A 288,358-nucleotide genomic window follows, 5' to 3' on the forward strand; every position below is an offset into this window, starting at 1 on the left:
ATGGCAGACCTCAGAATGATGGATAACGTGCAAAATGCAGGTGTTTCTGTCTTTTGGAGGTACACAAAACTGTTTTTTGTGCTGTATGCAAACCTGATTTGCAGAAGGTTTAATCAGCTGTAAATTGGCAGATCAGACACTTGGGCCGGTGCAGTTTGACCTCAGCATATAAACCGTTTGCACTCTTAAATAGGATCACCAACCAAGTTGTAATCAGGGCTTTTTTGCTACTGTGGTGATATATCAACCTTATAGGCAGTGTCACCCAGGCCATTACTTCACACCAAAAGAGGGAGAGGTGAGCTGGAAGGTTGGCCATTGGCCCTACTCTCAAAGCAGCTGGCATAGGTAGGAAAACACCTTAGTACAGAGAGAGAGCACAGCAAGGTAACATTAAATAACAAGATGGATGACGGAGCGAGCGCTCCAATGCCATCGGATCGTACAAACAAAAATAATCAAGTGCTGTTCGTGTTTTAAAAACTTTTAAAGAAATGCATATGTACAAGCGCATGCATTTTAGTGGTATGTGTACAAGGGAGAAGGCCTGAAAACACAAGTAATCCTATGGAGTGCTTGAAAACAAAGAAAAAAGCAGCTCCGCAAACAAGGAGCAGTGTAAGGAGTCATGTACTTGGTCCATGTGCTATGGGAGGGCCAAAAACAAGAAGAGGACATAAAGCCCGCATGCCATGATGAATGGCATAAAAAAAAATGAGATTGACTGTGAAGTTTACCAATGGTAGGAGATGGGGGGGTGTTTAAGCCCACAGATAGAACACAACACGTCTCTTAAAAAAAGCCCATTCGCAGTCTAGCCAAGACCTAAAAAGGAAGATAATGTGTAGGAAATAGCAGATAAGAGAATAGTGAGAGCACAATACAAGGAAGTAAGGAGTCTGGAAAACAGTGTGCAAAGTTGAGGAGGAGAGGGAAGTCTAAAGGCCTGATTCACAAACTTTTCTTCTGTGGCTAATTGTCACGTACTTTAGAACTTCAGGACTAAGTTAAAGCTAGATTACACAGAATGCTAGAAAAATCTTTGCGATTTGGACCCCATCAACCAGATGATCAGGTAGTGATTGCAGGTGCACTCTAAGAAAGAAGGTGAGAGACAGAGGTGGACAACTGGCCTCTAGGTTACAGAATAACTTTCACATAGGTTTAAACAACATTTGTACATTCAGAAAAGTCATTGCTTTATTGCAGCACATCTTATTGCAGTACGTCGTCAAGAAACATCGTGAGGTACAGGTGATGGTGAGAGGAGAAGACAGAGTGGCAAATGCAACAGGAACATAGCTTCTCTTCGGATTCCGGGTCAGTGACACCTAAAAAGGCAGTATGAGTTCAACCGTGCTACCCAGTACAACTGCTAATCTGCATTTCGAAGGACGAAACCACATCAAAAGGTGAAAAATATAGTAATTTCAACATAAATGGGTAAAAAAATCTAACTTTGATCAGATAGTTGTACTGGGGTCTATGATGATCTGTGGATTCACTCACATTTCTAGTGTTGTAGATGGGTAACAGCTGCGGTCCGTGCAGGTAACAATGGTGGGGCGGTGGGGCCATGTACGGGGAGATTCCGAGGGACGAAGCAGAGGGAAAATTAATTATTTATTTAATTTCCCCTTGGCATCGTCCCTCGGAATCCCCCTTACACGGCCCCACCGCTGTTACCTGCATGGACCACGGCTGATGGGTAACATGGGCCCTCATATAAGCAAGTATAATGGTTCACCTGCTCCCCAGATGGGTATTAATGAAAAGCCATAATTCAGGTGCACAAGGCCCCTCTCACACCTGGGCCCTGGTGTCTCTGCATCTGCTACATTAGTGATGACTAAGCTCCAGAGCATTCAGTTAAATGTATCTCAAAACAGGCTTGCAACTTTGTAGGGTTGAGGAACCCACTTCTGCCGTCATTCGGCAGGGGTTTTAGGCTTGGTGGGCAAAGCGCATGATAGTGACAGACGGGATGCACAGCCAACTTCTTACCCAGCCTTGGTCTCGGAGAAAGGGAGTGCGATCGATATGCAGCTTCTTAGTGTGCCACTCCTGTCGGTCACAGGTCAGAAGTCTGTTGAGGACTTGCCTGGAGAGACCTCAAGTTCTTCTAGGTCAGATAACTTGGGAAATTCAGGATTACCTGTGCCAGATTTCAAAAAAGAAAACAAGGAACTCTGGATGACCTACTCGCAACTGACACAGGACTTCCAGGGATTGGTCGGCCTTCGCCTGGGAGCCTTCTTCAGGAGCACAAAAGGGGCTGCGGAAGAAAGACACTGCTCACAGATGGAGTTGGAGTGTTTCCATTGGGCGCAGGGTCAAGACTGATTTGCATATGGCTGGGTCCAACCTGGGGTGGCATGATGAGCAAAAAAATATGGATTTAACCCAGAGTTGTGAACAGGGGGGAATTTGGATTTGTTCAGCATTCCGTCCGTCATTAGTTCTTTTTGGTTACAGTTGGACCCAGGCTCAGGAAGGAATGGTAGGTAACTACTGCTGCTACAGCGAGTCTAACAATCGCAATCCCCTACTAATGCATAAGTGCTCAAGTGGCACATGACCAAACCAGCCTTCCACTGTGTGAGGACAACATAGGCATTGGATTTTTTTTTTATAAAACTGTGATCCACAATGGGGTGTAGGGTACTGCCAGAGGTTGAGCAGGACATGTACGTACTATGACAGGTAAACCAATGAGCAACCCCGGACTGCTGCCACTTTGTTCCCATGCACTTACTGCTAATTAAAATATGCTGAGAAACGTTGTGTTGCTGTTGGGGGCAGCCAATCGGAGTGTTGAAAGAACCTTTTTTTCCAAACACTTTGGCCAGTTATTCATCTTCAGACATCCCATACCGCATGGGGCCTTAGATGGCCTTCTCTGGTCTGGAGTTCACTGGGCAGTAAGGATAGATTAAAGAACACTGAAGGAATTATTGCTGAACCAGTCAACAACGTTTTATTATCTGCAAGGGGGAAATGGTCTAATTCTGTTTGGCTGCTGTGCATGATCGCTGTATGTGTTTTCATAGAAAAACAAATTAATCGAATACCAATTCTGAGAAACCATTTCACCTAAACTGTTTCATCAAAATATTCAGGAGGATTGGCATGTGCCAGAATGTCTGTTTATTTTTAATTAAATTGTATTTGCTTCTTTAGGGTGTAAATGTAATTTGCCTATCAAAATGGTTCTCTCTGTTTTTTTTTTTGCATGTCTTACATAGTTTTTCTCTTTACCCCCTTACCATACCAGATCCTGTCACTGGGTTACATTACAACTTTGAAAAACAAAACAAAATTTTGTTCTTGTGTGGTTACATTTCTTCAACCCCCAAACAGCACTTTACTCTTTCCACCCATTTTTTATTTTCCTTTTATGTAGCGACTCCCTCCGTCACATTCCTTTTTTTCTGGAGTGGAGGTGGTTACCCTCAAACCCACTTCCTTTACCATTTTCTAATAATGAGTTTATTTTCTCCCTACCCCGTTATCTTCCTTAAACCACCTCCCTCTACCTTGTGCTGCCTTATCACTTATTCCACTTTATTATTAAACATATGTTCAATAATTGTGATTCGCTTTGATGTCCCCTCCATTTTTTATTTTAAACCCATTTTTAATGAAGTTTTTAGTATATTAATATAAGTGTCTCTATAGCACCTCTTGGATTTCATTGTTTTATTATATACAGTCAGACGATGTTTATAAGCATTTTATTACTCAAAAGGGTTGTTTTTATATTCTAGGTTCTCAGAAAGGGTATCTGTCATTTACATTTTTGATTAATTTACATGAAACAGTAACATATTTCAGAGGAGTTGTGTTGTTACATTCATTCAATGTTCTTGGTAAACAAAAAAAATCTTTCTACAACACAGGTGTGCTACACATATGGACCATCCACCTTTAACTGCCTGTGCTCCTGGTGCTGTGTTGAATATGTGTTTCACATCATGTTATACCACTTACAATGATGTACAAATACTACTTTCAGTCTCTTTGACGTACGTGAAACGAACAATCTATACAGCTTCACTTTCTGTCCAGTACCTCGTGATATGGGACAAATATTTATGTTGCACAAGCAAAATGTGGAAGGTGCAAAAAGGGATTAGCGGTGGGAGTCATGGCTAGGCTCTTGACGCCCAACTTGGAAAAGGTACCCATTAGGGTTTCAAGCCAGAGAAAAGACATGCTTACTTGCTCACTCGTAAAAAGGGTTGATATTAGAGACAAAAGACATTATTGTAGCTCAATGTATAGCTACTTGTGCCTGTGCTGGCACTGAGTAATAGTCATGAAGGCCCTTGGAGTCCAAGTCATTAGCTTCTGGCCAATCAGAATGCTGGATTCTGAACTCACTATTTTTAGCCAAGAGCCCTTTGGTGATAGTACTTTTCGTGCAAGGTAATGCTTTTTACTGTCTGATCTCCACGTTTGCTGTGCATGAAACTGTGCTACATAGCAGCTCTGGAGTGAGATGTGGACATGATGTGTCCCAACTCAGATAGCACCTGTCTGTATTATTTGTGTCCTTGTTACAGCACTGTTGCATGCAGCCGACTGGTGCCATACAGGTTTGTGATCCTTTTCGGCAACAGTGATTGGTTAATCTTTTGCCCAGGTGGATCATGTCTGCCATTGCACATCTACCCGCTTGGCATGGATGTGCAATGGCAGACATGAAGCTAATAAGGTTACCTGATACCTCCATTTCACGTGGCGGTCGAAGACAGCTCCCTGCATGACAAAGGCAAATAGCTGATTAGGTAATATTACAGACAATGCCCTTTGATGAATGTGTGACTACAGTGATCACCCACCTCCACTTCCTTATGATACCTAACTAAAATGTAGGACATCAGTGACCATAAAGAGGAAAATGTCCATTATGGTCTGTATGTTTGCATGCATGCTTCATGTTGTTTGCCTGATTGCAAAACCCTAAAGTTGGAAATGCCAACCACGAATCGTAGGGATTCAATATATCTCTTGGTCCTGAACAAAGCCTACTGACCCTTGTGGGCATATCACAGGCTGAAACATGTCAACCTGATGTTCTGGGTCATCATACCCACAAGCCATCTCACTGTTTTTAACTCTACCAAAGGACCTTCATAGTAAAAGTAGTTAGGATCCGGAAGGCATTTTTAATTCACGCATAATCCCTCGTTACTAGCATAGGAGCTCCGCTTACAAACAGCGTTGAGCCCAACAACTCACACTAGGTACAGTGGGTGAAGATCAGATGATGAAGCATGCCACAGGTGGTACTTGTGAGTGAGGATCCTACAAAAATTTGCAAGAGATGCCTGGATCCCACTAATTTACCTAGGGATATACTAAGGACCGTGCAACTGATCTCTTGATCTGAAGAGATCACGATAACATAGGTTACCCATCTCATCTGTAGTTATTTGTAACAGTCTGGGAGGCTGGGTGCTGCACCTTACATAGCTTATCACTCCCCTTTCTGGTTATATAACTCTGCACAGAGCCACTAAGATGCCTGGTAAGATCCTTATTTCTTATAGTTTATAATTGTCGGAGATGGGAACAGTATGCTGCCATTATTAAGTGAATGTCAGTATTCTGCTGCTGTGGTGGTTCTACACCCTGTCCAAAGAAGGGCTATGTGCCAGGCTGCATTCTGCAAGATGTGTTCCCTACTGTTGAGAATAGAGAGGGCGACCCTCACAAACTGGACAAACCTTTCGGCTTCATGTGGCTTCTAAACAGAGTTCTGCATAACAAGCAGCATCAAAAATTAGATTTCAAACGGTCAACTTACCATTCCCCCTTGAATCCCGAATTAACCTCCATGGGAGGGCAAAGGGCATGGCAACTCTTTGTCAATTTAAATTCTATAGGAGGGTGAATTCCGTCAGTGAATATGTTACCAGTGACACAGTGGAAAGTGATATCCGCTCAGCAAGTACTTTACAGAGTGAGTGAGTGATGGTGTACGTCATGGTACGGTGCTGGAGTGAGTAGGATGCGAGCAAGCGACTGAGCACATGAATACATTTTCAAGCTAGTGATTCATGAAAGAGCCATGGGGGCTTGTCTAACAGCGACAAGTAAACCAAATCAATCTCTACCCAGGCATCTATGATGCAGGCCCTACAGTAGATGGCAATCTATGAACGCTGTCCTTAAGCAACTATCTCTGTATCATTTGGCTGAATCACCAGGTCCGCAGTCCTTATATGAATTGTGGAGAAGCGCATTTAAAGTAGCACCTTGCTGAACTCAGTTATTCAAGGACCACTGACGTATTGCTCCACTCATCCACCACCCAGAGGGAAGACAGAGCAGGGTAAGAGGCAATACAAGATGCCATGAGGTGGGGATAAGGTGTAATGGCAAACTCATAAAAGGGAGTTGGAAGAAGCCAGGATGAGAACTTCACCAGGTCAGGAGCTTGACTGTGCAAGAAGACTTAGAGGAAGACTGTTAAGGAGATATGCTCCAAGAGGCTCTTGTGAAAGGACACAAGACACAGGACAAACGAGATGAGGACATTCTGCCCTTTCCAAGAAGGGATTTAACACCTCCCCACACATATACAGATGATGGTGGGCACTGCAGCCACAGTGAATAATATTAAATTCCAGAAGCCAAGAAGATTTCACAGGAGTCCAAGAGCGCTGCAGAACCCCGCCCCCCCCCCCCCAAGATAATAAATGATGGCGGGGACACTCCATCTGCCCGCACCCAATATCCAAGTATAAGGATGAAGCAAGCCAGGGAATCCTCTGGCATCACAGTGATAATCTATTGAGTGTGTCTACTGCACCATATTATACAGCTACTTTACCACAGTATGTACATAGAAGGACCTGTGCAGTTGGCTCTTCTTGCCCATGATCAGAAATGTCTGGCTATGTTGACGGCATAGGAGCCATGACTTCTGACCACGTCCTCTAGATCCACGAGCACTTCAGAAGTGGCTACTGTATTCCTCAAATCGCTAGAATCCAGCAGCTGCACGTTGAGTGACACCATGATGGCTCAAGGCCGATGTCCAGACGCCAAAGGCGTGTTGTGCTCTCCATGTTGTCCTCCGCTATTCAATGGCAAGTTGGGGTTAGTCTCTTAAAGAGGAATGAGTTTGTTGCAAGTACTGCCTCCCCAAGAGTGACACAGGCCTTCTCGCCTCGTCTGGGCATGCCGATTGAAATTTAGCACCTCAAGTCTTCCCAGTTCATCCCACGGGAGGGTCCACCTTCACAGTGATGGGCTGAGTAACTTAACCGGAGTCCTTGGCTAGGGCACGTTTCCATAGGAGGCTGGAAAAAGAAAGACAAAATATTATTAAATACACTGATAGCCCATGGGGCACTGAAGCGAATGTTGAGTGCGAGGCACCAGAATGTTGTTATCAGAATATTGTCTGACATAAACAATGTGTCCTTAAATGTCATTATAGAAATTTCGCCCCACTGGAGTTGCTCAAACAAAAGCCACACCCAAATAAGACGATACTTGTGTAAATGATAACTAGGAAAAAATATGTCAGACGATATTTTAGACTAGGCTATTCTGCCATATATCCTTGATGAGCAAACAAGCGCAGTCCGAAGGATGTCCAAGCAGACCACTAGCATTGAAATGGTTGGAGGAGAATGAAAAACAAAACAGTGAGCTTTGGTGTAAATGGGAGACAGACATAAATACCTGTCTGGTGGCTGAATTTCAATATATGAAACCAGAAAACCTGAAATCAATACCGGCTTCCCAACTTGTCCAAATTTTGTGATCCTAGACACATATTTTACTTAACAAAGCCTCCTTTTTCATTGTCACATATGAGAGCACTTTTAAATACCTCAGTTCAGAATGTACACTGTGCAAGCATTTCTTATATTTGATTTAATTGTTTTCCATCAATAATAAGAATCTAGGCCACTTTAAGGGTTTACATGAATACTGACTTGCCTCTTATGGCATTGTTGTTGGGGTTCGAGCCATGAATGTTTCTAAAAACTTTCACTTCTAATAAAGGTCTGTCTATGCAATGATATACCCTGATGTACTAAGGTGAAACAATCCTGCATGTTGAAGAAATACACTTTTTTGAATTCTGAAGAGCTGCGTCAATTTTGTAAATTATGTATGTGGCACGATATACATGCCAAATGTTTCAATGGCTCGCTTCGTACACGGACACTTGGAGCCAAGACAGACCCATGGCTCAGCTGTGGCTTGGCCGACCCTCTTTATTTGCCCGTGCGACCTCTTCTATTTGCGACTCAGGCTTAGTGCATGGGGCTTAAGTCACATGATAAAATGATTTGTAAAAAGCTTGGATTTGAAACATGGAGCCCTGCCCACAGGCACCGATTTGACAAATCTGTCATCAAGGCTTTTTGTAGCAGAGACGAAGAAGAGTGTGTGCAGTGAAGATATATTTAAAATAAATGATCCAAGGGCAGGGACTCCAGCCCGTTGTTTTGTATGTGACCGTAGTCATGAGTTCACAAGAAGAACTAGCAGGCCGAGGTGGGACAAACAGGAGTGTAGCTTTAGTGGGGGTTCTTAGGGTACAACCCCCCTCAAATGCATTCTCAGTTTAGTAGTTGGGTCTGATGGCCCGGAGTTAGGTCTGCTATGTCTGTGTGGATTTTTCTCATTGTCCTCATTTCACTAAGAGGTTTTAACTTGTTCATTTTTGGGATCGGGATCTTAAAAATATATAGTAACCAGTTTGCCAAAACAGCAGCAAATCTGCACCCATAGAACTACTCCTTCAATAAGTGCAAATTTACAACTTTTTTTGAAAACACAAATATTGGCAGTAGTAAGCTTGGAAAGCTGCACCAGTCTCAAGTTTCCAGTTTTACTACAGGCAGTCAAACACCCACAAGGTGATAGGATGAACGCTTGCAAATACTCTAATCAGTGGCAGTCGCTTCGAGTAGCATTCCAACCCGATGTTTTTTGCCCACTGTGCCACTTTAGACTGAGGCCCACCTAATGCAAATCAGTACTAGCCCTCTTCCTCATAGAAACATTGCATCCTGAACCTTGGTCATCCCATTACTCGCCCTGCAGCCCTTTGCTTTATTTAGTTGTGAAATTTGAGCTTCACGCCCTCTGAATCTCAGTGACTAAGCTACACCCTTGCTTATTTCTGAACTGATTTGAACATTCAGCAGCATACTTAATCTTATGTATTGCTGATCTTCTTTATTGCATAAAATTTGCATATAATTTGCATTAAATTTGATTTTGTCAGATACATCCTACTGTTTGTTATTTTGAAATGCGGCTATTTAAATCTGAATTAACTTTTAATGGTAACAATATTTTATCTACATTTTTAATTAGTATTATATACTAATTTCAAGTTTATAATGAAGACTTTTAAGATGTTATAGTATAGTACTATATTTACATGTAAAGCTGAATAAATTAAATTTACATTAAATGGGTTTCTATCTATAGTTTCTTTGCACTTATTTGTACTTATGTTACATCCTATTCTAAATTAAAGTTCCCCCTCTAAAGGGGTTCTGTCTCAAGCATACTTCATCCTCTGCATGCTAGGGCACTTATTCACTGTCTTCGTTGATGGACTGTCGGCATTGCCCTGTAGCACCGTGCTGCGTTCCCTAATCCTATGAAGGTTAGATATGAGATGGACTACTCGGACTCTTTCCTGTACAAGTGATCATCCTGCTCCTGGATCAAAGCATTGCACTTTATTCCATTCCGTTGATTCCTTTTATTGCTTCTTCCGCTCATTCATTCATTAATTATTCCAGTGGATAGCGATCACACATTTTGTAGCTATTAAAAGCTGTCCCATGATTCGATGAAAACTTCTTCGGCATGATTGAGTCTGGACTCCACTTCGGAAAACAGTAAAAAAAAATGTTTTTCCTGTACCTACATCCCAAACTCACACAGGCGCAATGACCCTACAATGCAGCTTCATGCTTCTGCCAGTCACTATTTCTGTGTCCTAGCTATAAACTGCTCACGCATTAGAATTCTGCTAGGGGCCTGTCTACTCAGTCAGTAACCAGTCTTTTGAAGAGATGTTCTGTTAAGGAGAACTGTCCTGCAACACTCACTGCTCTGGAATCATATGGGGCCCTTTAGTATTAGCATTGCATAGCATTAGCAACCAAAACATTTTATGATAATGCCACCTTTTTTAGAGAATTTCTTCTCTTTGGGAATGGGAAGGTCTCTTCATATCAATTTATTCTGCCCTTCCCTCAGTCTATCCATTTCCAATCTTGGGGCTCATCCACGCTCCACTAGACCAATTCATCATTGTATGCCGCTTGTCTCTTAACTGTCAATAATCTGTCTTTAACCTTTCAAGATTTGACCTTTAGAACTGACAACAGTGTGCCAGTTCAAGGCTTTCCATACAGGAGTAGACACAGTGCTCTAAATATGGCCTCTGGAACTGGACACAATACTTCAAATGACCCATCTATAACTAGATGATGCTCTGAAAAAGGCATCTACAACTAGTCACTCACTACTCTAGATGAGCCCTCCACTACTAGTCAGTACTCTAGATGAGCCCTCTACTACTAGTCAATACTCTAGATGAGCCTTCCAAAACTAGTCAATACACTAGATGAGCCCTCCACAACTAGTCAGTACTCTAGATAAGACTTCCACAACTAGTCAGTACTCTAGATGAGCCTTCCACAACTAGCGAATACTCTAGATGAGCCCTCCACAACTAGTCAATACTCTAGATGAGGCATCCACAACGAGTCAGTACTCTAGATGAGCCATCTACAACTAGTAAATACTCTATACCCTCCACAACTAGACAATACTCTGCATAAGTAGATACTATTCTTGATTTGCCTGCCACAACTAGATAACACTCTACATATGGCCGCCACTCCAGGGCAAAATGAACCTTTAAGGCTGCACACAGTTCTCCAGCTGTGGTCTGCAGAGCACAATGCTCTTATCGCCAACCTCCAGCTATCCATCCTGCTTGCCATTCATTTATTATTTGCTTTGTAAGCAATTCTCTCTTTTGCAAAAGATCCAGCTGATTCCATCAACATTGCAGTGATCTCAGGAAAGTGTAAGCTGTCTACAGGTTTCGGCCACCCTGCACTCAGTGAGGGATCGTAATGCTGTCATCGCCTCATTACTCTCCTTTTTAGTCTTGGGATGTATCAGATTGGCACCCATCGAGTTGTCCATCCTCTAGGGATATGCAAGCTCTAGCTGCATCACTCTTCTTGCAGAGCCACTGGAATTTTGCCCTTTCTTTAATTTTTATAGGACACTGCTCACATATAGCTGGAGTCAGATTGAAAGAAAAGGCCAGGACAGAGATGGCTGGAAAGCCCTGGTTGATGGCCTATACCCCAGTGGGGGAAGTAGGCATAAGTAAGTAAGTAAGTAAGCTCACATCACTTTGGAACTGAACATGGCTGTTGCTTAAAACAGAAGAAGTTGTTTATTATCTGCAAATGTTAATTTGGAAAGCGGTGTACCCTCCTTTCCTGTCATGAGGAAGGTGGTGGGGGATGGTGCGGCATGAAACAAGGAAACCCCTAGTCTTGGTTTCCTCCATGTCATTGTCGCTGCCCCCTCTCTCCCTTTTTCCTTACCCTGTCTATTCCTAGCTTTTCATCTTCATTCTCCATGCCCATTTCCTATCTCTAAACATCTAACTGTCTTCCTGTCTCCACCAGGTCTATTCTTTCACAAAGAATACTCTATAGCTAAATAAGAATGACTGTGTTCGTATAGCATAATATACACCAGCGTAGCTATTGCATGTTGGATACAAACAATAACCTACTAATACACTATATTTTATATAATAATGCCGTACCTTTTGCCAAAAGCCTTGTACTGTGGTTAATAAACGACAATTTAACCAAACTATGTGACAAGAACTTGGATTGGCATGAGAACCTCTGACTAATAACAACCATGTCAATGTACCTTACTATTGGTTACCTTGTCTGCCCTTACAACTAACCTACAAATATGAACAACACTAACTGATCAAACATGCTCGAGAAACCTGTTTAACCTCCAGACCTTACCTGGAATAACATGAATAACCCCTAACTCTTTATGTGATTAATAGCTAACACTGGCTACCCATGGGTTGAGTGTTACTCTTTCGACTGGGACATTCATGACAATGTTCCTAACACTCAGAATAACCGGTCTGTACACATAACGAACAACCAGATATGAACGACACTACTTGCACAAAGTTTCATGAGAAACTTATTTAATTTGCACACTGTTATGTTTTGTTAGGAAAAATGATAGAGCACACATACACCCAAGGGTTTATTGGTGCTGTAACAACCAGGAGGGAAAGGAGTGAGGGCTTTGGCTTATCAAAAGCTTGCTTAAACAGTCAGGTCTTCGAAAGCTTTCTGAGCCTCAGGAAGTTAGGTCCCAACCGGAGAGGAAGGGAGAGAGTTCCATAAGATGGGGGCTAGGACAGAGAAATAGCTCCCCTCTGCTGTCTGTCGTTTCAACCAAGGGATCCTCAACGAGTTGGCAAGAAAAGAACTGAGATCTCGAGTAGGAACATATCTCTTAATTCGGTGTGCTACAAAGGCTGGAGCCTGGTCATGGATGGATTTGTAAATAACACAAGCCGTTTTAAAAAGAACACTCTATTTTGACGGGGAGCCAGTGAAGCTTCATTAAGGCAGGAGAGATATGTACATATCTATGCCGTTTACAGATTACCCTTGCTGCTCTATTTAGAATGGTTTCTTGTTTGTGTAAAGAAGTTGCTAGGAGACCCAAATACAGGGAGTTTGCATAGTCCAAGCAAGACACGATAAATGGTGCAATAGCTGCTTTCAAAGCCTCGGGTGACAGAAGAGGAGCGACTCTCCTAATGGATTTCAGTAGGCCAACGCACTTTGCCATGAATGTTTTGATCTGGGGGATCATGGGCAGTTGATTGTCTACCATGACATCCAGGCTCTAGGCAGAGGCCTTAGAGACAGGAAGGGCACTAAGTTCAGAGGGCCAGTCGGTATCGGGAATAACCAGCTCAGTTCTATCGGCATTTGGCTTGAGGGATTAGTGCCCATCCAGTTCCAAATGAACTTCAGGGTACATTGAAATTCCTGATGGGATTGGGCAGTGCCCTCAAGCTGGAAGATGAGCGGAGAGTCATCAACATAGTTGTAAAATCTACAACCACAACTAGCTAAGGCTGAGATCAATGGGCAGATGTAAACATTAAAAAAGTAAAGCAGATAATGCTGAGCCCTGGGGGACCCTACAGATGACATGGGTCTTAGAAGAGGAAAACAAGCCTAACTGTTCTTTCTGTCTGGCCGCTTAGGAAGAAGAATATATACAACTCAGAGCCTGATCTGATAGACCGACCTTCTTCAGAAGATTCAGCAGAATCGCATGGTTGACAATAGTGAAGGCGGCTGATAGAACTAGGAGAACTAGCACGGACACATGTCCCGAATACTGCCATCGAAGATAATCAAGGACAGAAAGCACCACTGCTTCTGTACTGTGGGCTGGGCGGAAACCAGTCCGCAATGGATGAAGAAAGTTGAATGAGTAAAGGAAGCCGCTTAGCTACTAAGTAACAAAAAGTTCTTATTTTTTGGCTGCATGGGGGAGAATTGAAATGGGGTCATAATGTTTCAGCAGCTTCGGATCGTCGCCCAGCTTCTTCAGCAATGAAGTATCACTGCAGCTTTTAACCTATCAGGGACAATGCCCTAAGCGAGTGACTCATTCAAAAGGTCTAAGTGGTTGGCCATTATGACAGACAGAGCTCGTATAATGGTAGGGTGGGAGAGAGCCAGATTTCACCTTATGCAGGAGAAAAATATGAGTCTCATGCTGGAGCTGGGGACACTGAAACAAGAAGTGAGTATTGATGGCATCACAGTCCACATTGTTCCCGGGTTATTGAGGCAGAGAAGTGGTAGGAATGCTATCCTTTTTTTATTTAAATTTCTCACTGAAAAAAGTTCTGAGTGCGTCGCACATAGTTTAGGAGGGTTCCATTTCCCAGGTTGCTCCCTTGAATCAAGTGAGTTCATTTAATGTCTTCAAAGTTTCCTTTTGTTCATTTGCCACTAAATTAAGGCTATTAGAATAAAAAGATAATGTAGTGGTGAGGAGCAAGCTCTTATGCTTCCTCAAACCCTCACTAAAGCGTTTTCTTTCTTAATTGTCATCACTTTTACGCCACTGCCTTTCAAGGTGGCATAGCCAGAGCTTTCATCATTGAACTACGGAGCGTGTTTAAAAAGAGTCCGCATCATTTGAGTACGTTATGGGACATACACATCACAGGTGTGCTGTAACCAGTTAAAAAAGCCCACCGAAGTCTTTTCAACAAAGGGGTTGAAGATGGGGCAGGTATCATGGTGGGTATTAGCTATTTCATAGTTATTCATCCTGCTCCAATTGTGGAAGGTACTCAATGCTGCGATGGTCCTCAGAAATACTTCAAATTTAATGAAGTAGTGATCTGATCATATTTATTTATTTATTTATTTCTGACATTTGTTAAGCGCGAACGAATACCCGTAGGCGTCTCGGCGCTAGACCTTAGTAGCTGTCTCTTCCCGGGGTATGAGTAGCATCGGGAGACAAGGGTACTATCACTGATTAAACAGCCAAGTTTTCAGTTTCTTCCGAAACTGTAAAAGTGAGGGGCAGGTTCTAATATGTTGAGGTAGGGTGTTCCATATCTTCGGAGCTGCGACTAGAAACCGACGGTCACCCCAGGACACTGTTTTGGAGCGCTGAACCACTAATTGGTTCAGAGTTGTAGAACGAAGCTGTCTCGACGGTCTGTAAGGTATAAGCTTGTCCTTAAGGAGGCGTGGTCCTTGATCGTGAAGCGCCTTATAGACTATACAAAGTGTTTTGAACTTAATCCTGTTTTGGATAGTCAACCAGTGGAATGTTCTTATGGTGTCAGCGATAGGTGCAAACTTAGGTGTTCTGGACAGGAGACGTGCTGCTGCATTTTGTATTGTCTGCAGTTTTTTTGTTACCCTGGCTTGGGCGTTTAAAAAAAGTGAGTTGCAGTAATCTAGTGACGAAAGAACTAGAGAACTGACCAATGTTTTAGCGGCAGTGTCTGGTAGAAAAGGAATGATTTTCCTTATCATTCGGAGTTTATGATGGGCTGTGGCTGCTACCTTGTTTGCGTGTGCCATGAAATTAAGGTGGTCGTCAAAAATTACTCCCAGATTCCTGACCTTGAGGGTCGGGCTTGGGGGAGTACCAAAGGCTGGTGGCCACCAGGATACAGGCCAGATCGGGGAAAGAGAGCCAAAAATGAGCACCTCCGTTTTATCGGAGTTAAGTTTCAGGCAGTTGTCTGTCATCCACTCTCCGATTGCCACCATTCCATTTTTAAAGCGTTCTGCCACCTCGGGTCCATCACCTTTAATGGCCAGCACCAGTTGCGTATCATCAGCATATGAGGTTAGGCTCATCCCGAATGCTTTGATCACACCCGCAAGGTCCGACACATAGATATTGAAAAGTGTCGGACTAAGGGAGGAGCCTTGAGGAACCCCACACGGAAGTGAACGCTTGGCCGATTGATATGGCCCCAGTGTAACCACTTGCGTTCTATCGGCCAAGAAGGAGGAAAGCAGGTCTCTCGCAATGTGAAGAATCCCCATCCTTCCGACACGGTCCACTAAGATCTTATGGTCGACCGTGTCGAAGGCTGCCGAGAGGTCTAGCAATACAAGTAATGCTGTCCCTCCCTGGTCACGGACCATTCTGATGTCGTCCGCTGCCTTGATGAAGGCGGTTTCCGTTCCGTGATACTTTCGGAAGCCAAACTGTGTGTCATCCAGTAGCTGATGTTTCTCTATGTACTCTGAAAGCTGCTGGTTCATGGCTTTCTCCGTCACCTTAGCTAAGAAAGGGAGGCTTGCTATAGGTCTGTAATTCTTTAGTTCCTCCTTATTTAAGTTGGATTTCTTAAGCAAGGGTTTAATCAGTGTGTTTTTTAAGGAGTCTGGATAAATCCCAGAACTTAAGATGGTATTACAAACATGAGTAAGAACTGGAGCAGTTACATCTATCATATTGGAGAGCACTGAAGAAGGGCAGGGGTCCAGGGCCGATCCGGTTTTAATAGACCTGATAATGGTTTTTGTTTGCTCAGTGGTGAGAGGCTGAAAACTGGACAAGGTGTTTCCTGAGGTGGTGTGAGAGGTAGAGGCTCTGGAGGTGATGGTCATTGAGATGAAAGCTTGGTATATATTGTTGACTTTGGAATAAAAGAATTCAGACAATGCGTCGCATAATGGTTGAGACGGGGACGGATGTAAATCTGGTACATTGCCAGATAAGGTTTTAGTGATATCATAGAGTTGTCTACCGGAGTTTTTGGCTTTTTCAATTTGTTCTGAAAAGAAAGTCTTTTTGGCAGCAGTAATCATAGTTTTGTAAATAGACAAAGATTCCTTATATTTAATCTTGCTTTCATTATCGTAGTTTCTACGCCATTGCCTTTCCCTGTTCCGACTCAGTTGTTTTTGAGTTTGCAATTCCTCTGTATACCACGGTGCCGATGGTGAGCTTCTGTTTCTAGAATGGAGTTTAGTAGGTACTAGCTGGTTAGTGGTGGCACCTATCCATTCATGAAATTTACGGGTGGCGGTATTGGGATCATCGGATATCTCTGGGCATGTATCGTCCAGTAGTAATTTTAATTCAGTATGGTTGAGATTCTTCCATACTTTAAAGGAGCCTGGCGCGATAGCTGTGGGCTTCTTCCTCCATTGTTCCTTGATAGTCAGGCTGCTGAATATAGCAAAATGATCAGTCCATGACATAGGAAGAATATTTATTATGTGCAGGTCCTCTACGTTGGAAAATATACCATCCAATGTATGTCCTGCCTGATGGGTGGGAGAGGTGACCAGTTGTCTGAGGCCCATTGTGTCTAGGTCTGATGTAAGGGCGGCAGTATCTCTATCGTTTTCTAGTTCTAAGTGGAAATTCATGTCGCCCATTATAGTTGTGGAATCATCCGTGGCTGTCAATTCAGTTATCACGTGTAAATTAGTCAGGAAGGCTGCTCTCGACCCAGGGGGGCGGTAAAGGAGAACTCCCTTAAAATTGAAAAGAGCTGTGAACTTAATGTTGAAGTGCATAGCTTTACATGAAACACTGGGAATAGGTGATGTTCGGACCTCGAACTGGTCTCTTGTTATAATTGCCAGACCCCCTCCCTTTTTACCGACCCTATCCTGTCGATAGGCTTTATAGCCAGGAGGCAATGCTACCACTAGATCAGGGGCTGACGCATCATCAGTCCACGTTTCGGTGATGTAGAGGGTATCTAAGTTGTTGTCAATAATAAGGTCCGCTATTTCTTGTCTGTGTTTGCCCAGTGATCGTGCATTAATGAGGGCCATAAGAATAACCACCTCATTAGCATCGATTTGCATTTTAGGCAAGGAAGGACCGAGACCTTCTTGATAGGTGTGTTGTGTGACTATATCAAATCTAATGCATGCTCCTTAATTGTACCTGTCGCATGATAAAGGAGACATGAGGTCAAAGAACTCTTTGTCCTTGGAATTTGTGGGTGGTTGTTGTACCAAAAGTTAAAATCCCCAACGACCAACAGATGGTTATACGAGGTACCAAGGCCGCCTATTAATTCATAAATGGACTCAGTAAGGTTGGGCATGCAGTGCGGTGCCCTATATACGACCATACACACTAGACAGCCAAAGGGAAATTACATTTCTACATAATGTCAACATAAAGAACAGTGGTATGAATTAGAACAGATGAGTTAAGGGCATAGCAGACGATAATAGCAATCCCACCACCCATTTAGTGGGAGCCTCTATTAGTGTTAAAAATGATACACGGAAAGGGTAACACCTCCAAAATGTCAAGCATAGACGACTGCTCCAGCCAGGTTTTTGTAAGACAGAGTATGTCTAGTCAATCAATCAATCAATCAAAGACACTTATAGAGCGCGCTACATACCCGTAGGGTCTCAAGGCGCTGGGGGAGGGGGGGTGCCGCTACTGCTCGAACAGCCAGGTCTTCAGCTTCTTCCTGAAGGAGAGGTGGTCTTGGGTCAGGCGCAGGTCGGCCGGGAGGGAGTTCCAGGTCTTGGCGGCCAGGTAGGAGAAGGACCTTCCTCCTGTAGTCGCTCTTCGGATGCGGGGGACGGCGGCGAGGGCGTGGTTGGCTGATCGGAGGTGGCGTTTGGGAGCGTAGAAGTTGATGCGGCTGTTGAGGTAGCTCGGGCCTTGGTCGTGTAGGGCTTTGTGTGCGTGGGTGAGGAGGCGGAAGGTGATTCTTTTGTTGACGGGGAGCCAGTGAAGGTCTCTCAGATGTCCGGAGATGTGGCTGGTTCGTGGGATGTCGAGGATGAGTCTGGCTGAGGCGTTCTGGATCCGCTGGAGTCTCTTCTGGAGCTTGGCGGTGGTACCGGCGTAGAGGGCGTTGCCGTAGTCCAGTCGGCTGGTGACGAGGGCCTGGGTGACGGTCTTCCTGGTCTCGGTGGGGATCCACCAGAAGATCTTCCGTAGCATGCGTAGGATGTTGAAGCACGCCGAGGAGACGTTGTTGACTTGCCTGGTCATGGAGAGGGAGGAGTCCAGGATGAAGCCCAGGTTGCGTGCATGGTCTGTCGGTTTGGGTGCGGTGCCCAGGGCGGGAGGCCACCAGGAGTCGTCCCAGGCGGAGGGTGAAGAGCCCAGGATGAGGACCTCCGTCTTGTCAGAGTTCAGTTTCAGGCGGCTGGTCGTCATCCACTCGGCTACCTCTTTCATCCCTTCGTGTAGGTTGGCTCTGGCGGTGGCGGGGTCGTTGGTCAGGGAGAGGATCAGCTGGGTGTCGTCGGCGTAGGAGATTATTCTGAGGTTGTGTTGGCGTGCGATGGCCGCGAGGGGGCTCATGTAGACGTTGAAGAGGGTGGGGCTCAGAGAGGATCCTTGAGGGACGCCGCAGATGACTTCGGAGGCCTCTGACTTGTACGGTGGTAGGCGGACTCTCTGAGTTCTTCCGTCGAGGAAGGAGATGATCCATTCCAGCGCCTTGTCCTGGATTCCGACGTTGCTGAGGCGCTGTACTAGGGTGCGGTGGCAGACAGTGTCGAATGCCGCGGAGAGGTCTAGGAGGATGAGGGCCGCTGTTTCTCCGTTGTCCATCAGGACTCGGATGTCATCGGTGGCGGCGATGAGGGCGGTCTCGGTGCTGTGATTGGCTCGGAAGCCGGACTGTGAAGGGTCGAGGGATCCATTCGTCTCGAGGAAGGCGGCCATCTGCTTGTTGACGGTCTTCTCGATGACTTTGGCTGGAAACGGGAGGAGCGAGATGGGGCGGTAGTTCTTGAGTTCGGTGGGGTCCGCTGTTGGTTTTTTGAGTAGAGCGCTGAGTTCGGCGTGCTTCCAGCTCTCAGGGAAGGTGGCGGTGTTGAAGGATGTGTTGATGATGTCTCGCAGGTGGGGTGCGATGACAGCGTCGGCCTTGTTGAAGACGTGGTGAGGGCAGGGGTCGGTTGGTGATCCGGAGTGGATGGAGTTCATCGTGCGGATGGTGTCTTCGGTGCTGATCGGGGTCCAGGCGTGGAGGGTGGTGGTGGGGGGTGGTTGTTCGGTCATGGTGTGCGTTGGTTGGTTGTTGAAGCTGTTGTGTATGTCCGCGATCTTGTTGTGGAAGTATGAAGCGAGGGAGTTGCAGAGGTCTTGCGATGGGGTGATGTTGTTGTTTCCTGCGCTGGGGTTGGATAGCTCTTTCACGATGTTGAAGAGTTCCTTGCTGTTGTGTGCGTTGTTGTCCAGCCGGTCCTTGAATGCAGTTTTCTTGGCGGCGCGGATCAGCTGGTAGTGCTTCCGAGTGGCCTGCTTGAGGGTGGTCCTGTTGTCCGGTGTAGGTTCCCTTCTCCAGACTTTCTCGAGGGCTCGGCAGTTCTTCTTGGAGCTCTTGAGTGAGTTCTGTAGCAAGTTGTAGATTTCAGTGCTATGTTTATTAGGGAACGGAGGAGAGCCATGTGTAGTGAATGTGAGGAGTGGTAAACAGAGTAGGAGACCTGGACAGAGAACTAGGTGGGGCAGGGACCAAAGAACAATCAGCAGGGGAAGGGTTTCCAGGTAAGCCTGCTCTCCACAAGATCTCAGCAACCTTTTGATCAAGGAGAGGACTGACCTCTTGTAAATTGCGAAGTTCCAAATCTGAATAGTAAAAAAAATGGACAGGGTTCCTGGCCCCTGATCCCGGTCAGGCGCAGACGGGCTTGCCTTTAATGTGCTTTCGGCACGGCAGCGGCGGGTGCCCGCTGCCAGCATGTGCTGCCCTGCATATTTATAGGGCTCCTAGTTCGCAGCCACAAAGAATTTTCAAGATGGCGACCAAAACCAATCTAAATAGAGCAAGCTAAAGCAGTGAAAACAAACTTTTTAAAATACCCAATTAAAAATAGGCTCTAAACTGGAATAACATGAATAACCCTATCTCCATATGTGACAAACTACTAACACGGGGCACCCATGAGTGCTTCTCATCCAAAAAACGCTTCAGCGCCTTGTCGGTGCTATAATAAATGCTAAAACAGTCCAATACAAAAATATCTGTTTCTGTCCCCTCTGTCTCTGCCCCTACCTATCTTGGAACATGCCATCCACTCTTCCATGTATTTACCTGTTTCCTGTTTTCACCCATCTCTATCTGTCCCTTTTTATTCAACTCATCCTGTCATCAATCCCATGTCTTTGCCCCATACCGCTGCCCTTTACTGTCTCCACTGCCCTGTCTTCATTGCCTTGTCTCCATCCCGTTCTCCTCCCCTACATCTCCCCACCCATCAATGGCCTCACGCTTCCTTGTCTCTGTCCCCAGTTGCCACCCCTCCGTGTCCGTCCCTGCCTGCCTCTACTCTTTGTCTTCAACCCAGGCTCTTTTCATCCGTGTCTCCAACCCTTGCCTCTACCCACTCTCTTTCCCCGGTCTCTTCTCCCTGCATCCGCCCCTCCATTCCTATACCCCTTCTTGTACCCAACCCCTGTCTAATCCACCATCTCTGTCCTTTCAATCCTCCTGAATCCACTCCCATCGTTGCTCCCTCATGTCTACAACCTTCTCTGTCTCCAAACCTCCATGCCTCTACCTTTCTCTGTTTCCACACATCCTTTTTGTCACCAGCCCCCCTTGTACCTACCCAGTCTTTTTGTCTTTGCCACTCTTATCCTGCCCCACATCTCTATTCTCCATCCCTCCTTGAATCCAGTCCTGTCTCTTTCTCTGCACCCGTCTTTGTATCCAGCCCCTTTCTTCGTTCCTTTGTGTCTCCACCCACCCTTTTCTCCAGCCATCTGCCTCTCTGCCTGTCTCTCTCTGTCTCTCCCCTTCCTTTGTGTTCAGCATTCCTTATCTCCACCTCAACCCAGGCTCTGCTCCTGTCTGTCCACTCCTAGTATCCTGCCCCCACTCTCTGCGCCCCTGGCTCCAGCCCTACTTGTCTCCAGCCCCCTTCTCTCTAGGCCACCCTCCCATACCTTGGCTGAGTAGCTGTAAGTTCCGGACCTCCTCTCGCACCTGCAGTTGGAGCACCTGTTGAAGCACTTCCTGCCGCTGGAACTCATGGGTAATTCCCATCCTCTGGAGCTTCTCCGCATTCAGCCGCAGCAGAGCCCGACCTGGTGCCAGCATGAAAGAGAGAGAGAGAGGGCTGGTTATACCTACTGCTAGCACACACCCTCACCCCAACCTCACCACAGTTTCAACAGGTTCTAACCCGCCTCAGCACAGATCCAACTGAACCTCAACAGAGTCGAGACAAAGCTTCATCACAGACTTGATCAGCCTCTGAACAACTTGCAACAGGTTGCCTGCCAACCCAGTAATTATTTTTAAATATGCATTTTTATTTAATGTTGAGCTCTCAACATCCATTTCTCACACCTGTTAACAGCTGTAATAGTCCCTCTCACACTAGCCCTAAATTGCAAGCATAACTTTGAGGAAAGGTTGAGTCCAGCCGAAGAATCCCTGCGGGAACACTCAGAGCTGAGCTTCAACACCTCTGATGTGCTAAAGGGATAAGTTCTTGGAACTGGAGTCTGGCTGTCAGGGTGGGATCTCGTGCTGCAGCCTTGGCAGCCTTTCACAGACTGATCTGTCAATCATAAACATCTGGCTCTGAGGTATAAGGAAGTCTGGCATCGCCAGAACACCAGAGCCTGTGAGCTCTGGCACAGTCCGGCAGCTCGGACAAGGTTATGGTTAAAGCCATGGACGTAATCTATGGGTCGCCAGGGGTCACAGTTGCGACCCCAGGCATGCCTTTTGATAAACCTAGCACTGCCTTTGCGACCCCTGGCCTCAGAGTGGAAAATTCAGTGCCAGGAACATATGGACAACTGGGGCGCCATTCTCTTTATTTTCAGGCAATTGTTTATTACACTAATGGTGAATAAATAAAATAGAATATTCACTAATAGTGTAAAAAAACGGAGTACAATAAGCTGGAATATGCCCTTCCATGGAAGCTGACTTAAGTAAAAAATGCTTTTGAATGTATGTTGTGTGCGTGCTTGCGGGTGAGAGTGTGTTTATGTGTGAGAGAGTGTATATGTGTGTGAATTTGTGTGTATGTGTAGGTATGTGTGTGTGAGTGAAAGTGGAAGTCAAAGGGCATGTGATGTCACTTTCTCTACCCCTGGTATTTCGGTGAATTGATGTCCATGGTTAATGCCCTGGTGTTCCTGTACAATCGAGGGCGTCGGTGTTGGGTCCCCTGCCATATCCTTTAGACTCTTTCCCAGAGTAGCCTCTCAGTCAGTCCGAAGTGCCATGTAGGATATTTGTCCATCAGATGCAGTCTGAGCTGTATTTTTGGAGTCTTGGCACTTTTAATAAGTTTGTTATCAGTCCATATAGTCTTGACAGAGGTTGGGTCCTCTTGGACTGTAGCTGTCTCTTGGTCTGCAGGATGACATCCACAATACTGAGCTCTTGCAATTCGGCCCAATTATTTTTCAGACAGAATTTGTACAGCGCTGCTAATCACCTGTGAGGATATCCAGGCACTGGGTTGCAGGGCTCAGAGGAAAAGCTAGGTCTTGAGTCTCTTTCTGAATTCTGACAGCGAGGTTGATGTCCAGAGGTGGAAGGGAAGGCCGTTCCAGGACTTGGCCGTGAGGTAGGAGAAAGAACGGCCTCCGCTGCACCTTCGGTGGATGTGCAATGTCTGTGCGAGGGCGGCAAGCGAAGGCCTCTGGCTGGTGGTGGTTCAGGCGGCTGATGATGTATGCTGGTCCTAGGTCATGGAGGGCTTTGTATGTGTGTGTCAATATCTTGCATTGGCATCTCTTCTGGATGGGGAGCCAGTGGAGGTTCCTGAAGAGGGGGGAGAGATCTGGGTGCGTTTGAGCCAGTTGTGGACGAGTCTGGCTGCTGAGTTCAGTATCATCTGTAGTCTCCTCATGAGTTCGGTTGTGGTTCCTGCATACAATGCATTGCCATAGTCCAGTCTGCTGGTGACTGGGGCTTGAGTGTTGGTTCTCCTTGTGGTGATGGGAAACCATTTGAAAAATGTTTGGAGCATGTGGAGGATGTGGAAGCAGGCGAAGGTGACTGCGTTGATCTGTCGCTTCATGGTGAGCTTGCTGTCCAGAATGATGCTAAGATTGCAGGTGTGATCTGTGGGGGTGGGAGTGGGTCTGAGTTTGGCGAGCCACCAGGTGTTGTTCCAAGGAGAGGCATTGTTGCCAATGATCAGCACTTTAGTCTTGTCAGTGTTGAGCTTCAGACAGTTGGTCTTCATCCAGTCGGCGACTTTCTTCATGCAGTTGTTGAAGTTGGTATTTGTGGTGGTTTGGTTGCCTGACAGCAAGAGGATGAGCTGGGTGTCGTCGGCATAGAATATGATGATGAAGTTGTGGGTTCTGGTGATGTCAGCTAGAGGTGTCATGTAGGTGTTGAAGAGGGTGGGGCTGAGGGATGATCCTTGAGGGATGCTGCAGATAGTGCTCTTGGGTTCTGAGGTGAAGGGAGGTAGGTGGATTCTCTGAGTTCATCCCGTGAAAGACGATGCGATCCATCTGAGATCATCTCCTTGGATCCCGATGTGGTGCAGTCTCTTGATGAGTGTGTGGTGGGATAAGGTGTCGAACCCTGCGGAGAGGTCGAGGAGGATCAGAGCCGACATATGCTCCTCTATCGAGGAGGGTGCGGATGTCGTCAGTGGTGGCGATCAGGGTGGTCTCGGTGCTGGGGTTGGCACATAACCTGGATTGGGAGGCGTCGAGCAGGTTGTTTCTCTCCAGGTATTCGGAGAGCTGCTGGTTGATGGCCTTCTCAAGGACTTTGGATGGGAAAGGGAGCAGCGAGATGGGGCTAGTAGTTCTGAAGTTCGCTGGGGTCAGCAGAGGGTTTCTTGAGGAAAGGTCTAACTTCTGCATGTTTCCATGCATCGGAAAAAGTGGCTGTGGTGATGGATGGGTTGAGGATGATGGTGAGTTGGTGGCTGATGTCCTTGCCTCCAATGCTGAAGAGGTGTTGGGGGCAGGGGTCTGTGGGTGCTCTCAAGTGATTGGAGTTCATGATGGCTATGGTGTTGTGTGTGGTGAGCTGTTCCTTTGTGGTGAGTGGCTGATCGGGGGAGGCTTCTGTTGGAGTGAGGAGATGGAGGTCAGTGGGTTGGGGCTCAAAGTTCTTGAAGATGCTGGATATCTTGTCGCAGAGTTCTTGTGAGGGAGGGATCATGTTTCTGGTGGCCGTAGGGCAGGTGAACTCTCTGATGATGCTTTACAAAAACTCTCGATTGGTAGTGATGGTTTTAACAGCCGCACATCCAAATCCGATAATTGACAGTATACAATATTAGAACAATTTGTGGTGCCTCTCAGGGTAGACAGACATCCCACTACCAGAGATGTCAAATAAACAGAAATTCTCCTAGGAGAGAATCTGTTCTAACATGTTTCAGTATATGAGTATACCCCGGCACTCTGAGGTTTTTGTGACGGTGGAAAAAATGTGTTACAGATTTATCAAAAACAGTTCAACAATTGCATGATGGGAGCACTATGATGACGCTTGTTAATATTATATCATCAAAAAATTGTGACCGGCGGATATTGTTGTTATTCCAAAAAAAGGGAAGTCCCTTATTTCGCCTGCCTCATATAGACCGATTACCCTCATGAACTCTGACGTTAAAATCTACTCTAAAATCCTCGCGACAAGGCTTGCGCAGAATATAGAGCAGCTTGTAAGCCAGTCACAACACGGATTTATTCCAGGCAAGGGAACCACCCAACATGTCAGGACAGTTATCACAATGTTTGATGCTGCAGGAACCCTGGGTGACCCTATCGCAGCATTGTTTCTAGATGCAGAGAAGGCTTTCGATAGGGTCGCCTGGGAGTACCTTTGGGCAGTCCTGAGATGGTGTGGTATAGGGCAAGGCTACATAACAGCTATACAAGCTCTATATAAAGGACCCACAGCTAGAGTCAGAGTTAATAGAGGGTACTCAGAGGAAGTCAAGATCTGTAGGGGGACAAGACAGGGTTGTCCCTCATCCCCACTTCTCTTTGCTCTATTTCTTGAACCATTACTACGACATCTGGAGAGAAATGATGGAATTCCCCCAATGGTCTTGAATGGTAGAATAGTTAAAATCCTCGCATACGCTGACGACGTGGCAATACTAACACCCGACCCTGCTATGGCTATAATTGAGGTAGAGCGAGAAGCCACCAAGTTTGGGCACGTTTCGGGTTATAGTTTAAATAAAACAAAGACTATGATAGTCAAAAATAAATATACAGTTTGCACAAACCCCAGGGTTGTTATGTCAGCTACATATTTGGGTATTGTAATTGCAGCTAACATTGATGCTATTGTTGAGGTAAATATGACCCCTGTCTTGGCTAAAGTAAAACTAGACTTAGACAGAGTGAATAATTTACATCTCTCCTTAGTCGGAGTCACTAACGTGGTGAAAATGACAATCTTGCCAAAATTCCTCTATTTATTTAGAGCAATTCCTTTATTCTTTGAATCTAAATGGTTTAATATGTTGGAGGGTATACTTAACAGGTTCATATGGGCACACGGAAAAACACGTAGAGCGTACAGATTCATGTCTCTACCTAGAGAAAGAGGAGGATGGGGTGCTCCCGACTTTAGACTATACTATTTGGCATCTGCTTTACAATACATGCAGGGTTTAATTGGAGGAGGGGGGATTCTACAGAAAGTTAACTTTTCGTCGACGGAGGTTTATGCAATTTTATTGGGTCAAGAGACAGAAAATTGTTTATTAAAATATACAGATTTTGCTTGTCTCAGAAGGAAACAATTTAAAACTCTAGATGCGGCTATTAAAGTATGGAATGCATTTTTGAAAAAAATGGGGATGGGAAGATTTCATAGATATGTCAGACTTTATAAGAACAGATACTTTCCCTCCGAAATATATTCAGACCCAGTTATGTCTGTATGGGACGAAAAGAGAATTAAGAAACTTGGGGATATAAGAGATTTAAAGGGAATAGCGCAGTTTAGTACACTTGCAAGCATATTTGATCTAAGTAATCGGGACTTCTTCAAGTATTTACAGATTAGGAGTTTTTTGGGTAAAAAGCAGGGCGGCTCAGTAGGGTATCAAACCAATGATTTTTTGGAGATCTTGAGCTCAGGTGGGGAACATACGATTAGATCAGCGTATGCTATTCTAGTTTTTTTTTTTTTTTTTTTTTTTGAAAACCTTTATTGAGACATAGGAAATATACATAGCAGACTGCCGTAGGCTCCCAATACAATGGGTTGCTCCTGTGGGCTTTTCTGATCCGGTCTCGTATCTCTCACACAGCCATTTAGCCGACATCCCGGAGGACCGGCGGCGTTGCAGTTCTACATCAAACAGTCCGGGGAGAATCACTTCTGATGTGTGAAATACGTGCTCGCCCCCAACCTGCACCATGGTGTAACCATCCCACTTGGCCAACCCACCGGCAGTCTGCTCAAGCCCCTAAAGTGTCGTAAACCATAACTCAACCCCCACCCCCCTCCCCGTTCGCCACCCTGTCACTGTCTCCTTCTTTATTGTGTCCACTTGTGCACGCTGTCGCAAACCAAGGCGCCGAGTTCCGACCAGTCGCCACACCCCATACTTCCAGGCCCATCCAACCCCGCAGTTCAAGTTTCCGTCTCGCAAGCACACTGCTAAGAAGCACACGCCGCAGACAGGGGACACCCCGACCCCCCTCCCATATACCATCCACCGTCTCAAACTTTTCACTGACATCATAGCCCATACTGCCACAATTGAGTCCTATTGTTGTGGCACGCCCTCCACGGCCTCACTGCACACCCCAGGGGCTTCAGGTTGTGTCTCCCCCTGCCCAACCTCCTCAGGGTCTCCGGCTGTCATGTACGTTCTATACAGCGCCCAGAAGTTCTTGGGGCGACTCCTGGGGGGCAACAGTTCGCTATACGTTTCCGCCTGCGTGCTGCAATACAGCATATCTCTAACCCATCGTTTCTTAGTCGGGAGAGGCCCTCTCATCCAGCAGGCCGCCACGACACGTCTCGCGATCAGCAACGCCATGTCCGTCAGACGCCTCAGCGCCCGCGGAAGAGGCCTGGAGTAGCCCAACAACGCCAGGGCCGGATCAGGGGGGATCTCTTTTTCCAAGATCTGGCTCAACTCACGGAACACCGCAGTCCAAAACCGGGCAACACCGGGGCAAAGCCAGGCCATGTGTAGGAAGTCGGCCACGAGAGTATGACAACGCTCGCACTCCGCTGTGGGGCGCAACCCGTACCTATGTAGTCTTTCAGGGGTGTAGTAGACCCGCTGTAGAAATTTGAAGTGTATCAGTCGGTGTCGACCATTCAAGGAGACCTTTTTAGTGCTAGAACAGCAGTACCTCCACATCTCATCCAAAATGTCCATTTCAAGATCCGTCTGCCAGGCTCGCCGCGCTGCAGAACACTGGGGCTCCCTGTGTTGGTCGCCAATCTTTTTAAGGATCGAAACCATTTTGGACGGCGCAGCAGTTTGAATGACATAGGAAAGCTCTGGGATCTCGGGGGGCTCCGCCCCAGACAGCCCCAAAAGGGACAGCAACGCGCCCCGAACCCTGTGGAATTGAAAGCGCTGGAGTAGCGTGATCCCCGGCCGAGTCGAGACAACGCTCTCCAGCGTCCTGGCCACTCCGTCTTGGAACAGGTCCGCCATCCTAACTATGCCCAAATCTCCCAACGCTCGTTTCACCCCTGCTTCCCGCAGAGGGGGGAGCCAAACTGCCCACTCCACCCGCATCAGCGGGGAGTATAAGAGGTCACAGTCTTGCCGTCTCATAATCGCGTGCCACGCGTGGTTAGTAGTACTGAGCGAGTCCAGTAGACCCACCCTCCGATCCACGGGTAGAAAGACCGTCGCCGGGAGCGGAAGTGGAGCCGCAAACAAACGCTCCAGCAGCACATGCGGGACGTCTGGTTCGGAGTGTATCCACGCATGCAAATGAGACGCCTGCGCCACTCTGTAGTAGCTCTCTAGGTCCGGAGCTCCAAGTCCCCCCATCTCATATGGCAGCGTCAGTACTTTCCACTGGACTCTAGGTTGTCTACCACCCCATGCCAGTCGGATCAGGGTCTGAGTCAGCTGTGCAAAGAAAGACCTGGGAAGAACTATAGGGATGTTGTTAAATAGGAACAGAAATCGCGGTAGGATGATCATTTTCATGATGGCTATCCTGCCCATCAGTGACAAAGGGAGCCTGTTCCACTCTTCCACCTCGTCTACAAGTTTGGAATAAGCTACCCCATAGTTTTCCCTCAGCAAGACCTCCGGGTCTCTATGCAGCCGAATTCCCAGGTATCGGATAGTGTCCGTTGTCCACTGCAAAGGGTATTCCATGGGGAACGGCAATGTAGCCGGGGTCAGCGGAAACGCCAGCGATTTGCTCCAGTTAACCCTGAGGCCCGACAGCGCCCCAAACCTGACCACCTCCCGCAAGATGGAAGCGAGATTCTCCTCCGGATCTCTAATGTACAGCAGCGTATCATCCGCGTAGGTGGAGATACCAATCTTATAAGAGGGAAAGTTAATTCCCTCGAATCTGTGGTATTCTCTTATTGCGCACGCCAAAGGTTCCGCCACCAGCGCGTAGAGAAGTGGGGAGAGAGGGCAACCCTGCCTGGTCCCCCTTGTGATTGCAAACGGCTCCGTGACCTGCTCTCCGAGGCGCAGCCGGGCAGTGGGCCTAAAATACAGAGCACCAATCATCTGCAAAAAAGGCTCTCCCAGCCCAAGCTTCCTCAGCACCCGCACCATAAACGGCCACTCCACTGAGTCAAACGCTTTCTCCATATCCAGGAAGAGCGCCATGGCCTTACTCTCTGGGCGCACATGCTGCATGACTCCGAGGACCGTGCGGATATTGTACGTGAGGTTCCTGGATGGTACAAAGCCTGCCTGTTCCGGCGCTACAAGTTCCGGCACCAGCAACGCCAAACGCGTGGCCAGCACCTTAGCATATATCTTGGCATCGACATTAATCAGCGAGAGTGGCCTATAGGAGCTGCACAGGTTGGGAGGCTTCCCAGGTTTTAAAATTGTAACAAGCAGGGCCTCTCGCATCGTGTCAGGCATACAGCCCTCTAGACATATATCGTCAAAAAGAGTCATAAGGTGCGGGAGGAGCTGGTCCTGAAAGGCCTTATAAAAGGCCACCGTCAGCCCGTCCGCTCCCGGGGCAGTGCCCGCCCGCATGCCTCCCAAAGCCTCCAAGATCTCGTCCTTTTGTATGGGCAGCGCCAGGAATTCCCGCCGCGAGTTAGACAAAAACGGCATTTTAAGGTAACTGAGATAGTCATCTATCTCCTCTTCCATGTGAGAGGACTGAGACTTATACAGTCCAGCGTAGTAGGTCCTGAATTCATCTGTGATCCCCGCCTCATCGGTAATCACCTCGCCCGAAGTAGTGACGAGCTCGTCGATGACCAGGGGTCGCCTAGAGTTACGCAGTATCCCCGCTAACACGGATCCCGGGCGCTCGCCCTCCCCGTACGTGCGAGCCGTGGCGTACTTCCCCATGTGTTGCACCTCTCGGTCCGCTTCACTGTTGAACTCAGTGACCAGGTGCTGCAGCCTCGTGGCTACCTCGGGGTCCGCCGAAGCTCCCTGAGCCTCCTCAAGTTGAGCTATCTGCTTCTCCAGAGCCCCAAGCCGCCGCCGGATGGATTTCAGCACGCCCGAATGCTTAGTCATTGCTACCCCGCGAATATAAGCCTTGAACGAATCCCACACCGTTTGGAAACTCTGGACTGAGCCTACGTTTACCTCAAAGAATGAGTCTATTTCCTCCGCCAGTTCCCCCCGGAACACGTCGTCCAACAGTGAATACGGCGGCAGTCGCCACGTGAACGGCGGTACTCGCCGGTGCGGGGTTGTCAGGACCAGTAGGAGAGGGGAGTGGTCCGACAATGTGCGCGGCAAAACCTCGCAATCCTTAACGCACGTAAGCAGTGACCGGGACACCAACCAATAGTCTATTCTGGTATGCACGTCGTGGAATGCCGAGTAATGCGTGTAGCCCCCTTTACCCGGGTGGCAATGCCGCCAGATGTCGAGCATGTCGAGCCTGATCAATTCTGCCTGCATGTGTAGGGCGGCGGTCGCCGGGCGGCGGGCTGGCCCCGAGGAGCGATCTAAATCCGGATTGAATGTAAAGTTGAAGTCACCACCCCATATCATGCCTGTGGGCGCGTGAAGCCTGCATTGTGCCGCCAGTGTGTCAAAGAACTCGGGGGAGTCATAATTGGGGCCGTATACATTGACCACAATCAAGTCGTGGCCCTTACCCTCGCACCTCGTTATTAGGTAGCGCCCGTCCGGGTCAGAGGTCAGCACCGTCAACCGCAGTTTCGATCGTGGGTTCACCCAAGTAACCACCCCTCTGGAGTGTGATGTAAAGCCTGCCGCAACGCTGGTGCCCACTAGCCCCTTCGCCGTTAACAGTTTACTTGTAAGAGGGAGGTGGGTCTCCTGAAGCAGCGCCAGATCAATGTGATGCCGGTGGAGGTAATTTAACACCTTCCTAAGTTTGCGATAATCATTCAGCCCCCGGACGTTCCACGTTAGAGCTCTCATTGCCTCCCCACCAATGTCACCCATCTGCTCACTCGTTCCAGTCATCTCTGCAGAAACATACCGCAACCACCACTGCGTACAGGCCAGATGGGAGTCCCCGCATACCATTCAATTCCAGACAGCCTGAAACAGCCATACAATAGTAAGTCAAAAAGTTTGCCACTCAAAAGACAGTGCGGATCACAGAGATCAATGGCAGAACGTCCCCCTAACTCCCCAACCCGCCACCCACAGCCGACCGCCCCCAACCTGGCCAGACTGATCCCCCGTCCCACCCCCCTCCCTATCCCACAACAAACATACAACACCATCCCCGAACCAGTCCCCTAAGGGACCCTGAGTGCTATCAGCGCTGGGGCAGGGCCTCCGATGAGCAGCTACTCTAAGCTCTCAACAGACCACCATATGGCCATGCTCCCGCTTCTAAACCCCCAGTTTCAGAGCAGCTCGAGCTAATATCTCCTCCCCTCCATTAGGTACGGGGGGTACCCCTACAGTCCCATCAGCGGCTAGCCCTCCCGTCTATCCAAACCTGCACGGCGCCCTCCAAACTCCCCCAGTAAGTCAACTTGGCCGTAGCCCTTTTGTCTCGTGAACCGGCCCGTGCAGTGAGCTCCAAGCAATACACAAACCAGAGTCTCGCAGTTAAGGCCGCAGGGCTATGCCGCCGTCGACCATACCATGATAAAGGATCAACCTCCGCCCCCCCACCAAATCTAGGGCTGCAACACCCAGGCATCCCCCAACACAACGGATAGGTCTCACCCAGCCTCTGCCTCCGAGTCCTCAAGGGCGGTCGTCGTCTCTTGCACAAGAATAATGTTCCAGCCGCAGCAGCACTGCCAGGGTAGCAGGAGCCTCTACGACAGGGCAACGACCCCCCGTCAGGAGACAGAGCCTTTCAAGCGGCCACCGCCAGCGATCTAGTCCTGCTCCCCCAGGCCGGAAGCCTCCGCCCGGGCAGCCGCGTCGTCCTGTAGTCCACGCCGCTGCTCCCTCGACCACTCCTTCAGGGATCGCTGCAGTTCCCTCGGGTCCGTAAAGAAGTGCGATTGCCCCTGCCTGTTGATTCGGAGCCGCGCCGGGTATAGCATGGCATAGTCCAGGCCCAGATCGCGGAGTTGTTTCTTGTAGGGTGCGAACTGCCTGCGCTCCTCCTGAACCTTCGCCGTGAAGTCGGGATAGATGGAGATGTCCATCCCTTCATATTGCAGCTTCCCCTTTTCCCTCGCCACCCGCAGAGCCGTGTCTCTGTCTCTATAATTCAGTAGTTTAGCTATTATGGGTCTTGCAGGCGCCCCAGGCTTGGGACGAGGGCCCAGCGTGCGATGGGCTCTCTCAACAACAAACATTGGGGAGAACACATCCTCTCCCAGCAGCGCCCGCAGCAGTTTTTCCACGAAGAGTTCCATTCGGCCGGTGTGCGTCGATTCCGCCACACCGGTGATGCGGACGTTCGATCTCCTCGAGCGGGCCTCCAAATCTTCGGATTTGTCCTGAATGACCTGCAGTAGCTTGCTGAATTGCCTGCGGTCCGAGTCCCATGCTGTCTGCGTCTTCTCCACCTGCGTTACCCTCTGTTCAGTCGCGTCCAGCCTCTCAGCGTTCTTATCCACTCGTTCCGACATGCGGTCCATGCGGTATGTGAGCGCATCTAGCTTAGTGTCTATCGCGGCCAGACTGCCCTGCAGCCCCTTTTCCATTGCCGCCAGTGTTGCTTTGATGTCGGCGCACATAGAGCTCTCCACAGCCGCTCCATCCGCAGGCCGCGTCGGCGGAGCTTCATCGGGGCCCTTCGGCTTACGGGGGTCAAAAGACAGTTTGGGCTGTGACTTATCGCTTTTGCCCATGGCGACTCCGAGGGTCAGCGGCCGGCTCGTGCCCACCTCTCCGGAGCCAAGTCTCGATCCTAGGGGGGGCTGTGCTGCAGGTCACCCTCACCGCCACCCGCGGGTGTCCGGAGCGCCGACCACTCCGAGTCACAGTCACTCTCTCAGGTCTCCCCTCGATCACAGCCACCAGCAGAGTCGGAGAGCAGCGTGCATCGCTCCCAGTGTCCGGTCGCCTCCTCAGGGCCGCGCCACTGCACTGGTACCGCGGTCAAGTCCTCCGGGCCGCATCCGCCGCTCACCAGACCATCCACGACACAGGTAGCGAGCTTCCGCCAAGTGGGAGGTATCCGAGGGGGGCGCCGCCGCAACAGGGCACAGGTCTGGGCTAGCAAGATCGGCAATCTCTCTGCAGTCCCCGTGGGCCCAGATCAGTGCCCACTGTACAGGGGGGGGGGGGAGGGGCGGGAGCGCGCCAACTCCCGGGCAGTCCGCAAGTGTCCTCGGCTCCCCGGCACCCAGGAGCTGCCCCAGCGCACTTCCCTGCCGCCCCCCGACACAAGGGTGCCTCGCAGCCTGCACCGCTCCCTAGGGCCGCCAGCGGGGGGGGGGTGCGGGGGGGGGAAGCGGTCCTCACCAGCATCAAGGGTGTCTCGGGAGGGCCCCCGGGTCCGGGCTCCAGGGGGTGACCAGGCTCCAGCGCGGCGTGGGCAGCCGCTCCCGTCAGAAGGCCCAAGCAGCAATTCAACCAGGGGTGGAGAGGAGAGGGGGGGGAAACACCGCGACCGCCCCTCCGCACCCTATGCGGGTCCGCAACTCTCCGGTCGTATGTCCAGCGTGCCTGACTTCGCCTCTCCGCTGCCTCCCAGGCACTCGGCAGTTGGACCCGGGCGGACGGGTCCTCCCCCCGCAGGCCGGCCGCACGTCGGGCGACGTACGACGGGGAGGTACACAGGACAGTCCAGGCTCTCGGCCTAGTCCGCTCCTTCGCTCCGCTCCCGCCGGTATCGGCTCACCGGGCCTCGATCGTCGCGGCTGAGCCTCCGGGGTGTCGCGGTCCAGTGCCAGAGGGGACCCCCACGTCAGCTCTTCGCTCTATGCCGCTGAGCAGGATCCAATAATCGGATATTTAGGGGCCTAGAGCGGGAGCTCCGCTTTTACTCGTCCGCCATAGCCGCCGGCTAGCTCCGCCCCCGTATGCTATTCTAGTTAAAACTAAAGTGGATGATTTAGACAAATATAAATATAAGTGGGTGGAGAAACTTCAAGGGGGAATAGATGACTTCCAGGAGTCGCTGGAACTGGGATGTACCATACTATGCTCGGCCTCCCTGCAATCGCAGCATTATAAAACATTATTTTCGTTATACTATACCCCAGATAGAATTGCTAAATGGGGTGGTACTAGTGGGACCACCTGCCCTCGCTGTAGCTCGTCAGAAGCGGATATTATCCATATGTTTGCTACCTGTCCTCAATTATACACGTTAAAAAGGGATATTAAGAGCTTTTTTGCCCTTGCACTGGGGTTACAGGTATCGTTAAATCCCCTGATGATACTATTGGGAATTGGAAATAGCGAGTTAGATAAAGAATTTTTATTTATGGCTATGGCGGTGTATAGACTAACCCTAGCCAGGGCATGGGTAGACGTAACCCCCGCCTCCATGCAAATATGGTTGGCAAATTTAATCTCCATATTTAATTTAGAAAAACCTATATATGCCAAGAAGGGAAGAACTGGGAGAGCCTTAGGCTTAAGAATATGGAAGCCATTAGCAAGGTGGAGGGACGGGATAGGGTAGTGAATAAAAGACCGAGGGGGTCCTGTTTGTTTTTGTTTTTTTGTGTGAATTTTCTTTTTCCACTAAGTCAAGTTATGATATGATATGATTACTTAAATTTAAACTTTGTGGATAAATTCTCAATGGTGTGTATGCCACCTCTATCAGGGGGAATATGTATTAATGAATGTAATTGTGCAATGTCGAAAGTAAAATAAAATATATTTAAAAAAAAAAAAAAAAAAAAATTGTGACCACAGTATGTTATATCCTAATCTAAAAAAAGAACATCATACAAAGTTTCTTTTTAGCAGAATTTAATCTCATACGTGACATGAGAATTTCATATGGTATATGTAAAATTACAAGGTGTGAATATACAAGTCAAGTCCATATAATACATTTCAGAATCTAATGCACATTCTATGTTCTCTATTCCTGTTTCGAAAAGATCGTAGTCTGATGTGAGAATCCAAATGATGAAGTTGGTTTTTTTCCTCCCAAAAACAGCCGACACGTGTTTCGTTACTATACGTAACTTTATCAAGGCTTAGATTTCGTGTACGCTGGTGTGGAATACACCGTGGGCACAGTGTTGCCCGAGGAATCTGTATGTGATCCGTTACTACTGGACCAATCCTTGGTTTGATTTCTTCCTATCGTGTGCGCTGGTATTAACGAACAACGTGAGCACCGATTAGTCTAAAAAGACTGGATATGATCCGTCTAGTGCTGGATCAGTCCTTATTTTAGATCACTCTTATTGTCGTGCGTGAAATGTGTTCCAATTAAAGTTACTTCATAAAAACATTATTCACATGAGTACTATTTATTTCCCTTTTTCTGCTCCTAAAGGCAACGACTATGATAGCTCCTTGTTTCCAGCAGGCAAAGAGCCGTGAGTCCGGCTTCGATTCTCTGATGATGCTGAAGGGTTCCTTGGTGTGGTTGGCGTTTGCTTTGCTGCGGTTAGCTACGGTGTCTTTTTTTCGCTTTTTTGAGTCGTTGGTGGTATTTGTTGAGGGCTGACTTGAAAGTGGCTTGGTCTGTAGTGTCCAGTTGTTTGCAGCAGCATTTCTTGTCATGTGTTCTAGTCTGTACCAGCTGGTTTGTTAGGTGGATCTGCAGATCTTGGCTTATTTGATGAGGGCGACTTGGTCGGCAGCATTGTTGATCCAGGTGGTGAAGTTCTGACCTGCTTGTTCCAGGTTGATTGCAGGGTCAGGCTGGGTGGTGTTGAGGGCGTCTATTACATTTTGTACTTGATATTCTGATATACAAGCAGTTTATGAGAGTTGTTGGCTTTGTTCATTCTAGCATTTTATTGTTTAGCGTTGTATGATATTATATTGGGCATCAAATGTGATTATAAAAATGCCTTGTTCGAGAAATAATGATCATGATAATGGTGCTCGATTAATTTGTTGGCAAACAAAGCTGTATTTTTTATATTCTGTTGATTTTATGGATTGTAAGCCTAAAACAAATCACTCTAATTGAACTGGTTAATCAGTCCTCAAAAATATATTCCTGCTAGCACCAAAGAATACTGAGTGAGTCTGACCACCTCCTAGAGGATTTGGAGGAGGCCGGAAAGCAAATCATCCACGTGTCCCTCCATGCATCCATCCCTAAAAGCGAGCCCCTGGTCCTCAGGCTATTGGGAGTTTTTCCTATGTCCTGTATGGCCAGTCCTGCATTGGAGGAACCTATCTGGCACAACAGCTGACAGCACACATAGTTCCAGTTTGAGGCACAGGGAGATCAAGTTATTTGTCAAGATTCACAGTTTACTTTGGTCTGGCGCCAAAGCCAACATTTTAACCTAAGTGTTGGTGTCAGTGTTTGAAACTGAATCGCTTTTTTAAGTTTTAGAAAGACTTTATTGATCATAGTTATATGAAATATAAGATATTAAGCATTCTGTAATGAACAACAGAATTATGCTTTAACATAGAAGATAGTGTAAAACAGAACACCATATCTAGAATAATACAAGTAGATCTATGAATGATTAAAAACAGTAACGAAAGGAATGTATACAAAAATCCATGTACGATCAATAAGCAATTTAGAAAGAGAAGGTAAAAATGAAAGACTAGAGAAGAAAAGAAAGAGAAAAGGGACTGAATAGAAGGAAATTAATTAAAAGTTAGATATCTTAAGAAGTAAATGAGAAGTGAAGCCTATGTAATAATAAAGATGGGGCGTTCTATAGAAAACTACAATCTTTGTGAATCATCATGTTATAAAAGTATATCTATATATATATACATAACCTTCTGGCGGTTTCTGGACTGTTCCCATGAGTAACAGGGTCAGACTGATTTGCATATGGCCATGTCTGAACTGGGGTGGTGGAGTGAGCTAAAGAATGATGATGGATTAAACCCATATCAGTTGACTGGGGGTGAGTGTTTGATTTGCTCGAATGCTCCGTCCATCATCCCCTTTGGTATCGCTTTGTTCGCCCCAAGTTGGCTGGGTATGCCCAGACGTGGGTCCCTTGCTCACTTTGCCACTGGATTCAACATAGCCTGGCTGATGAGGGTTATGAACCCGAAACCGGTCCCAGGATGCTTGTTTACGGTCCAGGGAAGACATGGCTTGGCAGTTCGGGCTGGACTGTTCCCATGAGGCACAGGGTCAGACTGATTTGCATATGGCCATGTCTGAACTGGGGTGGTGGAGTGAGCTAAAGAATGATGATGGATTAAACCCAGATCAGTTGATTGGTGGTGAGTGTTTGATTTGCTCAAACGCTCCGTCCATCATCCCCTTTGGTATCGCTTTGTTCGCCCTAAGTCGGCAGGGCATGCCAGACGTGGGTCCCTTGCTCACTTTGCCACTGGATTCAAGATAGCCTGGCTGATGAGGGTTATGAACCTGAAACCGGTCCCAGGATGCTTGTTTCCGGTCCAGGGAAGACATGGCTTGGCAGTTTGGGCTGGACTGTTCCCATGAGGCACAGGGTCAGACTGATTTGCATATGGCCATGTCTGAACTGGGGTGGTGGGTGGAGTGAGCTAAAGAATGATGATGGATTAAACCCAGATCAGTTGACTGGGAGTGAGTGTTTGATTTGCTCAAACGCTCCGTCCATCATTCCCTTTGGTATCGCTTTGTTCGCCCCAAGTTGGCTGGGTATGCCCAGACGTGGGTCCCTTGCTCACTTTGCCACTGGATTCAACATAGCCTGGCTGATGAGGGTTATGAACCCGAAACCGGTCCCAGGATGCTTGTTTACGGTCCAGGGAAGACATGGCTTGGCAGTTCGGGCTGGACTGTTCCCATGAGGCACAGGGTCAGACTGATTTGCATATGGCCATGTCTGAACTGGGGTGGTGGAGTGAGCTAAAGAATGATGATGGATTAAACCCAGATCAGTTGATTGGTGGTGAGTGTTTGATTTGCTCAAACGCTCCGTCCATCATCCCCTTTGGTATCGCTTTGTTCGCCCTAAGTCGGCAGGGCATGCCAGACGTGGGTCCCTTGCTCACTTTGCCACTGGATTCAAGATAGCCTGGCTGATGAGGGTTATGAACCTGAAACCGGTCCCAGGATGCTTGTTTCCGGTCCAGGGAAGACATGGCTTGGCAGTTTGGGCTGGACTGTTCCCATGAGGCACAGGGTCAGACTGATTTGCATATGGCCATGTCTGAACTGGGGTGGTGGGTGGAGTGAGCTAAAGAATGATGATGGATTAAACCCAGATCAGTTGACTGGGAGTGAGTGTTTGATTTGCTCAAACGCTCCGTCCATCATTCCCTTTGGTATCGCTTTGTTCGCCCTAAGTTGGCAGGGTATGCCCAGACGTGGATCCCATGCTCACTTTGCCACTAGATTCAAGATAGCCTGGCTGATAAGGGTTATAAACCCGAAACCGGTCCCAGGATGCTTGTTTCCGGTCCAGGGAAGACATGGCTTGGCAGTTCGGGCTGGACTATTCCCATGAGGCACAGGGTCAGACTGATTTGCATATGGCCATGTCTGAACTGGGGTGGTGGAGTGAGCTAAAGAATGATGATGAATTAAAGCCAGATCAGTTGACTGGGGGTGAGTGTTTGATTTGCTCAAACGCTCCGTCCATCATCCCCTTTGGTATCGCGCTGTTCCTTTGGGAGCGGACAGCTCATAGTTCTGCGTCTGTGAGTCGAGCGGATGCGTCGCAGTTGTCCCTCTGCGAGCCTGGGTGCGAACTGTTCATAAGTCACACTACATAAGCATTGAAAGCCATTTTGTGATTCAGTCCGTCAGCTGGCATCTGTCCGAGGCATTTCTGAAAACATACCGGAGTTCTTTGAGATACCCCTTTCACGCTGCCTCTCCCCACATCAGCAGGTAACGCACCCTCTTCCTACATTACCAACATACTCCCAACAACCTTCTTGGGCCCGGAAGTGTCCTTGTGCGATTGGACAAACAAGAATCTTAGTCATGTATAGATTTACATATAAAACATTTTATTTAAACAAAACAACAACAAATAAAACTGAAGGGAGTCTGCTGCCACGAAGTTGGGGTCACTGCCATTCAGGACTCAGGACACAGTTCCACATGTGGGATCGGCTTGTGTTGAACAGGGTTAGTGGCACCACGTGTCGCGCCTTGTGTTGTACAGGGTTAGTGGCACCACGTGTCGCCCGGCCTTGCATATGGAAATATGTCTAACTGATCAAAGGAAGTCTGGTGCTGTGGTCGCTGCCACGGACTTGGTGTCACTGCCATTCAGGACTCAGGACACAGTTCCACATGTGGAATCGGCTTGTGTTGAACAGGGTTAGTGGCACCATGTGTCGCCGGCTTCTGTTGAACAGGGTTAGTGGCACCACGTGTCGCGGCTTGTGTTGAACAGGGTTAGTGGCACCACGTGTCGCCGGCTTGTGTTGAACAGGGTTAGTGGGACCATGTGTTGCGGCTTGCGTTGAATTCTGCCTCAATAAGGCCACGTGGCGATGACTTGTGGTGCAGTGAGTTAGAAGTACCTTTGGTGCTGAGCTTGTACGTACCCTGCAATGATGCGTGGTCCGGGGGGGCCGCACTCAGACCAATGTCTTTTGTCTATTGAATTCTGCCTCAATAAGGCCACGTTGACTTGTGGTGCACTGAGTTAGTGGCACCTGAAGTACTCAGCGTGTGTGCACCCTGCAATGATGCGTCGTCCGAGCGGGCTGCAATGGGAGAAATGTCTTTTGCCTACTGAATTCTGCCTTAATAAACCCACGTGGCGATGACTTGTGGTGCATTGAGTTAGTGGCACCTGAAGCACTCAGCATGTGCGCACCCTGCGATGATGTGTGGTCCGGGCGGGCTGGACTGGTAGCAATGTCTTTACATGCATTGAAAGAATCTTCATAGCAGTCAAAATCTCCAAGTAATTCTATTTCAGTCCGCCAAGGTTTGAAGAGTTGCAGAAGAGCTAAATAGAAAAACTCTCTCATATCTGGAGTATCACAACTTAATTTCCTGTGATTAATCAAATTTCGTTTGGTATTCTTTACAAAACATCCATCAGATCCAATTACAGCATATTTCCCTTCATTTATTTTTTCTGTAACATTTTTTCTAAAACTATAATGTTGCAATATTTCATATAGATATATGTTTTCCAGGTATGGACTTCTATTTGGATAGTATGCGAGGAACAGCAATTGAGTTATTTGCAACATATTGTATGTCCATATTTGCATTCCACATCTTCAAAATTACTGGATTGTAATTATTAATGTAATTTTATTCTTCTTTTCTTTTTTTATTATAAGTATTTTTGGGTGCTTTTCGAGTGATAGTATGCCTCACTGCTGACATAAAACTGTTCACTCTTCCTTGCGATGACTTATGGTGCACTGTAAAATGTAATGTAATGTAATGTAAAAAATTCTTATAGAGCGCAACTTACACCGGACGGTTTCTTGGCGCTAAGCACTTACTTGAGCAGAGGCAGAAAAAAGAAAAAAGAGGGCTTATGTATAGATAAAGTGAAAGAGATGGGTTTTGAGAAGGGATCTAAAGTGAGGGAGAGAAGGAGAAAGTCTAATATCCAACGGGAGTGAATTCCAGAAGGAGGGAGCTAGAAAAGAGAATCTGAGGCCACCGTGTTTTTTGCGCCTAAACCTTGGCGTCTGGAGGAGCGCGTGATGAGAGGAGCGAAGGTGCCTAGAGGGAACATAGGGATGCAAAAGAGAAGAAATAAAAGAAGGGCCAAAACCGGCCAGAGATTTATGAATCAGACAGCCAAGTTTAAACTTGCAACGCTCCGATACAGGGAGCCAGTGCAAGGCTTTGAGCAGAGGGTGGACGTGAGAATGTTTGGGGCAGTGGTAGATCAGGAGAGCAGCCTGATTCTGTATCAGCTGCAGTCTTTTAATTTGATACTGTGGGATGCCTACATACAGAACATTGGCATAGTCAATTCGAGAAATGGCTAATGCCAGTAGTGCCAGAGTGAGGGCCTCGGTGGTCAAGAAGTGGGCTATTTTCCGAATCTTCCTAAGCTGGAAGAAGCAAGAAGACACAGTGGCACTGACCTGGTGTTTCATAGAGAGATCGTGGGAAATGTAGACTCCCAGACTTTTCACCTTGTCAACCGGGCAGGGAGAAGGACCCAGAGAAGGGGGCCAAAACATCGAATTCCAGGGGTTGGATGGGCCACCGACAAGAACAAGCTCAGTCTTGTCGGGATTAAGCTTGAGGTGGTGAGCACCCATCCAATCACTGATATGACAAAGGGTGAGTTGGAAATCTTGAATTGCTTCGTCAGATGAGTCAAGGTTGAAAACAAGCTGAATGTCATCTGCATAATTAAATGCACTGAGTTAGTAGTACCTTTGGCACTCAGCGTGTACGTACCCTGCGATGATGCGTGGTCCGGGGGGGCCGCACTCGGACCAATGTCTTTTGTCTATTGAATTCTGCCTCAATAAGGCCATGTGGCGTTGACTTATGGTGCACTGAGTTAGTAGTACCTTTGGCTTTCAGCGTGTACGTACCCTGCGATGATGCGTGGTCCAGGGGGGCCGCACTAGGAGCAATGTCTTTTGTCTATTGAATTCTGCCTCAGTAAGGCCACATGTCGATGACTTGTGGTGCACTGCGTTAGTGGTACCTTTGGCACTCAGCGTGTGCGCACCCTGAGATGATGCGTGGTCCGAGAGGGCCGCACTGGGAGCAATGTATCTTGCGTACTGGACTGCGTCATGTGCAATCGCTACTCCATGTGAATTATGATGCCTGCTGTCCGCAGTGTAGATCGAAGGCAGTAGTCTGTACAGACATAATTCTGGGGTGCTGTGCCGCTGGGTTCGCAGGGGGCCTGTGTCGAGGAGACCCGCTGTCATGGCGGCAGCCTCGTGGCAGGGTGAGGCCCGCCGCTCTGGCACAGTCGTTGGTCTTCACAGTTCACAACTGAACCACGCCCAGAGCCCCGGCCTATTTATTCACACTCCTACGCTGAAGTGGCGTACGTCGGACCAACCCACTCCGGTTACGCTTATGCTTACGGGGGGGGGGGGGGGGCGATACAGCTACATGACTGAGATCTTCCCTAGTGTTTGACGTAACATGGTTGGGTCCATTGTCCACAACACTACAAGCACCAGTAGTATTTGTGCACATGGAGAGGTGTGTGTTCTGCATACTGAGATGTGTCCAGCACATCACTGCTACACTTTGCATTATGTGCATTGTTATTCATGGGTGAATTGCTTCCTTCACATATAGTTTGTTCACACCTGTCCCAATATTCAGCTATTGTGTGGCTGAGGGGCCATGCCGTTTTCGGAAAGTTCACTGTCTTGTTCTGCGCTGACTCGGTGGTAGGGGAGGGTCCTGGGGGTGGTGGGGGGTGTTGTGGCGTTTTTGGGTGTCGGAGCTGCTTGATCAGTAGTTCTGATATGTGTTGGTCTTCAGATGTGGCTCTGGGTTGGGCTCCCTTTCATACTGTATGTAGTTGTTTAATATTTAAAAAACAAGAAGACATTATATAGTTTAAATAACAAATAAAAAAACATTGCAAAAACTATTTTTAGAATATTAAAGTTACAAAATATCACTTTTTTTTCAAAATTACTGAGCAAAACATAGGATTATGAACATTATAATTAGAAATTAGTATTTAAATAACCTTTGAAATTCACAAAAAAACATAGGTCTCAGGAACATTAAAGTTAGAAATTAGTATTTAAAAAAAACATTAAAAAATACTGAAAAAACGATTGACACATTTCCCAACACTGAGCTATTATATGGCTGAGGGACCATGCCGTTTTTGGAGGGTTCGCTGTCCTGTTCTGTACTGCCTTGGTGGTAGTAGGGAGAGGGGTGGTACGGGGGGGGAGGTCCTGAGGGTTGTGGCAGTGGGTGTTGTGTCCTTCTTGGGTGTCAGAAAAAACTATAGGTTAAATATACATTATAATTAGAAGTTAGCATTAAAAAAAAACTTTGAAATTCACTGAAAAAACCATAGGTTTCAGGCACGTTATAGATAGAAATTAGCATTTAAAAAACCTTTGAAAGTCACTGATAAAACCATAGGTTTCAGGCACGTTATAGTTAGAAATTAGCATTTAAAAAACCTTTGAAATTCACTGAAAAAAAACATAGGTTTCAGGCATGTTATAGTTAGAAATTAGCATTTAGAAAACCTTAGAAATTCACTTTAAAAAACAGGTCAGCAGAAGACCCAAAACCCCTGTGTAAGGTGTGGGCAAAGACCCATGCCAAAAACCATTATAGACAAGTCCTATGCACATGTTTATGATAGATAAAACATTCACAGTATAGTCAACGTAGTTCAACACTTTTTGTTATGTGAGTGATGTTTTAATTCAAGATGAGTCCATCAATACAAAGAGCGCCAGCCGACACGTGTTTCGTCAACAGATAAAATCTGTGACTCTTCAGGGCTGATGTAAATAAATATAGGATGGAAATCGAGATGTCGGTGAAACATCTAAAGGATCCAAGGTAGAGAACGGGTGTTCGAATCGGAGTAAACAGATCACACGGGCGGATAAGACCGTGTATCAATAAAGCACTCCGGCAGCAAGACACTGTTGTTCTTCACCCGCCTTGACCAGGCTTTATTTATACACGCTCTTATCCGCCCGTGTGATCTGTTTACTCCGATTCGAACACCCGTTCTCTACCTCGGATCCTTTAGATGCTTGACCGACATCTCGATTTCCACCCCATATTTATTTACATTAGCCCTGAAGAGTCACAGATTTTATCTGTTGACGAAACACGTGCCGGCTGGCGCTCTTTGTATTGATGGACTCATCTTGAATTAAAACATCATTCACATAACAAAAAGTGTTGAACTACGTTGACTATACTGTGAATGTTTTATCTATCATAAACGTGTGCACAGGACTTGTCTATAATCATTCATGACATGGTCAGTGACATCACTGATGACATCACTGATGACATCATCCAGTGACTGTGTTTCTACAAAGTTTAAATATGTTTTAGATATATGCCAAGGTGTATTGAAGAATGGGTGGGTGTATTAGTGTCTGGATGGAGGATTTAGTAGGTACGTCACTGACTGTTTAAGTAAGTTATTACCTGTGTCTTATTGAATGCATGGGTTAGTGACTAAACTGTGTGAATGTCTGTATCAGTCTGTCTGCTGTTGTAAAATTTATTGAGAGGAAGTATCTCACATTTTCAATACTGAGTGTGTATCCTGGGACTAGGGAAAATGTGTTCACTTCATCAAGAAAAGCTGAAGTGTCAAAGTTGGATTAGAAATGGATAGGAGTAGGTCATCTGCATACACAGATAATTTGGTCTGGTTTTCACCATAAATAAAACTTTGTATGTAATTATTTTGTCTTATTTTAGACCAAAAAGGTCTAAGGGCCAATATGTATAACATTGGAAATAAAAGATGAATGTATGATGTTACTACGCATACATTTACAACGTGGTACTTTACATCGCGTTTGTTACAACGCAAGTCGTTACAACGACTTGCGCTGGAGGGCGCTGGACTTAGGAATAGTAAGATTTACTATTCCAACTCCAGTCTACATACAGTAGGGAAGGTGTTGGAATAGTAAATCATACTATTCGTTAGGTTAGAGCGCCATCCAGCGCAAGTCGTTGTAACGACTTGTGTTGTATCGCCCGCGAAGTAAAGGCCTTGCGATGCAATGCCTGCGTTGTGAAGGATGTTTCCCATAAAAGACACCATTGTCTAACTTCTCTTTTTAACTTAAAAGGTGGGGGAAATGAAACTATTAACAAATATAGAAGCTTGTGGTGAGAAATACAAAAGTGATATTAAACTGATAGTTTGGGGACCAAAGCAAACCAGTTCAAGACCTGAAAAATAAAGGACCAGTTCAAATGATCAAAGGCTTTTTCAGCATCAAGTGCAACCGCTGAGTCTGCGCCATCCACATGAATTAAGGTGTTTATCATTAACCAAAAATGAAAGAGTAATATCCTGCAAAGGCAGACTGATAGCAGAAAATATAAAGTGCATTTGTTATTCTCTAACTTGCTGTAAAAACAGGCAAATAAGAGGAAACAAATGGTGCTTAAAAAATATATCTTTCATTTTGGGACATTTTTTCTTGCGTGCAAACAAATAAAATGCCATGTTGCCAGCCAAAAAACTAAAATAAATTGCCTCACTGCCAACCAAAACACAAAGGACTGTAACAAATATGGGAGTGGGTGGGACCCCTTTTGAAAAGGCAACAGGACACTCCAGGAGCTGACTATTAAATTGCATTCCTTTTAGTTCCTAATTGGTTTGCCAGTCTAAACTCATTGCAATTTGTATTTCATTTGAAGCTAGAAATGTGGTTTCCACTGTGGAGATTTATGGCCTGCCCATGACCTTTAGTCCACCACTTGTGAAGATTACAATCTTTTCTCTCCAGCTGTATTTGCCTTTTAATTAGACAGCACATTCATCTAAGCAGTGTGAGTGCCTTTAATGTTGGATGTCTAAAACAAACATAGTAGGTGAAAAACAGAAATGTTTCAAAGAACAAAGTCAGATATTTATTCAGCAAGCTCTCCATGCCAAAATCACAACCTGAAGAGACAGCTGGTTGCTTCACACAAAGGCCTTTCACATAGCAGCAGCACTGAAAAACAGTCTCAGAATTAAAGAAAGGGATGACTCCCACCTTGTTATCTTCTAGTTTTGGAATATAGAAAATAAATTCACTGCTGGCATTGTGGAATTTATTCCTGGCCATCAAGGAGTTGAATCAGCAGGCAGCCATCTTCTCTCAGTATCAACCCCCCGCCCCCATCTCCGGAACCTGATTCTTTTGGCTCCTTGCCTATATAGAATACAGAGGTGCTCTTCAATTATACTTACATTTTTTTAATAAAGGTAAGATAGGAAGAGGTGTGGCGCAGCGGCCAGGGTGCCTGACTCCAGACCACGGGGTTCACGGTTCGATGCCGGAAGCAGGTTAGCCCAGCACCATGTGACTTTGGGCAATAGCTTGCTTAATCTTCCTGACGGCCCCCAGTGCTGGGACACCTCTATGGAAGTAGCTGTGCGCTTTACAAATGCTGGTATTTATTTATTTATTTATTTATAGTAGACAAACCAAAAGTTAGGTTAACGAGTGCGTTAAAGGATGGTACTGCCCTACAAGAGGGCACTGTTGTCCCACAATTTTTTGCTGGTCTGGTTTTTCAGTGCGGCCCTCAGTGAGCTTTTGAAAATATAGTGTTCTCCACTAAGCACAATTTTCCAAAAATTCGTCCCTCCTTGCTAAAGGACTGTGGGACAAACAATATTTGCTCCATGACTGAAAGGCAATATTGTAAAGCCACCATTTATCTGAATGAAGATGAACAAACGTTTACAATAAAGCTAATTTAACACCGTCTTCTAGGACGCTGCCATTAGCATTTAATCGAGAAAGGTTTAATCCAATGCGAAAAATGCAGAAAATATGCACCAAAATGTTCCTCCAATGATTGGCTTAAATTCCACATTTTGGGGGATCTGCTTAATTTGCAAGGTTCAAATCCCTAAGGTGAACTTCCAGAAATCTATGCAGGTACTATTCCCAGATAGTTACTGCTTCTGACATTCGCAGGAGTAAGTATGTTGGGAACGTGAGTAAGCAGATTTTAATCTTTTTCACCAAATAGGAAAAAATCCCTTTTACACTACCATTTTTGGCGTGCAGGTTGTGTGCACAAATTGTGTGTAAAACTCGTCATGGAATGTGGATGGATGTGAACACCCATAAAGGTATGGCTTTGTTGGGTGTTAATCACATTATCAATTGACAATCCAATGGGCACATGAGTGTTCCTAAATATAAAACTGCAGAAAAGCTGTCCCACAGGTCGATAATCAGAGGTAGTAAATGTTTTTGGTGGTCATAAAAATCTTTATTCTATAAATCAGGAGTTGGACATTCTGACCTCAGACTTGACTTTTTGCGATCACAAGTTGTAGTTAAAATGCCAAAGGGGTGCGCAAATCTCTATTTATCCAGTAAAAATCAGGTTAATATGTATAATTAAGCAGCTGATCTAAGGCTGCCACCTGAGGCTTGTACATCAACATCAAAGAAGAAATAAGCGGGCCAGAATATATATATGTATATATATATTTTTTTAAGTTGTTTTCTAAAACAATACAAGAAATGGCATTTGACACCACAAGAGAAGGCTAGAAGGGAGCAAAGAGAAAGAAGAGAGTCAGGAAAATGTTGATAAAGGTGAGAAAAAGCCCATCTAATACTCCAAATCAAATTCATGTCACTGAAGTGAGATAGCTTTGCTCCTCCAGCCTTCAATGAATGAGTGAAGTAGAACTGATGAAGTGAAATGGAAGTTTGACGTAAAGTGAGGCAGCTGTTGGAAAACAATAGTTTCACAGGAGAAGAGAACCGATGCTTCTCCTCACAGCACAAGTCTATTGTGGTGGGAATTGTTGTGTTATGGTGGGAGTCGAGACATGGCGGTAATCTCAGGAGCTGACTGGCCTGCCCCACCTGACTCACTTTGAAAATGGACCATCAGGACTATATGGGGTCTCAATTATAGACTACCAGCTATGGATTGCACCCCGACTGATTGGTCGCAATCTTACTTGCGAATTTATTGGCTGATGTTCATATCCCGAAGCAACCGTAAGACTGCATGTAGTGCACTGCCTGCTGCTCCTAAATTAAATAAACAAAGAGAAATTGTTACAGACTTGTCAAACAAGCCCATTAGAAGTGATGCGGCAACCCCTATTTCACCTTCTTTAAAACTAAACATAGCGTCAGGCATATGCTGTTTGATGTGAACAGGCCTGGTGTGTTCTGTGCATATAAGTTAGCAAGATCTTAATAGATATTAATGTTACCTAACATTGTCAAAGATGTAGGAACAACCACAAATTGGGCTTCTATAGGATTGATGTTAGGAAAAAAAAATACGCTTCCGAAGTGGTGGGGACGATAATTAAAACAGTAGGGGGAAATGTTGAGCAATGCTGTGTGAGATAAGGCAATGAATAAGCAGAGATACAGATTTGCAATTCATTTGCAAGGCAGAGATTTAACCTTGATAGGGCCAGGTGAAGTGTGCTCCGGTGCTTGGCAATTTTCCACAGACAACTGAAAAATGTGTTTTTGTACTTGTCAGTCGATGCATCTGCCAGTCTGTCAGAAATACAATTTATATATTTGCTTCTAGAGCCTTTATAGATTACTGCGGACTCCCCTCTGTCTGTCAAGAACTGGAGTCTAAGAAGGTCTGCCGAGTCCTCTTGATTTCATGAATAAAGGATAACTTGTGTTAGTAACCACGGTGCCACTCTGCACAGAACTGTACACAAGAAACTGTCTTCTTAAGATGGTCGCAGTAAGGAGGAAAAAGCACAAAGGGGGGAAAAACACCTTGACAATAGTGTAGCTCTTTACTGAAGACAAAGAGGAAAGCGGAAGTGATTATTAAGGCACCAAACTTCCCTGAAATCAGGAAGTAGAAAAGATGCAAGCTAGACAACCTAGAAGTAGAAACGCGTAGCAGTTACAACAGGTAGAAGCAGAAGTCATGGACAAAAATAGTAACAATGGGGAGAAGAACATGGTGAAAAATAAGGGAACAGATGCGCCTTATTATATATATATATTTTTTTTTAACTGGCATCACTGGAAAAGACTATTTTGGATTGGAAACCTCGAAAAAAGGGACGTTTACAGGCTTGTCGCTACCCTTTTTCGGAAAATCATGGCGTTTGGCACACAAGGAACTAGCGCAAGTTTGACATCCTTTGCCCAGAGATGAATTCCACAGCCCCGCCACCGCCCTTTATACCCAATACTCCGGGCAGCGTACAGCCCACCACGGGGGTGACAATGAGCACAGAGTCACCTGAGCGTTCCAGGCAACCAACCACGACGCCACACCATGCGCGGAGCCCAGCATACAGCAACACGCTGCCTGACGCCGCGAGGAGTGCTCCTTCTTCTCCTGAACGCGTGTGATCTCTGGTAAGCGCTTGGCGCTACTTTTGGCACAGATTTAACACTATCCTTGTTGCGATTCGTTAAAAATCATCTTGTGTCTGGCAGAGTCTAGCTCTGAAAGAATAGCGATGCAGGATTTAGTCATTCAAGACATTGGCATGAATTTAGCGTCAAGATGATTGAGGTAATAAATTTATTGATGCCTGGCCTGTTCTTAATAGTAGCTGGATGTACTTTAACGAGGGCACAAAAGGAAGTATGTACAGGTACGCGCCTGTGCCTTCGTGTGGCGTCTGCCCATGTAAAAAGCACCAGGTCAGAACTAGTATGAAATATCTGGTTGAGTATGAAGGTATTTTAACTCAGTGGCGGCCGCCGCCTATCAATAGAGGTAGGACATCCGAGCAATCATAGTGTTGCATGGTTTACTGCTTGTTGGTGCTGCATGTGAGCGCTATGGCACATCCTGATTATGCTCCTGTAATATAGTGTTGATCTACATAGTGAACTAATGAGGTTGTGTTATGCGGATTTACATGTTGCTTTTGATCGTTCTGTATTATCATGCAAAGTGTAAAAAGAAGGAAAAAATGTAAGAAAGGCCAATAAAGATATTTAAAAAAAAAAAAAAAGAGGTAGGACGTCCGAGGGAGGGCTTGGGGGTGGGGAGAACTAAAAAATACTTATCTGCTGCTCTACTCCCACTGACGCCGCTGACTGCCTTGCTGCTCCTCTCGTCGGGCAGGAAGGGGATGGGCAATCAAGGCACATGCTCTCCACCCAATCCAGACGCTGCTCTGAAGCATGAGAGCAGCGCCAGGATTGGTCTGAGCAGCCTTGTTTGCCTCTCAGACAGTGCATTGGAGCCTGTGACTTTTCTCACACCTGGCTGTGCAACACAGGTAGGTTGGAGAAACATAAGAGCGCATGTCAGTTTGGCCGGCCTAGGATGGATGGACAAACTGACATGCGCACTTATAAGTGGCCACCACTCCTCCTCTATGCCATAGCCCGGCCCCGCCCCACCCAATACTTATTGTAAAGTCAGACAGCGATAAATAAAATGATAACGTTGTGTTATTTTTATTTTATTTATCATCTGGTGGTTTGGGCAGTGGGTCACGCTCATTCGCCATTACGGGGGAGCCGCCCCTGTTTTAACTTGGCACAGGAACAGATGGCAAACTGCCTCATCGTACACAGACGCAAAAGGCGCCCTTTGCAGCCCCGTACCATCCTAGCGGAGAAGTGTGCAGCAAGGCTTGCTTTTGGCAGGCCAGTGGGGCGTCCGCTGTGAAGAATAACATCAACCCATTTATGTAGTAATATTTGGGCATGTGCAGCTACAAAGGCAAGCTTGAGCACATATGGCTGTACTTGTGAACTCAAGGTAGGCATCTGGTGTGTAAAGTGATCAGAGAGAGAGAGGGAATGAACCACTCCACAGTGCTCAAGGGCTTTGTAAATCTTGCACAAGGTCCAAGTCCTGGTCTGTCTTAGGAGCCTTGGTGCAGACCAGTGCTTAATTTGAGCCAGTATTTTCCGGTGCTGGGCACACGGCACATAATTGTCAACACCGGCGCTAGTAAGAGTGTGCCACAAGGTGGCACTGTCTGGGAAATTTAGAGAGGATCACAACAACAGTTAATTATAAATTCAGTAAACATTAAAAATAACTCATCATCATCAAAAAAACTTTATTTCGGACAGAATGTCCTAAAAAGTACAACATAGAGCAAACAAATACATATACATGCAATTTCAGGTATAAAATACATTGAATTTTGGAATATATGAATTGGACAAAAGATGGCACAGTTGGAATAGAAAGTGAATGGTGCAATAAATACATAAATTAACTAAAAACAGAGCTATGATAAAAAAACGGAAACATAAGTTCCTATATTAAAACTATGCATGAGCAAATAACGGAAAATGTATTTACACATTTGCTACCTAGGGAATCAATTCATCATTATGAGATCTCAAATGGGCCCTTCTGGTGCACCACATAGAAAACAGGAAGCCAGCCACCGAGTATACAATTGGTATTCCCGAGTCGGATTTCAGTATCCTAAAGGCTTCGAGGCAGGACCTGCTGCCAAGATTCCTACAGATCTGAGCCAGCCAGCGGCTCCTTGCCTTCTGATAGCCAGAGCAACAAAAAAAGACATGAAGCTCTGTTTCCTCAGAGTGGTCGCAGACCGGGCATTGGGTCATATTTTGATTTCTCCACTTAGATGTGAAACAACAAAGTGGAAGTACCCCATATCTAAATTGTAGGTAAAGCTTCCTGGCCGCTGGTGGAGTAATGAGATCTATTGCCGGTTCAAAACGAGGGAAATCTTTTATTTCTAAAAAAGCACTAGTACATTTCCCAATCCCAAGAAAAGTTTTAAGTTGGGTTAGACAGTAGTCTCTATAGCATGCCTTCATATGACCCTTAGATATTAACGGACAAGCTGACTCAGGATCGAGCCAGCAATCTCCTAGGCCCATACTAAATAAAAGACGTTTTATATAATCAAACCACGGAATTTTTGCAGCACCCCGAGTCCTCAATACCTCTGATAACTCCTCCCTATATGGTATAAGCTCGGGGGAGGTCCAGAGGCGACGCCAATACAATATGGGCTTGAGGCCCGCTACTTCAGATATTGGTGTTATGCCTGTATCCAAACGTAGCGGGACCAAGGGGGTACTACGTGGTAGTCTAAATAACTGTCTAAAATATTGATTCTCCACCTGTGATAATTTTGTCAGGTTTTGGTGGGCCCATAACTCAGCGCCATATAAGGCCCCTCCTCTTGCTTGAGCCCTATAGATTTCAATTGCTGGGCTAACAGTTCTTTTACTGGACCTATTGAAGACCTTCATGATGCCTCCTGAAGATTGTGCTAGTCTTAGCGTAGATTTTGTAATGTGAGCCCCCCAATCCATAGACTCGGTAATAGTGAAGCCCAAATAAACAAAAGATGACAATCTTTCAAGGGGTTTACCATTCAAAAGTGGGTTAGGGCGTGAGGTTTTTGGGCAATTGAATGCCATAAATTTTGTTTTTTGGAGGTTTATTTCTAAACCTCTATCCCTACAAAACTCCTCAAAATTGTCCAGAACCCTTTGGATCCCCATGGGAGATTTGGCAATCAGCAGGGTGTCATCGGCAAACATCATAGCCGAAATTCTACGAGAGGCTAGCTTGGGGGCATCCAGGTCTTTTGCTGATAGCAGGGCATCAATCAAACCGTTAATGTAAAGGCTGAATAAGGTTGGCGCGAGCACACAACCCTGTCGAACGCCACGATTAATTGGTATAGGGGCTGTGAGATTGCCATCCTTCCCATACCTTATTTGGGCATAGTTACATTCATGCAAACGTTTAAAAAGATGAATTAAATAAACAGGGACCCCCAACTCACCTAGAACTACCCATAATTTTTCCCTGGGTACTAGATCAAATGCTGATCTTAAAAATAACTGTTACCTGCTGCCCAAGTCATTCTTATAGCTTTGGGGGCCTGATATAGTTCGAATTGACACACTTGGAGGAGTGTGATGGTTAGTAGTTGTGTTGTTACTATCATTGGCAGCGCTGGCAAAGGCAATATGTGGTGCAAGCTGCAGTGGCATCCTGACGAGTGCCCTGGCAATTATTTTTTTACAAATTAAGCACTGGTGCAGACAAGCTTGTTTTAGCAACCAGTAGCACCTCTGCTGTGCAGATTAACACCAGCTTGTTTAAACTGCAGAAGCTGGTCCTGCTCTCGGCCACACAAACCACATTTGTAGGCATGAGCGCTTGTGGGCCACGCTTATGACTTCGAGGTACACATTTTGGTAATTAAATTGATGTAACAATTATCAAAAACCTTTTTCTATTTGTTAAATGTTTTTTATTAAAGATTCAAAAAGCAATAACAAAAGTAGCAACACTTGCAATGGAACTTATACATAAATATTATTGCATGTCTTTAAAATGAAAGCTTATAAACAGAGAAAATATTTAACATTTTATATTTTTTTAAAAAGACGATACAAAAAGAGAGAAAGAATGTTATCAAAAACCCTTAATGTAAATGTCCCTGCTGGCTTTACCGGCCTTGCTGCAAACTAAACTCAAGTTAACAAATAGAGAAAACAATCTGTATAGATATATTTACATGCTGGCGTCTCCTGTAGGGGCTCAGGTGCTGTGCACAGCAAAGATCAGTATATGATTGGTTGCCGCTATGTTCCGCAAATCCCAGTGCATGACGGGAGTCTCAAGGAAGCACCTTGTATTAGGAAAATCGCAGGGCTGCTCCAGGCTGTGAGCTTGTGGAGGGGGTGTGTGAAGCGCTCTGGCCACAGTGCCAGATGACCGAATAGGCAAAGTAGGCACCAGCCTATGGGACCCGCTCCTTTTAGGGGCCAAGCGACAACGGATCAAAATAATATTGATTTGATCTTGAAAGAAAATTATAATCAAGCTTTCTTAAATATTGTTTCCATAAGATAGAAAAAAAATAAATGAACTCAAAGAAACGACAACTTTATAATAAAGACTCTATGGAGAAAATACTATATTAATGTAATGTAACCATGAACAACTTAAAGTACATAAACCTGAGACATCAGATTCACATCACAGTCTGTCTCTCAAAAGCTTATCTTCTGGCCGCTGTCAGTTTGTAAAACAATCTGGTGCATTGGGTATTAGGAGATAATTTGCGAGGGGGGGGGAACAAAATTTCGACTGCCTAGGGGCTTCCATAGAGTTTAATCTGGCACTGTCTGGCCATCGTTTGTTGTTGAGAATGTTGCTTTCTGACACTCTGTTTTCTCTCGAGACCTCTGAAGAGCTTCATTTAAGTAATAAAGGTTTCTCTCTGGGGGCAGAAGGGAAGCATTAATCCTCATGGCTGCCCCGGGGCGCAGCAGGGGCGGTAAAAGCCATGTCCTGTGCCAAGCCCCTGTCCAGACCTCCTGTTGCTTGAGCGGTTTACTACAAGCCCCTGTGGAAGTGCCCGTCAGGATATATTAGTGCCCATGACTGGGTCCAGGCCAGCGCGCACCCCTCCACCCTCCCCTGCAGGCTGAGGGCGCTCCAGTGCGCCTCCACTCGCCCACGCCCACTGACCACGACGCTCCTGTGGGCGAGGGTGGGATGCAGCCATTAATGCATTATGTCCACCCTGCGCACAGCCTGCCATCAGCCCCTCTGCGCGCCTCCCCTCCCGAACACTGTACTTAAGCACTTCCGCGGTGCCCGGAGGCGCAGCCAGGGACGTCGGCCTGTTCAGACGCTTCCCGGACAGTTGTGCGCAGCAGCCGGAGCGTGGAAAGTAAATCTGCGATCTGTGTTAATGCGCCAAGAGCCCGCGAGCGAGGAGCCAAGCACATCTGGAACGATCAGTAGCGCGCGGAGCGCACTGACCCTTGACGCACAGGGCGGGCCCCATCGTCCACGTAGAGGGCGCGCGCGCACACACGTCAACCGCCTTCCTATACACCTCAAAGGACAGTGCACGGACTGAGCACTGGCAGCCATTTCCCTAAATATCACAGGGGATACATACGAGACATCAGCCTCACCGCACGTACCAGTGTGTAGACAGTGAAGAGCATGTGCACCTGTCTGAGCAGGTACTCCCTCTCAGGAAGGCTCTTGAGACCCAGACCCTGTGTGAACAGGTTGTGATTTTTTTTTAGTTCAACAGAGCTTGGGTGCCTCAGAGTAATTAGCGCTATACAACGTCATGATGATGAAGGTGAGACTACTGGGTCTGATGGCTTAGGGGCCTGTGTTTTACCTTATGGTCACAGATTTAAATCCCAGCTTGCCACTCAGCCTTTCATCCTTCTGAGATCGAAAAAATGAGTACCTTTGAGTTGGGTAACAATAAACATCTGTTATTCAGCGCCAAAATACCCTTCTGGGTGAACGTGCGCTTTACAAATACACGTTATGTTTTATGATGATAGGACCATGGAATACACATAAAACAGACAGCTTCACATGCACACGGTGCACGCATAACAGGGCATATGTATACACACACACAAGTGAATACAAACAGTTCTGAGGACATGAAAATACGGGTTAGAAACCTCATCATGCTTTTACCGGTATGCCTGCAACTGAAATCACACACATTTCATGGTGTTCATAACAGAGCCTTCTTCGCTTGTGTAACTGGGTGTACACTTGACAGCCATCCATGCACACACATACTTGTACTCAGCAGCAACCACGTCACCCATGCCTGGGTACACACACACAGGACAGCCACCTCCAACATATCACTTGTGTAAAAACTCTCACTTGCTTCTCCCTCCAGCGCCCACACCATGCCCTTCGTTTATGGTTTTGGGGATGACTAGTGGATGTTTGGATGATGACAGACCAGGGAGTATTTGGCATTATTTTACCGTAGGTGTCTGGATGCTACACTCTCGATGGACTTGGGTGGCAGAGAATCCTGACTGTGACTCTGTAGGCTTTAGAGGGGTGTTGATAGAGATTCACATTTTTAGATCAAAGGTCAACCTCCCAGCAGCAGATTGAAATTGTTGGAGCCTTCTTATTTGGTGCCATGGAAGCCCGTAATACTAGATGTTATAGCACTCAAGTCTTGAGGTAACCTGGGCCCCAACGCCCATAGATTGATTATACTGGGTGGCAATGAGCAGCAGAGTTTGATCTGATGGGCTGATGTTTTGACACGCGCCCTCCACTTAGGAAGTTGGCTGAAGTCAGCAGCTAGTATGACTCACAAATTATCACTTTTGTTCAAAAAGGTATGCCTAAAGCAGAATCCTTCACACACCTCAACCATACCTAAGTACTCTATCCAGGAGACGAACTACCTTCATTGGGTGTCCCCACCATCTTAATTGATGCTTGAATCATGTACGTCCCTTGTGCAATGGCTGCATTTGTCCTGGTCGCAGCTACCGTGGCAAATGTCTGAACATAATTATTGTAACTGTAACTTGCTGTACCCTTGTATCATGCTACTGTTCTAAAGCACTCTGATGCCTTCGGGCCATGTCCTCGCTATATAAAATTGCAAAAATAAACATTGAATTGATATGAACCACTGGTGAGTAATGTGGACATTATGCATTCTATTGTTCGTCTGACATAGACCAACCATATTCAAATTGGTGTTGGTCCCACATTAAAAGTGACAGTCCAAACCAAACTGCTCAACCCCATCCCCCTGAATGAAGCACCAATAACACCAGGTGCATTTCAAGTCATACTGGACGTCATCGGTGTGGTCTATCATAAATCCCTTGGTCACAGCAAGCATGGGACAAACCTAAAGGAATATCTGCATCACTTAGTGTGACCAAAACAATTTATAAATGGAAAAGTTTGAGAAGTACTGTTAATTAAAGACTGCACATTCAATCCTGTTGTTGATCATGTCTGTGTCATTTCAGGCATGGAGCAACCATATTCATATGAGAAGTTACCAACTGTTGGTGGCGGCGGGGTGCATGATGGGATCTGTGATTGTAGTCTGCACTTAGTGATGTTACCTGTGATCGCGTGGTGCGAGAAGGCCTCCACGTAGATGAGATAGTTGTGCGGACAGTGTTTCTTCAGCCACTTGCACACGTCCTGCTGGGTCCAGAGCACCACAGGCTTAGTGAGGCTGCTGAAGGATGGGCTGGTGTGGTAGATGCCGTAGTAATCACTCCGCCGCCCCTGAAGTATGAAAATCAGAAAGGAGTCTCAGATGTGAGTCAATGAGTAATGATTCCACTGCTAGGCCCTCACACTCTTCCAGAGTTGAGGAAACATGAAGGGTCGCACAGTTGGGAAGGGGGCTAGAGTGCTGCTGTAGGACCTTTGGAAGGAGCATGAACTGCCAAAGCTGAGGGCTGTATAGGGAGGAGTCCGTCGATAGAGCTGTTGAGGATTGGGGCCTCGGCATCAACATGCACTTGACAAGGGCTCTATGTGTACTTGCAATAGAGTCAGCCTGCTGTGGAAACTAAGAAGTCTGTTCTCCTTAAGGACTCTGTATTCTTACTATAAACTACTATAGACCCTCTCTAAGGACTACATTGATTAAGGACCCATTGCGCTCTTTACAGACACTGTATGGACTATGCATGCTTTTTATGGACCCTGTACACAAGGTACTCACAGTTAACTTGTTGTAGGCCATGTGGACTAGCCATGTTCTCCCAATGGATTGTTGCTTTTCTCTATGGGCTGTGACCTGTCTAAGGACGTTGTCTTATTTCACTCTGTATGCTCAATATAGACTGGGAATGGGCTCTGTGTATCTCAATCACAATCTGGAAGAGGGACCGGAAATTGGATAATAGAAAAATCCGTGTGGGGGAAATACACAAAAGGGATTAAAACTGCCCTCACACACAGCAAGCTGTGTGTGAGGGCAGTTTTAACACTTTTGTGTATTTCCCCCACACGGATTTTCCAATTATCCAATTTCCGGTCCCTCTATTGTGCGGGAGGTCGAGGAGGGACGACTTCCTTTCACCCCTCATTCTCTTGTGATTATTTATGGGCTCTGTGTACTCACTGTGCACTCTCCGGTCTTTGTGGACGAAGTGTTCTCAGTACAAGCATGGGACATGCGTACTTACTATGTACTCACTATAGACAAAGTGTACTTAGAGCAGACGTCTATGGACTCCCATTAGAGTCTTGATTCTCCAAGGGTCCTGGGGTACTACCTAAGGACTCTAAAGACCTGCTATGGCCTCAGAGTAGCTAACCCGGAATAAAGACAGTACGTTCTCCATGAGTGAACTACGGAGTATAGCATATGTCAGCAGACATACACCAATTGCATCTTAGCACTAGGACTGGTAAGGGAAAAAAATTAAAAACAAGAGCGAGTACTTCTACAAAAAGTGCTTACGAGTCATGTGAAAAGCCTTGTGATTAAAGATTCCCTGGCACTAGTAATAAATGAAACGTGGCTTCAGCAATTAGCGGTTGGCAACTCTCTTAAGCTGCATTTCTTTGTTAGTCGATAAAAGGTTTAAAAAAAGGATTCCACACACAAAGAGTTGAAAACAGCAGATATGGCTTTTCCGGGCCAGAGCGAAACATGTGTCATTTTCCGTTATCACCAAAAGGTTTCATATTAATTTAGAAGTCTACTGAACTTTGCCATGGTGAGCACACCAAACAGTGCTGCAACCCTCCTGTATGCTAATAGGAAGCAAAAAACTACGAAGTGAATATGAAATGCTTGCTTCTGAAACTTGGCTTTGCGTTGCGAATCACTTATGCTTCTTCTGGATGCAGCACGTTTCTGGTCAACAGGAACCAGTGATTAAATACTAGAGGGTAAGGTCAATACCAAGTGAATGCTAACTTCCCCATCTGAAACCATCTGTTCCTCTTTTTGAGAATGACTAAATAGGCAATTCACCTCAGTAGACTTTCAGTGTAGAGCCTCACAGTTGCCAAATTATGTTGATCACCTACTAAATAACTACAGGGCAGATGAGCTAAGACCACAGCTACAAGATGATGGTCACAAAAATGTTTTACAAGATAAAGACTGTGGGGAGGGCCCCCAACACCATCCTATCAGATACAAAATGGAAAGGGTAAATGTCTGATTGAAGTCCTCTTATGATTAAGTTTTAGCCTTGCAGATTGAGAAACAAATCAGCGACACTGGCCAGACGGATTTTTACCAACCTGAACCAGTGCAATGGTTGCTCTAGGCAGTGACATGTTGCTGATACCCTGATGGCTCCCGCCACAACAAAAGAGTAAGTAATATTTGATGCTTGTGGGACAATCTGGTGTCCTCTGCTGGTAGGGCATTAAGCAACTGCTTGGTCATGCCTTGCACTGGAAGTAGCCTGCCTGCCCCACACCAAGCATCAACAGAATTATCCATTATTTTGATTCCACAATTGTGAATGCTAATAGATTTGTGTTATGAATGTTACCGAAATAGAGCGTGACCATACCCTATTATCCATGCCCTAACTCTGGGGAAATAGTCCCGCTCCTTTGAAGTTTGTGAAGTATATGATAATTTGTTTATTATGAACCACAGAAGGTTGATTCATTAAAGGGCAACTTTGATGTCCGACAAGGTAACAACAAAAATACCACTGAATGTAAACAATGAAGAAAGTGCCATATTGAATGACTCAACTAATTTAAGCATATGAATAAGACCTTTTGGTGCTTGTTTATAAAAGCTTTCCATTACAATCTCATACTAACATCTCAAAAGCACAAATTTTGGTTGCGTATAAGATTGTGTGGGATTGTGAAAAGGGAAGAGATTAAGACATAAAGCACCCTCGGATAGAAAGAGCATGCTCTGGTAGAGGAGAAATAAGTGTAGAAAATCACTTGTAAACACAGGTCGTAGTGGGCAGGGGGGGAGGGGGGCAGTGTTTCCAAAGATTTATTGATTTGATCAAAACAGTTCCCATACATTTTATTGAATAAATAACTGTTCCTGAAAGGTTGAGTTTCCCGGGTTTGAAAGGGGAGAAGAAGCATCTACTCTACTGTGAAAAGAAGGGAGAAAGCTGAAAAAAGAAACTGCCCTTGTCTCCAGGATGCCAGTGAAAGAAATATAAATGTGTGCAATTGGTTAATCTGTTTCCTTTTGGCACTTGGACTACTGCTTGTAACCCTGGAAAAAGAGATGATCACTCTCTTGGCTGGCATTAATTTAATCAGACAACTAACTCGAAAGAAGACGGACTATTTAAAAACAATGCCAGGTGAATGCTGTGTTTTTAATCAATTCAAAAATCAATAATTGTCACCAATATACAGATATACTCTCCCACTCTCTCTGGCCTTTCTCCTCTTATCTTATTCCCTCGTCTTATCTCCCAGGCCACCTTCTTCCTATCTTTGCAGGGGCTCCATATATCTCTTCCTCTCACTCTTGCGATGCTCGTCTTGATCTCTCTCTCGCACCTTCCTCCCCTCCCTCTATGCGTCTCTCGTCCACTGTCTACTCCTCTTCAGGCGTCTGCCTTGGTCCGTGTTCCTCGATCTCCTCTTCACTCGTCCCTCCTTATGTTATTCGTCTTTAGCGTCTGCCCACCTGCTCCCTCCTCCCCGAGCTCTCACTGCCTCTTTCTGTCAGGTCCGCGTGTTTTTTGCTCCTAATGAAGTGTGGAAGACGAAGGGCGCTGGCGCTGGGCGAGCGAGGGAGGGGTGGGGGTGGGGGTGGTGATGGTGGGGGGGGGGGGGGGCTTGTAGACCCGTGGGGGTGAGGTGGTGTCGAGCGGGTGGGGGGCGGTTGTCACAGGTGCTGCCCTCCTGCATCTTTGGTAATTGGAATTTGTAATTCCGGAGGCAGTGAAGGTTGATCAGCAGCCGCTCCCAGAATGCACTGCGAGCGCTGGATCGGTACTCCAGGCATGCTTGAAGAGGGGAGGAGGGGACAGTGGGACGCACTATCATCACACACCCTGGGCTCGCTGTCTTCCTTTCTTTGATCTTTAAAGGTCCCTGGGTGTCGACAGGGCCTTGGGCAGTGTACATCGTGGTTGCAGGCAAATAGGGGCTTGCAGCTGTTCACCACCACATGAACGATCCTCACTGCTTCCTCTTCTCGCATGTTGAACAGCAGCATGGCACATTTTATATCAGACTTTGCCTATTAAGAAACAGCATTGCTTTCTGAGCAGCACAACACAGTACTTACTGTACATGACGGTACATGAGCCAGTCAATCTCCGGTAGTACCACACGAATCTGGAACTTCTTACCTTCCTCCCTTCGCCTAATAACCTGCATAGCCAACTTCAACAAGCATTGAAAATGCAATAGGCCTCGCCTTTTATTAAGTTAAAGCCATTTGCTTTGCTAATGGTATTGTATAGCAAAGCAAATGGCTTTAACTTAATGAAAGGCGAGACCTATTGCATTTTTAATGCTTGTTAGTCACTGGTTCTGGAGCGGTGACGCTGAATCCGGGGGCGGGGTTTGCGAAGTACAAGTCCCACTTAAAGGAGCCGCGGTGGGCGCCAGCTGCTTCCTCCGTGGTTGCGTGTTCCCTACGCCAAGTCCAGTCCGGCTGTTCCTCCTGCTGAGAAGAGCGCAGGGGACCAGACCTGTGAGGTACACTCCACCACTCATGTATCGCATCAGTTCCCTCCCTGGGCACGGGGGACTCTCGGGGTGCCCTATGTGTAATAAAAGGGAAGGTTTAGGCCTGACATGTAGGTTAACTTGTCAGGTCGAGATGGCATATCAAACTGTGCACACAGGCTCCGCAGTGGCAGGCCTGAGACATGTTTAAAAAGCTACTCATGTGGGTGGCACAATCAGTGCTGCAGGCCCACTAGGAGCATTTGATTTACAGGCCCTGGGCACATGCAGTGAACTCTATATAGGACTTATTAGTAAATCAAATATGCCAATCATGGAGAAACCAATTGCCATTACATTTTAGACACAGAACACATGCACTTTAGCACTGGTAGCAGTGAAAAAGCACACAGAGTCCTAAAGAGAGCAAAAACGAAGTTCACAACATGTTCAGAACAGGAGGTCAGAAAGCAAAATTTCACGGGAACCCATGACAAAAGACGCCAGGTCTAACAGTCACCTTGTTTGGTTGTCTCTGAACTGTGTTCTGCACAGTCCCCTGCTGTTGTATCCTTCCACCTTTGCTGTGAAGTAGCCTCAGCAACATACTAGTGCATTCCAAAGCAAATGAACAAGCAAAAAATGTTTGCATTAAAATGTAATATGTTCTCACTGAAAATCCATGTTCAGATTTGTAGTATTCATCAAATCAATCTGACACATGGCTGATAGATACGTATTGGCTTTGGAAAAAAGATATATATATCCTTGGAAATGATGTCATTCTGTAGAGACCTTTATGCAGAACTCAGTGTGTGGAATCGCTGTGCAGATTGATTGATGCACGATAGCTCAGTAGGTTAATATCCGGCTCTGGACATCTGCTTAGAACTTTCAGGCTATGGTCTGGGGTGTTGAGCTTTTCCACCTTCTGGGGCCGACAATGTGATTCCCGGTGCTACTAATGACAATAGTGACATCTGTCATTTGCAAAAGCTGAGCTGCTGTAGAACAGTGGCCTGAGCGCAGCATGAAAGTGCTCTTTAGTTACTCTCTGGGGCGGTCGTAGAATTCAACATGGAGGAAAATGTACATTTTGTAAACATCTGTACAGTATGTTTCTGTAATAATACACACAAGGCCAGTTCAGGGCACATACATAGTTATTGATATGTGTCATTTATTTTGCGCAAAGTCTTCCACTGTCGTGTTATCTCATGGAACACCACATGACCTTCCGAGGTCATTTACCAATCCTTTTGACCCCGGAAGCACGGAACTCGCTGGAACTGTCTCTAAGGACATTTTCCTGGAGAAAAGTCTACTTTATTGTAGCTTGAAAGATTGACAGAAATCAGTTGAACACATTCTTTGGAGATCTACACAATTCCTCCCCGGTGGAGACAGCACAGCGCTCGACTTGCAGAGTTTTGATGTACACACTCTGCCCCTCTCCTAACTTAACACCTTGCATGGTGGTGATTGGCAGACAGTGCAGCGGAATGCAGCTCAGAGCACATCGCCTATGTGCCGCCCTGCCAGGGGCTGCTCAGGGTCCGAATGAAATCGGTTTACGGCAGGTGGAGCCTGCCACCCCTGGCACACGCTCGCCATCACACTGCCAGTCCCCTCCACTGGCACCTGCTTGTGTTGTGTCCTGACCCTTCAGTGCAACAGACGAGTTTGAAAAACTGTATTTTCGTTATGTGTCGAATGGAGTGGCAGGTTGGCTTTGGTTGGTTGACACTGGAAATGTGTCCGGAATTAAATTCCGGACAGAGTGAAACTGCTGTTTCCAGTACACTAGGATCCGGCCTCTCTGCTGGTGTCAGCGCGTGTAATACCCCCCTGTCTCCCATGCACTGCACTATACCCCGGTACACTGTGGGTAAACGCCCAGCTATGGAGGCATGCGCGTGTTTACGGTTGTTGCACTGTAGATTTTGCTGTCACACGGGCTTTAAATCGCATGAATGTGGTGCTACCAGTTATTAATCCGGTTACAAGAAGCTGCCAATAGGAACAAAGCTTTTACCTGGACAGGCAGAGATGACTTCCGGCGTCTGTGAAGAGGAAGTGACATGTGGATGCAGGACTCAAGAAAGGTGGTCTCTCGCCCCCGGGGTCTTGCAAGAGTTGAGGGGGGCCCAAAGTGGAGGCACAGTCGGGCACCAGCGCCAGCATCGATGAATCTTTCTGAAGTCACAGAGCAAAAGCAAACTGGCTACAAAATGAGGAAACGGGGCATGTGATCTGACAGAGATTAGGAAGTGTGCACCCTGGGGGCTTCCTGCCAGCCCTCGGTGCCACCCAGCCGGAGGGGCTGCGGGTGGAGGTGGGTGGAGGCCACGAGACTGGGTCACAGTTTGAGCACCGGAGACGAGACCATCCTCCCTCCTTCAAGCAGCAGCGAACATGTGAGAACAAGCACTCGCTGCACTGCTCCCCTCCCCATCTCCTCAGCCCTCCTTATCCTCCTACCCCCAACACTTAGTTTAGGGGCACATCTAGTCCCGCAGTCTCACCGGGCTTTGGTCACCGAGGCCTCCTGTGGCCGCCTCACGGAGTCCCTCTGTCAGCACCGGTGACGGTGCGCGCGGCCTCAGCCTCCGGTTCACCAGCGCGAACCCCGGACGGGGCCTGAAGAGTCGTCCCCGATGGTGCCCGAAACCGGTGGCGGCTGCGCGTGACGTCACGCGCCGTGGGGCAGGGCCCGCCAAGCTACCGCTATCATGCAGCCTGAGATACGGATAGGGTGAGTTCACCTAACATGGCCGCCGACCAAGAAAGACAGAGTACAGCCTAGTGTTACGGGCCCTGAAGACGCGGCCTGAAGTGGAGAAACAGACAGTTGTTGCAATTTAGGGTGTCGAATCGCGACCCTGAGGTTGGACTATTTTAATTAAATATGGCAGCCGGATTGTCGGCATGTGAGTCAGGGGAGTACGCCTTCAGGAAACTTTTCAAGTTTTACCGGCGCCGAAATACGGCACCAGACTTTTCTGCAGTCACCGACTTCTCACCTAATAGAGGTACTGACAGCAAGGTAAGAACCCTCAACGTAAACAAGCAACGCCAAAAACGCCTCCCGCTTTTTTTTCTCTTTTAGAGCCGTCCCAGTTGGACTGGCTTGCGAGCCGTCCCAGTTGGACTGTCTCGCATGACTGGTTTCTTATCTTTATGTGGCCATGTGTTTGGCCCCATAAAGATAAAAAAACTTTTACGCCAGCAAAAAGTCGGGGCAGCCAGTCCAACTGGACGGCTCTAAAAGAGAAAAGTGTACATCACTAGACGCTCTTTTCCAATGGCTGGCCACCGTTTAGCATAAACGGTGACGCCAGCCCATGGAAAATAGGGGCGGGGCTTAAAGCCCACTAGTGAAATCTACCCTAAAACGTTAAATCTCGCCAGCGAGACTGCGCATGTCTGCGCAGTCTTACGCCAGGCGAGACCTAAAAAGGACCTCAAGCTCCTCCTATTTGACAGACACCGGGGTTAATCACCCTCAACCACACCCAAGTACTCTATCCAGGTGGCGAACTACCTTCACTGTGTGTCCCCACCATCTTAATTGAAGCCTGGACCGTATACGTCCCGTGTCCAATGGCTGCATTTGTCCTGGTTGCACCTACTGATGCAAATGTCTTAATGTAAGTATTGTAACTGTTACTTGCTATACCCTTGTATCATGCTACTGCTGTAAAGCTCTCTGATGCCTTTAGGCCATGTCCGCGCTATATTAAATTGCAAAAATAAATTACTGAGAAGCAGGGCTGGCATAATAGGCTGCAGCAGAGCAGCATACTCAGCAACACCCGTGTCCCTTACGCAGCCATGCAGCCTTCTGAACACCACTGTGGCATTTTAAGTAGCACCGCTAATTACTAAGCAGCACCCTGGAATACTAAGCAACACCACAGCAGCATTGTGAGTGAGATCCTGGCCCATAAAGCAGCACCGCTGCATACTGAACATTACTAGTGTAAGGGAAAAAGAACAACCCAAATGTCCACATGAACATGGATATCAAGTGTAAACTTGGAACAAGCGTTCACATGGAACTCATTTACAGAACAATATAATACAACAGGAGATTCCTGTATTGAATCTATCAGGGTTAGCAAATTCTCAATAAGACAGAAACATTGTGTCGCAAATGAATCGCAACAAAACATTTCAAAGACAACCAGTATTGACCAGTATTTATCGTAGTCAATTCATCCGAATTGAATTTTATTTTTAAGTATCAATAGAAATGAACAAAACAGATGAAAATAAAACAATTGGGTGAGAATTGCGCAGTTTATACATACTACTTATCATCCCCTTCTTAAGTAGCAGCATAGAAACACACACACATGCCACAGTGTATTTGACTATACCTGTCCCTAATACCATATACTCCCCATACAGGTATTCTGTGGATGTTTTTTCACCGCAAGTCCGCGACCATGGCAGTGGCCTTGATGTCCACACAGGACTCGGTCCCTCCATGCAATCTCAACCAGTATGTATTCTCCTTTATTCCACTTGCAATTTCCAATTCAATGGCTTCCTTAATAATTTCGCACAATTCTTTATCTCCCCAGGTTATTAATGCAAAAACAACAGTTGATGGACAGAATGCAGAACGATGTCATACATTCACCCCAGTACAGAGATCTGGGCCTAAATCCATCGTTTTTTTGCTCAGGTTATTCTCAGTCCTGATGGAACCCTCATAACCTGCACAGGGTCGAAATGCCGCAGACACGATCTAAAGACAGACCTCACATCTAACCATACACCGGGGACTACCCCTGATGTGGGTAACTGTACTCAATACCACTGTCTGTCTTTTGCTTAACACCAGTATACAGTTTATTTCCACGCATTTGGCACTTCTCTTACTTTGTTCGGTTATGATTTTTCTCACTTGAGGTCTTTTTGAGTAACTCTCTCACCACTTACTGACTGTTATTTTCAGCTGTTTTGTTCATTTCTAATGATACTGGGAAATAAAATTACATTCGGATGAATTGAATATGATAAATACTGGCTGTCTTTCAAATGTTTTCTTGTGATTAATTCGCGACAGAATGTTTCTGTCTTACTGAGAATTCTCTAACCCTGATTGATTCAATACAGGAATCTCCTGTTGCATTATATCGTCCATGTGAACGCTTGGTCCAAGTTTATACTGAACATTACTGTCAGCGTGCAGCACCATGGCATTTCGAGCAGCACCCTGGCAGAATACGCAGCATCCTGGGCAGCACCGCAGCATTGGGAGCAGGACCATGGTCTATTAAGCGGCAGTGATGCATACAGGGCAGAAACCTGGGATATAATACAGCACTGCGCTATTTGCACTTACTCTGCTATTCTGCACTTGGCACATTTGCACTTTTTTAGCTTAAACCTGTAAAGTTGTACTGTATTTTATAAATGAATTATCACCTTTTAAATGTTCTTAAAAACGTTCTACATTTGTTGACGCTCTGATGTGCTGATATTCACGAAGCTTCTGTCAGCCCCCGTCTATTCTAGCATCTCTCCGCTTCCCCGGTCCAACGCCGGCCTTTGTGGCCGTTTGATTGGAGGGAAGCGGATATTCCCCTCCCACGCCTTGACCTATCAGGGCCTCTGTTGTTCGCTCCTCTAGGGAAGGCGGAGACGAGAGTCCTCGAGCCGGGCAGCTATTTAACTTCAAGCTGGGCCGGACGCGCAGCGTCGTACTTGGTGAGGCAATCCCTCATTTGACATAATTCTAAAAATAGCTCACTGGTGACTCATGCTTATAGAGACTAGGGGGGAATCATAATTGTGACGAAATTTTCGTTCCTTGCGCTATTTGCACTTACTCTGCTATTCTGCACTTGGCACATTTGCACTTTTTTAGCTTTAACCTGTAAAGTTGTACTGTATTTTATAAATGAATTATCACCTTTTAAATGTTCTTAAAAACGTTCTACATTTGTTGACGCTCTGATGTGCTGATATTCACGAAGCTTCTGTCAGCCCCCGTCTATTCTAGCATCTCTCCGCTTCCCCGGTCCAACGCCGGCCTTTGTGGCCGTTTGATTGGAGGGAAGCGGATATTCCCCTCCCACGCCTTGACCTATCAGGGCCTCTGTTGTTCGCTCCTCTAGGGAAGGCGGAGACGAGAGTCCTCGAGCCGGGCAGCTATTTAACTTCAAGCTGGGCCGGACGCGCAGCGGACGCGCGCAGCGGGCGCGCAGCGGGCGCTCCGAAGGCGCGCCAAAGGTAAGCCCGTCTGCGCCCGTCCGCGCCAAGGACGTGACAAAGACGGGATATACTGCTCCTCCAGTTAGATTAACCTACAATGCTGAGGTCCTAAAGAGTTTAAATTCGACCTCCCTTTGTCAACATCCTATACATCCTGACTGCATATATGGAGCCTGTGTCTGTGGTAGATGTCTGTCAGACCTTCCATTTGTACTCTCAACTGGAGTCTCTCATCAGAATGTCTACTCTAGGGCTGGCACTGCTAGGAACAGGGGCCTACTTGTTGGAGGCCTTATCAACGCACGATCTATGGGTAAACATTGTCATGACATTAGGGACCTAATTCTAGACTCCCAACTTGATATCCTTTTTGTAACAGAGACCTGGCTCAAGGACTGGAGCAGCCCAGATATTGCCGATGCGATCCCTTCAGGCTATCTTATACAGAGGAAGGACTGGCCAGTGGGTAGAGGTGGAGGACTGGCTATTATATTTCGTGATTCATTGGTCTGTACTTTCTTTGAGTTAGATGCGTTGCTGGATGTTGAGAGCTTGGGCTTCTGTCTTTCTTTGAATGCCACTCTATGTTTCTCTGGTGCTCTTATGTATAGGCCTCCTGGTCAAAGTGCAAAATTTATTAACTCACTTAATGACCCATTAAGTTATTTTATGCTCAAATATGCCAATTTTACGCTTTTAGGTGATTTTAATCTACATTTAGAGGATCACTCTGATTCTGGAACAAATAATTTTCTTCAAACTTTAGATTTGTTTTCACTACAGCAAATAGTGAATGGCCCCACCCATTCAGCAGGTCACACCCTTGATGGGGTCTGCTCTAATCTATTGCACCTTGCTGCAGATACCCCCGTTCCCCTAATCTGGTCCGACCATTCCTTTATCCCCCTTAGAATTACTATGCCTCCAATGACACAGATTGTGAAAACCTTTAATAATCCTCAGCTGGGACCCTCATGGTCGCAGATTGTTAAAAATCCTAATTTAACCACAGTGGCCAAAAGTCTAGTCCCATCTTTAACAGGCAATACAGATACTGACTCTCACCTTTTTCAGTCCTGGCTCACTAACATCAGCAAGGCCATAACGCCCTCACACATAACAAGCAAGCCGCTAAAACCAAAAAACGTAAATACCCCCTGGTTTACGCTCCACACTGGCTCTTGCTAGATTGCATTGCAGGCAATTGGAGCGGCAGTGGAGAAAGGGATACACGGAGAAACAAAAAACAATTTTTAGGGAAGGTAGGAAAGCATATCTTTCCCAAATTCAACTGGCAAAAAAGGAATTCTTCACAAATAAAATCAACTTAGCTCAAGACAATCAGAAGACGATTTTTCAAATTGTAAAATCCTTCACAACACCGACGGCGGAGCAAAGAGAGTTGCCCGCCTCTCAGTTACTATGCGACCAGATCTCCTTGTTTTTTGAGGAGAAAATCCTCGCAATTCAGAAAAATTTCCCAGATGCCAATTGCTCCCTTGACCCCTCTCCGACGAATAGCTCTGCCTCTCTGGTGGCATTCTCACCTGTATCGTTAGATTTGACCCTTATGGCCACACAAAAATGCAAATCGGGGTCGCCCTTGGATGCCTGTCCTCCATCGGTTCTTCACAAGCTGTCAGAGGTAGCAAACCCTTTGATTAATCAGATTGTTAATTCGTCCCTTAGTCTGGGCGTTGTTCCAGCAGACTGGAAGTTGGCACTGGTTAAACCATTAAAAAAAAACCAACACATTGACTCAGCTGTGCTCTCCAATCTCCGCCCTATCTCACTTCTTCCAACTTTGGGAAAAATCACAGAAACCTTTGTCTTAAAGGAGCTCACAAAATTCCTGGAAGATCAACAGATTCTTCACCCTCGCCAAGCAGGATTCCGTCCCAAACATTCTACGGAATCAGCCCTCATTGAAGTTTCTGATGCCCTGAAGATGATTGCAGATAGAGGTAGGAAGGGGGTACTGATTCTGCTCGATTTGTCAGCTGCATTCGATACGATCTCTCATGACATCCTCTTGAGACGTCTCGAATGCAGCGGCATCTCAGGCACGGTGCTGAAATGGATCAGATCCTTCCTGTCCTCACGGAGACAGGTCATTACCCTTGGTTCTTTCCTCTCTTCTGAACGACCCATTTCAGCAGGAGTCCCTCAGGGATCTTCCCTAAGTCCATTACTTTTTAATGTCTATATGGCCCCTCTGATTACTTTGATTAGTTCCTTCGGGATTGAGGTTCTGTCATACGCAGATGACACTCAAATGATTATCTCCTTGGAGAACGACTCCACGCAAGCTGAAATGAATTTTAAAGCTTGCCTAACTGCGGTTCTCCAATGGATGTCGATTAATCATTTGAAGTGCAACACCGATAAAACAGAGATTCTCCCCATAGGGACTGGCACCTCCTTTCACCCGTCGATGTGGTGGCCTGACGGGGCTACCCCACCCCCTGAGGTGGTCAAGGTCGCCAAAAACTTAGGAGTCCAATTTGATAACTCCCTCTCCTTTCTTCCTCATACTAAAGCAGTTGCAGGAACGTGTTTCGGCCTAATTAAAACTCTAAAAAAATTCTTTCGGTTCCTTCCTTTGTCAGCTAGAAAGTCCGTAGCAGTGGCCCTGATACTTTCTCGTATGGACTACTGCAACGGGCTACTGGCTGGAGCCAATAGATCAGTCCTAAAGAAGTTTCAGGTGGTACAACATGCTGCAGCCCGCCTGGTACTTAAACTCCCCAGAAGTTCCTCAGCGTCTGCCGCCTTAAATAAACTTCATTGGCTCCCGGTCCACAAATGAATTCTCTTTAAAATCCTCCTCATCACGTTTAGGGCAAAGACGAAGACTGGTCCTAAATTTTTGTCGGCACGTGTCTCTCCTTATACTACCACCAGGCCACTCAGATCCTCCTCGGCAAATCTTCTAAAATTACCCAATTACAGATATAAACGAAAAGGCGCAAAAACCCTAGCCTTTTTGGGTGCCAGAGCATGGAATAAGTTGCCAGCCCAGATTAAACTCTGTAATACTGAACTTTCATTTAGGAAAGATCTCAAAACTTGGATTTATGGTATCTCGGACGACTGCTGCTTTGCTTTGATTTAATTACTCTTAGCAATTCAATAATCCGTGCTATCACTACTGTATGACGCCAGCGCCAAGATACTCCTCGCGGAGTGATAGTGCGCTATACAAATACAATCTCAAATCAAATCAAATCACTGCAGCATCCTGTGCAGCACCACAGCATTATGAGCAGGACCATGATCTATTAAGCGGCAGTGAGGCATGCAGGGCTGACCCTGGGACATTATGCAGCACTGCAGGATTCTGAGCAGCACCGCAACATTATGAGCAGGACCATGGTCTATTAAGCGGCAATGAGGCATACAGGGCTGACCCTAGGATATTAGGCAGCACTGCAGCATCCTGTGCAGCACCGCAGCATTATGAGCAGGACCATGGTCTATTAAGCGGCAGTGAGGCATACAGGGCTGACCCTGGGATATTATGCAGCACTGCAGCATCCTGTGCAGCACCGCAGCATTGTGAGCAGGACCTTGGTTTATTAAGCAGCAGTGAGGCATACAGAGCTGACCCTGGGATATTATGCAGCACTGCAGCATCCTGTGCAGCACCGCAGTGCTGTGAGCAGGACCATGATCTATTAAGCAGCAGTGAGGCATGCAGGGCTGACCCTGGGATATTATGCAACACTGCAGCATCCTGTGCAGTACGCAGCATTATGAGCAGGACCATGGTCTATTAAGCGTCAGTGAGGCATGCAGGACTGACTCTCGGATATTATGCAGCACTGCAGCATCCTGAGCAGCACCGCAGCATTATGAGCAGGACCTTGGTCTATTAAGCGGCAGTGAGGCATACAGGGCTGACCCTGGGATATTATGCATCACTGCAGCATCCTGAGCAGCACCCCAGCATCCTGAGCAGGACCATGGTCTATTAAACGGCAATGAGGCATATAGTGCTGACCCTGGGATATTATGCAGCACTGCAGGATCCTGAGCAGCACCGCAGCATTATGAGCAGGACCATGGTCTATTAAGTAGCAGTGAGGCATGTAGGGCTGACCCTGGGATATTATGCAGCACTGCAGCATCCTGAGCAGCACTGCAGCATTATGAGCAGGACCATGGTCTATTAAGCGGCAATGAGGCATACAGTGCTGACCCTGGGATATTATGCAGCACTGCAGGATCCTGAGCAGCACCGCAGCATTATGAGCAGGACCATGGTCTATTAAGTGGCAGTGAGGGATGCAGGGCTGACCCTTGGATATTATGCAGCACTGCAGCATCCTGACTAGCACCGCAGTATTATGAGCAGGACCTTGGTCTATTAAGCGTCAGTGAGGCATACAGGGCTGACCCAGGGATATTATGCAGCACTGCAGCATCATGAGCAGCACCGCAGCATCCTGAGCAGGACCATGGTCTATTAAGCGGCAATGAGGTATATAGTGCTGACCCTGGGATATTATGCAGCACTGCAGGATCCTGAGCAGCACCGCAGCATTATGAGCAGGACCATGGTCTATTAAGTGGCAGTGAGGCATGTAGGGCTGACCCTGGGATATTATGCAGCACTGCGGCATCCTGAGCAGCACCGCAGCATTATGAGCAGGACCTTGGTCAATTAAGCGGCAGTGAGGCATACAGGGCTGACCCTGGGATATTATGCAGCACTGCAGCATCATGAGCAGCACCGCAGCATCCTGAGCAGGACCATGGTCTATTAAGCGGCAATGAGGTATATAGTGCTGACCCTGGGATATTATGCAGCACTGCAGGATCCTGAGCAGCACCGCAGCATTATGAGCAGGACCATGGTCTATTAAGTGGCAGTGAGGCATGTAGGGCTGACCCTGGGATATTATGCAGCACTGCGGCATCCTGAGCAGCACCGCAGCATTATGAGCAGGACCTTGGTCAATTAAGCGGCAGTGAGGCATACAGGGCTGACCCTGGGATATTATGCATCACTGCAGCATCCTGAGCAGCACCGCAGCATCCTGAGCAACACCATGGTCTATTAAGCGGCAATGAGGCATATAGTGCTGACCCTGGGATATTATGCAGCACTGCAGGATCCTGAGCAGCACCGCAGCATTATGAGCAGGACCATGGTCTATTAAGTAGCAGTGAGGCATGTAGGGCTGACCCAGGGATATTATGCAGCACTGCAGCATCTTGACTAGCACCGCAGTATTATGAGCAGGACCTTGGTCTATTAAGCGTCAGTGAGGCATACAGGGCTGACCCTGGGATATTATGCAGCACTGCAGCATTCTGAGGAGCACAGCAGCATTATGAGCAGGACCATGGTCTATTACGCGGCAATGAGGCATACAGTGCTGACCCTGGGATATTATTCAGCACTGCAGGATCCTGAGCAGCACCGCAGCGTTATGAGCAGGACCATGGTCTATTATGTGGCAGTGAGGCACGCAGGGCTGACCCTGGGATATTATGCAGCACTGCAGCATCCTGACTAGCACCGCAGTATTATGAGCAGGACCTTGGTCTATTAAGCGTCAGTGAGGCATACAGGGCTGACCCAGGGATATTATGCCGCACTGCAGCATTATGAGCAGCACCGAGCATTATGAGCAGGACCATGGTCTATTAAGCGGCAATGAGGCATACAGGGCTGACCCTGGGATATTATGCAGCACTGCAGGATCCTGAGCAGCACCGCATCATTATGAGCAGGACCATGGTCTATTAAGCGGCAGTGAGGCATGCAGGGCTGACCCTGGGATATTATGCAGCACTGTGGCATCCTGAGAAGCACTCTGGCATGTTGAGCAATAGAATGGCATACTGAACAGTACGGTGGCATGTTGAGCTTCACTGCAGCATAATAAGAGCATCCTGACATATTGAGGGGTGACTGACCTAAGGCCCTATTATAGAAAATTTGCGCTAGTGCAAAAACAGGACAAATCCATTTGCACAGTTTTTGCTGTTTGTAATAGGGCATGACGTGAACAGTTTCGGCAAAAGGACATCACAAGAACCAAGTCGATTTCTGCTTTATATGTTCTAAGTTTTTCAACTTTGAAATGTGAAAGGTGAATAAACTTGAAAATGATAATCATCATATTGGTGTATTCTGATGACATAAGCAAAAATGTTGCACAATTAGTTTTCTCTATTTGTTAATTAAAACGGGTATTCTTGAGCAAGGGTGTCTTTGTGAAAATTGATAGTATCAGCGTCTAATTATCAGAAAAGTCTATTATGTTTACCAATGGATACACAAATCATTTCTTCAATTTTGTCCCAGAGCATAAAATGTGTTTGTCCTTTTGCCTAATATGCAAGCAGCAAAATAGTGCAACATAGTGTTGCTCTGTTTTTCGCACAAGTGCAAAGTTTCTGCAATAAGGCCCGTAAAGTCATGTGCAACTGTGCGTTCCCACCCTACGCCCTGACTTACACTACTCTGCGAGTGCCACAGCGCACATGCTTGGGATCTTGCACTGAAGGGATCCCCTACAGCATACTGAACAGCACCTTGGCACATTCAGCAGGATCATGACTGGACCAGGAACTACAGCTCTGGGCTACGTCTTTAGGTCGAGCCTAGGCAGCAGGCATGCGCTGTCTGCAAGACCTGTTGTTATCTCCTCTGTCGGCTTTTGGCATGCCCCTGAATTGCCATTTGTCCGTTGTTGTGCCATTTAGAAATACAGGGTTTTTATTGGTACATTGGGTCTGATTCTCCCGCCTTTGCATGCTTGGGTCAGGCCCAGGCGATTTCACTCATTGTTTGCTTGCGTTGGCTATCGCAATACGTCCGCGGTTCCTCCTGGTCATCCTGATCTGCCTTTTTATTTTGTAGGGTATCAACATCGTTTTAGGCTTTCAGGACGTTTTACGGAGCAATGCTCTGTTGGGCACCTGCAAAGTGGCAATTTCTGTCCGGTAGCTGTTGAGTTATGCCAATAGCTGTAACTAAAAAAAAGTGAGACCTATTGCATTTCTAATGCTTGTTATATCAGTCAGAGACATCACAGAGATAATGCAGAGCACAGCATTCTCCTGCCAGAATTGTTTTTATTGTACAAAACTAATATTGCACAGCTCGCTTTTTACAACATATTTACAAAAAAGTCACAGGGTTTTACAGGCACTTCAGAAGAGTAACTACTTATGAAATACTCAATTACTTTAGGGTCTGGCACAGGGCTCAAGATCATTATTTCTCAGCAGCAGAAATCATGCAGGATCCTGGAATAAACCTCTTGCCGCTCCCTGATGACTGCATCCGGGACAGAACGCATTTCACAGCCAGATAAGTAATAAAAGCAACCCTCTGTCCCCAGCATGCCAGGGATTTTTCCTTGTGACTCATACAGCCACTTTGGCCCTGGGCAGGACGTTTGCAAATTAAGCATTAACTTTGGCACATATAGCAAGTTGGCCTATCCAAGTGGCACTCTATCATATATTGAAAATCAGCCTTCTCCTCGGTACACCCCTGGCTCTCACCTGCCATATACATTGTAAGACACTTTTCACTGATACTATGAGGTCCAGTCTGAAACAGTATGACACTTAACGATTTGCCCTTAGACACATGTACCTAACATATGAGATGGGGGCTCCTGCTCCCCTATGTAAGTTCCACCAACCCTGACCTCTCGCTGCACGTTTACATTTCTCATATGGAGTCTGTTACCAAAACAAATGCAAAAAGAATAATTAATGGATGGACTGCTGAACAATGTGGAGCATTCACCCTCAGTACAGGCAGTTTGGGCTGGACTGTTCCCATGAGGAGCATGCTCAAGACTGATTTGCAAATGTCTGGGTTCAAACTGAGGCGGCATGTTGAGCAAAAGAACGATGGGTTGGGACGCTACCCAGAGCGTTTGTCAGTAGTTGGACTTATTGCAAGCAGCCTCCCAACACCTTTTGTGTGTTCCATGTACTGCTCTAAGTGGCATGGGCATGCCCAGACAAGGGTTCCGTGCTCACTGTGTCACTGAAACCAAGCTGTACACGGCTGATAGTGTAGGGCAAAACCAGCCTGGGTTGCTTGTGTTCCGGTTCAGGGAGAACCTGGCCTGGCAGTTCGGACTGGACTGTACCCATAAGGAGTAGGATCAAGACTGATTTGCATATGAGTGGGTCCAAACTGAGGTGGCATGGTGAGCTAAAGAACGACTCTTGAGCCCTGGTGTTCGGCACTTTGAGGTATTACCCAGGGAGAAACTATATTTCTGATCCACTACTCGAGGCCTACAATGTGCCTTGGCTTGCAAGTTTGAAGCATCCAAATGGAGGATAAAATCTCCCTTGCATGGTGGTGGGATGACTGCCACTACACATACTACAGCCAGATTGCTAACTTATCAATTTCTGCTGTCCACTGTGCCCTGCAATTCTCTCTGCAACAAACAACAAAGTGATGGAAGGAATGCTTGAATCTCAGCCACAGGTGACCACTCCGTGTGGCATTCCAGACCACCGTTTTATACCCACTCTGCCACTCTAGTCTGAGACTAGCCATATGCAAATCACTCTTGGTCCTTCTCCAATGGGAACAGTGGAGCCAAACTGCAGGGCAGATCCCCTCCAGTCAGGAACACAAGCAACCCCAGACTAGTATTGGCCAACTTTGGCCTCCTTAATGAGGTATAACTTGAATTTTGTGGTACAGTCAGCACGGAACACACGTCCGAGCATACCTGTCGCACCTAGGGCATCTATTACAACAAACTACAAAATGATGTGAGGAATGCTTGAATTAATCTCAACCACTGGTAATTTCTTGGGGACACCTTCAGGCCCATCATTGTTTGTTTTTGCCCACGATGCAACTCAAGACAAAGACCAGCCATGTGCTAATAAGTCTTGGTACAGCTAGAGTTGGAACAGTCCAGCCTCGACTGTCATGCCGTGTCCCAGCCAGTTGAAAATACAGGCACCCGGGACTGCGTTTGTGGAGTGCAGCTTGAGTCCAATGGCACAGTGATCACAGAACCCACTTATGGGCACCGTACTTAAGGTGTTCCTCATAGAAAAAACATACTATGATGGTAGAACGCCTGAACTAAAGCATTTCACCTTCCATTTTTATTTTTTTTACTAACCACAATCATGGCATGCAGGCAGTTGGAGGTCATCCAGTTATTAAGGCATTTGGGATTTCGTTCTTTTGTGAAAGGATTATCAGGTTAAGGTGGGTAGGAAGGCCAGTTGCCCATTACCCTGCAATGGATAGAAGCATGTGCAAGCGCACCATAGTGACTTACGCCACCAACTCTTAACTGGTGATAGTGGATGCTTTGGATGCTAACTCAGGTGTCGTTCCCGCCCAATAAGCTAAGTACTTATTGCTTTAAATGCACTACTAACTTGATACATATGGATCAGCTAGCAGGGGCGAGGGCTCCTCTGCTATGGCAGAGAAGCGTCGCCCCACTGCTGCTACCCAGCAGAGGCAACAGTAAAAAAAAAAATGATAACAATAAAGTTTTATTATCATTTTCTTTTTCACCGTTGCCTCTGCAAGGTAGCCGAGTCACAGGGCAGGGCTGGCCCAACCTGAGCTTCAGGTGGAAGAGTTGTGGGCACTACTAAGTGCGCATGACGGTTTGGCCACCCGTCTTAGGCCGGCCAAACCGACATGCGCACTTGGCATTTCTCCACCCGGCTGTGTTGCATAGCCAGGTGGAGAACAGTCCCAGGCACATTCTGGGCGGCAAACCAGGCCACTGAGACCAATCCCAGTGCTTCTCTCATGCTGGAAATAGAGAAGCGGTACAAAAGGGGGTGGTGATGGACGGAGCATCAGAACCAATCAAACACTCACACCCAGTCAACAGATCTGGGTTTATCCATCACCGTTCTTTAGCCCACTCTGCCACCCCAGTTCAGACATGGCCATATGCAAATCAGTCTGACCCTGTGCATCATGGGAACAGTCCAGCCCGAACTGCCAAGCCATGCCTTCCCTGGACCGGAAACAAGCTTCCTAGGACCGGTTTCTGGCATTTCAGCCGTCTTCAGCCAGGCTTGCTTGAATCCAGTGGCAAAGTGAGCAAGGGACTCACATCTGAGCATACCCTGCCAACTTATGGCGAACAAAGCGGTACAAAAGGGGGTGGTGATGGACGGAGCATCAGAATCAATCAAACACTCACACCCAGTCTACAGATCTGGGTTTATCCATCACCGTTCTTTAGCCCACTCTGCCACCCCAGTTCAGACATGGCCATATGCAAATCAGTCTGACCCTGTGCATCATGGGAACAGTCCAGCCCGAACTGCCAAGCCATGCCTTCCCTGGACCGGAAACAAGCTTCCTAGGACCGGTTTCTGGCATTTCAGCCGTCTTCAGCCAGGCTTGCTTGAATCCAGTGGCAAAGTGAGCAAGGGACTCACGTCTGAGCATACCCTGCCAACTTATGGCGAACAAAGCGGTACAAAAGTGGGTGGTGATGGACGGAGCATCAGAACCAATCAAACACTCACACCCAGTCAACAGATCTGGGTTTATCCATCACCGTTCTTTAGCCCACTCTGCCACCCCAGTTCAGACATGGCCATATGCAAATCAGTCTGACCCTGTGCCTCATGGGAACAGTCCAGCCCGAACTGCCAAGCCATGCCTTCCCTGGACCGGAAACAAGCTTCTTAGGACCGGTTTCTGGCATTTCAGCCGTCTTCAGCCAGGCTTGCTTGAATCCAGTGGCAAAGTGACCCTTTTGTACCGCTTTGTTCGCCATAAGTTGGCAGGGTATGCTCAGACGTGAGTCCCTTGCTCACTTTGCCACTGGATTCAAGCAAGCCTGGCTGAAGACGGCTGAAATGCCAGAAACCGGTCCTAGGATGCTTGTTTCCGGTCCAGGGAAGGCATGGCTTGGCAGTTCGGGCTGGACTGTTCCCATGAGGCACAGGGTCAGACTGAGTTGCATATGGCCATGTCTGAACTGGGGTGGCAGAGTGGGCTAAAGAACGGTGATGGATCAAACCCAGATCTGTTGACTGGGTGTGAGTGTTTGATTGATTCTGATGCTCCGTCCATCACCGCCCCCTTTTGTACCGGGTAATAGAGAAGAGCTGGGATTGGCATCTGGGAGCCTGCACAGTGTGCACCAGTCGAGGATACGGAGAGGAGCAAGATGGAGCAGACGCAGTGTCAGGTGAGTTGTAATTTATTTATTTTTAAATGTTTTTCTTTGTTTTTGTATTTATGTATTCCAACCCCCTGTTGCCACAAAACCACATCGCATCAGTAGCAGCTGCCACTGGCGGCTAGTTCTTCTCTCTTACCGGTTTCTGCCTTTGCTTACATTCACAACAGCCTAGGGGCCTGGTGAGTCTGTGGGAAAATGGGTGGCACTGGTAAGCATGCAAGAAGATCTCCTGATTCCTTTTCTGCAAGTGGCACAAACTGGCATGGAATATAGGCATGCAGGTAAGTGCGGGGGGAGCCCACAATCTTCTGAGTTGCTGATGTCGCTTGTCCCTGTCATTCTTTTTCACTTTTATGCTTCTCATCTGTTACTGCCAATTTGTCATCTAGTATTCAAAGCTTTTTGACATTGGGATTGGTTAGAGGAATATTTTCAGAGCTTCTAAAAGCACAGTGTAGCAGATGATTTCTTTTAAAATATTTACTCGCTGCACAGATCATTCCAGGCTTCCGTGTACAAGACCGCGGACCGCTACGCCTCAGCGGCACATAGTGCTAAAGCACTTAGAGTAAGCGTGGAGGGACTGCAGTAAGCTTTTTATTGTCTTGTGTGTGTCTTCTAATATACGTCCCCTGTGACTCTCATTTATCATCAATTCTGAGCTATATTTTATTTAAAGGGGCATTTTTAAACTCCATATTAAAAAAAGCATTTTCTGAATTTCCGCGAGTGTCGTGTAGTGTACAATGCCTTGTAATGATGGGATCTACTGTTGAGCACTTTCAAATCATTATATTACTGTATCTTCTATTGAAAGCTTGTTCTTCGTCTTCCTGGCCTTGGTGGACGCCCAACCGTATTCAATCAAGCAGAATGTGCTCTTCTGTTGAGTAAACGAAGTTACTGTGCACTTCGGTTGTAACCAAGACAGGTCTCGTGGATTCCCAACCTTCCCGCCAATGGCAGGCTCATTGGCCATGGCCAGGGCAAGGGCGTAGCTTGGTCTGTAAGAATGTGGGGGGGTGAGCTTCAGATTCTCCAACAGTCACGCTGGCATATAATGTTAAAATACTTTATGCGACTAGCAGGGCACATGAGAGGGTTTTAAGGGCAGTGGAAAGGGAGAGGAATGCGGATTGGTAGGGGTACTAAGTGAGGTAAAACACAATATTTTGTAAATAACTTCATTTCTGAAGACTTTCACAACCGAGAGAACCAGTGTGTGCGTTTTTCTCTTTGTATGTAAAAATGTCTTGTGAAATCTGACAGACACCTCCGCATACACGACTGAAAGCAACTGTACCCAACTATTTACTAGAAAATGCATTTATTAGGGCGGGGGGAACACCCCGAACACCCCGTGCCCTGGATCTACGCCCCTGGGCCAGGATCATGGAAAGGCAACTCATAGTTAGACTGACCTGTGGCGCCTCGGTCCCCGGCTGCTGCAGGAGTTTGACGGTCCGGCCGCCTGCCGTCCTTTGACCTCGGCCATCGTGCCAGGTGAGGCAGCTCCCCGCGTCTCTTCGAAGGCGGCAGTTCAGGTTCTCGGCTGACACTGTGTGTTCCAGAAGGTTCCGGCAGAAACTAATGTGAGCAACTGAGGAAGAAAAGGAAAGGAGACCTCCATTATTTTCTGCAACTAATCACAGCCCTTTCTATACAGGTAGTCCTTATCAGGGGCTCTGCTTAGTCGGGGAGATAAAGGGGTGCGAGATTGAGATTTCCCAATAAACTCTTTAGCATACCCTACTAAAAAGATGGTACATTGAGCAAAGGAATTGCTGGGTGAAGCCTAATTATGAGGGAAGGTGGTTTTCTAAAAGACAGAGTTCTGAGGGGAGGTCTGAGATGCCAGGGGAGGGTGGATATTATTCTGAAAGGAAACCAACATTCTGAAAGCCTCAGACCTGTTGAATCCTTGAAGAATTTGTTGTATAAAAGTAGCCTGAGGAAAGCTGTCAATAAATAAATAGATTATTGTTGAGTACATGACATACATACTGTGTGACCTGCACGTTAACAGCTCCACTCTCCTTGAGGTAGCTCAGGAAGTAAAGTGCGTGCTGCAAAGTTTTTTGTATAATCTGTAGGTCGCAGAAGGATAGCTTGAATAATAAATGACACTATACAATATCTTGAAACACACCCTTATTTGTAGATGAATGTGCACTTGTGTGATGTAACTGGTGTTCATGTAATGCAGTCCAAAACCCTTGGGTCCAGTTTCTGGTCATAAACTGCTTCCTCCGGCCCACAACCATCAGGGGCATAGCTTGGTCAGTAAGATTGAGGGGGGGGGGGTGAGTTTCAGATTTTCCAACAATCAGACTGCATATCATTTTTCAATACATTATACGACAAGCAGGGTGCATGAGAGGGGCCTGATGCGAAGGGAAAAGGAAGAAGAATACACATTGGTAGGAGTACTAGAGAGAAAACACCAGGGCTCGAGTCGGGGTACCACGCGGGTGGACGGCGTCCCCCCACTTATTTTAGGGGGTGGACGCCGTCCCCCCTGCCCAAAAGATGGAGCCGGTACCCGAGTCTGCACCTGCAGCGTATGATAGCCTTTCAAATGCACCCGAGGCTCAGACTAATCTCCCCTGCCACCTCGTGCCCTCCCCTTGCCAGCCTTTCTCAGAGCACAGACGGGGCGCCAAGGCTTCAAGGAGTTGCGCAGTCAACACGCCGAGCATGTCACTCCCAGGGACCCCGTCAGATGCCCGTAGTGCCTACGGCCCGAGTCTGTAATAACCGTGTAATCTGAGGAATGGGTTCTGTGTATTAGTGTGTTCTTGTGTTTTGAGTGACTGCCACTTATTGAAGTATTATACCTCTACTTGTATCTTGTATGTATTCACCACATTTCAGACGGAGGCCGGCAAATTTCGTGACGTCACTTCTTGTCGTGACATCACTTCCGGTGACACCACCTAACTTGGAGCGTCCCCCCACTTCTTTTTTTAGGACTTGTGCCCTGGAAAACACAATCTTTGTTTTTAAATAACCGAAAATTTGAGGACTTTCAAAACAGAGGGGAGAGTGTGTGTGCGTTTTGTCTGTGTCCATGTAAAAATTAATTATGAAATCCGACTGACATCTCACCTTACCCGACTGAAAGCACCTGCCCTCAACTGTTTATCAGAAAATACATTTATTAGGGGGGTGTAACACCCCAAACACCCCCCCTTGAAGCTACGCCAGCCATGGCCTGTGCCAGGTGGGGGGGATTTCGACGTTCGATGACGAGGGAAAATGAATTTAATTTTCTCTCTTCATCGTCTGTCGAAATCCACCCCTCCCGTGCATCGCCCCCCCCCCCCCCCGCCCACCCCACCACTCTTACCTGCACAGGCCACGGCTGAGCCATGCCCCTGACAACCTTCCGTGATGGAGTGACTAATAAGACCCAAAAGAAAAAGCAAAGGGCTCTTTGCCAGTCTGGATAGGACTCCCTCATATGCAGGCACAGAGAATCTACCCCACCTTATCTGCACAGTTTCCAGCCTCCATGATTATGGAATGAAGGTGTGGCGTGCTCTGCTTATAACCCTTGGCCACAATGTCCCCCCCACAGGGAAGGATAGTGAACATGCCCCAGATAAATGGGCAGGTGCGTACCTTCCATTGCGGCAGCAGGTGCAGTGGTATCAGAGCCCTGCAGGAGTCCACTGAACACTGATTATTGCTGTATCTAATAAACAATTCAATCAAAAGCCAGGGGGCCCATTTCCTTCCTGCCCTAAGGCCAGGGCCACAGGAATTATGAGGTAGTGGAGGGGCAAATTATGCTGCAGGTTGAGTAAATTATGCTGCAATAAAAGGGACATTATGCAGCATTATGCAGCACATTTTGTGATAGTATTACTTTATTATTTTGTCAATTTTAACCGTGTTAACACTGTCTGTGGATTAGTTGCACCTCTTTAGCACCATTTTAACACCCAAATATTGCAATAAGGAACCGAAAAGTGACCAGTACAACTTTGCAAAGGGCCTTCCACTGCACTGCAACACGTGTTGCTGCGTTTTTAGTAACTTTTGTACCGTTTGAGCTAGAAACATAAAACATGTTTTGTTAAAATCTGCAGATTATGCAGCAGATGGTGGATTATGTGGCAAATGCGGCAAATCTATAATTATGCGAAAATCGCCATCTGCAAAATCACATGATTCCAGTGGCCCTGTCTAAGGCGCACTGGCTAGTTTCATGTGAATGAGGGGAAGAAGGTCATAATCCCTTACTAATCATGTAATAAGCATAGATCCTTCTTGTACTGGTTCTGGCCCAGAAACGGGGGGAGGGGCCCCTATCCCCCTAATTTAACGTAGAACTTTGAAGGTGTATCTGGGCAAGATTTTAAGTCTTAGATTCTTAAGGAAGAAATTTCCAAATCAATGCAGATAGATCCGATGATGTTTAGTTATATATTCGTACTTTATTTGTCAAGTATGAATAAAGAAAAGAGAAAGGCACAGCCAACATGTGTTTCGCCCCCTAACAGGCCATCAGGCCTGGGGCTTCCTCAGGGCTGTACATAGGCAATGTAACAACATAAGTTTAAGGAGAATTCGGTCAGTGATGAGCACATATCACAAAAAGTTGTAGAAGGTAAGTATAGAGGGTTTAGTAAGAGGGAGAGAGAAGGAGGAGAGAAGGGGAAGGACAGAGTTGAGGGACGAGAAGTGGGAAAGGTATATTTACAAGAGGTTAATGTAAAAGGAACGGGAAGTATATGGGTGAGGGATTAAGGAGAAATAGGGTGTGAGTGAGAAGGAATATTGTGAAAGCGGGAGTTAAAATATATTTAAGTAACATGTAAGTGACGGGGGGAGTGCACCGGGTATTAGTCATGAGGAGGTATAGTTATTTTTTAGTGTAGTTCGTAATTGTATCGTAACAAAAAATTAAGTGCAAGTTCATGTAATGCAAAGTTATTGTTGCGGAAAAGTCAGAGTGCGTGGTGTGTTAGTCAGAAGTAACGATAGTTAATAGAAGATAGATTTAAAGAGAGAGACAAAATAAAGAGAGAGTTGGCATTACACATATACATGTAAATCATTACAATTGTTGTACACACAAAATATCCAGGATGGTCATTTTAAAACATATTGATACCAGAAAGAGAAGAAAAAACACACAGGTTTGTGTAAATTGTCATTGAGGCCCAACATAATGAGAGCGCACGTATGAGAGACAGGTTGAAATCAATTCAAAGTTTGCATGGTACATTTGTCAAATATCATAATCAATGAGAAACGAAAGTAGAAATCAAATTAAAGGCAAGCGGTCATTGGGGAGAGAGAGATAGTGTTGCATAAAGTATCAATACAAGATCAGTCAAAAAACGCGCGTATGCAGAACGAGTCGTAACGGATTAGAGAAGATTTCATGGTAATCGTGCAATCAACAAGGCGCAGGTATTTTAGAGAGTACAGTCATGAATGGGATAAAAGTTGCCATATTAAGTCCAAGCGTTATAATTAGGATTTTTAGAAAAGAAGAGTAACATAAGGTAATCAAATAAAATAAAGCGAACGTATATTTACAGTATAATTGTGATTTACGGCATCAGGGGCAGCAGGGTCAAGGTATATGATGAAAGAAAAGATATCAGAGTTAGTATCTCTTGCTGTAAATTCGGTGGCGAGCGCGGAAAAAGGGGGTGTGGTGAAGTAATCAAGAAAGGCAGTAAAACGGTGATTTAATTAAAACGAGAGATGGCGCGTTACATTGAGGCAAGTTCGGGCGGTAGGGGTTAAAGGATTGCAGTAACATGCACTAGAGGATAGAATGATTGTGAATGAATATCAAGGACTGCAAATTTGGTAGAGGCGGTCAAAAAGGAAAAAATCTGTGTGGCTTTTGCAGTAGTGCTATACTGGGTTGTGAGAGGTGCTCATAGCCGCTCGACAAACAGAAACTAGTGAAGCTAGACGTAGAAGCCAAACTATCAAAAAATACAGACGTAGTCGGAGTATGTTAAGCTAGAAGTGCACTCCGGTAAAGAGGTGAGCAGTGTCGTCGGAAGTTCAAGGTGTGATCAAAGGATCACTTACCGGGTTATCTCGTACTGGGGTTTCAAATAGAGAGAAAAGGGGCTAGTAGACCCGGGATTCTAGAGGGAAGAAGAACAAAGAAAAGGCTAAAGTAACATGTGAGCTAAAGTCTGCTGGGGCACTACGGTAGTAGTGGTAGTATAGCTTACCTCAGGTCTCGGCTAATGCCAGATTCGGTGGGTTTCTTCGGCTTAATGCGATAAGTGAAACCAAAAGAAACAGTCTTCCTTAAAGAGGTCGCGTGTTAGTACTTCCGGGTGGTAACCCGGAAAGGACGAGGTTCATGCGCAGGCGCCATTTTGGAACGGGGTGATATTTAATGGAAACAAACGAGGTGGTTTAAGAAGATAGCGCCATGTTTAGACGGGGAGAAATCAGTGGGAAGACCGGGCGGGAGGGTATGGGTGTATTGGTCGAATTGAGGGATAAAAGTAAATAAAGTATGTCATGAGAGTATTAAGTAGGAAATTGCGAATGAGTAGCATTTCAGGACATATTAAAGGTAGGACTAACAATAATATTTAGTAATGATGACATAAAAAACAATTGAATACAATGAAGCAATTCAGAGTATAAAGGAGGAATGATATGTGATCCGGAAAGGTCCATGGCCACAACAAAGGCCGTCCAAAGGTCGCAGTCTGAGTAGTCCTAGGGATCAATGAGACGCTAAGAAATGTAAGGTATTTAAATGATACAGGAGGAAGGTAAGGTGATGGTGTAGTCTGGCTGGGAAGACGGGCTGTACAGTATGGAGGAGCAGAGTACCTTTAGAAACCTTAGTCATCTCCTAGCCATACATGCATTTCCGCATCTTTGTTAAGTCCCAGATTGGTTGTATTGTAAATCATGATCAATTCACTTTCGCGTCTCCGTAGTCTAAGTTCACGGTTTCCCCCTCTCTTGGTTTGGTGTACAATCTCCAGACCGAAGAAGCGGAAGTCCTTTTTGTGATGATGTTTTTCCTCAAAGTGTTCAGTTGGTGGGTGACCAGAAATGTGTTTATGGATGTTACAATAGTGTTCCTGAATCCGGATTTGTAGTGGTCGAATCGTGCTACCTATGTACGGAAGGTTGCAGGGGCAAATTATCACATAGATGCAGAATTTGCTATTGCAGTCAATCCATTCTTTTATGACAAATTCTCTCCCCTGCGTTATAGGTATTCTTGTCATTTTATTACAGCTCAGTTTACAGATGCTGCAGTTTTTGCATGTGTGGTATCCTGGAGGTCTGTCTAGGAATGTAGTGACTGTATTCCGTTTGTCTTCAAATTCAGACTTACATAGGATATCCTTCAGGTTTGGTGCACGTCTGAATGTGATTTCTGGGTATGTTTTTAGATCTTGAGTCAGATTAGGTGTTTGTTGTAGTAAGTGCCAATGTTTTTTAAGGATTTGTCTTATTTGGTGATGACCAATGTTGTAATCGGTTATAAAGCGTATTGCTGAATCATTCTTTTTTTCTTCTTTGTTTTGTAGGAACATCTGCTTTTGTTCCATTTTGGCTACTGTGGTCATTGTATTTTTTAGCGTTGATTGTTCATATCCTCGTTGTGTGAGTCTTGATACAATTTCTTCTCCTTTTGTTTTGAAAACCTCGTCTTCACTGCAGTTTCTGCGTGTCCTTAACAATTCCCCTTTTGGAATGTTCTTGATGTTATGTCGTGGGTGGAAGCTGTCAGTGCGTAGGATGGAGTTGGCTGCTGTTTCTTTCCGATATAATTTACTTTGTAGGGTGTTGTCTTTAACATAGAGTGTTACGTCAAGGAAGTTGATCTCTTTTTTGGAGAAGGTATGGGTTGTTTTTATTCCCCATGGGTTTTTGTCTAGTTGTTCCAAGAATCTTTTTAGTAATGTCTCATCTCCTTGCCAGATGCACAGGATATCGTCAATATATCGCCGCCATAGTATAATATGGGCGGTGAAATTGGCAAATTCTGGATCCCACAGCCAGAATTTGTCTACATGGCTCATGAAGATGCAGGCGTACGGCGGTTGATTAGTTGCACCTCTTTAGCACCATTTTAACACCCAAATATTGCAATAAGGAACCGAAAAGTGACCAGTACAACTTTGCAAAGGGCCTTCCACTGCACTGTAACACGTGTTGCTGCGTTTTTAGTAACTTTTGTACCGTTTGAGCTAGAAACATAAAACATTTTTTGTTAAAATCTGCAGATTATGCAGCAGATGGTGGATTATGTGGCAAATGCGGCAAATCTATAATTATGCGAAAATCACCATCCGCAAAATCACATGATTCCAGTGGCCCTGTCTAAGGCGCACTGGCTACACTTTTATAAACGGTCAACCATCACTATGGAAGCTAGACATGAAGGCTGATGGGATAGGGCGACTAGGCATCCCGGATTTGTGGGTGGTGGCACTGGAGAAAGAGGAGAACGGAAGAAAGGTGAAACATGACGTGAAGCACTCGAGGCCAGGGCAGAGAGAGTTGAGGAAGAAGCGTCCAGAACAGCCCATCTCGGACCCTCGTTCTGAGAGGAGCTGCATTTCCCAGCAGGCCGCGCGGCCCAGCCTGCGCCATTGAAGCCCTTTCAGCCGTCAGGGCTTTGTAAACCTCGCCGTCGAGACTTAGCCAGCAGCACCCTGCCGCTGCAAGACAAATACCTGAGAGCAGCAATTACCGAGACCCCAGGCGCCCGCTCAACGCTCCCCGGCAGCTCCAGCATCCCCGGGCGCGGGTCCTGTAATCCCCCCCCTCCCCGCATTGTGCTCCAGCCCTCTGGGCGCGTATTGAGATGCAGAGGGCAGGCCCCGCGCGCCAACGCTCAATGGCTTTCGAGGAACGCACCTGTGCGCTTGTGTTTGGTTCTCAAGCGGTCATCTGCCGCCTGGCAGCATTTCAACATTGGACACAATACCAGCAGTGGCAATACCAAACAAACGCGTTCCACGCCGTAGCTCCAGTCCCAGCCGACCATTACACATTATTTTGACTCCAACTGCTGGCGTAAATAATGCAACCATCTGTCTAATGGGACTGTCCTCGTGTTTTTTACATAACTTGAATGACACAGACTCGACAACATAAAATTACTTGGAATACTTTGTTTCATGGGTTAAGGATATTTGGTTTGTTTCATCAACAGGCTAATTTTTTCTGGGAAGTTTTATACAGCGCAAACTCGACCGAAGGTATCAGAGCGCTTTACAAGAGCTCCAGTTGCGTTGCAGACGGACACGTTAATTTTTATTAGGCGGGGGGGGATTAAGTTATTTGCCCAGAATCACAGGATGTTGAGAGTCCCTGCTGAGACTCGAACCTGGTTCCCTAGCTTTGAGGTCAATCTCTCTCTCTGGCCCATAGGCCACATATTAGCATATTAGAAGACCAATGAGAACATGGTACTAGGTGCTATTTACAAATCTGAAACCCTGAGCCGCTAATTGGCATTGGAGGAAGCACTTCAGAGGGGGTTGATCCAGGTAACGTGGCTTACTTCCTCCTGTGAGTCCCTCCCCTCAGATGGTGTTGGCCAACAGTAAAGGTTTGTAGTTCTTGGGGGTTTCTTGACCTATTTTCTAAACAGACACCATTTTAGGCGTAGCCACTAATCTTGCTTGCATTTTATATTTTTCGTCAGCTTCTTCTCATAGTTGGACTTATGAAGTGCTGATGCGTCGTCACTGCAAAAATAATGGATTATTGAAAAGTGTTCTCTTGGTAGCCATTGACGTCAAGTGTTTGGACATCTGTTGTACTGATCTGGTGGAAGGTGCAGTGAGTGTCAGCTGAATTGTGGACGTGGCTATGTAGTGTGTAAGGATTCTTTCGGTTGTAGTTGCAATTTTATATAATCAGTAGGACCGGCCCTTGGTTTTCCAGTTGGATATCCAAAGATTAGAGTAAAAAAAAACCACATTTAGCAACTTAATCGAGCGTAAACCATGTGAAACTTGTCATTTGGAATTTCAATCAAAGTTGAATCGAAATCAAAGGAGGAAACTGCTGCGCTCTAGATCCGCCATGGCCCAGGCCATAGGGAAGACATCCACATGCTCGGACCTCTCGCTCTTGGTTCCGTTTATTTCACATCCAGTTGGTTAATGTTGCCCTACAACCAATAACTGCAAAAACACCTCCCTTCAGGAACACCTTGAGCTTCACCAACAAACCCAGATGTGACTGGAATTGTTAAATACCACAAACTGAATCGCAGAGGCGAGTGCATTGTGATTGCCGTAGGTCAACATTAGGACATCCTGCTGTCACATACAAGACAACACCCCAACCCTTGTGATATGTTACTGGTATCTGTATAGTAGGTCTGCAGCTTTTGTGGTCTCTTTGCACTTGTGGGCTGCACAGGTCTGCTTTGCTGCATGGGCTGTCTAGAATGTGCATATATGCACGATTGGGTTACGCGGTGATGCATTGCCGCATAAGTTTAAGAGGGTCGTAGACAAAGGGGGCATATGATGCTAGCTAACAAGTGCAAGACTTGTTCTTCCTAGTGGGTTTGCAGGCGGTCATGCTGCTGTAGGTAGGGTAAGGCGACGAAAGGGCAGAAACAAGCACGGGGAAGTAAGGTATATACGCATGGTGGTGAAAGCAGCATGTTTCAGGAGGGATTGTCTTTTTTTTAAAGTCCTTTTTATTGGTATTTTATACATATTCCGAAGTTATAGCATAAGCTGATAAATGACAAGGGATATAACATTTGTTAGTGGGTTTTTTTTGCACGGTGAACATAATGAAATATAAATGGAGGAGGGACAGTTATCCCACTGTACAGGCCAAATAAATGACATATTAAACTAGCTTGCTTTAACTGGCACTCAGGTCGAGTTATAGCTTTATAGTCTTGAAGCTGATTGAGGTACGTGCATCTTCCATGTCTAAAATCAATTTACGTGTCACAAGTCTATACACTACGTCAAGCCATGTCAGGCCTACCTAGAGAAGAGAATTAGCTATCTGATGTAAAGTTGCATTGGAACAAGGAAGGAAGGAAGTGTGAGGAACCCAGGTCATTGCAATATGTTTTGACTGCACATATGTGGAAATTTAGCTTGTAACTGAACATTATCTGCGCCATCTTGCCTCTCCCCAGCGCCACGCACAGCGAATGCACGGCCGCCATTTTAGGCACCCCACTCTCTCCCCGCTCATTCTCGATCGCCAGCGCTTTCCCCTGGCGCTGCGAGCATCCCCCGCGCGCCGGCCACCCCCGCTCTCTCATACACGGGCCATAAACCCTCTCATTCTGCACGACCCTGCCATGGAACCACATCCCACGCCTGACCGGCATCCCATACATGGTCATGCCTCTCTTTGATAACCCCCTTCCTCTGCGCCCCATTGTCCGAACCGATCCCAGGCCATCACCTAGCCCTGCGGATGAAGTTTATTGCCCCTACTGTAAGGGAAACACCCCACATCAAAGGGATTACAGTGGATCAAAGCCCCTAACCCCTGAGACCCGGCCGGTTGCACACACCCCCGGGAATTGGCGGAATGTCCAGCTGCGTGATAGCCATCTCCTACTGTGGGTGGGGTGGGGACTTCTACTGTAGATATGTGTGGGAACGAGCTTGAAGTGGGGGTTCCAAGGAATGTCTTTCCGTACATCAAAGTCTCAATAAGAATGTACCATATGTAATAAAGCAATAAACCTGTGTATAAGAGACCAGGTCTCAGAGATGCAGTTAGAGCACCTCGTGACGATACCTTGCTGTCTGATCTGATGTGTTCTGCTCCGACGGAATAAAACTTTGTTTCCTGCCTTCCAGTCTCCGGCGCCTGCCTCTTTCATTGGTAAATTATCGAGTGGTATGAGAGGCGATTACCGCCGGGCAATACTTGAAGGGTTATCGACTGAAATTGCCGCTACCATTTAACAATTGGCGTCCCAAGCGTGGGGCCCATCAGCGACACGTGGATCCAGTGGGAGAGGTCCCGACGACAGAGTGAACGACTGCAACGATCGGGAGAGCTCCTGCCCAATAGACCCTCGTCTGGCAGCCGATCATCCGAACTTCACTGGTTCCGAGCAGACCTCTCTCGAGTGATCTACGGTCCTGACTGGGAACCATCAGGAGTGCCGCGGCAAATACGGAGAGTAGAGGACGATCGGGCGCTGGAGGCGGAAGACGAGAAACTGTCCACGCGGTCCGGGTAAGGTCGTGATACACGACAAATTGCGAAATAATTGATTGATTGTTTGAAGTTTTGGAATACTAGTATTGCTCATTGATTGTGCTCATTGATTGTTCTCTTTGAGATATTCGCTGTCTACAAACGGGGAGGAGTAGAAATACTCTCTCTCTCTCCCTTTGCAGATAGTGAAGGGTGGGTAACGCAGACTTTTGTCCCCGTTGAAACCCGTCGTGCCTATCTTTATCTCCCCACTGATTGATTGTCCGAACATTGATTGTTTTGAAGAATAGTGCTCTTTGAGATATTCTCTGTTTGCAAATAACGTAGAATAGAAATATTCTGTCTAGTCTTTGCAAATAGTGAAGGGTAGGTAACGCAGACTTTTGTCCCCGTTGTAACCCGTCGTGCCTATCTTTATCTCCCCATTGATTGATTGATTGATTGTCCGAACACTAGTTGTTCGATATTGGTTCTTTGGAGGTATTCTCTGCTTACAAATAACGAGGAATAGAGATATTCTGTCTAGTCTTTGCAAGCAGTGAAAAGATAGGTAGTGCTGACTTTTGTCCCCATTGAAACCCGTCATGCCTATCTTCTCCCCACTGATTGGTAGTTGGTTCTGCCCGGACCGCTTATTAGAGGTGGACCATCCGGCTCCACTGGAAGGCACCCCTAATAAGGACATGTTCACTAAATATGGACTAGTCGCCGTAGCTTATACCAAGCTATGGCATAAATATACAAAGAAGGACCCCGAGAGTCAGTGGCCACTGATGGGATCCTTCGACGACCATAAGATAGAAGTGCTAGAAATGGCTCTGCGTAGCAATAAGACGACGCCTACTATGCTTGACAGTATCGGTATGTGGCGCAAAGAAGCAACGCAACGGAAAAAGAGGGAAGAAGTAAAAGCAGAAAAGGAATTACGAAAGGCAGCTCACCTTGCCGCTAGAAAGCTAGAAGAAGAAATAAAGGAGAGAAGGGAAACTAAACTAAGACAGGAGCCCGAAACCTCAGGCCAGTACGCTGTTAGGACCCCCTCTATGCTCTACCCTGAGTTGTCCTCTAAGCAACGAACGAATGACGAATTACTATTAGGTCCCCCAATCATTTACATGCCCCCTCCATACGCACCCTCCCAATCGGTAGTGCAACACCCACAACCCCCAAACACGAGCGAAAGCAGTACAGGGGCCTCGGTCCTCACGGCCTCCGCGCCGGCCGAGCCTCTTGTACTGAACACAACGTCGGCAACGACGTTGGATGACCCTGAGATAAGAAAGAAAGATTCCACCAGAATGAATCGATTAACAAAGGATGAACGAGCAGGAATTGACAAGATAGTAGGGACACTGGTGGAGCGGAAGGAAAGTGAGGAGTATATAACAGACGTGTATAACTCGTATGCCGACAGCCGCAGACGACACTTTGTCGTACGACTTTGTTATCACGCCCTGAATGCATATGAGGATAGGTACCATGATAAAGGTCCCGAAGGCTTAGCGGCCCTATATAGGAAGGTAGACATTGGGGAAGAAGGAGAGGGCGATGTGACGAACCTCTTCACTCGCACACTCGAGGTCTATCGACACCTTAAAGAACACAGGCAGACAACCAAAACAGAAACCCCCATAGCGGCTAAGCCCCAGGAAGGAAGGACTGATACCATGATGCCCATCAAAGAGGCCGCCCCCTACTGGGTCCCCCCACGAGGTCAGGGAACACATGACGACATCAACCACCAAGATGCGAAGGGGAGGGTTGTATATAATTGGGTCTACCAGCCGTGGGACCGACAAGATATTTTGACCTTTAGAAAAACTCTACCCGACTTAAGAAAGAACCCGACTGCCTTCTACACCGAACTAGGTACAGCCTTAGGCTCAACAATAATGACTTTAGCAGATATCGACTTGTTCTTCGGATTATGTCTGCCGGCTGATGTGTGGAAACAAATCCGGAAAGTTGACCACGCTGAGCCGTTCGGATATACCTGGGTACAACTCGATACCATAGATAAACAGCGAGAACCGGGACAGAAACCCCCGAAAGCCATATTAGAGCTCCCAGACAAGATTGTACTTAAGTTGAAGACTCTAATCCCAGAAAGAAAGGTAGATTGGTCAATAGTGACGGCTTGTCGCCAGAAACCCCAGGAGGATGTGTCTGAATACTTCTCTCGGTTCAAGACTGTGTTTTCCGATTATAGTGGCCAGGACATGACCACTGCAACTGGACATCACCTCTTTGTCCAGAATTATGTGAAGGGTCTATCACAAGAAGTTTCTCAGAAGCTGCAGACCAGCGAGAGTAGTTGGGCAGCCTCCAAACCCGCAGCTATCCTCCAGATGGCCCAATACTACGAAAACCAAAAGAATGAGAACGATAGGGCGTCAGAAAGGAAGAAAAAGGAACTAAAGGAGAGGGTAATGATAGCACAGTTGCAAGGGGTGACCATAGGAAGAGAACCCCCGAAAGGGAATTACCAACCAACCGCCCCTAGAAAGCTACCCCCTAGAGACCATACCCCTGCACCCTACAACGGACGGAGAGACTTAGATGGGAATCAATGTGCGTTCTGTAGAGGGTTCGGACACTGGAAATCCCAGTGCCCGGTCCTTCTGGAAATGAACAAAAATAGGGACCCCAGAGACACAGCATATGACCCCAGAAATAGAGGACAGGGACGAGGGTACACGAACGACGCCATCAACGACAGGCCAGGCAGACCAAACACCTTTGATCGCCCCCGACAAAACCAGTGTCAACAGTCCGACTATGAAAGCACCCATGACTTCGCATAGGACCGCCAGGGGCAAGGGAGGGATCCAGTCGAACTCCGTGTTGACCAGCAAGGTCCTTACGTCACTGCTAAGGTCTTGGGCACAAAATCTCCATTCCTGGTAGACACTGGGGCGACACGTAGTGCGTTATCCAAACGACTGATTCCTAGGGCACCCTTGTCTGGCTCACATGTAACCTCAATAGGCTTCGATGGAACGCCCTCCACTAACCCCTTATCAGCACCAATCTCCTTTGACTTAGAAGATAACACCACTGACACGACCTTTCTGCTCTCCTCCAACACCCCCGATGCTATTATGGGACTTGATTTGCTAAAACATTTTCGAGCTACCATCAGATGCTCCCCAGACGGAGTTCGAGTCATCCTACACGATAACCCAGATCTGTCCAGACCCTGTCACACACGGCGTATGCTCTCTATAACCGATGCTGACATGTCCCTACTCGACACATTACCTTCACATCTATGGGCTAAAACCGACTCAGATGTAGGGCGCATGGTGATCGACCCGGTACACATAACCGTCCGACCGGACGCAGTGCTCCCAAAGCTTCCACAGTATCGGATATCACCCGAAGGCGAGAAGGCATTGGTGGAAATCATCGAGTCCCTAGTCGAGGCAGGAGTGGTAGAAGAAGTAGTCAGTAATGTTTGCAACAGCCCTATCCTACCCATTGTAAAGAAGCAAGGCGAGGGAGATGAGAAAGCCTACCGTTTCATTGTTGATTTGCGAGAGGTTAACAAAGTAGTCATACCCCAGTACCCCGTGGTCTCAGACATCACCACCATCCTCACCCTGATTCCATCCACTGCCACCACCTTTACTGTTATTGATCTCAAGAACGCATTCTTTTCCATCCCCATCCACCCAGACAGCCGCTACCTGTTCGGCTTCACTTTAAAAGCCCGTTCGTACAGATTCTGCAGGGCACCCCAAGGCTACACTGAGAGTCCCAGTATTTATAGCCAAGCCCTCAAGAGGCAACTAGATGCAGTCCAACTACCCGATGGAGTGGTGTTGATACAGTACGTCGATGACATTCTTTTGGCGGCCGACACCACTCCACTTGCCGTCACAGCCACCATTCACCTCCTCCGCTTCCTTGCGGAGAACGGTCACAAGGTCTCCAGAAAGAAATTGCAATTCTGCCAGCCCCAAGTAACGTATCTAGGCCACCTACTATCCAAAGACGGGAGGAAACTTACCCCTGACCGAATTCAAACCATCCTAGAAACCCCTGTTCCCAAAACTCAGAAGCAAGTGCGGTCCCTAGTGGGCCTCACCTCCTTTTGTCGACAGTGGTTGCCAAATTTCAGTCTTATCGTAAAACCTCTGCTTTCCCTGCTGGCTAAAGATGTCCCCTTCCCCCTCCCCTGGACACCCGAATGTCAATCCTCCTTCAAAGGATTACGAGACGCCCTCTGCTCGGCCCCAGTCCTAGGAACCCCAGACTACACTAAACCTTTCTCCCTCTACACCCACGAAAGGGAGGGATGTGCGTTGTCTGTCCTAACCCAGTCCATAGGCCCTAAGCAACGCCCTTGTGCCTACTTCTCTGCCACTCTTGACCCTGTAGCCAGAGCTTTGCCCGCCTGCCTTCGAGCAGTAGCCGCCGCGGCTATCTCTATCCGGCAAAGCGAGGGGATCGTGCTCTCAAACCCCCTCACAGTATTGGTACCCCATGCGGTTGACACCCTCCTGAACCAAACCAAGACTCAACACCTGACTAGCGCATGACTGACTGGTTATGAACTGACTCTGCTTGCACCCCACATCACATTGAAACGATGCACCACTCTGAATCCAGCTACTCTACTGCCTCTCCCTGACGCTGACCCCAATGCGTCCCCTATACATGATTGCGTGACCCTCACCGACGAACAAACCAAGAGTAGGGTTGACCTCCGGGATACTGCCTTCCCGGACCCTGACGGAGAACTGTGGGTGGATGGCTCATGCATCAAGCTCCCCGATGGCACCACTTCAGCTGCCTATGCAGTCACCACAGCCCGAACAGTTGTTGAGACAGCCCGCATCACACAGCGATCCGCACAGGCGGCGGAACTAATTGCTCTCACACGAGCCTGCATCCTGGCAGCAGGGACAACCGCAAACATTTACACAGACAGTCAGTACGCCTTCGGGGTAGTTCACCACTTTGGGCTCTTATGGAAAGAGAGGGGATTCTTGACTTCTCATGGCACACCCATCCTGCATGGAGATCTAGTCTCTGCCCTGACCGAAGCAGTCCTCCTCCCCACACGGTTAGCTGTGATCAAATGCCAGGCACACAAGAAGGTGACAGACATTATAGGACAGGGAAATGCACTGGCTGACATTACTGCCCGAACCACAGCCGAGAATAGGTCCACGACCCGTATGTACGTGACCAGGTCACAAACTGAGAAATGGAAGGATGCTAGGGAAACAATTAGGGATATCCAACTAGCCAGCACACCACACGAATTAACTGAATGGGCCCGGGTGGGGTTGAAGGACGATGACGGTTGCTGGCGAACTAAAGACTTGAACAAATGGTTGCTAGCAGATTCATACTTGATCCCCATGCTGACCATGGCACACTCCCCCGCACACATAGGGTCTGCCCCCATGATCGAGCTCATCTCCAAAGTCTGGCACAACGACAAAATCCCAGACTCAGCCAAACGTCTGGTCCAACAATGCCTAGTATGCCTCCAACACAACCCTGGGAAGGGAACTGCTGTACCCCGGGGAGGGTTTGGGGTCCCCAATCACCCCTTTGAAGTCCTACAAATGGACTATGTCCAGTTAGAAAGGTGCCAAGGTTTGAAGTATGTACTTGTCGTTGTGTGTGCCTTCAGCAAGTGGGTGGAAGCCTACCCAACCCATGACAACACCGCTATGGCTACCGCAAAAGTACTACTGAAGGAATTCTTCCCCCGATACGGCCTTTGTCGAATTTTGTGGAGCGACAACGGCCCCCACTTCGTAGCCGAAGTTATCCAACTCATCTTAAAAGGGTTGGGTGTAAAACAGAAATTCCATGCGGTCTTCCATCCCCAATCTGCAGGCTTGGTTGAGCGACACAACGCCACATTGAAGCTTAAGATAGCAAAAATAGTCGCCACCACAGGACTGAGATGGCCAGACGCTCTCCCGCTAGCATTGCTATCAATGCGTTCCACCCCCACTAAACACCACTTAACCCCCTACGAGGTCGTTTTCGGGCGGCCCATGAACCTTTGGGCTGCTCCAAAGCCAACATCCATCCACGACGTCCCGGACGTCCTCATGTCTGACTATTTGTATAACCTAACTAAAACGTTGTCTGTCATCCATCAGCAGGTGCTGCACGCCATTCCCGATGTTTCCAGGGGCCTCGGACACGACATCCAACCCGGTGACTTCGTCTTAGTGCGTAACTTCCAGCGCACCAAGAGTCTGGAGTCCCGGTGGACGGGCCCCCTGCAAGTCCTGATCACCACCCGAACAGCTCTTCGAGTGGAGGGGAAACGCAATTGGCTGCATGCACACCACTGCAAGAAGGTATCACCGACCCTGACAACCACGGACAACATCACCGCCCAAGAAGAACTTCTGGACAAAGACCGACCATCCCTGAGCCGCTGCCCAGATACAGAGACACTCGAGTTAGTAAGATATCCTGATCCCACCGTGCCATCCAAGGAAGGGTATAACTTGCGACGAAAGGAGAGAACTTCGGCTAAGCAGACCACAGGCTAAGTGGAAATCTCAGAGCGGTAGCCTAGTCACCTCAAAGGCCACCAGGAGAGAAACTAAACAAAGTCTGTGGTTCTGCCCGCTACCGAGTCTCTTGAAGGTGATGGAAGCGCCCGACATGAAGATGATGGAAGCAACCGGACATCCGAAGATCCACTACAAAAACCCAAAGACTGACCGAATGCACAGCTTAAAGACTATTGCACTTTTCATTACCCTTCTCTTTTGCCTTCTCCTCGTGGTCACCTTCTGGATCATGGAGGAGAGCACACCCGCTCATAAGACATTGCTGACCACCGTTCAACCTACCACCACGAAAGAACACCATCTGATCTCACTTTCACCCCAACTCCGAGAAAGGCGTAAGGAGTTCTGGAATAACTCTTTTGTGCAGTTGCTCCACCAACACAATCTTGCTGCCAACGCCACTAATTGCTGGATCTGTGGATTGCTACCACATGCCACTGGACACTCTATCCCTTTCATCCCTTCACCTTTTTCTGTCCATGGTTCCTGCCTCGCCTGGCTAATCCTCCTGCAAGAAAGCTACAAGGACAATGCCACTTCCGGCAGAACCATGTCACACCTCTACCATGGGTTCTGGCTGAACAAAACTGGAAGAACTTCTGCCCTCTTCTGCCCTCTGAGATCGAACACTTCCTTTCACATGGACATCCCTGCCAAAGAACGAGTTGAAATGCAAGTGTTCAACAACCCAGCCAGACCCACCTTCTCTTACCTCCGGAAACGGACGGCCGCCACCCTAACAGTGGCCCTGTCCGTCATCAACATCACTGGATTTGTGTGCCTCGAAGGCCTGGGGGCGCAGCTGGTGGGCCACAGCTCCTGCCTCATCACCCGAACATTGGACTCAGTTGACCCACCCTCCTTTGTTGCCTCCCCGAATATGTACTTCGTCTGTGGTACTAAGGCCGACACCTGGCTTCCGAAAGGTTGGGGAGGCACCTGCTACATCGCCTTTGTCCTTCCTCCGACATATGTGGCTCCAGCAAACCATCACCGACAGAAACGGGCCAAAGACATTGTGCAAACCGACTCCGCCGGAGCACAGTTCATGGACGCAGTAAAAGGCCTTGTTCCACTCTGGGGTCCAATGGCAAACAGCCGTGCCATCCGCCACTTAACCCAGGCAGTCGAAACGGCGATGAACATTACGGCTGGCGCCCTCGCCAACAACACCGCCGAGCTCCAGGCCGTCCGCTTAGTGGCCCTTCAGAACCGCCTCGTTCTAGATGTGGTTCTGGCTGATCGTGGAGGAGCATGCCGCATCATTGGGTCCAGCTGTTGTACCTACGTACCGGATAACTCACCCTCAGTCTACAAAGCAATTGAACACCTCCACAGACTGTCCGCAGAGGTCCATCAAGAGCAAGAAGAATGGTCACTGGGGAGTTGGTTTTGGGACACTATTAAAAGTTGGGGATGGAGGCTGTTTTCATTTATCCTAATACCGATTGTGATACTATGTGGATGTTGCTTGGGGATTCAGTGTCTGCCACCTTTATGTTCGCTTTTTATGAACTGCATCTGCCCTAAGACTTTGGACTTTGAAACAGAGCGAATGAAAGCTCTGTATGAGGTGGAAGTTCGAAGTATTATGGGGATAGATCCGAACTAGAGAAGCTGGCGAGATATGTTAAAAGGGAGGACTGTGGAAATTTAGCTTGTAACTGAACATTATCTGCGCCATCTTGCCTCTCCCCAGCGCCACGCACAGCGAATGCACGGCCGCCATTTTAGGCACCCCACTCTCTCCCCGCTCATTCTCGATCGCCAGCGCTTTCCCCTGGCGCTGCGAGCATCCCCCGCGCGCCGGCCACCCCCGCTCTCTCATACACGGGCCATAAACCCTCTCATTCTGCGCGACCCTGCCATGGAACCACATCCCACGCCTGACCGACATCCCATACATGGTCATGCCTCTCTTTGATAACCCCCTTCCTCTGCGCCCCATTGTCCAAACCGATCCCAGGCCATCACCTAGCCCTGCGGATGAAGTTTATTGCCCCTACTGTAAGGGAAACACCCCACATCAAAGGGATTACAGTGGATCAAAGCCCCTACCCCCTGAGACCCGGCCGGTTGCACACACCCCCGGGAATTGGCGGAATGTCCAGCTGCGTGATAGCCATCTCCTACTGTGGGTGGGGTGGGGACTTCTACTGTAGATATGTGTGGGAACGAGCTTGAAGTGGGGGTTCCAAGGAATGTCTTTCCGTACATCAAAGTCTCAATAAGAATGTACCATATGTAATAAAGCAATAAACCTGTGTATAAGAGACCAGGTCTCAGAGATGCAGTTAGAGCACCTCGTGACGATACCTTGCTGTCTGATCTGATGTGTTCTGCTCCGACGGAATAAAACTTTGTTTCCTGCCTTCCAGTCTCCGGCGCCTGCCTCTTTCATTGGTAAATTATCGAGTGGTATGAGAGGCGATTACCGCCGGGCAATACTTGAAGGGTTATCGACTGAAATTGCCGCTACCATTTAACACATATACATTGTGTGCTTTAAATATCTCTGATATCAGTATCTACATTTGAGAGGGATATAGGTATATTGGGGTTTCAGGAGCTGAAAGAATAGGTTCTTCAACTCTTGGCAATATACTGCCCAATAGTATTTATCTCATTACTAAAGCATACCTTGGAGATACCTTAGGAGACTATAGAGCTCATAGTAATGATCTAAAACAGCCCGCAGTAATGCAGCTCTGGTTTCTGCAGCAGTTCTCGGTTCTTGCGTCTGGAAAGGTGTAGCCTGAGTTCATCCACAGATATAATGGGAACGAATGTTCCCCAGGATTGAACCTGCATCTGCCATGTGCTCTGCTTTCCAGAACCGATCTGTGTTGTCTAGTAAGGCGATTTTATTTTGTTTCTGAAAACCCCCTTCAAAGTTTGAGGGAGGGTTTGTCTTTGATGCTTTCGCGGAAGTGGACAAAGCGGTAAAGCATTGGGAAGCATGGGGCATGCGTGTAGGGACAAGGCAGTGCAAGCGGCATGCATGTTAGCGTGGATGATGGGAACAACTGTGCATTGTGGCCCTCTTCCGAAACCCCATGTAAGTGTGCAAACTTTGGTTGACCGCAGCTGTGCTGTGAATCTTTTTTCACTATACCTACTTTTCCACTGAATTTAGGATGATAGTGAAATGAAATGAAATGAATGAATGAAATGAAATGAAAGCGGCTTTTATATAGCGCATGGCTCCCCGGGAGCATCCCAGCGCTGCGGAGTGTGACTAGAGGAGGATGCAGTTACGGGAATAGCCAGGTTTTCAGATGTTTGCGGAAAGTGAGGTGACAGCGGGTTGAGTTTGTTTGAGTCCGCAGGTCATTACCTTCAGTATGCAGGCTTTGGTAGCTACTCAGTGGGTTTATGTCCTTTAAAGTATATTAGTCACAAAGCTTGAGTTTGCATTTTACTTTCTTTCTCTGCACATAATAGTGTCTTGCTGTGCCTATGAGCCTGTCAATGTCTCACTCTTTCAGCGTTCGTGATCTTGGTGACTTGTCCACCTACGCCCTGTGTATACTCTGCCCAGTGTCAGCATTCCTGTGTTTTGTACTTCTACACCAGTGTGTTCATTAGTCCACTGTTGGGGGGACTTCATTGTCCCAGGTCAGTCGGTATCCTTGTATTTTCTCCGTCGGTGTCTATGTCTTTTCTGTCCTTGTGTCTTTGTGCTCCTTTCTCATTTTCGCGGTGACTTCTGTCCCAGAGCCTGATAATTTCTGTTTTTCCATACAAATCTTCATGTACTCATTGTGCGTGCCTTCCCCTACTGACTAATGTACCCACCTGCCGGTGCCTCCCTATCCCATCCATCATGTATAGGAGGTCTGGCTACCACAGTGTCTGCTCTTCCACTAATTGCCTATTCCCTTTGTTCCCATGACCTACATTGGTCCATAGCAAGGATGGCAACAAGAACTACTAGCACAGATTTGTGTTTTATTTCATTTGCGATTTATGTAAATCGCTTTTAATCGTCTTGCAGCAGACCCAGAGCAATTTTGTCTATTTTTATGTGTGAAATTAATATCACTGACATTTGACTTTGATTCTTTTATGGTGATTTTGTTTACCGAATCAAGATTTATTGAATTGAATTGGGCCTTGCAGTAGACCCAGGGTGTTTCAGTTCTAGGTACATATATGAGTGGTGAATCGCAATTCGGTGCATCTGCAAGAACCAGGTGATGGGGAACCAGAGGATTATCAGGATGGGACTGTACTCGCCATCGAATGCGCCCCTGAAGCGATGATAGATCAGCGAAGAAGAGCAGGAGTCCAGAGAACCTGGACGAGGAAGGCCAGAGAGGCATCTTCGGGCCGCACTGGGCTAACTAGGCGCCGTTGTCGGTGTAAAACCTGTGATGGACGTGTTTGCTGACACAGAACCCTGGTTGGCCACTTTTATGTGCACATTCATTGCGATGGACGTGTTTACTGGGGCACGGGTGCTGATCCCATCAATGTCATATTACCACTGGGCACAACAACCCTCAGCATATGACCCGCACGATCCCCCGGATGGACATTTTTACTGCAGCAGTAATTCTGACAGAAATGACCACCGCCATCCTTCTCGGTCGTATTGTCTCTGGTACAGTAACTTTTAATGCCAGCACTCCTGACAAAAAAAATTAGATGGAACTGTTCCCTGCCACCAAATTGGGAAGAGCAGGCCCACTGACACAACCCGCATGTGGTGTGCATCTGTTGTTCTGGGTGTTCCCTGCCTAAGTGTGTGTCTTTGTGTCCAAGTGCACATGACAGCCTGTCTCCCAGATGGGGTGTTTATGGGTGCAGACTCTGCTCATTCCCTGCCTGTCCATGAGTGCCCCTGTCCTGGTGTACGTCTGTCCATGAGTATCCCCGTCCTGGTGTACCTCTGTCCATAAATATCCCTGTACTGGTGTACGTCTGTACATGAGTGTCCCTGTCCTGGTGTACGTCTGTCCATGAGTATCCCCGTCCTGGTGTACGTCTGTCCATGAGTATCCCCTATCCTGGTGTACGTCTGTCCATAAATATCCCTGTCCTGGTGTACGTCTGTCCATGAGTGCCCCTGTCCTGGTGTACGTCTGTCCATGAGTATCCCCGTCCTGGTGTACGTCTGTCTATAAGTATCCCATATCCTGGTATACATCTGTATATGAGTATTCCTGTCCTGGTGTACGTCTGTCCATGAGTGTCCCTGTCCTGGTGTGCGTCTGTCCATGAGTATCCCATATCCTGGTGTACGTCTGTCCATGAGTATCCCATATCCTGGTGTACCTCAGTCCATAAATATTCCTGTCCTGGTGTACGTCTGTCCCTGAGTGCCCCTGTCCTGGTGTACGTCTGTCCATGAGTATCCCCGTCCTGGTGTACGTCTGTCTATAAGTATCCCATATCCTGGTGTACATCTGTATATGAGTATCCCTGTCCTGGTGTACGTCTGTCCATGAGTATCCCATATCCTGGTGTACGTCTGTCCATAAATATCCCTGTCCTGGTGTACGTCTGTCCATGAGTATCCCATATCCTGGTGTACATCTGTCCATAAATATCCCTGTCCTGGTGTACGTCTGTCCATGAGTATCCCCTATCCTGGTGTACGTCTGTCCATAAATATTCCTGTCCTGGTGTACGTCTGTCTATGAGTGCCCCTGTCCTGGTGTGCGTCTGTCCATGAGTATCCCTGTCCTGGTGTACGTCTGTTCATGAGTATCCCTGTCCTGGTGTACGTCTGTCCATAAATATCCCTGCACTGGTGTACGTCTGTCCATGAGTATCCCCGTCCTGGTGTACGTCTGTCCATGAGTATCCAGTATCCTGGTGTACGTCTGTCCATAAATATCCCTGTCCTGGTGTACGTCTGTCCATGAGTGCCCCTGTCCTAGTGTACGTCTGTCCATGAGTGCCCCTGTCCTGGTGTACGTCTGTCCATGAGTTTCCCCGTCCTGGTGTACGTCTGTCTATAAGTATCCCATATCCTGGTATACATCTGTATATGAGTATTCCTGTCCTGGTGTACGTCTGTCCATGAGTGTCCCTGTCCTGGTGTGCGTCTGTCCATGAGTATCCCATATCCTGGTGTACGTCTGTCCATGAGTATCCCATATCCTGGTGTACCTCAGTCCATAAATATTCCTGTCCTGGTGTACGTCTGTCCCTGAGTGCCCCTGTCCTGGTGTACGTCTGTCCATGAGTATCCCCTTCCTGGTGTACGTCTGTCTATAAGTATCCCATATCCTGGTGTACATCTGTATATGAGTATCCCTGTCCTGGTGTACGTCTGTCCATGAGTATCCCATATCTTGGTGTACGTCTGTCCATAAATATCCCTGTCCTGGTGTACGTCTGTCCATGAGTATCCCATATCCTGGTGTACGTCTGTCCATAAATATCCCTGTCCTGGTGTACGTCTGTCCATGAGTATCCCCTATCCTGGTGTACGTCTGTCCATAAATATTCCTGTCCTGGTGTACGTCTGTCCATGAGTGCCCCTGTCCTGGTGTACGTCTGTCCATGAGTATCCCCGTCCTGGTGTACGTCTGTCTATAAGTATCCCATATCCTGGTGTGCGTCTGTCTATGAGTATCCCTGTCCTGGTGTACGTCTGTCCATAAATATCCCTGTCCTGGTGTGCATCTGTCCATGAGTATCCCTGTCCTGGTGTACGTCTGTCCATGAGTATCCCTGTCCTGGTGTGCGTCTGTCCATGAGTATCCCTGTCCTGGTGTACGTCTGTTCATGAGTATCCCTGTCCTGGTGTACGTCTGTCCATAAATATCCCTGCACTGGTGTACGTCTGTCCATGAGTATCCCTGTCCTGGTGTACGTCTGTCCATGAGTATCCCTGTCCTGGTGTACCTGTCCCTTATTTTAGAGTTTGTAACTTCATGTCTCCGTCCAAGTGAGCTTCTGCCCCTGACCCAGTGGCTATAACTCAAAGAATCATTTCCAGGAACTTCAGTGTTCATTTCAGTAAAGAGGTGTGAAGTCCCTGCCCCAGAGTCGGTGGATTTAACATCCCGAGAAATAGAGTTTCCTGCCTCGGTGTCTCCATTCCCCCTTTCCCATAGTAGGAGTCTCCCCCCTCCAGGTTCTGCCTACCTCTTTCCAGGTGAGGTCGACAAGAGGTCTAGTGAGGATGAAGAGCATAGGGTGTGGTGCCAGCTCCTCCCAGGATATCTTAATAGGCATGCGAGCATCTAACAGCATCTCTCAGAACTTATGGGCATCTTATGGCACCTGGAAGATTCTCAACGCAGCTCACAGACTCTTGTACCATGTCTGAGCATCTCTCAGAACCTGACATTTCACGATATCCCACAGCACCTGAGAGCATCTCACAGCATCACGCGACATCCCACAGCACCTGAAAGCATCTCACAGCATCTTTCAGCATCACACGACATCCCACAGCACCTGAGAGCATCCCACTGCACGTGAGAGCATCTCACAGCACCAGAGAGCATCACACAGTATCCCACAGCACCTGAGAGCATCTCACAGCACCTGAGAGCATCTCACAGAATCTCAAAGCACCTGAGAGCATCTTTCAGCAGCACACGACATCCCACAGCACCTGAAAGCATCTCACAGCATCTTTGAGCATCGCACGACATCCCACAGCACCTGAAAGCATCTCACAGCATCTTTCAGCATCATACAGCATCCCACCGCACCTGAGAGCATCCCAAGGCACATGAGAGCATCTCATAGCACCTGAGAGCATCCCACAGTATCCCACAGCACCTGAGAGCATCTCACAGCACCTGAGAGCATCTCACAGTATCCCACAGCACCTGAGAGCATCTTTCAGCAACACACGACATCCCACAGCACCTAAAAGCATCCCACAGCATCTTTGAGCATCGCACGACATCCCACAGCACCTGAAAGCATCTCACAGCATCTTTCAGCATCATACGGCATCCCACAGCACCTGAGAGCATCCCACGGCACATGAGAGCATCTCACAGTATCCCACAGCACCTGAGAGCATCTTTCAGCAACACACGACATCCCACAGCACCTAAAAGCATCCCACAGCATCTTTGAGCATCGCACGACATCCCACAGCACCTGAAAGCATCTCACAGCATCTTTCAGCATCATACGACATCTCACAGCACCTGGGAGCATCTTTCAGCATCACTCGACATCCCACAGCACCTGAGAGCATTTCACAGCATCGTCCAGCATCACACGACATCACAAAGCATCAACAGCGTCTCAAAGCCCAGCCTGGTATGCCTGCATCTCTGAGAGCATCCCAAAGTACGTCCTAGCGTCTCACAGCACGTTGAAAGATCTCACAGCACTGAGAGAGTGTTGCAGCATCTCACAGCAGTTGTAGGCCTCTTGCAGCACCTCATAGTACCTTAGAGCACCTCAAGTATCATTTAGTACACGAGAGCATAAGCCTGCATATCAAGGCTTCTCACAGCACTCAAGAGCTTCTTGTAGCAGCATCACACAGCGTCTCATAGCACCTGAGAGCATCTCACAGCATCTTACAGGACTTGAGAGTATCTCACAGCACCTGAGAGGGTTTCGTGGTATCACACGGCATCTTAGAGCACATGAGAGAATCTCACAGAACCTGAGAGGACCCACAGCACCTGAAAGCATCTTCCAGCATATTCCGGCATCACAGGTACCATGTCTGAGCATCTCTCAGAACCGGACATCTCACGACATCCCACAGCACCTGAGAGCATCTCACAGCATCTTTCAGCATCACACGACATCCCACAGCTCCTGAGAGCATCCCACGGCACGTGAGAGCATCTCACAGCACCTGAGAGCATCTCACATTATCCCACAGCACCTGAGAGCATCTCACAGCACCTGAGAGCATCTCACAGAATCTCAGAGCACCTGAGAGCATCTTTCAGCAACACGCGACATCCCACAGCACCTGAAAGCATCTCACAGCATCTTTGAGCATCGCACGACGTCCCACAGCACCTGAAAGCATCTCACAGCATCTTTCAGCATCATACGGCATCCCACCGCACCTGAGAACATCCCACGGCACATGAGAGCATCTCATAGCACCTAAGAGCATCTCACAGCACCTGGGAGCATCTTTCAGCATCACACGACTTCCCACAGCACCTGAGAGCATTTCACAGCATCGTCCAGCATCACACGACATCACAAAGCATCAACAGCGTCTCAAAGCCCAGCCTGGTATGCCTGCGTCTCTGAGAGCATCTCAAAGTACGTCCTAGCGTCTCACAGCACGTTGAAAGATCTCACAGCACTGAGAGAGTGTCGCAGCATCTCACAGCAGTTGTAGGCCTCTTGCAGCACCTCATAGTACCTTAGAGCACCTCAAGTATCATTTAGTACACGAGAGCATAAGCCTGCATATCAAGGCTTCTCACAGCACTCAAGAGCTTCTTGTAGCAGCATCACACGGCGTCTCACAGCACCTGAGAGCATCTCACAGCATCTTACAGGACTTGAGAGTATCTCACAGCACCTGAGAGGGTTTCGTGGTATCACACGGCATCTTAGAGCACATGAGAGAATCTCACAGAACCTGAGAGGACCCACAGCACCTGAAAGCATCTTCCAGCATATTCCGGCATCACACGTACCATGTCTGAGCATCTCTCAGAACCGGACATCTCACGACATCCCACAGCACCTGAGAGCATCTCACAGCATCTTCCAGCATCATGCGACATCCCACAGCACCTGAAAGCATCTCACAGCATCTTTCAGCATCACACGACATCCCACAGCTCCTGAGAGCATCCCACGGCGCGTGAGAGCATCTCACAGCACCTGAGAGCATCTCACATTATCCCACAGCACCTGAGAGCATCTCACAGCACCTGAGAGCATCTCACAGAATCTCAGAGCACCTGAGAGCATCTTTCAGCAACACGCGACATCCCACAGCACCTGAAAGCATCTCACAGCATCTTTGAGCATCGCACGACGTCCCACAGCACCTGAAAGCATCTCACAGCATCTTTCAGCATCATACGGCATCCCACCGCACCTGAGAACATCCCACGGCACATGAGAGCATCTCATAGCACCTAAGAGCATCTCACAGCACCTGGGAGCATCTTTCAGCATCACACGACATCCCACAGCACCTGAGAGCATTTCACAGCATCGTCCAGCATCACACGACATCTCAAAGCATCAACAGAGTCTCAAAGCCCAGCGTGGTATGCCTGCGTCTCTGAGAGCATCTCAAAGTACGTCCTAGCGTCTCACAGCACGTTGAAAGATCTCACAGCACTGAGAGCATGTCGCAGCATCTCACAGCAGTTGTAGGCCTCTTGCAGCACCTCATAGTACCTTACAGCACCTCAAGTATCCTTTAGTACACGAGAGCATAAGCCTGCATATCAAGGCTTCTCACAGCACACAAGAGCTTCTTGTAGCAGCATCACACGGCGTCTCACAGCACCTGAGAGCATCTCACAGCATCTTACAGGACTTGAGAGTATCTCACAGCACCTGAGAGGGTTTCGTGGTATCACACGGCATCTTAGAGCACATGAGAGAATCTCACAGAACCTGAGAGGACCCACAGCACCTGAGAGCAACTCACAGCATCTTCCAGCATCACGCGACATCCCACAGCACCTGAACGCATCTTCCAGCATATTCCGGCATCACACCTACCATGTCTGAGCATCTCTCAGAACCGGACATCTCACGACATCCCACAGCACCTGAGAGCATCTCACAGCATCTTCCAGCATCATGCGACATCCCACAGCACCTGAAAGCATCTCACAGCATCTTTCAGCATCACACGACATCCCACAGCTCCTGAGAGCATCCCACGGCGCGTGAGAGCATCTCACAGCACCTGAGAGCATCTCACATTATCCCACAGCACCTGAGAGCATCTCACAGCACCTGAGAGCATCTCACAGAATCTCAGAGCACCTGAGAGCATCTTTCAGCAACACGCGACATCCCACAGCACCTGAAAGCATCTCACAGCATCTTTGAGCATCGCACGACGTCCCACAGCACCTGAAAGCATCTCACAGCATCTTTCAGCATCATACGGCATCCCACCGCACCTGAGAACATCCCACGGCACATGAGAGCATCTCATAGCACCTAAGAGCATCTCACAGCACCTGGGAGCATCTTTCAGCATCACACGACATCCCACAGCACCTGAGAGCATTTCACAGCATCGTCCAGCATCACACGACATCTCAAAGCATCAACAGAGTCTCAAAGCCCAGCCTGGTATGCCTGCGTCTCTGAGAGCATCTCAAAGTACGTCCTAGCGTCTCACAGCACGTTGAAAGATCTCACAGCACTGAGAGAGTGTCGCAGCATCTCACAGCAGTTGTAGGCCTCTTGCAGCACCTCATAGTACCTTAGAGCACCTCAAGTATCATTTAGTACACGAGAGCATAAGCCTGCATATCAAGGCTTCTCACAGCACTCAAGAGCTTCTTGTAGCAGCATCACACGGCGTCTCACAGCACCTGAGAGCATCTCACAGCATCTTACAGGACTTGAGAGTATCTCACAGCACCTGAGAGGGTTTCGTGGTATCACACGGCATCTTAGAGCACATGAGAGAATCTCACAGAACCTGAGAGGACCCACAGCACCTGAAAGCATCTTCCAGCATATTCCGGCATCACACGTACCATGTTCTGAGCATCTCTCAGAACCGGACATCTCACGACATCCCACAGCACCTGAGAGCATCTCACAGCATCTTCCAGCATCATGCGACATCCCACAGCACCTGAAAGCATCTCACAGCATCTTTCAGCATCACACAACATCCCACAGCTCCTGAGAGCATCCCACGGCACGTGAGAGCATCTCACAGCACCTGAGAGCATCTCACATTATCCCACAGCACCTGAGAGCATCTCACAGCACCTGAGAGCATCTCACAGAATCTCAGAGCACCTGAGAGCATCTTTCAGCAACACGCGACATCCCACAGCACCTGAAAGCATCTCACAGCATCTTTGAGCATCGCACAACGTCCCACAGCACCTGAAAGCATCTCACAGCATCTTTCAGCATCATACGGCATCCCACCGCACCTGAGAACATCCCACGGCACATGAGAGCATCTCATAGCACCTAAGAGCATCTCACAGCACCTGGGAGCATCTTTCAGCATCACACGACATCCCACAGCACCTGAGAGCATCTCACAGCATCGTTCAGCATCACACGACATCTCAAAGCATCAACAGAGTCTCAAAGCCCAGCGTGGTATGCCTGCGTCTCTGAGAGCATCTCAAAGTACGTCATAGCGTCTCACAGCACGCTGAAAGATATCACAGCACTGAGAGCATGTCGCAGCATCTCACAGCAGTTGTAGGCCTCTTGCAGCACCTCATAGTACCTTACAGCACCTCAAGTATCCTTTAGTACACGAGAGCATAAGCCTACATATCAAGGCTTCTCACAGCACACAAGAGCTTCTTGTAGCAGCATCACACGGCGTCTCACAGCACCTGAGAGCATCTCACAGCATCTTACAGGACTTGAGAGTATCTCACAGCACCTGAGAGGGTTTCGTGGTATCACACGGCATCTTAGAGCACATGAGAGAATCTCACAGAACCTGAGAGGACCCACAGCACCTGAGAGCAACTCACAGCATCTTCCAGCATCACGCGACATCCCACAGCACCTGAACGCATCTTCCAGCATCACACGGCATCTCACAGCACCTGAAAGCAATTCAAAGCATCTTCCGGTATTACACGGCGTCTCACAGCACATGAGAGCATATCAAAGCATCTTCTGGCATCACACTATGTATCACAGCATATGAAAGCATATCAAAGCATCTTCCGGCATCACACGGCGTATTACAGCAAATGAGAGCATATCAAAGCATCTTCTGGCATCACACGGCGCCTCACAGTTCACAGCATCTTACAGGACTAGAGAGTATTTCACCCCACCTGAGAGGGTTTCATGGCATCACACGGCATCTTAGAACACATGAGAGATTCTCACAGAACCTGAGAGCACCCACAGCACCTGAGCGCATCGCACAGCATCGTCCAGCATCACACGGCATTTTAGTGCACATGAGAGAATCTCACACTATGTCTGAGCACTCACAGGATCTGAGAGCCTCTCACAGCATCTTCAGCATCACATGATATTCCACAGCACACGAGAGCATCCCACAGTATCTTCCAGCATCATACGACATCCCATAGCACATGAGAGCATCTCACAGCATCTCACAGCATCAAACGGTATCCCACAGCACATGAGAGCATATCACAGCATCACACGGTATCCCACAGCACATGAGAGCATATTAAAGCATCTTCCAGCATCCCACAGAACCTGGGAGAGCATATCACAGCGTCTTCCTGCATCACACAGCACCTGGGAGAGCATATCACAGTGTCTTCCAGCATCACACAGCATCCCACAGCATCTTCAGCATCACACAGAAAACCACAGCACCTGAGATATCATATCACAGCCTCTTCCAGCATCACACAGCACCTGAGAGCATCTCACTGCATCTTCCAGCATCACACGGCATCTCACAGCACATGAGAGCATCTCACAGCATCTTCCAGCACCACACAGCATCTCACAGCACCTGAAAGCATCTCACAGCATCTTCCACCATCACACGAAATCCCACAGCACCTGACAGCATCTCAGCATCTTCCACACGGTATCTCACAGCACATGAGAGCATTTCACAGCATCTTCCAGCATCTCACAGCACCTAAGAACATCTCACAGCATCCTCCAGCATCTCAGAGCACCTGAGAGCATCTCACTGCGTCTTTCAGCATCACACGGCATCTCACGGCACATGGGAGCATCTGACAGAATTTGCAAGGTTGGGGAGAACATTCCCTGGAGCGCCGATCGCATGGTCATTCATGATCCCCCGGAGTACATGGGGGCCCGGAGTGAGGTCAAGGACTTTGAACGTTTCAGTGAGGTGCCTGAATGGAGAATTGGCCAAACTGTTCCAGGCAGGGCCGCCTTTGTCACATACCTCACGGATTGGTCAGAGGGGACCAGATGTTCCATCACGATGGCGTACACTTGTCGGACATTGGAACGGACTTATGGATTGATGGCATTTGGTCATTTGTGAGAAATTTGTTCTGTGGTGGGGTGGGCGAAGGACCGGTTGGCCCTGGTCACCCTTGTGGCGGTAAGGAGGCCACAGAAATGGACTTACATTGTTAACAGGATTCCCCCTGCAAACTCCCTAGGCCAGCACTGAGGGGGAGAGACGGTAAGCTCACACCAGTGAGAATGGGGATACCGGCTGGGGGCAAAGGCGCCAGGTAACAAACTAGGGCACGGGGCTGCGGCCCCTGATTATACCCTACAAGCCCCCCTTAGGCAGGCTGGTGATGGAGGGGTGGGCACCTAGGGTTGCGGACAAGGACCAGATGGCAGGGGCTCACCTCTCAAGGATGCAGGTGGGTTGCACCTTGCGTGGTTCTCAGTTGGGGGACGTGAGCCAGAGGGCCCCTTAGTACTGTAGCAATAGAGAATTTTGTATATAAATAACATCTGTCATTTCTTGCTGATGGTTTATGATGCTAGGATCAAATGTAAAATGTAAATATTGCTTAGTGATCTAGTTGATAAATATGTATCTTAGGAAATGTGAATTTGATTAGATAAATATTGTCATGTTTATGTGTGATTGTTTGGATTAAACATGGCCTCTTTTCACCCACAATTCTGGTAATCAAGTCTTGATTTGTGGGTTCCGTGGGGGCGGGACCGGGGTCAATCTGGGGGGTCCGGGTCCTATACAGCATCTTCCAGTATCACACAGCATCTCACACCACTTGAAAGCATCAACAGCGTCTTCCAACATAACACGGCATCTCATAGCACATGAGAGCGTCTTGATTTGTGGGTTCCGTGGGGGCGGGACAGGGTTCAACCTGGGGGTCCGGGTCCTATGGAAAAGCGCAGACTTTAGGAAAGTGCGCCATTAGGATCCGGCACCCGAGGATCCCGGCCACGCCCTCCTGACTTCAGGGTCATCCGATTGGCGGCAGTGAGGAAGGAATTACTTCCGGGGCAGAACGTGACGTCACTTCCTGCCGGGACCGGCGATGGGGGGGGGAGGAGTAGATGGGGGCCTATTTAGGGCACCTTGCCCGGGCCCTCATCCTCTTTTTCTTCAGTGCCGGCCCCGGTCATTGTAGACTCCGTCGCAATCTCCCACCCACCCGTCCCTTGGATTTAAAGTTTGGGAGGATGTAGAAAATTGATCTGTGTGTGGCGGTAAGGAGGCCACAGAAATGGACTTACATTGTTAACGGGAGTCCTCCTGCATACTCCCTGGGCCAGCACTGAGGGGGAGAGCCGGTGAGCTCACCCCAGAAAGAATGGGGACACCGGCTGGGGGCAAGGGCACCAGGTCACATACTAGGGCACGGGGCTGCGGCCACTGGATATACCCTACGAGCCCCTCTTCGGCAGCCTGGTGGTGGAGAGGTGGGCCCCTAGGGTTGCGGACAAGGACCAGATGGCAGGGGATCACCTCTCAAGGACGCAGGTGGGTTGCGCCTTGCGTGGTCCTCAGTTGGGGGACGCGAGCCAGAGGGCCCCTTAGTGCTGTAGCGATAGAGAATTTTGTATATAAATAACATCTGTCATTTCTTGCTGATGGTTTATGATGCTAGGATCAAAAGTAAAATGTAAATATTGCTTAATGATCTAGTTGATAAATATGCATCTTAGGAACTGTGAATTTGATTAGATCAATATTGTCATGTTTATGTGTGATTGTTTGGATTAAACATGGCCTCTTTTTACCCACAACTCTGGTAGTCAAGTCTTGATTTGTGGGTTCCGTGGGGGCGGGACCGGGGTCAATCTGGGGGGTCCGGGTCCTATACAGCATCTTCCAGTATCACACAGCATCTCACACCACTTGAAAGCATCAACAGCGTCTTCCAACATAACACGGCATCTCATAGCACATGAGAGCATCTCACACCATTTCCCAGCATCTCACAGCACCCGAGAGCATCTCACAGCATCTTCCAGCATCTCACAGCACCCGAGAGCATCTCACAGCATCTTCCAGCATCTCACAGCACCCAGGAGCATCTCACAGCATCTTCCAGCATCTCACAGCACCTTAGAGCATCTCACAGCGTCTTCCATCACCAGACGGGATCGCTGGGCCTCTGAAGCGTCGCACAGCACCGCCCCGCTCACACCCATTAATCACCCAATGATCACCAGCTGTACATTAACTGGTCTGCTGCAGCCACTAACCACCTCGTTGCCCTTGAAAACGTCGCTGCATGATGGGATGAGAGCCTCCTCGGCTGCGGGGGGCTCTCTGTGCCGTAGACACCCCTGTGCTTCTTTACTCTGACATACACAGACGTCTGCACCCTTCCAGTGCTTTCAATGAGCCGGTACTGCCGGGTACGGGTTACCTGCACTTCTTTAGTGGCGAGGGGGAGAGTACCAGCACTTCTCAGCAGCAAGGAAGTGGCAATGAATGCAGACCTTTACCTCCAGGTCAATGCACGCTTTACATCGTTTCTTAAAATGAACCCTTAAGGACTCAAAGACTCAATGCTTCCCCCTTCAAGCACCACCCATCAGTTCCTGCATCGCAGGACGCCGCTGCCCTCTGCCTCTTGTCTCACCACCAAAGGGGCTGACAGTGGAGGCATCCAGCCCTCCTTGACACTAAACCCGAAGGTGAGTGTGACCTGCTCTCAGGACACCCCCGCGCCGCACGGCCACCAGCTGTGTGTGTGCCCCCTCGTGTGACCTTGCTGATGCTCGCAGCCTCGTTCTGCCGCCTGCCTGCCGTTCTGCCTGCCGTTCTGTCCCCCAGCTTTTCCGTTCGTTGTGCGTTCATCTGTTATTTAATTTGCTTCATTGTGTTGTATTATTTGCCTCATTGTGTATATTATTGTGATTCTGTACTTGTACCCGCTCTCCGCTTCCCGCCGACGCCGTTCTCGAGGCCACGCCCCCTTTTCCGCGTCATCCCCGCTCCCGCCTCCCAGCTGCTCCTCCCTCCCACTTAGCCATAAATGGCGACCGCACGGACGCGCAGCGTTGACGCGCAGCGGGCGCGCCGATTGTGCGCCGAAGGCGCGCCAAAGGCAAGTCCGTCTGCGCCCGTCCGCGCCTGGACCGTGCCCAGTGCCAGGACCCCTGGCCCCCACCGATGCGAGACGACCCGACAGACCTACGACGCCGCTGCCCTCAACGCACTCAATGCCGGCCGGAACCCCACCTGCTGCCGGGCCGCCCCGAAACGCATTCACGGACCCTTCACCTGCAGAACCTGCAAGTTCACCTGCCTCCGAACCTGCACCGCGCCCGCCAAGCCAAGCTCCAGCAGCGACCTCAAGTGCATCCTGCTCAACACCCGCTCCGTCCACAGACACGTCGTGGAACTCTGGAACCTCCTCGACACAACATCACCAGACATCGCCTTCCTCACGGAAACATGGATGAACGCCTCCTCAGCCCCCGACATCGCCATCGCCATCCCGGACGGGTACAAGATCATCAGGAGGGACCGCGTCAACCAGACCGGAGGAGGCATCGCCATCGTCCACAAGAACACCATCCGCATCACGACCGACTCCAACGACACCTTCACCGCCGCCGAGCACCTCCACTCCCAGATTCACACCGACCCAAAGACGACCCTCAGAGGCACCCTCATCTACAGACCCCAGGGACCACGCACACAATTCAGCGAAGACATCACGAACTTCATCAGCCCGCACGCCCTCCCCTCCGCCGACTACATCCTCCTAGGGGACCTCAACTTCCACCTGGAGAACAACAAGGACCGCAACACCGTCGCCCTGCTGGACAACCTCGCCAACCTCGGACTCCAGCAACTGGTCAGCACCCCCACCCACTACGCCGGCCACACGCTTGATCCCGTCTTCTCATCCAGCAAGCACATCACCTTCAGCCACTCCACCGGACTCCACTGGACCGACCACAGCTGCGCCCACTTCAGCTTCAGAAAAACCGCAACCCACCTCCACCCGCAACAGGTTCCTCACAGGAGCTGGAGCAAGATCACCGCCGACCAGCTCACCACCTCCCTCAGCCAGAATCCACCTGCCAGCACAACGGATCCCAACGAAGCAGCCCGCAACTTCACGCTGTGGCTGACCGCCTGCGCCGACGACCTCGCACCACTGAAGAACCCTCCCAGCAGACCCAGAAGCAAGAAGGCCCCCTGGTTCACCGACGAACTCAAGGACTCCAAGAAGACCTGCCGCACCCTCGAGAAAGCCTGGCTCCTCGACCAGACCACTGACAACATGACCGCCCTCAAACACGCCACCCGCAAGCACCACCGGCTCATCCGCACCACCAAGAAGAAATCACTGAAGGAGCGACTGGACAACAACGCCCACGACAGCAAGGAACTCTTCAGCATCGTCAAGGAGTTCTCCAACCCCAGCACCGGAAACAACGACATCACCCCTTCACAAGATCTCTGCGACTCCCTCGCCTCGTTCTTCCACCGCAAGATTGCCGACATCCACAACAGTTTCGGCACACCATCCATGCACCCAACCGTCGAACCAACGCACCCCACCGCCACCCTCCGCGCCTGGACCACGGTGACCACCGAAGACACAGCCCGCACGATGAACGCCATCCACTCCGGATCTCCAACCGACCCCTGCCCCCACCACGTCTTCAACAAGGCCGACTCCACCATCGCACCCCAACTCCGGGACGTCATCAACACCTCCTTCAACACTGCCACCTTCCCGGAGAGCTGGAAGCATGCCGAGCTCAGCGCCCTACTGAAGAAACCAACAGCGGACCCCACCGACCTCAAAAACTTCCGCCCCATCCCACTCCTCCCTTTTCCTGCCAAAGTCATCGAGAAAATCGCCAACAGACAGCTTGCCGCCTTCCTCGAGACGAACGGATCCCTCGACCCCTCGCAGTCCGGCTTCAGAGCCAACCACAGCACCGAGACCGCCCTCATCGCAGCCACCGACGACATCCGAGCCCTGCTCGACAACGGGGAAACAGCGGCACTCATCCTCCTGGACCTCTCCGCAGCGTTCGACACTGTCTGCCACCGCACCCTAGTCCAACGCCTCAGCAACACCGGCATCCAAGAGAAGGCACTAGAGTGGATCACCTCGTTCCTCGCCGGAAGAACACAGAGAGTCCGCCTCCCCCCGTTTCGATCCGAGGCCACCGAAGTCATCTGCGGCGACCCGCAAGGATCATCACTCAGCCCCACCCTCTTCAACGTCTACATGAGACCTCTTGCTGCCATCACACACCAACACAACCTCAACATCATCTCCTACGCCGACGACACCCAGCTGATCCTCTCCCTCACCAGAGACCCCGACACTGCCAGAACCAGCCTACACGAAGGGATGAAAGACATCGCCGAGTGGATGAAGAACAGCCGCCTGAAACTGAACTCAGACAAGACGGAAGTCCTCATCCTGGGACCTTCACCCTCCACCTGGGACGACTCCTGGTGGCCCCCAGCCCTGGGCACCACCCCCAAGCCAACAGACTACGCACGCAACCTGGGCTTCATCCTGGACTCCTCCCTCTCGATGACCAGACAAGTCAACGCCGTCTCCTCATCATGCTTTCACACCCTTCGCATGCTTCGCAAGATCTTCCGATGGATCCCGACCGAAACCAGGAAGACGGTCACCCAGGCCCTCGTCACCAGCCGACTGGACTACGGAAACACCCTCTACGCCGGAACCACAGCCAAGCTACAGAAAAGACTCCAACGCATCCAGAACGCCTGCGCCCGACTCATCCTGGACATCCCCCGACGCAGCCACATCTCCGGCCACCTGAGGGACCTGCACTGGCTCCCCGTCAACAAGAGGATCACGTTCAGGCTCCTCACCCACGCACACAAGTCTCTCCACGACCTGGGCCTCAAGTACCTCAACGACCGACTGACCTTCTACACGCCTACACGCCAGCTACGGTCTACTAGCCTCGCCCTCGCCGCCGTACCACGCATCCGAAGAACCACCGCCGGAGGCAGATCCTTCTCCTACCTGGCGGCCAAGACATGGAACTCCCTCCCCATCCACCTTCGGCTGACCCAGGACCACCTCGCCTTCAGGAGACAACTCAAGACCTGGCTGTTCGAGCAGTAGCGGACCCCTTCCCCAAGCGCCTTGAGACCCTTCCGGGTGAGTAGCGCGCTATACAAGTGTTATGATTGATTGATTGATTGATTGATTGATTTCCCAACCATCCTCCGAGTTCGCACCTGTTAATACCTGGCCTCCAATCCTGTATATACCTGGCCTCCACTCCCGTAAATACCTGGCCTTCACTCCTGTATATACATGGCCTCCACTCCCGTAAATACCTGGCCTTCACTCCCGTAAATACCTGGCCTCCACTCCTGTAAATACCTGGCCTTCACTCCTGTATATACCTGGCCTCCACTCCTGTAAATACCTGGCCTTCACTCCTGTAAATACCTGGCCTTCACTCCTGTAAATACCTGGCCTTCACGCCAGTAAATACCTGGCCGCCACTCCTGTAAATACCTGGCCTCCAGTCCTGTAAATACCTGGCCTTCACTCCAGTAAATACCTGGCTTCCACTCCTGTATATACCTGGCCTCCACTCCTGTAAATACCTGGCCTCCACTCCTGTAAATACCTGGCCTTCACTCCGGTAAATACCTGGCTTCCACTCCCGTATATACCTGGCCTCCACTCCCGTAAATACCTGGCCTTCACTCCTGTATATACCTGGCCTCCACTCCTGTAAATACCTGGCATTCACTCCTGTAAATAACTGGCCTCCACTCCTGTAAATACCTGGCCTCTACGCTATAAATACCTCACCTCAACTCCTGTAAATACCTGGCCTCCACTCCTGTAAATACCTGGCCTCCTGTTCTGTAAATGCCTGGCCTCCACTCCTGTCAATACCTGGCCTCCACTCCTGAAAATACCTGGCCTGCGCCCGCTTAGCGGAGAGGTATGTGGGCAAAACTGTAGGGTACCCACCTAATGTGTGTGGATTTCCCTTGTGTCCAGTGCTGCAACTGACAAAAGTGTACTCTGTTTACCCATACATTGGTCAAGAAGTGGCAAAGAAAAGGAGGAGGAGTCATGAGGGGTGGAGCTCCAAAAATAGACTCTGATAGTCAACCTATACATTTATTTAAAACCATCTGCTGCCAGGAAATTGGCATAAAAACAAATGTGGCAGCAAATCTGTTCTAGATCACTTAATTGGTCTTAAAGAGGCAGCATTTTAAAATTATTTACAGGATTAAGGCACCTGCTGCAGCAATCTTTGCGTGCCCAGCAATTTTGAGGGGTTTATAATAGTTTTAGGTAACTCTGGTGTTTAATGCAGTTCTGACAGAGCTATGTGTTTTGTCCAATAACAGTTTTGACTCATAAAATTGCATAAAGAGATAATGTGCCTGCTCCAAAGCGCACAGTGGAACATGCATATCACAGATTTGTATTTATGTAGCTAGGTAAGTGGGCTACTCCTTTTGACACTGAGATCCTTTTGTTATTTCCAGTTCATAAATAGTAATGCTTCTAATATAGCACAGTGATATATTTACCGGCCTCGAGGAGCTGCATTTAAACTGCGAGTCAACGGTTTAGGCCCTCGTTGTTGTTTTTTTTCAATCTTGTTATTCTGAGATTGCAGAGAAGGGCTCCTCTGTGAATTTATAAAGTCTTGTCAGTACAGACAACCCCAATCACTTTTACGTTTTATATTCATACTTTTTTTTTTCTCCTGACTGTTCACTCTCAAAATATAATGTCAACATGTATGAACAATATGTGTCTTCTACACCTTATAACCCGCATTTTCTTAAATAACATTTCCTTTACATTGATTTACACACTTTTAATGTATTGTGTCTCTGTGTGTGATATAAAGCACTCTGACACTGACTCAATACACTGGAATGAGTAGCGCTATTAAAGAACTAAATAAATAAAGTATGTATAATTTAAATCATTATGACTGTAATTATTCATACACACAGAACACAGAACCGTTATTTGTGTGAACATCAATCACCCCTTCCCCAGAGTCAACAGCATCTCACTTGACACCTCCTTATTAGAGGGGTCACCTGGGGAACATGCACCCCAGTCTCTGTGCATAGCTGTATCTTACCTACACCTCATCCCAGGGCTCTCTGCTCTCATGAAACAGCTGGCCTATTTTCCATGCACAGACTAGACCCTTCATGGACATGTGGTCTGTGCCGCTGTAAAACATACCACCGGTAAATGGACGCACATATCTGTAACATATCATCTGAAATGCGGTCCTCGCATCTTCTGACTCCCAATGAAACTTGCTGCCTCCACTGCTCATCTACCTGTGAACAGCTGGTGTGCACATCTGTAAACTCACGGCCCCCTTCACCCCTGAGCAGCAACCTCCCGCATTTCATGAACCCCTTATCTGGGAGGCATGCATCTCTACTGTCCCCGTAAATAACCCACGTTTCATGAACCCCTTCTCTGGGAGGCATGCAGCTCTACTGTCGCCTTAAATAACCCACGTTTCATGAACCCCTTCTCTGGGAGGCATGCAGCTCTACTGTCCCCTTAAATAACCCACGTTTCATGAACCCCTTCTCTGGGAGGCACGCAGCTCTACTGTCCCCTTAAATAACCCACGTTTCATGAACCCCTTCTCTGGGAGGCACGCAGCTCTACTGCCCCCTTAAATAACCCACGTTTCATGAACCCCTCCTCTGGGAGGCATGCAGCTCTACTGTCCCCTTAAATAACCCACGTTTCATGAACCCCTTCTCTGGGAGGCATGTAGCTCTACTGTCCCCTTAAATAACCCACGTTTCATGAGCCCCTTCTCTGGGAGGCATGCAGCTCTACTGTCCCCTTAAATAACCCACGTTTCATGAACTCCTTCTCTGGGAGGCACGCAGCTCTACTGTCCCCTTAAATAACCCGCGTTTCATGAACCCCTTCTCTGGGAGGCGTGCAGCTTTACTGTCCCCTTAAATAACCCACGTTTCATGAACCCCTTCTCTGGGAGGCACGCAGCTCTACTGTCCCCTTAAATAACCCACGTTTCATGAACCCCTTCTCTGGGAGGCACGCAGCTCTACTGTCCCCTTCAATAACCCACGTTTCATGAACCCCTTCTCTGGGAGGCGTGCAGCTCTACTGTCCCCTTAAATAACCTACGTTTCATGAACCCCTTCTCTGGGAGGCCCGCAGCTCTACTGTCCCCTTAATTAACCCACATTTCATGAACCCCCTTCTCTGGGAGGCATGCAGCTCTACTGTCCCCTTAAATAACCCACATTTCATGAATCCCTTCTCTGGGAGGCGTGCAGCTCTACTGTCCCCTTAAATAACCCACATTTCATGAACCCCTTCTCTGGGAGGCGTGCAGCTCTACTGTCCCCTTAAATAACCCACATTTCATGCACCCCTTCTCTGGGAGGCACGCAGCTCTACTGTCCCCTTAAATAACCCACGTTTCATGAACCCCTTCTCTGGGAGGCGTGCAGCTCTACTGTCCCCTTAAATAACCCACGTTTCATGAATCCCTTCTCTGGGAGGCATGCAGCTCTACTGTCCCCTTAAATAACCCACGTTTCATGAACCCCTTCTCTGGGAGGCATGCAGATCTGCTGTCCCCTTAAATAACCCACGTTTCATGAACCCTACTCTGGGAGGCATGCAGCTCTACTGTCCCCTTAAATAACCCACGTTTCATGAACCCCTTCTCAGGGAGGCATGCAGCTCTACTGTCCCCTTAAATAACCCACGTTTCATGAGCCCCTTCTCTGGGAGGCATGCAGCTCTACTGTCCATGAACCCCTTCTCTGGGAGGCATGCAGATCTGCTGTCCCCTTAAATAACCCACGTTTCATGAACCCCTTCTCTGGGAGGCATGCAGCTCTACTGTTCCCTTAAATAACCCACGTTTCATGAACCCCTTCTCAGGGAGGCATGCACCTCTACTGTCCCCTTAAATAACCCACATTTCATGAATCCCTTCTCTGGGAGGCATGCAGCTGTACTGTCCCCTTAAATAACCCACGTTTCATGAACCCCTACTCTGGGAGGCATGCAGCTCTACTGTCCCCTTAAATAACCCACGTTTCATGAACCCTTCTCTGGGAGGCATGCAGCTCTACTGTCCCCTTAAATAACTCCCTGACAGTCCTGTGAACTGCAGACAGATTGGCCTTTTCTTGAGGTAAGCACAGCATAAGAAGCCAAAACATGTCCAGATGTCAGCTTGAAAAGTGCAAAATGGAAAACATCTTCCCATGCATTCAAACTATTCACTCCAAAGAATTTCTCTGAGTCATTACTGACTGAGGGGAAATAACTTATATCAATGTGGCTTTTCTATTAAAGTCCGTCAATTTTTAGAAATATATTCTGTATTGTCTACTCAATTCCAGCTGTTGTTGACATATTTTGTACATAAAGTTTCAGCTCATCAATTTTTGACTTCCTCAGGATACTAGATCTTATGATAGAGAAATAGACAGGGAAATATTTTGAATATTTCATAATAAACGTGGTTTATACGCAAAAGTATTAAAAGAATAAATCAATGATGACATTACATGATTAAGTCATTGGTAAATTCACAGTAAGAGGTATTGCTAATTTAGATACATCTGTTCAGAGTGCCTGGATACTCTCAACGCTGATAGGCCGGTCCTTTGTGAATAGACTCATATCTTAAACCATGACTTGGAGTGACAAATACGCATTTCTTCTTGTGTTTCTGATGTTCCAAGGGTTGTACAGCACCCCTGATGAGGTGCTGTACCAGCGTGAAATGCATTGATTTCTGAAAGGTGTACAACTGGGCTTTTTCACCCCGAGAATATCAAAGAGTGGAATACCTCTTTTATGATTTTAAATAATCGAATAAAGTGGATTGATGATGACTGGAATACCTCTTGGAAACAAAGCTTTGATGAAATGACATACACAACATGCATATTCAATATTCGAGACAGCAAATCTTCCACGACCACATCAGCCATGCCAATGAAAAAGATTAGACAACCCCAACTGAGCAAGTCAGCTTGTCAGTGCACAACAGTGTCTAGGCTGTCGTTGTCAGATCTACTATTGCAATGCTACAATTACATCACCACTACACCACTGCAATATTAGCATTACGGTGTTACACGTGTAACAAAGCATCTACAGTGCTATAGCTTTACACCAACACTAAAACCACGAAACCCACACCATAACACTACAACTACAGCACTAACACACTGCCACATCACAACTATAGCAGTTATGTTCAGCATTATGATTACGTCACTTGAGCACTGCAGTAGGAACACTACAACTAGACCAAAGCAAGCTACAGCAGTTATCTACAGCATTATGATGACGTCACTTGAGCACTGCAATAGGAACACTACAACTAGACCAAAGCAAGCTGCAGCAGTTATGTACAGCATTATGATGACGTCGCTTGAGCACTGCATTAGGAACACTACAACTAGACCAAAGCAAGCTACAGCAGTTATCTACAGCATTATGATGATGTCACTTGAGCACTGCAATAGGAACACTACAACTAGACCAAAGCAAGCTGCAGCAGTTATGTACAGCATTATGATGACGTCGCTTGAGCACTGCAATAGGAACACTACAACTAGACCAAAGCAAGCTGCAGCAGTTATCTACAGCATTATGATGACGTCACTTGAGCACTGCAATAGGAACACTACAACTAGACCAAAGCAAGCTGCAGCAGTTATGTACAGCATTATGATGACGTCACTTGAGCACTGCAATAGGAACACTACAACTAGAGCAAAGCAAGCTGCAGCAGTTATGTACAGCATTATGATGACGTCACTTGAGCACTGCAATAGGAACACTACAACTAGAGCAAAGCAAGCTGCAGCAGTTATCTACAGCATTATGATGACGTCACTTGAGCACTGCAATAGGAACACTACAACTATACCAAAGCAAGCTGCAGCAGTTATGTACAGCATTATGATGACGTCACTTGAGCACTGCAATAGGAACACTACAACTAGACCAAAGCAAGCTGCAGCAGTTATGTACAGCATTATGATGACGTCGCTTGAGCACTGCAATAGGAACACTACAACTAGACCAAAGCAAGCTACAGCAGTTATGCACAGCATTATGATGATGTCACTTGAGCACTGCAATAGGAACACTACAACTAGACCAAAGCAAGCTACAGCAGTTATGCACAACATTATGATGACGTCACTTGAGCACTGCAATAGGAACACTACAACTAGACCAAAGCAAGCTACAGCAGTTATGCACAGCATTATGATGATGTCACTTGAGCACTGCAATAGGAACACTACAACTAGACCAAAGCAAGCTACAGCAGTTATGCACAGCATTATGATGATGTCACTTGAGCACTGCAATAGGAACACTACAACTAGACCAAAGCAAGCTACAGCAGTTATGCACAGCATTATGATGACGTCACTTGAGCACTGCAATAGGAACACTACAACTAGACCAAAGCAAGCTACAGCAGTTATGCACAGCATTATGATGACGTCACTTGAGCACTGCAATAGGAACACTACAACTAGAGCAAAGCAAGCTGCAGCAGTTATGTACAGCATTATGATGACGTCGCTTGAGCACTGCAATAGGAACACTACAACTAGACCAAAGCAAGCTACAGCAGTTATGCACAGCATTATGATGACGTCACTTGAGCACTGCAATAGGAACACTACAACTAGAGCAAAGCAAGCTGCAGCAGTTATCTACAGCATTATGATGACGTCGCTTGAGCACTGCAATAGGAACACTACAACTAGACCAAAGCAAGCTGCAGCAGTTATGTACAGCATTATGATGACGTCACTTGAGCACTGCAATAGGAACACTACAACTAGAGCAAAGCAAGCTGCAGCAGTTATGTACAGCATAATGATGACATCGCTTGAGCACTGCAATAGGAACACTACAACTAGAGCAAAGCAAGATGCAGCAGTTATGTACAGCATTATGATGACGTCGCTTGAGCACTGCAATAGGAACACTACGACTAGACCAAAGCAAGCTGCAGCAGTTATCTACAGCATTATGATGACGTCACTTGAGCACTGCAATAGGAACACTACAACTAGAGCAAAGCAAGCTGCAGCTGTTATGTACAGCATAATGATGACATCGCTTGAGCACTGCAATAGGAACACTACAACTAGACCAAAGCAAGCTGCAGCAGTTATGTACAGCATTATGATGACGTCGCTTGAGCACTGCAATAGGAACACTACAACTAGACCAAAGCAAGCTGCAGCAGTTATGTACAGCATTATGATGACGTCACTTGAGCACTGCAATAGGAACACTACAACTAGACCAAAGCAAGCTGCAGCAGTTATGTACAGCATTATGATGACGTCGCTTGAGCACTGCAATAGGAACACTACAACTACACCGTAGCAATACGACTGCAACACCAACACGGTTACACTACTGCTACAATAGTACCACAACATTATCACACTGCCACAATAGAACTACCACTAGAATACGGCCACTACAACAAAAACAACACTACACACATACCCTCACAGCACACAACCCTGTTACAAAACACTCCCTGTACAACATCATAGCACCTCGAAGACAATACAACAGCACTACGGGCCACAATCCTACAAATGCAGCACATGTGAACTGACCTACAGCAGTCACACTGTAGTACTACAACCAAAAGACTTCTACACAACTGCTCCAACACTAACAACTGCCACCACAGCTGAACAGTGCAGCTCGATTTAAACACCACAGCTGCAGCAGCAATATATTGTAGTTTATGTCAGATGACATTAAGGCAAATTCCATAAAACAATTGTACCAAATTACACCGCATATCTAACAAGATAAACAAGACGAAGAGCGAAACATATGCACAGTATAGCTTAATTTATTATTTACAATAGAATATAATTACAAGCTTTCAGAAAGCGCCCCAGATCAGCAACAAGTCTGCAAATTATCATACAGAGTAGTAAATTAAGAGCATATTGCCTTGTGCATATGTTACAATGATGGAGAAACACAAGCGAATAAATGTAATCATTTGGTCGCGAAATAGACAACATTTTAATCACATAAGGCTCACATGAAAAAGTACCTCCAGCTCATATGAGCTCATATCCTTATTTCTCCTAAATCCTACAATCAACCCTTCACCTTTGACCCAGGATTTCCACCAACCTTATGTGTTTATACTGTGGGCTGCCATCTCGTTTTATGCAAAAAGAACTATTGATGGACAGAATGCAGAACAATGTCATACATTCACCCCATTACAGAGATCTGGGCCTAAATCCATCGTTTTTTTGCTCACCATGCCGTTCCAGTTTGAACCCAGCTATATGCAAATCAGTCTTGACCCTGTGCCTCATGGGAACAGTCCAGCCGGAACTGCCAAGCCAGGTCCTCCCTAGACCAAACAAGCATCCTAGGACCGGTTTAGGGGTTTCACCCCTCTTCAGCCAGGATAGCTTGATTCCAGTGGCATGGAGAGCACGAGACCTACGTCTACCCGTCCCACTCGGGGTGACAAATGCAAAAACAACAGTTGATGGACAGAATGCAAAACAATGTCATACATTCACCCCAGTACAGAGATCTGGGTCTAAATCCATCGATTTTTTTCTCACCATGCCATTCCAGCTTGGACCCAGCCATATGCAAATCAGTCTTGACCCTGTGCCTCATGGTAACAGTCCAGCTGAACTGTCAGGTCAGGTCCTCCCTCCTTTTATGGCAGTCACTCGAACCCTTCAAAGACCTTTTCACTCCAAAGTAAGGAAACGCCGTTTTACCGAGAGTTTGTTTCTTAACAAGTAACACCCTTGAGAGACTTACAAGAGGTATCAGAGAATCTGGAACTACAGCAGTCCACAGCGTCTCTCTGTTTCAAATTATATTCAATCCAAACTTTTTTGTTAACTGAGTTATTCACAGAGCTTTGGACCGAACAGCTACCTCACCGCAGGGACTGACCGAAGAAAAGTAGAAAACTGGTTCTAGGACCAGCTTCAGTGGCTGGACTCACATAATACTTTTCATTCTGCAAATATCTGATTTGTCGATAGCGCTCTGAAGTGGCCACGGTAACGCGCGGCACTATATAAAACTCCTAAATAAATGAAAACATATATTTTCCAGTATGGTTATGGGAGGAGAGCTGGTTGAGTGTCAAAGAAGAGGGCAGCCCCCATAACTGATGCACAAAACGAGAGGAGCAGTTTTTAAGGAGGGAAGGACACAGCTCAAACACTCTGATGGCCACTCCTTGCTTCCCAAAGAGAGGGACCCTATGGCAGTCAGTGGTTTCCTGGACTAGGCAAGCATAAGGCATAAAGGTGTATCGCTACTTCAAAGTAAAATCTCCTGTGCTGGTTACTTCTTGCTTAGTTTGGGCTTTGCACACCCCAGTGGCTGCAGGCTGCATTTTGGCTTTCAAACTCGAGTGATTTTAGTCACAGTCAGCCTGTGCCATTCCAGGAGTCCCCAGTCACCACTCTGCAGGTTTCAGTCGCGGTTAATTCTCAGCAACATCTGCTGCTTCCACGGCAATAACTCTTGAAGCACCCCTGCATTTCCCTGGACCCCCTTCCAGTGTTCCGGCTAGTTTGTCTTTCATCAAATATCCCACTGAGTGATTGAATTGTTGGTAGGTGTGACATGGGCATAGTCAGTATCAGCACACCCTCTGACATTATTGTGTTTTTTTTGTTGAGCCTCCTTGTATTTGTGTTTGTGTGTATGTATTGGGATTTGTACAGAGCAAATGCAGTTAGGGTATAGGATGAGTATTTATATAGTGCTTACTACCCCTGCAGAGGCGCTGATTGCTCATAAGAGGGAGGCTGAATGCAGATTACTCAATGTGCTGCCAGGTTCCTCTACTTGGCTTCTGTCTTACAGTTGTTTGGGGATTCCTTGTCTGCTGAGGGCTGTTTGTACTCCTGAGCTATCTTCTATTATAGCATTTGGGATTTTCTCAGAGCCGCTTCTACTGTTAGTTGCCCAAACCAATGTGCTCTCTTGTAGTCACCCAGCAATAGTCCTTTGTATTACTTTTAGGTCTTACTTAAGACAGGGCATGACCAGTCTTGTCGCTAGACATATTTTTAGCTTACATTAAGCTTAGAGCCCACCCATTGCTTACCATTGGTTGGCTTTATTGTCACTCTCATTTGTTTGCTTCTTATTCGTCAGCTTCTGTGGCTTTCCTTCCTCTTCTGCTGCTTGTTCCTTCCCTGGAGCATGGACCTGTTGCTTGTGTCCTTAGGCTGATCAATTTTCAGGTGCTACTTTTTTGTTTTAGTTTAAGCGCTGTATAAAAGTGCATATTTTCCGGCTGTCTCCCTCAGGGACTTGTGTTGCTCTTTCTCACTGCGCACTTCTCCCCTCACCATCCCTCAGTTGTTCTCACTTCCTCCACCCTGCCAATCGTCCATTGGCGTTTCTTCCCCACCCTCCCTTGTCCTTGTGCTTCCCAAACCCCGCATACTGACCCTGGGCTGCTTGTTTGCTTTCTCATCACCTCTATTGTCCATGCGCTTCCCAGCCCATTACTCCCTGTCCCATGTGCTTCTCCATTGTTGTCTCTCGATTCTCCTCTTCTCTTCTCAACCTGCATCCTTCTTTCCCACCTTCCCTCCCTCTGTGTTGCCTTGTGTCCCCAACCCACTCTGACGTTTGTTTATTTTTTGTTTTTGAAAGAAGCGCATTAGCGCTACATATTGTCAAGGCTTGATTATGCTAATTCGCTGTTTTTGGGGGCGAATAAAGCTGAGGTCATGCACCTATAAAGGCTCCAAAATGCGGCTGCCAGAGCTCTTTTGGGTCTCCAGAGAAGGTACCCAATCTCAGGTGCAATCCGGCGATTACACTGGCTGCCCGTGGCCAAGCGCATAGAATTTAAAGCTCTCTGCCTGTCCTTTAAAATCCTGAAACTTTCTTCCCCCTCTATTTTGACTGATGTGCTGGTCCCATATACACCCACGCGCCATTTGCGCTCTATGGGGTCATGCTTGGCTCTTGTCCCAAGGGTAAAGCGTTTACGTGCCGGAGTACGATCTTTCCGCTGTCTGGCGGCCAAGCTTTGGAACTCCCTTCCCCCTCACATTCGCAGCCTTGAGAACTACCTGTTGTTTAGGAAGGCAATAAAAACTCATCTCTTCCCTATGGTTTAGGCTCTAGTTTGCAGTCTGCCTGTAGCAGGCGCCGGGAGGCCTCTTTGCTGAGGCAGCTGTTGCGCTATACAAGTTGGACTAACATAGCATAATATAACATAACATCAAAAAGCACTTTTTGTGCAACTTTTTATTTGTTAATCTATCTCTGATTGGTAAACAAAAAGTAAAAAAAACCTCTTGCCTTATTTTGATGGTGCAAACATTCATGTTGGCGCGCACCTAAAAAATGACACAACGATCATGTCATAGTGCATTTTAATTTATTTTTTTACATTAGTTTCAGCCATGCTGTACAGCAGCCGCACTGTTATAGAGCAGGGCGAAACATCATTGCCAAAGCCAATAGGTCTCACTGGGAGAGCTATTGGCTTTGCCAGTGCTTGTTTAAATTTATATGACTGCTTGCAAAGTAGGCACAGATGTTGCTGATACAGACTCTTGCACCTTAGCACTGGAGAGGCGGCAGGCAGGAGACAGCGCGCTGCCAATGTCCCTACTGCTCTCCCCTCCTCTTGGCGCTCCGGATCCCTGAAGCCTTCCGAGTGGTATGTGGCGCTAGGTATTATGCAAGTTGTAAAAATACATAATGTGATGCTAGCATGATATGGGTACAGGCATGTAGGTAGGGAGCATGCTGTGTGCTGTGGGTGCCATGAACGCATGAGGCCTATTCACAAAAATATTGATGAGTATGGAAGTAGTACTGAAGGAGTATTCTTTTACATACTCCGCCATCCCTGTGAATTGGGCACATAACTTCCAACTCCTTGTTTGTAAAAGTGCAAAGACAGGAAGTCCTTTCTATCTGTACTCACCGTATGTGAGTATTTCCTGAACAGATCTTTTGGGGGAGTTCACAAAGGCGCTTCAGAGTATGTAAAAGAATACTACTTTACGTACTCCACATGCCTTTGTGAATAGGCCCCCTTTGTGTGACAGATGGGATGCACGTGAGGTGTTCCGAGTGGTATGGTGTACGCGGTGTGTGCAGAGGGATGTCTATAGTGGAAACATGGAATGAGAAGAGTGGTAGGAAGTCTGCACACAGTGAGAGATCGGTAAAGAGTGCCTGGTATGTGCAGACAACATACTGAACACATGCAGGCGTACTTCATAGTGCGTAGTGCATAAGATGGGCCGAGAGTGTAGGTAAAGAGCACGAGGGGCGGGTGGAGCCTTGGGTATGAAGTACACAAAGGGCCTGATTACGACTTTGGCCGTGCAGCGTGGTGTCCGCCCCCCCGCTGCAGTCAAAACCGCGGTCAGGCCACCCGCCAGATTACGAGTGTAACTCGTGTCTGGCGGGCTATTGTTTTGACGTTCCCACGGCGGTGCCCTGAAAATGAGCACCGCAATGGGAGCACCAAAATTAGTTCCTGCACCGCATGGACTGTAAAGTTCATGCCCTACAGGAACTGGTGTGCATGCACACAGGGGGGCGCATGTTGTGCCCCCCTACGTGCATTTACATGGCGCAGTCGCACAAGGGGACCCTTGTTTCCTCTCCGCCACAGTTTTAAAGGCTGTGGAACCACCATAAAAACCATAGCGCGGACGAATCTTGGAATATGCTTGGCGGGACCGCAGCGGTTGCCAAGTATATTACTGCTGCCTGACCGCCGCAACTCTGCCAGGAAATGGCGGTTCCCTGGTGGCTGCGGTGGGGCAATAGTGGTCCGATCCCCCTTATTGTAATAAGGCAGTTGGGAGACCGCCTCCGCTGTGCCTCCACAAGTCTGGCAGTCCGTGGACCACCAGACTCGTAATCAAGCCCATAGCGTCTGCAAAGTTGGAGGCATGGTTATAATGTGCAGTTGGTGTATTGCGCAGAGTTTGCTACTTTTAGGGCCTCTAAGTGCTGTCGGGCCCCTCGACAGGCAGGCTGTTGCCTGATGGTCATGGGTTATGCCAATGGCATGGGATTCGAAATAGAGTCGATCTTGATCAATAGGCCATGTGTTTCAATGGTGATGTGCATGCCTCCCTGTCCTAGTGGGTGAGTCAATCTGTCTGAGTGCACTTCCTGTCACAGTGAGTCACTGTGCCAGTGTCAGCGTCTCATCCTTCCAGGGTGTCTGACTCACTGTCCCAGGGCTGGTGTGTTCTCGGAGGTCATCCTGCATGTTAGGGAGCTCCCTCTCTGTAATCTATGTTATTGGCATGTGTATAGGGCACACTCTACCGCTGGTATGGCCTTGAAGCAAACTTGTTTGGAGGATACCTTTGCAGCGGGACATGTGTTGTGTTCTGGTCAGATTCTTGTTTAGGTGACTTTGTCTCATTAATTGAGCAGAGGGTGTATTATTTTGGTGTTTAAGGGGTTGGGACCAGAAGTCACTATTGACAGCACATTTTTTAGACCAATATAGAGAGTGTGTGTGGGTGCACGTGCGTGTGTTGTTGTGTCCACAGTGAAAGTTTACTATATGGTTGACCTGTGCTGTATTGGATATATGCAAGGTGTTTGGTCTAATGTGTTCTGTTGAAAGTTTGTGTATGTTTCTTTGTGGTTAGTTGTGTTCTTGCCCTCATGATAGCCAGTTACGTGGCACACACGTGCTTTGTTTAGAGTGAAGGATGTTGTGTCTCATATCATCTGTTGGAAGATTGTGTCTGCTGTTTCTTATTGTTTCCTGCTTATGTGAGCTGTGTGATAGTCAGTGATAGTCAGTGATGCAAGATACCTGGGACGTGTTGGATGTATGAAGGGTTTGTATGTCAAAATATGAAACACAAACATATCAACTTGGCGCTGGGAAACCCTTTTTGGGTAGCTGTGCGCCTTATAAAATAAATAAAACATAACATCAACTTGCAACAATATAGATTCCAAAATGTCAATATGAAGACAGCCTTTAAGGTTAGCGTACAAGAGGAATGTAAATGTACCGTTCTAACTTCACATCTACTTACCTTGATGACATTATGCACGTAAATATCCTGGAGTCAATATAATTGCAGGTAAATATTCTAAAGTTGTTATTTTGTTACTACACTGTATGGTGGGTTTGTCCTGTTTTTGGGGAAAACCTTTTCTTAGACACAGTTTTGCGATCTTGCATTGCAGGTAATTCTTCTTATAACTCAGCTTTATTCGATATTAGGTTGTACAGTCTCAGTGGCTTTTCTTGGCCTTTCTTTATCTGTTTTCATTCTTCTCCTATGACCTAATTAGATTAACCATTTTGGGCACCCATTATAATTATACGCGACCTACTTTAACCTTCCGTTCATAATAGAAGCAACTCACTGCTTCTTGAGCTTTAGTGTTAACATGGAAAGCCTAAAAACCTTTGGCTTCTCTGATGATGATTTTGCCGCTATGATAGGACAAATAGCTGGAGCTAGTAACACTACTCTCACCACTACCAGCACTAACAACACAGAATGGATGAAACTTCTAAATCTAAAGAAAAAAGCAAAGAGGATGGAATCCCATGCTTTTTTTATGTTAGAATACCTCAAATCAGGAGTGATCCCCTCAGGTTTGAGAGTCAGAAATATACCAGCATTATTCATAGAGGTACGTCAATTTCTGGAACGCTGGTCACTTATTGCCAATAGGTGCTCCAGAGATTGGATGCTTCTCATTATTGAGACTGTACGAGACATGTTGGGACCCTTGAACCAAGAAATTCTAGAGCTAGAGGACAAACTTAAAGCCAGTTCAGCTCTAGATGATGCCAAAACCAAATTACAGAATATCGTTCAAGAGATGCAGGAATTTGATGACTATTTAATCAAGAAAAAGACCAACAAACTAAAAAAAGATGTCAGATGGTTCTCTTTAGAAAAAATCTATCCTTACCTTTCTAGTAACTACTACCAGGAAGGACATGTACAACAAGGATATAACCAGCAATTTGACAGAAGAAAGAAAGTTGTGACCTTCTCGGATACCAATTCTTCTGACTCTGAATTAGAGGGACAAGGTATAGGAGAAGACCCCAATTTCAACGACAGGAACCAAAGAGGACACAGTACAGAACCTTACCACAGAGGACAACAATCGTCTCCTTTTTTATCGAGAGGCAGAGGCAGAATGAGGACAAGGTTCTCGAGACCAGAAAGGAACTACTATCAACCAATAGACCCTCAACATCAACAACCCTACATGAGAACAAGGAACCAGCAGTACTGGAAGTGATCAAATCTTCCACAAATGAACAAATACCCATTTTCAATCTATCAAGCCATGAACTATCATCAGAAGAGATTAAACTTCTGAGCAAAGGGTTGTCATTTGTACCCAGTACATCTCTTAATGCCTTCAGATTGAACCAGGACATCTTCTCGTTCTTTCGGAAAATCAGGCTTAAGAAATACTTTGCTAATGTGGTTCCACAAGACCAGGATACAAATTACTCAGGTTGCAAGCCCCCATCCAAGTTTACACCAACCCTCGATATGGTAGGCCCAGAAGTCAGTGTCTTTGAAAAAACGGTCATCAAAGAAATCCAGAGAATTACTAAATACATTCCCAAACCAACTCCTAATTTGACCAATCTAGAAAGAGAAGCACTCAAATCTCTGCAGAACAATTCACTTATCACCATTAAACCCTGCGATAAAGCAGGAGGAATTGTTATAATGGATACTACCAGTTACACCAATAAAGTTAAAACCATGCTTCAAACTCCAGAGCACTACATACCCTCTAACGTGAGAGCAATGACGAAACTGAAGACCAGTATTAGTACCATGACTACTAAAGCGTTCACAGATGGATTCATCTGTCAAAAAGAATTTGAGTTTTTGAATAAATCCAATCCAGTGACACCTGCCCTGTATGGCATCCCTAAAACCCACAAGAACATCCTGGACCCTCCGCTAAGACCCATAGTCTCTTCCATCAACTCCTGCACAGAACCTCTCTCCCAGTATGTGGATGCTTTTCTTTGCCCCTTGACCACCCAATATGCTTCATATATCAAAGACACGGGGCACATGATATCCACTTTAGAAAACCAACCATTTGACGATAACACCCAATTACTTGTCACCCTTGACATAGAATCCTTGTACACTAATATCCCTCAGGACCTAGCTTTAGAGTCGGTGGCAGCGCTCTTAGCTAGAAGCCCGGGGGATAGACCTGATACCTTCATTCTAGAATGTCTTCAAATAGTTTTAGAACACAACTATTTTGAATTCCAACAGGATATTTTCCACCAAATCAAGGGCACCAGTATGGGGGCATCATGTGCCCCAAGCGTAGCAAACATCTTTATGGGAGAATATGAGAGGAAACACATCTATAATGAAGCGGCCCCGTTTTTCGAAAATGTCACTCAGTGGCGGAGATTTATAGATGACATCTTTTTTATTTGGACAGGAGCAGAATTGGAACTGCTGGAATTCATAGCTTGGCTTAATGCAAGTGACGTAAATCTCAAATTCACCTGTAACTACTCGCCTAAAAAAGTAGAATTCCTAGATATATGGATTATGGGAACAGAAGGTTGCCTTACAGTTGATCTCTATAGAAAACCAACTGCCAAAAACACAATCCTAGAACATGGCAGTTACCATCCGCTCTGCCAAAAAGACTCTATCCCATTTGGGGAATTCCTAAGAATCAGAAGAAATTGCACCAACATTAAGGACTACATGATACACGCAACACAACTGCAAGAACGCCTCCTTCTTCGAGGCTACCCCAGAAGATTGGTCAAACAATCGCTCAAAAGGGCAAAATACTACAACAGAGAAACCCTTTTGAATAACGAACCACGACGGAAGAATGAACAGCTAGTATGCGTGATAGATCACTCCAATCTTAATTACAAAATCAAACAAACCATAGATAAAAATTGGAAGATCCTGAATATTAACGATGATGAATTGCCTACTCAGAAACCGTTAGTAGCCTTCAGAAGGAATCCCAACCTTAAGGACAAGCTAGTACATAGCAGAGACATACTGCGCACACCTTTGAGACAATCGACCATGGATGGGCTACCACCACCTATAGGAAATTACAGTTGTGGCAGCTGCCACGCGTGCTCATCAGCCATTACAACTAAAAACTGGTCATACAGAGGCAAGACAGGGACACTAAAATCTATGACGAATTGTAGAAGCTCTAATGTGGTCTACATGATACTATGCCCATGCGATTTTGGATACATAGGTGAAACATCAAGAGAATTCCGCATTCGTCTATCCGAACATAAAAGTGCCATTAGAACTGGCAAAACACAAGCACCTCTAGTGAAACATTACCAAGAGTGCCAACACACAGAAGTAGAACTCCGCTGGGTCATTCTAGAGAGGGTGATAACCTCACCTGGGAGGGATCCCATTAAAACCCGCAAACAGCGAGAAACCTTTTGGATCTTCCATCTTGACACAGTAAACAAAGGCCTCAACGAAGAAATTGTGTGGCTTGTAACATCTTAATCCTTCTCAATCCCAATGTCTTGTCTCTGAAATCCACGCCATATAGGAACTAACATTAGTCAATACCTGCTCTTTCCTTAAAAGGGATCCTGTCTTAGAAAGTATATTGTCTACCTTAGTCTCTGACTCACGTAGCCAATTCTTCAAACTAAGTGTTGTATTTGTACCATAACACAATTGACTATACTAACATCAGTCTACATTCTCCTTTCCCTTAAGAGGGTTCCTGTCTCAGAAAGTATACCATCTGCCCTAGTTTCTGACTCTACGTAGCCCAATTGCAAAATTAAGTGTTGTAGTTGCACCCTAAACACCTGACTACACCAACACAGTGCCCTGACTTCCTATAGGTCGACATTAAAATCTGACAACCACGAAGAGTCACTCATACACAGATTTAAATATCAGGTCAATATTTTTTCACCGTATTCTTGATGAAATTCCTCCTATTAGCTAAATCCTCTTATTGCGTAAAAATCTTTCATTTTTTACTCAACGTCTGACCCTCCAAAGATGGCGTTGGTTGCTGTATACGACTTTGCCCACACATCCTGGTGTGGGTCTTAAGAACAATTATTACCACATAAAAGCTACATTTCAACTATATAGCTATACTGTACTAGACCAGGCTGTGGCTTTTCTATTTAATCCCTAAACATCATTGGCCCACCAGACACATTAATCAATCTCCTATGGAGACGTTAACCAGTACAGATCCACATATAGGCTTAGAACTACGTTATTACCCCATTCCAACATGGCGCTCGCAATTTTTCTTACGCACAGAGTCACGAACCACACATTAAGAATTTCAGGATGAGCTTACACCAACTACTACTTCGAATTCTCAATATCACCAGGTTACTTAATATGTTAACTGAGATAGGTTTCTCCTTTTACAGTGCTAACTACACACTTCATATTTATTTATAACCAATGACCGTACGATGAATCGTTCTAAGATGGCGCTGGCGTTTCCACAGTGAGTTAGCGTGATTCCTTGATCATACAATAGTGAGGAAAACCACTCACGAACCACATCTCAGCACCTATTACCCAAATTCTTGAGATCCTCCCATCTGTCACAACTATATGAACATCTGACAAATAGATACCACTTTGCCATGGCACATTATACAAATCTAGGCTGTATTCAAGGCACGGCACATCGCCACATTACCATTCCAATATGGCGGCGGCCTTGTCCCGCAGCATGCAATAGGCAGCAACACACGTTGAAATATCGCGATATTTTGCCTGCACATACGCGCTATTTAAACGCGTAAATAATTAACGCCCCATTCCAGCCTCGAACTTTGACGACGATGGATTATATGGCGCGGGATGCTGACAACTAAGGTAATGCTGCAGCGAGCATACTGAATCCTCCCAGATAGTCATGTTAGCCTTATACTCTAATCTATAGGCTGGTAGAATTCTATATTTTCAGTATTGCCACCTTATTCTCCCACAACAGTGGATGCATACAGTGGACTTATTATAAGACCTATTCAAGACATCTTAGCTCTATCTATAGATTTTTTAGGTGCGCATAGACCAGTTAATGGACATGTCCTTAACAGTGAGATTATATTACCGCTTGATAAGTTATCTTATCATATTTTCATTTAGTCCAGATTTAGAATACCATATCCTATAGTCTACAGGACTACATATACCATATACAAAGAGGAGCTCAGTTGGTCAAATTCTCGGAGCAAAATTGGAATCTACTTCGATGTCTGCCTTTTCCATATGCTAGACCGACGAAGGTCCAACCATTTTTTATTTAAAATGATCCCTCTCAATTTATTTTTAGATACAATATCGTTACTAACAGATTCGGACCTGTTAATCAGCACGTACACAGGCCGTCACGACAGTTTATACTGAAGATTATTAACAACTCTTGTCATTATATCTTCTTTTGAAGGTAAGACAAATTTATTAAATGAACCAGTCGTCCATGTTTGAGTCCTCAGAATTAACACATATACAAACCTCTATGACTTTAGGTTCTCCCAAATACCGCACAATTATATGTGGATAGAAGATATATAGACCTGGCCATACCCACAGTTCGTGGCAAACTTGCAGTCTGCATGGTAAGCGTCTTGGGGTTTGTTGATTGTTTTGACTCTAAAGGCCCTATTAGCACTATACCTTCAATTTCTCTTTATGAAGTCATATAGCTGCTATATTTGTCTCTTTAATGTATAGATCAAGTTTACAAGAGATCTCCACGACCAACTAAGATAGTAGCTGAGGATAGCAACAGATTTACAATAGCTTGAATATACAACCCACCTCTAGCAGGTAGCCTTTCATCATTTCGTTGGAATATGGGATCTGTCAGGTGCATGCACCGATTACACACACTTAATGTCCTGTGTAAATCTTGACACTTCCATGTGCCGGCTTTTAGTAGCCAACTGTACATTTAATGTATCTCTATTACTACTCTGTAACTCTCGCCTTTTCACTTTAAAGTAGGCATGCTAACCCTCAGTCTTTTCCTCTTTTTTCTCCTCTCTTTTTCTGTTTCTTCCTTTCTTAGCTCTCCTTCTTTTTGCTTCTCTATGCTCTGAGACTAGCATATAAAGGCCAACCTTAGATAAATTATTATAACTAATTACTCAAAGTAAAGACGCACATCAGTGAAATCCCTACCTTACATACAATGTATTTACCATTTCAGAGATCTGTCCCCTCGTTTGTGCACAGAAAAGTTTTTCAATCTTTATTGGTCCTGATGAAGGTGAATCTAAACCATTGCTCACCGAAACGTGCGTAGACCAGCATCGCTACAACTGGACAAAAAAGGCTATTTGGACATACTCAGAACAAAGAATAAGAGTATAGTAGACCAGCATCGCTACAACTGGACAAAAAAGGCTATTTGGACATACTCAGAACAAAGAATAAGAGTATAGTAAATTCAGCACTATAAAATGTACAGACAAATATGAAAATTCTCTGATTGTTTTTAGACAAATTTAATCATCCAGTTGTACACTTTCTTATTGTGGTTTTTTTTGTTAGTGTGTTGTATGTGGTATGAGTGTCTGTATGCAAGATTAGTATGCAAGATCTGAATGTAGGGAATTAATTAGCCTTTCGAGGGGCTAAGTATTCTGTGTTTTGGTTACTCTATAAATATCCAATTGTAACAATTTGTTTTTCAGTATATTTGAGAATTATTGAAAATTATAAACACTGTAAATGAAATGTTCACAATCACTGTTTTGATACAAAAAATACTTTTACTTACAAAATGAAAAATAAACAAAGATAAAAAGTAAATATTCTCGCGTGTGTATACATTGTATCTTGGAGGACTTCACTGTAGGTGCGCATGTGTGTTAAAACTTAATGAGAGCATTTGCCAGTAATAGAAAGAAATATAGGCCGTCAAAGAGGTTACTTTACGTTAATTTTTGGTGGGTTTGTTATAACATCTGTTGCAGTGGTTAATTTGTAAAATATTAAGTGCCAGGGCCCTGACCAGGAGGCACTGCAGCTTGCACAACCCATCGCCCCTGTCATCTCTACCAAAACGACTACTAACCATCTCTCTCACCTGTAAGTGCAACAGTTCACATTATTCCAGGTCCCCAAAGCTTAGGAATGGCTGGGGAGGCAGGTGTTAGCAATTTTTTTGTCTTTTGTATTTCTAAACAACCGTTGTTCTGCTCATCTCTAAATTACACGAGCAGCGCCACCACATGGTAGACTGTTCTAAGTACGGTGTTGACAATTAGGTGCTGGTGCTGAGCAACAAACCAAGTAAGTACCGGTGCTGAGCACCGGCTCAAATTAAGCACTGATCTGTTGGCAGCTCGGAGTGTTGACTCTTAGGGCTGAATTACAACTACAGTGGTCCATCGGACCGCTATTGTCGGGGTAACGGGCCGTGGACCACCAGACTGGCGGTCCACCTGCCATATTACGAGTACGGCGGTTGGATCACCACTGGACTGTTGCAACAGCCGGGGATCCTTGGTGGTTGTGCAGAAGGTCTGAGGCTGCAATTTGCTGGCAGTGCAACAGCGGCACCGCCAAACATATTAAGAGTTTCCTCTTTGCCCTCCTTTTCATGGCAGTGAGTCCGCCATTAAAAGAGTGGTGGTGAAGAAACTCTGTGCATGAGGGTGCATGCAGGAGGGCACATATTGTGCCCCCCTGTATTTTTGCACCCGAATTTTGGATTACTTTATCAATTTCTGGTTGCAGTAACCACTGAATTGTCTAGTGAGCTTCGGTACTTCTTGTCCGTAATGTGCATATGACGTTTGCAGGATGATAAGCATGTGACATGTGCGTGGACTGATAGTTACGGTGGACAAGGCATTAAGTGGGCCAGGGTCCACCTAGTCCCAGACCCTCCAGTAATTTAAAAAAACATTGCAACAGGTCCCTTTCTGGACTTATACTCATTACCTAAATATTGAAGGCAGGAACTCTGATTGATTTCTGAACAATATACAAATCGTTATGGTAATCCATGTCAGCAATGTAGTTTCTGTCTACATTTCACATGCTTTAGTTAACATTGCATTCTTTAAGAGTGTTTTTTTTTTCCTTTAGGTTTTTTTGTACAGCACATTGCTCTTGCATTAGGCATACTGCAAATTAAGTTGCTTCTGGGTGTCTTGTGTTTATAATGGTCCATAAAGATATTCAGAATACATGCTCATCCAATCTTTGGCCCCTCTGCAGATCGATCAGAGCAATGGCCCTGTGTGCCTGGTGTGATTGTACTATTTTATAATAAGTGCTTCTTACGATATTGTATTCTTTCTCGATATTAATTTTAAGTGGTTGTGTATATGTATGTACTTTTATGGCCGTAATAGCCGAAATAAAGTTTCATGAATGAATGAATGAATGATTCCACACAAAAGTGTTTGAAGGAGGTACACAGCTGCTGTAATATCGACAGGGAGAAAGTAAAAGAAAATGAAGTGCTTACGGGTGAGTGGGTGAATTGTGTGTTGGGGTGGTGAAGTGAGGAGATGCAAGGAAGTACGTGGAGGAGAGTGAAGAAAGGGTGCTGAAGAGGAAAGAGATGAGGTGTGATAAATGCAGATGGAGGATTTCAGAAGTATTTCGGATGAAAAAGGGAGTAAGTATCTATCTGAGAGACTTCAGAGGAAAGTGGTGTGAAGGGAAAAAACTGAAGTGTTTGAGACACTCCGAAAACCACTGCGCATGCCTCAGACCTTAGTAATGTTTAATTCACAGCCTCATATTTTCAGAATTGAATCATTTTCAACTTAAATTATTCACAATAAAAACATTGTTGTTGTACCTGAATGTGAACTGTGTGATATGTCTGGATACCATAGCAGACAGCTCAGAGAAGCACCAATATACGCGTCAAGTGGCACGCTATACCACGCACAGGTTTTTAAGTTACATGTTTAAAGCCTCACCCTCAATTACATAGGCCGCACCTCTAGCTACCTATAAGGCTACGCCCCTAGAGACCCCCCTCTAACCCCACTGTTTTCATCTTACTTAAAGCCCTGGTGGTGACACAGTTTTTGCAACGAGTTAGATATTGTGACTTTATGTGCACAAACTGTGCAGTTGTTTGGTGATGTGCACACATCATGCACAGAGTGCACGAGGTAGACGTCTGTTGTTGTTGAGACTTTGCCCCGCCCCCTCTTACCGACTGTGCACACAGAGCACACGTGCGGAACAATAGCTGTGATGCACACTGTGTTTAGCATAGCAAGCACGGTGCACATGGCTACAGGTAAACACGAGACCCATGGCGTATGCAGAGCAGTGTACGTGGCCCACACGGTGTGTACAGACGGATAGGTATGGCTATTCATAGAGACATGTATGGTGCGCATACAGTAATTTTTTTAGCCAGGTGCAGTGTCCCGGCTCAGAGCAAGGCCTTTTGAAGCCCGTATGCCCGGTGAGTACAGAGGTAGGGAAGGTGTCCCCGTTTTGTACAGAAATAGCCGATGTGCGCAAAGATATGTCTTGTGTACAGAGTGTGTGCAGAGTTATCCAGGGCGCGCGCGGCTGCTCACCGGAAGTACGGACTAGGCAGCGGTCACGTAGCGTTTCCAGTGGTAGGCAGGGCGTGCACGGTAGCAAGGACAGCTAACGCGGACAGGGGTGGGCGAGGCGCAGACAGCGTTACAAAGCTAGGCAGGCCACCCAAAGGCATGGCAAGGGTTCAAGCGAGGAAAACAGGCCACCGTGCCCCACTATGGTAGCAAAAGACTGACGTCATCGGGGTGTAGTGGGCCCATCATGCCTGGCACCTGCTGCACTTTTGATACCTGCGCCCCAGCGGGTGTCCAATAGGCACCAAGTGAAGTCTGTAGGTACGGTGTACACTGTGTGTACAGGAGTAGGTGACGGCGCACACGGTGTCTACAGCGGTACATGTAAGATGTGTACCGTGTGTTCAGGCGTAAATAGACTGCCCTCAGCGTGTACAGATTCAGGGATGTGGCAGGTGGTGTGTACAGAGGTGGGCAGGACGCACACGATATATACAGAGGTAGGTGTGGCTCGTATGCATGATGCACTAGGCGCCTACAGATGTAAACAGGGTGCACGTGGCGTGTACAGGTCCAGGAATGCTGCAGACGACGTGTACAGAGGCAGATAGGCAGGTTGCACATTATGTGTACAGGCAGAGGCAGGTGTCTTTGTGCACCTGTTATGCACAGAGAGATATATGTGTGCTTAATGTTAGTTGTGTAGAGGTAAACAGGAGGCACGCGGCGGGTGCACACACTATGCAAAGATGTAGATAGGTCGCACACTCACTCTGTACAGAGTGGGCGCGGTGCACGCAGCGTGCATGGAGATATCTATGCTGCGCGGCGTGGACAGACATAAACAAGGTGCACGCCGCGTGCACGGACGAGGGAATGCTGCAGACCCGTGCACAGGTGCGGGCGGGTGCACTTACCTTCGGCGCCCGTCTGTCCCGGGTGGTTCATGCTCAGCGTCGCATCCCGCCTCCTGAGGGGGCTGCTCCTGGACATGAGGGGGGCAGGCTCCGTGCAGGGGGGCAGCTGGGGTGAAGGCTGCAGGCTGCAGACAGAGGTGGGCGAGCTGCAGACCGGGCACGGGGAGCAGACGGAGGGTGCCGAGGAAGGACACGGCCCTCTGCCTCCTTTCCCTGGCTGCACGCACCTCCAGTGATGGCTGAGGGAGGAGGCTCCGGCAGCAGCTGCTGCAGGCTGAGGAGGGGGAGCCAGCTCCCAGTCCCTCTTATCTCTTTGACCCCTCCCTCCCTCCTCCGGCTCCCTCCTTTCCCCGTCCGACCCTTTATTTCCTCATTCAGTTCTCCTCGCTTCTTGCTCTTCTTGTTTTATCTCCCATGCCCCCACCCCTCCTTAAGCTCTTCCTCTGCTGTATCCCATGCCCCCTCCCTTCCCTAAGCCGTTCTTCTCTCCCCCCTCCTGTCCCCTCTCTCCCTTATCCAGTACACCCTCTACCCATCTTGTTCTACTTTTCTCTTTTCATGTCTCTTTTCTTTTTTATCTTTGTCCACCCTCCTACCTACATTTTTCCCTATCCCCCTTCCACTTCTCTATCTTACCTTTGACTTCTGTCGTTTTGCATTCTTGTTCCTGTCTTGGCCCATCTCCCTATAATGTCTCACTCTTTAAGTACAGATTTCCCTATGTCCCTGTCCCATACAAACCCCATTCTCTTGTTTTTTTTCCTCCTCTGCACCCCTATTTTTAATTTCTCATTCTCCTGCCCTTTTTCATACCTGGATTAGGATCCAGTCGGTAGGCAACTTGAGCTTTAGAAAGACGACTCCATATATGGATGCTAGAGGGAACAACCAATAAACATGCACCTTGATCCACCAATAGAAAGCTCGATTCATTCAAGGATGATTCAATCAATGGAGCAATGAATTGATCTGTAGACGGACAACTCCATCCACGGTTGGATAATTCCATAATAAACCCCACAGAAAGGCAACTCCAACTAAAAGACGGACAACTTGATACAAAGATAGACAGCTCAATTTGTCGATGAACAAGCAAAGCACTTCCTAGCAAGTCGTCATGCTTGGAAGCTTTTTGTTTGCTCGTTGGAATTTCAATACCACGACAAGACACTATCTGTAGACAAATCACTTGATCCACAAGCAGAAAGCTTGATGCATAGATGGATGATGACTCAATCCATAGATGGACGGCTCAATTTATTGGTCTATTGACTGATAACTTGGTCCATAGACAGGAGGATTCGAACCATGAATGGACAATTTCATAGACCGGACACTCAGTTAAAAAACAGATGGCATGATGCAAAGGTGGATAGTTCAATCAAAGATGAAGTAGTTGATCAATAGCCAGAACATTTGATCACTAGAGGGATGATAACTTGATCCACAGACAGGCGAGTCGATTCATAGTCAGATGATTAGACCCAATGGAGGAACGATTTCCTCCATAGATAGCTTAGTCTGTAAAAGAAGAACCTGATCCATAGACAAAAAAATCTTGATCAATGGAGAAATTATTTGATCCATAAATGAGAGACTCAATCTATGTGCTTGGTGCATGCATGAACAACTCCATAGACTGGTGACCCAATTCGAAAACAGACAACTTGATTCAAAGATGATGGCTTGATCTGTAAATTAAACACTTGATCCATAGACAGAATATTTTATTCATTGATGGATGGTGACTCAGTACATAGAGGCAGATAATTCAATTCATGGATAGGATACTTAATTGAAATTTGATCCATGGATGAGCAACTCCATAAACAGGCAACTCAATCCAAAAAATAGACCACTTGCCACAAAGATGGGTGGCTTAGCCTATAGTGGAACGACTTAAACGATGGCCAAAGAAACTTGATCAATAGTAGGATGATTCGGCTCACAGATGGGTGACTCGATCCATGGACGATATTTAGATGAACGAATAGATATTACATGGACAACTAAATATACAAGTAACTCAATCCAAACACACCACTTGATGCAAATATGGATGACTCGCTCATTAGAAGGATGACTTGTAACATGGACAAATGTCTCCAACTATAGATGGCTCCATCTGTAGAAAAAAGACTCTAATTATAGGCAGTTACCTACTGGCGGTCGCCAATAGGAAGTTATCGTTAGGATCTAATTTCCACAGGAAAAGCATTTTTTGTTTTGCTAACAACATTGGCGCCGTTTGACGAACTTTCACAAAATGTTCAAAACTTGTAGGCACCTATGTTTAGCTGCTGTATGGAAGGTTTCAGGGTGATTCATCAAGCGGCGGCTGAGAAAAACGGGGAGTCCCAAAATGCATTTTCCCCATGTAATTTCCCAAAGGGATTTTGAACACGACTATAGCCCGAACCTCTGGATGGAATTACACCAAATTTGGCAGAAAGCTAGCTCTTGCTCCAGAAAGAGCCCTTTTTGTAATTTTGTGTAAATCCCTTCAGAAGTTTTGGAGCTATTTAAGAAAAAAAATATAGATATCTAGGGATGCAAATCCTCAGTGGATTCAACAGATCTCATGCTGAGATCTGATTGGCTGCCAACACTTCAGCAAGGAAGTGTTGGCAGCCATTTTGGGAGCCTAGTCCTAAAACAAAAGTTTAAACAAATAGAGAAGTGGGCAGAGTAGGAATCCTCTGACCCTTTAATCCTGGTGGTGGAGTCCCCTAGGCACCCTTCCAGGGCCAAAAATCATTAAAAAGAAAAATTCCTATGATAATCATGGCGGATCCGTGAATCTCAGGAAACATTTTTAAAACAGCAAGCATGGTCTCCCTTGCTTGTTTCAACATCGGCCCCCAGGTGGGCCAGGTCCTGAGGTCATAATGTGAGAATTATAATGGAGAAGGGGTGCATGCGGCCCCCGCCATGGCCGATTTAGCCCAGTGGACCACCACATCCCTAGGGCAAGGCCTATGTTTTAAAGTTTGAGGGGGGCTGTGTGGATCGCTCTCCTGGGCTCTTTACGGCCCCTGGGACTACCAACTCCCCGGGGTCAGGCCAATTTTGAAAAAGGGAGATGAGAACACGCGTCTCCCCCCTCCCGGGCCATTTTCGGCCCTGGGAACCACCACCTACCCTCTGAAGATTGGGAGCTGACAGGGACCACAGGGGGATTGAGGCTCCCTCCACTGTCTTATGATGAGCAGTTTGGGTTGGCTCCTCATTCGTATTACTGCCAAATTTACAATAATCTTGGGAATATTAGGCCTTTTCTGTTTTATTATTTCTAGCCTAAACACACCATTTAATCTAAACACAATGTTTCGGTAAATATGCTGATATTTGCAAGTGAGTCATCTCAGGGCAAAAGGGTTGGGGTGTATCCACCCAAGTTGGCTTATCAGCAAATCCCCAAAAATATATGACCCAATTAACGAATTTCTAGCTGTACAATGGCATTATTCACAGGAACCCATGGCCATGCCAAACATATGACGCTTGGATTATGCTATTTTGATTGGGACTGTGCACTAAGTTTACTAGAAAACTGGCTTCAAGTGGAAATGAGCCACATGATATGCAAGACCTCAAAGTGTTCAATTTCTTCAAAATTATAGTAGAAAGAGCTGTAAACTGTAGCCCATCTTTGCAAAAAGTTGATGCAAAGTTTTTTATCACTCGTTTGAGAAGACAAGCAGTTTGGGATGTAGAAAGCAATGAACCTGAATACAAATGAATTATTGGTTGTTGGACAGTTGTTGGAAAAAGCACAGCTCATGCGGTATCTATGTAAATGTAGTCTCTTGCATGCCCGAGATCCCTGGTAGACGGGACAGATGCCTGTGCTTGTGACACTGTGAAGCCCGTCACCCTAAAGGGACACATCTTTCCTTGGAGGGCGTGCCACTGTTGTAATGGCTGGATTGCGATGGTTCACCAGGAATGGCTCCTTTATCTCATGCACTACCACCTGCCCCTCTATCCTGCCGGAAGGAGACATTGTTTTGTAGCTGGCTTGAAGTTGCAGCCTACAAGGAGTTTCATCTCGTATCAATTCTAGTACTGCTGCTCAGAAAAAAATTATTCAAATTCATCCCTATCCCCGTTGGGCTGGCTGGCTGGTCTATAGCTAAAGATTGAATTTGATTGGAGCAGGAACCCTGTCCAGTTTATCAGCGGTGGCTCCTCCGCTAAGGGAGAGGAGCGTTGGCCATAGCTCTGTGAGCAGTTCAAAAAGGAAAAATAAAATGACAATAAAAAGATGTTATTATCATTTTATTTTTCCATTCTGTCTTAGGTGCGGGGCGGGATGGGCTGGCCAGAGCAGGGGGAGGATAGATGGGCACTCTCTAAGTGCAAAAGGAACAATTGATGGACAGAATGCAGAACAATGTCATACAATCACCCCAGTACAGAGATCTGGGCCTTAACCTATTGTTTTTTTGCTCCCCATGCCATTCCAGTTTGGACCCAGCCATATGCAAATCAGTCTTGGCCCTGCTCCCCATAGGAACTGTCCAGCCCGAACTGCCAAGCCAGGTCCTCCCTGGACTAGAAACAAGCATCCTAGGACCAGTTTCGGGGTTTCACCCCTCATCAGCCAGGCTAGCTTGACTCCAGTGGCATGGAGAGCACGGGACCCACGTCTAGTACTTAGCAACCTAGTTACATGGTTTTTAAACATCCAAACTTCAGCCAATCTGAGTAGAGACCCTGGAGTATCCAAGCTCCTGCAGAGCCACCACATCTCAGATTTCGAGCACAAATGTAAATAAAAAGCAATGGAGATATGCAATGGTGAGCCTGAACGGGGAGGAGGGAGGGGGGTCACATGTGAGTCTATCAAATATATCAATACTAGAGAACCACGATTCGTTCCCTTCGCTCGGGCAAGGCTATGGGCCTCAACGGACTGCCGATTGAACTGTACAAACTACGCCCGAATAAAATCGCGCCCTTCCTCCGTCGTATGTTTCTGGAGTCGCTCGAGCGGGGTTCCCTTCCCGACGACCAGCGTCTGGCTACTATAGTTGTAATTCCCAAGGACGGTAAGCCACGAGACCGCTGTGCCTCATATAGGCCTATTTCCCTACTAAATGTCGAACCGAAAATCCTTGCCAAGGTCCTCGCTAATCGCTTGCTGAGAGTTATATGTGATTTGATACATCCGGATCAATGCGGCTTTATCCCTCATCGTAATACCGCTCTCAACTTGCGGCGTCTACACGGCGTCCTCGCTAGGGCGGAGTATTTCTCTGAACCGGCCATATTGGTTTCCTTAGACGCCACGATGGCCTTTGATACCATCGAGTGGCCATTCCTTTGGGCCGTCTTGGCGAAGTTTGGCTTTGGGGAGGGATTTATTAGTTGGGTTAAGCTCCTCTATGCTGGACCAATGGCTCAGGTTGTTGTCAATGGGCGGGTTTCTCGGCCCTTCGCTCTCGGGAGGGGTACTAGGCAGGGGTGTCCGTTGTCCCCTCTGCTCTTTGATCTCGCCTTGGAACCGCTCGCTGCCTGGCTCCGCTGGGCGCCCTCGATCAGAGGGATCCGGTGGGCCCCGGGCTTCGAGGATCGGGTCTCGTTGTACGCGGATGACATTCTTTTGTACCTCACCTCGCCGCGGAAGTCGCTCAATGTGCTTTTTGATGTCCTTACTTCCTTCGGGAGAAATTCGGGGTTGATAATTAACTGGTCCAAATCTTGCGTGTATCCTATCTCCGGTGGCCTTCCTCTCTTACCGCCTCGGCTTCCGATTCAAACATCGCAATCCGGCTTTAAATACTTGGGGGTGTACGTTTCGTTGGATCCGGCGGTCCGCTACGAGCAGAATCTCCTGTCTCCCCTCCGGCGTTTGAGGGTGGATACGGCTTGGTGGTGTAAGTTGCCCTTATCTCCACTCGGTCGCGCAGCACTGTTTAAAATGATGTCCCTTCCCAGATTTCTTTACGCACTCCAGAACTCCTTCCATATCATTCCGGCGGCCTACTTTAGGGAAGTGGAGAGTTTGCAGAGGAGACTGGTTTGGGACGGTCGTGCGCGTATCGCTTTGGCAAAGCTGACTCTTCCCTGGTATGACGGGGGCATCGCGCTTCCTGACATCAGAAGGTACTATTGGGCCTCCCAGCTGTCTGCCATTAACCATGCTACGTACGCTCCTGGTTCGAACCCGGCATATGAGATGGATAAATTCCTGCTTCCCGGCGGCAACTATAACAGAGTGCTTTACTCTCGATCTGCCGGGAGGACCCTCACGGGCCCTACTAGGATTGCGGTACGTGTGTGGAAGGCGGCGAATGTAGCTGTGGGCTGGAGTGAGCGTTTAACGTGTGCTACTCCTTTATTCGCCTCAGAACGCTTGGGAAGCCTCTGGACAACGAAAGGCTTTGAGCACTGGGATACGATCGGCATTAGCAGAGTGGGGGACCTATGGGTTAAAGGCGCGGTTAAATCCTTCGCGGCGCTTCAGAGCGAGTACGAGCTTAGTGAAAGGGAGTTCTTCCGCTATGCCCAGGTTCGGCACGCCTTACTCTCTGTCTTTGGGGAGGGGACCATGGTCCCTGTTTCTTCGCCTCTCGAGGACCGTATACTCGACGGACACGTCCCCGACAGCACTATCTCCCTGATTTATAAAAAACTAATAAATAATCGGGCTGATCTCTTGGTGCGTCTTCGGGAGGCGTGGACGGGGGATGGGGTTGAGTTGGACGACGAGGACTGGCAGTCTGCGCTGTCATCCCCTAAGGAGGTTGCCATCCCGGCCCGTCTCCGTCTTGTCCAGCTTAAGATTCTCCATCGTGTCTATGTGACGGGTCCCCGTTTGGTCTCGATGGGGTTTTCTGACGATGGGCTCTGTAAGCGTGGCTGCGGGCTCAGTGCCACCTTTCTCCACATCCTCTGGGAGTGCCGCGAGGTGGCGGAATATTGGCGCCGGGTGCATGATGTTATGAAACGAGTCACTGGGGTCGCTCTGCTGCCGGAGGTGCGCCGATGTGTTCTGAATGTGTGGGAGCCCAATGACTATAATGCGGCCCAGACTCGGTGGGCGGCCCTTGGGAACATGATTGCAAAGAGAGATATTGCGCAGCTTTGGGGTTCCCAACGGCCTCCCACTGTGTCCGTATGGAAGGAGAACATGGACTGGTGCATGTTCAGGGAGAAGACGGTGTATGTGGCTCGCGGTAAACCGGGGGCGTGGGGTAGAATCTGGGGTCAGTGGAATGTGTATCGAGGGACTATCTGTTCTCCCCCCCTGGTGGATACGTCTGAGGTTGCCTTGTCCCCCTGATCCTTGAGGGTTCCTTGCTTAATTTGTTCATCTGTGTACAGTTTTGGTTTTCCCGTGGCCCCCCCTCCCTCTCAGACCCCTTTTTATTGACCACCCTATGGTGGTCGGGTGTGGAGTTCCTCTGCTGTGGTTAGACGCCCTTTCAATGTTTTTCGTTTTTTTTTTATTTACTTTTGTTGATATTTATATAAAATGGGTGTATCCTGACGTCCCTTATGTGCAGTCTGATCTCCTGTAATTTGGCGGAGCCCCTGTGGGCCAGTCATTGTTTTTGAACTGCTTGACCGTTTCTGGATACTAGCGGCCGGCCCAGGAGGTTGTAGGCCCGTGCTTGTACCCTTTTTCTCTGCACAATAAAGCTTTTTTACCCAAAAAAAAAAAAAAAAAAAAAAAAAATACTAGAGAACCACAGTGTACAGGTAAGTAACTTATTTTTTCTTCAATATTTTACCTTTTATAGATTCACATGCTTGAATCAGACTAGTTAGCAGTATCCAAAGAGTAATGTCAGTGGGAAGGAGAATCATCCCATCATGACACTCAACCAAAACACAAGTAGCCAAGGATATGAAAATTGTACAATGATTAGAAGAAACATAGAAATGTCTATTACCAAACCTAAGAAATGCAGTTACAAAACATCAAAGCATGGACAAGATTGATCTCATTAGTTGCATACCTTATGCGAAGAGACATCGCAGAGTAGCTCGACCGATTGCCACATCTGTTTTCCTCCAGTCATCGAGGCAGTAATGCTTTGTGAAGGTTTTGGCGTTCACCCATGTCGCTGCCCCACAGATGTCAGGCAGAGACACACCTGCAAACAGGGCTGAAGAGGCTGCAATCTTTCGAGTTGATTGAGCCTTCACCTTTGCCGGCAGTGGATGCCCAGCCTGTTCATGACAGAAAAGTATGGCTGAGGGGACCCAAGCAGCAATAGTGGCCCACGTTAAGGCTTGGTCTTTTCTAGGAGCAGAGAAAGAGAAGCAACTGAGATGATTTGCGGAAAGACTTAGTTCTTTGCAAGTAGAATTTCAACCAAAGCTTAGTGTCCAGCGAGTGTAATGCTTTCTCAGCCGTTGAAGAAGGGTTGGGAAAGAATGTAGGCAGAACAAATCGTTCATTGCGGTGTTATGTTGAAGGCATCTTGGGAATAAATGAAGGATTAGTTTGTAGTACTATGCTGCTCGGTAGAAACTGAAGGTAAGGTTCTTTTATGGTGAAAGCCTGAATTTCGCTAAAACTTCGTGCAGATGTGATGGCTAAGAGGAAAGCCACCTTCCAAGAAACGAATTTGAGATCACACTTGTGAATAAGCTCGTATGGAGGTCTCATGATTTGTGACAAGATAGTGTTCAGCTGCCAAAGCACTGGAGGATGCTTAACAGATGGGTAAGCCCTGAAGAGACCCTTCATAAACTCCTTGACAAACTCGTTGTACCACAAGGACGATTGGCCAGAACGCTGTCTGTATCTGGAAATGGACGCTAAGTGTACCTTTATCGATGAATGGGAGAGACCCGATTTGGCAAGATGCAGGAGATATGGTAATACCTGCTCAGGTGTGGATGAAAAGGGATGGCAAAACTGTGTAGCACACATGCACGTAACGTGTTCCATTTTGCCATGTAGCAATTGAGGGTAGAAGAAGCTCGAGCTCTGTGAAGTATCGATTTGCATTCGTCAGATAGCTTTAGATCTCCGAATTCAGCATAGTGAGGAGTCAAGCCGATAAGTGAAGAGTGCAATTGTGGATGAACCACTTGGCCCTGATTCATAGAGATGAGATCCTCCATCGGTCGAAATCTAATGGGAGAGCACTCTGATAGGCGGTGCAACTCAGTGTACCAGTATTGTATCGTTCATGCCGGGGTGACAAGAATGAGCCGGCATGGTTCCTGTTTCATTTTCCACAGGACGCTTGGGATGTGAGAGAATGGAGGAAATGCATAAGCAAACATCCCTTGCCATGAGAAGTGGAAGGCGAAGAGAGAACATTTTTTGTTTTGGGATGTAGCGAACAGATCTTAGGTTGGATAACCCCAAGACTGGAAGACACTTTGCAGTTGTTTGTCGCTGAGCTTCCATTCGTGACACTGCTTGGTGTCCCTGCTGAGGGAGTTGGCCCACTCGCTTTGCACTCCTGGCACATGTTCCACCTTTAATGAGATGCCGAGGGTTATCAGCCACTCCCATATCTGTTGAGCTTGGGCTGAGAGGACTTGGGACCTCATCCCACCCTGTTTGCGGAGATAAAACATGGTGGTGGTGTTGTCCGTCCTGACGAGGCTCGAAGAGCCTCGGATCCTTGGGAGGAAGGCTTAAAGGCCAAGAAACACTGCCTTTAGTTCCAGAAGATTTATGAGGCACGATGCTTCCTGGTTGGGGACCATTTGCCTTGAACCTCTAGATCCTGGAGGTGGGCTCCCCATCCTTCCATGGAGGAATCTGAAGTCATCACCATTTGCGGTGTTGCCTGTATGAAGGAGAGATCTCGAGAGATGTTGTTCCTGAAACATCCACCAGGACATTGGAGAGGTAATTTCTGGGGTTATGGAAATTGTCTTTGAAATTGTCTTCGAATGATCCCTGAGTCTGAGCCCAATGCGCATCGAGCTGCTCCTGCAGTGGTCTTATGCGGGGACGGCAATTGGAGATCAACGGTATGCAGGATGACGTTATCCCCAACATGGATTGTCTGTCCTTACAGAAACTGACTTTTTTGCAGACAGGAGACATGTTATTTTTTGCAGGCGTGAAATCCTTTCTTTTGTGGGAAAAGATTTTGAGAACTTTGTGTCGAGGATCGCCCATTGGAAAACTGGTAGCTTGGAGGGGACGAGAGATGATTTTTCCTTGTTGAGGCAGAGACCCACAGACTGAAAGAGCAGCCGGCAGGCTCACACGGACTGCTTGGCTGCTCAGGATGGAGCTTTGATTAACCAATTGTCCAGGTGTGGGAATACCTGGTGACCGGAAAGTCAGAGAAAGTCTGCCACCGGGGCCATGCACTTGGTTAAGACTTTGGGTGCCCACTTCAACCCGAAAGGTAGCACTTTGAATTGATAATGCCACCCTGCCACTTCGAACCTGAGAAATCTGCAATGCTTGGGATGTGAAAATAAGCCTCAAGAAGATCGAGGGAGGCAAGGTAATCTCTCACCTCGTTGAGCAGCAGGATCTTTTGGCGAGAGAGCATCCTGAATAGTTGATTTTTGATGAACTTGTTTAGTAACCTGAGGTCCGCTATTTGCCTCTATATCCCTGCTTTCTTCTTGATGAGGAAGAAGTGGGAGTAAAATCCCAGATGACGCTGGTCACGTGTAAAACCCCAGGTGACGCTGGTCACGTGGTACCTCTTCTATTGCGTGTTTGGAAAGAAGTATTCGTATTTCTTTTCTGAGAATGGGAAGATGATGATGAGATGTCTTCTGTGGGAGAAAATCTGGGGTTTGCTGAACAAATTCCAGGGTTCTGACCAGGGAAAACATCTATCACCCAATTGTCTGACAAGATGGACATCTATTGATTCAAGAATTTGGGGCAACTTGGAACCGAATCAAAGTGGGTGTTTAGTGACATGGGCTTGTTGCTTCTCGTTGTCTCCTGTTGGAATCCTGAGACTTCCTGGTTGATGGTTGTTGTCTGTGCCCGATGCCCTCGAATACAATGGCATGGTATTTGATTGGTAGGTTTGGCTGGATTAAGATGGACAAAAGGCCTGCTGGGAATAAGGTTGGAACCACTGTTGAAATTGTGGCCTAGACAGGTACTGGTCTCTTCCTCTGCCTCCAAAGGGCTGAAATCTCCCCTGCTGCAAACTGCTGAGGGATTTGACCATGTCAGTGTCTGACTTAATGGATTGGAGTGCATCGTCGATGTGCCTCCCAAAAAGACATTCCCCATTGAATGGCATGTCCAACACCTTGGCCTGCACTTCCGGGCAGAAAGTAGTAGCTTTAAGCCATCCCTGGTGACACAACACCGCCACTCCAGCCATCTGTCTGAAGGCAATGGGCCAGATATCCATAGCAATATCAATTAGCTCAAAAGAGGCCTTTCCTCCTTCAGATAGAATGTCTCTCGCCTTTTTTTTCTTGTCCGACGAGAGATACTCCAACAGAGACGAAATGTCTGATCACATTTGTCGGTCGTATCTCCCGAGGATGGCCATGGCATTGGAGGCTCTAATGGAAGTACCCGCTGTCGTGTTGGGGCCGTGGGCCTAGAAATCAAGGGGGGCCACAACACACGTGTTCTCAACTGGTGGCTAGAACACTGCTTGCCACGCCCGGTGCTCCGGGCTCTTTATTACCTTACACCACGTGTCTCCTTCCTGGACGTCAGCCACGTCCACTGGAGGCACGTTAGCAGGGGGACATGCTTTCACTTTGGCCAGGGACCCTCACAACAGTGGAAGGGTCCACCTGGCAACACTACATTCCTCCTTTACCCACAAATAGAAAAACCTGGAAACAACAATAAACATAGCGACCATGGCCACACATTTCTTTTAGAGTCTCTAGCACAGTCTCTGCAGGTTTCCAGACACAACATCAACAAAGAACAGTCTTACTTGGTCTTGGCGCAGCTCACTTCGGCTTCGGGAGATGACAGCGGGCCACAAAGTCTCGGTATCTCTGGGATGGCTGCGGGCATGGGCGTAGGTGATACCTGCTCTGGCTGCGCCCTTCGGGAGGGGTGAGACGCATGTCCTCTGAACAGTCTGCACCTGCTCCGTGGGGGTGGTTCTGTGTTTCTTGCGACTCCTGACCTCCTTGGGCTGAGGCGGTCGGGGCGCTCACCTCTTCTTCGGCGCTGCGGGGAGTCACTCCTGCTGCCGCTGGTTCTTGTTCCGTGGCCCTCCTGGGGCTCGGGTGCGCCATTGGCCAGTCGTCGTCCTGCTCGGGACACTCTTCCTCTCCATCGTCCGGGACCTTCTTGAAGAACGATACGTTTCTTGTGACCTCTTCACCATTCCTGGCCGCCATGACCAGAGTTCCGCTGACTCGCGTGACTGTCCAAGGGTCCAGCTCGAAGGGCAGTCGGAACTTTCCCCCGGGGTGGCGGTCTTTCACCAGCACCCGGTCACCCACTTGGATGGGGCTGTCGGCCGCTCTCCTTCTCCGTGATGCTTCGCGATTAGTTTTTGTCCTTTGTTCCATGGACCGGTTGGGCGGGGTTGGTGCTGACGCCCACCGGGGATGGTGTGGAATAGTGTCGGTGACCGTTCTGCCAAAACAGAGGCGGCTCGGAGAGATCCCCGTGGTGCAGTGGGGCGTCACTCGGTACTCCCTTAGAAATTGGTAGAGGGCTAGCTCTATGCTCTGGCCGTCTGCCAGTGCGATTTGAATTGTCTTGTTTAAAGTCCTCATTAGTCTCTCGACTTCTCCATTAGCTTGCGGCCACCTTGGGGTTATGCGTCGGTGTTTGATGCTGTGTGACTGCAGGTACTCTGCCAGCTTGGTGCCATTGAACGGGGGCCCATTGTCCGTGCGCAGCTCCCCGATGAGGCCGTGGGTGGCAAGTATCTTTTCCAACTTGTGGACCACTTCCGCAGCGGCTGTCGAGGACAGGAGCTCCACTTCGGGGTATCGCGAGAAATCGTCCACCACTACCAGCATGTACTTCCCTCCGGGGAGGCTGCCGAAGTCTGCGCTGGCTCGCTCCCATGGAGCCGTTGGGCCTTCCTCCGTGATTATAGGTGCTGGAGGGTTGGGTAGGCTGGTCGCTAGGCACACGGGACACCGCTGGACGATTGTCTCCACCACCCTGTCGAGGCCGGGGAACCAGAGCTTGCTCCGGAGGCGGTTCTTCGATTTCACGATGTCTTGGTGCGCGCCGTGCGCCAGAAGGGCTGCCTGTTGGGTGAGGCAGCTAGGTAGTACCAGGCGGGGCCCTCTCAGGAGGCATCCTTCTGGGGATACGGACAGTTCGTTCCGGACTTGATGTAGGGCTTTAAGGGTTGCTTGGGCATCCGATGTGCGGAACGACGCTGGGCTTTGGAGGTCTTTCCAGTTGCCTGACGTGACGGCTTGGATGGCGATCTGGAGACAGTCATCATCTTTGGTGGCTCGCGCCACTTCCTCCAAAGAGATCGGTAGTGGCCGTGACCTTTCCACGATCATCCTGACAAATTCCTCCGTGGCCGCGGCTTCAGCAGCCTCTGAGTCCGTGGCAGGACGTGCGTGCCTCGACAGAAAGTCAGCAGGGTTCCTGGTGCCTGGTCGATACTCCACCGTGAACTAGAATTCCTGATGTTGGAGCACCCATTTCTCGATGCGCGGAGGGGGGCGAGTAGAGGACCCCTGGAACAGCGGGACTAGAGGTTTGTGGTCCGTGATGACAACAAAGGGGTGCCCATACAGGTAGATGTGGAAATGCCGGCACCCCCATAGGATGGCGATGGCCTCGCGTTCAATTTGCGAGTACCGCTGCTCCGTTGGTGTGAGGGTCCTGCTCGCGTATGCAATGGGGGCCCATTCCCCGCATGCTTGTCGTTGGGTTAGCACGGCCCCTAGGCCTGTCGGGCTGGCGTCCACCACGAGTTGCGACTCATGATGGGGGTCAAAGTAGGCCAGGGTGGTGTCGGCCGAGAGCGCCGCCTTGGTCTTCTGAAACGCCTCCTGCTGTGCTGGGCCCCACTCCCAGGTGGCGGCCGCCTTGGTGAGGTCCCGGAGGGGGCCGGTGAGGTCGGACAGGTCCTTGATGAACCTCCCGCAGTAGGTGACCATCCCCAGGAAGCTGCGGACCGCGGTCACCGACGTGGGGGCTGGGGCAGCGTGGATGTCCTTGACCTTTTCAGGGTCCGGCCCAATTCCGTGGTCTGAGAACCGGTAGCCGAAGAAACTGATGTCCTTGCGTAGGAAGTCGCATTTTTCTCGGTGGAGGGTCAGCCCTTGCTCTTGGAGTCGGGTGAACACGGCCTGGAGGCGTTGGATGTGCTCGTCCAAAGTCGGTGCGTGGACCAAAATGTCATCACTGACATTCAGAACTCCCTCGAGTCCCTGTAGTACGTTCTGGATGATGTTTTGGAACACCTCCGCGGCACTCGAGATTCCAAAGTTGAGCCGGGTGTAGCGCCAGAGGCCCGCATGCGTTGAGAAGGTGGTGATTGGACGCGAATCCGGGTGCAGGGGAATCTGGTGGTATCCTGACCTCAAGTCCATCTTGGAGAACCACTTTGAGCCGGACAGCTCTCCGACTATTTCATCAATAGTTGGCGTCAGGTGGGGTTCGCGCTTGATAGCGAGGTTGGGGATGTGCATGTCCACGCATATTCGCACCGCGTCCGGCTGCTTCGGTTTCTTTGCCACCACGATGGGTGACACCCACGGGGTGGGCCCGCTTACCCTCTCGATGATGCCAGCCCGCTCAAGTACTCTCAGTTCTGCTTCCACCTTGGGTCGCAGGTGGAACGCAATGCGTCGGTGCCGGAGGGCCACCGGGGCGACCGACTTGTCTATGTGGAGGTGAATAGCAGGTCCTTTCAGGCAGCCTATCCCTTCGAATAGAGATGTGTGGTTCCGAACTAGGTGGTCGAGGCTGCTGGCTTGGACGGTGAGTGCGAAATGGATCAACCCGAGGTCTTGGGCTGTTCGACAACCAAGCAGGAATCCTGATCCCTCTTGCGACACATAGATCTTGGTTTGTAATCGAGTGGTGTCATGGGACAGGTCCGTCCGGAACATCCCGCGCAGGCAGAGTGGGCGACTGGTGCCGTAGGCGTACACTTGTACCCTCGTGGGATGGAGCGCCGGGGCATTCTCTAACGTCCGGTATACGCTGGCAGCCATCAGGTTGATTGATGCGCCTGTGTCGATCAGGGCCGCCACGGCTTGGTCACGTACGTTGACTGTGCACATGGGTTCTGTGGATGGAGAGGTCGCCAGGGTGTGTAGAACTCTCACGACATGGACAGAGGCCACGTCCGCTTCATCGTCATCCATGTCGCTGCTGGTGGATGTGCTAGGTAGCGGCTCTACCTGCCGTACCCTCCTGGGCGGGCCACTCTGTTTCTTCCGGGGTACATACACTCGCAAAGTGGTTGGCCTTTCCGCATGCGCTGCATACTTTGCCGTGTGCTGGGCACGCTCCTCTGTGGGGCGTCGCTCCTCCGCACCACGCGCAAGTGCGGCCGGGGGGGGCTTGCGCCGGTCTTGAGTTCCTCCGCCGAGGCTGCTTTGAGTTGTTCTCGCCGGCGTCGGTCTTGAGGGCGCACACTGGCTCTGTCTTTATTGCGACCGTCGGCTTTGGCTCCATGTGGGCGGCACGTGCTTTAGACAACTCCTTCGACCGCCCGAGCGCGAGGATGTCCCGCATGGGCATGTTGTCCGTTTCTAACACCCTCTCGTGCAACTTTGATGACGCGCAACCTTGTATGAATTGGGCGCGGATTTCGTCGTCCATGTCGGGGAGTGTGCATGTGCTGGCTAGCTTCTTTAGTCTGGCGTGAAAGACGTCCACCGACTCCTCCGGGAGTTGGCGGGCTTGGCGCAGTAAGAATCGCTCATAGTCGGCACTTGCAAACGGCTCAAAGTATCCAGTGATAGCGTCGCGCAACGTGGCATACGTCCTGGGCGGGCCAGCCTCCGTCATGTCCTTTGATATGTCGTGGATTGCTTCACCTCCCAAGTGTAGCAGCATGGCGCGCCGTCGCTCTGCCGCGATTTCCGCCGCCACAAAGTAGTTCTCGAGTCGTTCCACCCACTTCCTCCACCGTGCCGCCTGCGACGGGGGGGTGCCAGTGACTGCAAACGGCTCCAGGGGGGGCACATTGGCCATGGCTGGCGTGGGCGGGCGCAGCGGCGGGGGTAGGCTCACCTTCACCCTTTCGGGGCCGGCTCACTCGTCTTCCGGGCGTCGTGTACTGATCCTCTGGGGTCTTCCCGGCATCCAGGGGCGTCCTGGGAGGCAGGAGGGTCAGTTCCAGGCTGCAGAATGGTCAAAAACGCGTCTCATTTGAGATGCGTGAGAAACGGCAAGGCTGGATTACCCGGTGCACGCGAGATGCGTGAGAAATGGCAGGCGGGTCCGGTGTTCCGCGTGTGCAGGCTCCGCGGGCTCAGAAGCTTCTCGGGCAGCCAGGAGGCAGGCGCTGGAGGCCGAGGGGGCAGCGGAGGGCCCGGCTAGGCGAAGGATGGGTGCAGCACGGCTGGGCACCAGGTAGGCGGTCCGGGGGCAGCTGGGGGCCACGCTGGGGGCACAACTCCTCACGAGGTGAGGAAACAAAGTCGCTCCTTGGGCAAGAGCGCAGCGAGGCGATGCACGCGATGGGGTGGCGAGACCACCTCGTCGCCAGTGTCGTGTTGGGGCCGTGGGCCTAGAAATCAAGGGGGGGCAACAAAACACATGTGTTCTTAACTGGTGGCTAGAACACTGCTTGCCACGCCCGGTGCTCCGGGCTCTTTATTACCTTACACCACGTGTCTCCTCCCTGGACGTCAGCCACGTCCACTGGAGGCACGTTAGCAGGGGGACATGCTTTCACTTTGGCCAGGGACCCCCACAACAGTGGAAGGGTCCACCTGGCAACACTACACCCGCCAGAACAGAAAATCTTTTGCCTATATTATCTAGATGGTGCCGTTCCTTCTGTCTGGTGGGGTAGTGCATGGAGAAGATGGATTCTTGGACCTTTGCTGCGCAGCTTGCATGATGACAGAATCAGGCAGAGGATGCCCAATGAGACACAGGGAGTTTTCAGGGGCCTTATATTTTTTGTCGAACTTCGGCATGACGGCTGGAATGGATGCTGGTGTTCTCATCAATTTGAGGCCCTCCTGCCACAAGAAATCCACAATGGGGACAGCTTGCACTGTGTGCCAGGTTTAAAGTCATAGAGAAAGCACTCAGCATGTTTGGCTGGCACAGGGAGGTCGAAGCGCTTGGAAGCCCGTTCTAAAAGATGATGGAAGCCACCAATATCTGCAGGCGGCGAATCAACTACTAGTGGGGTAGGAGATGATGGCATCGGGGAAACATAACCATCCTATTCACAGGGAGTATCCTGATCTGTGTGGAGCTCACCCTCCTCCATATGCTGGTCAACACTGTCCTGTAAATCAACCGGGATGGAAAGAACCGGACGTACTACTTTCTCCTTAGGGCATTTTTGAGTACTTTGAGGAACAGAGCTGGTAATAAGGACCTCTTGTGGAGGTGGAAGCCTGCTGAGCAGAGTTTGCGTCAGCTAATGATACAGGGATATTGACAGAGGGCTCCTGGAGGTATTGGTGCTCGTCCTCTTGCTCCTCATGAGGTTAATGCTCCTAAAAGGAGTCCAGATTTGAGCTGACGGAGGACCCCTATCCGCGAAAGAGTAGTCACCCTGAAGGTAAGTGGATGGATTGTCGTCCATTTCATCTCCCACGGCAGCTCCCTGGCATTTAACCTTCAACTGGAAAAGACTGTAGTCAGAGTCAAATAAGCCTTCATCCTCAAATTCCTGGACAACCCGGAAGTGAGTTGGGGGCAGTGGCGAAACCTTAGAATAGTCCTGAAATGCTGGCTTTCATGGTAGAATCCATAGCTGATGGCAACGCTGACGACGGGGGGTGAGGAGTCTTCGTCGGCAGGACAGCGATTGATGCGGCCGTCGGCGGTGAGGTGGCCCGTGATGAAGGTCTCACTGATGGGGACAGTCTTGTTGTTGTTGATGACAGAGTAACGGTCATCTCCGGGATCGACAACGCTGTTGCAGACGATGTTTTGACTGTGGACGTGGTGGAGGAAGGCTCCTTGAAAGGAATATGAGGTGCAGACGGGGTCCTGATCCAGACCTCTGAAGAGAAGTGGGAGGGCCAGCCTGGTCTTTTTTGATATTCTCTACTCAGAAACCTCTTTGTCATGAGACTTTGATCTTTTAGAGTCCTTGTTAGTAGAAGGGGATTACCCTTTTCTCTTTCTGGAGGAGGAATGAGCCTTCTCCTTATGCTCAGAGCCTAAGTCAGGGGCTGACTTTTTTCTCTGGAGCCATAGAAGTAGTCTACCCTCTCTGTCCTTGAGGATTTTGGCAGAAAACACACGGCAGCACATACAGTCTTTGGGTTTGTGGTGAGGATAGAGGCAATATAGACGCTCCTTATGAGGATCCTCGGTGAAAAGTTTGCTCTTTCCACAGGTCTTGCAGGGCCTAAACAGCCCTTTTTTATACTCTGTCATTCTGAGTGAATATAGTCAAATACACTCCTACAGTACCTTAGATCATGGGCGGTTTCTCCTTTAGGGATCTGGGACTGCGCCCAGCCAGGCAGTAAATCAACTTTCTGAACTGTGACGCACGACGCAGGCTTACTGTTCTAAAGCCCTTCATCGCCATTGTAGTCTCTGGCAGAATCCAATATCGGTCAGTGACGCTTTTAACATCATGGTTTTGGGCAATGGAGTCTCTGTCGCTGCATGAGATCAGCCTTCCATTATTCCCAGGCATAGATCCCACTCATTCCCATTCGTCACACATAGGAGTGGATGCAAGCATGTGTGTTTTGGTACCTTGTTCTCGGTAATGGTAAGTGTTAGAATGCAAATTTTCTGTTATATATATTTCAACTTCAACACACTAACCTCTGCCACTGTGACACCCCAGGCCCTGGCTGCATGTCGCTGGCCCCATTAGAAGTGGAGCTGCTGTATTTGTTCGCGCGCGAAATTGATCCAAGAGATGAGCAGGCCAGGGTTCTTGCTCCCTTGCGAAGTTGATCCAAATATCAGAGTCAAGTGAAAAGCAAGAGATATGTGCTTACAGTAGACAATTATCTGCTGTATGACATTAAAACTGCTATTATCTTCAAGCCCTTAATAACATTAATACCAAAAACATGAATTGATTGACGAACGAGTGTCAAAAATGTTAAGGCAATGCATGTCAGCGATTTCACATTTTACTTAATCTCGCCTTCCTCAAGAGTTAGCTATTTAATCCTGTTGTGCTTCAGAATTTTATTTCTGTGTATACTTTGAGCTGTGCCAGGTGTTTATGAGTGGCTTTGATTGAGAGCTCTGACACTGAAGCCAGAGCAAAGTGCCTGTCAGTGGGTAGGCCTCTCTGCAGAGCACACAGAACAATGGTCATGTATTCTAGCATTGCCATTCTATGGAAATGTGTGCGAACGGGGTGCACAGATGGCAAAATATTTACAGGGCAAAGGAAATAAATTGCTTAAATGTATGTGGGTGCAGTGTATGTTTGGAAGTGGTGAAGTGAGGGAGATGCGAGGAAGTGCATTTGGGTAAGAATGAAAAGAGGGTGCTGAAGAGGAAAGAGAGGTGATTGAATATGTGCAGATGTTCAAGATGTGCAGAGAAAAAGGACATACATACCTAACATAAACCACACATAACTGAAGGCTAAAACTCCTTCCAAAGGCCTCAATACAATTGAAATTTCAGAACTGAAACATTTTGAAGGTTAATTATTTATAACAAATCCTTGTTGTTACTCATTTATCTTTAACAGCTGACAGCCAATCGCACTGGCAGGTTTTAGGTGTAGGTCAGTTGTTGTGTTATATATCTGGATGCAATTGCATCTCACGGAGAAACCAAAATACTGGTTGGTATCACACTAAGGGAATCACAGAAATGTATTTGACATGTTCCCTTTTAGAGCGCTCCTAAGTTTTTCATCCCACTTAAAGACCGGTCTTCAAATATTTCTGTATGAGTGATTGCAGACAGCAGCTGTGGTTCCTTTCTGAAGCATGGTTAGAGTATTTTCTTCCAAAGTTGATGCTGCCTGCAGTGCAAGACACTGGGCAAGTACACACTTTAAAAGGCTGAAGTTGTTGCGTTGTACAATTTGCACATTACCGTAACTGTTGAGCATATTAATGCAGTAAGATATCGGGAAGTTTTTAATGTGTTTAATATTCCAAGAATAGACGTTCACAGTGCTTTATAAGCCTTGCTTTATCACTAAATAATTTTGCTTTAAAATGCAACATTTGCCAATCTTTTTTCATTTTTTCTCTGGAGGAGGACCGAGCCTGGACCCCACGTTTGGCCATTAAGCTTGCTTGTGTCGCTCACTACATAAAATTCATACCAAACCTTTACACCCACGACTTTCAAATGTCACCAGCCGCCACTGCCTTAGATGTTGACATGTAATGAAATGATAGCTCGAAGCTAGAGGTCAGAAGGGTAATAGAAAAACAGGGTGACTGAGCAGAGATCAGGTAGACTCCAAAACACACGATGAGCAGTAAGAAATCTGAGATATGGTGGCTCTGCAGGGTATGGATACTCCGGGGTCTCTACTCTGATTGGCTGATGTTTGGATGTTTTGAAACAATATAAATCGGTTGCTAAATACCATTATTTTCAAAGGAGATGAAGGCTAATGCTTTAGCACTGCTATTTTTACAGCGACTGTGGGACTCCCAACATGACGACTGGTAAGATTCAAGCATGTGAATCTACGAAAAATACAATACTGGAGAACATGGTTACAGAATTTCATCCCTGCCCCCGGACATCAACAGAACCAAATCCTGATTTTAAAGCAGGCAGATATGAAAGAGGGTTCAATAGCTGGTACCATGGCAAACCACTTAGAAGTGGGGGAATCTTTGAGAATGGCGAATCACTTAGTAAAGAAACGTGCATTGAAAAGTAATAAATATTCCATCATAAACATAATCAACAAAAAAAGAGGACAGAGAGACTTTATGAGTCATTGCAGGTGGATGTTGGTGCGCGGTGGCAGCCTTACCTAACCGCTACCAGTGATTGTGGATGTTGGTGCGTGGTGGCCGTTCGAGGACGAAAAAGGCAGCATATTACTCTTGTCTAGTGCATAATTTGGAGAAAGCAGCAGAAACCTACCTGATTTGGCCCACATCGATTTCCACACTGCCGCCACCGCCAGGAGTCATAAGGGGAGCCAAAAACCGGCGAAAGCAGCAGCGGGTGCAATCCACCGCATCGCCGCCCCGGGACTCTAACTCCCGGCAGCCCCAGCGGCGGCGCGTCGAGGTGACGGCCTGAACGCGCCAGGTGGCGCCTACAAACACCGCGGAGGCCCGCTTCGCGGGACGCGCGCGGGACGTGCCGGGCGAAGCCCGGGACAAGGGCGGGACCGTCTGTGGCCGTCCGAGGCAGGAGGAGGCAGGGCTGGGCCCGGTCCCTTGCTGGTGAGTTATAAGTATTCCGCACTGAAGTCTACTCGGCCATACCCACTGATTCCCGATATCCTCGTATCCTGCTGAAGCATTCTGTTTGCTCATACCCCCTTGCCTGTATATGGTACTGATAGGTGTCAGGTGGACAACAGGAGTGGGATTGTCGTGAAATCGCACACCCCTAAGACATAAAAGACACAATCATTCCCACCAAGGCACGAGAATAAACAAGTGGTGCAGTGCTAATTACATCATGGTCAAGCCTAAGTCTCAGCATACAAGGGCAGAGGGAGGGGTAAGAGGAACACTGGATGCCTTTATCATACGCGCGGAGTCACTCTTAGCCCACGAGATCCTGCTGACGGAGAAACGGCTCTCGCTGGACTCTTTAATAACTAATAAACGGTCCTCATTGGGCAACATAGCCCTTTGCCCTACACCTGGCGGAGGAACCTGCCCGTCTCAATTGACGCAAGTACAGCCACCTCAGTCTCAATCCTCTGATACATCGTTAGCAGCAGATGGAAGCTCTCAGGGGGTCTCAGACTCAGCAGGCCAACTAACAACCGATCTCGATAATATAGGTAGACCAAAGCCAATGCCCACTAGTAACAACACTCAGTTGGTAAATGACAATAATACCTTGGGGGATGAAACATTAAGGGGGGCAACTAGCGTACAACCTCTAACGCCTAATCCTGACTCTACACAGCCACCCACTAGCGAAGTAATTACGCGCTCTAAAAGATCTCAACTTGGGACAGGGCAATTAGAGAGTGGCGGAAGTTGCGCCGCTAATCGCTCCAGCAAGCCTGGCCGTAGAGGGCAAACTAAGCCTAGCAAAGGAGGGAAGATAAATCCCGAGAACACAGCATGCCCAGACTGTCAGAATATAAAGAGGGTGGGGGAGCAGCAGGATATTATTATAGCTTTTGGGGAAAAAATGGAACAGCTCCTAGTTCAACACCTAGACCCTGCCTTGACTGCAATTTTAAATCTAGTGGAGAAGATAAGTAGGTTGGCAGATCCAGTTAGAGATCAGCCCTCTGGGGCTAACCCATTGAGGAGGGATTTGGAGCCAGTAGTGGCAGACAGTGGGGAAAAGCTTGTAATGAACCCCGACCCCGAGGATAGAGCCCATAGGAAAACACCTCTGGACCGGGGGAATATAAGTAATAGACCCATTGGTGGTATGGTCCAGGATATCACACGGATCACTCCCAACGAGGTTTGCCGGGGACCAAACGAGCAAGCCATCACGGAAAAAACCACCATGAATGCTTGCGTTCAGAGCACCCCAGGTCTCCAGATCCTGGATTTGCCTCCCGCTTCTAGTCCCTATTCGATTGTGTTGGTAGGAGTGCCTGTTCTCAGCAATGACATAGAAGAAACGACCAACGCTCTGATTAACAAAGCTGCACACTGGTTACTCAGTAATACATCTGCCAGGAGCCTGCAGCACAGGCACATCCTTATGGCCAGGAGGGTAGCTTGGATTGGAAAGTCCGGGAAAAAATTTGCGGGTGATTGTGTGATCGTTAACTTTAGGTACCCCGAGTTAGTCAGAGAACTGTTGGACAATCGATATGAGGATGGAGGCACTGGGTCCTGTATTAGGATGTTACCCCTACACTTCTTTTATAGAAACAAAGCCCCGGTCAGGGGCACGAATTGGCAAGGGCCAGGGGCAACCCTGGTAAGAGGGGAGGAGGCTCATGGCCCTCTAAGGAACAGATTTGCCCCACTTACAAGTCTGTCTGCCCTGGATGAACAAGATTGACTACCGACACCAGGGAATGGGGAGCACCAGAAAGACCCAGACACCTATAGCAATCATGTAGAAACACTACCCTCAGTGGCACCTGATTTGGTCTTGGGGGTTCCCGATCTAGACCAAGCAGTTGGGTTTGCAGGCGTGTTGGGAAGAGAAGTGGAAACCAGAACCCCTCCAGTTAATCGTTTAACCAGGGGCACTACCCCAAGGAACCTGCCTGGAGCAGTCAAAGGACTAGATCCAAACCATAACGAATTGAGGTTGATCTCCTGGAACACCGCTGGACTGGCATCTAAGATTCAAAACCCGGACTGGCAAGATTTTATCAAAAAATATCATGTTATTTGCCTCCAGGAGACCTGGGAAACAAGTAATAATGCCTCATTTATTGAAGGTTTTAAGTCATTCTTTGTTGCAGCCAGGAAATCAACTATGGGTCGCGCCATGGGGGGGCTAATTATGTATGTGGCACTGGCACTGAATGGGAGGTGGGTATATCTGGGGTGGGATTCAAGTTGCTTACAGGGAGTGAGACTTAATTCTAAGGGTTCAAAGATCATTTTTATAAATTTTTATAACGCAGGTCAATCTATGCAAAACCTGGTTGAGCTGGAAGAGAGGCTGACTAGTTTAAACGACTCAAGGGATGCAGGTTCTCAGTTAATTCTTATGGGGGATTTTAATTGCCATCAGTGCCCACACTTGAAATGGGAAGGCGGTACGTGGGATGCCTGCCCCTCTATTAAGGGCTGGCACCCGGAACACTCTAGAGAGGGCCTGGCACTAAGCAGAATTTTGTGTAAGTATGCTTTAACCCACACAATGGACATGATTGGGCATGGGACACCTAATGTATTGATCCCAACCTTTAAGGCGAGAGGAAGGGACTCAATTATAGATTATATTTTTATATCCACCATGTTAGAAAGTAGGGTAGCCCATTTTGAGATAATACCAAGTGTGTTCAGTGACCATAACCCCTTGATTTTGTCATTAGCGGACACACTCGGCACTAAGGGGGCGGAGATTCCCACTGTGGGTGAATATAAGACAAGGGATCAGGGGAGAAGAATCAAATGGAGTAACATTGATGGTGTTGAACTCCATAGAGCTCTCCTCGACAATGCCGAGAATCATACCTGGAGGTGCCTAGATCCTAAGGTAGAGGGGACTGAATTAATCAAAGCATTTGAGGGCACTGCTCAGCACATCGATAGTCTCTTAAGAAGTAAACCCAAACCTAAGGCTGACTTTTGTCCCAGGTGGTTCGATAAGAACTGTTCAAAGGCCCATAGGGACTTGAAGTCGGCACTAACTAAGGTCCCCAAGGACAAAGGATACATAGCCGCATGCAGGAGTCGTTATAAAAAAGCGACCAAGTTGAGGAAAACAGCCTTACAAATTGAAGCTTGGGAATCCTTAAGAGAGGCTGCCGAGCGTAGAGACATGAGCAGCTTCTGGAGGATAATAAACGCCCCATGTTTTCAACCCCAAACCGCAAATGGCGTCTCATATCTTACCAGAGGCGTGGGAAGCACATTTCACCAGTTTGTATAATCGTGGGGCGCCGGAGACGCAGCCTACATTAGTCATTGGATGTCCCAGTTGTGCCTGGACACCTATTACAGTGGATGAGGTTCAACTAGGAATAGAAGGTCTAGTAATGAGGAAGGCGCCAGGACCAGACGGGATACCCCCGGATTTATTTAAAAGCCAGACAGACCTTTGGGCCCCCATTTTAACCAGGGTCTATAATACAGCTATTGAAGTGGGCATGTCAAGATCTTGGTCTACGGCCGTTATTGTGCCCATATTCAAGAAGGGTAATAAAAATGACCCACAATGTTACCGCCCAATATCCCTAATAGATGTAACGGTGAAAGTCTTGGGAAGAGTCATTTTAAACCGTCTAATGACATGGGCTGACGAAAATAACATTATCACTGACGTCCAGTATGGCTTTCGAAAGGGGCGCTCCACAACTGATCAATGCCTTAATCTTTACCATCTGGTGGCAAAGTATACTGTGGCCAGGGAGGGGACAATGTATCTGGCATTCATGGATCTCTCTGCGGCCTTCGACTGTGTAAACAGAAGAAGGCTGTGGGAAATCCTGAGTGCCATGGGCGTGGACTCAGGTTTGATCCACGCTCTGCGTATGCTCCACCAAAACACCACGGCACGGGTCAGATATACAAATGAGGGTGATGTCACAGAGGATTTTCAGTGTAAGGGTGGGGTGAGGCAAGGATGTATCCTGGCGCCCTTCCTGTTTACGCTTTAAATTAATGGATTAGATAAGGCGCTCGGAGCCCTGGAGGCAGACTGTCCCTGCATTGGGAGGAGAGGAATACCCGTCCTCCTATATGCAGATGACGCGGTCCTCCTGGCGCGTACTGGAAGGAGCTTGCAGGCCCTCATTGGGGGATTTGTTAGCTTCATGGCAGACCTTGATCTGGTCCCTAACCTCACTAAATCCTTTATTATGGAAGTGGGTAAAACCCCACACAAGAATTGTGTTTTTACCATAGGCACTCACAAATTGGAGAAGGTAAAACAATTTAACTACTTGGGTATGATTTTTGACAAAGACTTAAACTTTAAACCCCTTGTAAGTCATAAATGTACCCAACAATTTGGTGTGGAGGGGTCAATCATGAATTATGCACGCAGATTGGGTCGTTGGTCACCCAACGAAATAGTACACCTATACAATCTCATCTGTTGTGCTAAAACCCTCTACGGAAGTGAGGTGTGGGGCTTTATAAATGATAGAAAAATTCAGCTAGAGGAAGATAAGTTCCTAAGGAGACTTTTGCAAGTCCTCCAAAGCATTCCCTCTTTTATAGTCCACGATGAGCTGGGGATTTCCTATATCAGCGAAAGGGCATGCCTCAAATCCATCATTTGTTGGATTAAAATCTGAACAAACCCTGAGGCAAGCCTTAGCAGACAAATCCTGGAGGACTGTATGAATAGGGATAAGGGGAAGCAAATACCCTGGCTCAAACACGTAAAGGATACATTAACCAGTTTGGGCCATGCTAATCTTTTTGATGATCCTTCTACAATAGTCAACAGAGATAAGGGTGTCATAAAGGCAGACTTCTCACGACATTCAGCTAGTGTTAGAGAGGTAAGGGAAGGGCGGAAATGTACTGTAAAAGAACACCAGCTTTTAAAAACTTGTGTGGGTATGGAATTTTACCTGTCCAATATACATAACAGACAGGATAGATTCCTGATAACAAGATTCAGACTAAATCTCTTACACCACATTTCATCAGTCCCAGCTGGTTACGTGAGTGATGTTAGCAAAAAAGGGTGTTGCGGCTGCGATCTACGATCTCCGCAAGACACCATGCATTTTGTTCTTATATGTCCTTTTTATGCTCTCCCAAGAAAGCGGTTTCTAAAAAAAATCTTGAAACGCTCGAAAATCAGACAGGCTAAAGTGGCCCTCTTATTCCTTAAACTCTCCGCTGATCCATTTGTATTATTTAGCACTGTGCACTTTCTGCGATTGGCAGTCAGACTAAGAAATACTAGAGGTGAGAACTAACTTGTAGGATTGCTCCCTTGTTTATATGATTTTAAAAAGCTTCCGCCAGACTTAGCCATTATCAATTGTTATTAGAAGTTTATAGATAATGAATTATAGCCTTGATTGTCCTGTTTTGTTTTTTTTTGTTTTTTTTTTAAATGACCTCGCATTTTGGGGCTTTTTAAGTACTGTTGATTTTTAGGGTTATTCTGTATATTTGATTGTGATTTTTATACAAAAGAATGTCAATTTTAAGATGTGTATCTTTTATGGTTATTTTCAAATACCCGAATAAAGATATATTTGATTTGATTTGATTTGAGTCATTGCAGGTTCTAAAACCACCCCAAAAACATGGTGTGTGGAGGCATGGGAAAGAGAATTTGATTATGAGTTCTCGAGAGGTTTGGCGTAATTTATGGATAAGGGCAGCAAAATCGTTTATTGGTACACAGCAGAGGGAAAAAGCCAATAGAACCTGGTGAACCTCCTAAATATTGAGTACAGAATGTCGTTGAACCTTACTAACTTAGACAGAATATCAAAGTCCAAAATATTGAACACCACGTATTTTCTAAACCTAACTCTACATATATGTACTTTGACGATATTAAAGATGTGGAGTTAAGTAAAGTAAATCTATACTTCCTCTTACACACTCACCTTTCGATATTTTGTCTCTGGATATTTTGGCTACACTATTAAGATCCCTCAATGTTCCTTTGCTCGGTATCCCATAGTACAATCAGAAAATCCTGACCAGGTGGCACCTCATTCCACTGCAGTTAATAGCCATGTTTGGAGGTTCAGGCCAGTGTTGGGAAGAGTGTGGTAATGTATGGTGCATGTGCAGTGGACATTTGATCAAATTCGGAATTCATGGGAACCAATAATCACGAGAATAAAAAAGATAATTGGGGCTGAACTGCCACTAGGCCCTTCCATTGTTGTATATTGGGCATCAGGTGAGGATCACCTTCATTCTAGGACTAAAACATTGAGTAAACTAATAAACCTTCTTTTGGCAGCTAGATTCAATGTGGCCCAATTTTGGAAAGAGCATGGCAACATTTTAGGACGTGTGTGAAATGAGAAGAAGGACATATGGACATACCAATTATATGCCAAAACAATACAAATCTCCTATCTCCATGACACATGGTCATCTACAGCTGTTCAGTCAATAGAAAATGGGAACTTATCATGTAATGAGCCTGTAAATTTACAGATATGGTTGATAATATAGGTTGGATTTCTATTTGTATAATACATGGGATTGTGTAATTCCTATATTAATGCCAGTACCTAATTTCTTTATAATCAGCAACTTGTGATGCACCCAGTCGCTGATTATAAAGAAAAGACGTCAGAACTCGACTATTATAAGTTATTACAGACGAGTTCTGACATCAGAATGCCTGCTGCTAGTACCAGCAGCCGAGGTGAAAGGCAGGTTAGGTCATGGAGAATAATTAAGGCAGCTGTTTAAAGCAACGAAAAAGAAATGTTGTTTTTCTTCCTTCTGCTCTATGTTGTTAGATTACAATGAGAAGCAGAAAGAGCATGTTAATTTTTTTCACTCTTTCAATAGAGACTCTCTCTGCATGTTTCTACATATTGCGAGCTAGTGCAGCTTTTTTTTCTTCGTTTATTTGAAAGGCTGACTTCTATTGTACTGTTTCTAATATCTGTTTTCAACATATAACAGGTTTTTGATGTGTTTAAATTTGCACTAAAGGTTTTATTTGTATTCTTCATGTTTGCAAGCATGCCCGCTCTTTAATACGAAAGAGCTACTCACCAAGTTTTTAAGGGATTTGTGTAAAAGGCGATGGTGTGACCATGTATTATATGCGATAAAGTACCCCTGTTGTACATGATAAGGATATTGCAAGTCACCTTGGAGTTCTATAACTTTAAAAAAGAAAACAGCCTCCGGCCTTGCTCCTCTATATGGTTATGGAACTCTTCGGTGAGTTGCAATATCTTTATAATGTATGTCAGGGAGTACTTTATCCCTTATAAAAATGCATTTACTGCCAGTGTGAAATTCTTGATAAAATATTGCTGATAAAGTATTATGTCTCTGAAACTCAATAAATAAAGAGAGCTTATTATGTTTATCTTAACCGAACACCATAACCACCTTCTAGTAAGGGTTCCAAGCTTGGACACAGCTACCACTCGAGAGTAAAGGGAGCTAAGTGAGCCATGAGTAACTTTGGAATGTGACAGTATCTATGGCCATGGGACGCGGGAGACGGGAAACCACTGTATCAAGAGGCACTGTCCTGCATTCTCCCTGTGCTACAGAGTAGAGGAAAACGCATTGCCACATAAGTATAAAAACATAGGCAGATAAGCATGCGCAGGCTCACGTACACTGCAGTTTCTCTACATTCTTGCAAGACAGACGCACCGTGGTCTCCAGCCTTACCCTGACTTATTCGGCAAAACTGTGCTGCTGAGTCTGAGACTGTTCGGGGTCTTCCAAATACATGTATGCTTCTGTGCGCGCGCCTTTTCCTTGCTGAGTGGTTCATGAAGAATACAGGACGTAAGATGCTGTCTATACACGCTGACAAAGCCATTGGTTTACAGTGGCGGCTCCTCCGCTAAGGTGGAGGTGCGTCGCCCTGGAGAAGATGGCCTGGTATATGCTGTCCACTAATTAAAGTGGGCACCTTGCACCAGTCCAAACGACCCGTATGATGTATGAGGTCAAAGATAACCTATCGAAAGCTATCCTCGTGGTAGCAGTGGAGAGCAGCCGTCAGGCTTAATCTTGAAGGAACGTAAAGCAGCCTGTTTTACCAGATTATCACCTTTAGTATTAACTACATGAAAGGAGAACCACACAGTAGTTATAAAAATATGTATTTATTTATATAACACTCTCCAGATTCCTCTACATGAGGATACAACACAAAGCATACAATACTTTAGCAAAGAAATACACAGTGGGCTCCAGGGGGAGACCAGACCATATACTAATATAGTGGTATAAGAACCACAACTGGAGTCGAGACAGGGTCTAGAGCACGTAGAATCGCTGGGACCCCAAGGAACCACCCACGGTGAGTAGAAAGGGACCCATGGAGGATGGGTGCAGTGTGCTGACACGACTGCGGGCTCCGTACAATTCTACGGGGAAGGTGCGGTTACAGTTTTAAAGTTTAAGGACACTTCAAGGTGGACTTCAAGGAAACCCTTTGGAACTTAAGGCGTTGGAGAGCCACCCTACCCGTGGAAACCGGAGTACCCGAGTTACCTATCCCAGGGGATCCGGGTGCATAGGTCTGCAGTGGTGTCGGAAACCGCCGTCTTTTTCAATGGAGAGTTGCAAAGAAGAGCTTCTGCCGGGTAGGAAGAAAGTGTCCGTTGGAATCCAAGAGGGGATTTGTGATGGAAGGAACCAGAAAGCAGAGGCGATAGAGTCTGGGTCACTTCAGGGTGACCAGGGGCTCAGTGAACAAATGCCCACCGATGTTGGGTGCTTCAGGTGCGAAGAAGGGATCCTTGACTCCGCAGCCATGAGGACCAGGAGACGACAACCAGGAGCCAGACGTGAGCTGTCCCGTGAAGGATGTCGAGTGGTGAGGGGTCAGTGTCCGGCTGGAGCACCAACAAGCCTTGGCAAAAGCAACCCACGCAGGAAGGTCAAGCAGGTTACGGTGTAGACCAGCAAGGTCCAGGGAACTCACCAAGCAATGGGGAGTCAGGGCACAACTGGAGCAACCAAGAAAGCCCAACAGGATTCAAGATGACCCTCAGGAGGACCCACAGGCCGAATGACCAGGAGACACGAGGAGACCTCGAGCAAGATCACAAAGTACCAGCCCACGGAGCACTCGGTGCGAGGAGGCTGGAGTTCTTTGTTAGAAATACTGCTCAGGGTCAGGACTACATGGAGTCCATTGCACAAACTCAGGAATTGCCAACAAGCATATGCACTTGCAAAAGCACATGGTCCACAGGGGTTCGGGTTATGTGGTCCCCATGAGGAACACTGGACTCAATTTTGGTGAGAGGGCAGCTCAACCTCAAGGAACTTTGGAACCCACCTCCTATGTTGCTGGAGCCTTCAGAGTCCACAGGAGCTCAGGACAAGCAGACCGGTCAGTTGCGTTACGGTGCCTGCGAATGCAGGGGAGTGACTCATTCACCCCAAGGGAGATTCTTCAGTTGTCCTTTGTGCACCACAGGTCCTGCACGGAGCCTGTATGGAGCAAGGGCACAGACAAAGCTTTGGAGGGAGAGGGAGACGAAGTCGGGCCCAGTCAAAGTCCAGAGTGTCCAGACGGTCGAAGGTTAGTGGTTACTTGTTGCAGAATCTTGTCCACATAAAATCTAAAGTCTTACAGCCAGGTAAGCCCTTTTGTACCCAGGGGAGAGGGTTGGACAGATTTAGGGGACCCTCCTAGGGGTGGGTCAGGACAGAGGGGAGGTTACTCTCATGTCCTTTGTCTATTTTCGCACCAGAGCAGGAGCCAGGGGCTCCCAGAACTGGTTTGAGCTGGACTATCCACAGAAACACCAAATGTGCCCCCGGTGCAGACTTTCAGGCACTTTGAAAGTGCACCCACCCAGTCCCAATACACTAAATCCTGTCTGGGAGGTAACAGGATGCCTATTGTGCTGTCTTCCTCTGCTCGAGCTTGGCTCAGCAGCATGAGGGCAGAAATGTGTCTCTGGTTGGCAGCATCCATTTTGTGCTGACCAGGTCGAGAAGGCTGGCACCGGAAAGACCCGTGACCCCACGAACCTTGCTTCAGAAGGGTGGAATCATACCTCCCACAATGGGTACCGGTGTGGAGGTATGACTCCGGTTACCGGTGTGGAGGTATGATTCCAAGGTGTTTGATACCAAACACAACATACTTTGTTCCAGGCGTTTTCGAGATAGCATTTACCGCAAGGTCATAATGCACCTTTACCTATATCTCTGTCTGAGTCACAGACAACCCGGGAGAATGGTTCCGAAGGCTGCAGAGGGGCTCTGCTCATGCATGGGTACCCTCTCATGTAAAACTCAGCACCCTGCCTTCAGGATTGTTAAGGCCTGCTATAGGGGTGACTTATAAGTTTTAAGTGTAGTGACCTATAGATATAGTGAACCTATATCTAAAGTAAGTGGTGCAATCACCAGCTTACACAGGCTGCAGTGGCAGACCTGTAGTTCCATTTTGTATGGCCTCTCATGGGTGGCATATGATACATGCTTCAGCCTATGGGAGGCCTCTAGGGTACCTATGCCCCGGGTACATGGGTACCAGATACTAGGGACTTATAAGGGTACCACAGCATCCAATCTGGAGTGTACCACAGTACATGGCATAACATTTTAAGGAGAAAGCAGATAGACTGTGGTCCTGATTAGCAGGATCCCAGTCAGACTAGTCAAAAACCAGCAAAACACCAGGCAAAAAGTGAGGGTAACCATGCAGTCAGATCCTACCTTCCTCCACGCCCCACTGGAAAATAAAAATAAAATGATAATGACAAGAAGTTATTATCATTTTGTTTTCCTTTGTGACTCCGGGCAGGGCAGGCCTGGCTCACCGCAGAGGATGGGTTTGCACTTCCTCCCTACATGTGCATGACGCTTTGACCAGTCCTCTAGGGCCGGCCAAACAGTCATGCGTAGTTGGCGTGTTCTCCATTGGGCTGTGTTGCACAACCCCATGGAAAACATGCCCAGCCTCCTCAGGCACTGCCTGAGTGGCCAAACAGGAGCAGCGTTGTAATTGGCTGGCAGAGTCGGGAAGCCTGGGTGCTTCCAGTGCAGGCTGCAGGCAGTAGCCGGGAAGAAGACGGAGGAGAGACGTGAGGCGGGGGCGGCGGCAAAGCATGTACGCTTATTTTTATTTTTTTCATCTTTTCATCCCTCACCCCGCCTCACTACCCCCGTTCAGAGGCAGCCGCCACTTTTGGTTTATAGTATTTCACTGGAGATCGCAGAAAGGCCTGTGGTCTGCTGCGGCCTGTGTAGCGTGTGAGCATGACTGGCCGGAAGTGAAGCAGACCAGGAGCCGCCCTATGGTAAGTAAAGAGAATTGGAAAAACTAGCCACTCTAATGTGATTTTCTTTACTTTCTACAGACTACTGGAGCCCTTTTGTATGGTGCCACCCGGGATAAAGACAGAACACACACTGGGTCCACCGAGTTCCATTCAAAATGGTCTACACTTGGTCAACTAAAGGCAGCAAGGAAGCGGGGTAATGGAAGAGTGTGCAGTTAATGATGAACTGTGGAGATGGCACCATGATCTTTCTTGATGCAGTCAATAATTTCAGGGAGAACACCACCCGGGTAGGCTGGACTTTTTTCAGATTAACCTATTGTATTTAGGTACCATCGGTTCATTGGGGCATGTATGGGAGCCTCAGGTGGCCGATAAGAAACTTGTGTCCATGGATAGAGGTGATTCCGCGTGTTGGAGCCTCAGGGGTTCAATACGTGATGTGTCCGTAGCCTAAGGTGAATCCAGGATGGTGGCCTCTGGTGGTGGACGAGGAACCGGTGTCCATGGATAGAGGTGGTCCTACGTGTGGGTGCCTCAGCTGTTGTGTGGGTAATGATGTCCACAGATAGAGATCAATTGGTGTGTGAGAGCCTCGCATGGTGGTTGAGAGGCTGGTGCCCATAGACAGAGTGTGGGAGTCTCAGGTGTTCAGTAGGTGAATGATCTCCACAAATAGAGGTGAGTCAATATATAGAGTTCCCAGGTGATGGATTAGAAAATGGTGTCCACAGACAGAGGTGATCCTGTGTTTGGGTGCCTCTGGTGTTGAATGGGTAGATGGTGTCTACACATAAGGGTGAGTCCATGAGTTGGGTCCTTAGCTGGTTGATAAGAGGCTGGGGTCCCTGGATGGAGGGGATCCCAGGTGTGGAATCCTCAGGTGTTGAATGGGGCAATAGTGTCTATGGTTAAAAGTGAGTCAAAGTGTGAGAGAGTCAGGTGGTAAATGAGAGACCGATATCCACAGATAGAGGAGTCCATGCGTGAGAACCTCAGGGGATGAAAGGGTGAACGGTGTCCCCAGATTGAGGTGAATGCATGTGTGGAAGCCTTGAGTTGTGGTTGAGAGACTTGTGTCCATGGTTAGAGGTGATCCCACGTATGGTATCCTCAGGCGGTGGATGAGGGGCCAGTGTCCACGGACAGAGGTGAGTACCTGGGTGTGAGTTTCAGGTGTTGAATGGGTGACTGTTGTCCACATAAAGTGGTGAGTCCCTGAGTGGGGCCCCTTTGTGGTGGGTGAGAGACTGGTGACCTCAGGTGACTCCATGTCTTGGAACCTCAGTTGTTGAATGTGTCAACAATGTCCACGGATAGAGCTGATTCCATGATGGGGCCCCTAGGTGGTTGATGAAAGGCTAGTTAGTGTTCATGGATAGAGGCGACCCAATGTGTGGGGGCCTCAGGTTTTGAATGGTGTCCACAGACAGAAGTTAGTCCATGTGTCTGAGCCTCAAGTTGTGGATAAGACAGCTGTATCCATTGATAGAAGTGATCACCTCAGACAGTAAATGGGAGAGTAGTGTCCACAGATACAGATGACCCTGCGTGTGGGAGACTCAGTAGCGAATTGGTGAATGAGGTCCCAAGATATGGGTGAGCCCATGTGTGCGACTCTCTTGTGTTGAACGGGTGTCCAGAGATACAGGTGAGTCCATGTGGGGGAGCCTTAGATTTTGAATCAGCGAATGGTGCCCGTGGATAGATGTGAAGCCATGCGGGGGGAGCTCAGGGTGTAAATTAAGGAAAGGTGTGGATGGATAGAGGTGAGTCCCTGTGTGGAGGCCATAGATGATAAATTAGGCAATGGCGCACACAAATGCAGGCAAGAGTGTCAATGTGGGGCGGGTTGGACCCTCCAGTGCAGCATTATCGAAAAGTTACAGTCAGGGCAGGAAAGTAAGTCCAAGAGTAGGAACGTCACCTGGTGAATGAGCAAACTGCGCATAAAGATCGAGATTACGCCATGTGTGGGAGCCCCCAGTGGTGAAAGAGTGAATAGTGGTGAGTAGTAGGGCCGTTAAACAGAAGCGTGTCACCAAGTTCTATATTCCCAACAGGCTGAAGAGGACTCACTAGGAGAGAGTCTGAATGAAAGTACTGAAGGGATTGTGGTAGAATTGAGTCTGTAATGGAGGCCAAGACAAAATTTAGTCTGAAAGTAGGATTTTGTCTCCGTTTGGGTCTAAATGGAGGCTCACTTATGATTGTGACTCAATGGAGGCCCCAATTGGATATTTGGTGTGCAAGGAATATGTTTGAACACAAGCTAGATATGCCTGTGTGTGCTGAAGAAGTTCATTTATGGCTAGATGTGGGACCATTTTTAAGCATTTGCAAATGGAAAATCAGGCTCTTTGCGACTGCTAAAAAGGGTTGTAGCATATAAAAACCCTATTTTGCGAGTCGCTAACCTATTACCGACTCACAAAGTAGGGTTTGCAAGTCACTATTAGGAGGGGCGTGCCAAGGGCGTCCCTTCCCAATAGCGAGTCTCAAGGGGACGTACGATAGTTTTGCGACTGCAAATGCGGTCGCAAAACAATCGCAATTACCACCAATTTCAAATTGGTAGTAAGCCAGTCACAAATGGGAAGGGTTCCTAAGGGGACCCCTTCCCCTTTATGTTGGCAACGAAAATATTTTTTATGAGCAGGTAGTGGTCCCACGGACCACTAACTGCCCTAAAAAAATGAAAAGACCACTTTCCATTCATTTCTTCTAATCGCATCACATTTTCCTTTATTTAAAAAGCAAACACAGACAAAGTGGTCTGCTGTCCCCAACCGGCCACCATCCTTGTGTTATTGCCCATTCCCGATGGGTCGCAAATTGCAACCTGCCGCATGTATATTGATGAGGCTGGTCATTTGCGACCCCATTGGGAATCGCTAAATGTGTCTGAGACACATTAGTACATTCTGTTTTGCGAGTCACAAATTGCGACCCGCAAAACGGAATGGTCTTACATCTGGCCCTTAGAATTTTGCCTTCAGTGGAAACCAAGTTAAGACAGTCTTCAATTGAGGCTCACATCCTCCTGTGTCTCGGTGTGGTACCAGATTAGAGTGCTTGCAGCGGAAGCTCAGCCCAGGTATGATAAGTAGCTCGATGGACCCTATGATTTTCTGTGGCTTTTTGGTTTTTAGCCCTTGATTTAAAATAAAAAGCGCCATGAAGCAGGGCTGGACCATCTGCTCATGTCTTACAGGGGACAACCCAGTTTGAGACCTCAGGATAGGATCTTGTCTGCAGAGATGGTCCACCCTGGTGTCGTGTTTGTAGAGGGTGACGCGGCTGACGCCCAGTTATGGCTACCTCTGCTGTTAGCATCTTCACATAGCGCCAAGAGATCCCATGTCACGTCTGACACCTTCAGCCAGTGCTGGCCTTTTATCAAGTGGAATAAGCAGGCTGTGGTGTCTAAATCTCTACTTGTAATCTTAAAAAAACCCACTACAAATCCCACAATGCAAAGGGCGGTTTGCTAAAAAGCCTGGAGTGGCTTATGCGACACGGGAACACTTGACATCGATGCAGATAAGATGGTGATTATCTGTGCATTGAGCCTGCCTGTGTTCAGTGCTCCCAGGGCAACATTCACATCACGCGCGTGGCCCATAATATTCATCATGTATACAATGCACACGTGATGGTTTCAGTGCACTGAAGTAATAGGTTCTATTGACCCAAAAGCAGTGCCCCTGTTTGTATGCATCTGGACTCCCCCTGAGAACCCTCTGCTGAGCCCCTCTTCTGTCTACAGCGCCTGAAAATCCCAGATTAAGGCACTTCACAAATCTATGTCATTTAAAGCGAGACTTTGTTAACCAAAGACGAGCTGAGGGATAAAAAAACCTTTGATAAAGAGGTGGTGGGAGGGAGCGGAGACACACTCTTGGATGCCATAATCCAGACCTGAGGATTAAGGAAACAGATGCAAATCTGGGGTTTAGGACTGCTGCCGAAGGCGTACAAAGGAGTGGGAGGCAGAGAACCTCCCCCCACCCTCCAGGATCAATAGCAGCCGTACTATCTGCCCTTCCAGGGGGCACTGGTACCCAAGGGCCCTTTGTGTGCCCAATCTGCACAACTACCAGCCGGCCCCATGCGACGTGTGGCCCCTGCAGCAGTGTGGGCTTTTTATCATTGGAAACATAAACTCCTAAAATCCAAACAAGGAAAGCGGTTTTGGCTAAAGAGGCAGCACCGGCACGAAATGGGACTACATGACGGCTGTGGGATCAAACAATGACATCTCGATGAATAAACACGAAGTCGCTGCAATCTGGGACTTGGATTGGCCACCTGGGTTGAAAGGGAACTTTTTTTTTTACTAAAGTTAAGCAGGAATCGATACAATTTAGGTGAATGAGTATTGCCCCCTGGGTACTTACCGGTGACGTTCATCATCCGTAGCCATCCTCTTCACAGTCATTATTTGTGCGGTGATCCTCCCCCTTACAATAGGAGAACGAACGGGAAGTAAAGGCAAACTCCACCGCACCATTGGCGGCTATAAGATGATGTCCTACCTAGAGTATTTCCTGACTTGACTAAGCAACTTAAAGCGCAGCAGTCTGGGAGGATGCTGGGTTGAAATGACTGACGAGAGCAAGTAGAGAATTAAGGTTACCGAAGATTAAAAGTAAGTAACTGAGCCAATTTCCCCATGTCCCTCTCCTCGCCTGAGTTATCCATTTCGAGGAATACTAAAGCTCTAGCTGGCATTCAAGCAAGAAATAAATGCATAGATAATAACAGTAAATAAAAAACAAACACCGGTCATGCTGTTCAGAATTAAATTCGTGTGTTCAAAAAGTCCGTATAGCTAAGAGACCTAAAAACTCTGAGATCAAAAGAACATCCTTGTAAACCTGCACCCTCAGGTGGTAATGCTGAAGGAATGTGTGGGAGGAAGCCCAGGTGTCTCAAAATGCTTCCACCCCCTTGCAGATCTTCCCTGAAAGCCCTCCAGAAAAGGAGTATTTGACAAAAGATGCGCCATGGCAATAGTTGAAAGGATAATTGTACTGATGTCATGTAATTTGTATAATGTAAGAGGATTTGAAGAGCGTGAGCTAATCACCCGTGAGGGTATCCAGGCGCTGAGTAGGTGCGGGAGGTCAGGGGTATCAGTTGAAGTGCCAGCACTTCAGTTTCTTGTGGAATGGTGTGAGCGTGGTGGCTGCTGAGATGTCCTAGGGGAGGGCGTTCCGGGTCTTTGCTGCGAGGTAGGAGAACGAGCGGCCTGCTGACCTGCTTCTGCGAATGCGGGGGGATGTGTGCGAGTGAAAGCAAGGTAGGTCAGAGGTTCCGGGTTGGCTGGTGGAAGTGCAGACAATGGTTGAGGTAGGCGGATCCTTTCTGATACAGTGCTTTGTAGGCGAGGGTGACTATTTTGCACTAGCAGTGTGTCTGGACGGGGGGCAGTTGAGTTCACGGAGGTGAGGCGTGATGTGGGTGCAGCGGGGAAGGTTACGAACCAGTATTGCGGCAGCGTTTTGGATGGTTTGGAGGTTACATGTAGCCACGGTCCGTGCAAGTAACAGCAGTGGGGCGGTGGAGCCGGGTAAGGGGGGATTTTGAAGGACAATGCAGAGGGAAAATTATTTATTTAATTTTCCCTCTGCATCATCCCTCGAAATCCCCCCTTACCCGGCCCCACCACCCCACCGCTGTTACCTGCACAGACCGCGGCTCGTTACGTGCCCTGTTGGTGGGTGTCGGGGGGGTCCCAATTCTGTGGGCCAACAGGTGCCATCCCAGGGGGAGTTGTTGGGCCTGAAAATCAGGATTTACGTTTTCATGGTGTTGAGTTTCAGGCAGTTGGTGCGCATCCATGTGGCGACTTTCATCATGCATCTTTTGAAGTTGTTTTCAGTGTATTTTTCCTGTTGAAAAACCTGGCACCTAGTTTTCAGGTCTCGCCTACGCAGCACGAATGCGCTACTTAGGAGGGCCTTTAGCTGCCGCTCTGGTCATTTCCACCATAAGGGTTGTCTGGATTGGTGCAGGGTGCCCACTTACATAAGTGTGCACCATGTATTAAGCAAGCCTCCTACAACATGAATCTGGGAACATTTGTATCAAGATCCTTCCATTTTCTCATGACAACATCATATACATGCTGTAGGATAGGAAGACCAGCTGCTGTGTATTTAGACATTGCCTCAAAACTGTTTCAGAAGAAGTACTAGGAAGTTCTTCAATAGAAAAATCCATATTTTGCCACACTCTGGTTAGTAACTCAGGGAAACTGTGCTTAGCTGTGCATTTCCCCTTTGATCTGTGGGAAGAATGCCCAATTCCTCTTCTCCCATCTTGGACCAGGAAGAGGAGACATCATGAATATCTTGATGAGATGTTGAAGAAGTGGGAGATTGCACGGAATACTCAGTCTCTCTCACTATCTTCCTGATTCTCTCTTCACGGCTCTCCTCTGAGTAGTCCACCTGGCTCCTATGGCTTATACTCAGTCTCTCTCACTATCTTCATGATTCTCTCTTCACGGCTCTCCTCGGAGTAGTCCACCTGGCTCCTATGGCTTATACTCAGTCTCTCTCACTATCTTCCTGATTCTCTCTTCACGGCTCTCCTTGGAGTAGTCCACCTGGCTCCTATGGCTTATACTCAGTCTCTCTCACTATCTTCCTGATTCTCTCTTCACGGCTCTCCTCGGAGTAGTCCACCTGGCTCCTATGGCTTATACTCAGTCTCTCTCACTATCTTCCTGATTCTCTCTTCACGGCTCTCCTCGGAGTAGTCCACCTGGCTCCTATGGCTTATACTCAGTCTCTCTCACTATCTTCCTGATTCTCTCTTCACGGCTCTCCTCAGAGTAGTCCACCTGGCTCCTATGGCTTATACTCAGTCTCTCTCACTATCTTCCTGATTCTCTCTTCCCGGCTCTCCTCTGAGTAGTCCACCTGGCTCCTATGGCTTTTCGGAGGTGGGGATGGGGAGGCAGAAGATGGTGAATGCTCCACAAAATGCTGTTTTGCTGTTTGTTTCTCCGTTTTATAGGAAAGAGTCTGTGCTCACTGCTGCTAGAACAGGGAAGTTTTTACTTGTGCACGCATCAAATAATCAGTGTCTAAATAAATGACCCAAGACGCGCACTGAAAGCAGTGAAGGAAATTGAGAATCAGTGCATGCGAAGGAGCTGGCCGAACTCGCTCCATGCACATGCACCACAAGACTCACCCTAGTTTTTGGTACACCACCCCTCACATGTCCCATACAAGGGCACTATAAATACTCTTACCTGAGCCTCAACTCAGAAGAGAGGTGATGACATGGCTGTTTCCATGATAACCACACTAACCCATAACCCTGAGATAAAAACTGGAACAATAATCCCTCCTTCCCCAATAATATACAGTCCACAGATATGGAACAGCGCGACCAGCACACTTTCCTCCCATTGGCAAACACTCTAACAACTGTTTATGTCCAGGGAAGTATGAGGTTGCTGACCTGTGTCTACCCTTGGTATTGCATAGTAATGTAAATTCATGCATAATCATACCTGCACTCACCAGTGTAACTCTCAGTTGTCACGTTGCCAATTGTAGTACAAACTGGCTACAGAATAATTCCCTTATCCTGCGTGACTATCTTCTCTCACATAAGACAGAACCACTACAGGCCATGTCCATCACCCAGAACTGTGCCAGCCCACAGCAACAAACCTTTTATCCCCGTTATATATTGGCAGGCTTGACTTGCCAATATTCACCGGGGGAAAATGTTATCACAACTTGGTAATTACCTTGGATCCTATTACAGATAGGGAGCACTTTCCTGTTTGCGCTACGGCGCACCTTAAAGCAGTGAAAGTGAGCCTTATCAGGAAGAGTGCACTGCCCTCAGGGCACCTGCAAAATCGTGCTGCCCCTAGGGCAGCGTAGTCCAGAGAAGTACGGAGAGGCTCTTTAAAAGCTGCTCCGTGTTTGTTTGTGCTTAAGAGGGATTAGAGATCCACTTGCAGGCAGGTGCAGTGATTGGCTGCCCCCGCCTGCAGGTAGATGTCTGGGCGGGTCCATGGAGCCCCCTTTCATCCCTTGAGAGGCCTGCCCTCAGGGGGTGCACTGACAGTGCGCCACCTTTGTTGGCGCACTTTCAATGTGCCTCCAAAGGGCATGCATGCTTCTACGTCCACATCGGTAATACGGCACGGGCGCAGAGGCAAAGAAATTCCCTTATTTGCATGCAGCCACAACACCATGCATGTGAAGAAATGCCCCCGCATGATAGCCCTGGTGCAGAATGTGTGCCACCGCTATTTGTATTACAGAAGGGGTCTGCGGCCCTTTCTGTAATACCAAAGTGCCCCAGGTGCAGTAAATTCCACACCACTCATAATTTCAGCCCCTGCACAATCGGGAGCTTGCACAGGAGTCGGCAATACCCTGCACACCTGTAATCAGAGCCTGTGAAGAGTTCAGTTGCTGTGTGCTTAGTATTAATAGCTCAGCCTCAACGTGAGCTGTCACTGAAGCCAGCGGCCAGGGCATGAATCGTGCCAAATGTGCCTGGTCAGCACGCCCCAAATCACGGCCTTTCCGCTGGGCAGCGAAAAGAGCAGTTTTGGTCGACACGGACATTGGAGTCAGGTATTAATATGAAAAGGTTTCTGTAATCACTGTCAGCTGCTTGTTGTGCCGCTGATTAATATGCATGAATATGAAAGCGAAAACATCTTTCACAATGTATTGTATCTGGCAGCTGTTGGCGCTAGGCCAGGGAGTTGTGTAGAGGATCTCCAGAGTATGTCAGCTTGCAAAATCAAAGGGCCATGAACCAATCCTGCAGACTGCCAAAGGAAACAACCAGGCGCTAATACTGAAGACTGAAAAACAAAAGCACCAGCAACAAATACTACAGACTACCAGGAAACCACCAGGCACTAACACCGTAGACTGGAAAACAAAAGCACCACGATGAAATACTACAGACTACCAGGAAACCACCAGGCACTAACACCGTAGACTGAAAAACAAAAGCACCACGACGAAATACTACAGACTACCAGGAAACCACCAGGGACTAACACCCAAGTCTGAAAAGCAAAAACACCATGTGCTAATACTACAGAGTACCAGCAAATCACCAGGCACTAACACTGAAGACTGAAAAACAAAAACACCAGGTGCTAATACTACAGAGTACCAGGAAATCACCAGGCACTAACACCGAAGACTGAAAAACAAAAACACCAGGCGCTAATACTACAGACTACCAGGAAATCACCAGGCACTAACACCGAAGACTGAAAAACAAAAACACCAGGTGCTAATACTACAGAGTAACAGGAAATCATCAGGCACTAACACCGAAGACTGAAAAACAAAAACACACGGCGCTAATACTACAGACTACCAGGAAATTACCAAGCAAAAATACCGAAGGCTGAAAAACAAAACCACCAGGCGCTAATACTGCAGATTACCTGGAAATCACCAAGCAAAAATACAGAAGGCTGAAAAACAAAAACACCAGGTGCTAATACTGCAGACTACTAAAGCAAACCACCAGGCACTAATACCGATGACTGAAAAACAAAAGCACCAGGTGCTAATACTACAGACTACGAAAGGAAACCACCAGGCACTGTTACCGAAGACTGAAAAGCAAAAGCAGCAGGTGCGAAATACTACAGACTACGAAAGGAAACCACCAGGCACTACTACTGTAGATTGGAAAACAAAAGCACAAGTCACTAATACTACAGACTACCAGGAAATTACTAAACACTAACACCGAAGACTTAAAAACAAAAAGCACCAGGAATAAATACTATGGGCTACCAGGAAACCACCAGGCGCTAATACCAAAGACTAAAAAACGAAAGCACCAGGTGCTAATACTTCAGACTACCTAAGGAAACCACCAGCCACTATTACCGAAGCCTGAAAAGCAAAAGCACCAGGTGCTAATTCTAGAGACTACAAAAGGAAACCACCCAGCGCTAATACTGAAGACTGAAAAATAAAAGCAGCAGGGGCCGTATTACAGAAGTGCCTCGGGTGTGAAACAGACATTTTGCCCCACTTTCTGTGCCCCCGGGGCACTTCGGTATTGCAGAAGATACAGCAGATACTTATGCGGCCCCTTCTGTAATACAGATAGTGCTGGCACATATGTAGTGCCAGTGCTATCAAGAGAGGGCGTTCCTTCATTGGCATGGGGGCGTGGCCCCATGCAAATGAAGGAATCACTTTGCCTTTGGACCTATGCTGTATTATTGACATGGGGGCTGAGGCAAACATGCTCTTAGGAGTTGCACAGAAATTGTGCCACTAAAAATGTGGTGCACTGTAGGGTTCGGCCCCTGAGGGCAGATCTCTCAAGGGATGAAAGGGGGTCACATGGACCCCCTCAGTCACCCCCTGCAGGCAGGTGCAGTCACTCACTGCACCCGCCTGCAAGGGAATCTCTAATCCCTTTTGAAAGTGCAGGCGGCTGCAGCCTGCTCAGAGAAACACAGAGCAGCTTTAAAATCACTGCTCCATATTTCTCTTGAATGTGCTGCCTCCAAGGGCAGCGCGAGTTTGCAACTGCCCTGAGGGCAGCACATTCTTCCTAATAGGGCGCACTTTCCATGTTTGCACCCAGTACACCGGTCTTAAGGTGCTCTTAAGGTGCACCGTAGCACAGACAGCAAAAGTGCACTCTATCTGTAATAGGGCCCCAGGTGCTAATACCACAAACTATGAAAGGTAACCACCAGGCGATAATACCAAAGACTGAAAAACATAAGCACTAGGTGCTAATATTACAGACTACCGAAGGAAACCAAAAGGCGCAAAAACTGAAGACTGGACAACATAAGCACTAGGTGCTAATACAACAGACTACCGAAGGAAACCAAAAGGCGCTAATACTGAAGACTGGACAACATAAGCACTAGGTGCTAATACAACAGACTACCGAAGGAAACCAAAAGGCGCTAATACTGAAGACTGGACAACATAAGCACTAGGTGCTAATACAACAGACTACCGAAGGAAACCAAAAGGCGCTAATACTGAAGACTGGACAACATAAGCACTAGGTGCTAATACTACAGACTACCGAAGGAAACCAAAAGGCGCTAATACTGAAAACTGGACAACATAAGCACTAGGTGCTAATACAACAGACTACCGAAGGAAACCAAAAGGCGCTAATACTGAAGACTGGACAACATAAGCACTAGCTGCTAATACAACAGACTACCGAAGGAAACCAAAAGGCGCTAATACTGAAGACTGGACAACATAAGCACTAGCTGCTAATACAACAGACTACCAAAGGAAACCAAAAGGCGCTAATACTGAAGACTGGCCAACATAGGCACTAGGTGCTAATACTACAGACTACCGAAGGAAACCAAAAGGCGCTAATACTGATGACTGGACAACATAAGCACTAGGTGCTAATACTACAGACTATCGAAGGAAACCAAAAGGCGCTAATACTGAAGACTGGACAACATAAGCACTAGCTGCTAATACAACAGACTACCGAAGGAAACCAAAAGGCGCTAATACTGAAGACTGGACAACATAAGCACTAGGTGCTAATACAACAGACTACCGAAGGAAACCAAAAGGCGCTAATACTGAAGACTGGACAACATAAGCACTAGGTGCTAATACTACAGACGACCGAAGAAAATCACCAGGCGCTAATACTGAAGACTGGACTACATAAGCACTAGGTGCTAATACAACAGACTGCCGAAGGAAACCAAAAGGCGCTAATACTGAAGACTGGACAACATAAGCACTAGGTGCTAATACAAAAGACTACCGAAGGAAACCAAAAGGCGCTAATACTGAAGACTGGACAACATAAGCACTAGGTGCTAATACTACAGACCACCGAAGGAAACCAAAAGGCGCTAATATTGAAGACTGGACAACATAAGCACTAGGTGCTAATACTACAGACTACCGAAGGAAACCAAAAGGCGCTAATACTGAAGACTGGACAACATAAGCACTAGGTGCTAATACAACAGACTACCGAAGGAAACCAAAAGGCGCTAATACTGAAGACTGGACAACATAAGCACTAGGTGCTAATACAACAGACTACCGAAGGAAACCAAAAGGCGCTAATACTGAAGACTGGACAACATAAGCACTAGGTGCTAATATAACAGACTACCGAAGGAAACCAAAAGGCGCAAATAATGAAGACTGGACAACATAAGCACTAGGTGCTAATACAACAGACTACCGAAGGAAACCAAAAGGCGCTAATACTGAAGATTGGACAACATAAGCACTAGCTGCTAATACAACAGACTACCGAAGGAAACCAAAAGGCGCAAATACTGAAGACTGGACAACATAAGCACTAGGTGCTAATACAACAGACTACCGAAGGAAACCAAAAGGCGCTAATACTGAAGACTGGACAACATAAGCACTAGGTGCTAATACAACAGACTACCGAAGGAAACCAAAAGGCGCTAATACTGAAGACTGGACAACATAAGCACTAGGTGCTAATACTACAGACTACCGAAGGAAACCAAAAGGCGCTAATACTGATGACTGGACAACTTAAGCACTAGGTGCTAATACTACAGACTACCGAAGGAAACCAAAAGACGCTAATACTGAAGACTGGACAATTTAAGCACTAGGTGCTAATACTACAGACTACCAAAGGAAATCACCAGGCGCTAAAACTGAAGACTGGACAAAATAAGCACTAGGTGCTAATACAACAGACTGCCGAAGGAAACCAAAAGGCGCTAATACTGAAGACTGGACAACATAAGCACTAGGTGCTAATACAACAGACTACCGAAGGAAACCAAAAGGCGCTAATACTGAAGACTGGACAACATAAGCACTAGGTGCTAATACTACAGACTACCGAAGGAAACCAAAAGGCGCTAATATTGAAGACTGGACAACATAAGCACTAGGTGCTAATACTACAGACTACCGAAGGAAACCAAAAGGCGCTAATACTGAAGACTGGACAACATAAGCACTAGGTGCTAATACAACAGACTACCGAAGGAAACCAAAAGGCGCTAATACTGAAGACTGGACAACATAAGCACTAGGTGCTAATACAACAGACTACCGAAGGAAACCAAAAGGCGCTAATACTGAAGACTGGACAACATAAGCACTAGGTGCTAATACAACAGACTACCGAAGGAAACCAAAAGGCGCTAATACTGAAGACTGGACAACATAAGCACTAGGTGCTAATACAACAGACTACCGAAGGAAACCAAAAGGCGCTAATACTGAAGACTGGACAACATAAGCACTAGGTGCTAATACTACAGACTACCGAAGGAAACCAAAAGGCGCTAATACTGAAGACTGGACAACATAAGCACTAGGTGCTAATACAACAGACTACCGAAGGAAACCAAAAGGCGCTAATACTGAAGACTGGACAACATAAGCACTAGGTGCTAATACTACAGATTACCAAAGGAAATCACCAGGCGCTAATACTGAAGACTGAAAAACAAAAGCACTGGGCGCTGGAGAACAAGCAGAGATTAAGGTCCAGCATACGTTCTCCAGGGGGAACAACCTTTACAACACAACTTTTACAACGCACTACCTTTACAACGCATTTTTTACAACGCATAATCCATTACAACGCATGACATTACAACGCATGACACTACAACGCATTTTTAAAAACTACCTTTACAACGCATTCCAGTACAACGCATACTACCATTACAACGCATACCATTACAACGCATAATATTACACTACACTATCCAACACTTACCCTACTGTTGCACCCCCTGGAGTTAGAATAGTAATTTTTACCCCTATACTATCCAACACTTACCCTACTGATGCACCCCCTGGAGTTAGAATAGTAATTTTTACCCCTATACTATCCAACACTTACCCTACTGTTGCACCCCCTGGAGTTAGAATAGTAATTGTTACCCCTATACTATCCAACACTTACCCTACTGATGCACCCCCTGGAGTTAGAATAGTAATTTTTACCCCTATACTATCCAACACTTACCTTACTGTTGCACCCCCTGGAGTTAGAATAGTAATTTTTACCCCTATACTATCCAACACTTACCCTACTGTTGCACCCCCTGGAGTTAGAATAGTAATTTTTACCCCTATACTATCCAACACTTACCCTACTGTTGCACCCCCTGGAGTTAGAATAGTAATTTTTACCCCTATACTATCCAACACTTACCCTACTGTTGCACCCCCTGGAGTTAGAATAGTAATTTTTACCCCTATACTATCCAACACTTACCCTACTGTTGCACCCCCTGGAGTTAGAATAGTAATTTTTACCCCTATACTATCCAACACTTACCCCACTGTTGCACCCCCTGGAGTTAGAATAGTAATTTTTACCCCTATACTATCCAACACTTACCCTACTGTTGCACCCCCTGGAGTTAGAAAAGTAACTTTTACCCCTATACTATCTAATACTTACCTTAAATGTAATTTAATATTATGCGTTGTAATGGTATGCGTTGTAAAGGTAGTATGCGTTGTAATGGAAATGCGTTGTAAAGGTATTTTTTAAAAATGCGTTGTAGTGTCATGCGTTGTAATGTCATGCGTTGTAATGGATTATGCGCTGTAAAAAATGCGTTGTAAGTGCATGCGTTGTAAAAGTGTGCGTTGTAACGTCATACATCCGTTCTCCAGACATATATCAATCTTAGGAAGGTATACCGTTCCGATATTGGTAAAGGGTAATATATTAAATAGCCGGAATCCAATCAGTCACTAGGAGCATCTGCTCATAGGTGCACAGCTAGGGTTGTAGTACGAATCCTAGTCATCTAATAAAATCTATATAAGGATTGTGACGTCACCCTGCACCAATTGAGCATGTTTTTAATGGGTACATTACTGTCATGAGTCATAACACATTTGTGCTTGTTTGATGTTTATTTCATTTTGTTTGTTATGTCGTTCTTTTTATTAGGTCACTAGGATTCGAACTACAATATTCACATAGGGACTGTACGTTTGAGAGACAACCAATTCTTTGGTGTTCTTCACAGAGATGGGGATCACTTATTACACACCATTAGGTTAGGGTCTCCATCCAGAGAGAAGATTTGGTACTTAACTCTAGGTCCTGATGAAATGCCATTGATCCTTTGGGACAGAAGCGGCATGAAACATGTCGACCACAATTGAACTAAATCCTGCCCTATCATGTACCAAAGAATGGCTACTAAAAGAGAACACAAGGAACATTATTTCCTTTGGATCCTCAATCCTGGTTTTAATCTTAACTACACCCTGTACATAGTTAAAAGAAGACAGTGAGCAATCTATAGTTAATTTTAATCACCCTACACCAATCTTCCAATTCAGTTGCTGGTATACGTTAACACACCTAGGTTGCACATTTACTACCCCACTTGGCGACAAAAAGATCTTGGGCTAGGAGCCCCCTCAAGGGGCTTGTTGGTTCTTACAGTGCCGGCCCAACGATGAGCAAGGACCTATGATGAAGCATGCCACCCTTGGGTGGGTGAGGGCTTGTGCTCCTACAAACAGATGCTCGAATGGACGGATTATGTTCTGGGTATTTAATATATTACCTTGAACCAATATCGGAACGCTATACCTTATGGATATTTACCAAAGGAAACAAACAGGCTCTACTACTAAAGACTGAAAAACAAAACCACCAGGCACTAATTCTGAAGACTGAAACACAAAAGCACCAGGTGCTAATACTACAGACTACCAAAGGAAACCACCAGGCTCTATTTCTGAAGATTGAAAAACCAAAACACTTGCCATTTATATACCATACTGAAAAACCAAAACACCTGGCGGTAACACTACAGGTTACCAATGGACACCACCCAGCACTACTACTGCAAACTGAAAACCCAGATGGCCACACGATAATACTGCAGATTGCCAATGGAAATCATGATTGTAGAAATTCCATTGTAGTGTGAAAATGTATTTATTAAATGAGCTGTGAATCACAGACAAATAGGAACGGGATCTCTATTATCTGCAAGGAGCTTCCTTCCCTCCCAGGAGATAAAGAACACACACCCTATCTGAATAGGTTTCTGGAATGGTTTGCACACTATAGTGAGAGGTGCAGAGATGAGCTCATGAGAATAAAGCAGATGAGTTTCAAAAGTATCAACATGCAATTTCTTCAAAACCGCACTATTTGAACAAGCACTGGCAAAACCAATAGGTCTTTCCTAAGTGAGAGCTATTGGCTTTGTCATTGTGTTTTTTAACCATGTTGCACAGCACCACGGCTGCTGTGCAAAATGGTTCAGACTAAAAAAAGGAGGGGTTGGTGCACTCAGCACTGGCTGCGTCATAGTGTCTTTTAAAAAAAACTTTCCACAAGTTGCACAGCAGCCACGCTGCTATAGGACACGACTTAAAAACCACACAGAAAAGCATATAGCTCTTGCATAGGCGAGACCTATTCGCTTTGCCAATACTTTTTTTCTTGGTGGAGGGGAGGAAGGGCGGCCAGCAATAACGCTGAAAGTGGTGAGGCGGGAGGGGAAAGCAACAATAAGGGAGGGTTCGGGGTAAGCAACAAACAACGGGGCAAGCAACAAACAGCGGGGCAAACAACAAATGATGGGGCCAGCAACAAATGACAGAGGAAGCACCTAACAATGGGGCAACCAACAAACAACAGGGCAAGCGACAATGCGGAGCGGGACAGGTGGAGAAATGGCCTATTAACACATGCACTGTTGTAAAAAAAAGTTCCTATAAAGTCCGATGAGCAGTGGAAGGACACACTGTGCAAGGAAGCAGTACTTAGACCATGCTCCAAAGGAAGGGCAAACACAGGTAGAAGAAGTAAGGCCATCACACACTGACCAAAGCGAGGCAAGGGAATGAGGGTGATGATGAAGTCAACCAATGGTAGGCAATGGGTGGGGCCTAGACCCTCAGGAGGGAAACACAATGTCAGTGTGCATGCACTGTCTCACACAAAACCTAATAAAATCTGCCCCTTTGATGACAAGGCCACCCTGAGCCTCAGCCAGGAGGTAGGAACTTACACTGAAGAGGGTTTAGAGCGAGCAAGAAAGCGTGGCTCTTAAGGTTACAGTAATCAAGTGTTCATATAAGACAATTGATCTTAATTGGGCAATACTGCGGCCACCTAGTGGAATCCTTCTGGCACTTATACGGCGGACTGATACGGCAGAAGAATACAGAACACCAGTGGAAATCACATAGAAGGTACACTGCAGCCTGAAAAACCAAAGCACCAACCACTAATATAAGAGACTATAAAAGGAAACCTCCAGAAGCTACCACTGCAGGCTGAAAATTAAGCACCAGGCACTAACACTGCAGACTACCAAAGGAAACCACCACACACTACTACTGCAGACAGAAAAACTAATGCACCAGTCACTAATACTAGAAACTACCAAAGGAAACCACCAGGCACTAATACTGTGGGCGGAAGACTCACAGTTCCAGGCACTGATACGGCAGACTGACAACGAAAGCACCAGATGCGAATACTGCAGCAGACTAGCGTTGGAAATCACCAGCCACCAATACTGCAGAATCAAAAAACAAAAGCCCGGACACTAATTGTGGAAGAAAACTCAGGCTTCAAGTTGCAGTGCAGTCTTAAAATGAACTATTAAAATGATTCATAGAGATGTGAATCAAAGAAAAACGGAGCCAGGGGCAGCATCTGCTAAGGTGGTGAACCCCCCGCCCCCCCCCCCCCAGCGAGGGTCAGCACACTCATATACCCTAATACAAAAGTTTCTAGAATCAGTAAAATAAATAAGCGGCTTCGATACTAACGCAAACAGGTGCACAGATGAGAACAGGAGAAGACAACCTACAAGCAGAGCCTTGACAGAAACACCACTTTTGACAAATCACCCCTTGGGTGCAAGGGCCACTCTGCGACTGGGAGAGGACTGGTAGGTCTGGTTAGCAGGGTGTAGAGTGTTCAAGGAAACACGGTTATTACGGGTTACAATAAACAAGTAATCACATCAGATACTTTAATTTATCGGACACCAGAGGGAATGTGTATGGCAGATTGAATTACTAAAACACCAGGCACTCCTACTACAGACCACCAGGCACTAATAGTGCCGGCTGAATAAAACAAAGTGATGTGCACCAAACTTCCGACTGAAAAATCATAATACCTGGCACTATTAGAGTGGAAACTACCAGGTTCAAATATTGCAGAAAGACAAAAGGAAAGACCCAGGCATTAATATTACAGACTGTCAATAAAAACCACCAGAAACTAATAAATGCAGCCTGGAAAACGAAAGCACCAGACACTAATAGTGCAGACTACAAAAAGAAACCCCCAGACACTAATGCTGCAGGCTGAAAGACTAAAGCCCTATGCACTGTGCTGCAGACTGAGAACCAAAGCACTAGGTGCTAATACTACAGCCCACCACAGTAAACCGTCAAACACTACTATCGAAGGCTGAAAACCCAAAGGACCTGGCACAAATACTACAAACTACGAAAGAAAACCACCAGGCACTAATACTGCAAAGGGAAGAACCAGAGCGACAGGTGCTAATGACACACACTGACCTGGAAACCTCCAAGCACTAAAGTGGCTGAGTGAAAGTCAAAAGAACCAGGTGCTAAAACTGCACACTACCATTGGAAACCATGGGCGCTAATACAGCAGACTATAGACTACCAATGGAAACCACCAGGCACCAATACAGCTGGCTATAGACTGCCAATGGAAACCACCAGGCACCAATACAGCAGGCTATAGACTACCAATGGAAACCCCCAGGCGCTAATACAGCAGGCTATAGACTGCCAATGGAAACCACCAGGCACCAATACAGCAGGATATAGACTGCCAATGGAAACCACCAGGCACCAATACAGCAGGCTATAGACTACCAATGGAAACCACCAGGCACCAATACAGCAGGCTATAGACTACCAATGGAAACCACGGGGCGCTAATACAGCAGGCTATGGACTGCCAATGGAAACCACCAGGCGCTAATACAGCAGGCTATAGACTGCCAATGGAAACCACCAGGCACCAATACAGCAGGCTATAGACTACCAATAGAAACCACCAGGCGCTAATACAGCAGGCTATAGACTGCCAATAGAAACCACCAGGCACCAATACAGCAGGCTATAGACTACCAATGGAAACCACCAGGCGCTAATACAGCAGGCTATAGACTGCCAATGGAAACCACCAGGCACCAATACAGCAGGCTATAGACTGCCAATGGAAACCACCAGGCACCAATACAGCAGGCTATAGACTGCGAATCGAAACCACCGGGCGCTAATACAGCAGGCTATGGACTACCATAGGAAACCACCAGACACTAATACAGCAGGTCATAGACAACCATTGGAAACCACTGAGCATTAATACAGCAGGCCATGGACTACCATTGGAAACCACTGGGCACTAATACAGCAAGCTATGGACTACCAATGGAAACCACTGGGCACTAATACTGCAGGCTATGGACTACAAATGGAAACCACCAGGCACTAATACAGCCGGCTATAAACTACCAATGTAAACCACTGGGCGCTAACACAGCAGGCTATGGACTACCAATTGAAACCCCTGGGTGTCAATACAGCAGGCTACGGACTTCCAATGGAAACCGTTGGGCACTAATACAGCGGCTATGGACTACCAATGGAAACCACATGCTGCTAATTCAGCAGGCTATGGACTACCAATGGAAACCCCCTGGCGCTAATACCGAAGGCTGTGGACTACCAATGAAAAACACTGAGAGCCAATACAGCAGGCTAATACAGCAGAATATTGACTACTAATGGAAACCTCCGGGCGCTAATACAGAAGGCTATGGACTACCAATGGAAACCACTGAGAGCCAATACAGCAGGCTATAGACTGCCAATGGAAACCACCGGGCGCTAATACAGCAGACTATAGACTACCAATGGAAACCACCGGGCACCAATACAGCAGGCTATAGACTGCCAATGGAAACCACTGGGGGCTAATACAGCAGACTATGGACTACAAATAGAAACCACCGGGCACTAATGCAGCTGGCTATAAACTACCAATGTAAACCACTGGGCTCTAACACAGCAGGCTATGGACTACTAATGGAAACCACTGGGCACTAATACAGCAGCTATGGACTACTAATGGAAACCACCTGCTGCTAATTCAGCAGGCTATGGACTACCAATGGAAACCACCAGGCACTAATACAGAAGGCTGTGGACTACCAATAAAAACCACTGAGAGCCAATACAGCAGGCTAATACAGCAGACTAGTGACTACTAATGGAAACCACTGGGCGCTAATACATCAGGCTTTGGACTACCAATGGAAACCACTGACAGCCAATACAGCAGACTATGGACTACTAATGGAAACCACCAGGTGCTAATACAGCAGTCTATGGACTACCAATGGAAACTGCCGGGTGCTAATACAGCAGGCTATGGACTGCCAATGAAAACCACTGGGATCTAACACAGCAGGCTATAGACTACCAATGGAAACCACTGGGTGCTAACACAGCATGCTATAGACAACCAATGGAAACCAGCAGGCAGGCACTAATACAACAGGCTATAGACAACCAATGGAAACCAGCAGGCAGGCACAAATACAGCAGACCATAGACTACCATCAGAAACCACTGAACATTAATACAGCAGGCTGTGGACTACCATTGGAAACCACCGGGTGCTAATACAGCAGGCTGTGGACTACCAATGGAAACCACCGGGCGCTAATACAACTTGTTGTAGACTACCATTAGAAACCACCGGGCACTAATACAGCAGGTTATGGACTACCATTGGAAACCACCGGGTGCTAATACAGCAGGCTATGGACTACCAATGGAAACCACGGGGCGCTAATAGAGCAGGCTATGGACTACCACTGGAAACCACTGGGTGCTAATACAGCAGGCTATGGACTACCAATGGAAACCACTGGATGCTAATACAGCAGGCTATGGACTACCATTGGAAACCACCGGGCGCTAATACGACTTGTTGTAGACTACCATTGGAAACCACCGGGCGCTAATACAGCAGGCTGTAGACTACCAATGGAAACCACCAGGCGCTATCACAGCAGGCTGTGGACTACCAATGGAAACCACCAGGCGCTAATAGAGTGGGCCATGGACTACCATTGGAAACCACCGGGCGCTAACACAGCAGGCTGTGGACTACCAATGGAAATCACTGGGTACTAAGGCATAAGATTGAAAAACCAAAGCACCCTTCTTTAATAGTAGAGAATGCTACAGGGGATAACATTGCCAATGGCCAAAAATAAAGCTCTAGGCACCACCACTGCATACTACGGAGGGAGATCGCCTACACTAATACTGAAATCTCAAACCAAAAGTTCAGCCACTAATACTGCAGGCTACCAAGTTAAATGACAGGTGGCAATACTTGTAGCCTGCCAAAGGAGTGCTGCCCCTAGTAATGCGGCCTGCAAATCAAACCACCATGCCACTAAACTGGGCACTGCTAACTCAAAGTTTTACGCTCTGATGCAGCAAAGTTTCAGTACACAAAAGCACCAGGACATTATAGTGCTAAATGGCAAATGAGAGTACCAGGCACTAACATCACAGAGGGTCAAGTTTAAGGGCCAGCCTACCAGATCAAAGCCCTGTGCTCTAATGCAGAAGACTACCAAACCCCAGCGCTAAATCCTACAGGTTGCCAAATAAAAGCACTGTCTTGAAGCCTACAGACTGCCGAACGAGAGAGCAATGCCCTAAATATGCAGAAACCAAACCCAAGCACCAGGGCCTACTACTCAACCAGAAGCTCTACACCTCCTTGTCATCCTTGACTGGGGGCACAGAGCCTCTTCTGGAGATGTGTAGGAGGCACGAACTGAAAATAACCCACCGAATTTAGAGTTCTCCAACATGTCAGAGGGAAGTTTTCCTCAAAGGGGCAGTAGTTGTTTCAAGGGAATAAAAAAAGGAAAGCGGGTCCGCTTGGCAGCTTGGTGAACCCGCCATCACTTATTTTGAAAGAAAACCCCATTTTAGGGTCGTTTCTATGGAAATATTGAATATAATGTTCACCATTGTGGTTGACATGGTAGATCTAGGTGGAACTGGCACCACTGCGCATGGTGTAGGAGGGGGACACCCTCTTCGCGGAGGCTCAAGAGATACTGGCGCCAGGTGTGCTACAAGGATTTTCTCAAGCACAAAGTCAGCAGTGGCTCAAAATAAAGATCCGCTATATGCAAACCAGTCTTGAGTGCAACAGGTATGCCCAGATGTGGGTCTCGTGCTCACTTCACCATAGGACTCAGGCTGCACCCCACTACAGAGGCCCAAACAGGCCTACACGGGTCAGAGTTTCTAGTGTTCTTGCTTAGAGGGGACCTAGTCCGTCAGTTTGGCTGGACTTCTCTTGGAGCAGGACCCGGGCTGATTTGCATATGTCTGGCTTCTATCGGATACAGCATGCGGGGCAAAAAGCTATGGAGTGGGGTGTTGCCTAGGTAATTGTGAATGGCTGAGATGAATTAAAGCATCAAGGTTTTGTTTTCCTCAGTGCAACCCCCTCTAAGCCACGGGTGGGTGGCGTGTGCTGCCAGCTGTTCTTGCTTTCAGGTCTATTTCCCTATCATATCACCTTTACTGCTTCATTCCTGCCACAGAACTCGACCCCACAATCCCCTACAGGATCAGAGCAGTCTGGATGACTTCATGATTTCTGTATGAGGTACTCTAAGGCCACTTGATTATTAGTCAGCCCCTATAGCGATCAACCAGTCCAATAGCCTCATTTCAGTCAAGCCTCTTCCACCCTCTGCTTCAGGAGCTCCAAAGTCACCCTTACGCTTCCCTCCCGCGCTCCACAATTCTTTGTGTTCCACCTCCTCCATCTTGCAGTCTTGGTACTAGCTCTAATCCCTAGATGGTGGTTTTAAACAAATATCCAAACTTTATCCCTTGTCGGGCAGCGGAGCCTCTGGGGCATGGTCAACCAAGCTCACACTGCATCTTAGCTTTTGGAAAGCTCTTAGTGAATAGCTGGGATGTCACTTACCCAATGCCATACTCCACTTCCACTGCTGCAGTCTTTCGCAGTGAACTCATGTGACGGCCTAACCACTCTAACTCTTAATGTGCCAGATCTTGGTTCAGTTTGGCATCTACCTACAGCCACTGTCTGCTTCTTTCCACTGTTCACAGGGCTATGGCACTGGAGTCAGACTGTTGCCACCATTTTGTGCAAACCTATAGGTTGTTATCAGCAGCTCTGAGGGCAAGAGTAGTGTTGAAAATCAGACAGCCTTGACTAACTCTTCTCTTAGGCACCTCCAACCCACAAAGGCCTGGACTTATCACTGGCATTCTACGTCCAGAGGGGTGGTGGCTGAGGTAGACTACTGAACTCTAACCAATATGGCTCTTCAAATTGTTCAGATTGGCTCATGCAGGCAACTATAGTGAACGCTTTTTGGATGCTAAAGGTATTCATCAAAGAAGCCACTGAATGCAGCTGAGATAAGTCGCGCACTACCCAGCCTTACCAGCTTATAACCTGTTGGCCGACCACTGAGAAGTGTCAGAGATATTCTTTAATCTAAATGAAATGGCACTGAACTTGTAGTGGCTCTCAGGGATGTTAACCACACACCAACCCCATACTTCCTCTGTCAAGGTGTCCTGCTAGTAACAACTATTGAAACTGAGGGTGCTCTTAAAGACGGCTGCATTCAGGCTGCTTATTGGAGCAGCATCTGGATTTGCAGCCATATTTTGCCCTCATACTTCACACAAACCTGTAGCTATGTTACACAATAGGGTTAAGGCACAGTGTTACAAGATTACGCATAAGATTTATTGGACTACAGTATGGCCTAGAGGACCAATGAATTGCATAAAGGCAAGCATCTTGTGCATTATTCCTTCCATCGTTTACCTCACCGTTCAGCATGACGGAAAATGGCTCACAATCTTTGTCTTTTTCTCCATCTTCTGCTAAGAGGCATAACGCCACTTCCGTTCATTTTTGATGGTGCTTAAGCAACATTTGTGTGGAAATACCTTATTGTGAGTTTGTGGGGTCAAGGTCAATGAAATAATTGAACACATTGAACTTCTTGCACACTGGGTTAGGTTCTAGCCACACAACTGTTGTCTAGAGCCCTGGTCTCACCTGGATGAGGGCCTGGATCAACTGACCCAGGACACACTCAATCGGCTTCTGATCATACCAATGGGCCTTGCGCCTCCCAAGGTCGCTCATAGACTTTTTAGTGCATTGAACAATGGTTACAGACAAAAAAGCCAGCAGAGCCTGCAAAGTTCGATAAAGTGCAGGGTCATCTTAAGGATTTTGGGGGCCATGGGCCAAATGTTTTTTGGGGGCCCATGTTCAGAACAACCTTGAGTTTATGATCCTGTTTCAGCTCTTTCATGCCCTCTTGGGCAGGCCACTGACAGTGCACAGACACTGGTCCAAATTCAAATTGTGTTTACATCTAATATTTAGGGATAGTGATGTGTGGTTTCAATATTGTAACACGTCAGCAGCTCACTAATATTACTGTAAATAATCTCTGTGACATATGAATATGTGAGGTCCTATTTTGGTCTAAAAGAAACGTTTTCTGTAGGTTGCATGCAACATAGACATTTCTGTGCAGAATGTCTGTGATAGACTCTCATACATTACTCACATTAAGAATAAATTAAAGGAAAACGACATTTGAAACAATATGTTTAAAAATTACTGAAGGTGATCAGGGCAAGAGTCTCTGCAGAACAGAGCTGGCTCTAACAGGGGGCCCCCTTGATAGGGATGGGCCCCAGGCCAAAGCCCACTTTACATATGCCTTAAAATGTCTCTGACTAAGTGTAGGGTGGTGAACAGAGAAAAATTAAGTGGATTCAAGACTAAGAAATCTTGGTATTCAGCAATTCCAGCGTTCAACAGCACTGGTGGTGAGCTGTTAGGAAATATTTGGGCCCCATTGCTCAATTTTTAGGTCGAGCCTGGGCAGCTCATGCGTTGCTCTGGGGCATTCTGTATTGCGGTATGGAATAGAAGGTCTGCCCAGTTCCCACCCATCTTTTCAATTGGCTCCTGGTACTGTCCTTTCTAAATGCTTGCTTTTGATTCATGAATAGGCTTGTTAGTCCCTCGTTAGTACCGCCTTGTCTTCATTTGTAACCTCCCATGAGGACTGGACGTTTTACTTGTGTTGTTACTCTGCAGGTTTTATTACCAGTCTGGGAGGACTATTTACTTAATTAATGGGTTCCTTGTTTAGCTGCAGAAGCAGACACAAGGTGCTGTTTGTGTTTTACAAACCGCCCTGCTTTATTTTTAGTTGTTGTAGGCTGCACAACATGTGTCTTGCTTTTGCAATCTGTGATGCTGCAGAGGAGGTAATATTATTATTTAGTTCTTTATTTGTGAAATTGTTGTAATTTTACCAAGTGAAATGTATTCCTTATTTTTTGTTTGTTATTTTACATGATGTTTTATTGTCCAAGCGGTGTAACATGCTGTTTGTTTGCTGAATTAAAACTTATTTCAGTTGTAGTTTATATACATATATTTTCTTTATTTTGCAAGATGTATTTTTTGGGCGTGCTGTGATATGCTGTTTGTGTTTTATAACAGGTATAAAAGAAAATCATGTATGTTATACATTCGGTTTGACCAGGATCACAGGATATTGGCAACACTCGAACTTTGATCCCCAGTGTGTTGTTTGTCTTTTACAACATGCAGAAATGATAGGCATCTCTCTTATACTTAGTATTTATGTTCCTCGATATTGCTTTTATTCTCGGTTTGCATTGTCCAAGATCACACTTCTGTCACTGCTCCCCTGGTAACTCTGCTGTCACTGCTCCTCTCTGGCTGCTTCTGTCACTGCTCTCTGGCTGACTCTGCTGTCACTGCTCTGCTGCTGTCATTGCTCTCCTGCTGATGCTGCTGTCACTGCTCTCCTCATGCTGCTGACACTGCTTTCCTGGTGACTCTGCTGTCACTGCTCTCCTGCTGCTGCTGTCACTGCTCTCCTCATGCTACTGTCACAGCTCTCCTGGTGACTCTGCTGTCACTACTTTCCTCACGCTGCTGTCAGTGCTCTCTTGCTGTCACTGCTTTCCTGCTGACTCTGCTATCACTCCTCTCCTCATGCTACTCTATGCTCTCCTGGTGACTCTGCTGTCACTGCTCTCTTGCTGCTGTCACTGCTGTTACTGCTCTCCTGCTGCTGCTGTCACTGCTCTCTTGCTGCTGCTGTCACTGCTCTCTTGCTGCTGCTGTCACTGCTCTCTTCATGCTGCTGTCACTGCTCTCCTGCTGCTGCCTGTTGTCACAGTTCCCCTGGTGACTCTGCTGTCACTGCTCTCCTCACACTACTGACACTGCTGTCACTGCTCTCCTCATGCTGCTGTCACAGCTCTCCTGCTGCTGCTGTCACTGCTCTCCTCACACTACTGACACTACTGTCACTGCTCTCCTCATGCTGCTGTCACAGCTCTCCTGCTGCTGCTGTCACTGCTCTCCTCACACTGCTGTCACTGCTGTCCTGCTAGTACTGCTCTCCTGCTGCCTGCTGTCACTGCTCTCCTCACGCTTACGTCACAGCTCTCCTGCTGCTGTCACCGCTGTCCTGCTGCCTGCTATCACTGCTCTCCTCACTCTGCTGTCACTGCTCTCCTGCTGCTGCCTTCTGTCACAGCTCCCCTGGTGACTCTGCTGTCACTTGTCTCCTCACACTGCTGTCACTGCTCTCCTGCTAGTATTGCTCTCCTGCTGCCTGCTGTCACTGCTCTCCTCACGCTGCCGTCACAGCTCTCCTGCTGCTGTCACAGCTCTCCTGCTGCTGTCACTGCTGGCTTGCTGCCTGCTGTCACTGCTCTCGCCGCACTGCTGTCACAGCTCTCCTACTGCTGTCACTGCTCTCCTGCTGCCTGCTGTTACTGCTCTCCTGCTGCTGTCACTGCTGTCACTGCTCTCCACACGCTGCTGTCACTGCTCTCCTGCTGCTGCTGTTATCACTGCCCTACTGGTGCCGCTCTCACTGCTCACCTGCTGACACTGCTGTCACTTATATCTTGCTGCTGTCACTGCTGTCCTCACACTGCTGTCACTGCTCTCCTGCTGCTGTCACTGCTCTCCTCACGCTGCCGTCACAGCTCTCCTGCTGCTGTCACAGCTCTCCTGCTGCTGTCACTGCTGGCTTGCTGCCTGCTGTCACTGCTCTCGCCACACTGCTGTCACAGCTCTCCTACTGCTGTCACTGCTGTCACTGCTCTCCTGCTGCCTGCTGTTACTGCTCTCCTGCTGCTGTCACTGCTGTCACTGCTCTCCACACGCTGCTGTCACTGCTCTCCTGCTGCTGCTGTTATCACTGCTCTACTGGTGCCGCTCTCACTGCTCACCTGCTGACACTGCTGTCACTTATCTCTTGCTGCTGTCACTGCTGTCCTCACACTGCTGTCACTGCTCTCCTGCTGCTGTCACTGCTCTCCTCACGCTGCCGTCACAGCTCTCCTGCTGCTGTCACAGCTCTCCTGCTGCTGTCACTGCTGGCTTGCTGCCTGCTGTCACTGCTCTCGCCACACTGCTGTCACAGCTCTCCTACTGCTGTCACTGCTGTCACTGCTCTCCTGCTGCCTGCTGTTACTGCTCTCCTGCTGCTGTCACTGCTGCCACTGCTCTCCTGCTGCCTGCTGTTACTGCTCTCCTGCTGCTGTCACTGCTGTCACTGCTCTCCACACGCTGCTGTCACTGCTCTCCTGCTGCTGCTGTTATCACTGCTCTACTGGTGCCGCTCTCACTGCTCACCTGCTGACACTGCTGTCACTTATCTCTTGCTGCTGTCACTGCTGTCCTCACACTGCTGTTACTGCTCTCCTGCTGCTATCACTGCTATTCTCACACTGTCACTGCTCTCCTGCTGCTACTGTCACTGCTTCCTTGCTGATGCTGTCCCTGCTCTCCTGCTGCTGCTCTCACTGCTCTGCTGCTGCTGCTCTCACTGCTCTCCTACTGCTGTTATCACTGCTCTGCTGCTGCTGTTACTGCTCTTCTCACACTGCTGTCACTGCTCGCCTGCTGAGGCTGCTGCTGAGTCACTGCTCTCCTGCTGCTGCTGCTGCTGCTGCTGTCACTGCTGTCACTGCTCTCCTGCTGCCGCTGTCACTGCTCTCCTGCTGACTCTGCCGTCATTCCCCTCCTGCTCACGTCACTGGTCTCCTGTTGCTGCTGTCTCTGTTCTTCATCTGATACTCTCATCGCCCTCCTTCGTATATCATGATCACACTCTCACTAATGCGGTTACCACTGTGCATCTAATGCTGTCACTGTCTTTCTGCAAATGTTGTCACTGTTCTCCATCTGAACCTGTCTTTGCTGTCATTGCAATCATCTGATGTTGTCACCACTGTGCTTCTGATGCTCCCACCTGCCCTCTATTGACCCTGCCACTGCTGATACTGTTGCAGCTCTCCATCTGATGCTGTCACTACTGTGCATCTGATAGTGTCAATATCCTGCTGCTGATGCTGTCTCCGCTCTTGTAAATGACAATGCCTTTTATTTATCTGTTTTAAAAACAACACAAAAGTAAAAAACATTGTCATTTACAATGTCAATGGCTCAATCTCTCGTAATTGCGAGAACTATTGGATTGCAAAGGCTTGTTTTAATAGCAAATTAGACACAAGTTAATAGGTATTTCTTAGGCACTTGTCAAGTCAATCGGATCCACACCTTTTTTAAACTAGGGTCTTTCCCAACAAGAAAAATAAATGCATGTTAGGAACTAGGGGGCATATTTACAAAGAAGTGGCGGAGCGTGTCGTTAGCCACCTTGGCTGAACGCCGTGCTCCGCCACTTCTGAAACCCAGGGTTGCACCATATTTACAAGAATGTGGTGCAGCCTTGCGTTCCCCCTGCGCTGGTGCAAAGTTTAGCAGCCTAGCACCAACGCAGATACCCTTTCACCATAGTGAAGGTTGTCTGTGTTCAGGGGAAGATTGGTTATGTACAGAAAGGTCCCCCTTCCTGCACATAAACAATCTTTAAATGCCGCTTTGTGACTTCTATGTGTGCTCTAAATGCAGCACACACAGAAGTTGCAAAACTGTATTTTTTTTAAATTGCTGTTTATGTGCAGGAAGGGAGATTGTCCCGTACATAAACAATCATTGGCCTTTTGCTGTTTTCATGTGTGCTGCAAAACGTGGCACACATGAAAACAGAAAAAATGAGAATTTAATTTCTCCTTGTTGCTCCAGGTTTTCCTTGGTCTTAATTCTGGCGCTGCCTCCTATTTACGCCTCTCTTCTAAATAGGAGGCAGCGTCAGAATCAATGGGAGTTGCGGTGGAAAGCCTACAGCAACACCCATTTGCCCTCCCCTTTCACGCTAACCATAGCGTAAAAGGGGGCCTTATTTACAAGGCAGCGTTAAGCCACGTAAAGTGCTTAACGCTGCCTTGTAAATAAGGCGAGGCCCCTATCGCCATCACAACATCACTGGAAGTGATGTTGTGATAGTGATAGGAGCTTGTTAATATGCTCCTAGGTCCCTATTTTGCTAATGTAGTAAATTCTAGGAGCTACACTCCTACCTACAGAGAGGAATGGGACACAGAAAATATGTGCCCAAGTAAAAATCCACAAAAGCATAAAATCCGAATACAATCTTATACGCATATATGTTCCACAGCTTTTTTCTTTTTTAGTAATTATGTTATGCATACAATTATATTTAGCATATATTTTAGTGTATATCAGAAAAGACACACTCTCTATGATTAATCAGACATTTTCAGTTTAGTCAGACGCAGAGGGTGTGAGTGTAAAAATCCTCAGCACAGCATAGTATTCACTTTGTACTTCAGTTACCCAGAGAAGGTTAACGTGTCGAGAATAGCTTCCTTTCTCTGGCAAGAACATGTTGAACGTGGCACTGCCATCCATTGTTCGTGGCCCGCCTCTTAGCTGCGGAAGTAAAAAAGAGGGGGCGTATCTGAGTGAGGATTTACATACCGACAACTTCCACTGCTTCACAGATTCTGTGGAGAGAAAAGCTCTAATAAAAGACCCCTGAGGACGGGTAAGGGGGTTGGAAGGCGAACGATATGAGGAAATTACTATATGGGTTATGCCAAGAACAGACAATAGGAATTCGAGAAAAGAGCTACCTAGTATGAGATATACGTAAAAAAATGTTAATTAAAGGCAGTGTCAGAAGAGAAATAGTTCTATATGAACACATCATGTGAATTTGAGTAATATTTATTAAAAAAATGTCTATACCAAACTAACTGTAGGATGTCCCTAAAAATGATTCAGAAGCCTAGACAAGGCTTTTTGCTTATATTTTTCATGAGGAGAGGAATTTGGTGGCCTAACCAACTCAAGCTCTGTAAATCCTCCCACCCACTTTTTTCTTGTTTTTTAGTTGTTTTCATACTCATGTTTTTTCCCCTTACATTTAATCCTATGTGTCCTTAAAAGGAATACCTAGAAAGTGTCATATAAGCTGTTCTAAAAGGACACTGTTGACAGACTGCAATAAAACTTCTGTAAGAGACCCTCGAGAGTCAAGGACATTACAATCCACTCAATTGTTCCTTGCGATTGGTCGGATCACCATGCCATAACCTTCCTGATACCCACCATAATAAAGAACAAGACCACGCAACCTGTCAAACTTAAAAAGTGGACACGGGACACCAAAGACCCTAGTATTGAGCAACTAGTAACAAGATGTGAGAAGGATCTAATTCCGCCTAACAACTTGCTGAACGTTAAAGAACTCACTGATCACTACACTACTTCAATGACAAATATAGTCAACTCCACCATGCCACTAAAACTGAAAAGAGTCTCAGAGAAAGATAACAATACGTGGTTTAATGGGACACTGAATGAAGACAGGCGGAAGCTGAGACTTGCAGAAAGAAAATGGAGACAGCACCCATCATCCCCCCAGCTAAAAACTCTCTGAAAAATCAGAAACGAGTACAACAAAAGTGTTCTCAATTCCAAAAAGGATTTTTTTTAGATCGAAATTGGATAACGTCAAAAACTGACTACGGAAACTCTTTGAGATGTTAAAGCAACAATCCAATAAGTTGGCCAAATCTACCCAAGAAGCATCTAAAACTCAACTGAGCTGCGAGGAATTCTCAACATTCTTCACAGACAAGGCCAACACGCTTGAAAGAGAGCTCAGGATGACAGCCGACAACCTCTCTAGCCAACTACCACCACAGAACGATGCTACAATGAAAAACGATCATGATAGGTCGAAAAATAAAGCACAATGGTCGACCTTCAAGTTATATGACCAGAATACCATTGCCAAAACTCTCTCGGATATCAAACCAAATAATCACTACAATGAGCCCCTCCCCTCGAAATGCCTAAAAAGAATCAACCATATCATCGTCCCAATATGGACAAAAATGATCAATGCCTCTCTATCTGAAGGGGTCCTACCAGAGTGCCTAAAAATAGGTCAAGTCCTCCCCATGATCAAAAAACCTACAGCGGACCCGACAGACCCAAATAACGTTCGCCCAGTAACCAGCATTCCATTACTTGCCAAACTAATTGAAAAATGTGTACAAAATCAACTGAGCAACCACATCACTAATTTCAATCAGCTGGACGACTGCCAATCGGGATTCAGACCAGGCCACAGTACGGAAACAGCAATCTTACATATAGTGGATGATGCGCTACTGGCTCTAGATCACAATCAAACATGTCTACTAGTCCTTCTTGACCTGTCATCTACATTTGACACGGTAAATAATGAAAAACTGCTAGCCCGGCTTCAAGACAGGATGGGATTATCTGGAAATGTTCTGAAATGGTTTGAATCCTTCCTTCAGAACAGAAAACAAAGATTCCTGGTCAACCAGACGCTATCCCCTTCATGCCTGAATTCGATTGGAGTCCCTCAAGGATCAACATTATCTCCATCACTATTCAACCTAAATGTCGAACCCCTTACAGAAATTCTCTGAGACGCAAACATATCCTATCACATGTATGCAGATGACACTCAGATCTACAGCAAGATAGCGTCACTGGAAGACATCAAGACAGTGAAGGAGGCCTTAAAAGTGTCACTAGCAATCATCTGAAACTAAATGCACAAAAAACGGAATTCCTATTAATATCACCGCCAAAGAACCCCACAAATGTGAAGGAATGGACCAAACTGATCACTGCACCCCTTCCCTAGTTGACTCGACTAAATCACTGGGAATCACGCTTGATAAGAACCTAGACATGAAATCCCACATCAAATCAATGGCAAAAAGTGCCCGGTTTCACCTGAACTGTATTAGAAAAGTGAAACCACTGATTACTACGGCGGACCTCAAATTGGCAGTTCAGTCCTTAGTTATTTCAAGGATTGAATATGGATGTACAACACTAACAAGTCTATCTAAAATGTCCACAACACCACTAAAAGCCTGTCTCAATGTGGCCGCAAGACTCATTACAGATTCTAGAAATTACGACCATATCTCCCCACACCTGAAAGCATTAAAGTGGCTACCATACGGAGCCAGAATTCAACTTAAGCTGGCATGTATTTCCCACAAAGCGATCCACTACAAAACACCACGGTACCTAGTCCAGAAGATTGAGCTATCAGGGGTAAGCAGACCAGCCAGGAGTGCCAGAGAGCTGTTGTTGAAACCACCCATCTTTCGGAAGAAGAAAACGTATGACAGAGCATTCTCCGGAGTGGCCCCCAGAATCTGGAATTCACTCCCTCCAAACATTAGAAAAATTCCAAACACGGCAACATTCAAGAGGGAAGCGAAGATCTTCCTAATGAGTATGTTGCTTCCCTAGGTAAGACTGTTCATCACTGGCCTTGTGATTAATAGCCGGACGTCGCACAGTCCGGTCAGATATGGATACATTGTGCACAAAATAACCACAAAGACACCAAAACTAAGCAAAGACTGTTGCCAACTAGAGCTGATGTAGGTGATACCTCTACAGATCAACAACGAATGTAAAGATAAAATCACCAGTTAAGCTGCGAAAACTTCTTTAACTGTACAGAATTACTCTGGAGTACTAATATAAAACATACGGAAAGTACACATCGAAAACATTTTGGATAGTAATACTGTTACACCTTTGTTCCCTAAACACGTCCTCAAATTGTTATTGTTGAAACTGTTAAGAAAGACTTGTACCGGAATCATATATATATTAATGCTGCTATTCCTGTTGTACTCTAAACTGTACCTCATGTAAATGTGAAGCGCTATGATACCCTTGGGTCACGTTCGCGCTATTTAAAACTCTATAAATAAAAATAAATAAAATAAAAGACTCTCTCGCTCAGGGACTATTCCTAAGTTTTCCACGCCATGGAAAACTAAACACACATCCACTGATTTCTTAGGGGGTGGACAAATCTCATGTAATTCAGTGAAGCATAATCATGTGGAATTATCCACAACTTCTGCGCAATTACTTTGACTTTCGCCAGAAACTGCAAATTCTGCAATTAGCGCTATTTTCTTAGAACAAAATGCCCCTTTGCGTCTAAAATGGACGCAAAGAGGCACTTCTCACTAGGAAATGGGACTAAATGCAACAAAACATAAACAGCAGCATGAGCAGCTGCTTGTGCTCGCTAAATGTGCACTTGGGGTGGGATTTCACCCCAATTTACTACCAGCATTTAGCACTAGCTTCTTAGAGCAAAATGCACCCCGCGTTCAAAATGGAGGCAAGGGTGAATTTTGTGCTAAGAAAATTGTTCTAAATGCAACAGAGCATAAACAGCAGAATGAGCAGCTGCTTCCGTTTGATAAATGTGCACTTGCAGTAGAATTTTTTTCCGTCTATATTACTCTTAATGTCACGAGCGGGCATAATTGCGTTATTATTGGTAATTCCACGTCAAAGAGTAACATGGAATTACTGAAATTCCTCTGATTATACTGGCATCGTTGACATTCAACCCAGGCCTACTTACCTGTTCTCGTGAGCATCTTCAGGGCGTTGCTGAGATGCTGCGGATAGAGTCAGCTTCTGCAGGCAGGCCAGCAACGCACGTCTGATGGATAGCAAGCCAACTGCCCTTTGCCACCTAACTATTTTTCCTTTCACACCTAAGTGTTTCCTGTGGCTCCCACACACCCAATCCCCTTCCAGAATAGCATCACGGACAGTGGTACAAGGAGAGATGAGTCGTTATTTAAAGGGGATGGATCAAAAGAAAGGCGGAGGTAAACCTGTCCAATAGGGGCTCATTTTGGAGAGAAAATACCAATGACATAGCAGGAGGAGGTGTTAATGCATTACTTATCCCTATGCTCTGACTATATAAAGTAAGGGTGTGCAAAACTCATGTAATTTGCTGTACATAATTGCACATAATACATCTTGCAGCCAAAAAATTACCTAAATGGTCCATTTGGCTTAAAATTCGATTTGAAATTGTAGTTTTGAGATGATGTCTGGTCTATTGCATTCAAAACACTGCCTCTCATGTTTGAATATGTAGTTTTGCGCAAAACAAATTGGCGAATGGTTGGCTAGGGTATAAAATCTACCTGAAATGCCGCTTATGTTCAAACATTCATCGAGCAGTACATCTTCAGCTAAATTTTCTCCCCAAAATGTGGTGTAATGGCATAATTTCACATACATTTTGCTACACAAAATCACCAAATGACACCAATTACACCAGCGTAATTAAAAGTCCTCACATTATAATACAAGCATTGGCATAGCCAATAGGTCTTGCTTTTGGGACCTTATAAGTATTTAGTTTTACAGCACAATATCCTTGGTGCAACAACATCAGCTGTTGCATGGCTAAACCTTGTACCTTATAAGTGTTTAGCCATGCAACAGTTGATGTTGTTGCACCAAGGATATTGTGCTGGATAACTAAACACTTATAAGGTCCCAAAGGCGAGACCTATTGGTTATGCCAATGCTTGTTTAGCGATGTTGTGCAGCATGGATAAAGAGGAACCCCCCCATTTAAAAAAAAAGATGCTATTATGCAGTCGCAGCAGCTGTGTCATTTTGTAGGTAAAAGCACAACACATGAACGCACCTACAGCGTGCATGTGAAGTTTTTTTTTTTTTTACTTATCCAAGTTGTACTGGTAAATAAAGAAAAATAAAGCAGTGCCAAAGCTTTTTTTTTTAAGCGGGTGGAGGGAAATAATGAAAGCAGGGCTCAGAAGCAACACGGAGAGTACTGGTGCAGAAAGATCACAGAGGATGGGGTCAGAAGCAACACGGATGGCGGCTGGACACGAAGGGCGAGAGAGAGCAACATGGAGCACGTGAGAACAGAAGCACACGGGAGAAAGAGAGCAACGTGGAATGGGTAGAAGCACACAGGAAAAAAAGCAATGCGTGGGAGGTGAAGTACACAAGGGCAAGCACAACATTGAGGGAGTGGGCGGGTAACATGGAGCGCGGTGGAGTGGCGATGGATAAAGAGGAACCCCCCATTAAAAAAAAAGATGCTATTATGCAGTCGCAGCAGCTGTGTCATTTTGTAGGTAAAAGCACAACACATGAACGCACCTACAGCGTGCGTGTGAAGTTTTTAATTTTTTTAATTTACTGATCCAAGTTGTACTGGTAAATAAAGAAAAATAAAGCGGGTGGAGGGAAATAAAGAAAGCAGGGCTCAGAAGCAACACGGAGAGTACTGGTGCGGGAAAGATCACAGAGGATGCGGTGAGAAGCAACACGGATGGCGGCTGGACAAGAAGGGCGAGAGAGAGCAATGTGCAGCACGTGAGAACAGAAGCACACGGGAGAAAGAGAGCAACGTGGAACGGGTAGAAGCACACAGGAAAAAACTACAGTACAGTACTATTACAGTAGTGCTGGACACTAAACTGGCATGCCGGTCAGAGCGAACATGCAGGACTACCTCACGAACATATTGTGACTATTCACAGCAGTGTTTCGGTACTCCACGAGACAGCAGTGAAGGTGTTCAGATTAGGCAAGACCACAGTGCAGCTTAGCCTACAGCATTCGTGAAGAGCTGACATACTGTAGTAAATCCCAACACGACCCGCGGCCGCAAGATGTGCTCTGTGGTGGGGGAGGGGCATTGAAGCGCGAGCAAAACAGAGAGGCGGACCGAGGCGCGTGCTTGGGCGAGCGAGAGGAAAGCCAGATGGCGCCTCTGCTCGTAACTGTGTGCGTAACCGCCCGCTCTATGCCACACAAAAAGCTGTGGTTGGCTTTTTAAAGCCCACTCACTAAATGTCTCAACAGTGTAGCGCACGTGCTGGCTCAGGCGAGACCTAATAAAGGACAAGAAGTAGAGGGAATGCAATAACATCTGGGATGGAGAGTTGAATGCTTCCTTCTCTCTTTTTCAGGCATGCCTGTCGAAGGGAGTTACCCTCAGCTGGAGGGTTTAAGTAAATCTCTTGAGGCATGAAAATGGAGAGAGGTGTAGAATATGTTGTGATCCAGGATGAAGAACTGAAGGCTGCCGTCTCTCCTCTTCAAGTTTGTTTGTTTTTTTACAGAATTTTATATAGCGCAAACTTGAACCGAAGGTATCGGGTATCAGAGCGCTTTACACGAAAACCAGTTGCATTACATGAGGACACATTCATTTTTATTGTTAGGCACGGGAGATTAAGTGATTTGCCCAGAATCACAGGATGTTGCGCATCCTTGCCAAGACTTGAACCCGGTTCCCCGGATTTGAGGACTGCCCTAGCCGTTAGGCAAACCCAACTCCTTAATTGGGCTTCGAATATTGTTGGCTTTGACTATACGGATTTTCCAAAAAAGATGGAACTTCCCAGCATTGATGGAAGATCTCTTATTCTGCTCATCTTTTTGTTGTAAGATAGGACTATCTTATCGAACATCTGCATCTGCCTCTTTTGATCCACAATCGTTGAGAATATGTAAGCTCACCGCTAAACTCCCTCTGGATAGTGACGTGTTTGAGATGGTATTGTATATATGTTCAGGAATCTACAGATGGTGGAAAAACCTATGGACCCATGAGTTTTTGTGTAAACCCAGAATAGACAAAAACGAAAAAAAGTGTGAGTCCATTGACAATGTTAGAAAAATACACACAGCAAAGAAATTCTATGCTACAAAAACACAGCTCATTGTGCACCTTGCGATGCTTTGCTTTACTCTCCAAGTAAGGGCCCATAGTCTCAGCTTCTTGATAGAGAAATCTAAAACATTTCACCAAGGTGGACATCTGCTGTCATGAGAAGCATGATGGGTTTCTATCGAGTCAAAGTGAGACTCTCTTGTGAAGGAAGGAAGTTCTGTCGTGCCCCTCATTCATAGATCTCAAGTGGTCTCCACTGAGGGTACATCCTCGTTTTGCCTACACTTTCACATAAAAACGACAGGTTTTAAAAATCGTTTAACCAACTGTGTTATTGCATTTTATTGGAAATCGCGAGTTGAGCTATCATTTCATCTTTCTTGAGGCACTCCAAAAATTGGCAAGAGTGGGAATGCCACATATAGCTCTGCTGCTGATTTGTTTAAATCTGTTTTATTGTTTTTCAGATAGGCTGAGTACATATACGATCCATACAGATTTAGCAATGGCAGTGTGAATCGTTGTACACCTCGCATATCACATACTTGCAATTGTGCTAACTGCTTCGCTATATCACAGTGTTTGCTAGTACTATGTTGGTTCGTATATATTTATTGCCGTTGGCGAACACCAGCAGATGGTACATTTTGGAGCATATGTTAAATTACAGAGCAAAACAATTTGACTACAAGGCAACAGTCTACAACGTACACTTTGTGTATGGCTACCAATAAAAAATGTATCATTGTCCAAGGAGTCAGTCGCATCTCTCTATTACTATGGGCAGCTAACATGTGCATGTGAGTAAAGATAGGTCCCTCCAACGGTGGCCCCTGACGATGCGTTAATCACCTATAGATAGCTCAGCATAGCTATGGAAGGTGTGCAATAGAGTTATCACCATCGACAAGAGGCGTTGCGCAATCCTCCCCCACCACTGCGTCGTCTCCACCCATACTTAAGTCATTAACACGTGGGGTAGAGCTCAAATCTGCCTGTAAACCATCCCAGTGCAAGGCAATAGGCTGTTTTTCTGAGGCCCAGGTCGTCTTCTCTGTGTAAGACTGTGCTCTCCGCTTGCGCCCAATTTGTAAACGTGTGCAACCAAGTCGTAGCATGCGGGGGATTAAGGGATTTCCACCTGCGGGTAATGAGGCGTTTGGCCAAGTTCAGCCCCTGGTTCAATACAAGAGGGCGTGACCTCGTATTTCTTGCCTCTGCTATACCGACCTAATATGCATACCTCTCACGTGAACGTGAGAGCCCTTTCCGTACAATGCATCAATCGGTCCGTTACATCTTGCCAGTAGTGTGCAAGTCGAGGAAAAGCTTATAGCATATGCAGTAAGTCGCCGTTGGCCAACTGACAGCGGGGACAGGCGGCGTCAACGCGCCCAAAATATCAGTTAATTTTCTCGCGGGTAAAATAGGCCAATGTACAACTTACATTTGAATCAAACGGAATCTGGCGTTATGAGGGATTGTGATGGGGCTCTCCAATACTGCACCCCATTCCTTATCGGTGTAGGGATGGCCCAAGTCAGTCTCCCACTTACCATGTAACTGCACGAGGGGACCCGCTGTGTGGGTGCACAACGATTCTACCAGCCCGCAGATTAGGTGCTTGCCACGTCCTAGAAGATGCAGGTATTGTATGGCTAAATGTGTGGGACATTAGTTCGCTATGTCCCCCCCCCCCCCAGCTGTGACTCAGGGCCCCTATGAGCGAAGCATGCAACAAGAACTATCCCGGAGGATGTCCCCCCTCCTCAACCAGGGTACCGCAGGGTAAGAGTGTACCATCCCTGTAAAGGTCGCCCATTGTCTGAACGCCAGACTCCTCCCAGTCCAGGAGTTCTGCTCTACTGGTGAACCTGTTAGCTCGAGGTGTACCATGTATTGCCAGCACTTGGGCATAGGGGAGGGTGCAGCGTGTGATATGTAGACACCGCTTGTAATATCGGTAAGCAACTTGGACTACCATAGGTTGTGGCATGGAGGGCAGAGCGCATGGATGAAAAAGTTGCAATAGATCAGTTTGGCTCCAGGCAGGTAGTCTTGTGGCCGTGTAACAGCTCTGCTGCTGATGGCAGTGTCTAGCACATTGGTGATGAACCATCCAGCACTGATCAGCCCCCTCCACCATCCTGCAGCCTGATGTCACTGCTATGGTGTGTCATGCTGTGTGGCTATTGCCCTTCAGGAGTTCTATACAGTGGACCATGGTCGCCTGCCAGGATCTGGAGTCTGCCTTCATGCAGGCACACTGCATGCAGTCCGGCACCTCCATTCTGCACCTGCCTGCCTGTCTAACCTCAGACCTGCCTGCTTGGCTGTATAAGCCCAACACTGTACACCGTCACCGCCTGCCACTGCCAAGAAGCACTCCAGGGCCCTCATCCATGCCTGTCAGGAGTCCTGCTTGATGGTCACCATGGAACCCAGTGCTTATCTCAGCAACCTCAGAGACACCACCCTGGCATAACAATTTTGCGCTGTCTCTGCAAGACATGTTGTGCGTACATACAGTGGGCTCACAGCCTGCCAATAGCTTACCATTTGTTAGTTTCAACATCACTCTCATTTCCTTTGTTCCCATTTGTCACAGCATGCGGGCGGGCGTCATGTTCTTACATTTGACACTCCCCTGGAGCATGGATCGAATACTTGTGTCCATTAACTGCTCCCATTTATGGAGCTACTTTTTTCTTTGTGTTCAAGCACTCCGTATGAGTGCTTTTGTTTTAGGTTTGTCTCCTATATACCCGTCCACGTAGCTTTTAATCCATCCCCCATCCTATACTCAACGTCACTGCACTCTACTGTGCACCACTGCACTCTAGACCACTGCACTCTATTCTGCACCACTCTACTCTATGCCATGACATTGAACTCTAATTGGCGCCACTCTACTCTACACCACTGTACTCTATGCCACTGTACTCTTCACCCCTCTACTCTACACCACTCTACTCTATGCCACTGCACTCTATGCTACTCCACTCCACTCTGTACACTCTACTCTATGCCACTGTACTGTACACCATTGCATTGTGCACCACTCTATACCACTGCACTTTATGCCACTCTACTCTGCTCTTCACCACTCTACTCTACTGCACTCTACACCACTGCACTCTGCTCTAAGCCACTGCACTTTACTCTGCACCACACTACACCAATGAACTCTACTCTGCACCACTATACTCTACACCACTCCAATCTGCACCACTCTACATCACTCTACTCCATACCACTGCACTCTGCACCACTCTGCTCATCTCTGCACCACTCTACTCTACTCCACTGCACTCCATGCCACTGCAATGTGCACCACTCTATGCCGCTGCACTTTATGCTGCTCTACTCTACTTTATTCCACTCTACTCTACGCCACTATACTCTACTCTGCACCACTCTATGCCACTGCGCTCTATGCCACTGCACTCTACACCACGGCAATCTACTCTGCAACTCTCTACTCTAGGCCACTGTACTCTAAGCCACTGCACTCAATGCCACTCTACTCTGCACCACTTCATGCCACTGCACTCTACAACATTGTACTCTGCACCACTCTGCACCACTCTACTAAACACCACTTCACTCTACACCACTGCACTTTACACCACACCACTCTAATCTAGGCCACTGCACTGTATGCCACTGCACTCTATGCCATTCTAGTCTACACCACTTTATTCTATGCCACTACACTCTATGCCACTGCACTATACCCCACTCCATTCTGCACCACTCTACTCTATGCCACTGCACTCTGCACCTCTCTGCTCCACTCTGAATCACTGCAATCTACTCCACGGTACTTTACACCACACTACTCTACTGTTCACCACTCTACTCTAGGCCACTCTACTCTACGTCACTCTACTCTGCATCACTCTACTCTACACCACTGCACTCTTATGCCACTGCACTCTCCTCTGCACAACTCTACTCTACACCATTGCACTCTACGCCACTGTATTTTACTCTGCTGCACTCTGCTCTATCCCATTGCACCCTACGTCCCTGCACTCTACTCTGCACCACTGCACTCTACACCACTCTACTCTATTCAGCACCAATGCACTCTTCGCTATTGCACTCTACTCTACGCCACTGCAGTCGATACCATTGCACTCTGCGCCACTGTACTGTACACCACTCTAGTCTGTCACTGCACTATTAGCCACTGTACTCTACTCTGCACCACTCTACTCCACTGCTCTCTACCCCAGTGCACTATCTGCCACTCTACTTTACTCTACTCTGCAACACTCTATGCCACTGCTCTGTACACCATTGCATTCTATGCCATTTTACTCTACTCTGCACCACTCTACTATGCGCTACTGCACTATATGCCAGTGTGCTCTAATCTGCACCACTCTACTTCATGCCAGTCCACTTTACTCTACACCACTCTACTCCTCTCTTCTCTATGCCATTTCCCTCTATTCCACTTTATTCTGCGCCACTCCACTCTACTCTATGCTACGCCACTCCATTACACATAATGTCACTCTACTCTATGCCACTCCACTCTACCCCACTTCACCCTAAGACACTCTACTGTACGCCACTCTACTCTACTCTATGTCACTCCAAGCCACTCTACTAAACTCCACTCTATGCCACTCTACTCCACTCTACTCTACTCTACTCCACAACACTTTACGCCATGCCACTCCACTCTACTCTATGTCACTCTAGTCTACCCCACTCTACTCTACAGCACGCTACTCTACACCATGCCATTCTAAACATCTCTACTCTGTGCCACTCCATACTACTCTACACCATGCCATTCTACACATCTCTACTCTGTGCCACTTCATACTACTGTACATCATGCCTCTCCACTCTACTCTACTCCACTCCACGCTGCTGTACAACATGACTAAAAGGCATTGGCAAAGCCAATAGCTCTCGAGTAGGCACATCCAATTGGCAATGCCGACGCGTGTTTCCCTCTAGAGTGTGCTCGCAGCCATGCGAGAGGACTTATTTGGCTTCAAGTTCCCTTTTCAAAATCCGAAACTCCTCCTCTCTGGAGCCTACGCCTCAGTCTGTGGGTGGTAGTTCCTGTGTCCTCTCACACAGGACCTGGGCTGTAGGCAACATCATAGAAGGACTCTACCACAGGAAAAGATATATACTACAATAGAAGAGTCAATAGTAGCAACAGCACTACAGAAAGGGGTGATTGGGCGAGGGACACAATACATGAAAGAAAAATAAATGCAACATGATTAAGCTACATATAAGGAATAGCGGCTGCGGGTTCAATATACTTTCACTCGCAAGAGAGACGGCCCGCTTTCTGACAGACACCCAGCAGCTACCTCATACCACCTCCTGGATATACCAACCAACACCTACTATAATTGTAAGGACTGAACTGCAACAACAGTAAAAGAGGGGGGCTCAACACCCTCCGCAACTCCTGAAACTCCCTGTTATTTTAGCCATTGCTAGACGCGCCCACGGCTGAGTCCCTGCGTGACCCTTATGGGTGACCCCTATGGTTGGACCATCTCAACCATCCCTTCGAAGCAAGCAGTGTCCCAACAGTGCAGAAGAAGAATAACCTACTTCAGCACTACTAGGCCTTGATTACGAGCGCCCCCCAGAGGAAGGTGCTAATTATAACACCTGATAAAATCCAAATTTCATTGGGTGTGGTACACTGGGCCTATTTTAAGTTTTGGGGGAATAATATGCAAATTTTGGTCCTTGCTGTATCAAAATCTGCATTTCACGGTAAGTACCATTCTATTTTTCCCTGTTAACTTTTTGACAGGTTTCAAAGGTGTGGACTTTATCGCACCCTGTGATTACCAGGTGTGAGTAACTCCACAGAATTCCAACCCATGTCCAAAACAGGGGTTTGTACAGTGCTTGAAAAACACTGACCCACTCATGATCAGGGCCTCTGCATTCTAAAGCATTCACTCCCTCCCCCACATCTGCATAGACTGACTTCAAAGAGGCCCAGGGGGGGTTAGTGCAGGTGCGTTTATATCAAGGTTCATTCCAAGATTCTTTGGCTTTGAGCTCATCCCACCACGTTGATAACAAAAGCACTAGCATACATGCCAACAGACCTGAATCAGGGGGAGGTTTCCGATGTTTGAGGCCAAAAATTGCTTTATTTTAGCTGTCTCCAGCCCAAAATTACCCTCTGCTTCAATGTAGGTCAATTGGAAAAATAAATTCCCCGGATTTCTTTTTTTTTAATCACCCACTTTTAAAATGATGGCTGCATGCGCCAGTCAGTAAAAAAAGGATTATGTTCCCATAGGAAATATTTGGAGGAGAAAAAATTATCATGTTTCTTTTGCGCAAATTTGTTACCATGTGTATACATCAGTGAAGGTAATGACATTTTTAAAAAGTCACAATGCTGTCTGTTCTATGTCGAAGTAAATGTATTTAACAAGATCTCAACTAACATACTGGTAGAAAATAAAGGAAGTGTGGGGTGGGTCACCAATAAAGAAGTATTGAACAGGAGAACAGGTGCATAAAGAACATTTACTTGGTCTTGTAATCCAAAAATCTTCCATTACCCAGTATACGTATATGGATGCATTTTTATTAACCTGAGGTTAACAGCTGTTGACGTTTCAACCAGTGCTCACCGCTCGGATTTGGTCAGCTTCAGGACATGAAATATGTCACGGTTGGTAGCCACCAATCATTATGGTTGTAGCGAGCGCTATTAATGACACTTTTTTTACTACCTCTCTCAATGCAGTAACTACATCACCCACAGACCCGAGATGCATCACCACATGGGTGGACACCCGTTTGATGACTTATTGATATGGGGATAACTGACAGTGTTGTTCCCTTTGTTCTCTACGTGACTATGCCAGCCCATCTCACCCTTACAGCAACGACCCTCCTCTATAGGTGGGCAGGGAAGGCTGTACTCGCTCTACACAGATTCATCACAGCCAAGATCTCCATTGGCACCAGATTGGCAGGTTTCACCTTCTACATTTTAGCGCAGAGTACTGATGTCATCATAAGGGAAGGCACAGCGAGTCCTGCGCATATGTTTAGCTCCAAGTCCCATGATGAGATAGCACCAGCGATTGCATGGCTGGCAAATCTCTTGATAAAACAGTCCACATTCAACATTAATTAACATTAATGCTAAACAGACAAATTACCTTTCTCTCGCTTTAAAGGAAGAGGAGAAACCCAAAAAACTAAATAATAAATAGGATAAAATAATCCATATTTGTAAAGCGCAAACATGTCACCCCTTACGGTTTCAAGGCCCTGGGGGCCATTGGGGAGATTAAGTGAGCTATTGCTCAAAGTCACATGGTGCTGAGCTGAGCTGCCGCCGGGATCAAACTGTGAGCCCTGCAATCCGGAGTCAGGCGATCTGGCCGCTGCGCCATACCTCCCCCTGTCATGCTGGACATAGTCAAGAAAGTAGTAAGCCAGATGCAATGAGTGCCCCTGATCCTTGTAACCACCAGACTCAAGAGATGAGAAGAAATGAGGCTGTGGAGGGACTTTTGCCAGTTCAGCATAGTCATCAGGTGGGAGAGGCACATGGTTGATCACATTCCAGCATATTTCAGTCGAGCACAAGTGTTCTTGAAACTCAAACTAATAGTGGGAACCAGCAGCTTTAGGTAGACCCAACATCCTGGCCTGTTACTAAGTCTCAATGCAAATTGGGTTCAGACTGTACAAGAGTTTCAGGTTTGCTGTGTCCTATGAGCAGGAGGCTTCTAGAACACCTCGAGGAAAAGTTGGGACGGACAGAAAAAAGTTCTCAAGTTCAGCAACAACATCCCAGCCTATGCCACCATAGCACACGAGTGACAAAAAGGCCTAAAGGTGATACTCCACTTCATCAACGGACGAGGTCTTATCGTACACAAAGTTTAAGTTCATGGCACACCATTTTTTCGAATAAGTATGAATTTTCTTGGACATCATGTCACCAGATGTATAGAAAGCAGCAAAAGAAAATTACTCACTTCCAAAAACACGGATGGAGATTTCAAGCTTCCACGACCTGGGGGGGGGGGGGGGGGGGGGGAGCGTGCAGGCTTCTGGGAAGAGGGGTGCTGTGTTTTGCAATATTTTATGATTGGAGCAATGAGGGGCATTTTTACCTGGTGGTAGTGAGAGAATTCGAGGAGGCGGTCATGGGGCGTGGGGGACGCCAAAAGTGATTGCTGCACCGGGCGCTGCCGGGCTAAAGCTGGCACTGATCAAGTGACATCTCCGCTTCTACGTGCAACATATGCACTGTGCCACCGGAAGGTTTTGACACTGCTACAAATTCTACACACTTGAGATGATTGCAATCAGATACCCAAAATGACCATACATGATCCTTTGAGGCCTGGCACTAGTCAATCATGAGTTCAAGGTCATACTAGAGGGCATTCTGTTCATAGGGACCAAGATTGCCACAAACACCCGAATCTGTTTAGCAACATCTGGTAGGCACAGCACAAGAAAGGCATGATGGGTAGGTGGAAATGAAGGCATTACCGAGACAGCCGATTGGGTTACTAAAACCAGACGGACGCTCCCTCCCACTGCTGCTACCTACCTGCCTCCGCTGCCTGACGCCTGTTTGCCGCTCCTCACCACCTACCTGACGCCGCTGCCTGCATCTCGCCTCCGCCGCCTCCCAGGTACCGCCTGCTGCTTCCTGGTCGCCACCCATGCCGCTACCTTCACTCCTCACGCCCGCTGACCACCGCCACTTACCTGGTCACTCCTTGGGCTCCGTCGCTTCCCGCCGATTTTCCCGCCGTTTTCTCGGCGCCGCTGCCCCAGGCGCACACTCCCACTCCCGCCTCCTCCTTCAGTCCCGACCCCCCTCCCTGCCCATTGGCCACCCCGCTCCCGCCTCCCGCTGACCCTCCCTCCCGGCTCCTTATTTAAGGGGACCCCGCGGGCTGGTCAGTGCGACCCCCTGTGCCTGCACAGACGGACGCTCCCTCCCACTGCTGCTACCTACCTGCCTCCGCTGCCTGACGCCTGTTTGCCGCTCCTCACCACCTACCTGACGCCGCTGCCTGCATCTCGCCTCCGCCGCCTCCCAGGTACCGCCTGCTGCTTCCTGGTCGCCACCCACGCCGCTACCTTCACTCCTCACGCCCGCTGACCACCGCCACTTACCTGGTCACTCCTTGGGCTCCGTCGCTTCCCGCCGATTTTCCCGCCGTTTTCTCGGCGCCGCTGCCCCAGGCGCACACTCCCACTCCCGCCTCCTCCTTCAGTCCCGCCCCCCCTCCCTGCCCATTGGCCACCCCGCTCCCGCCTCCCGCTGACCCTCCCTCCCGGCTCCTTATTTATGACGCCCCCTCAGCGACCGCGCAGCGGACGCGCGCAGCGGGAGTGCCTTATGTGCGCCGAAGGTGCGCCAAAGGTAAGCCCGTCTGCGCCCGTCCGCGCCTGGACCGCGCCCAGCGCCAGACCCCCTGGTCCCCGCGCCCGCCAGCCCCCCCGCAGGACCTACGACTTCGCTACGCTCATCGCACTCAAAACCGCCCGAGCCCCCGGTTGCTACCGAGCGTCCCCGCGACGCACCCATGGACCCTTCGCCTGCCGATCCTGCAACTTCTCTTGCCTCCAAACAAGCACCACGCCCACCAAGACGGACAACAGCAACCACCTCAAGTGCATCCTGCTCAACACCCGCTCCGTCCACAGACACGCCGTGGAACTCTGGAACCTCCTCGACACTGCATCTCCAGACGTCGCCTTCCTCACGGAAACCTGGATGAACGACTCTTCAGCCCCCGACATCGCCATTGCCATCCCGGACGGCTACAAGATCATCAGGAAGGATCGCGTCAACCAGACCGGAGGAGGCATCGCCATCGTACACAAGAGCACCATTCGCATCTCGACTGACTCCATCGACGTATTCAACGCCGCCGAATACCTGCACTTCCAGATCCACACCGACCCCAAGACTACCCTCAGAGGCACCCTCATCTACAGACCCCCGGGACCACGCGCACAGTTCTGCGAAGACATCGCCGACTTCATCAGCCCTCACGCCCTCCCCTCCGCCGACTACATCCTCCTCGGGGACCTCAACTTCCACCTGGAGAGCAACAATGACCGCAACACCACCGCCCTGCTGGATAACCTCGCCAACCTCGGACTTCAGCAACTGGTCAACACCCCCACCCACTTCGCCGGCCACACGCTCGACCCACTCTTCTCGTCCAGCAAGCACGTCACCTTCAGCCACTCCACCGGACTTCACTGGACCGACCACAGCTGCGTCCATTTCAGCTTCAGAAAGAACACGGTCCACCATCACCCGAAGCAGGCTCCCCACAGAAACTGGAGCAAGATCACCGCCGACCAGCTCGCCACCTCCCTCAGCCAGAGCCCACCTGTCAGGACCACGGACCCTAACACAGCTGCCCTCGACCTCACGCAGTGGCTGACCTCCTGTGCCGACGACCTCGCGCCACTGAAGAACCCCCTCACCAGGCCCAGAAGCAAGAAGGCCCCCTGGTTCACCGACGAACTTAAGGACTCCAAGAAGGCCTGCCGCACCCTCGAGAAGGCCTGGCTCCTCAACAAGACCGCCGACAACAGAACAGCACTGAAACTCGCCGCTCGCAGACATCACCAGCTCATCCGCACCACCAAGAAGAAATCTCTGCGGGAACGACTGGACAAGAACGCCCATGACAGCAAGGAGCTCTTCAACATCGTCAAGGAGTTCTCCAACCCCAGCACCGGCAACAACGACATCACTCCCTCACAGGACCTCTGCGACTCCCTCGCCTCGTACTTCCACCGCAAGATCGCCAACATCCACAACAGCTTCGACATTTCACCCCCGCACCCATCGGTCGTACCTTCGCACCCCGCCGCCACCCTCCAGACATGGACCGAGGTGACCCCCGAAGACACGTCACGCATGATGAACACCATCCACTCCGGATCTCCGACCGACCCGTGCCCCCATCATGTTTTCAACAAGGCAGCCTCTACCATCGCACCCCACCTCCGAGACATCATCAACACCTCCTTCAACACAGCAACTTTCCCGGAGAGCTGGAAGCACGCCGAACTCAGCGCTCTGCTGAAGAAACCAACAGCGGACCCGACCGACCTCAAGAACTTCCGCCCCATCTCGCTCCTTCCTTTCCCCGCCAAAGTCATCGAGAAGGTCGTCAACAAGCAACTGGCAGCCTTCCTCGAGACGAACGGATCCCTCGACCCATCACAGTCCGGATTCAGAGCCAACCACAGCACCGAGACCACCCTCATCGCAGCCACCGACGACATCCGAGCCCTGCTCGACAACGGCGAAACAGCGGCACTCATCCTCCTAGACCTCTCCGCAGCATTTGACACTGTCTGCCACCGCACACTAGTCCAACGCCTCAACGACACCGGCATCCAAGGGAAGGCTCTGGAATGGATCATCTCATACCTCTCCGGCAGAACACAGAGAGTACGCCTCCCTCCGTTCCGCTCCGAGGCCACCGAAGTCATCTGCGGCGTCCCGCAAGGATCGTCGCTCAGCCCCACTCTCTTCAACATCTACATGAAACCCCTCGCTGCCATCGCACGCCAACACAACCTCAACATCATTTCCTACGCCGATGACACCCAGCTAATTCTCTCCCTCACCAGAGACCCCGACACCGCCAAAGCCAGCCTGCACGAAGGGATGACAGACGTCGCTGAATGGATGAACATCAGCCGCCTGAAACTGAACACGGACAAGACAGACCGCCCACCCGCCGGCTACGTTCCGCTAACCTCGCCCTCGCCGTCGTCCCTCGCATCCAGAGAGCCACCGCTGGAGGAAGGTCATTCTCCTACCTGGCAGCTAAGACTTGGAACTCCCTACCCGTCCACCTGCGGATGACCCAGGACCACCTGGCCTTCAGGAAACAGCTCAAGACCTGGCTGTTCGAGCAGTAGCAGACCCCCTTCCCCAAGCGCCTTGAGACCCTTACGGGTGAGTAGTGCGCGATATAAGTTCCATGATTGATTGATTGATTGACAAATAGGTGGAGCAAACTGCCAGCCAGCATGTACCATGCCAAAGCACTCACCAAATTCTGCCCCTCTGCGTCTGCCATCACAGCTGTGACACATGCATCTCCCTAACAAAACAAGGGCATCAACTTATGTGACCTATCAGAAGGTGAACAGACTATCGATATAATGGAGGACCTCTCACAGTACCCGCTTGCAGAGGTTCTACTCTCCTCCACCACCTGCTCTTGACATGTTTGCTCCATGGTGGAAGTGATGATGCTCAAGTCTGATACTTGACATCCATTTTAAGGCTAAGAGTTTCCTCTTCTCGCAGAACCACGAAGTTTTGATACCGGTGCATTACACCATACTGGTGCCAAGCCAATGGATAGGTTGAATGCTTTATGAAAACACTAAAGAAGATGCATCACTAAACAAGTCCTATTGGTGGTAACTAAAAAAGGGAACCATGCTGCATGCATGAAAAAAACAAATAAACATGCAGAGATGCTGCAAGATTAGAAGTCTCACACATATTGTATCATCTATTAGTTGCCAACCCTCAGGTGTGCGCAGATACATAAAGTTGGGCACATGTAGTGGACGGATGGTAGAGCTCTCAACTTTTGAAAATATGTATCCACGAGAACTAATTAGAATGTCCTATGACATCACAGGGAGTGGTGTCATAGACACATTGCTATCAATGGAAAAGACAAAATGGCAAAAAATAATAAAAGCAAATCAATAAAACGACAGCACAACTTCACTAAAATGTATTAATTGCTTTTTAAGGTAGTGAAGCATCACTCTGGTGTGTCCAAAGATGATTCAAGGAGCTGCACTGCACACAGCAGAGCTTTGAAAAGACTTGCATTTAGAGTTCAAGTTCTAGGTCTACTTAATAGTTGTGGCATTTCTCTTGTTGTGAGAGAGGGCACCATGACCTCTTAATGTGTGAGACTCACTCGAAATGAGTGAGCTTTAAGGACTCTGGAATGGCCAGCTAGAGAGGTGTTTTCTTTATACCATTAAATGGCGTCTGCGTCCTTCAGTACTGAGCTGCTTAGCACACATGACAACCTCCGCTGTGTGGCTTCAGCATCCAGGAGTTACCATGCCACCGGACTAAAGTTCCCGAAGACCACCTAGTAAATATAAAGTGTGCCTGAAATGGAGGAGCTAGCTTTTTCAAATAGTACACCGTTCCACCTCACCTAGACACCCCATTCCTCTCTGACCCCTTTGCCTCTTTAATACACCTGCCCACTGGCCATCGCTACGCACCGCCTGACTATTTGACACCGCTCTCTCCTCCCAAGGACATGAGTAAAAGCCCTTCGCCAGCTATCATTGTGTCACGCAATGGGTCCCAGTGTTGCTATCAGTAGCTAGGCAAGTGCCATCCTTCTCAAGGGCGTCCTCAATGAATGCAGCCAGAAGGCTGGAACGACACACTTATAATTCTAAATTGTATGCTAACAAGTCCAATTTTACACCCTGGCAGCGATGCTGCCTAGACCAGGACGTCAGAAGCGCACACGCCTTCTGCCCAGGCCATTTTTAACATCTCCCAAAGTTAAAGTCCCAGTATTTGCATAATAGGACATAAAAAGGGACATTTCACACCATCCAGTTCAATCTGCCAGTAAGTGCAGTATGAATGGCATATTCTGCCCGGGCCTGCTATACACAGCTGCATTCGCCGGGCGCGGAGGCGCACACAGAATGGTGCATTGTGTGGTGGAAAATGAATTAATGACATTCCAAAAATAAAAAATAATAAACAAAGCGGCAGCCCCGATATCCCTCCCTCCTCCCCTACTCTCTTCTAGACATAAAAGTGAATGGCGCTTCAGTCTCCAGTGTAGGCTTCCTCGGGATCTGCTGGCGCTGAAGAGGCAGCCGCCCCGGGCTTGTGTTTGTTACATTTTTAATGCTGAGGACGGAAGAGGAATCAAAACACATCTGCTCTGCTGGCTCCACACCGGAACAGGGGAAAACGTGCTGCGTCACGTGTTCAGGCGAAAGGGGGGAAGACAAAATGGCGCCGGCCTCCACCGCACCATAGACCCAGCCACAGCCCGTGGAGGGAGTTCCGTGGGGCGGTAAGGCGGGGCGGGGGAGGGGCAGGGTGGGGGGTTCTAAAAACCGGAATATGGATAATTGCAGGTAAGTAAACAATGAAATAAATAAAACGAATTTCGTAGCGCGCGCCAGAGGCGCAACTAGAGCCAAATTTCGGGGGGGGGGGGCTAAGGAAAAATTTGGGGGGGGGCTGAATCTTTTAAGCCATAGGCAGAGTGGAGCTGCAGCGGCTCTTAGAAGGGGTGAAACAACAGCGAGGCCTCATTAACATGCAAATGGTCTTTTAAAGACCTGTGAAGTGCTCGGGTGCGGCTGTGTGTGCGTCGGGAAGCTGTCTCATCCCGGGCTGCCACACACGACGGGGGGGCTGACGCCCTGTGAGTCCAAAGGGTGTTGCGCGCCTTGCGCGCGCTGCATCGCAAAATGCGATGCGGCGCGCGCTACGAAATTCGTTTTATTTATTTCATTGTTTACTTACCTGCAATTATCCATATTCCGGTTTTTAGAACCCCCCACCCTGCCCCTCCCCCGCCCCGCCTTACCGCCCCACGGAACTCCCTCCACGGGCCGCGGCTGCATAGACCGTCTGGTACTCCTGCACATGAGTAGGCATGACCCCAGGGCCTTAAGCATACATGCCAACATTTCAGAAGAGCAAAGTGGGAGATTAAAAAAAAATAATCGGGAGAATAGGGCCTTGAATCGGGTTACTGTCATGTTTGGGCTTTGGAAGTGTGCTGCTGCAGGACTGGACATTTGGAACGCAAATGCACTTTTTTCTTACATTTCAGAAGCATGGAGCGCAATGTCAGGAAGATAGAGGGTGATGCAAGTGTTGTGCACTGGCCTGGCAGGTTGCTGGCAGTGCATACAACCCCCCTCTCCCCTGGTGTGTGGCAGCCCGGGCTGAAACAGCTTCCCGGGCACACACACAGCCGCCCCCGAGTACTTCACAGGTCTTTAAAAGACCATTCGCTTGTTAATGGGGCTTTGTTGGTTTTTCACCCCTTCTAGTACCCCTGCATCCCCACTCAGACTATTCCTGGAAGAATTAGCACGTTACACAATACCAAGCCCTGTCAGCTGAAACCCCCGAGGAATGGGCTTTTTGCTTGCAGGAATCGGGAGGCGGGAGGCTAGCCTTGAAATCGGTAGTCTCCCGCCTGAATCGGGAGGGTTGGCATGTCTGGCTTTAAGTGGGCCGGGTACTGCTCGGGCAGTTCTTAAAAGCAGGTGCCAAAAGTGGTCCCTATCAGGCTCTCCATTTTTACATTCAGGATGGAGGAAAAAACAAACCTTAACTCTGCATCTGTCACTGCTTTTGATGTAACTCAAAGAGACTCATTTTTCAGTTTTTTGTAGCGCAAACTTGGAGCAAACACGAGCACCAGTTACGTTACACAAGGATATATTCATGTTTTGAATCACAGGATGTTGGTACTTGTGTTTATATATCTGGATGAATGGACAGACCCAGTGTAATACCAGTGGGGCAGCCCACTATGCTAAGTACAGATTTTTAGCTTAAGTGTTTCAAGCCGTGTCCTTAATAGCATCGGCTACGCCCCTATGAGAGACACCCTCCCCCCTGTTTTTTTATCCCACCTAAAGCCCTGCATGACCCCTTTCACTGCAGGACGTTTGCCCCCAAGACCTGGTATCCACCCACCTAAGGTTGCCACGAGGCCAGTTTTACACCTGTAAAACCAATATTTCAATGTCCCTGTCGGTATAAAAAAATTTGGAAAATCACATCAGGGTCTTTGAAGAACCTTAAAACGTGAACAGATGACCGGTATTTTTCTCTTGGGAAGGCGGCAATCCTATTACTATCCAATCATGTATTCCAACATGTAAGCAAATTGTCTCACAGATGCTCTCTGAACTGTGGTGCATAACCCCCTTTGTGCTGAGCACTCCTTGCCAGCCGGGAATCATGAAATAATAAAATAAATATGTGCCAGTTAGGCACCCCATCCTCCTCCTGAATGTAAGTGGGAAACAGTCAGTTACCTTAACCCTGGCCTGTTGGAGAATCCAGATGGGTGAGTCATGCTCTGGCCTCAGTGATGTTATATATTATTTTATGTGCTACATCCACACAGGACTCAGGGAGAGGATGTGGCCTAACAGCTAGAGCAGTCGACCTTGAAGCTGGTGAACGGGGTTCGAGTCTCGGCATGGACGCTCAACATCCTGTGATTCTGGGTAAATCACGTAATCTCCCTGTGCCTATCAACAATGAATGTGTCGGCCTGTAACATAACTGGTGCTCATGTAAAGCGCTCTGATACCTTTTGGGTCGAGTTTGCGCCATATGAAACTCTAAAAAATAATAGTGTCTCTCTTGGATGTTGATTTTGGGTAGAATACTCATTTCAGGTAGTCCGAGTTTCACTCACATTAAATATAATATCCAAGTAGTGGTATTCTCTTAGAAGAATATATAAAAACGTTTATTATTATTAATATGCTCACTAACATTGCAAAGTTTTATTTAATTCACAACACTTCTGCATAATGTTTCGAGTTACCCTATGTTTCACTTGTGCCAAGCAGGTGGGTGCATGTGCACAGGCAATCAGGAATGCAGTCAGAATTGTGTTATTGACACTCACAGCCTTGGCTTATGAAGCTGGTTGTATTGCCTCTGCCTGAAATAACACTGCTAAGCACATCCTGGCAGTACATGTAACATCTGTAGTTCAGGTTCTGTCAATGCAGGGTAGATTCTCAGCATTACAGGTAGTCTATCCCCTTCTTCAGCTTGGCTTAACAATATAGGCAGGGCCACTGGGATTGTGCAGTAGAAGAGGACCAAATTATGCTGCAGGATTGACTAAATTATGTGGCAAGAAAAGGCAAATTATGTGAAATAATGCGGCACATTTTGTGATAGTATTACTTCATTATTTTGACTAACAGTGTCTAAGAAAAGAGTCCACCTTAGTTATTACCAATTTAACAACCAAATACAGTAATTAGCAACTGAAAAATGACGAATCAACCGGTACGCAACTCTGCCCGCACATAATTTCAAACAAGCAGTTCAAGCCATAGTAATCTCCCGAGTAGAATATGGAGCAGTAACCCTATGCGGCGTCCCAAGATCATCAACAGCCCCGCTAAAAGCCACGATCAACTCAGCTGCGAGACTCATCACAGGTTCTAAGAGAAACGCTCACATTTCCCCAGACCTGAGAACCCTCAACTGGCTACCGTTTGAAGCCAGAATTCATCTTAAAATCGCATGTATGACGCACAAGGCCCTCTACCACAACGCCCCACAATACCTAGCTCAGAAACTGGTGCTCTCTGCGGGCAGCAGAGCCTCCAGGAGTGCCAAGACTCTTCTCCTACAACCTCAACGATTTGCCAAGAAAAAAACGTATAACCGGTCCTTCTCTGGTATGGCTCCGAGGATATGGAACACTTTGCCCAGTGAAACAAGAATGAACCCTTCCACTGCCTCCCTCAAATGAGAAGTGAAAGCTATCCTCATGGCTAAATTCACGTGAACTCTATGACTATTCACTGTATTTTTATTTTTTTTGGTTGTGTCTTTGTATACTATATCTTGTCTTCTTATGACCTGTAAAGCGCTCTGATACTCGCAAGAGTCTTGTTCGCGCTATATAAAACCTTCAAAATAAAAAATAAATAAATAAAACCTGAGTCACCATATTTTTTGTAACTTAATGTTCCGTTTGAGCTAAAAACAAATGTTTTTTCGTTAAAATCTGCAGATTATGCAGCAGATGATAGATTATGTAGCAAATGCGGTAAATCCATAGTTATGGGAAAATTGACAGAGAATTGCATAATTCCAGTGGCCCTGAACATAGGGGCTGTCCTCAGAGCCTTGTGTATGGCCAATATAATTTAAAGGTCTACATAAGGACCCTGCATTCCACTACAGAGGTGTACAGAAATTTCTTCAAATAAAAGTGGTTAGTGTATAGCAGGCTCTGGCACAATCAAAGATAGCCCCAAACCCTACAGTCAAACCTATCTGGAAAAGATATGTCACCCCAACATAATAGTGGGGCTCAGGAAAGCTAGCACTTTCAGACTGTAGATTCCTTCAAGCCAACATCTATGGCCATTCAGGTGATTTTGCTGGGGGGCCTTTCCCTGAGCATAGGATGTGGGAGTTCATCAGGTAGCCATTCTGTTGGGTGTTAGGAAAGGACAGCCACAGGTATCCATAGACAGCAATAAACAGTTGTTGATACCATAGACACTCACAGACAGTTACAGACACTCATATGCACCCTGACACTCCTCCAAGCATTCGCAAACACACAAAGACACGATTAGACATGCAAAGACACCCATAGATCCCCTGAAACCCAGAAAGCTTAAAACAACCACAGATGCCCTTGGCCATCAATAAACAACAGTGGACAAATGCAGACACCCATAGACACCAGACACTATTATACCTATAGACATTTGCATACAAATTCATATACTCATAGGTTGCCGCAGACATTCAAAGACAGTAACATACACTGATAGGCACACACTCCTACAGACTCCCATAGACACCAAAGGCACTTTTATACGCTCAGACAACTACAGGCACTTGCATACACTCACATATATTCACAGGTTGCCACAGACAATGAAAGACAGTAACATATACCAACATGCGGACACAGACTCCCATAGTCACCAACGACACTCATGCATTCACAGGGCTTGGATAACCTCACAGGTGACAAGCAGTGCTCTACAAATCCACCTTACATCACAGAAACCACCTGCCCCTTGTACACATCCACATATACTCATAGATGGCAAAAGACACTCAATGACAGTGACATACAGCGACAGGCACACACAGAATCCCAAAGATGCCCATAGACACCAAAAACACTTGTGTACACTCACTCGCTACAGACACTTATACTCATAGATTGATTGCTGCAGACATTCATTTTAAGACAGTCACACACACCAACAGGCAAATCCTCCCACAGACACCCATAGATACCAAAGGTGCTCTTATATGCTCAAACACCTGCATCCACATAAGTTCAAGGCTTGCCACAGACACATCAAAGACAGTAACATACACAGGCACACATAGGGACTGATTTGGAGTTTGGCAGACGGGTACACTGTCACAAAAATGGCATTGGATATAATGCACTTGTAATAAGAAGGATGGGATATCCATCACAACCAAACTCTAAATGAATTCCATAGGCTTCCACACACACCCGCAGACACCAAAGACACGTGTCTACAATCACAGACCTTAGAGGCACTTGCATACACCACATATACGTATAGTTTGCCACATACACTTCAAAGACAATAGCATACACCCACAGGCAGACATAGACTCCTACTAACACCCATCAACACCAAAGGCACTCGTATACACTCAGAGACACCTAAAGCACTTCCATACACTCACATATACCCACAGATTGCAACAGCTACTTAAAGACAGTAACATACACTGACAGGCACAAATAGAGTCTGACTGACACTCATATACACCAAAGACACCCCTATACATTCTTACCCACCTACAACAACTGGCAGAAACCTACATATAGTCAAAGATTGCCACAGAAACACAAAGACATTAACATACACCCACGGGTATACAGACATCACAAACACCCGTAGACACTGAAGACACTTTTATACAGACACTTGCAAACATCCACATTCACTCATAGATTGCAAAATACATTAAAATACAGTAGCATATAGTGGCAGGTACATATAGGGCCTGATATAGAGTTTAGAGGCATGTTCTCTGTCACAAACAAGACGGATATCCCATCCATCTTATTACAAGTGCCTTAGGATATAATGTACTTGAAGTAAGGCTGATGGGGTATCCGCCACATTTGTGATGGAGAAACCCATACACCAAACTCTAAATCAAGAGCATTGCCTCTACAGACACCAACGACACTTTTGTACACTCACACACACCTTCAGACACTGGCATACACCTAAATATATTCATGGATTTTCACAGACTCTCCTTGATAGTAAAATACATCGACAGGCAGACATAGACTCCCATATACACACCCATAGACACCAAAGAAACTCATACACTCACAGACACCTACAGATACTTACAAACATGCATATATACTCATAGAATGTAACAGACTCATATCATAAATCAACTTTATTTCAGCGCATTTGAACCATAAAAGTGCACAATGCAGAACAATATGTCTAATTAAAAACATAAAAAATACTCACCCTAGTTCATAGCAATAAATAAATAATCATAGAGCAAGAATCTTCAAATGGAATATCACAAAGCTCAGATAACACCAAAGGAACAAAAACCTCAAAAAATGTCCTAAAAGAAAACTTGTTAGGGGTCCGCTATGCTCCCCTGGTTTATCTAAGCAGAAAATCAAACAGATTGAGGACAGTCAGTACTGCGATCAAAAGCACGACGATCTATCATAAAAATTAAATAAAATCCATAAAAACCGCATGACATTCATAAAACATCATGTAAGAACTGTAGCCCTCTGCTTGATAGCATGATCAATATATGTTGCAGTAGAGAAGCAGATTTGGATCATGGGTAAGGTTTGCAGGAAAATAAAAGCAGCTCTACAGTAACAAATGTTGGCCGCCCTAAAAATGGGCAGCAAATAGCGTTTCCAAAGCAACAAATAAAATTGACAAAATAAAATGTGAGGTAGTCTCTGGAGATTGGTCATCACATGGTCATAAAGGAAGTTGTAAAAATTAAGTGCCTTTTGATGGAAAAGCGGCAAGAAAGTGCACCGTGCAAAGCCGGAGTCTCATCAGAAAAAATTTATGGTGTAAGCGTACCACCTACACTAAGTATGGCGCAGGACTTTCAACCAGGCAAATCCCCATATAGGTCTGGACCGATGGTTTGTCTACAGCACTCCGCATTCTGTTCTCCAGTCAACCCTCTAAAAATGCATACTTCAAAGTCCTAATAGAGGTGGCTGAAGCAGTGCTAGGAGAAGTAAACCAGTCCTCTCGTCCCATGCTGCGACATAGATTCTGTATATACTTGAACCACGGAATACTTAAGCAGTGGTCTAGTGATAAGCAGTGTTAAGCAGTCTGCAAGCACAGCCCTATTAAAGGATGTCTGACTTTTGGTCCAGATTCTAAGCCACAAAAGGAGGGGTTGAATTTTAATAGGGTCGTTAATATAGCCAATCCCTACCTCAGTGTGGCAAACAAAGGAACTACTGCTTTGGGGAACAGCTATCAACATCTTGACAAAACTATTCTCGATTTTTTCTAGAGCCCCCTGATCTTCAATGCCTCACACCCGCAATAGCACAGCATTTGGCTTTGTAGACTGTCGAGAGTTCCTTTATTGGTTTCTGACCAAGTTTGCGGGCAAAGTTAAGGACGTCCTCCACTGATTTGGAGAAGGCAGCAACTCTACTAGTCTTCAGCAGTCTCTATGAGAGTCGAGTGTCAGAGAGGATACCAAGGTAACCCGCAACCTTTCCCTTCATTTGACTGACTTGACCCTTCTTTCTGGCATCCCGCTTGCTTGCTCCCACCTGCTGAGCTCTGCCACTCCTCCCCGGTCCACCGCGGGTTTTGCGTGGAGGGAGTCGCGGTGGTGCTCTCCTGATTCCACCCACTTCCGCTTCCAGGAAGGGAGGGAGTCCAGGGTCAGCAGTCTAGCTGTTCCCTGGCTCTACTTAAATGCATGCTTCATCCTATGCGCAATGGACACGTGCAGTGGGCGTGCCGCCGGCGTGCCAAAGGCAAGCCCTTCTGCCCCTGTCCACGCCCAGCCGTCGACAGGAGCCAGGACCCCCCTCCTCTTCACCCAGATGATAGTAAAAGCACTAAATACATGTACACCAGCACTGAGCTCACAGCACTAAGAGGGTTTAGTACCTCAAGATGTATTGGCAAGGTTCCTCCAGTGTTGGAAGGGCCTTTTGCCTGCAGCATCATTTCAGCAGTCTAGGACCAGAACTTGCCACACTTCGTTACAGTGTATTTTGCAATTAGCAGATATAGAATTCGACCCATAATCTTCACGGTGAAATTAGTCAGTGAGATAGGGCGATAGGAGCGGTGGTTATTTTTTGAGCCCTTTTTAAAAATAGGAACGATGGTCACATGGGACCAGTTCTTTGGATGGCCAGTCACTAGAGCAGCATTAAGGACATTTGTCAGTAAAGGGGCCCAGAGTGAGATATTAGGTTTAAAAATATCTGAGAAAAGCCCGTCTGGACCAGGAGTACGGCCAAACGGACAACTAGCCACAGCCCGCATAACCTCGTCCAGTTCAATTACTGGACCCGCAGGATACTTTGTGGAACGCTGGGACACGTTTGAGCTGCTGGTCTAAGACTGAGAAGGGACTAAAAGATTATCATCAAGGATCTCTTAGTTTCCTGAATAAGGGTCAGCATAAAGCTCTGTGAAATGGGAAACCCAGGATTCAGATGGAATAACAGTGTCAATGCCTGGTTCTCTTTTGCCTAAAAAAGCTGCGATTCACTGTTTCCCAAAAGGCCTTACAGTCCCTGAGTTCGCTTGCCTGGACCAGTGATGAAAATACTGCCTCTCTGATAGTAGTCTTTCTGACTTTGAGGGTGTCTCTATACAGAGATCGACATCTCTGCACTGCACCCTGATCTCTGGGGGATTGACTTAAAGCAGCGAGTAGCTGGTTGTGCGCCTGGGTGCGATTGGCGTCAAACCACTTTAAAGGTGGCTTGCGTTTCCTATTAAGCATGACTAAAAGAAGATCGAATGCTGCTCCACAGATCTGATTAAAGCTATTGAGAGGGGCAGGAACCCATCCCTGTGGGTAATTGGCTGATAGACAAACCAAGAAGTCAGGGTAAGTGGAGACCACTAGCTGTACTAAAATAGAGGCCTCATCAACCTTGGACCATGCTTTTACCACCCCATGATTCTTAGAAGATGATAAATGCGTACAGGGATCCTGGTGATCAATGAGCCATGAAAAGAAAGAGCTAGGAAACAACCTTTACAACGCAGTCATTACATCGCAACATCTTTTGCATCGCATGCCATTACGACGCAGCCATTACAACGCATGTCACTACAATGCATGCCATTAGAACGCATACCATTACAATGCATAGATTTTACCCCTACACTATCCCTACTGTTGCACTCACTGGAGTGGGAATAGTAATTTTAACCCCTACACTATCCAACACTTACCCTACTGTTGCACTCTCTGGAGTGGGAAAAGTGATTTTTACCCCTACACTATCCAACACTTACCCTACTGTTACCCCCCCAAAATTATGCGATGTAAAGGTATGCGTTGTAATGGTATGCGTTGTAATGGCATACGTTGTAAAAACATGCATTGTAATGGATGTTGCGATGTAAAAACTGCGTTGTAAAGGCATGCGTTGGAAATGTTTACGTTGTAACATCATACATTCGAAAGAGACAGAAGTCTGTGATCACTAAGGGGAGAATCAGCCAAAATATAGTCCAAGACCTAATCTCTCAGTGATTTAGAAAAGAGAATAAAATTGATTTGACTAGGTGTATCTCACCCCACAAATGTTGGTATAGTGTTAGCTATTGAACTTAAAGTATCAACAGAAAAATGAAGTTTAGCCAATGGCAGATTCAATTCATTACCAAGAGAACAATGTTCGAAATGGGTGATAAAAAGCCCATCCTCATCCTCCAACCCGCAAATATTTTCATGGGAATACTGACAAATGTTTAAGTTCAAATACCCTAATAGAACAAAACCCCAACCACCATGTGTGTTGCGGATGCAATTCTCAATGTCCTGAAGTAAAGAACGTGCTAAGTCGACCTTAGAATGGTCAAAAACATTGGGAGATATTCACAAGAACATGTGGTAACTACTGCAAAAGTAGCTTAACACAACTCTTCAAATCGCAGTCTATCGCGGGAAAATGACACCGTGTCAACGTGGTAATCACAACACGGCGGTACCATGCGATAGACCCACCACAACGTGACAAATGAACGCGTTAAAATCAATGCGCCGCCGCAAAAATGCGAAACACCAATGCAAAAAAAGCGTCGATGATGCAAATCGCGATACCGAAATCAGCAAAAAACAGCCAAGGCCTGCAATCCCCATGCGACATGCGGGAAAATGCACTACAAAAGTAGGGAAAAAAACACATACAAAAGCCAAACAACAGCGAAGCACAATAGAGGCAGCCAGAGCAAGTGCAGAGGACATCCAGAACCCCACAAGCCCCCCGAAGGACCAGCCTGGGACCTCGGGGTCAGGGAAGGGCAAGTAGAAGAAGAGTAGGAAGAAAAGGTTCAGTCCGCAGGAAAACAGGATCCTAATAATGGAGGTGATAGAACACCATCGACTATTGTTCGTCACCTCCACTGTGTCACTGGGAACTAAAAATGGAATATGGCAGACCATCGTGGACAAGGTGAATGCAGTCGGAGTGCTGAAGAGGACAATGGAAGAGGTCAAGAGGCACCGGAATGATGTCAAGCGCAAAACCAAGCAGAAACTCGCAAACAACCGGAAGGCAGCAATGCAGGCTGGAGGTGGGAGCCCAGCGCCACAGGAGGAGCTGGATGAGATGGAGGAAATGGTGCCCACAGTCATCAGTGGGGAGACGTGGCAGGAGTCGGGGGCCTGGACACTGCTCAACATGACCAGACACAACAGCAACAGGGTGAGTAACAACCAGGGACTGGGGGGACGGGGGGAGATGGGCACAATGGCACACATGCACAAGTAAGCATAGCACAACTGCGAACAAACCATGCCCCAGACCCCCAACTCCCACCAAGAGACCAATGCATCCAAGTATGCAACATCTCAGCACTGTATAAGCACATAAGTCAGAGGCACACCACATGTAAGGGATAAGGGGCAGCCACATCAGAGCTGCAGGGGCGACTCACCCAAAATGTGGCACACACACATCACCTGCAGAGCACATCAACAACGATGTGGCACAATCCGCAACACGTCCACCACAGAACATAGGACACAACTGGTGTTGCTTGTGTGCAAAAACTGGCCAATCACATGTGGCATAGCAGGGAAATGTGAGTTGCCAATGTACAAGTACAAACACACGTCCGTGATGTTGTCGGAATGTCCACTGTCCCGCACCATATAGGAAGCTCCCCACAAACAGTTACAATGTACACTGTCATGCAGTCTGAATGTAAAATGTACAAAGCTACAACATACATGTGAACACAATGTTAAACTGCATCTCCCCTTCACATTGCAGAGGGAAATTCAACACCTCCTGCAGAGCGGATGTATGATGTTACAACGCGAGTGAGTACAACGCGTGCCGTTACATCGCGGTCGTTACAACGACTGCAATGTTACCACGCTATGCCATTACAACGCAAGTTTTTACATCGACTTGCACTAGATGGCGTGCTAACATTAGTAAAGTGTAATTTACTATTCCAACTTCAGTCCACTTAACAGTAGGGAAGGTGTTGGGATAGTAAACTACACTATCTGTAAAGTTAGCACGCCATCTAGCGCAAGTCGATGTAAAGACTTGCGTTGTAATGGCATAGCGTGGTTACATCGCGTTCATTGTAACGATTGCGATGTAACCGCATCGCGGTGTACTAACCGCTATGTTAAGGACGTTCCCCCTGCAAAGCAGTCCCAACCTCTCTTCTCTGATGACGAAGAGGACCACGACACCTTTGACTCCGATGCCCTCCAACAGCTCGTGGACAGTCTCCGTAGCCCACTTCCAGGAGCAGGGCAGCCCAGCTGCTATGAGGAGAACCCACCACCTGCACAGAACACACAGCAGGCAGCACCCAGCACCACGGCTGACTCCCAGGACACCCACGGCGAACACATGGCCTTCCAATGCCTTGTATTGGGGTGCCAGGAGAAGCTGGCTGAACAGGTGCAGGTGGCGGTCGACCGCATGGCAGACAAACTAGACGCCATACGTGGGTGTCTAAGTCCCATTAGGGACCACTCACAGTCCCTAATGGACACCGACAGTCCGCTCCAAGCCCTCCAATGAACCATGGCTGACATTGCCAGAGTCCTGACTCTGCGACAAGAACGACTGTCTAGTCAGAGTGGCTCCAGTGAGCTCGCCCGGGAGTTGGGACTCACGCAGAGGCTCATGGAGAACATGGAGCAGACGCGGGTGGAAAGATCAGCCGCCACGGCTGCACACAAGCGAGAGGTAGCTGGGTCCCTCAATGCCATTAAGACCCTCTTCATGGCATTGCTGCCACAAGGCCTGACACTGAGGCATACTGCTGCTACCACTACATCCACATCCCTGGCCCCTGATGTGTCAGTGCCACACAGTGCTGGAGATAGAACACCACCACCCACATGTGAGGCACCTGAAACAGCAGAGGATGAAGATGAGGATGAATCTGCCCTCGTGGTCAGAAGGAAGCGGTAGCATCCATCTCCACCATATGGCCTGTTTCTGCTTGGTTCTGCCCTCTGCATCATCACCTTCCACTGTCCCTCGATGCACTCTGTAACACTCACCTTGGACCTCGACATGGACTGCCATATCCTGTTTGGTCACCCATGACACAGCTATCAGACTGCGGGCGGAACTCCTCCTCTTCTGATGTACTTGTCATTTCCTAAAGGACTCTGGCTGGCCCTCCACGGGCTGTCAATGTGGCGTGGGGTTTGCATGGCCCTGTACTGCTCCAGCTATGACACTCCATTGAATGTGCATTAAACATTCAATGTCACACCGATGTGTCATGTCTATGATCTTGCAAGTGTGGAGGAATGGATGGATGCAGGGTCAATGATTCCCCCATACGTCCATGTTGCTCATGTTGTGGGACTTGGGTCACAGGGTGACACATTGCCGATTGCGTTCCGGGTGGTGCCGACACTAGAACGGAGACACCCCCATTAGTCACTTCCCTGTCCAGCCCAGAATGGAAGCACGCCCAGAGCCCCGGGGTCATTGTTCACACTCTTACGCTGGACTGGCATGCACCAGGCCAGCGTACTCCGCTTACGCTCACGGGAGGGGGGGGACAACGCTACATGTCCCAGGTCTTCCCTGTAGGGATCTGCTGCTCACAGGTTTACTTGTCGGCATGCCACAGCCACTCCCTCACAGCTGGTTCACACCCGCACCACACCCATTCAGCACCGGCGTCAAAGGACATGTGACCCTGCCAATAAATAGGGCCTGGCGCACGCGCTGGATGCCATTTTCACTCTGTCACTGGGTTTCTCCATGTGGGTATCCTTTCTGCCTAAGGGACTAGGGCTCTGTCACAGCACATTGCACAGTGCCGGGGGTGACATGATGGCATCCGCACCATGGGACTCAATCATAAAGGGTCCATGTCTTGCGGTGCACAGACTTGGTGGCACCGGATACACTGTGGCTGGCACAGGCACACCGCCACGGGGCGGTGTCTACCGGTGCACTGAGGTAGGGGCACCGTAAGTGCTGAGTGGGTGTGCAGCCTGCGATGATGCGCCATCCAGGCGGTCCGGAATGGTGGCATTAGTGTGAGCCCTGCTGGACCGCAGTGTAGGCCTGAGCCAGCGGCCAGTGCGGGCCTACCGTCACATGGCATTGCCTCGCAGTTCACAGAGTTAGTGGCACCTCTAGTGCTGAGCGGGTTTGCAGCCCGCGATGATGCCGGGTGCACTGATATGTTCTCTGTCATAGCGAAATCAAGACCCAGAATCAAGTGTGTGACCTGGTGGCCCGCGGTGTGGGGCTGCATGATGTGGAGGGTGCCATGGTTGCTGGCCCCCGGCTTGGTGTTCCAAGCGACACGTGGTGGGCCCTCTTGGAGACATGCCGGTGGCGGAAGGTGAGCAGGGAGGCCTGGTTGTGCAGGGGCAGGCAATCACCGCTGGGCGGCGGGATGGGCTGGGGTGCAGCAGCTTGAGTGCGCAGGGGCGGGCAAGCACGGATGGCTTGTGCTACTGTATGGACTCTGCCATTCATGTCTCTGGCCACTGTTTCAGATGAGGGACCTGTGGGACTGCAGTGTGTACTGGCACGTGGTTAGAGACACACAATTGGCTGCAGGTGAGCAGTGAGGCCTGGGTCAGCAGTGTCGGAACTCTCTCTCCCGCTCTTTCTCTCTCTCTCTCCCTCTCTTTCTCTCTCCCTCTCGCTCTCTCTCCCTCTCTTTCCCTCTCCCTCTATCGCTCTCTTTCTCTCTCCCTCTCTCTCTCTCTTCCTCTCTTTACCTCGCCCTCTATCGCTCTTTCTCTCTTTCTCTCTCTCTCCCTCTCTTTCTTTCTCCCTCAATCTCTCTCTTTCTCTCTCCCTCTACCTCTCTTTCCCTCTCCCTCTATCCCTCTCTTTCTCTTTCTCTCTCCCTCTCTCTCCCTCTCTTTCCCTCTCCCTCTTTCTCTCTCCCTCTCTTTCCCTCTCCCCCTCTCTCTCTCCCTCTATATCTCTCTTTCTCTCTCCCTCTCCCTCTCTTTCCCTCTCCCTTTTTTTCTCCTTCTCTTTCCTTCTCTGTTAGACTTGGGGGTCTCTAGTTGGCACAGGTATGCACTTGTGACAAATGGGGACCCTCGCCTCTAGTCAGGGTAAGGGGGTACACTCCTAAAATAACCCCTGCTCACCCCCTTGGTAGCTTGGCACAAGCCGACAGGCTTATCTCAGAGGCAGTGTGTAAAGCATTTGTGAACACATACAGTAATCAAGTGACAACACTACAGATGGACACCACACAGGTTTTATATCAAAAATAAGTATGCTTTATATAGATTTACCACAAGACCATTAAACGACAAAAACACACAATACTGTTACTTTAGATGGTAGAATTTTGATTAGTTCACTTTAGTTCTTAAATGCGACACTTTAAGTCAATGTACCTTTTAGATGCGACACGCAGGGCAACAAAAGTGTTGCAACGATGTTGATGCGATGAAGTTTGTGGTGTAAAGAAATAAAGACGTGAAGATCTTCCAGATGCGGCACGCTTCTCCGATGTTGCGAGAAGACTCGACTCGATGCTTCAGCTGCAGCGGCGACACACTTTACGTGATGCGATGACAGCTGCCTTGGCAGCGACACTCTTCTCCGACATTTGCGAGACGCTTCTGCTCGATGCGATGTTGCAGCGGCGACACCCCTTTACACGATGCGACGACAACAGCTCCGACAGCAGCATGCTTCTCCTTCTTGAGTCGCGCTTCCAGCTCCTTGCGACACGCAGTCCCTCAGAAGACCCAACAACAGCAGCAGGCACTTCCAAAGAACTCTGGGGAGCTGGGGGGTGAAGTCTGTTGTTCCTGAGACTTCAGCAGGAGGCAAGCTCTTTTCCAAGCCCTTGGAGATCCTTCACAAGTTGAGCAAAAGTACACACAAAGTTCCTTTCTCCTCTCTTTGGCAGTAGGCAACCCCTGCAGGCCAATCCCCCAGTTTCAGGGATAGTCTCTCCTCAGTTTCTTCTTGGTTCCTCTTCTCAGCAGAGTTTCTTCTTGGTTCCCAAAGTGATCTAAATTCTTGGGATCAGGGTCCCAATACTTATACCCCAAAATCCTTTGTCCTCTGAAGGCAGAGGGGCCTTTGCCTTGTTTAAACCAGTTCTGGTCAGTCCTGGAGCACTATGTTTACCTGCCTCCTTCTTTCCTTTCAGAGTGCAGGGCAGAGACAACAGACGCACCACAGGAAGTGGAGCCAGCATTGTTGAGGGAAGGCACAGCCCTATTCAGGTCCCAGGTGCAACTCCTCCCACCCATCTAGATGCAGATCTCTCTATTCACCACTGGGACACCTCAAAGTGTCTCCTGGAATTCCCCAGCCCTGTCACTCAAACTCCAGACAGGGAATACACAGCCTAGCAGAGGCAGGTTTGAATGGTTAGATAAGAAAATGCCTACTTTCTAAAAGCGGCATTTTCAAACACAGAATGTTAAAACCAACTTCACTAAAAGATGTATTTTATCATTCGGAGTTCAGGCATACTAAATTCGAATTTCTACCATGTTCCCTGAGTCAGTTAAGATTATAAAATGTAATAACCAAACTGCCCATTCTGGCCTATGGAGAACAGGTAGCCTTGCAATAGTGAGAAACGAAAATGGCTGTAATTCACTATTTGAACATGCCACACACACCAGGGCATGTCCTACCTTATCCTTACAATGCACCCTGCCCTTGGGCCTATCATAGGGGTGTCTGATATGAAGAAAAGGGAAGGTTTAGGGACTGGCAAGTGGGTGCACTTGCCCAGTCAGCATGACAGTACCAGACTGCACGCTGGCTCTGCAATGGCAGACCTTAGACACATTTTACAGGCTGCTTCTGTGGGTGGCACAACCAGTGCTGCAAGCCCACTAGCAGCATTTGGATTTACAAGCCCTGGGCACTCCTGGTGCACTGTACTAGGGTCTGACAAGTAAACCAAACCAACCAATCATGAAATCACAAATCATACATTAATTTACAATAGGGAGAGCATATGCACTTTAGCACTGATCAGCAGTGGTAAAGTGCCCTGAGTCATAAAACAGCCAACAACAGGTCAGACAAAATATAGGAGGAAGGCAAAAAGTTCAGGGATGACCCTGCAAAAAGGGCCAAGTGCAACTATATCTCTCTCTTTCCCTTTCTTTCTCTCTCTCTCCCTCTCTTTCCCTCTCCCTCTATCTCTCTCTCTCTTTCTCTCTCCCTCTCTTTCTCATCTTTTTCTTTCTCTCTCCCTCTCTTTCTCTCTCCCCCTCACCCCTCTTCTCTCTCTCTCTTTCGCTCTCTCTGTACTTTGATGATCGCATGACACACCTTCTTATCTGTATTTCTGTCTTGCAGGCTGTGACTTACAGAATGCCCAAAGAAGACCCGCCGTGCCTCTACAACATTGTTGTTTTTTGTTTGATCTGCAATAAAGATTTTATTTGGATTATATTATTTGGATGTATGATTTCCATTTTCTGCCCGCACCTGTATATTAGGTGTTGTGATTGTGCGACTTCAGGGGATTTGTTTGGTTCATGGTTTCGTTATCTTGATGTGCATTATCTTTGTCCAAGGGAGGGCGGGGTGGGTGGTGGGATCCAGGCGGTGGTGGCAGTGGATGTTGTTGCCCTATTGGGGCTCTGGGCTGCATGTTCAGTTGCTCGGGGGCATCTGTTGTTCTTCATGTTTGGAAATGGGCTGTGCTCCCTTGGCTGCTGCCGGTTGTCGTACGACTTTACACCTGGTCAGAGCAGGTGTTAGTTTCTTGCTGCTAAGGCGCCTTATCGCCTGTTTTGTTATCTCATCGCCGATCTGGCTGGTTGTTGAGAATGTTGTGGAGTGATGTTGTCGCGGCTTTTTGCTCAGGCACGCCTACTCTGCATCTCATTAGCGATAGTTGCCGGGGTCATCTGTGGCAATGTTTTTTGAGGATGTTATCGACGGAAAACTGGTAATATAGGCTGTTTGCACCAGCTTGTGAATAGGGCGATAAATTTATCACCAATTTGGCTGTGATAAAGTGCCAATAACTCAGCGATAGCTCCTTGAGAATATGCCCCACTGTTGTATAGATTTATCAGCAACAATCTAGTGGCAGAACACAGAAACAGAATCATCTGATAATATACTGCGTCACACTTTGTCTATAGTACCTTTGAAAAGAAGGAAAGAGAAACAAGGGTGATCAAACCATCCGTGGCCCTGCCCTTATTATTAGCCACTGCTGGCGTGTGGCATGTAGCAAACCCATCCATATATATAGGGTCAATAAGCCACGTCTCTAGTAGGCAAATAATAGCATTGCATTTGATGAACTTAAACCAGCCTATCCCATTTACTAGCTAAACCAGCGGTGTTCTAGGAGGCTATGGACAGTGTTTGCATAGGATGACTTTTGCTATCCCTAGTGGGAACGGGTTTACACCCAGTGGGCACATAAAGTCTAGATTCAACAGGAGTCCTGGGTAGCGCAGGCTCAGCTGGTTGATCACTTAGACCAAAGGGAGTAACTACAGCAGAAAGTCAGTCCTGTAGGTCCAATTGGGACAGAGGAGTAAAACTGTTAGAGGTCGCCAGGTTTCGCTCAGGAAATGAAGTGGCGGGCAAACGCACCTGAGGTCTGTAAAAATAGCCCAACAAAGAGCCTCAGTGGCAGTTGGCACAGAACAGGAAAGGTTTCGCCGAGACATGGTGTCGTCAACCACTCTTCGATCTCTAAAATTAATGACAATACAGTCATTGCCATCTGGTTTTGGAGTTTTGCCCACCCAGGAAACTCTGCTTACAACATCTTGGAGCCATCGCCTCCGATCTCTCTAAAACCTGTTGCAGCTGTTAAGGGCCGCTCTGGGGTGCTATGGGGCTCGCCTCTGCCCGCTTTCAGGTTCACAGGGTCTACGGTCTGTGAATCAGAGCCCCCGTTTCCGTCCGGGGTTCAGGATAACTGCTTATTGGGGAAGCGGCGGTCGGAGCTCCTCAGTCCGCGTCCACTCCCATCGGTTGCGAGCCACACCCCCGAGTCCATGGACACACGTTGACACCAAAGACACTCGTATACCTACACAGACACCTGGATTGACTAACATATACTCATAGACTGCAACAGGAATAGCATCTGTTACCACGCATGCTTACACAACACGTGGCTTAACAACGCAGTCAATACCAATACTGTGTTGTTACCACGAGTTCCATTACAACACAAGTCATTACAACGACTTTCTTTAGGGAAGCGTTGGACTTTGGAATAGTTTGAATTACTATTTCAACTCCAGTCGATGTATCAGGAGGGAAGGTGTTGGACTTAAAAATCCACCACCAGTCCAACACCAAATTCCCAAAAGCAAGTGGTTGTAATAACTTGGTTGTATTGGAATTTGTAGTAACGTCCCAGTTGTGGTAGTGACTGCGTTGTGAAGGCACTACGTTGTAATGCCTGCGTTCTAATAGATGTTTCTCCTGCAACAGACAATCAAAGACGGTAACATACACTGACAGGCACAAATGGAGTCCACGGATACACATTGACGCCAAAGACCTCCAATACACTCACAAACACCTACAGACACTTGCGCACACTCACATATACTCAAAGGTTTCTGCAGGCCTGCCAAGGCTGTTACATGCACTAAAAGGCAGACAGATTTCCACAGACACAATAGATTGCACTCAAAGAAAGCCCCATACACATGTACAAATAGAGTCCCACGGACAGCCATTGACACCTGACATTTGTATACAACCACTGACAACTACTGACCTTGCATTACACCCACATATACCCATACATTGCTGCAGGCACTCAATTACAGTAACATACACTAACAGGCAGACACAGACTCCCAGCGACACCCTTGGCACAGAAGGCACTTCTATAGAGTCACAGACACCTACAGACACTTGCACACACCCACACACGCTCATAGATTGTCGCTGATACTCAAAGACAGCCACAGAAACTGAGAGACACACAACAGAGTAACAAGGGCACACACAGCCAGCAATGTCAGACGACAGGGGCCGAGACAGAGCGGGTGGAGGCTGTTCGTTAGTGAACAGAGCCCAGACGTGCCTTGAAATAAGGAACAGGATTTAACGCTGCAATAAACCCGGAATCAATATGCAGCCGATCCAAAGAGCGCCTGTTTGTCATTCCTCGAGCACGCGGGCCGCCTTCCAGGAAAGACACGTCTGACTTCACGTTGGGAGAATGCCAGGCAGGTGCCGCGCGCCTGACGAGCTGAAGGGCACGGAGCCCTCACCCTTCAGTAATGCCCACCTCACATTTCAATTAGGGCTCCTCCGCCCGGAGAAACAGCCTACTGTGCGGAAACAGGAGTAATAATTCACGCTTTAAAGTACTGCTGCTGCGGTACTCGAGTGCACATCACTGCGTAACGTCAGTGCCGCATAACTGCGCCATTCCCTTCCGCGTTCCTGCCTTACTCCAGTGCTGTCTCACGGCGTTACTCCAGTATGCCATCACTGTGCAGTGCTGCGGCAGTACCAGACCACTGCATCTCCCCAGTACCTCATCTCTGTCACTTTAATACTCATCACTGTATCACTCCATTATTCAATCACTGGGGTACGCCCGTGCCCATCACTGGGACTACCCCATCAATATGCGAATCCAGTCCCAAATCGCTCTGTTACTCCAATACCCCCTATCTCCAATTCTGCAGTATCGAATCACTGCACTACTTATGTACCCTAACATTGCGCTATTCCAGTACCTAAGCACTGCACTACTCCTTAACCCCATCACTGCACTATTCGAGTATCTACACTGCATTACGTATGTACCCTAACACTGCACTATTCCTGTACCTAATCACTGCATTACCCATGTACCCCATCTCTGCGATATCCAATACTGAATCACTGCATTACTTATGTACCCTAACACTGCGCTATTCCAGTACCTAATCACTGCATTACTCCTGGACCCCATCACTGCACTATTAGAGCATCTAATCACTGCATTACTTATGTACCCTAACACTGCACTATTACTGTACTGCAAATCAGTCTTGACCCTGTGCCTCATGGGTACAATCCAGCCCGAACTGCCAAGCCAGGTCCTCCCTGGACTAGAAACAAGCATCCTAGGACCGGTTTCGGGGTTTCACCCCTCTTCAGCCAGGATAGCTTGATTCCAGTGGCATGGAGAGCACGGGACCCACGTCTGGGCATACCCTTCCCACTCGGGGTGACAATTGCAAAAACAACAATTGATGGACAGAATGCAGAACAATGTTATACATTCACCCCAGCACAGAGATCTGGGTCTAAATCCATTGTTTTTTTGCTCACCATGCCGTTCCAGTTTGAACCCAGCCATATGCAAATCAGTCTTGACCCTGTGCCTCATGGGTACAGTCCAGCCCGAACTGCCAAGCCAGGTCCTCCCTGGACTGGAAACAAGCATCCTAGGACCGGTTTCGGGGTTTCACCCCTCTTCAGCCAGGATAGCTTGATTCCAGTGGCATGGAGAGCACGGGACCCACGTCTGGGCATACCCTTCCCACTCGGGGTGACAAATGCAAAAACAACAATTGATGGACAGAATGCAGAACAATGTCATACATTCACCCCAGTACAGAGATCTGGGCCTAAATCCATCGTTTTTTTGCTCACCATGACGTTCCAGTTTGAACCCAGCCATATGCAAATCAGTCTTGACCCTGTGTCTCATGGGTACAGTCCAGCCCGAACTGCCAAGCCAGGTCCTCCCTGGACTGGAAACAAGCATCCTAGGACGATGGATTTAACCCAGATCTCTTGACTGGGGGAGAATGTCTGCATTGTCAGCGTTCCGTCCATCATTTGTTTGTTGTAACGCTTTTCGCCCTAAGTGGGATGGGTATGCCCAGACGTGGGTCCCGTGCTCACTACGCCACTGGAGTCAAGCTATCCTGGCTGATGACGGCTGATAGCCAGAAACCGGTCCTAGGATGCTTGATTCCGGTCCAGGGAAGACATGGCTTGGCAGTTCGGGCTGGACTGTTCCCATGAGGCACAGGGTAAAGACTGATCTGCATATGGCCATGTCTGAACTGGGGTGGCGTAGTGGGCAAAAGAACGATGGATTTAACCCAGATCTCTTGACTGGGGGAGAATGTCTGCATTGTCAGCGTTCCGTCCATCATTTGTTTGTTGTAACGCTTTTCGCCCTAAGTGGGATGGGTATTCCCAGACGTGGGTCCCGTGCTCACTACGCCACTGGAGTCAAGCTATCCTGGCTGATGACGGCTGATAGCCAGAAACCGGTCCTAGGATGCTTGATTCTGGTCCAGGGAAGACATGGCTTAGCAGTTCGGGCTGGACTGTTCCCATGAGGCACAGGGTCAAGACTGATCTGCATATGGCCATGTCTGAACTGGGGTGGTGTAGTGGGCAAAAGAACTATGGATTTAACCCAGATCTCTTGACTGGGGGAGAATGTCTGCATTGTCAGCATTCCGTCCATCACTTGTTTGTTGTAACGCTTTTCGCCCTAAGTGGGATGGGTATGCCCAGACGTGGGTCCCGTGCTCACTACGCCACTGGAGTCAAGCTATCCTGGCTGATGACGGCTGATAGCCAGAAACCGGTCCTAGGATGCTTGATTCCGGTCCAGGGAAGACATGGCTTGGCAGTTCGGGCTGGACTGCTCCCATGAGGCACAGGGTCAAGACTGATTTGCATATGGCCATGTCTGAACTGGGGTGGTGTAGTGGGCAAAAGAACTATGGATTTAACCCAGATCTCTTGACTGGGGGAGAATGTCTGCATTGTCAGCATTCCATCCATCATTTGTTTGTTGTAACGCTTTTCGCCCTAAGTGGGATGGGTATGCCCAGACGTGGGTCCCGTGCTCACTACGCCACTGGAGTCAAGCTATCCTGGCTGATGACGGCTGATAGCCAGAAACCGGTCCTAGGATGATTGATTCCAGTCCAGGGAAGACATGGCTTGGCAATTCGGGCTGGACTGTTCCCATGAGGCACAGGGTCAAGACTGATTTGCATATGGCCATGTCTGAACTGGAGTGGTGTAGTGGGCAAAAGAACGATGGATTTAACCCAGATCTCTTGACTGGGGGAGAATGTCTGCATTGTCAGCATTCCGTCCATCATTTGTTTGTTGTAACGCTTTTCGCCCTAAGTGGGATGGGTATGCCCAGACGTGGGTCCCGTGCTCACTACGCCACTGGAGTCAAGCTATCCTGGCTGATAACGGCTGATAGCCAAAAACCGGTCCTAGGATGCTTGATTCCGGTCCAGAGAAGACATGGCTTGGCAGTTCGGGCTGGACTGTTCCCATGAGGCACAGGGTCAAGACTGATTTGCATATGGCCATGTCTGAACTGGGGTGGTGTAGTGGGCAAAAGAACGATGGATTTAACCCAGATCTCTTGACTGGGGGAGAATGTCTGCATTGTCAGCATTCCGTCCATCATTTGTTTGTTGTATTACTTATGTACCCCAACACTGCCCTATTACTGTACCTAATCTCTGCATTACTCATGTACCCCATCACTGCCTTATTTCTGTACCTAATCAATGCATTACTTATGTACCCTTACACTGCGCTATTCCAGTACCTAATCTCTGCATTACTCATGTACCCCATCACTGCCTTATTTCTGTACCTAATCAATGCATTACTTATGTACCCTAACACTGCGCTATTCCAGTACCTAATCACTGCATTACTCCTGGACCCCATCACTGCACTATTAGAGCATCTAATCACTGCATTACTTATGTACCCTAACACTGCACTATTACTGTACTGCAAATCAGTCTTGACCCTGTGCCTCATGGGTACAATCCAGCCCGAACTGCCAAGCCAGGTCCTCCCTGGACTAGAAACAAGCATCCTAGGACCGGTTTCGGGGTTTCATCCCTCTTCAGCCAGGATAGCTTGATTCCAGTGGCATGGAGAGCACGGGACCCACGTCTGGGCATACCCTTCCCACTCGGGGTGACAATTGCAAAAACATCAATTGATGGACAGAATGCAGAACAATGTTATACATTCACCCCAGCACAGAGATCTGGGTCTAAATCCATTGTTTTTTTGCTCACCATGCCGTTCCAGTTTGAACCCAGCCATATGCAAATCAGTCTTGACCCTGTGCCTCATGGGTACAGTCCAGCCCGAACTGCCAAGCCAGGTCCTCCCTGGACTGGAAACAAGCATCCTAGGACCGGTTTCGGGGTTTCACCCCTCTTCAGCCAGGATAGCTTGATTCCAGTGGCATGGAGAGCACGGGACCCACGTCTGGGCATACCCTTCCCACTCGGGGTGACAAATGCAAAAACAACAATTGATGGACAGAATGCAGAACAATGTCATACATTCACCCCAGTACAGAGATCTGGGCCTAAATCCATCGTTTTTTTGCTCACCATGCCGTTCCAGTTTGAACCCAGCCATATGCAAATCAGTCTTGACCCTGTGTCTCATGGGTACAGTCCAGCCCGAACTGCCAAGCCAGGTCCTCCCTGGACTGGAAACAAGCATCCTAGGACGATGGATTTAACCCAGATCTCTTGACTGGGGGAGAATGTCTGCATTGTCAGCGTTCCGTCCATCATTTGTTTGTTGTAACGCTTTTCGCCCTAAGTGGGATGGGTATGCCCAGACGTGGGTCCCGTGCTCACTACGCCACTGGAGTCAAGCTATCCTGGCTGATGACGGCTGATAGCCAGAAACCGGTCCTAGGATGCTTGATTCCGGTCCAGGGAAGACATGGCTTGGCAGTTCGGGCTGGACTGTTCCCATGAGGCACAGGGTAAAGACTGATCTGCATATGGCCATGTCTGAACTGGGGTGGCGTAGTGGGCAAAAGAACGATGGATTTAACCCAGATCTCTTGACTGGGGGAGAATGTCTGCATTGTCAGCGTTCCGTCCATCATTTGTTTGTTGTAACGCTTTTCGCCCTAAGTGGGATGGGTATTCCCAGACGTGGGTCCCGTGCTCACTACGCCACTGGAGTCAAGCTATCCTGGCTGATGACGGCTGATAGCCAGAAACCGGTCCTAGGATGCTTGATTCCGGTCCAGGGAAGACATGGCTTAGCAGTTCGGGCTGGACTGTTCCCATGAGGCACAGGGTCAAGACTGATCTGCATATGGCCATGTCTGAACTGGGGTGGTGTAGTGGGCAAAAGAACTATGGATTTAACCCAGATCTCTTGACTGGGGGAGAATGTCTGCATTGTCAGCATTCCGTCCATCACTTGTTTGTTGTAACGCTTTTCGCCCTAAGTGGGATGGGTATGCCCAGACGTGGGTCCCGTGCTCACTACGCCACTGGAGTCAAGCTATCCTGGCTGATGACGGCTGATAGCCAGAAACCGGTCCTAGGATGCTTGATTCCGGTCCAGGGAAGACATGGCTTGGCAGTTCGGGCTGGACTGCTCCCATGAGGCACAGGGTCAAGACTGATTTGCATATGGCCATGTCTGAACTGGGGTGGTGTAGTGGGCAAAAGAACGATGGATTTAACCCAGATCTCTTGACTGGGGGAGAATGTCTGCATTGTCAGCATTCCATCCATCATTTGTTTGTTGTAACGCTTTTCGCCCTAAGTGGGATGGGTATGCCCAGACGTGGGTCCCGTGCTCACTACGCCACTGGAGTCAAGCTATCCTGGCTGATGACGGCTGATAGCCAGAAACCGGTCCTAGGATGATTGATTCCAGTCCAGGGAAGACTTGGCTTGGCAATTCGGGCTGGACTGTTCCCATGAGGCACAGGGTCAAGACTGATTTGCATATGGCCATGTCTGAACTGGAGTGGTGTAGTGGGCAAAAGAACGATGGATTTAACCCAGATCTCTTGACTGGGGGAGAATGTCTGCATTGTCAGCATTCCGTCCATCATTTGTTTGTTGTAACGCTTTTCGCCCTAAGTGGGATGGGTATGCCCAGACGTGGGTCCCGTGCTCACTACGCCACTGGAGTCAAGCTATCCTGGCTGATAACGGCTGATAGCCAAAAACCGGTCCTAGGATGCTTGATTCCGGTCCAGAGAAGACATGGCTTGGCAGTTCGGGCTGGACTGTTCCCATGAGGCACAGGGTCAAGACTGATTTGCATATGGCCATGTCTGAACTGGGGTGGTGTAGTGGGCAAAAGAACGATGGATTTAACCCAGATCTCTTGACTGGGGGAGAATGTCTGCATTGTCAGCATTCCGTCCATCATTTGTTTGTTGTATTACTTATGTACCCCAACACTGCACTATTACTGTACCTAATCTCTGCATTACTCATGTACCCCATCACTGCCTTATTTCTGTACCTAATCAATGCATTACTTATGTACCCTTACACTGCGCTATTCCAGTACCTAATTACTGCACTACTCCTTAACCCCATCACTGCACTATTCGAGTATCTACACTGCATTACGTATGTACCCTAACACTGCACTATTCCTGTACCTAATCACTGCATTACCCATGTACCCCATCTCTGCGCTATCCAATACTGAATCACTGCATTACTTATGTACCCTAACACTGCACTATTCCAGTACCTAATCACTGCATTCCTCGTAGACCCCATCACTGCACTATTTCTGTACCTAATCAATGCATCACTTATGTACCCTTACACTGTACCTAATCACTGCACTACTCCTTAACCCCATCACTGCACTATTAGAGTATCTAATCACTGCATTATTTATGTACCCTAACATTGCACTATTACTGTACCTAATCTCTGCATTACTCAAGTACCCCATCACTGCTTTATCCAGTACTTTCTCACTGCATTACTTATGTACCGTAACACTGCCCTATTCCTGCACTTAATCTCTGCATTACTCATGTACCTCATCACTGCCCTATTTCTGTACCTAATCAATGCATTACTTATGTACCCTTACACTGCGCTATTCCAGTACCTAATCACTGCACTACTCCTTAACCCCATCACCGCACTATTCGAGAATCTACACTGCATTATGTATGTACCCTAACACTGCACTATTCCTGTACCTAATCATTGCATTACCCATGTACCCCATCTCTGCGCTATCCAATACTGAATCACTGCATTACTTATGTACCCTAACACTGCACTATTCCAGTACCTAATCACTGCATTACTCATGTACCCCATCACTGTACTATTAGAGTATCTAATCACTGCATTACTTATGTACCCTAACACTGCACTATTACTGTACCTAATCTCTGCATTACTCATGTACCCCATCACTGCTTTATCCAGTACTTTCTCACTGCATTACTTATGTACCCTAACACTGTGCTATTCCTACACCTAATCTCTGCATTACTTATGTACCTCATCACTGCTCTATTCCTGTACCTAATCAATGCATTACTTATGTACCCTTACACTGTGCTATTCCTGTACCTAATCACTGTATTACTCATGTATCCTAACACTGCACTAACCAGGAGTTTAAAAATAGCAATCAGCGTGCAGCGCACAACACTAGCGGGGCAGCGCCAAAGACTTACTGGTGTCCTGCATTAAGTATGTAACCTAACACTGCACTATTGCTGTACCCAATCACTGAATTACCTATGTACCACATCACTGCGCTATTCCTGCACCTAATTCCTGCATCACTCATGTACCCCATCACAACACTATTCCTATGGCTAATCCCTGCATCACTTGTGTACCCCATCACTGCGCTATTCAAGTAACTAATCTCAGCATTACTCCTGTACCCCATCACTGCGCTATTCAAGTACCAAATCACTGCATTACTTATATACCCCATCACAACACTATTCCTGTACCTAATCTCTGCATTACTCATGTACCCCATCACTGCGCTATTCCTGCACCCAATCAATGCATTACTTATGTATCCCATCACTGCGCTATTCCTGTAACTAATCAATGCATTAATAATGTACACCATCACTGCGCAATTCCTGAACCTAATCCCTGCATCATTCGTGTACCCCATCACTGCGCTATTTCTGTACCTAATCTCTGCATTACTCATGTACCTCATCACTGAGCTATTCCTGTGCCTAATCTTACTCGTGTACCTCATCACTGTTCTCTTTCTGTGCCTAATCTCTGCTTTACTCATATACCCTAACACTGCTCTATGCCAGTACCTAATCTCTGCAATACTCCTGTACCCCATCACTGCGCTATTCCAGTACCTAACCTCTGCATTACTCATGTACCCGATCACTGCGCTATTCCAGTACCTGATCACTGCATTACTTATGTATCCCATAACAACACTATTCATGTACCTAATCTCTGCATCACTCGTGTACCCCATCACTGTGCTCTTTCTGTGCCTAATCTCTACATTACTCATATACCCTAACACTGCGCTATTCCTGTAACTAATCAATGCATTAATAATGTACCCCATCACTGCGCAATTCCAGTACCTAATCCCTGCATCACTCATGTACCCCATCACTGCGCAATTCCAGTACCTAATCCCTGCATCACTCATGTACCCCATCACTGCGCTATTCTTGTACCTAATCTCTGCATTACTCATGTACTCTAACCCTATGCTATTCCAGTACCTAATCAATGCACTACTCCTGTATCCCATCATTGCGCTATCCAAGTACGTAATCCCTGCATTACTCATGTACCCCATCACTGCGCTATGCCAGTACCTGATAACTGCATTACTTCTGTACCCCATCAGTGCGCTATTCCAGTACCTAATCTCTGCGTTACTCATGTACCCCATCACTGCGATATTCCTGTACCTAATCACTGCATTACCCATGTACCTCATCACTGTGCTATTCCAGTACCTATTCACTGCATTACCCATGTACCTCATCACTGCACTATTCCTGTACCTACTCAATGCATTACTTATGTACCCTTACACTGCACTATTCCAGTACCTAATCACTGCATTACTCATGTATCCTAACACTGCGCTATCCAGTACCTAATCACTGCACTACTCATGTACCCCATCACTGCACTATTCCTATACCTACTCAATGCATTACTTATGTACCTCATCACTGCGATATTCCTGTACCTAATCAATGCATTACTCATGTACCCGTCACTGTGCTATTCCTGTACCTACTCACTTTGTCACCGAGTGCTCTGTTGCAGGATCTAATCACTGTGTAACTCCAGTACCCCATCACTGCACTTTTTATGTCCCCGTCAACGCATTACTTTAATACTAACTCAATGCGTGACTCCAGCAGACCGTCATTAACCATTCACTGTGCTTCCCCAGTACCTCAAGTCTGTGCCACTCTAGTACTCTATCTCTGTATTCGTCCAGTACCCCACTATTGTATTGCTCTAAACTGTTACTCTAATGCCTATTCACTATGATACTACAGAACCAAATAACTGTGTGATCCGGTGTTCATCACTGTTCTATTCTTGTTTCTGATCTTTTCAGTAATCTAGAGGCCCATCACTGCATTACTCCAATAGTAAATTACTGCATTTCACCATTAGCCAATCATTCGCCTTTTCAAATCATGGGGTTTATCCAGTAACTTATCACTGCATTACTCTAAAACCTCATCACTCGCTGCTTCTCCGCTACTTATTGTATTACTCCAGTACTCCATTACTGTGTTGCCCCGATACTCCTCAGTATGTTACTCGAGTACCCCAGTGCTATATTACTCCACTACCGTATCACTGTTTTCCTCCAGTACCCTAATACTGTATTAATGCAGTGCGCCACCTTGATGGTCCAGTTTCTTGTCGTCCAGCCAGAGTTCACTTTCTTGTTGCTTGTTGAAGCCAGCGAAAAGTAGGTTTAGTCTTGGTGGGAATGACCTTCAGGTAGAAGCAAGGCACTCTGGTATGGATGCACTGCACTGTTTGAGAGTTTAGATGTCTGGAGTGAAGTAGAGTTCTAGGTAGAGTTGAGGGGTGTCAGCATATTGGAGAATGTTGATGCTTGTATCTGTTAGTAGAGCTCCAAGGACTTCCAAGTAGAGGCTGAAGATGATGGGGTACTGTATGGAACCATGGGTGACAGGGATTTACTGTGAATTGGAAGTGCCCACATGAATATTGGTTGGATAGGTAGGAGGAGAACTAGTAAAGGATGTTACAGGTGAATCCCGTTGGAGTTATCACTGTGAGGATGAGATGGGATGATCAACGGTGTCAAAGGCAGCTAAGAAGTCCAGCATTATCAAGTGGCAGGGGTCACCTTTTTCTGTGGTCAGGAGGCCGTAGTGTTTGTAGCCGTCTCCATGCTGTAGCGTGATCTAGAGTCAACTGATAGTCATGTAGTGTGGACTGTTTTTTCAATGATCTTACTGATGAAGGATAACAAAGTAATCGGGGTCCTTTGTGGGTTTCTTCTGGATAGGGAGGAGCTGGCCTGCCTTGAGAGCTTCTGAGAAGCCTCACTCACTAAGGCACTGATGAAGATGAGTAGGGTGGGAGATTTGAGTCATTTAAAGTGCAGCTGATGCAGCAGAAGCCCTACTTCCCTCACCCAGCCATGACTGACCCACACCTACCAAAGCAGACCACCCTGTAAATGGAATATTTTTCCCTGGATCATCCGTCTCCATGGCGGGGGCAGCTCTGGGGGGAAAGAACAGTGATGTAAGGCCCGTCATTTGTCGTGATATGTCAGATCGCCAGCTTTTTTATTTTCTCCACACTCATCCTCAAAGGAGGGGGTCAGTCTTTGGAGAAAATGAAAGTTCTACTTGTATTGGAGATTTCGCCCACCATGTTGGTAGCATTTATGGACATTTCCTGTATGTGATCACCTTCATTTACAAGGTAGACCCAGTCAGGGTTAACGCAGATGGGAATAACACCCTATGTAGGTTGTCCCCTATTGTCTTTCTTGAGTCCTCTGAGAGGATTTTCCCAATGGCAGAGCCAGCAGTGTCTTTGCCGTCAAGAAAACCATCATCTGCACTTTAATTGAGTCTGGGGACGTGAGAGGTAGGTGGACAGCCCAGTGAGTCCTCTTAGGCAGTCCCATGCCTCTCACACAGACCGGTAGGGCCTGGATGGCTGATTCCTGTCTTTGGGACTGCTTGTAAAAATAACCCTAACAGTCAATAAAATTCAGGGAGGTTGATGAGGTGTTCAGGTCTTGGTGCAATCTCTCATTCAGCGGTCACTGACCTGGAGGAAGAGGTTTGCGTCATGCTTGGGTTGAGTTGGACAAGACATCTTGAGCTCTTGCCTTGAATGAGGTCCAGCTAAAACCAAAGCGTAATGATCTGAGGAGCTCCTTGAGGAAGAGTGTCACTCTCTTCTACAAAGCTCCACAGGACATAGAAGCCGGAGCCTTCTTGCAGATCAGGAAACCTTCAACCCCCTTCTGCATCTCTTTAGGGTCATGCAAGTGTTTGCCGGGTCTGCTACTTAAGTTGCACCAGCAGTGTCAGTGAGCTGAACCACAATAACACCCTTGCATTATTCCCTTAGATCAGCTGATGGTAGGAGGAACATAAGTGATATTGGTGATGCCGGCAGTCTGGTTTGTGCATTGACGTTGGAGACTAGAATACAAGTTCCTCTAAGAAGACTTTAGCATGCATGCACCATTGCCTTCACGGCAAGCGCAATCTCATCCTTCAGAAAAAAGTTGAAAAAAATATAAAACATAAGAATTTGTTTCCTCTGTGAGAGGTGGTCGACTAAAAATTGTTATTTCCAGCAATCACCAGTGACGGCCAATCAGGAAATATATACCAATTTGCAACCACTTACAAAGCGCACAGCTGACAACCGAGGTGGTGTTTCTTGTCCACTTTGAGTGTTATCTTGATATTACTTTTATGAGATCCCCAAAGGTATCAGCTCCACAGACGCAGCCTTTGCGCATGAATCCTATGTTTGGGTATCTGCAGCTATATCAGTAATAGCAATTGTGGGAAAGGAACTTACTGAGCTTCAGTCTTACCGTGTGAAGCACCAAAGTGCTTTGCCCCAGAGGCCCTCTATTGTTAATGTTGATATGCGCATGTTGTGCACATCCTGGGAGTTAGTTATTCTGAATGCCGGATTGCCTCTTGAGTGCCTGTTCTTTCTGAGCTTTGACTGCTTGCTAACTTATTCAGAGCATTTTCATCCGATCCATTTTCTTTCAGGGGCATAGCTTGGTCAGTAAGATTTGGGGGAGGGCAGAGGGGGGGGAGTTTCAGATCTTCCGAAAATCAGACTGGCATTTAATGTTTCAATACATTATACGACAAGACAAGCAGGGTGCATCGGAGGGGCCTAAGGGGCAAGGGGAAGGAAGAGGAATATGGATTGGTGGGAGTACTAAGAGAGAAAACATAGTATTTTTTTAAAAATAAAGAATATTTTGAGGACTTTCAAAATAGAGAGGGAATGAGTGTGTTTTTGTCTGTGTGCATGTAAACATCCATGATGAAATCCAACTGAAATCTCACCATACCCAACTGAAAGCACCTGCACCCAACTGTTTATCAGAAAATACATTTATAAAGGGGGGTGTAACACTCCAAACACCCCCCTTGAAGCTACACTTGATGGGGAAATACACATTTTGCAACAACACCCCTGTTTTCTCTGCTGACTCACAGTGTGATTTTGGCCAGCTCTTTAACCAATATTCTGTTTACTTTGTCTACCCTGCCACCAATCCTGCCAGAGTTCATGACAGTGACCCAATAGCGAGGACTGCAAGGAATGCCCCAGACACCTCTGTGTCCTTGGCTGGTGGCATCCTTTGAGGGTTGGCCTGTTCCTTCAATTGTTTTTAGGTGGTTCTTCTGCTCACCATAACAGAGCCTAACTGGATCCTAACCTCTAGGGTCTTTCTCTAACAACAAATCCATGTTGAGTGCTTCCTCTAGTCCAGTGATACTCAAAGTACGGCCCAGGAGCCGTCTGCATGCGTTCTTTACATGCGTTCCCTGATCAACAGCGATTGGTTCTGTCGGGTCAAACAATTTCTTTGTAATTGTAACACAATTTCTTTGTAATCGTACCAAATTTGCATAGGGCAAAATAATGAATTCAAAAGAGACGCTTGAAGACAAACGCACACACACGAGATAATCACTGATAGGAAAAGAAAGCAATATTTTTACTTAGCATATCAAAACAGTTATTGAATAATCAAAAGGCTGTCAGTTAATTCAAATACTCGAACGACGCAAGTGAAAAGGTGACGGAAAGTGACATGGTGGATAAAGTGACAAAGTGGCAAATTCAGTGTATTGTACAAATAGGTGACGAAATACTGTACATATTATTACAAATGGAATTTATTTTAGAAAGAGGAGGGTCCAATTTCATTAAGTAATAACATGTGTCTCAAGCTTCGTGATTAAATTGCATTGATTTGTCAGCTTGGAGACCTATTGAAGAATGGACAATTAGTCGTCGACGTTTGGACCCTAACACGAGCATAAATGAGGGATGTCAAAACAGGTCTTCTTCAGGACATGGGGTAGGTAGTCCAGCCAATCCAGGGTTAACACCCTAACGTCTTGCGGTGAATGGGACCTGGGGATAATTCATCTGGGTATCAGAGGCAGGAAGAATCCAACTCCTGGTAACACGATTTGACCAGGCACTCCTGTTCTCTTAGTAAATCAGAATGATGTCAGTTGTGCCTTCTATTAATGGCACACGACGAAATCCAAAGTGAAAGGCTTGAATTAATTGGAAGTCGAGCGTCGGACGATTTTACTGTGCAATGCGCGATTCCGGCATACTGCAGTTGACAGGCTAACTGAAGTAATTGTTATGCCCTTATTTTATCATGACCCCATGACTGGCAGTAGTATCGCGCCTCGCACAGTAAAATCGTCCGACACTCAACTTCCAATTAATTCAAGCCTTTCAACTTTGGATTTCGTTGTGTGCCATTAATAGAAGGCACAACTGGCATCATTCTGATATACTAAGAGAACAGGAGTGCCTGGTCTAATCGTGTTACCAGGAGTTGGATTCTTCCTGCCTCTGATACCCGGATGAATTATCCCCAGGTCCCATTCACCCCAAGACGCTAGGGTGTTAACCCTGGATCGGCTGTCCTACCTACCCCATGTCCTGAAGAAGACCCGTTTTGACATCCTTCATTTATGCTCGCGTTAGGGTCGAAACAACAACGACTAATTGTCCATACTTCAATAGGTCTCCAAGCTGACAAATCAATGTAATTTAATTACGAAGCTTGAGACACATGTTATTACTTAATGAAATTGGTCCCCCTCTTTCTAAAACAAATGTCCATTTGTAATAATATGTACAGTATTTCGTCACCTATTTGTACAATACACTGAATTTGCCACTTTGTCACTTTATCCACCATGTCACTTTAAGTCACCTTTTCACTTGCGTAGTTCGAGTATTTGAATTCAATAACTGTTTTGATATGCTAAGTAAAAATATTGCTTTCTTTTCATATCAGTGATTATCTCGTGTGTGTGTTTGTCTTCAAGCGTCTCTTTTGAATTTATTATTTTGACCTATGCAAATTTGGTACAATTACAAACAAATTGTGTTACAATTACAAAGAAATTGTACTCCATATGCCCAGGTTCTGAGGGATACTGGGTTACCACTTGTCTTTTCACACCCTGATCAACAGCAGCACTGGGCTGCTGTTCAGTCGACTCAACACTAACATTAAAACAATGTTAAATATATAGGCAAGCCTTAATATAGAGGTGAATTGAAGTTAAATAATGGAAGTATCTAGGTTGTCCTGTACTGCTTAACTTTAGGAACACCTTTATTTTCAAAGCTGTCATGCAGCAAAAGTATAAACATATGATAAGGTTTCTTCAAAAGTTCAAAAAGTGTATTTCAATAACATGCAGAACCATTTCACCTTGGTATATCATATTAAACAGTACATTGAGAAGTATTTTTTGAAATGATAGCTTTCAAATATGAATTTAGAAACATACATTCTTCCCCCACACTGACAACAATGCCAGTAGTGAACTAAGAGGCAAATCAGTTATTATGTGCACTCTTAGGGTGGCCTTCTATTTCACTTGAACAACATTATAGTTTATTAAATCAAACACAGGAGAAGGTTTTGTGTAGCGTACATCCTGAATTCATGTATTTTGAGGTCCTCTTATATGTGATAATAAAAGAAAAAGGAGTAAAACTGAAATAAAACATTGCCTATGATCACACAATTTGTTAAAGTGGGGAAGCTGTGATTAATCCCAGGTTTTCTGGATTCACATTGTCCAATTCAGCCACTAGATGTTTATCCTTCACTTCCCTTAAACCCATCTTACTGCATGTCCCCCCCCACCCTAATCAAGCGACACTCGGTCACATCACAGACCAAACTTTGCTGCCCTTGGGAACATTTTTGCGAGTACCCATGGTCTAGTCCCACCAGGTCTTGCATGTTTTCCCCATCTCTCTGTAGCTCATTATTGGGGATTGCACACCTAAACCCTTACGAGTTGTGGTTACCAGGTGACTCTAGGAATTATGTTAGACAGATCTACTGATCATGAGACAACCATAGACAACCAGTGTCCCATATTCTGGTCAACGTGGTGCCATCTACCAAAATGTGCTTCAGGCAATTCTGGCTGTTGGGAAGGATTTGAGGTCTGATATTTTGCCTCTCCTCGTAGACATCCACAGATATTAGCACATTCCCTGAGGGCGGCTGGGGCAACCCGCACCCAAACTGAAGAGTAGATTAGTGCCCCACCACAGTAAACTCCTTCCCTGAATATGATCTGGGGTGCCTTTTAGCTACTTCCACCATTTCCATTTGTGGACCTTCCTGGAAGGATCAATTTTCCTTGGACTTTGGTCATCATGGAGTCACTTGAGAAATACTGTGACCATTTTTCAAAGTTTGGGCCTACTATGCAGCATTCTTGTCTTTTGCCAGTAAACTGTCCACTGTCAGCACATGCGTAAAGCTTCCTGATCGACCCAGCTCGGCTATGTAAACATTCAAAGTTGCTCCAGCATCAGCATATTAAATAGACTATCAAGGTTGCTACCTTCTTCCCTTTTATGTACAAACTCAGACTTTTATGAATGCTAAGTAAAGATATCTCCCAATTCACAATCCACACTTTCCTCACACTCTTAAAGTGTTTGTAGGAACTGGGCAAGGGCCAATCCAAATTAAACCATCCTTCATCTTTCTATCACTACGATTCAACTCCATTCCATAATGGGGGGCGGCTGGAATTATACAATTCTGCGGCCTTGATGTTTTCTTCATTTGTTTATGTATTTGAAGAATTTCATATAGCGCGAACACGACCCTCGCGGGTATCAGAGCAATTTACAATTGTTAGAGAGGATATAGCTATGCAATCACACAAAATAGAAAAAATTTAATAGGTAGAGCATTATTATGGATTAGCCGCATTTGCCACATAATCCATCATCTGCTGTATAATCAGCTGATTTTCTCTGTAGCTCAAATGGATCAAAAGTTACTACAGAAGTAGACACTCCTTTTCGGTGCATGAAGGCCCTTTGTAAAGTCTGACTGCTCATCTTACAATTGCTTATTGCTGTATTTGGGTGATGCTAGAAAGGTGGAATCGGTGGCCTGACAGTGTTCCCAAGTGTAAAAATGTCAAAATAATGAAGTAATTATGTGCCTCATTACGCCGCATAATTTGCCTTTTCTTGTCGCTAGTTAGTCATTCAAGCCGCCCTCCTCCCCTGCTGTGTAATTCCACTGGCCCTGTCCATAGAAGCTGTATTACCTTCCAAGGGATGTGTGCCCAGCAAAGCAGCTGGCATCTCTTTCTCACATGCCAGTTCAAAGCCATTAACCCATTAAATCACATCAGTTCCAAGAATGCAGCTGGAGATGAAATCTTGTGGAATAAGTGGGGGCAAGGGAATACTGCTCTGGGGTGCACTGCCCGTTACTAATGCAAGCGCTGCTTTTGCAGTCTTTAGCTCAAGCTTTTCAGCCCCTGATATTAGCAGGTTCCTTCACTTCAGTGCTTAATTTGTAAATATAGAAGTGCCAGGGCTTTCGTCAGGAGGCCTCTGCAGCCTGCACCACCCATTCCCCCGGCCAGCGGTGCCGGTGACAGTACAAACACACCAGGAACATCAGACTCCTTCAAGTGTGGCACTTCAGACTATTCATGGCCCTCAAAGCTAAAAGAATGGCTTGTGTGGCCGGTGTTAGTCATTTTAATGCATAATAAATTAATAAGCAACTGTCGTTTTGCTCATTTCTAAAACACACAAATAGTGCCACCATGTGGCAGACTGGCATAAGACCCGGCGTTGGAAATTAAGTGCTGGTGCTGAGCACCGGAAACCACCGGCTCAGATTAAGCACTGCTTCACTTGTAAGTCCTTTTTTCTTCCTGCTTTGAATCTAACACTCACCTCCCTCTCTGACTTGTTTCATTCTGACAAGTCTGTGCTCTTCAAACATGAGTTTCTCTGTGAAGCACTCTACCCTCCTACTGCTTCTGCACCTCAATTCCTTGTTCACCTACTAAAAGCTGGTGTAATGATGCCTATAGACACAGGGCTCAATGTGGCTCATATAGTAAAATTGGGACAAGGGATAGTAGGAGCTGCGACAGGGCTCAATTGAAGGGTTTGTTTCTGAAGGGACTGCACTCACTTGAGTCTCTGCAAGGTGGCATAGCCAGTGTGTTATGGGTCCCGGTATAATGTAGAAAATGGGTCCCTTGGCTGTTGTTTGAATTGTAAAATACAGCAATAATCAGGGACAGTGGGCCCCCCAGGCCTCTGGGCCCCGGTGTCACTGTACCTTCTGCAGCAATGGAAGCTAGATCCCAGTCTCTCAACTGCTCACAGGCTGGGACTCTCACCATCCAATCAGCCTAGCCTTTAACGCTGCTTTATGCAGCCTTGCATACTTGACATGGATGACTCTACAGGCTGCTTCTGGCTCATCTGTGGTCTTAGCTTACCGCTCAGTTTCCTCAATGCGCGGACTATTTTGCATTTTATTGACCACTTAGAAATAAACATACTGAACATTATCATTTGTTATATAAATTTCTCTTAGATCTAGGTCCTTGATCTGTCATCCCCTGTCAAGTCAATTCTCCAGGACCATTGCCAAATGGGACAGTTGGGCAATCTTTGTGACAAATGTTGTCCCTGGAACCACAAGAGCCATATACTACTGTGAGCTCACTGGACTTCCACATACCTCCTCAATGGGTTTAACTTTCAAGGGCTAGTTTGATAGAAGAGTCAAGGCTTGCCCTTGGATGGTGATATGGGCAGGAATGTTAGACACAGTTTACCGCGAGGAAAGCGCTCTGATACCTCCGGCTCTAGGCAGCGCTATATAAAACTCAAAATAATAACAATACCAATACAGCATAAGTACATTGCCATATAAGCCTTAAATCTTTCATGGAAAGAAATAGAACTTTCAACCAAGTTAAGTTCAATTGCTCAGTGATGCTTTCTAATGGGCCAGACAGTATCATCAGGTCTTTTCCAATTGAGTAAAGTACAGGGAACTACTTGAAAAGCCGTTCTGTGCAGTGAATCAGTCACACATGCTAGTGGGGGTGACACGAACTGAATCTTAGGGAAGAAGCACACACGGTACAGTCTGAGCAACAGTCAGATAGCTCAGGCTGAATGCTTTGCTCAGTTCTTTGGTGCTTGCTGGTGCGTTAGGGGAAACAACCTTTACAATGTAGTCAATACTACGCACTACTTTACAACGCAGTCATTACAACGCAACATCCTTTATATCGTATGCCATTACAAGTCAGCCATTACATCGCATGTCACTACAACGCATGTCATTACAATGCATGCCATTACAACGCATTATAAGGTAGGTAATGGGGAATAGTAATTTTTACCCCTACACTATCCAACACTTACCCTACTGTTGCACTCACTGGAGTGGGAATAGTAAATTTTACCCCTACACTATCCAACACTTACCCTACTGTTGCACTCACTGGAGTGGGAATAGTAAATTTTACCCCTACACTATCCAACACTTACCCTACTGTTGCACTCACTGGAGTGGAGTGGGAATAGTAAATTTTACCCCTACATAATCCAACACTTAACCTACTGTTGCCCTAAAAGTAATATGCGATGTAATGGTATGCGTTGTAATGGTATGCGTTGCAATGGAATGCGTTGAAAATGTAGTTTCTAAAAATGCGTTGTGATGGCATGCGTTGTAAAAACATGCGTTTTAATGCATGTTGCCATGTAAAAACTGCGTTGTAAAGGCATGCGTTGTAAATGTTTGCGTAGTAACATCATACATTCGTGCATTCGTGGCTTTGAGCTGTGGACTGTACAGCTCCACCACAAGTTGTGAAGTCACAGCCGTGGAAGCAGCATGCAGAACTGTGCAGCCTAGGTTTGGGTTGTGACTAGAAGGGTTGCAACTAACTCTCACGGTTGGCAATGGGTAGTGCATAAGGGGGAGTTGTGGTGCGGCCACAGGGGTAGGTTGGCTATTGTTGTTGGAGGTAATGGGAAAGAGATGCAGGTCCAGGGGCACACCATACTGGGAAATATCAGCTTAAGGGCGGCAGGGAAAGGGCCTTGGGGACTCTGTACCTCGGCAGTTGTAGGCTTCGAAGCAATTCCAGATTACCAAATAGGCAAAGTAGGCACCGGCCCATGGGCCTCATTCTTTTTAGGGGCTCCACGACAAAAATATCAAAATAATATTGATTTGATCTTGAAAGAAAATCACAGTCAAGCTCTCTTACATATTGTTTCCAAAAGGTAGAAAAAATAAATCAACTCATAAAAACGAAAACTTTACATTAAAGACTATAGAGAAAATACAGTATTAATGTAATGTACCTATTAACAACTTGAAGTACATAAACCAGAGACATCAGATTCACATCACAGTTTGTCTCTTAAAATCTCATCTTCTGGCAGCTGTCAGTTTGTAAACAACTAATCCGGTACTGCTTAGAAGTCTTCTCGACCCTTCCCTCATTTTCAGCTGGTGGCAGCACTGGGCTCAGTCCTCTGCGGGGGAGACATGGAAGGGATGCAGAGAGATCTGCTCTTGATAACAGTAAATTAGAGTAAGGCTGCCTACCGGCAGAAGGTCTCAGATTTCTTCCATGCTTTGCAAACGCAGGTTGTCAAAGCAGCCTGTGGTTCTGGACTGAATAAGATGGGCTCCCATTGAGTAGACTAACTCCTTATTCTTCTGGTTTCAGCTGCAGAAGTGTTTTTTCCCCTCATGCCTGAAATAGGTTCTTTAATACTTCAGGAACACAGCGTCTGGTTCCTCCTTGAAATCAGCAGGTGAACTTGCAAACCTGAATCAGAGGCTACCTCATGTGGAGAAACAGTGGCAGCTGGTGGCACATCAAATGTAAAATGTAAATTTGATACTTGTATAGCGCACTACTCACCCGCAAGGGTCTCAAGGCGCTTGTACGAATACCGCTGTGGAACCCATCCTGGCTTTCCCTGTGAGGCTTCCACTCCTGGGCACCCCCAAGGTGGAGGCCAGGCATCCTTAGCGTTGTGGGGGCCGTTGTGGAGATTAAGCAAGCTATTGCCCAGAGTTGCAGAGTGGGACTCCATGATTGGAATAGGCACCGATGCGAGAATTATCAGGTCCGTAGAATTTTTGAGCCCAAGACCCGCCGAGGTGGGAAATTGAACCCTGGTCCCAGACTAGACCTCTGCATCAGGGTCTGCCGCTCTAATCATTGAGCCACACTTCTCCACATGGAGATGGGGTGGGTCCAATCAAGCGACCACCTCGAGTTCCTCTTGTTGTAGGAACAGTTCAGCGCCTTGAAAACTGGCATCTATCGCTTTCGCTTCCTTGATGATGGCAGGGATCCGATATTATAGAGTGAATGTGTGCATCTGACCCAGACTCTTCTGCAGTCAATCAGTGGCTGCTGCTGCGGCAGGTTCTTCTTGCCAGAAACAGGGCGAGGATGCTCTCAAAGGGGATGTGTGTTTGGTAGTGGCCAAGCACTTGGCCACAGTTCTTTGCTCATGTGTTACTTTTCTCAGACCAGAAGCTGATCTGCTGGGACTGGCTTCTTAAAGGGAGGGAAGGTGGGCACAACTAAATATTCCCACTTCATTGAAAGGGATATGAATCCAAGAGCAAACACACAAAACCTGGCTTACAATTACTGATGCTGGGGAGAGGAAGAGAAGAGACCAGCAGAAGGGGGCGTGCCGCCAACGAGAGGCTGCATGCACACTTTTGGCTACTGCTATGCCTTTGGAGCACTTTGCAGTTTGGGGCCTCAGTACACAGAGGGGGCATCCATTCTCCATACTTCACCCTTGTTACCTTAGCACTTCTCACACACACGCCTTTCATTACAGCCACATGGAATGGGGTGGGTCCAATCATGACTAGGCATGGGCTAAAATTCCGTTCCGCTCGCGGAAATTGCGATAATTTGACATTTTCGCGTTCCGCGGAGAGCGCAAAAATGTCAAAATTTCCGCAATCCGCATTTTACCGGGAATTTTTTGCTTGCTCGCGCTGTAAAATAATACATTCTCGCGTGCGCGCGATAGCCTTACCTGAATCCCCGCATTCGCCAACAAGTTGTCCAGATCCGGTCGCGTTCTCCACGAGATGTTGGATTGTTGGTAGCCATTTGCGCTGTCTCGCGACAGTTCGCACCCGCAGTGACGTCATGCGTCGCGCGATCACGTCTTTCTTCTCGCGATCATGCACCGCGAGACAAGTGAAAACAAGATGGCCGCGCCCGCGAGCAACAGCATGGGTAAGTTGGCGAGCCGCGACCACGCAGCAAATACCGCGAACGGGCGTGAAAAAAACTTCTGCATCTTCGCGATATTTCTGCGTGTTTGCGGAGATTTTTTACATTTTCGCGATAATTTGTGAAAGTGAATTTCGCAAACTCCGCCCACCCCTAATCATGACACTGCACAGATTTCGTAAGGGAGAGACAGTAGGTTATCTTGCCACTTTGTGGTGCAGGTAAAAAAGCCCTTTCTGGATGACTACATCTACTACTAAGCATTATTCATGCCATACTTGGCCATGGACGCCATCCTTGTTTCATTTTGGGTCGTCACCTACAATCCAGCTATGTCTAAAACCAGGCTGGGGAGAACAAGGACAAATCACATACAGCATTTTTCTGGAAATGTGACTTGTGTCGCCTATCCAGGAAAAGATAGCTGGTCTGTCAGAAAGATGAAATGAGGAGCAGAGAAAAGCATTACAACTGAGCCCGTGACTTTTGATTCTATAGCCATTAAGGCTCCATGACGTTTCCACTGACATTTTAAGCATGAAATATGAAAAAGAATAAGGTGTTGTTTGGGAACACTTAAGATGTGGATATGTTTCTGTGAGAATGTGGAGGTTTGATGCTTTACAGATGCCAAACAAGCTCCCTAGTTTGGAGAGGGAAAGAGAAATTCACTTTACTGCGAGCATAGAAAAACAGAAACCTTCTACGGTGGTACAGCTCACCTGTCCTCTGTGAAAGGAATGATTTAAGATCTGGTGTGAACGACATCAATAAGTGAGTAGACTTTTCAGATCTAATTTAGATTAGCCCGAGTGTGGACAGGACTGCAAAATGGGTTATAGCTTTGATGGGCAGCACCTCAGTGTGTGGCCTTTCTGCAAGAGGCTTTGTAGGGAGGTCTATTGATGGCTGATGTAAATGTGGTTGCCTTATCTGGAAGAGGCTTTGTAGGGAGGTCTATTGATGGCTGATGTAAATGTGGTTGCCTTATCTGGAAGAGGCTTTGTAGGGAGGTCTATTGATGGCTGATGTAAATGTGGTTGCCTTATCTGGAAGAGGCTTTGTAGGGAGGTCTATTGATGGCTGATGTAAATGTGGTTGCCTTATCTGGAAGAGGCTTTGTAGGGAGGTCTATTGATGGCTGATGTAAATGTGGTTGCCTTATCTGGAAGAGGCTTTGTAGAGAGGTCTATTGATGGCTGATGTAAATGTGGTTGCCTTATCTGGAAGAGGCTTTGTAGGGAGGTCTATTGATGGCTGATGTAAATCTGGTTGCCTTATTCTAGATCCCTTGGGCTCCTGTCAGATGGCCACCAGGGAGACTAGCATAATCCAGGTCAGAAGGAAGGGCAGCCTGCTCCACTATACACATGACCCCCTACCACTGGTGTAGGTATTTATTGTAAAAGCAGGAACTGGCAGGAGCTTATCTGTATAATGCAGTTCTTCATCATAAGTTGAACATAGGGGCTGTTGTCCGAAGAGTTTCCCAGTTTCTGATAATGGTTTGATGCAAGATTCCCATGCCTTTCAGTGAGAAAGTGGATGGATGATATCAGGATTTTTATAAAATATGCATTGAGGTAGGGTTCACAAAGTCTGTCTCTACATTCTTATCTCAGAATTACTCAATCACTGTGTTACTGTGTGTAAAATAAAACAACACTTTGGGGAAGCCTAAAAGTCTTACATGCATTTAATGCAAAAATAGCCAGCATGCAAGCAAAACAATGCACAGCAATTTTTATTTAATAGACCAGAGCTTCTGCCCAAAAAATAGTTTGAGCATATAATTAAGGGTGGGCGGAAAGTTTTATTTCACCAGTGGAATTGGCGACTGCGTTACCCCTGAAACCCGGAGTTCTGGCCGGTTGCACATGGCAGAATTTTTTCCCCACAAGGTTCTGGAAATGAGAGCTGGCGAGCGCGAGTGAAATTTAGCGGCCCCTAGCGCGATTTTTCAATGCAGGCTGTTACAGTAGTCAGAAGGCTACTTCTCGAGTAGATTTGCTGCCATTCGAGTACATTTTCTACTCGGGCTGCAGCAAAATGAATTTGAATGGTCACACGCTATTGCGCACTGCATGGTGCTGTTTGCACTGATTTTCAGTGCTGCACGAGCTACTGGCATTAAATTGTAGCACAAGCAATGCAAGGTGCGTATTTTTTGTCTATTGGCAGAACTTCGCAGAATCTCGCAGAGTTTTTATGTAACTCCACAGAATTCCACTGAGTGAAACTCCTCGAGTTCCGCCCAACCCTGCCTATAATCCTACAATGCATGCATTTTGACAAAGCTATTATGAAGTTTTTTCTCAAGTTTATAAACTGTATAAAGTTTTTTCTCAAAACACGTGACATGAAACAAGAGCACCGGATCAAAACTGATACTAGAACAAAACTAACTAATGAGCAGAAACCAGGGTCTTTTCACAAGAAGAATATAAAAAGTCCTTGAAGACTAGGTAGAGAAATACAAACAAGCACTGACTCCACTGCTTTCTATAACTCACGCTTTGTGGTGCCAAAATCTCAAAATGAGGTAGCGTGTACTGCATAGTACAGGAAATGTGGAACTGGACAACACTGAATAAAATGGCTTATGGGCCTCACAGATACGTGAAACTTTGCAGACACAATAGAGTTGATGTGCACTTCATATCAATATAAAAACAATATTGGAATTCAAACATGAAGCATATGAGTACATGTTAAGGCATACATCAGCACTGGTGTGCTTCTGGTGAAGAAATGGTATTAAAGCACAGAAACAAGTGTTTATGGTTTCTCACTTTGCCAGTCCCATGGTCACTGTGTTACTGTGCCAGTCACTTGCTCACTGCATTATTGTGTTAGTTACTCTTTGTTTGTGTTACTGTCAGAATTACTGTAACTGTTATTCTATGTTTTTGCTATGGCTCAGATCTGCTCAAGCTTGTTAATGTGTAAGATACCTCCATCCTTGAGTCAGTGCTTAATTTGGGCCAGTGGTTGCAGGTGCGGACCCCTGGCACTCATTTTTGGGGAGCGGCACCAAGTAGCAAAGGGGTGAAGCAGGGATGAAAAAGAATCTGCTGTAGATGAAGAAAGAATCCCGAGTGTCTGGGGGTGGATTAAAGAGGCATGAGGTGAAATCAAGATTACAGAGCCTTAGTATTCGGCGCCGGACCTTCGATAGCACTGCGCATGGGCATCGAATCAAAACCTTGGGCCCTGGCACTTATTCTTTTACAAATTAAGCACTGCTTGTGCTAAATTAGTTGTTCTCTATTCTTGATCTCTGTGCTTCTATGTTAGAGCTCCTAATCCTTTCCTAACTCTTTTTAAATTACTATATTTTTGTGATACGTTACTTTGTCTATCCCATTGTTACACTGACAGTTTTACTAGCTCTTTGCAGGTGTCACTCACCCCCCTCTTCAATCAATCAATCAATCAATCAATCAATCAATCAATCAATCAATCAATCAATCAATTAATCAATGTACTTGTAAAGCGCACTACATACCCGTGAGGGTCTCAAGCCCATACGTCATTTTGAAATGTTACACGAGAAACATAAGCCAGTCGACAGTGGCAATTGTCATGAGTGGGAACTTTTCCACAGGTGTCAAGGCAGGCAGGGCTCACTGAGATCTCATTCTGGCAATCAGTGCCTCGAGACTTTACCTTACTATTGAGAACTAATAATGAGAACATGATTCACCTCTATAAGGGTTGTGTAGTTGGGTAGTTAAAGGCTTACTCGGGTGTGTGGTGTGGGGTAAGAGTCTCAGAACTCAACAAATAATACCAACCCAAGTCAATAACTCAATCTCCAACCAGTCTTTGAAAAAGAAAAAGCAGCGCTTAATTTGAGAAGGTGGTTTCCGGTGCTCGCCACAGGCACTTCATTATCAACACCGGCACTAATAACAGTCTGCTGCATGGTGGTGCCATTTGTCTCATTTAGAGACGAGCCTAACAACTGTTATTTATTAATTCAATGCACTTTAAAAATGACTAATACCTGCTGCCAAAGCCATTCTTATAGCTTTGTGGACCTGAAAAGTCAGAATTGTCACACTTGTAGGTGTGTGATGGTTAGAAGTTGTGTTGTTCCTGTTATTGGCAGCGCTGACAGCAGCAATGGGTGGTGCAAGTTTAAACGGCCTCCTGAAGAGGGTCCTGGCACTTCTATTTTTTCAAATTAAGCACTGAGAAAAAGTACTTTACTCAAATCACACACAATATAATGTAGATACTATCTGAGAAAGCATAAAATGATGATGGGTATTACCAATAAACGTCAGTGGTTCCTGGGGAGGCAGGCTAAGCTGTTTCTGTGGGGCAAACTCTTAGGATACTCCTTGGGTTATAGTTCTGTGATTCTCCCTTGCAGGGCACAGAATACTGTAAGCCTTTGAAGGAGGCAGACTGAGTTGTGGGCCAGTCATTGCAGTTCAGACCTCCCTGTTAATATTGATTTTGTGCCCTTCACTTAAGTTTCCTCAAGTTGTGAACTTTTGTTGTTTATTCAGTCGTAGACTAGGATTTCGTGGGGCAACCTGCCGGCTGGTGCGTGAGCAGCATTCACAGCACTGGTGCAGTGTTACGGGTACGTGAAAACAGCCCTAGCACCAGTCATGGGGGCTGCTGTGGAGTTGTCTTACTCATGGCTTACTGGATATTGCAGCTTTAGTTCATGCTAGGGTTCAGACACAAACCTCACCACCCAAACAAGCTATGTGCCTATGACTGGTTGTAATGGTGAGTACTTAGAGCCTAGTGATGGCTGCTCCATCAATGTGGTTTCCCATAGGAAGACTGGTCCAGCATCTCCTAGCACTTTGAGGCTCCTTTGTGTTCACTTTTCGCAAAAGAAGTCACATAGACTTGATTTCTTTATTAACCTCCATCCATGGGGTACACAGTTCTCCTTACACTACAAAGGCACTTCTGAGACTCTTGGGCCTCACCCTCACAAAACGGTGCACATCCTTCCATGCTGCTGTAGTGGATGTCCGCAGCTCGTTCTGCCTTGGCTCCTTCACAGCCCATCTCCCTCTGAGGGTCGTCTCCTTCATGCAAGGGCACCTCCTGCAGAGAGTAGTTGAGTAAGCTCTGAGAAGACTTCTGGCCCTTTTGCTTATTCCACTCAGACTGGTCCAGTCAAGGTCTTTGTTACTTGGCGCTATCAGAAAGGTGGGGTGGACCTGGAAGTCTCTTGATAGAAGAGATCCATGCCAAGAGTACAAAATAAATTTAAGCTGTCCCTTAGCTACCTGTTTACCTCTGGGGGACAGTCCTTCCAGGAAATGGGTCAAAAAAGGGCAGGAGATATTCCCTCCGATTCAAAGAGCCCTCTGTCTTCTTCCTCCACATCCAAATGTCTGACAGACTACAAAGGATCCCTGGAATGTCCTGGAGGAGGCTTGTAATTGACATGTCTGAGCTCTCCCCAACCCTCCATTCTAGATACCATTTGGATGTAGCAAGTACAGGTATAAAGCCTGCTTTGCCATTATAAACTGTTTCCCGTCTCCGATGCCAGTCTTCTACGGCCCAGCGATCTGACAGCAGCCGCATTCGATAAGGTGGGTGCACATGGCATGCCCCTTCAGACAACCGAGGCTCGTATGGCAAAAGCAGCCAGGGCCCGTGCAGGTAAGAGTGGTGGGGCGATGGGGCCCGGTGGGGGAGGGTGGGTTCAACAGCTGATGACGAGGGAAAATTAAATAAAAATGTAATTTTCCCTCGTCATCGTCCGTCGAAATCCCCCCTCCCCCCCCCCCTCACAGAGCCCCACCGCTCTTACCTGCACGGGCCGCGGCTGAAAGGAAGAGAACAAAAGCCCCTCATGTTCTGTTTTTCCTATTTGTTCCAGTGGGTTCCCCTTCATTACCGCAAAAGGCACGTTTTGTGAATTTTACCAAGAATGGCATGTAATAATGGGAAGTAATAGAATATTACCTGGAGTTTGACGTAACACGAGTAACGTGAAATTACCAAAATTACACTAGTTTATCCTGCCGCAATGGACATCTCACCCATGCATAGCCAGGACCCAGGATCTCCAGCCTTCCTCACTGAGGGTTAGTTGCAGGGCCTGGACAAAGGCCAGGACCTACATCCAAACCCTGCTGCGTAAAGCCGAAGGGAGTGTGTAGTTTGGGTTGGTCATCCACAAAGAGGTGAGCACAGGGTCTGGTCCTGGGAAACCCTTCCACCGTTGCACATGACCAAATGTAGAGTATTGATACCTCTGAGTGTTGTCATCATGAATTATGTTACAATGTAATTTTTTTTTTGCAAATCTGTTTTTATTGAGTTTGAGTTTAAACATTTGTACAGGAGGACCATGTACGGCATCATATTTCACATTCAGTAAGTCATAAACTTATACAAACTTATAGGACATGCCGACTGGCAGGACGGGGGGGGGAGGGGGAACAGCCTGGTGTCTGCGCGCGCACCCACCACCACCCCCCCGGGAGCCAGCCACCCCACCCTTAACAATTCCGGTGTCCTCTATGCAGGGGGGGGCAGCACCACCACCCACCAGCCATTGAGCCGTACGAGGGCAACTGATCACGCCTACACAACTGAGGCGTCAATAAAGTCGGGTAGGTTACATGTAATACAAAAGGAAGAACCCATAACAATGGCAGCGGTGACAACGATTCGCTTGGTGAGCTCCTACCCCCTTCCCACCCCGACCCCCCCCCCTGAACTCCAGGAGTACCCCTCAAAGTCCCAGTGGGCGCAGTTGTCCCCGCGCGTCCCCATACGCCCCATCCGTGAGCCAGCGGTAATGGGGGCCATGCTATCCCGTCAGCGGGTCTGCCTGCACTACGACGCCGCCTGCGCCAGTGTCATCCTGTCTGGCCTCGCCTGTGCAGCCTGTGGCACCCTCCCCCTCCGAGCGCCGGAACTCAACAAGCAACTGTTCCCAGCGGTCCGCCATGGGCTCCCTCCGCAGCCCCAGGGTGTCCTCCCTACGGATAGCCGTCCCCTCCGCTCTGGCCCATGCCTGAAACGATAAACTCCAGGCCCGCACGTGCGGCGGGTCGTGTGCCTTCCATCTCCGGGTGATGAGGCGCTTCGCCACCACAAGCCCCAGATCCAGGAATCGGGACGCTACCTTATCCTTGGGCGGCCTGGTAAATTGGTGCAAGACGTGCTCGGGCCAGTCGAAGGGAATGCTGCGCCCTGTGCTCCCCCGCAACTGCCCACTAACCGCCCTCCAATAGGTGTGCAACTCTGGGCAGCCCCACGGCAAGTGCAGCAGCCCCTCCCCTAGCTCACGGCACCGAGGACAGTGCGCGTCAGCACGGTGGAAGTATCTATTAATCAGCTCGGGTGTGAGGTAGGCCCTGTGAACTATGAACAGCTGGATTTGACGGAACCGCATATTACGGGGGATACGCGCTGGGCTCTTGAGGACTCTCTCCCACTCCCTGTCCGTCAGCGGCCTCCCCAGGTCCAGTTCCCACTTGCCGCGGAGTGGGCCCAGATCAACCGCCGTGTGCTCTCGCAACGAGGCGGCGAACCAGCGAACCAGGTGTCCGCCCCTCCCCATGACATGCAGGTATTGCACTTGTGGGACACCCCCGCGCCGCACGGCCACCAGCTGCTGTGTGTGCCCCCTCGCCTTGCCCTCTGCCTCGCTGCCTGCCTCGCTGCCGGCTGACGCCGCTGGCGTCTGTTTTTGCTTGTTTTGTCTAGCATTTGTGCTTGTTTGAACTGCATTTTCCTCCCGTGTTAGCAGCTTTTGTCTGACTTTTGTGCCTGTATTTTTTCTAGTCAGTTTCTGCATTTTCCTCCCGTGTTAGCAGCTTTTGTCTGACTTTTGTGCTTGTTTTGTCTAGCATTTGTGCTTGTTTGAACTGCATTTTTCCTCCCGTGTTAGCAGCTTTTGTCTGACTTTTGTGCCTGTATTTTTTCCTAGTCAGTTTCAGCCCTTTGCGTTCTCCTGCCTGTCTGCCCGCCTACCTCGCCGCCCTCCGCCTTCCCTCCCCGCTCCCCGCTTCCCGCCACCACCGCTGACCACGCCCCTTTTTCCTTTCTGTTCCCTCCCCGCTCCTGCCTCCCAGCTGCCCCGCCCACCCGCGCACTTGGCCTTATATGGCGACCGTGCGACGCAGGTGAGTGTGACCCACTTGTGGGACACCCCCGCGCCGCACGGCCACCAGCTGCTGTGTGTGCCCCCTCGCCTTGCCCTCTGCCTCGCTGCCTGCCTCGCTGCCGGCTGACGCCGCTGGCGTCTGTTTTTGCTTGTTTTGTCTAGCATTTGTGCTTGTTTGAACTGCATTTTCCTCCCGTGTTAGCAGCTTTTGTCTGACTTTTGTGCCTGTATTTTTTCTAGTCAGTTTCTGCATTTTCCTCCCGTGTTAGCAGCTTTTGTCTGACTTTTGTGCTTGTTTTGTCTAGCATTTGTGCTTGTTTGAACTGCATTTTTCCTCCCGTGTTAGCAGCTTTTGTCTGACTTTTGTGCCTGTATTTTTTCCTAGTCAGTTTCAGCCCTTTGCGTTCTCCTGCCTGTCTGCCCGCCTACCTCGCCGCCCTCCGCCTTCCCTCCCCGCTCCCCGCTTCCCGCCACCACCGCTGACCACGCCCCTTTTTCCTTTCTGTTCCCTCCCCGCTCCCGCCTCCCAGCTGCCCCGCCCACCCGCGCACTTGGCCTTATATGGCGACCGTGCGACGCAGGTGAGTGTGACCCACTTGTGGGACACCCCCGCGCCGCACGGCCACCAGCTGCTGTGTGTGCCCCCTCGCCTTGCCCTCTGCCTCGCTGCCTGCCTCGCTGCCGGCTGACGCCGCTGGCGTCTGTTTTTGCTTGTTTTGTCTAGCATTTGTGCTTGTTTGAACTGCATTTTCCTCCCGTGTTAGCAGCTTTTGTCTGACTTTTGTGCCTGTATTTTTTCTAGTCAGTTTCTGCATTTTCCTCCCGTGTTAGCAGCTTTTGTCTGACTTTAGTGCTTGTTTTGTCTAGCATTTGTGCTTGTTTGAACTGCATTTTTCCTCCCGTGTTAGCAGCTTTTGTCTGACTTTTGTGCCTGTATTTTTTCCTAGTCAGTTTCAGCCCTTTGCGTTCTCCTGCCTGTCTGCCCGCCTACCTCGCCGCCCTCCGCCTTCCCTCCCCGCTCCCCGCTTCCCGCCACCACCGCTGACCACGCCCCTTTTTCCTTTCTGTTCCCTCCCCGCTCCCGCCTCCCAGCTGCCCCGCCCACCCGCGCACTTCGCCTTATATGGCGACCGTGCGAACGCGCAGCGGTCACGCGCAGCGGGCGCGCCGATTGTGCGCCGTAGGCGCGCCAAAGGTAAGCCCGTCTGCGCCCGTCCGCGACCGGACCGCACCCAGCGCCAGGACCCCTGGCCAACGAAGATCCCGACCGACCCGCCTGACGTACTCCGCCGCCACCCTCACCGCACTCAACACCGGCCGACTCCCAGAATGCCATCAAGCCACTCCACGACGTACCCACGGACCTTTCAGCTGCCACGCCTGCAAGTTCACCTGCATCCGGACCAGCCTCGCACCAGCACCCACCAAGTCGAACACCAGCAGCACCCACCTCAAGTGCATCCTGCTCAACACCCGCTCCGTCCACAGACACGCCATCGAACTCTGGAACCTTCTAGACGCCACAGCCCCTGACGTCGCCTTCCTCACGGAGACCTGGATGAACGCCTCTTCAGCTCCCGACATCGCCATCGCTATCCCAGAGGGCTACAAGGTCGTCCGGAGGGACCGAAACGCCAACCAGATGGGAGGAGGCATCGCCATCATCCACAGGAACACCATCCGTCTCACGACCAGCACCGACAACACCCTGACCAGCGCCGAACACCTGCATTTCCAGATCCACACCAACCCGAACACCACCCTCAGAGGCACCCTGATCTACCGACCCCCTGGACCACGCACACAATTCAGCGAGGACATCGCCGACTTCGTCAGCCCGCATGCCCTCCCCTCCGCCGACTACATCCTCCTGGGAGACCTCAACTTCCATCTGGAGAACAACAACGACCGCAACACCAGCACCCTGCTCGACAACCTCGCCAACCTGGGACTCAAGCAACTGGTGTCCCCCCCACCCACCTCGCCGGACACACACTCGACGCAGTCTTCTCATCCAGCACAGACATAGACTTCAGCCACGCCACAGAGCTTCAATGGACGGACCACAGCTGCGTCCACTTCACCTTCAAGAGAACGACGACCCACCAACACCAGCAACAGGCAGCCCGCAGAAGCTGGAACAAGATCACAGCAGACCAGCTCGCCACCTCCCTGAACCAGCACCCTCCTGCCAGCTCAGCGAATCCCAGCCAAGCCGCCGACAACCTCACGAAGTGGATCAGCAACTGCGCGGACGAACTCGCCCCACTGAGGACCCCGCCTAGCAGACCCGGCAGCAAGAAGGCCCCATGGTTCACCGACGAACTCAAGAGCTCCAAGAAGAACTGCCGAGCCCTCGAGAAAGTCTGGAGAAGGGAACCGACACCAGACAACAGGACCTCCTTCAAACTTGCCACCCGGAAACACCACCAGCTGATCCGCGCCGCCAAGAAAACAGCATTCAAAGACCGGTTGGACAACAACGCACACAACTGCAAGGAACTCTTCAACATCGTGAAAGAGCTTTCCAACCCCAGCGCAGGAAACAACGACATCACCCCATCGCAAGACCTCTGCAACTCCCTCGCTTCATACTTCCACAACAAGATCGCGGACATACATAACAGCTTCAACAACCAACCAACGCACACCATGACCGAACAACCACCCCCCACCACCACCCTCCACGCCTGGACCCCGATCAGCACCGAAGACACCATCCGCACGATGAACTCCATCCACTCCGGATCACCGACCGACCCCTGCCCTCACCACGTCTTCAACAAGGCCGACGCTGTCATCGCACCCCACCTGCGAGACATCATCAACACTTCCTTCGACACCACCATCTTCCCTGAGAGCTGGAAGCACGCCGAACTCAGCGCCCTACTAAAGAAACCTACAGCGGACCCCACCGACCTCAAGAATTACCGCCCCATCTCGCTCCTCCCGTTTCCAGCCAAAGTCATCGAGAAGACCGTCAACAAGCAGATGGCCGCCTTCCTCGAGACAAACGGATCCCTCGACCCCTCACAGTCCGGCTTCCGAGCCAATCACAGCACCGAGACCGCCCTCATCGCCGCCACCAATGACATCCGAGCCCTGATGGACAATGGAGAAACAGCGGCCCTCATCCTCCTAGACCTCTCTGCGGCATTCGACACGGTCTGCCACCGCACCCTAGTACGGCGCCTCAGCAACATCGGAATCCAGGACAAGGCGCTGGACTGGATCATCTCCTTCCTCGACGGAAGAACACAGAGAGTCCGCCTACCACCGTACAAGTCAGAGGCCTCCGAAGTCACCTGCGGCGTCCCTCAAGGATCATCTCTGAGCCCCACCCTCTTCAACGTCTACATGAGCCCCCTCGCGGCCATCGTACGCAAACACAACCTCAGCATAATCTCCTACGCCGACGACACCCAACTGATCCTCTCCCTGACCAACGACCCCGCCGCCGCCAGATCCAACTTGCACGAAGGGATGAAAGAGGTAGCCGAGTGGATGACGACCAGCCGCCTGAAACTGAACTCGGACAAGACGGAGGTCCTCATCCTGGGCTCCTCACCCTCCGCCTGGGACGACTCCTGGTGGCCTCCCGCCCTGGGCACCGCACCCAAACCGACAGACCATGCACGCAACCTGGGCTTCCTCCTGGACTCCTCCCTCTCCATGACCAGGCAAGTCAACAACGTCTCCTCGGCGTGCTTCAACATCCTACGCATGCTACGGAAGATCTTCTGGTGGATCCCCACCGAGACCAGGAAGACCGTCACCCAGGCCCTCGTCACCAGCCGACTGGACTACGGCAACGCCCTCTACGCCGGTACCACCGCCAAGCTCCAGAAGAGACTCCAGCGGATCCAGAACGCCTCAGCCAGACTCATCCTCGACATCCCACGAACCAGCCACATCTCCGGACATCTGAGAGACCTTCACTGGCTCCCCGTCAACAAAAGAATCACCTTCCGCCTCCTCACCCACGCACACAAAGCCCTACGCGACCAAGGCCCGAGCTACCTCAACAGCCGAGTCAACTTCCACGCTCCCAAACGCCACCTCCGATCAGCCAACCACGCCCTCGCCGCCGTCCCCCGCATCCGAAGAGCGACTACAGGAGGAAGGTCCTTCTCCTACCTGGCCGCCAAGACCTGGAACTCCCTCCTGACCGACCTGCGCCTGACCCAAGACCACCTCTCCTTCAGGAAGAAGCTGAAGACCTGGCTGTTCGAGCAGTAGCGGCACCCCCCCCTCCCCCCCCCCCCCCCAGCGCCTTGAGACCCTACGGGTATGTAGCGCGCTTTACAAGTGACACTGATTGATTGATTAGGTGTTGGGCAGGCTCTGTGGCCATGCTTTCCCATTTGGCGGTGAGGCTCGCCAGCAGTGAGCGGTGTGTGAGGAACCCGCCGGGTGGGAGCCCGTCCTCCGACACCAAGGTTTCGTACGGTATCAGCTCACCGTCCCTGTACAGGTCCCCCAGTGTGTGTACGTCCGCCGCCCACCAGCTCGTCAGCGCGGGGGCCGCGAGCACCCCCCCACCTCCAGGAGAGCCCTCTAGGGGTATCGCCGGCGCATATGGCACCACCGCGCGTGTGAGGTATAAGGCCCTCCGGAAGCACCTGTGCGCCACCGCCAGGAGGAGCGGCAGCGGTCCTGGGACCGCAGCCAAGGGGTGGAAAAGCCCGGTCACACACTCCAGCGAGTAGGGGGCAGCCACCGTGGCAGTGTCATCTCTGCCCCTGTCTGCCAACCAGCGGGTGATCCATTGCAGCTGGGCCGCCAGGTAATAATGCTCAAAGCAGGGCGCCTCCAGACCTCCCCTGTCCGTCGGGAGGAAGAGCTTCGCAATCGCCAACCTGTGCCTGGCGGTGCCCCAGACAAAATCCCGCAGCATCCGGTTGAGTCTGCCAAAAAAGGCGGGGGAAGTACAATGGCAGGTTGACAAAGTAGTACAGGAGACGAGGTAGCATGACCATTTTGGCGAGCGCCACCCTGCCCGTGGTCGTCAGCGGGAGCGTGTTCCAAAAGGCCACTTGCGACCCAAGCGCCGTGACCGCCCTCCCCAGGTTGCCATCATACAGGTCGACTGGGCAGCGGTAGATGTGTATCCCCAGGTATCGAAAGGTGCCGCCCCTCCACTGCACCGGCGTGCCATTCAGGCTGTAGCCCGGGTCCTCAGTCTCCTCGCCGAAAGCGTACAGGCAAGATTTACCCGCGTTCACGCGGAGCCCCGAGATAGTGGCAAACGACCGCAGCAACTGGGCCAGCCGCTCCGGCATACTACCGACATCTCTAACGTACACCAGCAGGTCATCCGCGTAAAGCGACACCTGGTGAACCGCGTCTCCCAGTGGTATACCATCTCCCAGGGTCGTCCGCAGAGCCTCCGCCAGCGGCTCCATCGCCAGGGCGAACAGCAATGGGGACAAGGGACATCCCTGGCGGGTGCCCCGGCCCACCGGCACCGCATCCGAGACATGGGGGCCCAACCTAACACGGACCGTGGGGTTCCTGTAGAGTAGGTCAACCATCCGGAGGAAGTCCCCATCCAGCCCGTACTGCAGCAACACCGTGGACAGATAGCCCCACTCCAGGCAGTCAAACGCCTTCTCCAAGTCTAGGAGGAGGCACCCCGCTCCGGGCCATCTATGCACTGCCTCACCGGCCACCCTAAAGTATCGCCTGAGGTTGAGCGTCGTGGACCTCGCAAGGACAAACCCGTTCTGGTCAGTGTGCACCAGGTGCGGGACCACCGTCGCTAACTGGTCCGCTAGGACCTTCGCCAGTATCTTGTAGTCGACGTTGAGCATCGCCAAGGGGCGGTAGGAGCCCAGGGCCGTGGGGTCGCTGTCCGGCTTCGGCAGGGAGACCAGGAACGCCTCACGCATGGAGGGTGGGAGCGACCCCTCCTCCAACGCTTTGCTGTAAAGCTCGCGCAGCAACGGTACCAGGGTCTCGCGATAGGCCCTGTAGTACTCCGCGGGCAATCCGTCCGGTCCCGGAGTTTTGCCCGTCGCCAATGATTGGATCGCCTCCCCAATTTCCTCGAGGGAGAGGGGGCCACCGAGTGCCGCGTTATGCTCCCTGGTGGCCGTAGGGAGGCGAATGGAAGCGAGGAACTCCCCAAGAAGGTGTCGAGAGCCCGTCCCCTGAGCCGCGTACAAGCGTTTGTAGTGGCCTACGAAGGCCCTATGGATTTCACGCTGCGTGTGCACCATCACTCCGTCCTCCCCCCGGAGTGCTCCAATCGGGGTCCTGCGATCCCCCTGCCGGATGAGCCAGGCCAGCAGGCGGCCCGCCCGATCCGCCCTGGCATGCGTTCTGGCGGTGTGTGCCGCATAATTGTGGCAGCGGAGCCGCTCCAGGAGCTCCGCGTGTCGCCCGCGGAGATCCTCCAGGCTGCGTGAGTGCCTGCCCCCACCTTCTCCTTCCCTCTCATATTGCAGGAGGTCATTTTCAAGGCGCGCCAGGGAGTCCGAGAGGGTCCTCCGTATGTTCCACTGGGCCCCCAGGCAGTGCCCCCGAATGGCCACCTTGTGGGCGTCCCACTCCACCAAGGCACTGCTCGCCGTCCCCTCGTTGGCGTCGAAAAAGGCCAAGACGGCCGTACCCAGGGAGGAACGGAACTCCGGGTCCTCCAGTGCACTCGGTTGGAGTCTCCAGGTGGGCACCGGTGAGCGGTCCACCACCCAGTCGAGCCGAAGCCATAGGGGGTTATGGTCGGAATGCGTCCGCCCCAGATATTCCGACTGTACGATAAGCGGGAGTAATGAGTGGGACCCCACTATCCGATCCAGCCGCACATGGAGATCATGGACCGCCGAGTAATAAGAATATAGCCGGTCCGTCGGGTGGAGTGTGCGCCACAAGTCCTGCAGCGACCAGTGCGTGAGCCAGTCTCCCAGCGCCCGGGCGTTGGACTCCACCCCCGCGGCACGGAGGGGGGGAAAGGATCTGTCCAGCTGGACGTCCAATACCATGTTAAAGTCCCCTCCCAGTAGCCAGGGGAGCCCAGCATATGGGTGCAGGAGCTGCGTCAATTGCGCCAAGAAAGAGGCCTGGTCCACGTTGGGCGCATACAGCGAGCCCAGCAACAGCTCTTGGCCGTTCAACTTCCCCCTCACCAAGGTGTACCATCCCTCCCGATCCACTACCACCTCCGTGCACTCGAAAGGGACACCTGCCCGCACCCAGATGAGCGTGCCCCACGCGTGCGCCGAGTAAACGGTGCCATACGTGTGCCCCCTCCATCGCCTAGAGAACCTGCCCAGTTCCGTTGGGGACATGTGCGTCTCCTGTAGGAGGGCAATCCCGACGGAGTGTCGCTGCAGATAGGAGAAGATGGCATAGCGCTTGGACGGTGTGTGCATGCCCCGTATGTTCCAGGTCACGATGTTGGTGTGCGTCATTGCAAATCTAGGTGAGCGATTCGGGATGGGACCGGGGCGCCCGTGTCAGGGACAGGGGGGGGGGGGGGCCGCAGTCGGGGGGGAGCATGTAAACGCGCTGCCATGTAAACAGTAGAACCATTATAAACATTGCAACAACAAACAGGGCGTATTCCCAACGGGGCATCCGTCCAAACCTCAGTAACGCCATGAAATATTAGGCTATTGCAGTGTGGCAGCAAATGGGGTCCGTGCAACCGCAGCAACCTCCTGACCCTAGTACCCCTCCCTTTATCCCATCTGGAAGAGGAAGGAGCAGCATCTGGTCCGGAGCTGGATCGCCATGTAGGTCCGATGTGAGCCCCCAGCAGAAGGCCTTCACAGGTGTAATGTCAGGTGGTGGTCGCATCATCCAGCCCGCCCCCGCAGACGGCCGCGCGACCCCGGTTCAGCACCTGCAGAGTTTGTCCAACCTTCGGCAACCTGGCATCCGGTCACACAATCAGGTCCGCCGTCTGCGGGGTCACCACCGGCAGAAGCAATGTTACAATGTAATTTTTGATGTCATCAGTGTTGTCATCATTAGTAAGTAAAGTAAGTAAGTGAGGGTTTTATATAGCTTTCGATTGCCGAGACGTCTTGGCGCTGGAGAAACGTAGAAAAACGAGTGAGTCCATGGGTACAGGCTCCACTACTAAACCGGGAAAAGCCACGTTTTTAAAAGGCCACAGCATTAGGAACAAGTTGGTTGAGATCTAATATCCAACGGCAGCCTGTTCCAAAGTTTGGGAGCCAAGTATGAGATGCATCTGCCACCCCATCTGGCTTTCCTCCATTTCGGAATTTTAACCAAGGACTGATTAGCAGACCTTGAAGAGCGGCCTGGACAATACCATTGGAAAAAATTGCGGTACGCCAGAGGACCACCACCATACAGAGTTTTGTGGACCAGGCAGAGAGCCTTAAATTCGACACGCTGCTTGACAGGGAGCCAGTGAAGGCTCCTAATGGCCCTAGAGATATGATTGAATTTAGGAATGTTAAGTAATGTCCGAGCAGCAGTATTCTGAAGGGATTGCAGTTTAGTCAGCTGTCGTTTATCAATCCCTAAATAGAGGGCATTGCAATAATCGATGCGATACAAGAGCAACCACAACAATTTCCCTCAGCTCCATTGGAAGAAATGGTAGAATCTTCCGTAGGATTTTCAATATAAAGAACATGCCGGGGTAACTTGGTTAATCTGAGCGGAGAAATTAAGCTGTGTGTCCCAAAGCACACCCAGATTTCTCATCTTGTCCACTTGTGATGGACACTCTCCTGCCTCCGTTGACCACCAGGCTGTATTCCAAATCGGAGGGCCATTGCCAAACTCCATGACTTCGGTCTTCTGTGTATTTAGTTTCAAATAGTTGTTATGTATCCATTGTATGATGCGACCAAGACAGCTATGAAACCTTACCGACGGCACCTCACTAAGAGAAGATATTATAACTATGATTTGAGTGTCGTCGGCGTAATCAATGATGTAATTTAACGTCATGAGTGATACCAGATGTAAGGTAATACGCAGTGCATGTGTTATGGTTAGGCTTACCTAATCATGCAGCACATTTTCACCGAAAAACACAGTCTATGGTTAGTTCATGAAAAAACCATCCATCAGAGATATTTCCTTTGCAGTTGTTATTTTGTACGCATGAGCGAGTGGGGATATGTTCCATCCTGGCCGTAATGACACCCTTCCATGGCCATGATGCGATTTAGAGTATTCTATTCCATGCTAAATATCCACTGTAAACTACTCTAGTCATATTTTAAAATGTTATGAGAATCACAGTGATAAAGCGCTGTGGGCAGTGTCTCCTGTTTATGACCTTGGAGTGTGGCCACAGTGTAGGGCAATTGACTTATAACTAGGGCTCCCGGTTTAATGGTATTTATTTTTTTGACATTTCCATCTGTATTTATCCATATTTATTTTTTGGCAACTTTATCTGTATTTATCCATATTTATTATGGGTTTTGTGAAAAAATAAATCTGAAACTGGTATATTTCAACATTTATTTAACTAACAAATATGCAGTCAAGCTTCAATGCCTGCCAGGTTTCAGTGATATGAACACCCGCAGAAGATAAACCAATGCACTTATATGAAAATATGCACTTTCAGTATCAGCCTTGTGCATATCTACTGCTGTTTAAGCCTCTTTACTAAAATTCCTTTTTTTAACCCCCTTGCCTATCAATCCACACAGTTACTGGCCTGGCAGTCATGGCAAAGTGTATTTAGAATCCCTCAAAAAGCACCCAATTTCCGTTTTTATCCACATTTAAAAATAAATACAGACAAGAAATTAAATGGTTTTCTGCTGTATTTATCTGTAAAAACGGAAAACAGGGAGGCTTATTTATAACACATTTGCTCCTTCTTCACATTTATATGTTGCCAATAATTCTTGTGAAATCACAGAGCAAATATCAGCAGTGTTTCCTGGCAGCTAAATACTGCATGAAACATCCTTAGGGATGTTGTAATGAACGGTGGTAATCATGTTACCACAAGTTATTCCCCATCTACACGATACACCTTTTAAGCATAGCTGTAAGGGTTTGCGGAACCAGTATTATCGTCCCCGTCCATTACGGCTGTATTTATACGCATGCTGTCAGTCAGCGGTTCTAAAAATTTCGTTTCTGTGAACCCCCGTTGAAACACTACTGGAAACTGGGGACTCCCATCTAAGCCATTTCTACGGCCTGAACCTCAAACAAATACACAAATTGTGAAAAATGTTTCATTTAATTCACAGATAAAAAATACACAAAAATCCTAAATTGAATTTTAATGAAGTTTTCAAAATGTAGTCTCAATTCTAAAAGATGAAGCAATATATCACATTGTCCTTTTTGCTCCTAATGCATGATATTATTTTTGGTGCATACCAGGGTGTCAGTTGAGGCCACCAGTAGTCAATTGTGTTATTTTGCTGTACTCATGGTACTCACCCAAATAAAGAGAAAGATACCGACTTTGTAACCTTCGTTTTACAAATCTTTCACATTTCAAGAAATTTTAAAAAATTACATTCAATTTTTTATTTATGTATATATACAATATTAATATGCTAGGGTTAATTAATGCTCTAAAGAGCTGTGGACCCCCGCTGAGTAGGCATCAGGGACCCCCCAGGTGTCAGCGGACCCCAGATTAGGAACGCCTGCTAAAAGTCATCATCAACGTTTTATATAGCGCTTCAAACTCAACGGGCAGTACAAGTGATCGCTGGAGAGTACCAAGGATGCGACAATCAAACCAGACGAGTTTCATCATGTCTCTGAAAAGCAGCAGTCCTCTTGTGCTCTAAAGCAATTTGCTAAATAGTTCTTGTATTTTGGTGACTTGAGTGCAAAAATCCCTCCTTCCAGCTGCATCCCTCTTAACTTTAGAGCGAGCTAGACAACGCTTTTAGGTTTGACGTGCATGGTCCTAGCACCATTCAAGGCGACTTGGTTGAATTCTATGCTTCCTTTGTGATTGACTACTTTTTCTCTGAAACTTCGGCCACTGGCCTAAGTCGTTGTCAATCACATCTTGGATCAGCCACAGCATTATTTTAGCCTTCACGTCTTTCCATTGGTTGTGTGGGTGGTTCTTTCCACCTCCATGCACAAGGGAGTATGTTACATCAGCAATCGGTCAGCGAGCTGCCCAGCGGTGAGCGAGTCCTGAGAAAAGCACTATAAAAATAGATTAATACTTGTCTTGCTGAATGTTGCTGCTATTACGCTTTGCTGCTAGTCTAAAGTTCCAGTCTCTTTGTTGGTCATATCCTTTCATAAAAAAATTGTTACACAAACAAAGGGGTTTAAAAGGTTTTACCCGTGTGTATTGTGTATTTTTCAGTACAATTCTGTGTTAATGCTCATGCTTTTTTTGTTTGTTAAATTAATATCATACTTTAGGTTTAAACTATGCCAAGCTTTATCCGCTCTAAGCACAATAGCCTTTTTTAGTTTGACGATCGCAGCCATCTTGACTGAGGAAACTTTCAGTTTGTGGTTAGCCCACAAGTACTCATGTGTTGGGTAGATGGGGCATTTAAAGTGTGCTGATGCACATAAGCGCTGTGTGTGCACCACTGCCACGTCAAAGGTGCGCCAAAGGCAAGCCCATCTACACCCGACCACCCACGAATGCTGCCCGCTGCATGCCAAGCTGCCTATCGGGCCCTACCCCTTTTTTGAAGAGTTAGGTAACACAATTATGCAATATACGAGTCGCGAAACCTCGCTCTATGTGGCGTAAACATTCAGTTTTAAGTCAGTGTATTTTAACAGTTCTTAAACATAGTTTCTTCTTTCAAAACCAGAGAATTGAAATACCCAAACCATGTATTCCTCGCGTAATGATTGTTGAGTAAACTTCTCATTCTCAGATAAAATTAAAAAAATATCACAGTTGAAGTTATGATGTGTATCCTCCACTCTGCCAATACCTACCATGCTGAAACGTATTCTCTCTTTGAGCAATTTAGGTGAGATGTATTGTTTTTAATGGTGACCTAGCTCTCTCCACAAATTAACCTCATAATAGGCGAATTAGAAACACTAGGATATCAAATTCTCCACAGGGATCGCAAACTAAAGTGAGGTGGTGACGTAGCTCTAATTTTTCCAAATAGCTGTGTTGATACAATACAGAAGAGTACTATTCATAAAGGGCAAGGCTAACTTCTATCTGAGACTGTCCGATTAATCCTGCCTACCCCTAATGGGGAGAGGAGTTGGCCTAACGGCTAGGGCGGTCGACCTCGAATCTGGGGAACTGGGTTCGAGTCTCGGCAATGTCGCTGAACATGCTGTGATTCTGAGCAAATCACTTAGGGGCATATCAACAACAACCGGCGATAATTATCGCTCAGCGCTCTTAGCGTGAGGATAATTATCGCCGGCTAGCGTGAATTTTTATCGCTGAGATAGCGTGCTATTAGCAACGCTTATCTCAATAGCGATAAAAATCTACACGCTAACAGGCTAACGTGAGATTATCGCTGGAAACCCAGCGATAATCACACGTTACCTTGTTGATAGGGACAGGCAAACTTAGCCATGATATCCTCCTTCCATAGGATATCATGGCTAAGTCTGAAAATTAGCAGATGTAAAAAAGCAGCGTTAACCGCGGTTAGCGCTGCTTTTTTTGTCTCTAACAGGGTTAGCGACATTCTTGATAATAGGAGAAATGTCGCTTAGCGACATTTCTCCTATTATTTTACTAAGGAACGCCCCCTTTGCATCTCATTAGAGATGCAAGGGGAAGCGTAGAGTAAAAGGGTGCTAACATGCAAATTTGCACGTTAGCACCCTGTTGTTGATAGGGCGCTAGTTTTATCTCTGCTTTTTTGGCTTTTAAAGCCAAAAAAGCAGAGATAAAGCCCTTGTTGATATGCCCCCAAATCTCCCCGTGCCTAACAAAAATGAATGTGTCCTCATGTAACGCAACTGGTGCTATGTGAAGCGCTCTGATACCTGATACCTTCGGGTCAAATTTGCGCTTTATAAAACTACGTAATATAAAAAATAAAATAACAAAATGCAGGTAACTGGTGGGCACGCGTTCCCGGCTCTACGTAGTCTAGAGACCACTTCCGCCTGAGTGACAACACATATTCAGTGTAGTCTAGA

The 288,358-nt window shown here is 47.6% G+C and overlaps 1 protein-coding gene across 2 annotated transcripts; it reads right to left on the minus strand.

Moving 5' to 3' along the window:
* Positions 1-932: 932 nt before the first annotated feature.
* Positions 933-142,339, minus strand: SAMD10 (sterile alpha motif domain containing 10). 2 transcript variants are annotated; one of them, XM_085619661.1, is made up of 5 exons: positions 142,042-142,339; positions 80,108-80,286; positions 56,748-56,916; positions 21,572-21,672; positions 933-7,313 (listed from the first exon to the last, which is right to left on the minus strand). In XM_085619661.1, the coding sequence occupies exons 1-5, from the start codon at positions 142,115-142,117 to the stop codon at positions 7,206-7,208; spliced, it is 633 nt and encodes a 210-aa protein (XP_085475787.1). In that variant the 5' UTR covers positions 142,118-142,339; the 3' UTR covers positions 933-7,205. The 2 variants fall into 2 exon arrangements, with proteins under 2 accessions (XP_085475787.1, XP_085475789.1); XM_085619663.1 differs by having other exon boundaries at positions 21,532-21,672.
* Between the last annotated feature and the right edge of the window lie 146,019 nt (positions 142,340-288,358).

The sequence above is a fragment of the Triturus cristatus genome, chromosome 7 (genome assembly GCF_964204655.1).
Source record: "Triturus cristatus chromosome 7, aTriCri1.1, whole genome shotgun sequence".
Classification (NCBI taxonomy): domain Eukaryota; kingdom Metazoa; phylum Chordata; class Amphibia; order Caudata; family Salamandridae; genus Triturus; species Triturus cristatus.

Excerpts from the sequence above, each read along its gene's own strand:
- SAMD10 (XM_085619661.1), bottom strand. The coding sequence starts at position 142,117 with ATGTCCAGGAGCAGCCCCCTCAGGAGGCGGGATGCGACGCTGAGCATG. Across the intron at positions 80,287-142,041 it reads GGGACAGACGGGCGCCGAAG|TTGCTCACATTAGTTTCTGC; the intron begins GTAAGTGCACCC and ends TTTCTTCCTCAG. Across the intron at positions 7,314-21,571 it reads AACAGGTGCTCCAACTGCAG|CCTCCTATGGAAACGTGCCC; the intron begins GTGCGAGAGGAG and ends TTCTTTTTCCAG.